The sequence below is a fragment of the Pelobates fuscus genome, chromosome 5, assembly GCF_036172605.1.
Source record: "Pelobates fuscus isolate aPelFus1 chromosome 5, aPelFus1.pri, whole genome shotgun sequence".
NCBI classification, from domain to species: Eukaryota; Metazoa; Chordata; class Amphibia; order Anura; family Pelobatidae; genus Pelobates; species Pelobates fuscus.
In genome coordinates, this window is record NC_086321.1 from 93,680,201 (window position 1) to 93,968,558 (window position 288,358).

General features: G+C 42.6%; 1 protein-coding gene across 2 annotated transcripts; it reads left to right on the forward strand.

The window, feature by feature from the left end:
* The first annotated feature begins 84,902 nt into the window (after nucleotides 1–84,902).
* Nucleotides 84,903–237,252, forward strand: RNF180 (ring finger protein 180). Of its 2 annotated transcripts, none has more exons than XM_063454062.1 (7): nucleotides 84,903–85,074; nucleotides 92,269–92,406; nucleotides 118,720–118,815; nucleotides 123,361–124,260; nucleotides 212,502–212,730; nucleotides 224,857–224,982; nucleotides 236,026–237,252. In XM_063454062.1, the coding sequence occupies exons 2-7, from the start codon at nucleotides 92,278–92,280 to the stop codon at nucleotides 236,217–236,219; spliced, it is 1,674 nt and encodes a 557-aa protein (XP_063310132.1). In that variant the 5' UTR covers nucleotides 84,903–85,074; nucleotides 92,269–92,277; the 3' UTR covers nucleotides 236,220–237,252. The 2 variants fall into 2 exon arrangements, with proteins under 2 accessions (XP_063310132.1, XP_063310131.1); XM_063454061.1 differs by having other exon boundaries at nucleotides 84,903–85,040.
* Nucleotides 237,253–288,358: the final 51,106 nt, after the last annotated feature.

Below are 288,358 nucleotides of genomic sequence, written 5' to 3' on the forward strand. Positions count from 1 at the left end.
TTGTTCTTTTTCCTATCTGACTCCCTATCACCCTTCTGTGTTCCTTTGTGCCCTGCTAATTTTAGTTTTGTTTATTTTACTTTCCCCCTGCGGCCGGTTCCCGCGATCGCGGCGATTTTCTACATCGCACGCACCTCGCGGACCGGCTCATCTATCTCTGTCTTAGTTTATGCATTAGTTTATTGTTTTTTGCTTTCCTAGTTTTCGCGTCGCTCGCCGCGGTCCGCGGAATTTCTTGTTTCCACACGCGGGCGGCGGCCATCTTGGATCTCGCGGCTCGCGAGATACCGGACGGCAGCCTTCCCCGCTCGCTCGGCGGATCGGTTACTCACCCGACCACCGGGCTCTCCATTACATCCTCTCCCTGCAGGTTACTTTGGGAGAGGATTAAAAAAAAAATCAAACTGTTTGGTATTTTTATTTTCAACCTTAGGAACATTGTGTCACTGATTAAAGGCTCAGGCCTGCCTACGCACGGCGTTGCTATACCCCTGCCTCAACGTTACCACATGCATGCATTTAAAGAGACAGTCACAAATTTTCAATTTTCCTGTCTCTAGACCCACAGGGTCATACAGGCTCCGTGCTTTATATAGAGGCAGTTTTTTACCCTACCTGGGGTAATATATGGTACACTGCCATACCCTTCAAGAATATACTGTCAGACCTGCAGAGTCTAAGCATATATGCCATATCCCTCACGGGATTTTTTGCTATCACTCTCCCTGCCCAGGGAGAAGTTTTACTTGTACACCCTACACAGGGCTTACTGTATTACTGTACATTGCCGTACATTGTATGTGGGTGTCCTCTGGGTATTTTTCACGGCACACCACCTGGGGCGACCCCCCAGACATGCATGCTCGGTCAAACACTGACCTATATGATTGATGTGGGTGTCCTCTGGTCCTCCACGGCACACCACCCGGGGTACACCCCGATTACAAGCACGGAGGCCCAGACATAATCACATAACGTTTGCCTGTTGTTGTGCACCGAACTCTGATACAACTGTAGTGAATCTGGATACACCCAGACACCTTTTTTCTCACCCGCTACACCTCAGGCTCACATCTTCTCTCTTCTCTACTGACTGGCGGACGACCCCCAGTTGTACCAGAGGGCTGTGACTATACATAAGTATTACACTATCCCCACTGACTCTCCCTTTCGCCCTACAGGACGAGAGAAAGGTTAAGAGTCATGGAAGACACTCAGTCCAGCCAAGACTTTCAAGCAATGATTAACGCCACTGTGGCGGCCTCGGTTGAAAAGGCCCTACTGAGGGCGCTACCCCAGAGCCAAGGTGGTGCAAGCCCCCCGGAACCGATGGAAGCCTCGGGATCCGATCCCTCCAAACCGAAGAGGCAGAGGAAGGGTTCACCCCCGTCCTCAAAATCCAAAGGCAATCTACCCGCTAAGCGGAGTAAGAGCACGGAAAGAAGACCACCGGCACCCCGGACACTACACTCCTCAGACGAAGAGGATTCCTATGTACCACACACTCTAGACGTAGTGGACGAATGGCACGGGGACGGCTCGCCATCAGAGGAGGACGAGTGGCAGGATTTACCCCCCACATCCTCCAGATTCGTCAAGGAGACGTTCCTAGATGAAGATGGCCAGGACGAAGATGATTCTTACGGCAAGAGGGCCGGTAAAATCGGAGACGGAAGTTTCAAGGACGACCAGGGTAACCCCCTGTTCGACCCACGCACCATTCGGCACCCACGCTCTTCCGAATGGACTTTACCGGACCATCTGACGGACTTTATACATTATTGGCTACGTAAGCCGCTAGAGAAGGACGTATGGGCTCGCCTCAGAGCGGAATGTCCTAGACCACTAATATCGGACAAAGTAGCCCTTACACCCGAGTTCGATAATACAGTAGTGGTCTTCATGTCTCGTTCCGGACGTGACCCGCGTAAGGGTGTGGAGAAGGGCTTGAAGGCGGCGCAGGACAAGATGCTCGACCTTCTCGGCCCCATCGCAAAGATTTTGTATTTTGCAGACCTGGCACTCAGCCAGGGGTCTCAACTAGACCCGAATATTATACGGGAATGGGCCCAACGATCAGTTTGCCTTCTAGGCAACGCCAATGCTGCTCTATGCACAGAAAGGCGTCGGTCGGCATTGATCCGAATCGATAGTAAGCTCCTGGATCTAGGGGCCAAAGAATTTGGACCGAAAGCACAAGGGCTCTTGTTTGGGGATGCTTTTATCTCAGAGTTAAAAAAGCATGTGAATCTCTTCACTACCCTAAACAAAGCACAGACTTCACTTAAACAGGTGTTCAATACACCGGGACGAGGTGTTTTTGGGAGGGCTGGTCGGCAGAGGAACCCGGCCACCAGCCGTTTCTGGACGTCAGGTTCCAGACCATTTACGCAAGCCCCAAGCTTCTTCCCTTCCACGACACAAAGAACATCCTCGTACCGAGGGGCTGGAAGAGCGAGAGGTTTCAGGGGCCGAGGCCGTGGCCGTTTCTCTAATGGTGAGTACACCTACATACCAGAACGTTTCCAATTTTGCTGCAGGCAACCTGTCTCTTTTCTTACAGAACTGGAAGCTTATTACCAAAGACGCCTGGGTACTCCAGACGGTGAGAGGGTTCGTCATAGAATTCTCAACAACACCTTTTCAGACCACTTTTCCCCCTCCTATACACATGTCGGCGGAACAAAGGCGCCTGGTAGACGAAGAGATCCAATCACTCTTCAAGAAAGGCGCGGTTCAGTACGCGACAGGAGGGGAGGGCTTCATAAGCAACATCTTCCTGGTCAAAAAGAAAACTGGCGAGTACAGGCCAGTTATCAACCTCCGACAACTAAATGCCTACGTGACATACAGACACTTCAAAATGGAAGGAATCCACCTCCTCCAAGATCTTCTCATCAAAAACGACTGGTTCACGCGCCTGGACCTCAAAGACGCGTACCTGTCAGTGCCCATGGACATACACAGCCGCCGGTTCCTACGTTTCCTGTGGCGCGGAAATCTCTGTCAGTTCACGTGCCTGCCATTCGGCCTCAGCTCGGCGCCGTGGTGCTTCACAAAGCTGCTGAAGCCGGTGATGGGCCACATTCGGTCCTCGGGCGTCCGCTGCCTGATATATCTGGACGATTTGCTGATCTTCTGCGAATTGGCTACCAGACTGAGATTGCAGACGAAATTTGTCGTTCGCTTGCTGGAATCTTTGGGTTTCATGGTGAACAGACAAAAATCGGCTCTCTCCCCCTCACAATCAGTCCAATTCCTCGGGTTCGATATCGACTCGAAGGAATGCGTGCTTCGATTACCCCAGACGAAAGTGGCCTCGATACGGAAGGAAATCAGACGGACACTGAAAATGGACACCATATCACTCAGGATGCTCGCCCGGATTGTGGGACTTCTCTCCTCATCTATTCAGGCAATATTCCCGGGCCCTTTACACTACAGAGCCATGCAAACGTTAAAAGCGGAATACTTACGCACCGGACACTCATACGACAGCTGGATCCCACTGTCGACGGAGGTGAGAACGGAACTCCGATGGTGGTTACTACACATTCAAGCATGGAATGGCAAGGCGATCTTTGGCCCTTCCCCAGACTTCGTCGTGGAGTCGGATGCCAGCTTATGGGGATGGGGCGCACACTGCACAGACGCATGGACAATGTGTCGGCAGTTCAGTAATCAACCGCCTAGGCGGGGCCAGGTCTCGAGCTCTGACGGAAGCCACGAAAGACATTTACAAGTTCTGCATCTCACGGAACATCACGCTACAAGCGGAGTATCTACCGGGAGTCTCCAACCTGACAGCAGACTGGTTCTCGCGCCACTGGCGAGACACCAGCGATTGGACGCTCAACAGGGAGATATTCCAGGAACTGCGACGGTGGAAACACCCACTCACAATAGACCTGTTCGCATCCAGGACCAACCACCAGTTACCGAGGTACTACAGCTGGCTCCCAGACCCGGAAAGCGAAGCCACAGACGCGTTCCTACAGAATTGGCCCATTCAAGGGGCGTATGCGTTCCCACCGTTCTCCATGATTCCATGAGTGCTACGATACACACGCACTCACAAGATATTACTACTGCTCATCGCACCCCTCTGGCAGAGCCAACCGTGGTTCCCAGACCTTCTGGAAATGTCGTGCGGGAACCCGCTTCTGCTCCCCAACTCTCCACTAACCCTGACGGGACCTCGGGGAGAGCCTCACCCCCTCATCCTGGAAGGACTATTGGAACTAGTGGCCTGGACGGTTTCAGGGGCTCCTGGACAGTCCACGGCCTATCGCAACCAGCTAAGGATCTTCTCTGGGACTCATGGGCTCCCGGCACCAGGAAATGCTATATTTCCGCTTGGACAGCCTGGAACGATTGGTGCATGGAAAGGGATTCAGATCCCTTTACAGCACCTGTCCCACTGATCCTTAACTACCTATCACATCTGTTCACGCAGGGACGATCGTATAGATCCCTCAATGTGATCAGATCCGCCATTTCGGCAGCACACATTCCAGTACAAGGCAGACCTGTCGGACAGGACCCGCTGGTTTGCCGGTTGCTGCGGGGCGCCAAATTATCGAGACCCCCAGCACCCAAGTACTCACGCCTCTGGCAGGTGGAAGTGGTGTTAAAATTCCTTAGGGAATGGCCGGACAACCTCTACCTATCACTGAAGCAACTCTCAGCGAAGTTGGCCCTACTATTATGCCTCGTTTCTTTCAGAAGAGTGGCAGATGTCAGGGCGTTCGATGTGGAAGGTTTCTCCCTCACTCCGGAAGGGGTTACCTTCAACATATCGAGACGCACCAAATCTGACTCAACATCGGTGTCATACCCATATTTTGGATCGGACCCAAAATTATGTGTAGTCAGAGCTCTAATGAGATACACTGAGATCACAAACCCTCTGCGTACTTGCCCGAGGGGCCAACTCCTAATCTCCTACGTGAAACCGCACAGACCGGTGTCCACTACAACGCTGGCCAGATGGATTCGATGGATACTATCTTTAGCAGGTGTCAAACCTTGTTTCGGAGCACACTCAGTCAGAGGGGCGGCGGCGTCCCAAGCCTTAACGGCCGGCGCCTTCCTGGCCGACATTATGCGCTGCGCGGATTGGTCGCGAGAGAGTACCTTTAGGACTTTCTACTTTCGACAATCAGCCCATGCTTCCTTCACTCTAGTCAATTCGAAGCTTTAAAAATGCAAATATGAAGCCTCCTGTCATGTGGTAAAATTGAAACCTCCTGTCATGTGGTAAAATATTAGCTTTAGTGTACTAGTAATCTTAATTTTAGTAATGACAGGAGGCGAATATTTCCCGCCCTATAGGTTTTTCCCACCCAGGTTTCCTCACGCTATCCATATTACATTCAGAGCTCAGGTAAGCATGCAGGTTTGTATTATAGTTTACTACTAGATTCGGGTCGGGTTATGTATAGAGTGTATATCTGAAAAGTTTTTCCTCATTTATGTTATGTTTATTTGTGTTAATTGTTACTACCTTAGAAGTCAGAGGTTTATACTCAGGTTAAAGATATCATAATAGTCATTGGTACTTCAGGTTCTATTTGTTGATGATATGCGGACAGGTTACCACGCCAGAGTCCTTTCACCTTTTTCCTTTTTCTTTCAGCGTGAACGTTTCCCTATGGGATGAAGTTTCGTCGTCCTTACTACTGCATCATGGACATACCAGAGTTTCTTCCGTTGTTCTAATATGTTGTCTTTTGGTTAATATGACTTGTTTGCAATTTGATTGTTATTTATAATTTTTTCCGCCTCAAAGAAAGAGGAAGTGATGTCATAGACAGGCCCTTTTATGGGCAGCATATCTTTTTTATGATTGGTTGTTACTGTTTCTATGCTGCTGGAGTTTTGAGTAAAGAAAGATATGCAAATATTCGCCTCCTGTCATTACTAAAATTAAGATTATTAGTACACTAAAGCTAATATAATCTTCAATTGTAAACGTGTAACTTTAAGCTTCACTACATGCATGCAATTTATCATTATAAAGAATGTATTTTTTCATTTATTTCATTTCAGTAATACACAATTCTGATCATCCACATACATATTCAATAATTTCATGCAGGTATGCCCTGTGTTATTTACAAAATACTGTATGTGAATTGGATTTATATTGACAAATTAGACATTGGCAAATGCAAAAATATGGGTGAAACTTTTGCGAGTTGAATCTGATATTTTCCGTATGGCACTGACTGTACAGTTTTGCCACTTCACGAGTAGGTGAGCTCACAAGATCCTCCTGGCCTGCGTAGCCTTGGAGCAACCCTTACTAATGCAAGCCAGCAGACTTTGGTTACTCCCAAATGGTGATTCGTTCTAATTGTTGGCAATCAGCAACTCATTTGAAATTCTGAACGTGGAAACGACATATGAATGAATTATGACACAAACAAAATGGACAACGGATGAGCCATTTTATTTGAGTCGTGATTCAGGATTCTGGCATAGTGCTAAAAAAGATATGATTGATGGGAAAAAAGATGATGATTATTGGTGTTGATTTTGATTGATATTGATTGTATTTACAAATCAAGTAAGAAGTGATCAATAGAGAGAAAAGGGAAGAAGCAGTAAAAATAATGTGTCTTTATACAGTTAATAAATATAGATTTTTTTTTGCTGCTTCTCTTTTTCCTTCAATTGGATATTTCTTCTCACAAGATCTGCAAACGAAATAGAGTGGAAATGTAGTAAAATGCAGTATATTTTGCAGTTCACTAATTGGCACAGTTTGGCATTATTTTCCAGAATCATTTACATGTGCAGAATTCCTCCTAACCAACTAACCATATGAACGCAATTCGGACACCTCAACTATTTATTTATTTTCGGATGAAATGATTCAACTGAACCAAATTTCTTCCCCTTACACAAGTCTACAAGCCAGTATGTGGCTTCCTATAGGCAACTTAGGTAGCCGCCTAGGGTGCTGCTTAAGGGGGAGCAGACCCTAGCTTTATGAGTTTGTGACACTGCCGCCCCTCCATCAAGTTAGATTATTTTGAGCGTGCCGTCGACCATGTTATCTGGCGCACTGAAGTACTTCTTACACATCAGCACGCTCCGCCATGCCCCCCCCTTGCAGACATCCATTGCAACGGCGGCAGCGAAAGGGCGCTTCAATTCCTTGCTCCCACCCCTTCCCCTGTACGTGGGAAGAAGTGGGCAGGAGCATAACAGGAAATATGCTGAGAAAGGACGTGATGGGCTGCCAGGCACAGGGAAGGTGAATATAGGAACAGCAATGAAGGTAATATGTGTGTTAGTCTACTTCAGTCAGTATTTTTGTGTATGTTCGTCTGTATGGGTCAGTGTGTGTGTATGTCATGTGTGCAATGTCTGTCTGTATGGGTCATTGTGTGTGTCTGTATGGGTCATAGTGTGTGTCTGCATGGGTCAGTGTGTGTGTCTACATGGGTTAGTGCATGTGTGTCAGTTTGCATGGGTCAGTGTGTGTGTCTGCATAGGTCAGTGTGTCTATGTGTGGATGTGTACATGGATCAGTGTGTGTACATGGGTCAGTGTGCGTCAGTCTACATGGGTTAGTGCATGTGTGTCAGTTTGCATGGGTCAGCGTGTGTCTACTTGAGTCAGCGTGTGTGTTAGTCTGCATGATTTGGTGGAGCAAATGTGGTGGCAATTTTTTTTTTGCTTAGGGCGGCAAAAATGGTAAAATTCTACACTGGGGAGAAAATAGGATCAGGAGCTAGATGTGATTAAAGTGGCTTTATCATTTTTTTATTTTTGTTTTCGCTTTTTATTTGTTTTCGGAAGTCTCTTCCCCCTCCCCAGCACTAAATTTCCTTATGTATAACCAGAATTGACAAAGGGTGGTCCTGGGGCCAATAAGAGTTGTAGGTGTTTGGTTGGTGCTAGTAGGAGGGATCCATAGGTTTGGGATGGGGAGGAGGTCATTTCAGAGCTGCTTTAAAGCATAGAAAGTATGTATGTTGTGAAAAACAGGCATTTTCTTAACACAAGAGCTAATTTTATCATAAATAGACAATAATTATTCTGGATTAAGATGTGATAGCTTTAAAAGGGCAGAGCAATGGGAAAAGTATTTAATTTGAAAATTGAATATTATCATCATGTCATAAAAAGCCACAAAAGAAGACAGGGAAAAATTGATCTTCAGCATGAGAAAACAGTAGACAGAAATTAATGGTGAAGAAAGATATTATCAAAATAATTTTGAAGAGGCAGACAGAGATGACAGACCTTCATAATATGCAGTTCAATTATGGGAAGTAGGGTAAAGTAATTTAATAGCCAGTCTGAAACACAAAAGCATTGATCATATGAAAATGTGTCTTTTACTCATTAAAATTCAATTTTCCCTCTGTTTGCTTTCTATTTCTTATAATGTCTAACCAAATTTCTTCTTGACATGTCTTACCATTGCTAAAATGGTTTGAATAAAGCCAAGAGATAGGTTTGCAATTGCATTATACAATTATCTGTTGTGTTCTATCACTCTATGATAAGTGTTCCATGTGAACAATGATTAAAGAGTTACAAAGTAAAAATACATAAATATTGTAGACTTTTCCAATATTGCTACAAAAGGGCAAAAATACTTCTTAACTCAATAATGGCAATCAGATATCTCCTTGGACCCACAACAAGTTTACATACACATCAATGATATCATCGAATATTATGTTTATGCAAAAATGCATACAACATTTGTTTAAATTAACTATTGAATCTGATAGCACAACCTCTTAAGGCACAGAATTCCACATATTTACTGTTCTTACTTAAGAACCATTTCCTCTGCTATAAATGAAAACGCCTTTCTTCCAGTCTCATTGGGTGACATCTTCTTGTTTGTTGTATACTCCTACTAATGAATAGTGATGTACCGAACTGTTCGCCGGCGATTAGTTCCCGGTGAACATAGTGTGTTGGCGTTCGCCGCGGCGGGCGAACACATGCGCGGTTCGATCCGCCCCCTATTTGTCATCATTGAGTAAACTTTGACCCTGTGCCTCATGGTCAGCAGACACATTCCAGCAAATTATCAGCAGACCCTCCCTTCCAGACCCTCCCACCTCCTGTACAGCATCCATTTTAGATTCATTTTGAAGCTGCATTCTTAGATAGAGGAGGGAAAGTGTAGCTGCTGCTCATTTGATAGGGAAATTGATAGCTAGGCTAGGGTATTCAGTGTCCACTACAGTCCTGAAGGACTAATTTGATCTCTGCTGTAAGGACAGCACCCCAAAAAGCCATTTTTTAGGGCTAGAACATCAGTCTGCTTGCCCAGTGCCACCACTCATATCTGGTGTCACAATAGCTTAAGCTTGCATTTAAAAAACATTTTTTTTTCACTGTAATAGATTGAATAGCAGTTGCCTGCCTGCCTGCCAGCTTCTGTGTCAGGCTCACAGTGGATACTGTGCCTATTTCCCCAGTGCCACCACTCATATCTGGTGTCACAATAGCTTAAGCTTGCATTTAAAAAACACATTTTTTTTTCACTGTAATAGATTAATTAGCAGTTAGTTGTCTGCAAGCGTCTGTGTGTCAGGCCAACAGCGTATACTCTGCCAGTGTGCACAGTGCCACTCATATCTGGTGGCACAATAGCGTGCATTTAGAAACCCACAAACTTTTTTTTCACTGTAATAGATTGAATAGCAGTTAGTTGTCTGCAAGCATCTGTGTGTCAGGCTCACAGTGGATACTGTGCCCACTTGCCCAGTGCCACCACTCATATCTGGTGTCACAATAGCTTAAGCTTGAAAAAAAAACAAAAAAATGTTTTTCACTGTAATAGATTAATTAGCAGTTAGTTGTCTGCAAGCGTCTGTGTGTCAGGCCAACCGCGTGTACTCTGCCAGTTTGCACAGTGCCACTCATATCTGGTGGCACAATAGCGTGCATTTAAAAACCCACAAACATTTTTTTCACTGTAATAGATTAAATAGCAGTTAGTTGTCTGCAAGCGTCTGTGTGTCAGGCTCACAGTGGATACTGTGCCCACTTGTTCAGTGCCACCACTCATATCTGGTGTCACAATAGCTTAAGCTTGCATTTAAAAACAAAACATTTTTTCACTGTAATAGATTAATTAGCAGTTAGTTGTCTGCAAGCGTCTGTGTGTCAGGCCAACAGCGTGTACTCTGCCAACCTCTGCCAGTGCACATTGCCACTCATATTTGGTGTCACAATAGCGTGCATTTAAAAACAAAAAAGTTTTTTTACTGTTATAGATTGAATAGCAGTTACTTGTCTTCAAGCGGGTGTGTGTCAGGCCAACAGCGTGTACTCTGCCAACCTCTGCCAGTGCACATTGCCACTCATATCTGGTGTCACAATAGCATGCATTTAAAAACAAAAAACTTTTTTCACTGTTATAGATTGAATAGCAGTTACTTGTCTTCAAGCGGGTGTGTGTCAGGACAACAGCGTGTACTCTGCCAACCTCTGCCAGTGCACATTGCCACTCATATCTGGTGTCACAATAGCGTGCATTTAAAAACAAAAAACTTTTTTCACTGTTATAGATTGAATAGCAGTTACTTGCCTTCAAGCGGGTGTGTCAGGCCAACAGCGTGTACTCTGCCAACCTCTGCCAGTGCACATTGCCACTCATATCTGGTGTCACAATAGCGTGCCTTTAAAAAGAAAAAAAGTTTTTCACTGTAAGCTAATAGCAGTTAGTTGTCTGCAAGCGTCTGTGTGTCAGGCCAACAGCGTGTACTCTGCCAGTGTGCACAGTGCCACTCATATCTGGTGGCACAATAGCGTGCATTTAAAAACCCACAAACTCTTTTCACTGTAATAGATTGAATAGCAGTTAGTTGCCTGCAAGCGTCTGTGTGTCAGGCTCACAGTGGATACTGTGCCCACTTGCCCAGCGCCACTAGTCATATCTGGTGGCACAATAGCGGGCATTTAAAAACAAAAAACGTTTTTCACTGTTATAGATTGAATAGCAGTTAGTTGTCTGCAAGCGTCTGTGTGTCAGGCCAACAGCGTGTACTCTGCCAGTGCACAGTGCCACTCATATGTGGTTTCACAATAGCGTGCATTTAAAAACAAAAAACTTTTTTCACTGTTATAGATTGAATAGCAGTTACTTGTCTTCAAGCGGGTGTGTGTCAGGACAACAGCAGGTACTCTGCCAACCTCTGCCAGTGCACATTGCCACTCATATCTGGTGTCACAATAGCGTGCATTTAAAAACAAAAAACTTTTTTCACTGTTATGGATTGAATAGCAGTTACTTGTCTTCAAGCGGGTGTGTCAGGCCAACAGCGTGTACTCTGCCAACCTCTGCCAGTGCACATTTCCACTCATATCTGGTGTCACAATAGCGTGCATTTAGAAACAAAAAACTTTTTTCACTGTTATAGATTGAATAGCAGTTACTTGTTTTCAAGCGGGTGTGTGTCAGGACAACAGCGTGTACTCTGCCAACCTCTGCCAGTGCACATTGCCACTCATATCTGGTGTCACAATAGCGTGCATTTAAAAACAAAAAACTTTTTTCACTGTTATAGATTGAATAGCAGTTACTTGCCTTCAAGCGGGTGTGTCAGGCCAACAGCGTGTACTCTGCCAACCTCTGCCAGTGCACATTGCCACTCATATCTGGTGTCACAATAGCGTGCCTTTAAAAAGAAAAAAAGTTTTTCACTGTAAGCTAATAGCAGTTAGTTGTCTGCAAGCGTCTGTGTGTCAGGCCAACAGCGTGTACTCTGCCAGTGTGCCCAGTGCCACTCATATCTGGTGGCACAATAGCGTGCATTTAAAAACCCACAAACTCTTTTCACTGTAATAGATTGAATAGCAGTTAGTTGCCTGCAAGCGTCTGTGTGTCAGGCTCACAGTGGATACTGTGCCCACTTGTTCAGTGCCACCACTCATATCTGGTGTCACAATAGCTTAAGCTTGCATTTAAAAACAAAACATTTTTTCACTGTAATAGATTAATTAGCAGTTAGTTGTCTGCAAGCGTCTGTGTGTCAGGCCAACAGCGTGTACTCTGCCAACCTCTGCCAGTGCACATTGCCACTCATATTTGGTGTCACAATAGCGTGCATTTAAAAACAAAAAAGTTTTTTTACTGTTATAGATTGAATAGCAGTTACTTGTCTTCAAGCGGGTGTGTGTCAGGCCAACAGCGTGTACTCTGCCAACCTCTGCCAGTGCACATTGCCACTCATATCTGGTGTCACAATAGCATGCATTTAAAAACAAAAAACTTTTTTCACTGTTATAGATTGAATAGCAGTTACTTGTCTTCAAGCGGGTGTGTGTCAGGACAACAGCGTGTACTCTGCCAACCTCTGCCAGTGCACATTGCCACTCATATCTGGTGTCACAATAGCGTGCATTTAAAAACAAAAAACTTTTTTCACTGTTATAGATTGAATAGCAGTTACTTGCCTTCAAGCGGGTGTGTCAGGCCAACAGCGTGTACTCTGCCAACCTCTGCCAGTGCACATTGCCACTCATATCTGGTGTCACAATAGCGTGCCTTTAAAAAGAAAAAAAGTTTTTCACTGTAAGCTAATAGCAGTTAGTTGTCTGCAAGCGTCTGTGTGTCAGGCCAACAGCGTGTACTCTGCCAGTGTGCACAGTGCCACTCATATCTGGTGGCACAATAGCGTGCATTTAAAAACCCACAAACTCTTTTCACTGTAATAGATTGAATAGCAGTTAGTTGCCTGCAAGCGTCTGTGTGTCAGGCTCACAGTGGATACTGTGCCCACTTGCCCAGCGCCACTAGTCATATCTGGTGGCACAATAGCGGGCATTTAAAAACAAAAAACGTTTTTCACTGTTATAGATTGAATAGCAGTTAGTTGTCTGCAAGCGTCTGTGTGTCAGGCCAACAGCGTGTACTCTGCCAGTGCACAGTGCCACTCATATGTGGTTTCACAATAGCGTGCATTTAAAAACAAAAAACTTTTTTCACTGTTATAGATTGAATAGCAGTTACTTGTCTTCAAGCGGGTGTGTGTCAGGACAACAGCAGGTACTCTGCCAACCTCTGCCAGTGCACATTGCCACTCATATCTGGTGTCACAATAGCGTGCATTTAAAAACAAAAAACTTTTTTCACTGTTATGGATTGAATAGCAGTTACTTGTCTTCAAGCGGGTGTGTCAGGCCAACAGCGTGTACTCTGCCAACCTCTGCCAGTGCACATTTCCACTCATATCTGGTGTCACAATAGCGTGCATTTAGAAACAAAAAACTTTTTTCACTGTTATAGATTGAATAGCAGTTACTTGTCTTCAAGCGGGTGTGTGTCAGGACAACAGCGTGTACTCTGCCAACCTCTGCCAGTGCACATTGCCACTCATATCTGGTGTCACAATAGCGTGCATTTAAAAACAAAAAACTTTTTTCACTGTTATAGATTGAATAGCAGTTACTTGCCTTCAAGCGGGTGTGTCAGGCCAACAGCGTGTACTCTGCCAACCTCTGCCAGTGCACATTGCCACTCATATCTGGTGTCACAATAGCGTGCCTTTAAAAAGAAAAAAAGTTTTTCACTGTAAGCTAATAGCAGTTAGTTGTCTGCAAGCGTCTGTGTGTCAGGCCAACAGCGTGTACTCTGCCAGTGTGCCCAGTGCCACTCATATCTGGTGGCACAATAGCGTGCATTTAAAAACCCACAAACTCTTTTCACTGTAATAGATTGAATAGCAGTTAGTTGCCTGCAAGCGTCTGTGTGTCAGGCTCACAGTGGATACTGTGCCCACTTGCCCAGCGCCACTACTCATATCTGGTGGCACAATAGCGGGCATTTAAAAACAAAAAACGTTTTTCACTGTTATAGATTGAATATCAGTTAGTTGTCTGCAAGCGTCTGTGTGTCAGGCCAACAGCGTGTACTCTGCCAGTGCACAGTGCCACTCATATGTGGTGGCACAACAGCGTGCATTTAAAAACCAAAAACTTTTTTCACTGTTATAGATTGAATAGCAGTTAGTTTTCTGCAAGCGTCTGTGTGTCAGGCCAACAGCGTGTACTCTGCCAGTGCACAGTGCCACTCATATGTGGTGGCACAACAGCGTGCATTTAAAAACAAAACACTTTTTTCACTGTTATAGATTGAATAGCAGTTACTTGTCTTCAAGCGGGTGTGTGTCAGGCCAACAGCGTGTACTCTGCCAACCTCTGCCAGTGCACATTGCCACTCATATCTGGTTTCACAATAGCGTGCATTTAAAAACAAAAAACTTTTTTCACTGTTATAGATTGAATAGCAGTTACTTGTCTTCAAGCGGGTGTGTGTCAGGACAACAGCAGGTACTCTGCCAACCTCTGCCAGTGCACATTGCCACTCATATCTGGTGTCACAATAGCGTGCATTTAAAAACAAAAAACTTTTTTCACTGTTATGGATTGAATAGCAGTTACTTGTCTTCAAGCGGGTGTGTGTCAGGACAACAGCGTGTACTCTGCCAACCTCTGCCAGTGCACATTGCCACTCATATCTGGCGTCACAATAGCGTGCATTTAAAAACAAAAAACTTTTTTCACTGTTATAGATTGAATAGCAGTTACTTGCCTTCAAGCGGGTGTGTCAGGCCAACAGCGTGTACTCTGCCAACCTCTGCCAGTGCACATTGCCACTCATATCTGGTGTCACAATAGCGTGCATTTAAAAACAAAAAACTTTTTTCACTGTTATAGATTGAATAGCAGTTAGTTGTCTGCAAGGGTCTGTGTGTCAGGCCAACAGCGTGTACTCTGCCAACCTCTGCCACTGCACATTGCCACTCATATCTGGTCTCACAGTAGCTTGCACGCATAGTACCACTAATCCAAAAAAAATGACAGGCAGAGGCAGGCCACCCCGCAGGGGCCATCGTGGTCGTGGTGCTGTGATTCCCTTTTGCCCTAGAATAATGCCCAGTTTTCAGAGGCCACGTACTTGAAAAGTTCTGAGGATATAGTTGACTGGCTAACACAGGACACCCAATCTTCTACAGCTTCCGCTCGGAACCTTGACGCATCATCCTCCTCCAGCTTTGCTTCGGGCACCTCTCAAGATACCACTCACCCGCCTGCCACCACCAACAACACTAGCACCACAGCCGCTTCACTTGGTATGTCAGAGGAGTTATTTACACATCCGTTTGAAGAAATTAGTGATGCGCAAGCATTATTGCCAGAGGTTGTAGATAACAGGGATATGTCTCAGGCAGGCAGCATTACACACATGGATGTACGGTGTGATGATGATGATGTTGTACCCACTGCTGCTTCCTTTGCTGAGTTGTCAGATACAAGTGAAGCGGTTGATGATGACGATGCGTCCATGGATGTCACGTGGGTGCCCGCTCGGCAAGAAGAAGAACAGGGCGAAAGTTCAGATGGGGAGACAGAGAGGAGGAGGAGGAGACGAGTTGGAAGCAGGGGGAGGTCGTCGCAAGGAGCTAGTGGCACAGTCAGACAGCATGGATCGGCACCCGGGGTCAGCCCGACAGCACGACAATCAACGCATGCTGTGTCCACCACCAGAATGCCGTCATTGGAGAGCTCACCAGTGTGGCATTTTATTTGTGTGTCTGCCCCTGACAACAGCGATGCCATTTGCAACCTGTGCCAAAAGAAACTGAGTCGTGGGAAGTCCAACACCCACCTAGGTACAACTGCTTTGCATAGGCACATGATCGCACATCACAAACGCCTATGGGATCAACACATGAGTACAAGCAGCACACAAACTCAAAGCCGCCATCCTCCTCCTGGTCCAGCATCTTCAGCCACATCAACCACTGCTGTCCTCCTTGCCCCCTCTCAACCATCCGCCACTCCGTCTCTCGCCTTGAGCAGTTCCCGCTCATCTGCCCACAGTCAGGTGTCTGTCAAGAACATGTTTGAGCGTAAGAAGCCAATGTCAGAAAGTCACCCCCTTGCCCAGCGTCTGACCCCTGGCTTGTCTGAACTATTACCCGCCAGGTTTTACCATACAAGCTGGTGGAGTCTGTGGCGTTCAAAAAATTTGTGGCTATTGGGATACCGCAGTGGAAGGTACCCGGACGAAATTTCTTTGCACAAAAGGCAATCCCCAACCTGTACTCGATTGTGCAAAAGGAAGTAATGGCATGTCTGGCACACAGTGTTGGGGCAAGGGTCCATCTGACCACTGATACCTGGTCTGCAAAGCATGGTCAGGGCAGGTATATCACCTACACTGCGCATTGGGTAAACCTGCTGACGGCTGCCAAGCATGGAATGCATGGCTCTGCAGAGGAGTTGGTGACACCGCCACGACTTGCAGGCCTGCCACTTCCTCTACTCCTCCTACTCCATCCTCTTCCATAACCTCCTCGGCTGAGTCCTCTTCTGCTGCTGCGTCTTGCTCCACATCAATGGCACCCCCCAGCTCCCCTGGTACTATTCCACATCCCGGATATGGCAGTTTCACGGCCATGGCGCACTTTGCAGATATCCAGCGGCGAAACAACATGCCAGTGAGGCGCTTGATTTGCGACAGCGCAACACGTTGAAATTCAACACTCCTAATGTTCGACCGCCTGCTCCAACAAGAAAAAGCCGTTAATGAATATTTGTATGACCGGGGTGCTAGGACAGCCTCTGGGGAGCTGGGATTTTTTTTGCCACGTTACTGGACGCTCATGCGCAATGCCTGTAGGCTCATGCGTCCTTTTGAGGAGATGACAAACCTAGTCAGTCGCACCGAAGGCACCATCAGCGACATCATACCATTTGTTTTTTTCCTGGAGCGTGCCCTACGAAGAGGGCTGGATCAGGCCGTAGATGAGCGTGAAGAGGAAGAGTTGTGGTCACCATCACCACCAGAAACAGCCTTATCAGCATCACTTGCTGGACCTGCGGCAACGCTGGAAGAGGATTGTGAGGAAGAGGAGTCAGAGGAGGAATGTGGCTTTGAAGAGGAGGAGGAAGACCAACCACAACAGGCATCCCAGGGTGCTTGTTGTCACCTATCTGGTACCCGTGGTGTTGTACGTGGCTGGGGGGAAGAACATACCTTCATTGAGATAACTGATGAGGAGGAACGGGAAATGAGTAGCTCGGCATCCAACCTTGTGCAAATGGGGTCTTTCATGCTGTCGTGCCTGTTGAGGGACCCTCGTATAAAAAGGCTGAAGGAGAACGAGCTGTACTGGGTGTGCACGCTACTAGACCCCCGGTATAAGCAGTAGGTGGCAGAAATGTTATCGAATTACAACAAGTCGGAAAGGATGCAGCATTTGCAAAATAAATTAAAAAGTATGCTTTACACAGCGTATAAGGGTGATGTCACAGCACAACGGGAATCTAACAGGGGAAGAGGTGAAAGTCATCCTCCTCCTCCCACGACCACGCCGGCAAGGACAGGATGCTTTAAAGACGTGTTGTTGATGGAGGAAATTTTTTTAAGTCCTACGCATCGCCACAGCCCTTCGAGATCCACCCTCAGAGAACGACTCGACCGACAGGTAGCAGACTACCTCGCCTTAACTGCAGATATCGACACTCTGAGGAGCGATGAACCCCTTGACTACTGGGTGTGCAGGCTTGACCTGTGGCCTGAGCTATCCCAAATTGCGATAGAACTTCTGGCCTGCCCCGCTTCAAGTGTCCTGTCAGAAAGGACCTTCAGTGCAGCCGGAGGTATTGTCACTGAGAAGAGAAGTCGCCTAGGTCAAAAAAGTCTAGATTACCTCACCTTTATTAAGATGAATGAGGGATGGATCCCAAAGGGACTGACAGTGGGCGATACATTAGACTAAAAAAGGCCTGATGAGATGAGCTGCCTTGGGCTAAAAATGGTCCACACGCTGCTGTATTTTAGCCAGTGGCGTCACTAGGGGGGGGCCAGAGGGGGCCATGGCCCTCCTAGATCAGACTGTGCCCCCCTTTGTGCCCCCCCAACTGTAAATTAAGTTACTGCTCGCTGGGCTCCCTCCAGGTTACTGAGAGCCCAGCCCCTGAGCAGTTGGATCCTGCAGGCAGGGGAATTCCCCTGCCTGTAAACACGGACAGACACTGGAGGGAGGAGGGAGGAGGGAGCAGGAAGCAGGCTGTGCTCACTGTGCACTGCTCTCCTGCTCCCCCAGCAGACACGAAGGGGAGACTTCCTGCAGGCTGGAGTATCGTTCCTCCTCCACAGCACCTGCACAGGTATTGCCCACATGGAGCCTAAGGGGGCTGATTTTGTGTATGTTTGTGTATAAAGTGTGACTGTAAACTGGTGTAAACTTGTGTATACTTTAGTAAGAGTGTGTGTTATTGAGTGTGTCAGTGACACTGTGTGTATACTTAATAGTAGTGTGTTTTAGTGAGAGTGTGTGACATTGTGTGTATACTTAATAATAGTGTGTGTTAGTGTGTGTCAGTGACGTTGTGTGTATACTTAACAGTGTGTGTTAGAGTGTGTCACATTGTGTGTATACTTAACAATAGTGTGTATTAGTGAGTTTGTGACATTGTGTGTATATGCAATAGTGTGTGTCAGTGACGTTGTGTGTATACTTAATAATAGTGTGTGTTAGTGAGTCGCATTGTGTGTATACTTAACAATAGTGTGTTAGTGACAGTGTGTCAGTGACATTGTGTGTATACTTAATAAGTGTGTGTTAGTGAGAGTGTGTGACATTGTGTGTATACTTCAGTAAGAGTGTGTCTTAGTGAGAGTGTGTAAGTGACAATGTGCGCTTACTGAAGAGTGTGTGAGTGACCATGCAACCCATTATATTCATAATACATTTTATAGATTATAAGGAAAAAAATGTTTTACTTACAGTGAACCTGTCAGACAGGTTCACTGTAACATTAAAGGGACGCTATAGTCACCCAGACCACTTCAGCTCAATGAAGTGGTCTGGTGCCAGGTCCCTCAGGTTTTAACCCTTCAGATGTCAACATAGCAGTTTCAGAGAAACTGCTATGTTTACATAGCAGGGTTAATTCAACCTCTAGTGGCTGTCTTCCTGACAGCCGCTAGAGGCGCTTCTGCGACGCTGGATGCAAAAATCGCATCCAGCGTGCTGAACGTCCATAGGAAAGCATTGAGAAATGCTTTCCTATGGACTGTTTGAATGCGCACGCGGCTCCACTCGGGAGCTGTCGTCGGCGGGGGAAGGAGAGGCCACCAGCACAGAGGGAGCCCGGCCCTGGATTAAAGTAAGCCCTTCATCCCAGAGGGAGGGAGACCCTTAGGATTGTATAGTGTCAGGAAAACAGGTTTTTAAATTAAACCCATAAATTAAATCCCACAATATTATAAATAAAATCCCACCAAATGAATGAAAACATTATCACAGCTATAAATTATATATTCAATGTAAAATGTATGTATTACAGACATCACCAACATGCAAAAATGCATTTCAGGGAGGTGGCCTTACAAGCTACAGCGCCACCCCCGCTCCACCAACACACACAGATACACGTACTGTATATACACACACACTCTGGCACATACACACTGACACACAGATACAGACATTGAAACGTAAACTGGCACATACACTCAGATATACACACACACACACACACACACACACACTGGCACTGAGATACACACACTGATGCATACACTCAGATACACACTGAAACACAGATACACAGATACACACACTGAAACACACACACAGATAAACATACACTCATATACACGCACATATTGATATTGACATGCACACAAGTCATACTTTATAGATTTGCAGCCACCTTCCTGTTAGCTTACCTTTGTGTCCAGCCAGGGTGGCTTGCTGAGAGTTCTGTTGCTGGCTGAGGCTGATGGGAGTGAGCATGCAGCAGCAGCTCACTCCAGCCTTTTGCTCTGCCTCCATGCTGCTGCCTTCTCCCGGGCGGCAGCTCTGTGTGAAGCAGGGAGAAAGTGATAGGCTGTCATCACTTTCTCCCTGCCAGCTGATATCACAGGGGCCCGGCTCTTAATGGGCCAGCAAACCTCGGGGCCAGGGGCGGACTGAGAACCCTCAGGGCCCCCGGGCAAAATAAATCAAGGGCCCCCTTACAGGCCCCACCCATACTCCGCAGCAAGCGCCACCCATGTCCCGCCTCCATGCACCGCCCCAGCCACACCCTACACAATCTTTAGACACAAGGAACAAAAGTGCAATAATCCCTTCGAGGCCCCAGTAGAGACTACAACTGAGGGCTAATGGGCCATGGAGGGGGGTCTTTCTAGCAGAGGCTATCTCAGTGTCCTTTAGAGAGTGTGTTAAAAAGAATTTCCTCCAGGTCCCATTAGAGACTACAATGGAGTCTAATGGGGCCTGGAGGGGGGTCTCTCCAACACTCAGGTTCCTATTCACAATATAGCAACACAACATAGCTTGCTGATACCTAGGCCAAGTTAGCTCCTCTTACCTTAATTACTGTTGCTGGCTGGCAGTCTGTGGGCTTGCTGGAAGGCTGTGGGCTTACTGGCTGCGGCTGGCAGGCTGTGGGCTTGCTGGCAGGCTGTGGGCTTGCTGGCAGGCTGTGGGCTTGCTGGCTACTGCCGGCAGGCTGATGGCTTGCTGGCTGCGGCTGGCAGGCTGTTGGCTTGCTGGCTGTGGCTTGCTGGCTGCGGTTTGCAGACTGCGGGCTTGCTGGCTGTAAGCCTAACTGGTGACCTGTGGGCTGGCTGGCCGGCCTGTGGGCTGGCTGGCTGGCCGGCCTGTGGGCTGGCTGGCTTGCTGGCTACTGGGGCACTTGTAGATTATTTAAAGAAATAATCCATGCACAATAACCACTACTGCTCTGTGTAGTCGTTATGGTGCCAGGAGGGCCGGACCCCCCTTTCAGAGTAAGTAGTCAAACCGTTTAAGAACAGTTTGACAACTTACCTGGGGTCTGCTGGGAAATGAGGCTGTAGTAGGGTATAGGAGCAGTGGTGCAATGTGTAAGGGGTGCAGTGTGTGTGAGGGGGTGCAGTGTGTGAATGTGTAGGGTGTGTGGGGAAATGTGTGTATGAGGGGGCTGTGTATGTGTGTGGCAATGTTAGTATTGGGGTGCTGTGTGTGTATGGGTGGGCAGTGTATGTGTGTGTGTGGCAATGTGTGTAAATGTGTATGGTGCGTGTGGGTGTATGGTGGGCAGTGTGTGAATGTGTATGGTGTGTGGGGGCAGTGTGTTTATGGGGCTAGAGTTCATTCTCACCACTGCGACCACCAGGAATCCCTGGTGGTCACAGTGTTGAGAGTGAACTCTAGCCCGTAGCTCCAGGGCTCCAGGGCAATGTGTGTAAATGTGTATGGTGTGTGTGGGTGTATGGTGGGCAGTGTGTGAATGTGTATGGTGTGTGGGGGCAGTGTGTTTATGGGGCTAGAGTTCATTCTCACCACTGCGACCACCAGGAATCCCTGGTGGTCACAGTGTTGAGAGTGAACTCTAGCCCGTAGCTCCAGGGCTAGAGTTTACTCTCGCAAGAGCCGTAACGTTGCCGTGGTAACCGCGGCAACGATCTGTGCTCGTGCAAGAATGACCCAGAGGAGCTGCAGGCTGAGCTCCCGGGTCCTCTCTTCCTCCCTCCCCTGCCGGCTGCCCGCACGGTGCCTGCGGACAGGGGAGGGGGCAATTGCCCTCCTCTTACTCCCCCCCCTCCCCCTCTTCTTACCCCCCTCTTCTTACTCCCCCCTCACTCTCTTCTTACTACCCCCTCCCCCTCTTCTTACTCCCACCTCTTCTTACTCCTCCCTCTTCCTACTCCCCTCCCCCTCTTCTTACCCCCCCTCTTCTTACCCCCTCCCTCTCTTCTTACCCCCTTCTCTCTCTTCTTACCCCCCCCCTCTCTTCTCCTAACCCCCCTCTCTCTTCATACGCCCCTCCCTCTCTCTTCCTACCCCCCTCCCTCTCTCTTCTTACCCCCTCCCTCTTCTTACCCCCCCCTCCCTCTTTCTTCTTACCCACCCCCTCCCTTTCTTCTTACCCCCCTCCTCTCCCTCTCTGTTCATTTCCCCCCCTCCCTGTTCATCCCCCCCTCCCTGTTATTTCCCCCCTTCCCTGTTATTTCCCCCCCTCCCTGTTATTTCCCCCCCTCCCTGTTCATCCCCCCTCTGTTCATTTCCCCCCCTGTTCATTCCCCCCTCTCTGTTCATGCCCCCCCACACCCTCCGTTAATTTCCCCCCACCCCCTCCGTTCATTTCACCCCCCCTCCGTTCATTTCACCCCCCCACCCCCTCCGTTCATTTCACCCCCCCACCCCCTCCGTTCATTTCACCCCCCCACCCCCTCCGTTCATTTCACCCCCCCCACCCCCTCCGTTCATTTCACCCCCCCACCCCCTCCATTCATTTCACCCCCCCTCCGTTCATTTCACCCCCCCACCCCCTCCGTTCATTTCACCCCCCCCCACCCCCTCCGTTCATTTCACCCCCCCCACCCCCTCCATTCATTTCACCCCCCCACCCCCTCCGTTCATTTCACCCCCCCCACCCCCTCCGTTCATTTCACCCCCCCACCCCATCCGTTCATTTCCCCCCCCCACCCCATCCGTTAATTCCCCCCACCCGTTAATTTCCCCCCCCACCCCATCCGTTAATTCCCCCCCCCACCCCATCCGTTAATTTTCATTCCCCCCCCCTCCATTCATTTCCCCCCCCACCTCTGTAGCGTGGCCGAGCTGCTGTCCGGTCAGATGCCCGGCCGGAGTGATAGGAAGGTGCACACTGAGTGTGCACCTTCCTGTCAGTCCGGCCGGGTACAGGAAACAGAAACTCCTGTTCCGCGCGGAACAGGAGTTTCTGTTTCCTGTACCCGGCCGGACTGACAGGAAGGTGCACACTCAGTGTGCACCTTCCTATCACTCCGGCCGGGCACCGCGGACCGGCGAGCGCTACAGAGGAGGGGAGGTGAGAAGCTGCAGCCGCCTGAGCGCTCTTAAGAGAGCGCTCAGGCGGCTGCAGCATTTAAAGGGGCGGCCGGGCGGGCCCCCTGATGGCGGGCCCCCCTCCCGGCCGGGCCCTCGGACCATGTCCGAAGTGCCCGACCGGTCAGTCCGCCCCTGCTCGGGGCCCTAGTGAAATCATGATTTCCAGTATATTGTGTATGATCTGCGGGTGCCAGGGAGCTGCATTCAACATGCGGGAGTCTCCCAGGACTACCGGGAGACTTGGGATGTCTGGTATTAGGCAGTATTTGTGTGTGTGTGTGTGTGTGTGTATGGACGTATGTATTAGGCAGTGTGTGTGTGTATGGGTGTATGTATTAGGCAATATATGTGTATAGATGTATGTATTGTGCAATATGTGTGTACAGATGGATGTATTAGGCAGTATGTGTGTATGGATGTAGGTATTAGGCAGTATGTGTGTATAGATGTATGTATTGGGTAGTATGTGTGTATGGATGTAAGTATTAATCAGTGTGCATGTATGGGTGTATGTATTAGGCAGTGTGCGTTTATGGGTCTATGTATTAGGCAATATGTGTGTAGGTATTGGGCAATATGTGTGTATAGATGTATGTGTGTATGGATGTATGTATTAGGCAGTGTGCGTGTATGGGTGTATGTATTAGGCAATAGGTGTGCAGGAGCAGAGCAAACAGAGAGGAGCAGAACAAGCAGAGAGGAGGCAGCACAGAGCAAATAGAGAGGAGCAGAGCAAGCAGAGAGGAGGAGAGCCAGTAGAGAGGAGCGGAGCAGAGCAAGCAGAGAGGAGCAGAGCAAAGCAGCGCAAGTTGAGCGGAGCAGAGCAAAAAAAGGGGAGCAAAGCAAGCAGAGAGGAGCAAGAGCAGAGCACGCAGAGAGGAGCAAAAGCAGAGCATGCAAATAGAAGCACAGCATGCAGAGAGGAGGCAGAGCAGAGAGGAGCGGAGCAGAGCAAGTAGAGAGTAGCAGAGCAAGCAGAGAGGAAGCAGAGCAAAGCAAGTAGAGAGGAGCAGAGCAAGCAGAGAGGAAGCAGAGCAAAGCAAGTAGAGAGGAGCAGAGCAAGAAGAGAGGAGGCAGAGCAGAGAGGAGCGGAGCAGAGCAAGCAGAGAGGAAGCAGAGCAAAGCAAGTAGAGAGTAGCAGAGCAAGCAGAGAGGAAGCAGAGCAAAGCAAGTAGAGAGGAGCAGAGCAAGCAGATAGGAAGCAGAGCAAAGCAAGTAGAGAGAAGCAGAGCAAGCAGAGAGGAAGCAGAGCAAATCAAATAGAGAGGAGCAGAGCAAGCAGAGAGGAAGCAGAGCAAATCAAGTAGAGAGTAGCAGAGCAAGCAGAGAGGAAGCAGAGCAAAGCAAGTAGAGAGGAGCTGAGCAAGCAGAGAGGAGCTGAGCAAGCAGAGAGGAAGCAGAGCAAAGTATGTAGAGAGTAGCAGAGCAAGCAGAGAGGAAGCAGAGCAAAGCAAGTAGAGAGGAGCAGAGCAAACAGAGAGGAGGCAGAGCATAGAGGAGCGGAGCAGAGCAAGCAGAGAGGAAGCAGAGCAAAGCAGAGAGGAGGCAGAGCAGAGAGGAGCGGAGCAGAGCAAGCAGAGAGGAAGCAGAGCAAAGCAAGTAGAGAGGAGCAGAGCAAGCAGAGAGGAGGCAGAGCAGAGAGGAGCGGAGCAGAGCAAGCAGAGAGGAAGCAGAGCAAAGCAAGTAGAGAGGAGCAGAGCAAGCAGAGAGGAGGCAGAGCAGAGAGGAGCCGAGCGGAGCAGAGCAAGCAGAGAGGAAGCAGAGCAAAGCAAGTAGAGAGGAGGCAGAGCAAGCAGAGAGGAGCGGAGCAGAGCAAGCAGAGAGGAAGCAGAGCAAAGCAAGCAGAGGCAGCTCTAGACTTTATGAGGCCTTAGGCGAAATGCAAACATGAGGCCCCACTAACAAAAAAGTGTCACATATACATATTGATGCACTGTCTACCTGTGTATGTGCCTGAGAGTGTGTCTGACAGAGAGTATCCTTGTGTGCGTGAATGTATGTCTCTGTGAGCATGTTTGTGTTTTTGTCTCAGACCCTATGTGTATGGGGTAGCTGCTTGAAGTGTGTTGTGTGTATAGGGGGGGTGATGGTGAGAGGGAGAGACGGGTGATGGTGAGAGGGGGGTGATGGTGTGGGGGTGATGGTGAGAGGGAGAGGGGAGGGTAATGGTGAGAGGGAGAGGGGGTGCGATGGTGAGAGGGAGCGATGGTGAGAGGGAGCGATGGTGAGAGGGGGTGATGGTGAGAGGGAGCGGGAGCGGGGGGTGATGGTAATGTGAGAGGGAGGGGGGTTATGGTAATGTGAGAGTGAGAGGGGGGTAATGTGAGAGTGAGGGGGTAATGTGAGAGTGAGGGGGGTAATGTGAGAGTGAGAGGGGGTTAATGTGAGAGTGAGGGTAATGTGAGAGTGAGGGTAATGTGAGAGTGAGGGGGTAATGTGAGAGTGATGGGGGTTATGAGAGAGTGAGGGGGGTTATGAGAGAGTGAGGGGGGTAATGTGAGAGTGAGGGGGGTAATGTGAGAGTGAGAGGGGGTTAATGTGAGAGTGAGAGTGAGGGTAATGTGAGAGTGAGGGTAATGTGAGAGTGAGGGGGGTAATTTGAGAGGGGGTAATGTGAGAAGGAGTGAGTGGGGTGAGGCTGAGGGTGGTGACGGAGGGTTATGCTGAGGGTGGTGAGGGGGTGATGCTGAGGGGGTGATGCTGAGGATGGTGGGGGGGTGATGCTGAGGGTGGTGGGGGGTGAGGGTGAGGGTGGTGGAGGATGAGGCTGAGGGTGGTGGGGGGTGAGGCTGAGGGTGGTGGGTGGGGGGGTGATGGTGAGGCTGAGGGTGGTGGGGGGTGATGGTGAGGGTGGGGAGGTGAGGCTGAGGGTGGGGGGTGATGGTGAGGCTGAGGGTGGTGGGGGTGATGGTGAGGGTGGGAGGGGTGAGGCTGAGGGTGGTGGGGGATGGTGAGGCTGGGGGGGATGAGGCTGAGGGTGGTGGGGGTGATGGTGAGGGTGGTGGGGGGTGAGGCTGAGGGTGGTGGGGGTGAGGCTGAGGGTGGTGGGGGTGATGGTGAGGCTGAGGGTGGTGATGGTGAGGCTGAGGGGGGTGATGGTGAGGCTGAAGGGGGTGGGGGGTGATGGTGAGGGTGTGGGGGGTGATGGTGATGGTGGGGGGGTGAGGGTGAGGGGGGTGGGGGTGATGGTGAGGGGGGTTGGGGGTGATGGTGAGGAGGGTGGGGGGTGAGGCTGAGGGGGTGATGGTGAGGCTGAGGGGGGTGGGGGGTGAGGCTGGTGATGGTGGTGGGGGTTGATGGTGAGGGTGGTGGGGGGTGATGGTGAGGGTGGTGGGGGGTAATGGGGAGGGAGAGCCTACCTTTCCCTGGTGGTCCAGTGGGCTCCCTGGTGGTCCGGTGGCCACTGCTCCCGGTCTGCAGCTCCGCAGAGCTGCAGACCGTGTAGTCTCGCGAGATTTCAGAGCGTTGCCGTGGTAACCCACGGCAACGCTCTGATTAGCCAATTCTCGCGAGTCACATGGTCTGCAGCTCTGCACACTGCGGAGCTGCAGACCAGTGTCTGCGATGGTGGCCGGGCAGCCAGGAGGGGCCTCGACCCCGGCAGCATACCGGGCAAGCCGTCGGGCCCCCTCCTGGTGTCAGGTCCTCGGTCAGTGACCGAGGACCTGACACACTCTGCCAACAGGTGGTTTAGGCGGCCGCGAGGCCCCCGCCAGCGCGAGGCCTTAGGCGGCCGCCTAAACCACCTAATTAAAGAGCCGCCTCTGAAAGCAAGTAGAGAGGAGCAGAGCAAGCAGAGAGGTGTAGAGCAAGCAGAGAGGAGCAAGAGCAAAGGAGGCAGAGCAGAGCAAGCAGAGATGAGCAGGTATTGTGGCCAGTGTCCTGTGCCACATCTAGGTTCTGATAAAAGTGAATTAATTGCCGTGATTACAGTGAGTGCTGTGAGTGTGACAAAAGTGACTTACCCCTGAATGCAGACAGTGAGTGGTATGACAGTGGCACTTACTCTTGACATTGCAGACAGTGGTGTGACCAGAGATTGCAGGCAGTTTGCAGTGCGGCCCCACATAAGGTGTCAAACCTTACCTACCTGAGAGTGCAATTTGCAGAGGAACTGAGTGAGCGGAGCAGACACTCCAGACAGTGGCACTACTACTGTAAGTAACGTGAACTTATATTGCAGCTTTTGATTAAATGATATGTATGTACCCAGGATTCCATATTGTGAGCATGAAAATGAAACAAGTCATTTTAGTGTTGGTATACTATTCACCAACTATAGGTCAGCGCACAAACTTTAGTGCCATCCATTTTTAGTTGTTCATGGAAGTAGAGCTAAATCTGCTCTTCTTACAGGAAAAAATCATTTGAGTTAGCCTTACAAAATACAACTTTGTGTCACTTTAAAATGCTTAAACTCTGAGTGTAGAGAATACACTGTTAAGTGACCATTTTCTGTTTGTGAAATATTTATATAAAAGTGTTAATTCAAATTCCATTTAAATTGCATGTTGTAAATTATTTAAAAAATTAACCCCCCCACCCCCAAAAAAAATAAAAAAATTAAAAAAACTATATAGTTTTGTAACCATTCTGGCATCATGAGATATTGTTAACATGGCATATGTAAAGCACATAGACTTTAGCATATTAAACAAGGTGCTGGAAATCTGAATTTTGTTAACTTTTAAATGTTCTCCATGTTTGTGTATATATATATATGTATATATATATATATATATATATATATATATATATATATATATCACATACATACGCATACACACACATATTGTAATTGCCCCCCAACTTTTGTCCCTGGCCCCCCATGTGCCCCCCCTAAATATGAATGCTGGAGACGCCACTGATTTTAGCTCTGAATGCCGGTTGACATGCGTGACTTATCTGCCACCAACTAGGGCTCAAGCCGCAATGTTTAAGGGCACTTTCTGCCTGGGAAACAAACATCAATGTTTATGGCCGCTGCTACAGCAGCGGCTGCAACAATACCTAGTTTTTCAGGCATGTGTACATGCCTAATTTTTCGGCCCTCTGGTGCTGCACTGTGGCTTGAAAAACCAAAAAAAAAAAGGCACATAACAGGGATTAAACTGATAGGAATAGTACTACTTAACACACCACTCCTATCTGATGGCACATTAGATTGCACACGCAGTGCCCCAAATTTGAAGTAGGAGGACCGACCAAGCATCTTTTTCCATCTCCTGGTTCCTAAAATCGATGCCATATACACGTCCCCTGATAGGGCGCCAGCTCGTTATTCTCTTGGGCACCAGGTCGTTATTCTCTTTTTTACTTCACTAGGGACACTTTACTGCACTATGGGCACTTAGACCCACTCTTTGTCTTGCACACTGTTATTCATAGCCAGCATCTGTGATGGGAAATCAGGCTGTCATCTAAACGTTTAGATTGAGCTTTAGCTTAGAACACCCTTGAAGGTGTTTAAGGAGATTAGGGCTAGTTTATAGGATTCTTCTTAGACCTCTCTGAGTCTTTATAGCCCTTCTACCTATCCAGCATTTCTGGAAACTAGCTAAGAGAAAGGGTGTCTGTGTGTCTGTGATACATTTAACTTTATATCACCTTATTGACACTTTATCACTCCGGTCTCCATACTCTCTGCCTATACCCATCTATTTAAAGGGAATTTCCATGCCCCTTCCAATATTATATAATAGGTAATAGTATTACCAGTATTACACAATTAGGTCTCTGAGGACAGGTGTCAATCCATATCTGCCAAGTGACCCTATGTAGGGGGAACAGTCCCTATTCTGCTCTGTGTCAGTGTGTATCAGGGATCCTTAGGACAGGTGTCAATCCATATCTGCCAAGTGACCCTATGTAGGGGGAACAGTCTCTATTCTGCTCTGTGTCAGTGTGTATCATGGTCTCTGAGGACAGGTGTCAATCCATATCTGCCAAGTGACCCTATGTAGGGGGAACAGTCTCTATTCTGCTCTGTGTCAGTGTGTATCATGGTCTCTGAGGACAGGTGTCAATCCATACCTGCCAAGTGACCCTATGTAGGGGGAACAGTCTCTATTCTGCCCTGTGTCAGTGTGTATCAGGGTCCCTGAGGACAGGTGTCAATCCAAATCTGCCAAGTGACCCTATGTAGGGGGAACAGTCCCTATTCTGCTCTGTGTCAGTGTGTATCAGGGTCCCTGAGGATAGGTGTCAATCCATATCTGCCAAGTGACCCTATGTAGGGGGAATAGTCCCTATTCTGCTCTGTGTCAGTGTGTATCAGGGTCTCTGAGGACAGGTGTCAATCCGTATGTCAAGGTGTCAATATGTCATATGTCAGGTGTCAATCCATATCCATTGTGATTTAGGAATGTTAGGTGATTTCTGCCCTTTATGAATTAAAACCAGACTCTGCATCAACTGTGTAATTTTCCATGGGAGTTTTGCCATGGATCCCCCTCTGGCATGCCACAGTCCAGGTGTTAGTCCCCTTGAAACAACTTTTCCATCACTTTTGTGGCCAGAAATACTCCCTGTGGGTTTTAAAATTCGCCTGCCCATTGAAGTCAATGGCGGTTCGCCCGGTTCGCCGGTTCGCGAACGTTTGCGGAAGTTCCCGTTCGCCGTTCGCGAACCGAAAATTTCGTGTTCGCGACATCACTAATGTTCATCAGAGCCTAATGCTATGGATAACATGAAACAGAGTAGGAGTAGGAGTTTAAACAAAATTTCAATGACAATTTAAACCTGGGCTCTATAGACACTGCATTGCAACAAATTAGCAAAGGAATTGCAATATTTAGATTGCAAAAAATCCTAATTGACTATTTTAGATAAAATGTTTATATCCCCTTGTAAAAATCTCACCAATTCACTAGAAATGATTGTTTAGTATATACAATTCTCAGAAATGTATCTGGCGTGCCAAGCAGGCGTCTTATATAAGATACGATTTATCTCAAGATTGTAAGTTCTTTTGAGCGGGATCATTATCAACCCATTGTTACTGTACCGATTTGTGATTGCCTCATTTATTGTTTTACAATGTAGTAAAGCACTGCAGAAAATGTTGGCACTATGTAAATACCAATAATAATAATAAATAATAATAGAAAATGGTAATACCGAACAAAATATTTTGAAGGTTGATTTATATTGTATATGAAATGGTATTCAAAAGTTAGGCAGAATAAATTCTCTAATACTGTTCATGTGGAATAAGTTTCTTACAATCCGTAATAATGGAACACGACAACCAGCCATGCCTTAAACAAAGTCTTTAACAGCAACATTTCTTTGCTTTAAGCGATATATTTTGGGGAGAAAAACATAAACTTTTTTGCCTTGTTTTTGTGATGGGCCATTACGTCTCACATGAGCCTAACTATAGATGTCAGATTCTGCTTCTGAGCAGGCATTTATTTTCTTATTGTTCAAGTATTCATTTAAAGATGTTATTTTTATTGCAAATAACTTAGTATATTTCTACTAAATGCCTTACTTTGTATTTTTTGTCTTATATTTAGTCATTTACATTTTTATTTCATATCCATTTTTGTTTATAAGATAAAGATCGAATTTAAAAAAAATACTTAAAATATTTTTAAAGGCTTTAGGATTGTCAGATTAACATATTTATGTGGGCTACTTGCTAATTATCTTCCAAAGTTGTGCTTTAGATTTACTTGATCAGCCATAGCATTAAAACCACTGACAGGTAAAGTGCATTACATTGATTATATTGTTACAATTGCACCTACCAAGGGGTGGTATATATTAGGCAGAGACATACCACCTACCTAGAGATTGGTGCAGACTATGTGAACCCCTTCTTGGTAATGGCATTCCCTGATGGCAGTGGCTTCTTTCAGCAGGATAATCCACCCTGCCACACTACAAACATTGTTCAAGAATTGTTTGAGGAAAATGAAAGAGTTCAAGGTGTTGCCTGGGCCTCCAAATCGCCCAGATCTAAATCCGAATGAACATCTGTGGGATGTGCTGGAACAACAAATTTGATCCATAGAGGCTCCACCAAGCAACTTGCAGGACTAAAAGGATCTTCTGATGATGTCTTGGTGCTAGATTCACACATTCACAGGTCTTGTGGAGTCCATGTCTCAGAGCTGTTTTGGCAACATAAGTATTACTACACGATATTAGTTAGGTGGTTCTATTATTGTGGCTAATCAGTGTCCTCTAGTTATTCACTAAACATCATTCCATTCAACATGAATTTCAAATTTTGGTCTGCAGTAACAAAAAAGAAAAAGGTGAAACCTGTATATTTGAATAAACCTGTAATGGAATTCATTAATCAGAGGCATACTTAAGTTAGTTGTCACCCAGGGTGAAATTGTATGTTGGCATCCCACTTCATTCAAATTGTCTCTTACAGCCCCCTTGAGTATTTTATGCCTCACATGCCAGGATTGTCCCATGCCCTTTGCATCTTTTACCCCCATTTTTTGTCTCTTAAACCTCCTTGCATGCCCTCCTTGCGTATTTATGCATTTCTGTGTCACTTACAATCGGCTTGCATCTCTTACACCCCTCTTGTGTCTCCTACTCATCTTTCTTGTGTCTCTTATACCCACTATGTCTCAATCTCCCTTCTACGCCTCCTATCCCCCCATTCTTGAGACTCTCATTTGCCCCCTCATGTAGTGACTCCTTCTTCCTTATGTGTCTCCTAACCCAAATATAATTAATTAAATCGGTAATCGGAAAGCCTGAACTGGTTGGTCTACAAAACTAACAGCAGAGGATAAAAAAGGGTACGACTCTTGCTTCACACTTTTTTCTACAGGGGTGTTGTTTGATTCTAGTAACAACTTGGGCTTGAGCACAAAGGAAATCTTAACGGTCCTTACACTAGCAGAAATGTTAGGGTATGTCATGACCTTTGCTATGTTATGTCTTTTCCTCTCTACTTGTGAACAGCATGCTGCTAAAGCTTCACACGATCTCAGTTACTGTCAGTAACAAGCACAATATAGGGGTGTGCAGCAAAGTTCTGTTCCTCAGTACCCCCTCTCAACAGTCATTTGGGGGCAGCACATATTCCCTTTAAGTAGTCATACGGAGCACCGATCTTTCTTACAAAACACTAATATCCTCTTGCTTCCACCATTAACTGTACAGGTCCAAGGCTCAAGAGTCCCACATCTGGGGCTTTATCCCCCTCCTCAGCAATACCTATTCTACATAAACTTTCCAATCTAGATAAAGAACTGTCATCACCCCTGTCTTGTGACTCACATGTTGATGGTCTTATAAAAGCAGGGAGTATATGACAAATGCATGACATTTATTGAACTAGATCATCTGGTTTCAGAATTTCAGCTGTTCAAATTGACTCAAAAATGTAAAATTAATTAAACCGAAGGAGAAATTGTGTGTGCTGACAATTTATTTATGGCGCGAGAGAAAATAACCTTTCAATCCACAAATCCAGGAAGAAACATGTCCACGTGTCCATTCAAACATGGATCTTCTTAGAGGTGTGCAATTCTGCCTGATATATAAAGAAATCAGATGGAAACCAAAGAAGCACAAGTGTATATTCGTTATCCAGCTCCTAGTGAAGGGAATTAAATGTTTGCTTCTGTATTTTGGATTCAGAATGTGTTGGGATTTCTTTCTGTGATTTAAAATACAATGCACCAAAGAGACGGAAATAATATATGTGGTCTGAATAATATCTTGTTCCAGCCATAAAACATTCTAGAGTAAATGTAAATTCCGTGACTTGAGCAAAGTGGGAGCAGAACTGTTTGTCAATCTTTAGTGAAATCCATAAATCAGTTGTGTGTATATAAATACCCATAAAGGTTCAGAAACTGCTATATTTACCTAGTGACAAGAAAAACAAAACGTGCCAAAGGACATGTTTATTATTCCTTATAATTCCTCATAATTTTAAACAAAGTTCATTGAGTATTATAGAAAATGTTGTGTAATCGCAGATACACAGGTGATAATAATCACAGGTGATAATTTACCATACATGCTGCTTATTTCAAAAAATAAATACATCATTATTTCTCACATTCTCTCACCGCTCTACTTTTCTCATAGAAACATGTGACGGCAGATAAGAACCATTTGGCCCATCTAGTCTGCCCAATTTTCTAAATACTTTCATTAGTCCCTGGCCTTATCTTATAGTTAGGATAGCCTTATGCCTATCCTGCACATGCTTAAACTCCTTTACTGTGTTAACCTCTACCACTTCAGCTGGAAGGCTATTCCATGCATCCACTACCCTCTCAGTAAAGTAATACTTCCTGATATTATTTTTAAACCTTTGCCCCTCTAATTTAAGACTATGTCCTCTTGTTGTGGTAGTTTTTCTTCTTTTAAATATAGTCTCCTCCTTTACTGTGTTGATTCCCTTTATGTATTTAAATGTTTCTATCATATCCCCCCTGTCGTGTCTTTCCTCCAAGCTATACATGTTAAGATCCTTTAGCCTTTCCTGGTAAGTTTTATCCTGCAATCCATTAACCAGTTTAGTAGCCCTTCTCTGAACTCTCTCTAAAGTATCAATATCCTTCTAGAGATACGGTCTCCAGTACTGCGTACAATACTCCAAGTGAGGTCTCACCAGTGTTCTGTACAATGGCATGAGCACTTCCCTCTTTCTACTGCTAATACCTCTCCCTATACAACCAAGCATTCTGCTAGCATTTCCTGCTGCTCTATTACATTGTCTGCCTACCTCTAAGTCATCAGAAATAATCACCCCTAAATCCCTTTCCTCAGATGTTGAGGTTAGGTCTCTATAAAATATTCTGTACTCTGCCATTGGGTTTTTATGTCCAAGATGCATTATCTTGCACTTATCCACATTAAATGTCAGTTGCCACAACTCTGACCATTTTTCTAGTTTACCTAAATCATTTTCCATTTGGCTTATCCCTCCTGGAATATCAACCCTGTTACATATCTTAGTGTCATCAGCAAAAATACATACCTTACCATCAAGACCTTCTGCAATATCACTTATAAAAATATTAAAGAGAATGGGTCCAAGTACAGATCCCTAAGGTACCCCACTGGTGACAAGCCCAAACTTTGAATATACTCTATCGACTACAACCCTCTGTTGCCTGTCACTCAGCCACTGCCTAACCCATTCAACAATATTGGAATCCAAACTTAAAGATTGCAATTTATTGATAAGCCTTCTCTGTTAGAGTGTTTGTGTTGTGTGTCAGTGTGACATTTATATGTACATTATATGTTCTTTATATAAATAGATTTAAATAAAACCTTTGTTATTTATTTTATTTTTTTGCAATATAATTCTCTATGCCTCATTTTTTGCACTATCTGTTGTCATAGCTTTGGAATTGCACCAAGGTCTCAAATATAGAGCTATGGCTTTTTTATGTAGATAAATTGCCTAATATTGGTTTTAAAGATTTGAGCAAAATTACCAAGACTTGATAATGATAATAATGCTATTGGTACATAGGGTGAATTTATTTAGGCAACAATGGCACCTAGAAATACTCATGCCTCCTTATAGGCAATGCAGGAACATGGGCAGGTAGTATGTATATATTCATTATTACATTTCAGCAGGTAGAATGTTCATATTTTTTATTATATATCAAAGGGGAGTATGTATATAATAATAATTACATATCAGTAGGTAGTACGTGTATATTCATTATTACATATCCACAGATAGTACAAATTCAATAATACAAATCACTTTACTGCTGGCTTGGATATTTCAATATTCCAATTTTGAACGAAATAGTCCTATTTATTTGCCTTTCATTGCTCCTGTCTCTCATCATGAGCCTTTTTGAGCAGTCCTTTGAATATTTTTTGTTTTTCTTTCTTTGGCCCATGCTATCGACACCTTTGGTGTCTTTTCAATCTGTTGAGATTCATTTAATTTTCAGAATATATGAATTTAACTCTCTTAACACCTAAAGCCCTTTAATTTTACAAGTTGAATTTCAATAGAAATTGGCGCTTATATAAATTAACCTTGTTACATCCCCCTAGCTGTCAATCAGATATCCGGTCATGTACTTCCTGGTTGTCTAGCTCAGTGGAGCTAAATCCAAGAGGCGCCCAAGTTGAACAGAGCATCTGCCTTGCAAAGACTTGCCACAGAATGTCAGGGTTGGGGAAGAAGTCTTGCAAAGGCTGCACACAAGAGATCAGCATTTTTTGTTAGCTGTCTTTAGATGTACGTCCAATGAAAAGATGCATAATTAGATGCTAGCATATCAACTAAATAGTGCTTTTTAATGTATTTTTTAGTTGGGTGTCCCTTTATCGTTTCCATGAGTTTGAAGTATTTTTGCCCATGTTGTTTTTTGTTTTTTTTTATCTATTTTTGCCATGGAACTCTTTAAATATATAATATTATTATTATATGGCCTACTACTGTAGATTCGTAGATTCACATCTTTCAGGGTCAGATTTAATACTAGTCACTTGCAATTCTCTGTAACTATTTCCAAATAAAGTTTATCTTTCTATTCCCCATCCCCATCCACCAAGAGAATTACCTTCAATGAGTGCAGACAACCTAATGAACAAACATGTGCAATTTCAATTATATATTCAGCAGTGCTCAAATCAGTTTCAAAATCAATGCATTTTGAGCACAATTCCAAGTAAATCAGTCTGCACTTTTAATAGATTGTGGCACTTATTAATAAAATGTATTAATCAATCATAGATATAAAAAAAAAATATTGTATTCCTTTATCCAAGATTCTTTCAAAACATAAATGCATAGTCAGTAACTAGCTTGTAAAAATGGAGAAGTAGAAAAAGGGATCGGGTAGCGACAAGGTGCCATTTCTGTTTCATGTTTTACGCCAGGGGTGTCCAAAAGGTAGAGCCCCATACGTTTTAAAACTACAGCTTCCATGATGCTTTGTCATTCTAAAGGCATGCAAAGCATCATGGGAGTTGTAGTTCTACAACATCTGGGGATATACCATTAGGGCTCCTCTGTTTTACGCACTTCCTTAACAATAGACCTTAAGTCCTTTATGATAGACTATGCGAAGAAAACTGTTATAATTTGCAATCATATCTAAACACTTTAAAGAGACTCTATGGGCACCCAGACCACTTCATCACAATGAAGCGCTCAGGGTACCATGCCCCTGTCTGTTTAAACCTGCAACTAAAAACATTGCCATTGCGCATGAACTCCTACACAGTAGACACCTACATAGGTAGAGGAACACTATAGCTTTAGAAATACATGTTTGTATTCCTAACACTATAGTGTTCCTTTAAGGCAATAGTTAAACAATCAGATATGATGATATAATATTCGGCCTGCTACTATATATAAACAGAGCATTGCCATTAACAGTAATTGTTGTACATTGTCTAGTCAAATGCCATATGCCAGAAAATAAAATCAAATAGTACAATTGCTGAAACTATTGATCTCATACGAATACATAAATGTAACCCAATATATTAGTAAAACAATCTGTCTACGCTGTAGAGTATACAATATTTTACAACCTTCTATCTCGAGCTTACCAAGAACAAGGTATTGTTTTAAAGAGATGTAATCTTATTAATGCTGGAACTTATGATTCCAAATCTAAATCATCTTAGAGGCTAATTTATCATATATTGTAATATAATATTTTTTGGCTAAAGATATCAAAGACAACTTGCTCTAATATGATTATTGTAGTTTAATATAATGATGTAAGGAAGCTTTTAGGCATATCCGCAAGACAGCGCCAACACTACATGCCTGTCCGAGAGACTTACAAATCAATCAAGATTTGGTCCATTGATTCTTAAGTAGAATAAAATGTTCCAGTAGGCATTTCTGACCAGTACATTGGAAAAAAGAAACCAGCATATTTCTTTCTGACGTTAATAATCATGATAGAATTTCTCACTGGAATCTTTCCACAATATTCAATCAAATATGACAGGTATTTGAGGACACAATTTGATGTATAGCAGTATACTTCATATCTCCTTTTTTCAACTCTGCAAGGAAATGTTATAGACTAAGGCTAAATACGTTACTTCACAAGCTATCTATCATTTTACCTAAACGTAAAATGCCATTTTAACCAGATTCAGAATGAAGCATTCAAAACCGGTGATACGCACTGTAACTCACAATGTTTACTGAGTTCAATTTCAGCATGAAAATTTTTGAATTGTTTTTTATACGATATACTATATTTCACAGCATTTGTTTGTTTGTTTTTGTAGTTTTTCTAATGAAAGCCAAACATTCTGCTATTTACAACTTATACATTTTTAAAATGGTTAGCTTACCCTCTGATTGCTAAAAAGAAATCTGGTCAGAGAGGTTTCTTCACTAAACCAGAAATTGTTGAAATCGGTCTACAGAATTGCACATCTGAGGCCAAAACAGCCAGCGAGAGTAATTTGGACAGCAAAATCCAAACATTGTCCATAAGATTTAACAAGGTCGATATTTTGCAATTCTTACTCCAAATGAATATGCATACATAGAAAATGGGATACAGCTGCTAACATAAGAGTTTAGTTGTTTAAGTGTTCCAAAGGTGTCCCAATGAGCCAGATTTTTCCCCAAGATTTCAGATGGATCAATAGGCGCTTGATGGCTCAAACTCAGACACTAGCAGACAATAAAACGTTAAAAAAGCCTATGGGGTTCAATATGACTCCCACCTACCTATAGGGAGCCTTAAAACCTTCCATGTGCTCCCACCACTAATGTCCTGGACAGGGGCTTCCAAACCAACCAATCAGAGTGCCCTGACTCACATTTCAAAGTGTGGGAATGCCTATATAAAGTTTTTTTCCTGTTGTGACTCGGCTGCTAAAGAATGCAAGTGTGTATCCTACTGGATGCATTCGGTCCTGTTTCTCCTAAAAAAATTGGTGCTTTCGAAATGTTCTGGACCCTTTAATTTTATTTTCTATAGGATTCTGATGCAAAAAGTACTGATTTTAATGCAGACACCAAATGCATTCAGCCAAATGGTGCAGATTCTGTCAAGATGACTGAAATTCAACCAGATGTACCTATTCCTTTTCCGCCCTTCTAATCTGTAGTGTTTGTCCAATTAGACAGTTGTTCATTATCATCAGAAAGTCATACGTTGATTTTATAAAAAGGAGTTAATAAGAAAATGTCAGCAGTAAAAGTGCCAAAGAAAAGTTACTGGAATATCCTTTTTTTATCTATTTACTGTCTGAGTAGTGTTTACTCTAGACCAGGGGTAACCAAAAGGTAAATCCCCAGATGCTTTACAACTACAGCTTCCATGATGCTTTGTCTAAAGGCATGCAAAGCATCATGGGAGTTGTAGTTCTACAACATCTGGGGATCTACTTTTGGGCACCCCTGCTCTAGACCATGTAACACCTGGGAACTTTTTGCAAAAGCAGCAACTTCACATGTTAGTAGCTTTTGTATATGTTATTTTCTATTGGTTGTGTTTTTCTAAATGCATTAGCGATAACATTTATTAAAAAATACAATTCTAACCTGAAGTACTACTTTAACAGAATTGCCGATATACCACAAGATAATTCACTAAACTTTATGAAATGGTAATTCAGAAAACATTTAGAGAATTTACAATCTCATCTCCAATATTTATCGACATGTCAAGAACTGTCAATGAGCTATAAAATATGTTGATGCGATCACACATCTGATATTTTTTTTTTTTTTTTTTTTTTTATTCTTTATTTTGGTTGTGCATATAGGAAAGAGTACAGGCAAACTTACTGTGCCACAGCAGCATGAGCAAGCATCAATAGACATTATTATTGTTTAGTAATATAGAAGAGATATGTGAGGGTCAATGCAAACAGTCTAGAAAACAAGTGAGAGTTACATGTCTGTTGCTGAGTGGCTGAATATATAGGGTACAATAAGCTAATGCATAGATCTCTGTGTGTGTGGAACAAGATATATTAACCACTGGAAATATAGACCAATGGGGCATAATGGTAAACTGCATTGTAGAGTGACAGCCGAAACAGTGTGCTCACGATTAGAACTAAGGCATGTCAGCTGTGAGACAAAATAGTAGGCGCTTCAGCCTATGCCCATTATAGGAATGTCCTGCTTTCTGTCACTGTCGGCCCCTCTGATGGAGCCCCTTGGCTTAGCCCCAGCATTATCACATGTAGGCTGTTCAGCAATGCAGCCTTCAGGTTTAGCCCTTCGGTACAGAGTTGTGCATCACTGATCAGAGGCCCCTGGGGCAGGTGAGTTATATGCAGAGTGGGCTTGCTTGTTGATCCAGCTCCAGTGTATGTGAGAGCGAATGCATGCGCCCGAGTAACATGGCGCTGTTTCCTGCGATAACAATCTTTGGCGTCTTCTTTGCCGGATGGCCGCTCTGGAGGCTCAAAGTGGATACACATTTTGGCGATGCCAGGTTGCAGGGTGAATCCATGAAGTCACTGCTCTAACAGCAAGATTGTATGTCAGTCGTCGAGTACAGAGCTTTGTCCAGAAGCTCACACAGAGCCAGTCAAAGGCCTCTAGGGGTTGCATGGGTGGCTGGGTCCAGGTGCTCTTTGTCGTTGGCCCCAACTGTGCAGCCACCTGTATTGGCCTTGGCCAGTCCAGTACAGCTGCAGGCTGTGTCGCTCGTCCTGGTGAGCCCATCAACAATCCAGTGGTAACTGGGATATACCCTCGCCTGCCCAGAGGGGGGGTATAGGGCCTTAAACCAGCCGGTTAGCCACACTTCAAGGATGGGGACTGGCCGCCTCCCCCACCTCATGCATTGCAGCAGGCCGTGGGTAGGTAAAGTGCCGGCAGGAGCCATTAGTTGCAGGCTTGCACTGCTCGGGAGGTCAGTAAGGGTGCTCCCCAGGATGAGATGCAGGATTTAGACCAATTATGAATCACTTATGGCCCGTTAGCAGTATGGAAAGTAATTTCTCCTGAGGAGCTCCGGTTCTATGCGACCATTTTGGTTGGCTATCAGGCCCCGCCCCACACATCTGATATTTTTATAGACTGCTTTTACAACTATTGAATCTGTGCTTATGTTAAGAACTCAAGATTCAGCAATCACAATCCTGCTGAAAAGGAATTATTGAAACTTTCATAAGTCCATTGAAAAGTTAGCAAATTAAATAGAGAGGACCGGATTGACCTGTCAACCCTCTCTGCTGCCGCAAGGCTGGTTTCCTCAAATACGTCCCCCTTCATATATACATATACAGTATTTTTGAAAATACACCACAATGCAAGTGATACCAATGGGCAAATAGAACTTCAAATTATTGTTCTCTTGCATAAAAACAAGTGAATGATAATTTGCGAATGTGCATCCTGCCAGATGCATTCAGTCACGAATTGTATTGAAAGCGGTGCTTTGTGAATCTTCTCAATCATATACTTTAAATATAGTTCGGGTGTGAAAGTGCTCATTTTAATCTGGACACCAAATACATTTAACTTTAGTAAATATGATCATTACCATTACGGTCAGAATTTGGTCATTTTTACTGAATTATTTTTAAAATCCTGAGAAGTGGCATTTCCCCTTTAAACATGGATGTATTTTAATAAAATTATCTTTTCTGACCCAAGGAGGAATTTAGTTTTCTTTTTGCTAAGGAAGGATTTTTTTTCATATTTTTGCACCAAAAGTACAAGCAGATATTTAACCCCTTAAGGACACATGACATGTGTGACATGTCACGATTCCCTTTTATTCCAGAAGTTTGGTCCTTAAAGGGTTAAACAGTTTTAATGGACGTGATCTTTTCTCCTCCCTAAATAATTCTACAGTTATGGTATTCCTTGCAACTCCTCTTAGATTTATACTTTCTGGATTGTCAATATTTGTAAATTAGCCTTAGTTTAAGAGTTGTGCTCCTTTTTATGATAAGAAAGCTATTTTGAATCAAATCCTCTAATGTGATTGTATCTACAACTACACTTAACCAATATATCTAAATGGACTGCTGAGGTCAGGATATGACAGAGAGCATGTGCATCATCAAACAGAAAGTAGATGAGTAGGTTAGCAATGTGTGGTGAATTAACTGGAATAGCTATAGGGAGAAGTGTAGGCAGTCATTTAAATAGCTGTGACATCAGCACGCATAATATTTCTTCAATTGTCCTCAACCCATACAAATGTATTTATAGATGCATGCTACGTTATTCTTTAAGATTTAAAACATCTTCAGATGTTAATAATGTGTTGTAATATCTGTAGGAGAAAGAACTTCTAGAAGTAGGATGATGTAATAAAACTCAGTTTGCTCCAGGTATATTATGACTTGCTTTATCTTGAATCTATCTATCTATCTATCTATCTATCTATCTATCTATTAGATTTGTCAAAGGGAGGCACATATTAGCTGGGCCGTCTTTAATACTGATTGGACCCTGGACAGGCATTTGCTTGGGCCCCCTGGGCCTCGCATGCAATCACGCACTCCACACCCCACAAAAAACAAACAAAAAAAATCAAAATACACACTGACACACATACAGATGCAGACACTGACATGCATAGAGATACACTCATACACAGGTATAGACATACAAAGACAGATACACATACACACAAGTGCATACACAGACACACATGAACATACACATTTACACACATCTAGATACACAGATGCACAGATACACAACATGCAGATATGGAAAGAAAAAAATGGAGTAATAGGCGCTCTCTATAGTAACTAACGTGCAGGCAGCAGTATACAAACAAGGATTCCCAAACCTTGTGAACAATATACAGAAAAAGGAAAGGTGTATCCCGCGCCTAGTATATTATATGTGCAAAAAATACATACATATATTCTTAAATATATCAGGAAGGAACCGAACCTCAGGATAAAAACAGAGAATAAAACACAATAGTGCAATACAGTAATAAAAAATATTTTTATGGTGGTGAGTACGGCTATATATAATCCACTCACATTTATATGAGCTATAACAGAGCTCAGCTGTGCAGCGCTTGGACGGTACAATCCCCGTCTTGGGATATGTTGTTGTAGTATATGCAGGTGCTTCCAAAGTGCAGTATGCGTGGTATATGCAGACAAAAGGAAAAAATAGCAGCCAATAGTGAAGTAAGTCCCAATAATGGTGTAAATAATGAATAGTATTGTACTTACAATTAATAGAGCATGTAACCTGCTCTAGTGTGGTCAGCTTAGGTGGTATAATCCCCACCAAGGATATACCGGATCCAGGAGGTAAAAGAATGAGTATAAAAAGTAACTTTAAAAGTATACTTTAATATTAATACAATATAAACAAAAACCATAAAAGGTATAAAAAGTAATGTCCCACTTAAGTAAAACCATAAAAGGTATAAAAAGTAATGTCCCACTTAAGTGGGACATTACTTTTTATACCTTTTATGGTTTTTGTTTATATTGTATTTTTCTTTTTCTTCTGACACTGTCTTCTCTCCTCCTTGGCTCCTTCTGCTCCTTTACCTTTCTGCTTCTTTTGCGCTCTTCTGCTCCTTTCTCTTTCTGATCCCTTTCTGCTCCTTGCAGACCCTTTCTGCTCCTTCTCCTACTTTACCTTTGTGCTCATTCTGCCCCTTCCTGCTCCTTGCTGCCCCTTCCTGCTCATTTCTGTTCCTTCTCCTTTCTGCTCATTCTCCTACTTTACCTTCCTGCTCCTTGCTGTTCCTTTCTGCTCCTTTACCTTTGTGCTCCTTCTGTCCCTTCCTGCTCCTGCTGCCCCGTTCTGCTCCTTGCTGACCCTTCCTGCTAATTTCTATTCCTTTCTTCTCCTTCTCTTACTTTACCTTTGCGCTCCTTCTGCCCCCTTCCAGCTACTTGCTGCCCCCTGTCTTCTCCTTCTCCTACTTAACCTATGTGCTCTTTCTGATTCTTTCTGATCCTTTACCTTTGTCCCTTCCTGACCATTTCTGCTCATTGCGGACTCTTTCTGCTCCTTGCAGACCTTTCCTGCTTCTTGCTGTCCATTTCTGCTTCTTGCTGTCCCTTCCTGCTTCTTGCTGTTCCTTTCTGCTCCTTCTCCTACTTTACCTTTGTGTTCCTTCTGCCCCTTCCAGATCATTGCTGACCCTTTCTGCTCCTTGATGTCCCTTCTCCTTTCTGCTACTATACTTTTGTGCTTCTGATTCTCTCTGCTTCTTTAACTTTGTGCTCCTTCTGTCCCTTCCTCCTCATTGACCCTTCCAGCTCTTTGCAGACCCTTCCTGCTTCTTGCTGACCCTTCCTGTAGGCTGCCCCACCATTCCTCACTTACCTGATCTGTAGGCTGTCTCTGCAGTCTGGGAGTTGCTGGCTGCACTCTGTGCTGCTCACCCGCGGATTCAGTCAGGAGAGAAAAGCAGGCATAAGATGTAGCTTCCTATCCCTGCCTCTCTCCACACACAGTGCCACCTACTGGCCTGCGCCGGTACTGCAGTGTATTCTAACACTGAAAAGAAAAATACCGGCACAAGCTGAAAAATCCAGGGGGAGCAAGTGCCCCCCCTTACCCCTCTCTGCGGACGCCCATGGATCTAAAGCAAGCATGTCAAACTCAAAGGCTAACACGGGCCAAATAAAAAAGATTTACATTTATATGGGCAGCAAAAATACAAAAACTTCCATTTTCATAAAAACTTATATTTATAGAAAAGTACAGTATAAAAAAAGTTACCCAACTAAAACTGCATGTCCTCACGCTCGTAGGGCTTTAAAGTAAACAAAAGAGCGGATTTATTTTAAGGAGACAATGTTTCAGTCCAACCACTCTGACATATTAAGAAAAGTTTGGTGATAGGACTGAAATGGTGAATGTATGCTGTTGCAAAGCTGTAAAAAAACAAATTACGCTGTGAGCGTGTTCTGCACTTTGGCTTAGATAATCAAACTTGATGATCTCAGCCAATCTAATGCTTTCCCATAGCCACAGCACAAAGCGACCCTAGGGCAGGAGGGCCGCAGATATATTCATCGTGGGCCGCAAGCTTGACATGCTTGATCTAAAGGATCTGCTGCTAATGTCTCTGTGCCAGACACATTCAGTGTTCTTGTGGAGTCCATGCCTTGATGCATAATAGCTGCTTGGCAGCACAAGGGGATCTACACAATATTAGGCAGGTGGTTTTACAAACTGAAACAAAGAAAACTAATTTTAGCTGCACTAATTTTAGCTGCAGATGTGCAAACAAAACACACAATTGTAAGTGAAAATCTGGGTGTCATTTTGACACAAGTTAAAGGATTACTCCAACCACTATGACCACTTCAATGATTTGAAGTGGTCATGGTGGTAGAAGTGTGTATATGCAGTGGTTCAGCCTGATACACTGCGTGCACATACAGAGTTGTTATTAATTGTGTGCTGATGGCTAGTTGCACTCCCAGCACAAGTGACATTGCAATTTGTAAATTGAATGTCAATTCAGTGCATATTTTGTGTTTGTCGCCAGTACGCACTGCACACTGACAACAAACATTGAAATCTTCTTCCCCCTCTCGCCAACCAACCCACTGTGTGCTCCCTCCAACCTTCATCCATTGCCCTCATTATTATTATTTTTTTCTAAAAATCTCCTTCCCTCTTTACTTCCTCCCTCGCTTCATAGGCTCAAAGCGTCTGTATGCACTCTGAGCCGGCGAAACGGACCAATCAGGTGCTTTGCTCCTGTGATGTCGGAGGATGTGCCTAAGTCAGCCTATGAAGCTTCACCCAATTAAAATTGATATTATTTTCAGTTTTTTTGCAAACACTGGGGAGGGGAGGGCAGGACCTTTTCTACAGTGCTCAATAGGGCAATTTATACCAGAAAGGTACCCCTCTCATAAAGGCTTTGAGTAACGCTTTAGCTCCTTAAATGTTTTTTTTTTTTTTTTAGCTCTGTTTTCTTTTAAATTTATATTAACCCCTTAAGGACACATGACATGTGTGACATGTCATGATTCCCTTTTATTCCAGAAGTTTGGTCCTTACGGGGTTAAAGGAACACTTCAAACACATTGTTTACGTTTCTTCATTTTCTATTCTGTATTCTTTTAAATTTATATTAAAAGAAAAATCCAAGCACCAAAACCACTTTAGAACACTCTGGTGGTTATGATGCCAGAAGAGCCCTGACACTCCATTGTAAGGAGTCAAACCATTTTAGTACAGATTGACATCTAACCTAGGGTCGGTCAGGCACCGCTCAACTACAGCTCAGGGAGACCCTAAACCGGCCAGCAAGAGTGATCAGCTCCTGCTCTCAGCCAATGCAGTAGACCTGCAGAGTCATTCTTAACTCAGGAGAGCTAATAGAAGCTTTCAGCACTCACTGTTCTGTAGAGGTGGACTTCAGCATGTCCTTTACTCATATTGGATACGTTTTAGCTCATTACATTCTATAGTACACATGGAAAGCACATATTTACTATCCAGTGTGTGTTCTTTTTTTTATCCTTATAAAGGAGTGAAGACAAACAAGAAACACTAGATTCAGGGAGTCTGCTTTTTTTTGTTTTTTTTGTCTGCATCTACATTTTGCCAAATTAGTCTTCAATCTAATCTATGGAATAATCCCTAACAGTATATCTAATATTATATAATATTCTATAAGTATACAGATTACATATTAGTAGTGGAGAAAAGAAAAGGCTATATTCTGAAAGTGTGTGATGAAAAAAACAAGCTGTATCATGAGTACTTATGAAAGAAAATATGTTGTATTATAAATGCATGAGAGTGGAAAAAATAATAATATATTGTATTATGAATACCTATGAGAGGAGGAAAACTAATAATAATATGCTATATTAAAATACATCTGAAAAAAATAAAGGTTATTTAATAAAGGATTCTGTTATCATTCTGTTCATTAACTCCATGAGGACTTACAGGGTAGTGGTTATGGTGCTATCAGTCTATGTGATTTTTCCCCATTTTCTAAACATTAGCTAACAAGTGATTCTCTTTAAAACTACACAGACTACCCCTCTTCAGCCACTCTGGTAATTAAGAAACCACACTTAATTACCAATTGCAATTCCATCCAACCTTGGAAATGCTCAGTTCTTTGAAGATAAAAGCTCTGAGGGCTGATTAGACCATGTGCAAGATGAAGCCCTTATAGCAAAGAGGTGTAGTGGTTATGTTGATTGGAATCTCTCATTTATTTTGCAAATGCATTCAGATCGTCTTTTTACAAGAAAACGGATTTCTTCTTGGCAGGTAAATGGCTTGGCATAAATTCAATATTAATCAATTTTTTCATAAATTTGAATAATAGAAAAAAAAATAATTGCATTGCCTAATTTATCTACACTCAAATGATCTTTTAGGGGGTCTAATCCAAAGTCAAGGGTTCCAGAGATCAATAGTAGTTGAATATCAGAGATAAGTCAAAACCAGAATTGCACACCAAAAGTCAAAACCCACTCTTGTGTGCCAGCGACCACAGCAGGGCAAAGAGAAGTGGTATATATGTCCTTATATAGCCCCAGCTTGCTTTCAAGTGGCCTGGGTCAAAAATGACGCCATAATGTAAGTGATCTGTGTCAGATGATCGACATGGATTGGTTCGGCATCCATAAATGATAAGAGTGTGCATCAGCACGCATTGAGTTGACCTTGTTAAAAATGACACTGGAATAGCGCACATCTTCAATACGTGTGCGTGAGTGTCCAGAAGACCCTGGAGTCAACAAAAAATGTGTTATATGGTATTACAAATCACAATGTTTTGATAGAAATTCCAGTCTGATTAACTTGCCCAATCCCTTGCATCTTGTATCAATTATAATTTAAATCTTTTGTCAACAAGTTTTTGAAAGAAGTAATTGTTAAATTGCATACAGTAGAGCAACTACATCTAAGATGCAAAAAAAGTGGCCAGAGTTGATATTTGTCATCTGCAAATGAATCTGTGAAGAGATATAAGAGGGACTAGAATTCTTCAATGCTTTATAGGTATGGATTTTTAGTACTTTGAATTGATTCCTATAGGATACAGGAAGCCAATGTAAGGACTGACAGAGGAGTGAGGTGTGAGAGGTTGATACCACTAAATAGAAGGGAGAGCGGAAGAGGAGGATAAGTATTAGTAGGAGGAAAGACAAGGAGCTCAGTTTTAGAGAGATTGAGTTTCAATTAGAGATGGAAGAAAGGCAAGCAGTGACACATTGCAGGATAGCAGGGGAGAGGTATGGGGAGGAGAGATAGATCTGAAGTCATCAGAGTACAGGTGGCAGTGGAATCCAAATGTGGCAACAAGTTTGCCAAAAGAGGCAGTATAAGGAGAAAATTGAAGGAGACCAAGGACAGAGCCAACCGAGACAGGAAGAAGGGAGGAGGTATTATTAGAAAAGAAGACAATGAATGAGCATTGGAAGATATAGGAGGAAAACCACGAGAGGACAGAGTCACAGAGACCGAGTGATTGAAGAGTTTGAAGAAGGAAAGCATGATCAACAGTGTCAAAGGCTGCAGAGAGGTCAAGAATAAGTAGTATGGAGTAGTGACCTTTGGATTTAGCTGTGATTAGGTAATTAGCAACTTTGATAAGAGCAGTGGAGCGGGGATAGCCAGATTGAAGATGGTCAAGGAGAGAGTTGAAATTGAGGATGACTCATGGTTATCTGATTAAAAGCCAGAGGGGTGTAACAAGGTTAATTTTTAATATTTCCAACTTCTATTGAAATCTGCACTTTTTGTAAAATGAAAAAAAGATGACCCATGCTTCACACATAAAGCTTTCCAGCAATCTGAAGTGCTTTAGGCGCCTGGAGTGTCACTTTAAGAGGTGTCACTATTCCACCTTCTTCGTCAGCTGATCTTGTAACTATATCTGGACAATTCCAGAGTTATTGGGGGCTCTGTGTTTCTGGATATTTTTAATTAGATTTTTGATGTATATTGTTAGCCTCTTACCTTTAAGTACAGAAAAAGATAAGTAGCTCCTTAGATTTAGTGGAATTAGAGAGATTTAACACATAACAATTTATTTGTAATAGAATAAAAACTCACCTTTATTCTAGCCCCGACGACAGAACTGAACCCACCCCTGATCTGCCTCCTTGGCAGACATAATCAGAATTGACAATCTTAGCCAATCAAATGCTTTCCCGTGGGGAAGTAGTGTTTACAGAAAAAAACCTGCGGGGCAGGCTATAGACACCAGAACCACTACATTAAGATGTAGTTGTTCTGGTGACTATAGTGTCCTTTTAAGCATTTGAATATAGTGATAGAACAAATATAAGAAACTACAGCTGTCTCTCAACACAAGAGTTCCTATTTCATCAAATAAATGTCCAGGCCCACTGCAAGTTTTATTAAACCGTACATGCTAAACTGTAAGCTGGTTTGAGCAGGGTCCTCAATAACGTATTGTTCCTGTTACACTTTGTTATTGTCTCATTTGGTAAATTCACCTTTTATTGTACATCGCTGCAGAATAAACTGGCATTTTATAAATCCCAATAATAATAATAATAGTAATATGAATGCAGGTTAATATCATTGTCATGTTCTGATAATTGTGATTGGTGAGTGTGATGTTACAACGGAGTCACTGTGTGTGTTAGTGCGATACTTAGCAGAGACCCGCATGGCACCATCAAACCCTTTCCCAGCTCACCCTGCACTTGGCACTTCAACTCCTCCAATTTATTCTTTATTACATTGACAGTCCTTGATACAAAATTGCTTTATTATACTAGCTTTATCCTAGGTTTATAGGCTAGCTATACATCCAATGTTAGTGGATAATTAAAAATGGAATAACGTGTTCAGCTAAGTTTTAGTTTGATTAGTAATTTTTTTTTACATATTTAAAATGTTTTGAAATATTTTTTTTAATAAAATCAATAAATTTTTTTAGTTTCTTTAAATCACAAAAAATTCCATCAGCACACACCATAATGAAGAATGCTTTGCATGTCATGATTAGACTACAGCCTTGCGTTTTTATATGTGAATTCTCTTTGCTGATTTTAAAACAATACTGATTTGCTTTTAGAACTGGTGGACTTTTTTGCATGTTGAGTCACACAATAGCGTTAATGTTATTTTTATTCTAAAATGCCTGCAAACACTACAATAGTCATATAATCTCATTTTCAGATAAACGTTAGAAGAATGAGGATGACTGCAAAACACTGAGTAGTATTTTTTGAAGGGGCACAGAAGCCCTGAGCTCAATGTTTATAGTAGTTGGTGTTGGCAGCGGCTTTGCCTTAACTTGAGCTTAAATTTGGTCTAAAATCGTATGAACAGATGTTTGGGTAGATAACAGGATATTTAGTAAGAGAGATTAAGGGCACTATTCTGTACGAATGTTCCATGGTTACTGTGCACAGACGCCCACAAACAGGCTTCAGCACCTGGTGACCTATTTTTATTAAAATGCAGAAAGAGATGCGTCAAAGAGACAAATACTTATTGCATGCAAGTCTCTAAACTTATTTACGGTCATTTCTTTTTTACATTAAATATGGAACCAAAAATACTAACATGAAAATAAACAAAATCCTGATTTCACATTGCATCCATTTTACTGTTTTGGAATGACATAGGTTAAAGGACAGTGGATTGTTATCCTGTTGCTCCTTTTTTAACTACAACTCAAATCATTCTCAGCCATTTTGTGGCTTAGGTAATGGGTGTTACAGTTTATCAGCTGACAGGATTTTTCACTAATAGAGAAGAGGATAGGATCAGGACTGTCTTAACAGCATTATAGGCTCCCTGGCAAAGCAGTGCACCTTGGGTTCTGCCTATACAACCACTCACAGGAATACAAATTTAAATAATCTATTAAATTTATATTTTATTGGCACATCCAACAAAATCCATGTTTAAACATTAGAAAACATGTTGTACATACAGCAGAGATTAATCCTCACAAATGTTTGGACACTGTAACATGAAGTCATGAACCTTGAAGTTGGAAAACAAGAAATTCAACATAAAAATGGTCCTCAGTGGGTAAATCATACAAAGGGAGATGGCACAGTATAAAATTACTGTGAAATATCTATTATTAATCAAATGTTCATCACAAACATTTGCAAACTTTCTTTTCAGAGAGTGGCTTGAAGGCAATAAGGGTAAATTTTTGTTTATAATAATTTTTACACATCCAGTGCAACTTAATAAAAAAGAACTCAAAAAGGATTCACATATAAGTCCTACTTGTTAAATAATTCCTATGTTTAGGATCAAAATTGTTTTAGGTAGTTAACACTACTCCTATTGCCCCCCTTCCCCTGCTCTACTAACCCTACCAGTAACCCTATGCTTACACTATTACTACCCATATACCTGCCCTAACCTTTTTATAACCTTAACCATACATATATATATATATGTATAACCCTAAAACAGCATTAGCCCTTACCCTAGCACTAGTGATGTCGCGAACATTAAATTTTCTGTTCGCGAACGGCGAACGCGAACTTCTGCAAATGTTCGCGAACGAGCGAACCGGGCGAATCGCCATAGACTTCAATAGGCAGGCAAACATTTTTTTATAATTCTTTATTTTTGTAGTGCTTTGCAAGTTTCACATATAAACACAGACAGTGCAAAGGTATCACAGAAATTATTCGTTGGTAGAGTACATGACATGTCTGAATAAATGCACTTTTTTTTTTGGTTATAATATCAAGATATTCATGCTTAGGCCTACATAGGGTAAGGTAAGTGATGATAGATTGCTAATCACAGGCCAAACATGCTGAGAGAGAGGTATTAAGACTTATGCAGGCTTAAGTAATGCAAGAGGAAGTAAGTTGCTTAGAATTCAATGAAAATAAAATCATACTGCATGGTATAAGCTTGTACATGTAAGTTAAACTGAAATATGAACTGGACTGGAGGTAAGTATCAGAGCCTCAAGCTTCTGCCAACGGTGACATTGTCCCTTGATATGTATAATGTGGGAACAGGACCACATGCCCATTGAATTAGTCCCTGTCAGCCTATGCCCACTGGGTATGCATAACTGTCCAGCATGGGGGTGACTTGCCAGGGAGCGACACACTCGCTTGGTGGGGAGATGTCTGCGGCATGAGGGGCGGCTCAGAGGTGGCTGTGGTGGTCTCTTGATGCAGCTTAGAACAAACGCTGGTATAGTAGGACTTGCAATTCCATGGCAGCTGCGGTCAGGACATCGGTCCACACCTCGGTATCTTAGGTGGTAGCGCAGCTTGCAAGGCATGGCAGATCTGCTGTGTTTTCCGGCGGTGGTATATGCTGCCAGTATTCCTGCAGACGGAGCTGCTTGAAGGTAGGCAAAGTTGGTCGCGTCGCCGCCATTTTGGCACCCTGGCGTGGGATGCACTGTGCCCTGCAGGCTAGATGGGCCGTTATTAGGCAGTAATTCCCTCCAATGTGGACCGGGATAACCCCCCAGTTCGTGGGGGGGGGGGAGCAGGACCCGCAGGACATGTCTCTGGGCTGCTGCATGGGTGCCAGGTTCTGAAACAGGACGGCGGCCGTCCACCCGTTCTACACCCACATGGGTCGCAGGCCCCGAAGCCTCGCATCACCCCCTGGGGCTGCAAGACTCCCGATCTCGGGTCCGCAAAGGTGCCGTGAACTACCTGGACACGGGAGGTATTATCTTGACTCCGGGGCAGGCTGTAAACGTAGTATTTTCATCGAAATAGGCCAAAACCTACCGGAGCCCCTCCAGCCTGCGACCGGTCAGCATGGCGGTCGGGCCCCGCCCACCGGCAGGCAAATTTTAAAACCCACAGGGACTTTTTCTGGCCACAATAGTGATGGAAAAGTTGTTTCAAGGGGACTAACACCTGGACTGTGGCATGCCGGAGGGGGATCTATGGCAAAACTCCCATGGAAAATTACATAGTTGATGCAGAGTCTGGTTTTAATCGATAAAGGGCATAAATCCCTTAACATTCCTAAATTGTTTGGAATAACGTGCTTTAAAACATCAGGTATGATGTTGTATCGATCAGGTAGTGTAAGGGTTACGCCTGCTTCACAGTGACAGACCAAACTCCCCATTTAACGCACCGCAAACAACCGCAAACAGTCTATTTGCACAACCGCAAACTCCCCATTTGCACAAGGTTGGATACCAAGCTAGCCATGTCCCGTTCCTTGTCCTCACTGATGTCATTGAAGGTCTCTTCCTCCACCCAGCCACGTACAACACCAAGGGTCCCCGATAGGTGACAACAAGCCCCCTGTATTATTATTTTTAAATGTACACTACTGTTACACCAGATATGAGTTGCACTGGTGTGACACTGTGCCCTGGCAGGCCCTGAAACGCACACGTGTGAAGGAAACTGACTGCTATTATATTACAGTCAAAAAAAGTTTTGTTTTTTTTAAATGCAAGCTATTGTGACACCAGATATGAGTGGTGGCACTGGGACCACCTTAAAAATATTGGATATCGCTAAAAATCATGATCACTATATACTTTCTCTACAAACCTCTAAAACAAACCAAACTACTCATCCATCCGCTATACCACTTCATCCCACCTAGAACTAGTGCCCAGTTAAAATACTTGACTCTTACTTACCCACACTCAGTCATGCCACACACATTTCACCACTACTCTCACTGAATCACTCTGACTACGGCTAAATTCATCTTCTACATCAGAACACTACTCCTAAGATTGGGTTGTATCCATGTCTCGGGTCTTTCATTTAGAATAGGGGCAGCTTCGGTCTCCTTCAACACTGACACTCCAGTGCATATTATTAAAAGATTGGGCAGATGGAAATCCTCAGTCTACAACCGATATATTCCTCATCCCGAGAAAGAAATGAGGAAAGCTTTTAAAAGTTTGGCTTTGTAAATTTGATGCAATAAGTGTGTTTTTCTTTAATACCTTTTCACCCTCTTTGCATGAACCCGATTTACATATATTACTAATATGTTTCTGAACATATATATTATATTATTCACTCACTCACTCTCTGGGCCGGCCTAAGACATCATGCTGCCTAGGTCCAACGATAAATGACTATGGGGGATAATGTATAATAAACACAGGTTACTGGCTATGGGGGGGATAATGTATAATAAACACAGGTTACTGGCTATGGGAGGGATAATGTATAATAAACACAGGTTACTGGCTGTGGGGGGATAATGTATAATAAACACAGGTTACTGGCTATGGGGAGGATAATGTATAATAAACACAGCTTACTGGTTGTGGGGGGATAATGTATAATAAACACAGGTTACTGGTTGTGGGGGGATAATGTATAATAAACACAGGTTACTGGCTATGGGGGAGATAATGTATAATAAGCACAGGTTACTGACTATGGGGGGATAATGTATAATAAACACAGGTTACTGGCTATGGGAGGATAATGTATAATAAACACAGGTTACTGGCTATGGGGGGATAATGTATAATAAACACAGATTACTGGCTATGGGGGATAATGTATAATAAACACAGGTTACTGGCTATGGGGGATAATGTATAATAAACACAGGTTACTGGCTATGGAGGATAATGTATAATAAACAAAAAAAAAATAATAATAAACAAAAAAAAATGCAGCTTCAGAATTAATCTAAATTGTATGCTGTCTAGGAGGTGGGAGGGTCTGGGAGGGTGGGTCTGCTGCTGATTGGCTGGAATGTGTCTGCTTGCTGTGAGGTACAGGGTCAAAGTTTACTCAATGATGACGAATAGGCGGTGGACCGAACATCGCATATGTTCGCCGTCCGTGGCGAACGCAAACATGCGATGTTTGCCGGGAACTATTCGCCAGCGAACCGTTCGGGAAATCACTACCTAGCACTATGCAAACCCTGACCCTACAATTAACCCTACCACTTCTCTACCTCTAATCCTTAGCTTAAAGGGACACTATGGGCATCAAAATATCTTCAGCATAATGAAGTCATTTTGGTATATATATCATGCCACTGCAGTCTAACTGATCAATTCTCTTTAACTTCTTTAATGCACATTCTGTTTAATTTAGAATGTATTATCTCCCACTCGGTTCATAGCAATCTAGACCCAGCAGGAGCCTCTTGTGTGTGATTAAAGTTCAATTTACAGAGCAGGAGATAAAACTTTCAAAGTAAGTTACATCGGATTGATGTAAACCATTTTATTTCATGCAGGGTGTGTCCTCACAGCTAGGGGAAGTGTGGCTAGGAGTGCATAAAGAGAAACAAAAGTGATTTAACTCCTAAATGACAGTGGATTGAGCAGTGAGACTTCAGAGGCATGATCTATACACCAAAATTGCTTCATTAAGCTAAAGTTGTTTTGGTTCCTATAGTGTCCCTTTTAACCCTAAGGAAACTCTCTGCCGATAGTAGTACTAATTAAAGAGCAGCAGATGGGTTCCTAGTTAAAACAGTAGTGAGCAGTATGTTACCATAATCTACTGGCTGTTACCAGCATTACAGTAATTTACCTGTAATGCTGAAACTTCAGCAAGCCGATTACACTGTGACGGGTGCTGGGCAGTTGACAAATCCCAGCACTGTTCACATGCAGGAAGACCTATGAGGGTCTCCTTTGAGCCCCTGTCAGCCATGAAACACTGATATGTGGCGCCATCTGCTCAGCAACAGTGTTTTAAAGGACGGTATACAGCGCTTTCTTTAAGCGCGGCATACAGTTTGTCAGTTAGTCTGGGGCTCCTAGCTGTGGACCTAGATGACAGAGGAGCCTCAGGTATCGATGTAACCCTGCTCACACTGCTTTGTTACAACAGGCATGTAAATGCCCATTCAATGGCTGTAGCAGCTCTCACTTTGAGCACAGCATGCAGCGGATTTGTCTGTCTGGACCCAAGCTGACAGAGTGGAGCTCCAGGTATCGATTGATATGTGGGACTCACAGGTGAGAGGAGAGATATATTCCTGTTCACACCAAAACACAGGATGTGTGAAAAACATCATAACAGTGTTACATCACAAAGCAGAGTTCAGACATGTGGAGAAGAACCTACACAGGATCTTTACTTTAAAGTCCTTACCATATTTTTGATTAGTGACCTGCTATTTTTAACAACATCTGTACTTTGGCTGAATCTAATCCCCTTGTAGACTGAAATGCATAATCATGAATGGTAATTATCAATGACCCTAATGTAACCCTATCTTACCCAGGCATAGCGCCAGGGTACTGCACCATAAACACTACAGCACCATAACCACCAGAGAAAAACCCTTTAAAAGAAAATTTTGGGCTCGAGTTGAACCCTTATTTGTAATATATGTGACTACCTTCCTCATAAAGCATTGACCATAATCAGACTGTAAAATTAAAGAAACAAGGAAATGTAAAATAAACCAGAAAACGCATGGTGAAAGTAGAACAAAGCACCTAACACAGGTCATCGTAAACCTGTAAATAAGCCATTGTCTGGAAACCTGATGAACTCATAGGCCAAGTCAAAATCAATAAGTAGTACAACACATCAGGAACGTGTTTAAGAACAAATGTTGTAGTCCTCAAGCAGGTTCCTAATAAGTCATGTGACTCTGACCATTATAAAATAACGCAAGAGGTAGACGGACAGTGGAACTGGACCTACACCATCTGTAGTTAATATCGTCGCTGCTCAGTCTTTGACAATGTGTTATGTATGTTATGTCATGCCTTGAAAAGTATACAAACAGAAGTAAAAAGAGAAGAAAGATGCTAGCCTAAGTAGCTTACAATTTTATTATGAATAAAATGATTTAGAGATCTTAGAGGCTACTTGTATGCAGCGTGAACTTTAAAAAGTTAACATTTTTAAATTATTTAATCAAATAATTTTCTTTGTGTTTAGCCTCTTTATTTTTTTTTTTATAAATTTCAGCAAAGGAGAACAATGTATTCCATCTAATCTTGATATAGGAGTCAAGTGAGTGCTATACATTTTATTAATATAAAATTATATTTTTCTAAGAATCCCCGTGATGGCAAGTCTTTGAGCACAATAATTAAATGTGCAATCAAGATTTATCTCAGCAGCAGCTTTGTTAAATGACTTTGAGAAGTGATTAGAGTGGAAAAGCACACAGTCTCCCTTTTACTTAAATCCCTACACTCAAAACATGTTGTGACTATTTCTTATTTTTCAATGATAGTAAACATATAGTTTTGAAAGTATAAAAAAAATTAAATAAAATATACATATATGTATATTTGTGTTAAGGGCTCATGATACTACAGAAGAAACAAACACTGATAAGTGTAGGATGGTATTAAAAGAGCAAGTCGGTTGTGGTGTGCCGGAACCGACGATGAGGTAGGCCTGTAAATAAAGAGGGCAAAAGTAGAAAATCAAATTTATTACATACCAGCAATATACATACTTTTAACCAGACATGTCTTGAAAAGCATTTCTTACTTCTTGTACCGGGTTAGGTATGTATCTAGAGTAAGCAGATGAATTCCAGCGCCCTAGTGACTTGATAACATGTACTGGAATGTTTGCACTGGATGCTGTGGAGGCCGCTCCTATGCGGAAGGAGTGGCCCGAATAGTTAGCTGATTTGAGGCCCAGCTGTGTACGTAAAGACCTGACATGTGTGGTAGTGAGTACCGAACCTTGTAGACGGAAAAGTGGTTGAGATGGTGGTGCGTTGTTATGCTGGGTATATGAGTCCAGTAGTTTGACGGGGCACCACCTGTTGTGAGTAGGAAAGTATTGAACCTAAACTGGAGGTGCATGTTGACTGGTTTTGGAGTGAGGTATAGTCAAGATATAATAGTCCATGTGTTTTGTTAAGTGTGAATGAAGTAGGATGTGAGTGGACTGTGTTGTGTTGATGGCGGTAAATTCTCTTGGTCTCAAGAAACTATAAAAAGCTACATATATAGCGGTTTTAATGACGAGAGATTTGTGTTGTTGGCAAAGGGTTTTAAATCTAGTAAGTTGGATAAGTCTTTAAAAATATGGAAATCTATAGGTAGCCTCTGTCCCGTACGTGGGGGTTCGGATCTCTGAATACCCCTAAGGATGTTCTTAATTTGGTAGGAGGACATGAAAACTTGAGTTGTTTGGTTGTAAAGTTAGCATGTGATGTTGGATGCCTGTCAGATATAGTTTGATTGTGTTGTATGATAGTTTGAGTTTGAGGTGGCAAAAAGAAGCAAAGCCCAACAAGGATGTCATGATGAAAGGTTGTAAGATGTTGTGTTCCGACTGGAATCTTTTAAATAAAATGAAAGCCCTGTCGTAAGTTTTCCGGGTATTGGTAGACAGTGCTAATTGGGACAAAGTTCTGCTATGTTGCATGATAGAGTCTAGTCCATTACTAGATGGTGGAATAGTGGAGTGGTCGTGGCTGTGAGTGCGGCTGACTGGAGTATTTGCCAAAAAGCCTGGAAATTAAAGCGAGACAAGTTGTCAGCAGCCATGTTACATACACCTGGAACATGAACACAAAACAAGAAGAAATTATGACATGCAGCCAGCCAAGTGAGTTTCCTCAGGAATCTCATAATAGTCAGTGATTTGGATCAGACTTTGTTTATAATGTGACAGGTTGCTTGGTTGTCTGAGTAGCAACGTACTGACGAACCTGCCCATAAATGCCCCCATGCCACGGCAGCCGCCACGATGGGATATATCTCAAACAGAGCTGAGGTAGTGGAAAAACCCTCCAGGCCCTGAACCTCTGAAGGCCAGCTGCCCCAACGCCATTCTTTCCCGAAAATTGCTGCAAAACCTGTGGTAGACGCCACGTCTGACCAAATGGTAGGTGAGGAGTCAGACAATTTAGGGAGGAACATACTTCTACCATTCCAGGTGGTTAAAAAGTTTCCCCACATAAGTAGGTCTGCTGTGGCTTGGGTATCCAGGGGCAACCTGTGTGCATCATGTCTAAAAAGTTGGAACATGTAAAGGAGTCATGAGATGAAAGCCTGGCCTTGAGGTATGATGTGCATGGCAAAATTCAGTGACCCAAGCAGAGACTGTAGTTCTTTGCGGTTGCAAGTACCGAGTTGTATGCAGAGATCTATGTTGGTAAGAATGTTTTCTACCTTTGTGCGTGGCAGGCTAGCTTGCATGGTGGCTGAGTCTAGTATGATACCCAGGAATGTGATGAAGGTATCTGGTCCTTCAGTCTTGGTGGTGGAGACTGGGACACCCACCTGTTCGAATAAACTGATGGTTTCTTTGAGGCTACTGGGAGGGGAAATATTCTCCTCGACCAGTAAGAAATCATCTAGATAATGTATAACTGTAGGGCATCTGGCTATATTTAATAATAACCAGCATAGGGTTTCGGCGAATACGTTGAAAATGGCCGGACTACTTTTGGAACCAAAAGTTAAACGTGAGAAAAAGTAGTAGTTCCCGGCCCACTTGATACCATGCAGGTGCCACAGTGTAGGGTGGATAGGCAGTAGCTTGAAAGCATTTGTGATATTGGTCTTACTGAGCCATGCTCCGACCCCTGCCTGCATGATAGCCGTAATGGCATGATCTATGGTGGAATATTGCAGTGAACATTCCTCAGAGGGTATGAGGGAGTTCAGACTAGGAGTGGCAGAGGTGTATGGTGCTGATAGATCGATGATAAGTCTCTGTTTGTGGGATGATTTCCCCGTGACAACCCCGATAGGGTTTGTCCTCCATGTAGTGAAATGAGGGGATTGAAAAGGTCCTAATAAGAAACCCTCTGCCACTTCTTTGGCTATGAGTGTGTCCACCGCTATAGGGTTTTGTTGTGCGGATTGTAAATTAGAACATTCCAGGATTCCGGAAGGCATATGTATGAGACCTGTGTGGAATCCTTCTGATAGACCCGAGATAATGAAGTCTACCAAATGTCTAGATCAGTGGTAGTCAACCTTTTTCTACCTACCGCCCACTAATGTATCTTTTTGGTTGAAAAAATTTCCTTACCGCCCACCAGTTTTCGCGCAAATGCGGAATATTTTTAAGAAAGGAGGGTGTTTTAAAAAAAAAAAAAAAAATGTACGTACATTTATCTTTTTATTTCTACTTAATGCAGGTTTATAAGGTTTTTAACTTTATAAAGTCTAATGAGAAAACAATAAAGTAAATTGAAATTACCGTTACTAGTGATTAATGAGATCCTTGAGGTTGATGCTGCGAGACTAAATATTTGATATCTGGTTTGATTTTCGTAAGGAACAAATGAAGGTCTCTTTCAGTGATATTCAGACGACTTCTCTGTTTGCGCATAATATGATTTCTCATTTGTGCGTCATCTCCTCTCCTCTCCCTCCTCAATTCCCCTCCCCACCTTTTTTTCCCCTTTTTTCTATTTTTTTACCGTCCTTATAGCAATGCCCAGTAGGAAGGCTGAGCTAGGTAGCCCACTTACTATAGTCCACTATAACAGACAGGCACACATACAGACACACATACAAGACACACACACACACACAAGACACCCATACAGACACACATACGACACACACACACACAAGACACACGCACAAGACACACACACACAAGACACACATACAGACAGGCACACATACACACATACAGACACACAGGACACACATACATACACACACAAAGACACAGACAGGCACACATACACACACACACAAGACACATACATACAAACAGACAGGCACACATACAAACAGACACACACAGACATGCACACACACATGCAGACACACACATAAGACATACATAGACACACACACATGCAGACACACAAGACACACATACAATGACACATACATACAAAGACAAGACACACATACATACATACAAACAGACACACACACACATATATACAGACAGACACATACACACACACAAGACACACATACAGACACAGACAGGCACACATACACACATACACATACACACACAAAGACACAGACAGGCACACATACACACACACACACAAGAAACATACATACAAACTGTCACGTCTAAACATTTGTTATGAAGGAACACAACTGCAGATTTCGTATAGTTTGAATATTTATTAAAGAAAGTAAAAGGTGAAGACTTTAATTCCAATTTACAGGTACTGTAGCTTTAAGTAATAAACGATAACTGAAGTCCACAATTACAGGCACTGTAGCTTTAAGTAGTAAACGATAACTGAAGTCCACAATTACAGGCACTGTAGCTTTAAGGAGTAAACGATAGTAAATTGCAGACACTGAATCAATAAAGAGTCTCTTAGTAGAGTTAACGGTTTAGGTGATAAGTAATTACAATAGCTGTTCCATACTTTAACTGAAGCAAGACAGATGCAGATAACTGATATGAAGTATGAGTTGAAGTTAGCTGTAACGGGATTGTTTTTACCGAAGGACTTTTGGAGACAGGTAATAACAGCTTTTAGATGCAACTCTTATCACATTGGTTTTACTTAGCTTCCAGCACATAGAACACTGGTTCCCGAGATCTCCTCAGAGGCGTATGAAGAGTGTTTAATCTTTAGTCGTGGATGAGGAGAGGTGAAGGGAACTTTGCAGAGTCTTTCAGTCCGGTCTGGTAGCAGAGGCTTTCACAACGAAGTTGTAGCCGGGTTGTGAGTAAGGAACGTAGTTCAATAATCCAGCCTAGATCAGCTGGTGCAGTCAGATTAAATAGGCAGACCGTGTCATAAAGGGGTGTGGCTAGGCTCCGTGGAACCAGGAAGTAAGAGGATACCATAGTTAAGGCATGACAGTACCCCCTCTTTAATGAGCAACCTCTGGGTGCTATTGACTTGGTTTAGAAGGGTAACGCTTGTGAAATTTGGAATTCAATTTGTCAGCATGAACGACAGAGGAGTTTTCCCATGTATCTTCATCAATTCCATATCCTTTCCATCTGATGAGGTATTGTAAGGAGCCACGATGGATCCTTGAATCCAGTATACTTTGAATTACGTATTCTTCTTCACCCTGGACCAATATGGGATCAGGAGAAGTAGTGACATTTCTTTGGAAAGGGTCAGGATGATGAGGCTTCAACAAGGACAATTGATTGGATCTTTGGCATACAGAACAAGATTTGACATAAGATTCGATAGTTTGGTCTTGACGAGGCCACCAACAGTATCTTTTAGACAATTCAAGGGTCCTTTTCATACCTGGATGACCTGCCAGAGGAGAATCATGAATAAATTCAAGTACTTTAATTCTGAAAGAGGGAGGTACATAAATCCGGTCTTTAAAATAGTAGAGACCGTTTTTCTTGGATAATTTCATTGATTTAGGAAGTTCAAGAGCATCTTCACTGAGACCTTTAATGTCGTCAATAAGAGAAGAGAAGATTCCAATGACTTTAGGCAAAGGAGGTTCTTGAGGAGTTTTGTGTTGAGAAAGGACAGCTCCAATTGCAAATTCCGAAGCATCCGTTTCAAGGACATAAGGATATGAAGGATTTGGAAGTTGAAGGATAGGAGCTGTTGTAAACTTTCTCTTTAATTCACCAATGACTGTAGGAGGAGGAGACTCCAGTTCGGTGTCAGAACAACATGAGGTTTTAGCTGGTTCTTTCGTAGACTGAAGAATTGGAATTTGCTGTAAACATGTTTCTTTACAATAATGTGAGTTAAAGGTGAGAGAGAAAGGAAACCATGAGATTTGAGGGTTGTGGTTCCTTAACCAGTTGATCCCTAATATAATAGGAAAAAATGGTGATGAGATAACATCAAATATAAGACTTTCCGTATGAGTATGATTGATGGTTACTTTTAGAGGGACGGATTCATGAAGTATTGGTCCCGATGAGATGAGGGACCCGTCAATCACTTTAACAGGTACAGAAGTTCTTTTACGAACACAAGGAATTTTATTCTTTGTTACAAAGGCTGAGTCGATGAATACTCCATTTGCACCGGAATCGATAACAGCCTTGGTTATGATTCTTTTATTGTCCCACTGTAATACAAGAACGAAAGGGGACATTTGAGTATTTGCTGTAGAGGGAAGTACGCTTAGGATGGAAGAGGCATGAGACTGCCTTCTGCCTTTTATCCGTTTTAATGAAGGACAATCAGAGACTAAATGAACTTGAGAGGCACAATACATGCAGAGGTTTAACATACGTCTTCGATTTTTCTCTTCAGGAGTGAGGGGACTTCTTATTATCCCTATTTCCATAGGTTCGATTGGTTCAGATGGGTTGTCAGGAGGCTTTGGAGCCCCTATTTCCATAGGTTCACTTGGTATGGAATTCTTATCTGGAGCTTTTGAGGGAGTGAAAGGTTTGCGGTCTTTTGAATGTGAAAGGGCTTTTTCGGCCTTTCTTTCTCTTAATCTTCTGTCAATGCTGATTGATAGGCGAATTAGAGCGTTCAAAATAGTAGGGAGTTCTGTTCTAGATAATTCATCTTTTACAGCTTCCGATAAACCAATTCGAAACTGGTTGCGCAATGTGATGTCATTCCATTGCGTTTCTATAGCCCATCTTTTGAATTCAGCAATGTAATCTTCAACGGGTCTATTTCTTTGCTGTAGTGTTCTGATTGTTAAATCAGCTGTAGCTTGTTTGTTAGGATCTTCATAGAGAAGTGACATGGCTTCAAAAAATTCATCTAGTGAATCTAAAATGGGGTCATCGTTTTCCAGAAAGGAATGAGCCCATGACATAGGTTCACCTCTTAGAAAGGAAATAACCGAACAAACTTTAGTTCTTTCTGTAGGATAGGATCTAGGTTTCAAAGCAATTAAAAGTTTGCAAGAGTTGAGGAACTCCCTGTATCTGGAACGATCTCCATAGAACTTTTCAGGGTTACACACAGCAGGATCACTAGCCGAGTGCAGAGTAGTATGAGGAGTATGAGTTTGTAAATCTCTGATATAAGTGAGAAGTCTTTCATTAGTAACTTGCAGGTCTTGCACACTTTGGGCTAGTGCATTAACTCTTTGATTCAGCGTAGTTATAGTAGAATCGAAATCTGCTGGATCCATTACAATGGCTGGATTATTCTGTCACGTCTAAACATTTGTTATGAAGGAACACAACTGCAGATTTCGTATAGTTTGAATATTTATTAAAGAAAGTAAAAGGTGAAGACTTTAATTCCAATTTACAGGTACTGTAGCTTTAAGTAATAAACGATAACTGAAGTCCACAATTACAGGCACTGTAGCTTTAAGTAGTAAACGATAACTGAAGTCCACAATTACAGGCACTGTAGCTTTAAGGAGTAAACGATAGTAAATTGCAGACACTGAATCAATAAAGAGTCTCTTAGTAGAGTTAACGGTTTAGGTGATAAGTAATTACAATAGCTGTTCCATACTTTAACTGAAGCAAGACAGATGCAGATAACTGATATGAAGTATGAGTTGAAGTTAGCTGTAACGGGATTGTTTTTACCGAAGGACTTTTGGAGACAGGTAATAACAGCTTTTAGATGCAACTCTTATCACATTGGTTTTACTTAGCTTCCGGTACATAGAACACTGGTTCCCGAGATCTCCTCAGAGGCGTATGAAGAGTGTTTAATCTTTAGTCGTGGATGAGGAGAGGTGAAGGGAACTTTGCAGAGTCTTTCAGTCCGGTCTGGTAGCAGAGGCTTTCACAACGAAGTTGTAGCCGGGTTGTGAGTAAGGAACGTAGTTCAATAATCCAGCCTAGATCAGCTGGTGCAGTCAGATTAAATAGGCAGACCGTGTCATAAAGGGGTGTGGCTAGGCTCCGTGGAACCAGGAAGTAAGAGGATACCATAGTTAAGGCATGACACAAACAGACACGCACACATACAAACAGACACACACAGACATGCGCACACACATAAGACATACATAGACACACACACATGCAGACACACATACAATGACACATACATACAAAGACAAGACACACATACATACATACAGACAGACACACATATATATACAGACAGACTAATACACACACACAAGACATACATACAAAGACACATACAGACAGACACACACACACACACGACATACAAAGACACACACACACACACACACACACACAAGACATACCTACAAAGACACACACACACACATTATTTTTAAGTCACCCTCCTGTTTCCTACCTTTAAGGTGCAGGAGGGTGACTTTTCCTGGGGTCCAGTGGTGGCTCAGGTGGATGGGAGTCAGAGTTCCCACTCTGACTCCCTCTGCTTCCTCCCACGCGGCTCTCAGTTTTAGCTGGGAGGAGTGACCGGGGAATCACTTCCTCCCAGCTCTGATGTCATCACAGGGGGCCCGGTCGCACTGTTAAAGCGCCCAGCGCTGACCGGGCCCCCTTACAATCCGCATCCATCGGGTGGCCCTGACAGCATGGGCCACCCGATGGACACTTTGGAAGGCGGCCCCGGCGGTTTACCGCGCGGGCCGGAGCCGCAAATGGTCACAGCGGTACCCAGTCGCACAGGTACCGCCGGCTCGCACCCACCCGCCCGATCAACCTGGAAATCCCTACCGCCACCTGGAATCCTGAAACGCCCACTAGTGGGCGGTAGGGACCAGGTTGACAACCCATGGTCTAGATGGATGATGTGACAGTAATGTCATAAGTACAGAAATTTTTATTGACGATAAGTATTGTTTAGGATACATTTTATTTGGACACACAGTTTTAGCATGTGCCCTGAAACATTTAGAACATATATGCAATAACCGACATCCACTGTAATTACATGATCCGACATTAAAATTATTACATATCTGGGACTTGCCCAGAAACTTGATAGGCCGTCCCAGTTTGTCTTTGGGTGTTTTCTCTGTAGAACCAGCGGCACTAGTGCCCTGCGAGGGGTTAGATTCGTTCGCATTGGTTGGACAGAAGTTAGCCGTATGAGCCATGGAGGAGCAGTATGCACAAGCCGGCGTTCTTAGACCTGCAAAGTGTCTGCAGAAAATGACCGTATCAATCTTGCTCCAGTTGGACCTTGTCCCTAACTGGGAGAAAGCGCCAGACACTTTAGCAGAAAAGGATCTATGGTAATCATAGAAAGCTGACCAACCATATTTGTTGCCCAGGTCCACCAGCTTGTGCATATACAAGTCAAACTCCTCACGTCTGTGGGGATATACTGCACAGATAACATCACGATAAATGCCAAATGCCAACACAAATTCAGGGATAGTCAATTTTTCTATTTAAGCGGGCATCCCTAGATTTGACCACCACAGAAATATCGTCATAAGCGCAAGTCTTATGTTCCACCACATCCTGGGAGGCAATCAGCAATGAAGCCAAGTTGATATCTTTACCTTCCAGGATATCTTTTTTGAGGTGCTCAGGTATCATATGGGCAGGGTTAATCTCTTGATCATCAGAGGTGGTGGCTGGAGAAACTGATTGCAACTCGACCAGTGCTGGAGGGGTCACAGCGGCCGGCCCAGCCATGGTAAGGGCTGTGGTGACCGATTTGAGTTTCTCCAGCCTGGAATTGACCTTGCTCATGGATGCCATGAGGGATGAGAGCACGCCATGTATATCTCCTGGGTTAGACTGGCTAGTCCCTTCCCCAGCGTCCATGTTATCGGTTGAGGTATGCAGCAACTTGTAGAGTTCCGCTTTCCTTGCTGTTGCAGGGAATGGGATTTGCCGTCTCCTGAGTTCATTGGTTATGCAAAGGATTGTCCATGACCTGAAAGATGCTGGACTAGCCACCTCTCCTCCCTGTGATGGTGTGTTTGCTCTAGCCAGAGTGCCCGGTAAGGAGAAATCCTCTACCCGTTCTTGAGACATACTAAATGACAAAATATTTAGTTAGTGTATGGAAACCCAGGGGTGGTGTAGCAGTACTTACCCTCTCCAGGGGCCGGCCGGGGTCCTCTCTTCTCGCCGCGCGCGGTCCTGCTCCTGCACGAGCCGCGCGCGGCTCATCCAACGACGAGATCAGTCAGGCGGGCAGGGACCGCGAGAAGCGGTCACGTGTCCTGCCTGACACTAAGAGCGCGCCGCGCGTCTCGGGCGCGCTCTTAAAGGGACAGTGGGAGACAAAATTAGAATCAGTCTCCCATTGGCCCCTGTCATGCCACGTTCCCCATACACTCACGTTTTGGGGGCGTGGATATGACAGGGGCCAATCAAAGTGAACATTAGGGTATTTATACTCACCTGTTTCCTTTGCACCTTGCCCTATCGTGGTTTCTGTTCAGTTCCCTTTAGTGCTTGTATCGTTCAGTTGGTTTTTTGGTGCTTGACCTTGGCTTTGTTCCTGACTCCGCTCTCTCTTTATCCTTGCTTGTTTATCCGCCGGTTTGTCTTCCTGTGTACCAGTCCTCGGCTTGTTCTACTTTACGCTGTCTCTCCGTCCCCTTGACCTCGGCTTGTTCTGGACTCTGTCTTTTCTTGTACTCGTCTAAGTCCGGCCATTCTAAGGTCCGGTAAGACGAATCCTGGTTTCTTGTCTCTTGACTATCTGGACTATTCCTGCGTGTTGGGGTATATTACCGTGACATTACGATAGGGCCATGGACCCCGCAGGTTTAGGACAACAGATGGCCACTCATGACTCTAGATTCGCAGAACAGGATCACCGTATGGATCAAATGGCTCAAGCCATCCAGACACTGTTATCCAGAACAGCTCCGGTACCTGTACCTGCGCCTCCTGTAACCCCTGTACCAGACACAGCTAATATGCCTAATGCTTCAGCACATCTAACCCCGCCACCTAGGTATGGAGGGGACGCTAAGACATGTAGGGGATTCCTTAATCAAGTGGAATTCCACTTTGAAATGTACCCACGTTCATTTCCCACTGATAGATCTAAGGTGGGTTTTCTTATGCACCAGCTTACGGATAAGGCACTTGAATGGGCAAATCCTATTTGGGAGGCTAATGGACCTATGGTACATGATTTCAATAGCTTCCTCACAGCGTTTCGTAGAACATTTGACACGACTAAAAGGTCAAAGAATGCCGCCAGGGCGTTAATGAGAATTAAGCAAGGATCTAAATCTGTAGCCGATTATGCTATTCAGTTCCTTACCCTTGCCTCACAGGTAGATTGGACTAACAATGGGCTTACTACTGCGTTTATGGAAGGTCTGTCTGAAACTATGTTGGATGAGGTAGCAGCTAAGGACCTCCCTGTACCCCTAGAGGACCTTATTGACTATCTCATCGATATAGATAACAGGATCCGTGACAGGTTATATACCAAGTCCAGAAATAGACGCTTTGTCCCCGTTAATTCACCTAGAGCTGAGACTCCCGAGGGATCTAAAGGGTCAGAGGAGGAACCTATGCAGTTAGGGGTTGCTAAACTTACTGACGCTGAAAAACTTCATAGGAGAAAGGAGGGACTTTATCTTTATTGTGGTAGGAGGGGCCATATGAGACAAGAATGTCCCGTGCGTCCGGGAAACTATCGCACCTAAGACCGTATAGAGGACAGGCCTTGGGTGTGACATCAGAGTCCTCACATTTGCCTCTTAATAAATTGCTTCTCCCTGTTTCCCTGCACCTTGGTAGTAACTGCATAGCAGGGAATATACTAGCCCTGGTTGATTCCGGAGCGGCCGAAAACTTAGATAGATTCCAGTTTTGTCAAGGAGAATAACATACCCACTAGAGAGAAGGAGACACCCTTGGCCGTTGAGGCCATAGATGGTAGACCATTATGCTCTCCAGTTATCACACATGAAACTGTACCACTACATATGTCTACAGGGGTGTTACACTCTGAAACCATTCGGTTTCAGATCATTACTTCTCCTTCCTCTCACCTCGTATTAGGGTATCCTTGGTTGCGTACTCATAATCCCACTATTGATTGGCAGTCAGGACAAATAGTTTCTTGGAGTGATGCTTGCCAAGAGTCTTGTATTGTTAAAATCACCCCTTTGAATTCTACTAATATTCCTCCCGTGCCTACGGTCATACCCCCTCAGTACTTGTCTCTTAAATCTGTTTTTGATAAAAGGGAGGCTGAAAAGTTGCCACCTCACAGGCCTTACGACTGTGCTATTAATTTACTACCTGGTACTATGCCTCCCAAAGGGAGAATATATCCTTTGTCTCCTCAGGAGAATCTTGTTATGGAGGAATATATTAAGGAATCTTTAGAAAAGGGATTTATAAGAAGATCCTCTTCCCCGGCAGGGGCTGGTTTCTTCTTTGTATCCAAGAAAGATGGCGAATTAAGGCCTTGTATTGACTATAGGGGCCTAAATAAAATCACCGTCAAAAATGCGTACCCCATACCTTTGATCACTGAACTATTTGATAGGCTTAAACATGCCACTGTTTTTACTAAATTGGACCTTAGGGGTGCTTACAATCTCATACGTATCAAAAAGGATCACGAATGGAAGACCGCATTCAATACCAGGAGTGGTCACTACGAATATACTGTGATGCCCTTTGGCCTTTGTAACGCCCCAGCAGTTTTTCAAGAATTTATTAATGATGTCCTACGTCAGTATATACATACATTCGTAATAGTATACTTGGACGACATATTAATTTATTCTACTGATTTACAGACTCATCACATGCATGTTAAATTAGTGTTGAGAACTATTCTTGTTAACGGTCTCTATTGCAAACTCGGAAAATGTTCATTTGATCAATCAGAAGTCCAATTCTTGGGTTATATAATCTCTGCCAAGGGTTTTCGTATGGATCCCAAGAAACTTTCTGCCATTATGGAATGGCCTCTACCTCAGGGTTTGAAAGCCATTCAGCGTTTTCTGGGTTTCTCAAATTATTATAGGCGTTTTATTAAAGGGTTTTCTGCCATTGTAGCACCTATAACCAGAATGACCAAGAAGGATGGTAATACTCATGTCTGGAAACCAGAAGCACTTGAGGCCTTTGAATCCCTGAAGGCTTCATTTGCCTCTGTCCCTATTTTACAGCATCCTGTCCCTTCACTACCCTTTATTCTTGAAGTTGATGCTTCTGAGATTGGGGTAGGTGCTATCTTGTCTCAAAGAGATTCACCTGAAAAGCCGTTACACCCTTGTGGCTTCTTTTCCAGACAGATGTCCAAAGCAGAGAAGAATTATGATGTAGGCAATCGCGAACTCCTTGCTATCATTTTGGCGCTCAAGGAATGGAGACATCTACTAGAAGGTACTAGGGATCCCATCCTCATTTTAACGGATCACAAAAACCTCTCCTACCTTAGTGAAGCAAAAAGATTGTCTTCTAGGCAGGCCAGGTGGTCTCTGTTTTTGTCTCGTTTTAATTACATAATCACATACAGACCAGGTGATTGTAATACTAAAGCTGACGCTCTGTCCAGACAATTCGAGACTACTGACAAACTAGAAATTGATGTTACCCCTGTCATTCCTCCCGACAGAATAATAGCTACTACTGTTCTTTCTATTTCTTCTTCCCTCTTACAAGCTATACAGGCTAAACAAAACATGGCTCCTAGGGAAAGGCCTGCTGATAAACTGTTCATTGATATACCCGAGAGACGAGACATTATGTTATTGTATCATGACACTAGAACTGCTGGACACCCTGGTATTTCTAAAACATTCTCAGCAGTTTCTAGATATTTCTGGTGGGCTTCTTTACGCAAGGACGTCACCGATTACGTTAATGCCTGTACTACTTGTGCCAGTATGAAGTCCTCCCACAGAGTTCCATGTGGGTTGTTGCATCCGTTGCCCATACCCGAGAGGCCGTGGTCCAATCTATCCATGGATTTTATTGTTGAATTACCCCCTTTGAATGGTAAAACTGTCATCCTGATGATTGTGGATCGTTTTTCTAAGATGGCTCATTTTGTGTCTCTTGTCAAATTGCCCTCATCCAAGGAACTTGCCTCTATCTTTGCCAGGGAGGTGTTTCGGTTGCATGGTATTCCCACTTCGATCGTGTCCGATAGGGGTAGCCAGTTTATCTCCAGATTCTGGAAAGCATTTTGTTCAGAGATGGGTATCTCCCTCTCGTTTTCTTCCGCTTACCACCCCCAGTCTAATGGAGCTGCTGAACGTGCCAACCAATCTCTAGAGCAGTATCTTCGTTGTTTCGTGTCCCACCATCAGAACAATTGGGCTGACCTTCTTCCTTGGGCTGAGTTTGCTCGTAATAATGCTGCTCATGAATCCTCTGGTAACAGCCCTTTTTACGTTGTTTATGGCTGGCATCCCGTGGTTCTTCCAGCTGCATTCTCCTTACAGGGCATGCCAGCTCTGGACGAACATTTGGCTGGTTTACGTAATACTTGGGAGGAGGTTCAGTGTTCTTTGGTGGATTCCGCTGCTCGCCAGAAGGTTCAGGCAAACAAGCATCGCAGGGAGGCTCCATCCTATGCTGTGGGGGACCGGGTTTGGCTTTCTACTCGCAATATTCGTCTTCGTGTGCCTTCTATGAAGTTGGCTCCTCGTTTTATTGGTCCTTTTCGTATCTTGCATGTGGTTAATCCTGTCTCGTATGCCTTGGATCTTCCTAGGAATCTACGCATTCCTAACGTATTTCATACCTCCTTGTTAAAACCCCTCCTGTGCAACCGTTATACTCGGCATGTCCCTCCTCCCCCTCCGGTTTCTGTGGAGGGCCATGAGGAATTTGAAGTGGCTGCTATACTCGACTCTCGTTTTCTTCGGGGTCGCCTCCAATATCTGGTACATTGGAAGGGCTATGGGCTTGAGGAACGCAGTTGGATTTCCGCTGGCGCTGTTCACGCTCCTCGCCTTGTGCGTTCTTTCCACGCTCGCTTTCCTACCAGGCCTGCTCCTCCCCGCCCGGTGAGCGTGTCTTCAGGGGGGGTACTGTAGCAGTACTTACCCTCTCCAGGGGCCGGCCGGGGTCCTCTCTTCTCGCCGCGCGCGGTCCTGCTCCTGCACGAGCCGCGCGCGGCTCATCCAACGACGAGATCAGTCAGGCGGTCAGTGACCGCGAGAAGCGGTCACGTGTCCTGCCTGACACTAAGAGCGCGCTGCGCGTCTCGGGCGCACTCTTAAAGGGACAGTGGGAGACAAAATTAGAATCAGTCTCCCATTGGCCCCTGTCATGCCACGTTCCCCATACACTCACGTTTTGGGGGCGTGGATATGACAGGGGCCAATCAAAGTGAACATTAGGGTATTTATACTCACCTGTTTCCTTTGCACCTTGCCCTATCGTGGTTGCTGTTCAGTTCCCTTTAGTGCTTGTATCGTTCAGTTGTTTTTTTGGTGCTTGACCTTGGCTTTGTTCCTGACTCCGCTCTCTCTTTCTCCTTGCTTGTTTATCCGCCGGTTTTTCTTCCTGTGTACCAGTCCTCGGCTTGTTCTACTTTACGCTGTCTCTCCGTCCCCTTGACCTCGGCTTGTTCTGGACTCTGTCTTTTCTTGTACTCGTCTAAGTCCGGCCATTCTAAGGTCCGGTAAGACGAATCCTGGTTTCTTGTCTCTTGACTATCTGGACTATTCCTGCGTGTTGGGGTATATTACCGTGACAGGTGGTACTGGCAGGCTAACTAGGCCTGAAAGGCGAAAAATTAATCTTGTTTGGTGACAGGTGAGGCCCTGCTAGTTGCCAAGTGGCTATGAGAGGCTCTGTCTATGAATTGGCGCAAGGGGTTATTGAGGCCACCCGTCGTAGTGGCAGGAATCGTAGGCCTCTCGCTGATGGTAACAGAAAAAAGGGGAAGGGAGTGACAGGTGAGGCCCTCTCTATAATATTGCGAATGAGGTTGATGCTGTGGATGAGGTTGATGTGAAATGACAGTATGCAGAAACAAAAAGTTGTTGCAAACGTGACGTATGAATGGTTGAACCAGAACGTGTGATTCAACCCGAAAGTCTTGTGAAAGATATGACCATGTTCTTGTATACTCGTGTTACGTTGACTGAGTATGCCAAGAAATGGCCTGAGTTTGTAAGTGCCATGTAATCGTGATGTACATGGTTGTAATAAAAGCATGATCACCATAAAAACCTTAGAAATAAGCCATAATCGTAGGCTAACCCTTACTGTAATATACATGAAATATCTATAATTTAGTAATTTAAAATCACTATAATCTAAACAATACACAAGAGAAAATTATTTAACAAGATAGGAACTTAGTCTCGTATGAAAAGTGTAGAAAGTATAGCTGATTTAAATGAATTAATGACAGTACCTAGAAAAAGGTAAATGAACCGAATTTGGTTTAATATAACACAGAACAGGGTTTTAGCTGTATGACAGATGTGAACGAATACGTACATAACTGAGCAAAACTGCTGAAAGCATAATTACAATGAATAGAAAGTAACCGTGTCATTCGTCAAAAGTTTGACCGACTGAAAGATATTTGTAACAACCGAATGGAAAGCAGAATGAAATGAGAGCTTACGGTACAATGAAGCGAAAACTAAATGAAACAAAATGGTGTTTAGGAAACATGAGTACCATACGGTAGAACATACCGAAAGGATTATGGCACGAAAAAGTTTAAACCGAAATGAGAAATGTGTGATTTTGCGACCTGGCCGGAAAGCCGGAAAGCCGGAAAGTGAGGACCTGTTTGAAAACGGAACGCCGTGGGACTAAACCGGGTGTCGGACTTACGATTTTGAAGTCCCTAGGACGTTATCTTCGACGAAGACCAGAGTCACGAGGAGCTGGACGGGCGGAAAAGACCTTCAAAAGGATTCCTGGACACAGCTACACGTGAAGAAAATTGTGGGTTTCTGAAAACCAAGATGGCGCCGTATGAGAACCGGAAGTGGATCCAACGCTGACCTTGAACGGTATGGAGCCAGGTAAGGGGTGTCCCTTAAGTAGGGAAGAGGTGTGTCATACGCCCCTCCCACAATTACAGGCCAAAAGGCCTTAATACATATAAAATAAAAATATACATTACAAACATTATATATTACACACATTATATATACACACACACACACACACACACACATATATATATATATATATATATATATATACATACATATACTTCAATCCCTACAATCAAAACAGGTTGTGACACTATTTCTCATTTGTCAGTGATAGTAAACAAAGTTTTGAAAGTAAAATAATAATAAAAATAATAAAAAATATATATATATATATATATATTATAAAAATATACATTACACACATTATATATTAAACACATTATATATGCACATATATATAAAGGGCCGGATTAACATTGGGGCTGATGGAGCTGCAGCTCCAGGCCCAGGCCCAGGCCCATGGAATAGGTCCGTTTAAAAAAAAAAAAAAAAAAAAAAGTTTATTTATTTATTTTTACACACTACTCTTAGGTTTGCCACCTGACTGATATTTTACTGGCACAGCCGGTATTAGAGGCTACCTGGCCGTGCCAGTATTGCAGTAATACCAGCAATACAAATGCAGGTATTTTTCTCAGTATAAATAGAGATTACTCTGCAATACCAGCACCGGACAGTAGGGGTCACTGTGTGTGGAGAGAGGCAGGGATAGGAAGTTACAGCATATCCCTCCCTGCCTCTCTCTATTACTCACTGATCCACAGCACAGAGAGTCCAGACAGCAGCTCTACAGCTCAGGTAAGTGAGGGATGGGGGATAGGCAGCAGGGAGACATGGGGACTATGAGGCACTAGGGGACACTGAGACACTAGGGGACACATGGGGACACAGACACTTGGGGATACCACGAGACCTGGGGACACTGGAAAACATGAGGACACTGATACATAAGGGGACACTGTGAGACATGGGGACACTGAGACACATGGGGACACTGTGAGACATAGGGATATTGGGAGACACTGAGACATTGTCCCCATGTCTCCCAGTGTACCCATGTCCCCCAGCCAGTGTCCCTAGTGTCTCAGTGTACCCATGGCACCCAGTTTCCCCTAGTCTCCCAGTATCTGTGTCACCATGTCTCAGTGTCCCTAGTGACTCAGTGTCCACATGTCTCCCAGTGTCCCCAAGTGTCTCAGTGCCCCATGGCTCCCAATGTCCCCAAGTGTCTCAGTGTCCCCGAGTCTCTCAGTGTACCCATGTCTCACTGTGTCCCCTTGTATCCTAGTGACATGGGGACACACTGAGACATGGGGACACTGGGAGAAATGGGAACACTGAGACACTGGGAGACTAGGCGACATGGGGACACTGACACTGTGATACATAGGGACACTGAAAGACTGGGTGACTTGCGAGACTGAGACACTGAGAGACACTGGGAGCAATCCATCTATACAGCAGAATCAAACGTTAAGTAGTTTGTTGGTGATTTTACAGATTTTTCTCTTATGTCACTCCTTGTGATTTACATCATGTGATGTCACGCATAACTAATTAATTATACAAATGATTAAGGCTGGTATTTTATTCCAAGAAAGGTGGCAACCCTAACTATTTTTCACATACTCTTGCTTAAAGGAACACTATAGGGTCAGGAACACTATAGGGTCAGGAACACAATCATGTATTTCTGACCCTATTATGTTAACACTACCGTCTAGCCCCACTGGCCCCCTCTTGCCTCCCTTAATATAGTAAAATATTACTTGTATTCAAGTCTGCAGCTGCAGACAATCCCCATAGGATTGGCTGAGACTGTCAACTAGGCAGATCAGGGGCAGAGCCAGCACACGTCAAACATAGCCCTGGCCAATCAGCATCTCCTCATAAAGATAAATTAATTCTCTATGAGTAAAGTGTCTGCATGCAGAGGGTGTAGACACTGAATGGCAGTGCTGCACATTAGGCAGTACTGCCCCAGGATCAGTGGCGTACATACCAGGGTTGCAGGGGTCGCGGCTGCGACCGGGCTCGGCTCACCAGGGGGCCCGGCCGCCCCTGCGACCCGGTATGTACGCACTGGGCCAGCCTCCACTCCTGGGGTGCCCAGGAGTGGCCACCTCCGCCCCCCCCGAGGCTGGCCCTGCTTACACCCGGCGGGCAGTCAGGCTGGCCAGTGCGCGAGGGAGCACTCTCCCCTGAGTGCTTCCTCTTCAGCTCCTTCGCGCACCGTACTGATACCGGAGCCGGAAGATGCCGTCATCTTCCGGCGCCGGTATCAGTACGCGGCGCGCGAGGGAGCTGAAGAGGAAGCACTCAGGGGAGAGTGCTCCCTCGCACGCCCGCCAGCCTGACTGCCCGCCGGGTGACCGGCCCCCCAGGAGCCCAGCAGCACCACAGGACCCCAGGGAATCCCCTCAGCACTCCAAAAGGTAAGGAGGCTGGTGGGATTAAATTTAAAAAAAATGTGTTAGAGTGTGTGTGTGTTAGTGTTACTGTGAGTGTTAGTGTGTGTGTGTGTTAGTGTTACTGTGAGTGTTAGTGTTACTGTGTGTGTTAGTGTGTGTGTTAGTGTTACTGTGAGTGTTAGTGTTACTGTGAGTGTTAGTGTGTGTTAGTGTTACTGTGTGTGTTAGTGTGTGTGTGTTAGTTTGTGTGTTACTGTTAGTGTTATTGTGTGTGTTAGTGTTACTGTGAGTGTTAGTGTGTGTGTTAGTGTTACTGTGTGTGTTACTGTTACTGTGAGTGTGTCTCTGTCAGTAAATGTGTGTGTCTGTTAGCTAGTGTGTATGCGTCTGTTCGTGAGAGTGTGTGTGTGTCTTCAGCACTTACCTTTCTCCAGTGCCGGACTCCCTTGGCGCTGGGGATCCCTCCGCCGCTCAGCTCCGAATGCGCATGCACGGCAAGAGCCGTGCGCGCATTCAAACCGCCCATAGGAAAGCATTACTTAATGCTTTCCTATGGACGTTCAGTGTCTTAGAATCACGGAAGCTCCTCTAGCGGCTATCAGTGAGACAGCCACTAGAGGCTGGATTAACCCTCAGTGAAACATAGCAGTTTAGCTGCAGGGTTAAAACTAGAGGGACCTGACACCCAGACCACTTCATTGAGCTGATGTGATCTGGGTGTCTGTAGTGGTCCTTTAAGTGTGTGTGCATCTGCATGCACTGGTGTACATACCGCGGTCGCAGCCCTGCAACCCCTGTGACCAGGTGCCCGCCGCCATGTGTTGCGGCCCCGGCCTGCGCAGAGTAAGCGTGCGGGGGGGGCCACGGATCAATTTTCGCACCGGGGCCCCATAGGTCATGTGTACGCCACTGCCCAGGATGTACCTCTAGCAGCCATCTAAGGAGTGGCCATCAGAGTTATGTTCTCTAAAAAGACAGTGTTTACTGCAAAAAGCCTGAAGAGAATGATTCTACTTACCAGAACAAACACAATAAGCTGTAGTTGTTCTGGTAACTATAGTGTCCCTTTAAGTTTGGAAGCTTAAGAGGGATGCATGGGAACAAAACCTGTGTGGACTGGCTGACAATAAAATTAGTTTAGATAATGCAGACTTTGGTCTCTCTAACACTGTGGCATGTCCCCTTTCTTCTACACTCACTACATACACCTTTTATCTGTCCCAGACTATATACCAGGAACTTCTGCCTGCTAGTAAGAAGATAAGGAGACAAATGGACATGTGAGTGCTAGGGGACAGTCCTTAGAAAGCGTGGAGTAGGCGCATCATTTGATGCATTTATGTCAAGCTCAGGGTGCTGCCTGCATAATATGCCCATAGTTGGACAGCCTGCATGATTGGCAGGCAGCCTGACAAGCATTCATGCCAGGCTGGCCTTCCAATTCTCTGGACAAACATGCCCCCTTTTTGGGCATGTTCACCCCTTTTGGCAGGTCTGGTCACGTGATTCTCGTGCCAGTGGCACACCCTTTTACTCTGCCCATTGACTTCCTGCTTCACTGGACACTGCTGTTAGGGGATATGGATTTACTTGAAAGATGAAAGCATAAATTAGAGCGAAAATAGCATAGAGTATGGGTTTCCCTCCAACACCATCTCCATCAGATACATGATGCTAAGGAGCTATGACTGTTTTAGTGTTTTTGGTTGATAAGATTCTGTAAATAGGCCCATCACAATTGTCAGCACCAGGCCCACTGTGCTCTTAATATGGCCCTGCATATACCTTTGTATATTTTTATTAAAATGAGGAAAGAGAGACATCACTGACACAGATACTTATTGCTCTATGAACTTATTTACGACATATATTGGGTAAAAGCTTGCCAGTGCAAGGTTTCTGCTCACCTTATTTAAAAAAAAAAAAAAAATTTGTGCTAACTTTTGTTTTTCATTGTTTCGAACTGATTCTCTTATTTGCCTCCTTCTTTATCAGAGTTTATGCTCTGCCTTTCTCATCCTCTAGTCCTACCTATCTCTGCACTGTCCTGTCTTGCTATTTTTTTTCCTTTTCTTTTCTGTTACCTGTTTTATCCAAAGTTAGATATTATTTTAATGTCATTGCATGTGCCATGCACATATACATGTTTTTATATTTTTGCTATTTGTGGTTTGTGTTTAGTATTTATAAATCAGCTTGCTTTCTTGTGTTACTGACTTTTTTATGGGACATCTTTTTTTCTATACTTTTTTTTACTTTTTTTATTTTTATTTATTTTTATATTCTCTTTATTGCTTTGGCTAAGCTTCTATGTTACTGGTATTAATTTTAAATTTGAAAAAAATGAGTTAAAAATAACCAAAATCTGACTGTTTTAAGAATTTTATCGCAAGCAGCTATTTTTGCCTTAATTTAGAAATTTGGATTAATTTCACAAACATGTGGAGTTTAATTTCCATTTTATTCCACTAGTATATTCCCTTGTCTCTTGTTCTATATCTATCTCCTAATTAGTGATGTACCGAACTGTTCGCTGGCGAATAGTTCCTGGCGAACATAGCGTGTTCGCGTTCGCCACGGCGGGCGAACACATGCGCGGTTCGATCCGCCCCCTATTCGTCATCATTGAGTAAACTTTGACCCTGTGCCTCACGGTCAGCAGACACATTCCAGCAAATTAGCAGCAGACCCTCCCTTCCAGACCCTCCCACCTCCTGTACAGCATCCATTTTAGATTCATTCTGAAGCTGCATTCTTAGATAGAGGAGGGAAAGTGTAGCTGCTGCTCATTTGATAGGGAAATTGATAGCTAGCCTAGAGTATTCAGTGTCCACTACAGTCCTGAAGGACACATCTGATCTCTGCTGTAAGGACAGCACCCCAAAAAGCCCTTTTTAGGGCTAGAACTTCAGTCTGCTTTTTCTTTTTTTTTCTGTGTAATGTAATTGCAGTTGCCTGCCTGCCAGCTATTGTGTCAGGCTCACAGTGGATACTGTGCCCACTTGCCCAGTGCCACCACTCATATCTGGTGTCACAATAGCTTAAGCTTGCATTTAAAAAACAAAAAAATGTTTCACTGTAATAGATTGAATAGCAGTTAGTTGTCTGCCAGCTTCTGTGTCAGGCTCACAGTGGATACTGTGCCCACTTGCCCAGTGCCACCACTCATATCTGGTGTCACAATAGCTTAAGCTTGCATTTAAAAACAAAAAAATGTTTTTCACTGTAATAGATTGAATAGCAGTTAGTTGTCTGCCAGCTTCTGTGTCAGGCTCACAGTGGATACTGTGCCCACTTGCCTAGTGCCACCACTCATATCTGGTGTCACAATAGCTTAAGCTTGCATTTAAAAACAAAAAAAAATTGTTTCACTGTAATAGATTGAATAGCAGTTAGTTGTCTGCCAGCTTCTGTGTCAGGCTCACAGTGGATACTGTGCCCACTTGCCCAGTGCCACGACTCATATCTGGTGTCACAATAGCTTAACCTTGCATTTAAAAACAAAAAAAATGTTTCACTGTAATAGATTGAATAGCAGTTGCCTGCCTGCCAGCTTCTGTGTCAGGCTCACAGTGGATACTGTGCCCACTTGCCCAGTGCCACCACTCATATCTGGTGTCACAATAGCTTAACCTTGCATTTTAAAACAAAAAAAATGTTTCACTGTAATAGATTGAATAGCAGTTAGTTGTCTGCCAGCTTCTGTGTCAGGCTCACAGTGGATACTGTGCCCACTTGCCCAGTGCCACCACTCATATCTGGTGTCACAATAGCTTAAGCTTGCATTTAAAAACAAAAAAAATGTTTCACTGTAATAGATTGAATAGCAGTTGCCTGCCTGACAGCTTCTGTGTCAGGCTCACAGTGGATACTGTGCCCACTTGCCCAGTGCCACAACTCATATCTGGTGTCACAATAGCTTAAGCTTGCTTTTAAAAACAAAACATTTTTTTTCACTGTTATAGATTGAATAGCAGTTAGTTGTCTGCCAGCTTCTGTGTCAGGCTCACAGTGGATACTGTGCCCACTTGCCCAGTGCCACCACTCATATCTGGTGTCACAATAGCTTAAGCTTGCATTTAAAAACAAAAAATGATTTTTCACTGTAATAGATTGAATAGCAGTTAGTTGTCTGCCAGCTTCTGTGTCAGGCTCACAGTGGATACTGTGCCCAATTGCCCAGTGCCACCACTCATATCTGGTGTCACAATAGCTTAAGCTTGCATTTAAAAACAAAACATTTTTGTCACTGTAATAGATTGAATAGCAGTTAGTTGTCTGCCAGCTTCTGTGTCAGGCTCACAGTGGATACTGTGCCCACTTGCCCAGTGCCACCACTCATATCTGGTGTCACAATAGCTTAAGCTTGCATTTAAAAACAAAAAAAAAATGTTTCACTGTAATAGATTGAATAGCAGTTAGTTGTCTGTGTCAGGATCCCGCGGGCGGCTGCGAGGGGAGGCTGCAGTCCGCTCGCGGCACTCACCCTCCAGCCGTCCGCGGTCCCCTTCTCCACGTGGGCTCGGCGAGCGGCATCCCTCCAGCCTCGGATGCCGCCCGCGTCTTCCTCCACGTCCCCCAGCAGCAGCATGCATGACGCTGCACGCTGGGAGACCGCCCAAGATATGTCACGCCGGGGTCAGTCACCTGACCCGGCATTAAAGGCACAGTGCCTCAATCACACTGGGAGGTTTAGATATCTCCCACGTGTGATTGTTAATTCTGATTGGAAATTATCCAATCAGAATTAACCTGAGGGTTTAAATACTTACCTTTCCTGTTCCTCCCTGCCGTGTTGTGGTCTTTGCTTTATAGTATTGATTCTGAACGTGTGCTTTCTGGTTACGTACTCTCTGGCTTGTTATACTGACTTTGTGACTTTCTCCTACCCTTTGACCTCGGCTTGTTTCTCGTTATTCTGTTTTCTGGTTCCCCTTACTCGGCTTGTCTCCTGACTATTCTGTGTGTGCTTAGCCCGGCCACTCTAAGGACCGGTACTGCACACTTTCTGTGTGTGTGTCTGTGTGTGTGTTAGCGTGTTGGGTTCCCCGAATCGTGACAGTCTGCAAGCGTCTGGGTGTCAGGCCTTCAGCGTGTACTCGGCCAACACAATTGACACACAAAAAAGGCTACCCAAAAGGATGACAAAGACTGGTGGTAGAATTAATGCATGGAAAGTGTTAAAACACCACCATTTGAAATACCCTAGGGTGTCTAATTTTCAAAAATATATGGTTTGATGGGGGTAAGTGGCCGGCTTCAAAAATTTCCCAAATAGGACATGGGTGCATGATGACCTGCTGAGAAAATTCCAAGTTGGAAAACTGGAATGCGCACCCTCCAAATAAGATTTTGAGCCCCCAGAGAACCCAATACAGCTATACATGGGGGGTATCACTGTACTCAGGAGATGTTGCTGAACACATATTGGAGTGTTCTTTGGCAGTAACCCTTAAAGTTCTACGTACATGTATTCTTAACCCCTTAAGGACACATGACAAGTGTGACATGTCATGATTCCCTTTTATTCCAGAAGTTTGGTCCTTAAGGGGTTAAATTGCTATGTGTCCAAAATATCACCAATTTTTTTTTTTTTTATTATTTGACATAGATTGGTGGTAAGATGGTTGCATGAAAAGAGTCAAAATACCCGAAGTTTAATACCTTAAGTTGTCTTATTTTAAAAAAAAATATATGCATGTGAAGGGTTATCAAGGGACTCCTGGCAGATATCAGTGTTACAATGTGGTCTACATGCAGTTGAATCTGTCTGTTTAATGCATGGTAAATCTATTTTTTTTTTTTTTTTTATCATTAATAAAGTGTTTTAGCTTATAACCCTTTAAGGTTTTGTGTGTTGGTTATCATCCCATTATATCAACATGTGCACATATGTTTCCATTTTCCACTTCTGTGCTTTGCAATTGCCTTTAGAATCTCTAGAGCATTTTGTCTCATCTGGAAGGTTATTTTGCACTCTGATGCCAGGTGTCTCACAGTGATTTCCTGAACTGCCAAAACGCTATCCTTCACAGGTAATGCATTATATATGTTAAACACATTTTATGGATCTTAATGTCGGTAAGATTTTACTGTTATCTGGAGTCCTTCTCTTTGTTCATGTTTCTGATGTTAAGCAATACAAGACAGGTGGCATTCTTTTTTTCCCTTGTGAATTACCCTTTCAGCACTGATGCAGTAGCTCATGGTATCACCGCCCCATGAACCTCCTCTGGTAGCAGGCTATACAAAATCCTTAGTTATGTTGTACTAAAGAGACACTATAATCACCCTGACCAATTCATCTCATTGAAGTGGCCTTGGCGCAGTGTCCCAGTCCCACTTAGTCCTGCAATGTAAATCATTGCAGATTTTGAGAAAAGTGTAAGACTGCCACTAGGGGCACTTCCTGGTTGCTAACAGTCTTTTAGTCATTTGTCGCTGGACGTCCACGCACTCTGCATAAGGACATTCAGCATCAGTAAAATCCCCATAGGAAAGCATTTAAACACTGCTTTCCTTTGGGAAGGGCCAAAGGTGCATTAGCCCTCCATGTTACATGATGTCATAGAAGGCGGAGCTGGAATCAGGAAAGTGACTAAAGGGTTTTTTAACTCTTTAACTGCTGTAGGGAGTGTGTGGGCGCTGGGAGGGGGAGGGGGTGGGGCGCAAGTGAGGGAACAATCAGAGGGCTCTATAGTGTTAGGAATACAGATTTGTATTCCTAACACTATAGAATCCCATAAATCATATGGCAAAATAAGCAAGGCTTGTCTGTCAGAGCACTCTGATTCATTGGCTTACAATCCAAACGATCTGAGCACTCTAATGAGAATTTAAAGCATTGAAAGCCTGTAAGGCTTTATAAAGGCGTTCCCCTGCCATGCAGCTCAATCTACACAGAGCCCTAACATATTTTTTTACTGAGTTTTTGTGAGTATTGGGTGATTTATTATTTATTATTATTATTATTTATTATTCCATTGTGTATTATGGAATTTTGACATTTTGGGGGCTGAACAAGAGGAGATTTAGAACGAAGAATACTTCTTATGGCTACTATTTTCATTGTCCCCTCCTTTACTATTTATTATTAAAGGGACATTCCAGGCACCCAGACCACTTCTGCCCATTGGAGTAGTCTGGCTGCCAACTCCCACTACCCTTAACCGTGCAGCTGTAAATATTGCAGTTTTCATAAACTGCAATAATTACATTGCAGGGTTAACTCCTCCTCTAGTGGCTGTCTACCAGACAGCCACTAGAGGGAACTTCCTGGTTTCCAGCGTCGCTCAATTCCCCATAGGAAAGCATTGAAAGCATTTTCAATGCTTTCCTATGGAGAGGTCTAATGCGTGTGCGCGGCATTGCCGCACATGCGCAATCGGTCTCCCCCGCCGGCGGCCGCGCATGTACAATCGGTCTCGGGAGGAGCGTAGGCGGACCCGAAACCACCGCCGAGGGACATCAGCAGGGGTCTCAGGTAAGTCACTGAAGGGGTTTTCACCCCTTCAGCAACATGGGATGGGTGGTTGGAGGGAGAGGGTACCTGAAGTGCCAGGAAAACAGACTGGAGTGTCCCTTTAAGGTAAGGAAGGAGACTATCAGAAACCCCAGTTGCCGCCTGTGGATGGGAGCTGGTGAAGACACTAGGTTCCCTAACTTGTATTAAATTAACAACCAACACCCACAGCTCATGGGTGGGTAGTGGGGGCATTAGGTCCTCCTTTATTATAATTAGTTTTATTATTTTGTAGTATTACAATTATTATATTAATTAATAATTATTCATGATTACAATTATTATAATAAAGTCACCCAGTGGGCAAATAGTACTTAAATAGTACTTCATATTAATGTTCACTTGGGAAATACAACTGAATGATAATTTGCAAACACGTAGCCTGCTAGATGCATTTGGTCCCAATTTTTGTATGAATATTCCAAATGCTATACTATGTATATGGTTTGGATTCAAAAGCACTGATTTTAATCCAGACAACAAGTGCATCCGGCTGATTGCTACAGATTCGGTCGGCTTTAGTAAATATAAGAAATGCCATTCCAGTTGGAATTTGATCACTTTCCATCCAGACAAAATCCGGCGTTTTGTGAATTACCCTGTGATCGTCATCAATACTTTGAAAGCTCAAAGTGGTTGGTTGGACATAATGATGCCAACTCTCACATATAATGGGATGTATAACACCAGGTGGATACAGTATATATTTCACAGTGATTGTTCTTCAATTAAAGCAACAGTGACATGATATTTATCCCACTAATAACACCAGTGTGTCCTGAAATATTGTTTGCCTTTTCATTTTTTACAGATATATTGCCAGACACATGCTGCTGATGCCTTTAAATACCTGACTGTAATTACAGCACAGTGTAGTGTCTGGACCCTAATGGGTTACACTTTTGTCTATTCTCAGTGAGTTTATTTATTTTTTTGGTCATGTCCTTATATACCTAAATTAGCAGGGTACTTCATTAAACAATGGATTCAGTCAGGAAAGTCTAGCAGCATTTGGTTCGAATCAAATCCAATGAAAAATCCAGACAGTTTTATAGCGTGAACAATATCAGGATTTTGCAGTCTGAATGGCCCCATACAGGACGGGATAGTTTTGCCGCATTCAATACAAGGGCATATGGACTTTAGAGAAAATCGCTGTAAGTTAGAACGTGGCCAAAGGGATCATGTTACTTACTGTAAGGAAGCAGAAGAGATAACATTGATGTACTAATTAGAGATCATCTTGTAGTTGACCTAGCTAATATCAGGGGAAATAGGGATTCCCTGAAATACAGTATTACACTTGCCATAGGGCATTACGCTAACACATAAATGCTAAAACCATGCAGTAACTCCTGATTGTTATTATTATTTTATTATTTATATAGCGCCAGCAAATTCCGTAGCGCTGTACAATGGGATAATTTCTAGTATGTATCATCAAAAGCTATTAAAGGGAGTTACATGCAAATTTTCCATAAATGATTTCAAATACAAAACTACTCCACTGCTCGCATTCCCATATTTATTACATGTAAATAATAGGAATTATTCAAATAAATATTAAGGTAAAGAGACAAAGCTTTGCAAGATGAAATTTTAAGAGAATATATATATATTTTTAAGGTATTGTTTATGAAGGTATTGTTATGTATAATACAAGACCTGATAATGAAGTCCCACATGCTTCATTTTTGTTTTCTTTCTAAATAAAAACTGAAATCTTGAATTATCTTACAAATACATACAGTATTAAATTAGTAAACATTAAAAGCATTGCATTGCGATATTTAACGTCATATTTAACTTAAAGAAATAGTAAAGTTTAAATGGACACCTAGGAGCTCATGTATCAAGCTCAGGTTTTATTTATAAAAATTTATTTTACAGGAAGTGCTTATTATGAGGCTTAGTGGGGTTCAAGTTATTACAAAAGCAAGAAAAACACGTATTTATCCACGTTTTCCCTATTAAGGGTTAATAAGTGTATAAGGTTTTAGAAAAATACTCTTTTATCTCATTAGATTTTTTCTTATAGCTGAAGACAGCAAGGTGAGTTGTTAGCATAGGACTCACATAAGAGGTTTTGCCTTGACTTGGCAAGTGAGCTTACATTTGAATGGCCATTGGAGTGATACTAAAAACCTCCAGTTATTTAAATATGAACAGGGATTTGGGAAAGGGCTCAAGCAACACTTTTCTTTGTTTTTGAATGTATGTATTTAAATAGGATTACATGGTATCCTGGATCACTGGACAGTCTAATAAACAGTTTCATGGAGTGGAATGTTACAGCTGAAAACAGAACAGTTTCCACTCACACCATTCCCAGAAAACCTCATAGATGATCTATCTAGTTCAACACCGGGTGAACAGCATCTCACAGCAGCTGGAATGCTTAGAGTTGAGAATCAATGTATCCAAACACTTAGAAAATTCAATTACAAACATAACCTCCACAAACACTGAATTCCAAACAGGTTAAGATCCGCCCTCGTCCATTGGATAAGGCTGCATCACGTGATGTCTACCCACTGACATCAAGATTCCAGGAAGTGCATGGTGCCCAGTTCAGTCTGTCTGCTTTATTAGCAGGAGGCAAGCTGGCTGATCCCAATACTGGTCCCTGCTATCTGGTGTATGGTACACTGAGTGACCGGGCTGACTTCACAGATCGGAAGCAGAGGACACGAATATACCGCAAGGACAGCTTGGCACATCAGAGGTGCTTTCATTCCACACATTCAGTGCTGTACACAGTAGTTTAGGTTTTAGAGGGAACTTACAGCCGTGACATTAGTTTTAACACACTGTATAAGAAACACGTTTGTAAACATCACTTTTTACCATCTTCCTTGCCTCGCTTTGTAAAACGCCAAAAGTATACAGGTGTAGACAAATATTAAGTAAACACACACTATATGCTATAAACCTTAAACTTGGGGTAAATGCAAAGTGCTTTGTGTGTTTTGTAGTATAATATGCATTTAATATGTGTACAAGGTTTCAATTATCTTGACTTATACTTTAAATTTCTTATTATTCCCAATAAAATCTGACCAGTCCTTCTCATTTCTGATCGGTGCTGTCACTGTGAAGTGTTTGACACATTTAATATATATTTTCTATTAGCTGATATTTTTCCATAAAGCTGTAATACATATGGGGTTATGGCAGCCCACGTCTTGTTATAAAAGCAGCTGAGTTGGCATTTGCAGTAAATACACCCACAGTAACAGGTCATCTGCTATTCTGTTTTACTGACCTTGGTAGGATCTCAGATATCAGGTGTCCCTGCTGAGTCTAGCTTGTAAAGTAACCCAAGATGGGTGTCTGCCTCTGCCCTCCTTTTCTTGATAGCCCATATAGCCTGACTAGGCTTCTTATTGAATAAAAGCGATTTTAATTAGGACACATATATAATCATAGAGATAAAAGAAAATATCTATATTTAACAGTTACTATTTTAATGCACAAAACCTCCTCCGTGCCTCACCATTATTGTTGCCCCTCTGCAAACACCCTACGTCTTCTATTCTATACTGTTAGAACAGGGTACTCACACAACAACAGCTAATTTTCCTGCCATGTTTTAACAGTTCCAAATTATGCAGGTAGGCTTTAACCTTCAGTTAAAGATATCCAGGAGGTCATTTTAAACACAGCATCCACTCTCTTTTGGTTCCATGATGTTCGTGGTTTCAAACCTTATATTCCTAATAGGGCCGGACTGGGGATACAAAGCAGCCCTGGGAAAAAAAAAAAATCTATGCCAGCCCCATAAGTCATTGCGCCATATATTGTCGCATGTAATATGTAAGGCAATGTCTTGCCACCCCAGATGATTGAGTATATATATATATACATTGCTATATATATATATATATTGCTTTTTCTAATATAAAATATTGGTCCTTTCAAAGTAAAACATTTAATTATACAGTAAGCATACTCACATGCAGACACAGGCAATCTCACTGACACACACAAGCTCATTGATACACAGCCTCATAGACAAACAATTTCACTAATATACATAAGCTCATTTACATAAAAACACAAGCTCACTCACTAGCAGGCACACACACACACATACACATGCAAGCAAGCTCACTAGCAGGCGCATACACACACACAGCTTAATGTAGTGGTTCTGGTGTCTATAGCCTGTCTCTGCAGGCTTTTGAATGTAAACACTGACTTTTCAGAGAAAATGCAGTGTTTACATTGCTTCCTAGTGACACCTCTAGTTACAGACACTCAGACGGTCACTAGAGGCGTTTCCTGTGTCAGTGCGGATTGGCTGAGATCATCAAGCTTGATGATCTCAGTCATAGAGGCAGAGACCAGCACGACGTTGGTAAAAAAAAAAAGGTGAGTAAAACACTATTTTTAAAAACACACACAGACACCACGACAGACACACACACACACACACACCATGACAGACACACCATGACACAGACAGACACACACACACCATGACAGACACACACACACACACCACGACTGACACACACACACCCCATGACAGATACACACAAACACCATGACAGACACACCATGACACAGACCATGACACAGACAGACAGACATACACACACCATGACAGACACACACACAGACAGACACACCATGATACAGACCCACCGTGACACAGACACACACCATGATACAGACCCACCGTGACACAGACACACCGTGACACAGACACACACACACGACACAGACACACACACCCTGACACAGACAGACACACACACCCTGACACAGACAGACAGACACACACACCATGACACAGACACACACACACCATGACACAGACACACACACACAGCATGACACAGACATACACACACACAGCATGACACACACACACACAGCATGACACAGACACTTGTTGCTACCTGTGTGGGTGGGCAGACTGATGGGTGTCCTGCGGCCGCATGGAGAGCTTGGATGGCGGCCGCAGGGGAAGCTCTTCTGGCGGCCGCTGGGGGAGCAGGCTGTTCTGTCTCTGCTCCCCCTCCCTCGCACGCTAGAAATAGACCGGGGCCGGCTGTTCTGTCTCTGCTCCCCCTCCCTCGCACGCTAGAAATAGACCGGGGCCGGAATATGACGTCATATTCCGGCCTCGGTATCATTAAGCTGCACGCGAGGGAGGGGGAGCAGAGACAGAACAGCCATGCTCCCCCAGCGGCCGCAGGACACCCACATGCCGACGGCCCATCGGGAAATTTCCCGGTATCCCGGTGGGCCAATCCGGCCCTGATTCCTAATGGTCACCAGGCTACACAAGCTCCTTGCTCAATGTTCCTCTATTATGGATCAGCAGCAACTTTTTATAAAGCTATGAGGACATCTCACCTAATAATATTCACCACCTACCATGATAACCCTGACTCGGACTTTGCTTTAATCAAGCATGGACAGTTTACTTTGACTTTTTTATATTTCCATTTGTTTAACCCCTTAAGGACCAAACTTCTGGAATAAAAGGGAATCATGACATGTCATGTGTCCTTAAAGGGTTAAAGTACAAGAGAAGAGGGCATCTTACCAGATTTGCTGTTATGTATTGCTTTGCTGTAATAGGGCTTAACCCCTTAAGGACCAAACTTCTGGAATAAAATGGAATTATGACATGTCACACATGTCATGTGTCCTTAAGGGGTTAAGGGACTGGTGGCCACATGCAGCAACAGGTTCTGATTTATTGGAGTCAAATACATTTGATAACAATTACAAGATCCCTAAGAACAGGGGGCCTTTATAAGACATACTTGGATGAGAAAAAAAACTCCCGAAACTAATAGTGGCATGAAGGATCTTTTGACAAATATCAGGCAGCTATATCAAGTGGACATTGCAACTGTAAAGAGATGCCTTCCCTAAGGTGGAGAAAGACAGATTAGCAACCATAAGCCACACTTCAGTGGTCACATGGACACTTTACCCTATAGATAAGGTTATGTGCAAGTCACTCATCAAACCTGGGTCTTCATAAGTCTATGGTCTAGTTGGGTCAAGTATGATCTTTTCTTTTTATGGAAATTTTCAGTAAGGTCAACAATATATCGAGTATAGTTGGGGTGAAACTGTAGTGATTGTCGAAACCTACCTTGAAGTTTGCAGTTCTGATATGTTTTTGTATTTATCTATGTGAAGTTTTGAAATGCTTAAATGTTTTGAATATTGTCAATTTATGTAATTTGATTAAACTTGCCGTATTAAAAAATTATTGTTAAATAATAATATCTTTTTGGGGATTTCAAAGTTTAGATAACAATGGTCGAATTGGAAACATTGATGCTTAGCATCTTTTTTTTTTTTTTTAGTTTAGCTATTTTGATCTAAAATTTGAATCACTATGAATTCCTGACAAGTCACGGGTTGGTGAATAATCCCTGTAGCCACATATTTAATATTACGGTGTTCATTTCATCATAATTAACTTTTAGTGATTACACCACTCTAAGTGGACCCACAGTTATCAATATTAACTTGTTATCAATATGGCTATACTTTTAACACCAAAAAAAACATTAAATGATCATAGGAGCCCAGTGGCTACTGGTGTTCATAATTGTATATGTCTGCAGGCAATCCAGTTACATTATTTCAAGAGTGGCAACACAGTAGTTAGTATGTATGATGTGTTTGTTTATGTGCTGTGGCATTGGTCTGTCTGTGTGGCCAGTGTGGTTTTTGCATGATGGGAATAGGTTTGTATGTGTGATGGGCAAATAAGGGAAATGTACAGGCACTCTTCCATCGGATAGGTGCTGGATATCTGGGTAACCCACTCCTGGTACCTCAAAATAATATATACAACAACAAATGATACCGCACTCTATTATATAAATTAATAATGTAAAGCAAATACTTGCAAATATAAATTTATTGAATATGTAGAGACAATAAATATCTCAGAAAATAGTTCCTATAATGAATGATGTATATCAAATCTCACCATGAGCACCTTAATAGCAATAAATATACTAAACAATCCACAATAAGACCCCAATACAATCCGACAATATCAGTTAAGAGCGTGCCAAAAGGCACTATATGGTAGAGAGCCCTCTATCCACTGTACAAAAATATATACAAAAGTCCATCAGCAGAACAGTGTTGAAAAAAATGTATATAAAAAAAGGATATATCCAAAAATATGAAAAAAAGGAAAAAAAAGGCAAAAGGAAAAAAAGAAAATATTTACAGTCCGAGTGTGTACACACTGATGGTAGTATATAAATGTCTCTCCAATGCTTCATGGTTTGATCTCACCAAAATTTGAAGTTTAGAAATCCTCTCATTGACGATTGGATAAATCCAGAGGTAGAGGATTATTTCCGGTCTGTGGCAAATGAAGAAACGTCCAGTCAGTCCTCCTGTGTCCGCTGGATGAGGCAGAGGGTCTCACTGGGTCGTCGGTGGGGTGCTGGGCTGCGCGCTCGGGATCCAATGATCCCTTCAATGGCCCTGTAGGAAGAAAGTGTGAGGTGCTTTTTATGTCCATACGGCGCGCCCGCCCTCTCTCGCGGGTCGCGCTAATATGACGTCACATGTTGCTCGGCATGGATGTGCTGCATTGCACGGAGCCCTTAGAACAACTTTATTGATACATTTACAAACCTACACTTAGTCCCAACTTGATTGACAAATACATAGAAAACTCTAAAAGCATTAATAAAGTGAGAATAAAAACAAAGGTTATAATGAATAGTTTATTTTATATGTGGTGAATTACTGGAAGGGAAATATGCTTCACAGATTACATGTATCCATATTGCAGTCGGATAATAGGGCCGTTGTCCGCTCACCACTGCATTTAAAGAGACATAGTCCCTTTATTCAATCATATTTTAGAGTTCCCATAGGCATAGAGCTGTGTAATATCTCTATTTCTGAATGTAACAGTAACCCAAAATATAGCATCTATGTCATATTGATTTGTTACTGGGACTCTTATACCAAGAAAGTGCAATATTGGTTTATTACTGGGATTCTTATGCCAAGAAAGTGCAAGAAAATACAACACATAATTAAATGGAAGGAAATATCTACTCCAAAGGGCAAGGCATATGGAGGAACAATTGTTGGTGACTTATATCAAATTTTAAAGACACATCTCCTTATTCCCATGACAGAAATTAATCCTTGGTGGTGTATCTCAAGGTGTTAGTTCAATTATGTGTCAAAACACAAAAATATTTGTATTCTTATTTTACAGTGAAACGTATTTGATACGCAAAAAGACCATGATTAGAATTTAAGCATATATATTCCTCTATTTTATAATGAACTGCACCATTGTAACAGCCCCTCAGAGATGAACTGTCTGCCGCTTCTTTGAGAAAGAGACATACGCACCAGTGGTGTAACCCATGAAACATATCTGATCGGGTTGCGGACCAACGTTGGTCAATATTGTCAGAGCCATAGAAAGAGACGGGGAGCCAGGCGGACCAATCTTGGTCAAAATCTGATATTGAAAATATAAAATGATAGTGTTATGATAGTTAATCAGTGCTACATGAAGAGCATATAAAACTGAATTCAACGGTTAGAGCCATTATTATAAGAAATGTTTCAGGTCATAGCCCTCATTTAAGCCTTGTGGATGTAATGTTTCCAAGATACTAATCCACTTGGTCTCCTTACATAAGAGTGCCTTTTGTCTATCACCACCCCTGCGTAAGGGCTTGACGGTATCGATCACCTGAAAGCGTAGTTGATTAACGCTGTGACCGTGTTGTATAAAATGTCCCGGCACTAGTTTAACACATGTTCCCTTTTGTATAGCAGCTCTAATGTCTCTCTTATGTTCTCCGATGCGCTCTTTAACTGGTCTTATAGTTTCTCCAACATAAAGAAAACCACAGGGACATTTCAATATATACACCACATAATCTGAGTTACATGTAAAGTAATCTGAGATTTTAAATTGTTTACCCGATAGAGGGTGGGCAAAATATTCACCCCTGATGATGCTATTACAATGTCTGCAGTTCAGGCATGGGAAAGTGCCTTTTTTAGGTTCAGAGAAAAATCTCTGTTGTTTTTTGCTGCTTCCAATGTCTGAATGAACTAGTTTATCCTTCAAATTCTGTGCCCTACGATAGGAGAACAGTGGAGGATTAGCAAACTCAATTGGAAGATTAATGTCTCCTTCAAAAATATTCCAATGTTTTAAAATAATATTTTTAATATCCCTACTATAGGGAGTGTACGGGGATATGAAGGGTATTCTCTCAATTTTCTTTTCGGTTCTAGTGGGGTTAAGTATTACACTCCTATTCATGAGTTGAACCCTCTCCTTGTGCTTGTTAACTAAATCTGGTGGATAGCCTCTATTCATGAATTTTTTACAGATCAAATCTAGTCCTGGTTCTACTTGACTTTCTTGTGAAATTATTCTCCTAACTCTTAGGAGTTGGCTGTACGGTAAACCATCCTTTAGATGTTGTGGATGGTAACTCGAATATTCGAGGAGAATGTATGTGTGATGGGGGCTGACAGCCTACACTTGTTATTTCTACATATCTTTGTTGTCTTTTGTCATTGCTTCTAGTTTAGCTATGTGCCCTTTGTGCCATAGTTTCCATGACAATTTTAACCTTATTAAGCTCATTAATTGAGTAAAATAAGGGATTTTTTCCCTCTAAACTTTGAAATGTATCGAATTGAAATCAAAATGGCAAAATTAAGGCTAAAATATGCAACCTGTGACAATAGTGAGTTGGAGAATTTTTCAAGATCAGTTCTTTTTTTTCCAAAATCCATTTCATTTTAGTTCACTACAGTTTGGTTTATGTGTTTGTGTTTCTCCTACAGTATTATGTGTTTGTGTTTCTCCTAATAGGAGAGTATAAGGTATCGATATTTGGCTACTGTAAGAACTAAAATAACGTAACCTTCTTTTATACATTATTTTCTTGGTTTTACAGGAGAAAACTATGGAAAGGTCCACTACCACTATGATGATTAATGAGGAGGCAAAATATATTTTACGGTGCAGAAAATGTAGAAATTGTGTATCAAATTCAGATTGTCTCATCATTGATCCGGCATGTATACCAAACCAAGTGAGTATGCATTATTTTTATATATATATATATATATATATATATATATATATATATATATATACAGTTGTATTCAAAATTATAAATTCCCCATTTAAAATAAGAATTATTGTCAAAATGTTCAGACTTTCAGCTGTTTGCATTGAACAAATTAAACAAAAGCAACTAACAAGAGTTCCAGGTGGTTTCCCCAAATTCAACTGAAAATGCAATTTGTAATGTCTTCTCCGGTCTCAAAATTATTTAACCACTTCATGGTAGGTATATGTAGTACTTAGTAGAGCACCATTTTATGGGGTTCAAGTCAGGTGACTGTGCTAGCAACTGTAGAATTTTTGAAGACTTCTTCTGCAAACAAGTCTTGGCGAAATTTTAGGTATGCTTGGGATCATTGTTTTGTTGAACGGCCCAGTGATGCCCAAGCTTCAGCTTTCTCACACATGGCATGATTTTTTCTCCCAGTTTTTCCTAATACCATCTTACCTTCTACATCAGGGCTGTCCAACCTGCGCCCCCCCCCCAGATGTTGCTGAACTACAACTCCCATGATTCTTTCAATGAAACAGCCAGGGAATCATGGGAGTTGCATTTCAGCATCATCACGGGGGCTGCAGGTTGGACAGCCCTGTTCTACATGCTGCAGGTTTCCAGTGCCAGAGGATTCAAAGTAGCCCTATAGCATCACCGAGCCACCACCATGCTTAACTGTAGGCAGAGTGTTCTTTTCAGAGTATGCTTCATTCTTCTTCTTCCAGACATATTACTGATCCATTGGGCAAAAAGGTTCCAGTTTTGCTTCATTGCTCCACAGAACAGAATCCTCAAATCTCTGTGACTTATTTATATGATTTTGAGCATATAGGAGCCAACGTTTCTTGTACTTTTGTGTCAGTAGTGGTGTACAATTTGGAGTTCTGGCATGGAAACCTTCTGCGTTTAGTAAGTGCCTTACTGTTTTCACTGAAACCTCAGGGCCTGTTGCCACCAAGTCTTGCTGCAGATCTTTTGCAGTCACTCAAGGGATTTCCACAACCAGTCTTTTTAGAAAAATAGTGCAGTCATTGATAGCTTTCTTTTTCTGCACCGTCCAGGTAGTGTAACCACTGATGATTCAACTTTGAACGTTCAATCTTCCAACAGTGTCTTAAGGAACATTCAGCGCCTTCACTATCCTTTTGTATTCTATTCCTTGTTTGTGAAGAGTGATGATCTCTTCTCTTAACTTTGTGGACCATTCTTTTGACTAAGCCATAGTTCTAACATGCAGTGAAACATGAAACTCAACAAACCCCTGGCTTGTTCGGGAATTTAAAGTTTTCCAGCTCAAGCACACCTGGTGCAACTAACTAAGCCCTTAATTATTTGCATCAGGTCTGATCGAGACAACACCCGTTTTGCACATTTATGGTGTTATGAAGGATTCTATTCAGGGGTTGAATAATTGTGAGACTGGAGAAGTCGTCATTATGAGTTGCATTTTAAGTTGAATTTGGGGAAACCACTTTCCCCCAAAGCATTCGTTGTGTTGAACAATTTCATTTGCTTTTGTTTGATTTGTTCATTTGTAGTCAGCTGAAAGTCTGTCAATTTTGACAATAAGGCTGATTTTCAGAGGGGGTTTAATAATTTTGATTACAATTGTATTATCAACTTTAATATGTTTTGTATAGTGCAATTACTTTACCTGTACATATGCAATGATGTGTATTTTTAAACAGATCTGAAAAATATATCAGGAGGGTCATGCTTCTTTGCTTCCCCCATATGACCTCTGTGGATTTTACCCTCTTTTTGACTTCTCCAGTGAGAGGCGTGCGCTGATGATACTGCTACTAAAGCCATACATTTCTGGGCTCAGCTGCAGCTGCATCCTTTTCCAGCAGTATTGCTATGACATTATTTTGTACATATTTTATACATTTTCTTCTAACATTTTAAACTATTAGACATTTTTTGTCCCATAAATTGATTTTAGTTTCTCAAAATATTTGAAATTAAAATTTTTCAGTGTATTCATTGTGGCTGCTGGGATTTGAGTCATAGACACCAATCCAGTTATAACTGGTGTAACTCTTAGATTTTATAACTTTTAATGAACCACTATTGATAGATGTCTAACCACTAAATACACTTGCTTGCACACAATTTATTTTCCAGAAGATTCCAGACCAAAAGCAAGACTTATTTAACTTATAAAGAAGCACCACAGATATTAATTATCTATGTCCATTACATCCAGCTTATTGGGTCTCTAAACTTGGAAAAAACATATGGGGGTGATTGAATATAGAAGGCAGTATTACACAGCTGATTCTGTTTGGCATATTTCAATTAGCAGTCCTCAAATGAACATCACATGTATTGCCTATTACAATGTTTCTCAAGCAAGATACAAAAAAGTATAAACAAATAAAAGCTAGAAAAGCATTGCTATTGTGTGATACATTGTTTTAAGGACCACCAAAGTCACACAGGCCTCTACATCATCCTTTTAACCTTACAATGTTTACATTGCAGGGTTAAATCCACCTCTAGTTGTCGTCATAATGAAAGCCACTAAAGGCACTTTCAATTCCAGTACAACTCGATCACATGATGCAGAAGTCCTTATAGTAAATCATTGAATACAATGCTTTTCAATGGGTAAGCTTGGATGTGCATGTGGAGTAATACGGAGCATTGGATTGGACCACTGATGGAGGAGACTGGGCCTCCTCATGACTTTGCAAGAGGCGTCGAGGTAAGCGGCGCCGAGGGATCTGGGAAATAGTAAGTAAATCATGTATTTTATTAATATTTATGGTGCATGGAGGACCTATCCGTGGTCCTAGGGGACCTATCTAATTAGTGACAAGGTCACTAAAGCGTTAGGCATACAGATTTGTATTCCTGATACTACAGGGTTTATTTTGCAGTAGTAGAAATGTGGAAAATAGTATGAAAACATTGGAAAATATTACACTTGTACACGGCTCGATAATACGACTTAGCTGAACTATTTTTCCCAATAAACGAACATATTAGGGGATGCCCAAATTTTGTCCGAATGCCAACTTAGCTTGGCAGATTTTCGGTACTAAAAAACTGATTTGGAAAATGAATCTAACGAAACTAAGAGAGTGAGAATGTATATAATACTATGTATATATTTAGCAGTACACTTTCCAATCATTTGGTTTATTTGGTAAACATAAATAATACAGGGAAAACAGTAAAACAAAAATATATTTTATATATTCATATTAATATATATATATATAATATATATATATATATATATATATATATATTAATATGAATATATAAAATATATTTTTGTTTTACTGTTTTCCCTGTATTATTTAAATATATTATATTACTATTTAAAATAATATCTAAAATATATCAATATAGACTTTTTGCTCTCTATTGCTCACTTCTCACTTGATCTGTGAATAAACATCAACATTTAGTGACTGTCTCATAGCCATTAATCATCTCTTATTTTGATGCTCCAGGTAAAATTCTGAATCACAAGCCATAACAACCATTGCACGTTTTGGTTGGTTTGTAATAGAGGTACATATTTTGGCTCAGAGTGCAGGAATTCAACCAGTCACCTCACCGGCCCAAGACAAACTGTAGTTTAGACTGAAACAAATGTCTAAGTCTAGAAAATATTGAAGTAGCTAACCTTTTTTGCACTCCAGCCATTATTATGTTTTTTGTCATTCGGCCTAGTTACAGTCTATGGGAAACTAAGTCATTGATAGCCAGTGAGCCACATAGTGCCCATCAATTTTTAGGAGGAACAATATAGTAATGTCGTATCTTGTTAGATATAATTTTATCAGTGGTCCATAAACTAATACACAATGGCAAACTTCCCTTCCTAGCGAAACAACATAGTTACTAATAGTCTTGAATTCAGCAGGAAAGTCCCAGGGATTTTCTCTGATACCCAACGTTTGCAGGCACCAGAGAGAGGCAATATTAATCAATACAAATTGTGAGAAGGTTATAGTTGCACTGCGTGTGATCAGCCCTCGTTTTATGTCCTGCAGTGCTGTCTGTACTTACAGGCACTCATACATAACCACTTGAAACACCCCTTTTGCAGATCTTAATTTAGTGGTTTTGGTGCACAGATGCTGTCTTTTTTTCAAGCAATGTTTCTGAAAAATGGCTGTGATTATGCTTAACAATAAACTCACATCTAGTGAATGTCAGCACTTCTTAACACTTTTGATTTTCAAATAGACATGTTTGGAATCATCCTGCTGTGCTTTGTGAATTTGATTAGGCGAGCACAGCAATTGCCGTATATGCGATCTATGTCCCAAATGCTTCTTTGCTAGAGGCATTGGATAGGACAGGGATCACGAGGGGTATGTAATCTCATGGGATCATCCATTAAGAATCCGGTAAAAGTGTCCTTTAGCGTATTTTATTATTTTTTATATTTTACTAAAAGCAAATGGCATATTTTATTAATAGTTATTATTAAAATACACTTTTACCAAGCATCCCTTGGTCTTGCAAAATCTTCCTTAGAACCCTGGGGGTTTAAGGAAGATTGTTGGCAGATGAAGTTGCCAGGAGCTGAAGACACAAGCGCCAAGTCCATATCAGCATTTGGCACTTGCACTTTTACTGTCTCAATCACTGTAATTTTTGTACATGTATTTCATTTTTGGATTTTAATTATTTCTCTGATCCAAGAACACCCAAGGGAGCTTTAAAGAGACACTATAGGCACCCAGACAACTTCATCTCATTGAAGTGGTCTGACTGCAGTATCCCTGTCCCCTTAATCCTGCAATGTAAAACATTGTAGTTTCAGAAAAACTGCAATGTTTACATTGCAGAGTTAATACAACTATAGCGTATTATATACAGTTTTGTATTCCTAACGCTATAGTGTTCCTTTAATCGCTCACAGTATTCCTGACCAGCAGTACTTGAAATCATATAGAGTTACCCAAAGATATAGCTGGTTTCTCTCAGCTACCCACAATCTTCAGATAAACACTTGCTGGAGTTGAAAAGGAATCTCTTTTATTATAGGAAGAACAGGGTCTTATATACACATGGAATGGAGTGGTAGACTTAAACACATTAGCTGACATAATACATTAATGCACTAACTGATTATATTAACCAACTTAATCTAATTAGCAGGTTTAATCTGATTGCAACCTGCAGAAAGAGTAAGGACAAGCACACAAACTAGTCCTAACACTAACTGCAATCCACAAGGTTGTCATCTACCAGCAAACAATTACAGTCTGTGTAATAGGTAGACAGCCGAGTTAACCACTGCAGTGGCAGCTTGAACTGTCACAATGCCCCAGTCCATAACAGAAAGCAGGGAATCAAGTCACAGAGGTTTAATGGACTTGGAAAGTGAGCATTCTTTTATACTTCACCATTGTATGTTACAGTTCTCTGGCACATATCTCTGGATGACAGCTCAAATTCAGATGTTCCTCTCAAAAGTTTTTCTAGGCCTTTTCCCTGTGGGCAGTGTAAACAATTGAACATACTTTTGCACAGTTTCCAACAGTGGTACAGTGCTGTTAGAACGTACCCCGCAAGAGTTGTTCTCCAATATGTCAAGATGTTTTGTTTGTCAAGATAAGAGGAATAATTTGCATTGGAGTCTAGTTCTTCTTCCTGCGTTTATTGCTGCATTCCCTTTAGAATTATAATACTGACAGGTATGTCTTTGCCATGGATATCCCTGCAGATGTGTCAGTGAATTTTATGTAGACACCACATTGTGTGCACGAAGCACAGACACAATGAAGCAATTTTGTATTTTAAATTAGAAACTTAAAAGTTTTTTTAGTATAAAAAGGAAACTATTATTTTGTCTGATACCTGTTAAAGGGATACACTAAGCACAAAAAAATATTTTGCTTAATGAAGCAGTTTTGGTTTATAGATCCTGCCCCTGTAGTGGCACTGCTCATTAAATGTAGGGGTTAAATAACTTTTGTTTCTGTTCATGCAGCTCTAGCCTCACCTGCGTTGACTGAGACTCACACAGCCACCATGACAAAAATGGTTTCCATTTTAATCAGATCTTAGAGCACAGTGTATTTACATTACAAGTCCTTGTCTCCTGCTCTGTTAATTGAACTTTAATCACACACAGGAGGCTCCTACAAATTCTAGAAGGATATTAACAGAACAAACAATAAGTAATTTAGAATTAAGCACATTGTGTAAGAACGGAAGTTTAAAAGTTAGATCGCACTTTATAGGAAGTGGGTAAGGAGGTTGTGTATGTCATATGCAGAAGAGGTGTGGCTAGGACTGCATACATAAAGTGATTTAATTCCTAAACTGCAGAGAATTTAGCAGTGTTTTAACCCTGCAGCTGAAAACATAGTAGTTTCAGAGAAACTGCAATGTTTACACTGCAGAGTTAATCCAGCCTCTAGTGGCTGTCTCCCTTATTTACACTGAGTAAATCGCACTTATCTGACATCCTCACGGAGTCCAGCGTCAAATAAGATCCCCATAGGAAAGCATTGAGTAATTAAGGTAAGGGGCTGAAAGGGTTTTAACACCTTCAGCGCTGACGGAGGGGGGCACTCTAAGAGCCTATAGTGCCAGGGAAACGGATTTGTTTTCGTGGCACTATAGGATCCCTTTAAAGTGCGAGGTGTGCAGCAGCCTTGTTTTAAGGTCCCTTTGCCTGTTTTTATTTTTTAAATTCTTTATTTTCAGTGCAATAACAGTTGTACAGACACATTTGTATACGCCACAACAGCATATGTATGAGACATAACAATGAACATGTCAATGTAGAGACTTGGCTGAAACATGCATTGCACATTTCCTTTTTTATATATGGTGGGCTGGGTAGTTGTAACGAGTTGGCCATCTTTAATAATGTTGAATTCTAGGGCTACATATAACGATGCTTTGGTTCAATACACTAGTGGTGGTGTAGTAACGATACAGGGTTTTGCGCTTGTAAGCCACCTGTCACGTTAAGTGGCGCTGGTAACGATGGGAACCTGAGGCGCAGTGATGCATACCTGTCAGCACTGTGTGTTAGCAGGTATAGGAGCATTCTTGTTTGTGTCATGTAAAACCCTTATATCAGTGCTGCAGCGATGCATATGGAGATTAAAAGTAAAAGTGAAAGAACATAACATGTAATACACTAACACAATTGTCATACAAACAGAAGCCGCTCTGTAGCAGTAAGACCTATTGTAACCCAAAGGTGTAGAGCTGATTCGGAGTGTTAGTCTGGTTAGCTATCGGGAAGTCGTCTATGTGCGGGTGAAGTGTAAGTTGGAGCATGAGTTTCTTTGCAGTTTCAGGGCTCGACCCGTTGTGGCTGCTTAATGAGGCTATGTGTCCATTGTAAGTTAGACTCGAGGTGTTGAGTGTAGTGCTCCATTGTTTACTATGCCCTTTGATCCTGGGGCACTAAGGGGGGGCGGGGGAGTTATGTAATCGGAGCGCGGTACAACTGCCATAAGGGCTCGGAATATTAACCTATTCCAACAGGAGAAACTTTAAGCTAAAATTAATTGAATGTGGGTGACTTGGCATAGTAAAAACATATACATTGTGGACTGCGTTTTGCTTGTTTGGGTTCAGGTTGCAGGGCTTCTTCCCTCTCTGGGCACGAAAGTGGGGAAATCCTCTGTTTCTTGGGTGAGTGCTGGATAGTCGCGGTGTGGGCAACCCCTGTGAAGTGAGACCCAATGCTGCCAGCAAGGCAGGGCCATCCGCTGGGTCTGAAGCCTTGTATGTTTTCCCCTCTTTGACGATCTGGGAGTCGACTGATGGGCTGCATTCCTTTGCGCCATAACACAGTGGATCTATTTAAAGGAGATATGGCTGGATTCAAACTTGCATGGTGTTTTTTCCTTTAAGGGCGGCTAGCAGGCCAATTTTGTCGGTTAACGTATGGCACCGTAGGATGATGTTGCGTGTTGCTGTGGTTGGGGCTTGCGGGGATTTAGCTATTCTGTAGACCCTGTCAAAGAAAGTGTTTAGCTTGCATTGTGGAATGAGGGTGGACACCAGTCGTCTGAGAAAGTGTGGCAGTTCTTCTAAGGGTACAGTCTCTGGAACTCCTCTGGTTTTAATGTTTTTCCGGACTTGGTTAAGGATAGTAGCTTGGGTTGATTACAGCTGTTGCATCTGGTCATTAAGTGCAGTGAGGCCTTGTTTCAAGACAAGTACGTCCTCTTCATTAGTTTGAGTGCGTGCTGGCACTGTTTGTACCTCTGTTTTAAGTGCTGCCAGGTCTGCTTCCGACATTTGTTGGAGGGGGCTAGCATATCTTGTATGTCTCCCTTAGTTGCAGGGGCTATTTCTTCTGCCCTGTGTGGGGTGGTTATCTCTGCTTCACTTGGAGCTTGGTTGTGGGGAGATTCCCAAACTGCTGCCTGTTGGGCCTGGGCTATGACTGGCGCTGGTGTTTGCAGCATCTGGCCTATGTCCTGTTGCCTTTGGGGTGCTTGGTGGTAGTTTCTGAGACTTTTGCCCCATCTCCTCTGCTGTGGGTGAGTCCGGGATTGGGTCGATCCGGCCAAGGTCACTCCACTCCTGGGGGACCCAGTCCGTATCTAGTGGGAGGCCTCCCACGCAGTAGGCCTTGGGGCAGCGGCTGCGGTTTTCTTTGTGCACCGCGGACCGGAGAGCAGCTCGACCACGCTACAGGGGAGGAGGTAAGAAGAAGGGGAGGGGAGGGGGTAAGAAGAGGGGAGGGGGGAGTAAGAAGGGGGGGGGGGGTAAGAAGAAGGGAGGAGAATAAGAAGAAGGGAGGAGAATAAGAAGAAGGGAGGAGAATAAGAAGAGGGGAGGAGAATAAGAAGAGGGGAGGAGAATAAGAAGAGGGGAGGAGAATAAGAAGAGGGGAGGAGAATAAGAAGAGGGGAGGAGAATAAGAAGAGGGGAGGAGAATAAGAAGAGGGGAGGAGAATAAGAAGAGGGGAGGAGAATAAGAAGAGGGGAGGAGAATAAGAAGAGGGGAGGAGAATAAGAAGAGGGGAGGAGAATAAGAAGAGGGGAGGAGAATAAGAAGAGGGGAGGGGAATAAGAAGAGGGGAGGGGAATAAGAAGAGGGGAGGGGAATAAGAAGAGGGGAGGGGAATAAGAAGAGGGGGATGGGGGAGTAAGAAGGAGGGGAGATAAGAAAAAGAGAGGGGTAAGAAAAAGAGAGGGGTAAGAAAAAGAGAGGGGTAAGAAAAAGAGAGGGGTAAGAAGAAGAAGGGGGGAGTAAGAAAAAGAGGGGGGAGTAAGAAGAAGTAGGAGGGTTAAGAAGAACAAGGGGGGGAGTAAGAAGAACAAGGGGGGGAGTAAGAAGAACAAGGGGGGGAGTAAGAAGAACAAGGGGGGGAGTAAGAAGAACAAGGGGGGAAGTAAGAAGAACACAGGGAGGAAGGGGGTAAGAAGAACACAGGGGGGTGAGGAGAACACACAGAGGGAGGAGTGAGAAGAACACAGGGAGGGTGGAGGGGGGGATGAGAAGAGCACAGGGAGGGTGGGTGAGTGTGAGAAGAGACCGCTAGGGGAGGGTGGGGGAGAGGAGAGACCACTAAGGGGCAGAGGAGAACTCTAAGGGACAGAAGGGACAGCTCTATAGGACAGGGGGCAATTTCACACTACGCTCACACACACACACCCCTATACATACACAAAAACACACAATGCATCCCTATACATACACAGAAACACAACATGCTTCTCTTACACACAGAGAAACACACAATGCATCCATTACACACACACACACAATGCAACCCTTACACACAAAGACAATGCATCGTTTGCACACATACACAGAAACATACAATGCAAACCCTTACACACACATGCAAACACACACACTGTTTTTCTTACATACACACAGAAACACAATGCATCTCTTACACTCAATGCACACACATACAGACACACACCTTGCATCCCTTATGCATACAAACACAGATTCACACAATGCATCCCTTACACACAACCAGAAACACATAATACATCCCTTATACACAAATACACACTGCTTCCACTACACACAAACACACTGCATCACCTGCACAAACTGGTATCCTTATACACTACATACCATAAGCACACATATTAGATCCTCTACAATAACACTTAACACATCCCCTACACACTCCACTCCCTGTGAGCGAACTCATGGGTGGGTGGAACATATAAGTGGACTTATGAGTGGGCCTTATGGGCATACTCACCGTCAGGCCCTGGGGCCCAGAACTTGAGCTGTGTAAGAGGCCCAAAAAAAGTGGAGCTGCTTCCAATTCTCCCAGAACATTGAATTTTGTGACCACAGTTGCAAACAGCCTCCAGAGATCCTGTTCTACACCAGACCAGTGGAGCCAAACTGCAGCCCATCATCATCCTCATCTAATTGTAAGTAGGCAATCTAGTATATTATTAGTGACACTAATCTATAATTTACCTCACATTAAAGGGACACTATAGCTTAATGAAGTGGTTCTGGTGTCTATAGCTGGCCCCTGCAGGCTTTTTAATGTAAACACACACTGTGTGCAGCACTGGCGTTAGTTCATATGGCAGATCATATGGGTGGGGCATTGTGATGTCACATGGGGGGCGGCAAATTTTTATTTTGTCTAGGGCGGCAAAAATCCTTGCACCGACTCTGATGCTGGGCAGGTGCACCAGTCTACTGGTGACCCACAGGAGGGGAGTGCACTGATTGCACTGCACTCTCCTCCTGCCCAGACCCGTCTTGACCGCAGTGCAAGTGCCCTCTGCCCCTAATTTACAGTGGCTCACACTCACAACAAGCAGTGCCTGGAGCCCTTTGCAGAGACGGAAACAAAGAGGTTCTGCGGCAGCTGGTCGTCCTGCAAGCATTACATTAAACAGCTGTTCCCCATGCAGCCACAGGTGGCGCTGTGCTGGGAGAATGTGATTACTCTTCACTTCCTCCCAGCCTACAGAGCAGCGCATGGGAGAGAGAGAGGAGGAGGCATGATTTAATCTTACAATAAATCCTCTAAGCAAACCTTTATAAATTTGGGGGGATCAGCTCTGTTTCCACAGTTTATTGGTGTTTACTCTGATGTCTGTATTAATATTGAGGGATGTCTAAGTAGTAACGTCAGTGTGTGTCAGCAGGGCCAGCCGTTGGGGTGTGCAAGCTGTGCGGTCACGCAGGGTGCCATGACAACAGAGGCACCCGGCGGCCAACACAGCTCACAAGTTGGGTACGCCAGCATATTTAATTTAAACGATTCGCTGGTGGTCAACTGGTGCGCACCAGCAGTAGGTGCAGTCAGATCATATCCTCTCCCTCGTGGTTCCGGCGCTCAGTTAGTGAGTCAGAGCACATTCTCAGAGATTCTCAGCCTGTGCTCTGACAACATTGAAAGTCAGAGCCGTGAAGGAGCGGGTATGGCAAAGAGCTACCGATTAGTATAACATCAATATCCGTTATAAAACCAGGAAAAGGTGGGCATTTGGTGGCGCAATGGGCCACTTGACTGGTTTTGCCCCCCAGGCCTAAGGCTGCCAGCCCTCCCCTGTACATATTATATATGTAGAATATTCTATTTGAAGGCCAGTTCCAACCATCCTTTAACACTGTGAAGTCCACTTATATTTAACTTTTTGTTAACCCTGTTACTTATATTGAACGTTTTGTAACCCTTTTTGTTTTATACATTCACTATTTACAGAAAGTCGTGCAGTTCATTCAGAACTTCCTGGTGTGAGTTATTTAGCAAAATATATAGAGAAATTACCTTTTAATAAAGAACTACTTTAGGTATGTGATTCTTGAAGTATGGTTCGTTGCAAAATCTGCAACACCGTGATATATAAATGAATTGAATGCTATGTTATTTAGACGTGAGTTTATTTCACAGTGAATACTTTTAAAATTAATCTCTATTAAATATCTGGGAACAAAACTGCAGTAAAATTATATTAACCATGGCTGTGTTTTTTCTGAATTTGTCAAGCGAAGGCCAAAATCAAATTTAGCATCCTAAAATCCATTAATCACCGTGACTTCTAAAACATGTTGATTTCCCTTTTAAAAAGTAAATCAAGTAAGCATTAACAGCTATCTACATGTTTAGTTAATATTTTAATGGTTCAGCTGTAAATTTGTTTTAATAATCAAGTTGAAAAGAGTTTCTCTGACTGGCTGCTTATTTTCAAATCATTTTTAAAATTCTGTGATTTTAATTGATGTTGAAATCAAGAAATGTAAGAAGGTTTAGATGTGTTCCTTTGAAAAGCATTTGCACATGAGTTCAACTGCATGTAGGTCAAAATCAATTATTTATTTATGTAATTTTTTCCCATAAAATCTGCTGAATGTTTACAAATGTTAACGGAACACTCTTAGTTTTATAAATCAATTTATTTTTAAAGGAACACTATAGTGACCTAAATTACTTTAGCTAAATAAAGCAGTTTTAGTGTATAGATCATTCCCCTGCAATTTCACTGCTCAATTCACTGTCATTTAGGAGTTAAATCACTTTGTTTCTGTTTATGCAGCCCTAGTCACACCTCCCCTGGCTATGATTGACAGAGCCTGCATGAAAAACAAACTGGTTTCACTTTCAAGCAGATGTAATTTACCTTAAATAATTGTATCTCAATCTCTAAATTGGACTTTAATCACATACAGGAGGCTCTTGCAGGGTCTAGCAAGCTATTAACATAGCAGGGGATAAGAAAATCTTAATTAAACAGAACTTGCAATAAAGAAAGCCTAAATAGGGCTCTCTTTACAGGAAGTGTTTATGGAAGGCTGTGCAAGTCACATGGAGGGAGGTGTGACTAGGGTTCATAAACAAAGGGATTTAACTCCTAAATGGCAGAGGATTGAGCAGTGAGGCTGCAGGGGCATGATCTATACACCAAAACTGCTTCATTAAGCTAAAGTTGTTCAGGTGACTATAGTGTCCCTTTAACTTTCAGGTCTCCCTTTTTTTTTCTATTCTCATAGATTTGGTCCCCTCTCACACATTTAATTATACAATTGTGGGGGGGGGGGAGCAACAATAACAACAACAAAAAACTACTCTGAGATCATTACACTTGATACTTTATGCTATCCATAACTTATAATAGAGAACCATCGGGGACCAACAGCACATGCAATCACTGTGCAAATCCAAAGGTACTCACGAGAAGCACTGAAGCTAGTGCTTTTCTATGAGAAGTGTTGGATGCATTTGATGTCGTCATGCAGTGCGTGATGGTATTGAACATAAAGACATTTGAAAATCACAAGTCTTCGATTAACCCCTTAAGGACGTAGGACGGTTCAGGACCGTCATCGGCATTTTTCCATTGCCGACCGACGACGGTCCTGAACCGTCCTAAATTTAAAATGTACTTACCCGATCGCCGTCGTTCCCCCGGCGGCGATCGGCGGTGCTCCCGTTGTGGGGAGACTGCCTGCAGCCCAGACAGTCTCCCCATGGCGAATTAGGACCCCTGTGGCCATGTGATCGCCCAACAGGGCGACCACATGGTCACAATAGGTGTCCATGTGTCTGCTTGCAGGGGGACTGCCTGTGCTGACAGGCAGTCTCCCTGCATGTGTAAAATCAAAAAAAAAATTAAAGTTATAGTTAATAAAAAATTATTATTATTATATATGTGCATATATATATATGATATATAGACATATATTATACCTATATAATATATGTCTATATATCATATATATAATGTCATGCTAAGTGTATTTTTATATTAATATGTACATATATTAATATAAAAATACACTTATAATTAAATTACACACGTATATATAATATATATATAATAACTATATATATTGTATATATATATTATTACAAAATACAAATAAGTAATTTAAATTAAATTAAACATGTAAAAATAATAATAAAAATTTTAAAAAAAATTATATATCTATACGAAATTTTATTCTAACTGTATTTTGATATTAATATATATATATATATATATATATTTATATCAAAATACACTTAGAATGAAATTGTATATATATCTATGTATACATAAATAAATAAAAAGAATACGAACTATTCATATGTCCATATACAAAATTACATAAATAATTATATAAATATACACGTAGACTTCAAATATATAAATATGCATATATATTTAAATTCTACGTGCGTATTTATGTAATATTTTTACATTATTAAGTTATTTTATTGATTGCAATTTAAGGGACCTGCCTGCCAACCCAGGCCGAAAGTCCAGAGAATTTAATTTGCTATCACTGTATTTTACCCTGTAACGTTCTACGACACCCTAAAACCTGTACATGGGGGTACTGTTTTACTCGGGAGACTTCGCTGAACACAAATATTAGTGATTCAAAACAGTAAAACATATCACAGCGATGATATTGTCAGTGAAAGTGACTTTTTTTGCATTTTTCACACACAAACAGCACTTTTACTGATGATATAATTGTTGTGATACATTTTCCAGTTTTGAAACACTAATATTTGTGTTCAGCAAAGTCTCCTGAGTATAACAGTAACCCCCATGTACAGGTTTTATAGCGTTTTTGAAAGTTACAGGGTCAAATATATGGGTCAAATATTTTTACATTGAAAATGGCCAGGTTGGTTACGTTGCCTTTGAGAGCGTATGGTAGCCCAGGAATGAGAATTACCCCCATGATGGCATACCATTTGCAAAAGAAGACAACCCAAGGTATTGCAAATGGGGTAGGTCCAGTCTTTTTTAGTAACCACTTAGTCACAAACACTGGCCAAAATTAGCGTTCAATTTAGTTTTTTACTTTTTTCACACACAAACAAATATGAACGCTAACTTTGGCCAGTGTTTGCGACTAACTGGCTACTAAAAAAGTCTGGACATACCCCATATTGAATACCCTGGGTTGTCTACTTTAAAAAAAATATGTACATGTGGGGTGTTATTCAGCGACTTATGACAGATAATAGTGTTACAATGTCACTATTGATACATTTTAAAAATGTATGTTTTGAAACCGCAATATATCCTACTTGTACTTATAGCCCTATAACATGCAAAAAAATAGCAAAAAGCATGTAAACACTGGGTATTTTTAAACTCAGGACAAAATTTTGAATCTATTTAGCAGTTTTTTTCATTCGCTTTTGTAGATGAGTAAAAGATTTTTCACATAAAAGTAAAAAAAACGTGTATTTTGTTTCAATTTTTCATCCTATTTTTTCATTTTTTTAAAAATTAAATTACATGAGATTATATAAATAATGGTATGTAAAGAAAGCCCCTTTTGTCCTGAAAAAAACCCAATATATAATTTGTATGGGAACAGTAAATGAGAGAGCGGAAAATTACAGCTAAACACAAACACCACAAAAGTGTAAAAAGATGCCTGGTCGCAAATGTACAACATCGCAAAAACAGTCCGGTCCTTAAGGGGTTAAAGAAGTGCCTTTAGTGCCTGTCACTGGTTTGAACAAAATGTAAACTACCGGTATGCTACTTTTTCCAGAAAGTGGCATTTGAAATCTCTTAAAATATTATAAATACTATAAGATAAGAAATTGCTATAAGATAAGTGATTTGCTTCACTGTTTTTATATACATGGTGTCTCTCACTTGATTCCCCAATTACCAGTTCATTTAAAGAATGCCTTTTCACAAGCTTTGGTACGTTGCATAAACATACACACGATGTAACCACTATAATAAATGTGCAAGCAATTGACCCCAATGGACCCCAATATCTGTGTAGAACATCAAACTAGTCAGAAGAGGATTCCACATCATAAATAGTGAGTTTTCAATGATTTTTTGAAGGATTGGAGACTAGGTGAAAGTTTAACGGAGAAACTAAGGGAATTCCATAGAAACGATAATTTGTCTCGACTAACCACTGCAAGAGGTTGAGTGGGGTTATATTCCACATAAACTGTTTAGCAAGTGGTTGCCTCACTAGATTGGATCTCTTAGATTCATGCATCAGTAAAAAATAGTTTTTTTAATCACAGTATTTACTTTTTAATTGGTATATGTTTAGCACTCTAACGCATGCACTGGACATGATGTCTTACCTTGTCTTGTATCGCGTAGAATTTGTCTGTCTGTCTACACATAATACCTGATATGCTTGTTGTCTTATTGGACAGCACAGTGTTACTTGACACTATTAATAGTGAGGTTTTATTCTCATTTTAGCACTGGGAGTATGATATGAGTTAAATCCCTGCATCCATAGTATAATGTAGATGCCAACAACGATCTCTTGCCCACATTCTCCCAAGTGAGAGACCATGTCTCACTCTTCACATCACCTTGGTAGGCATATCAGTAATGAGTGAGAGAAGGAATTTTATGGCACGACAGGAGGCTTCATATTTGCTTATCTTTCTTTACTGTAACTCCAAGCAGCAAAGAAGTAGTTAACAAGATTGTAAAAAAATTCAACCAATCATAACACATCATACAACAATATAGTGCCATCAGACTCCTCCCACTTCCTCTTTTTTTTGCTGCTTGCCTCCCAGGTGAGTCTATTCTAATTACGTTGCCTAGCCTCATTAATTATTTTTTATCTTGTAATTAATTGTTTCATAATATTTTACATGAATATGTCTATTATTGCTATTTTAATTAAATCCTTGCTCCAAATATCAAGACACATGTTGCATTGAAGCATGTCGCTTGTGCTCAATGGAATACATGTTATGATTTGTTCCCTAGAACCTTTTTTGATGTATATATCTATATTTTATTGGTTTCTTCTGATCTCTTTTACAAAGGGTTTTTGCACCTTTAATTTAGTTTAAATATTCAATTCCCGCGGGCCATTCTCTTATTTGACTACAGAAACGGCCCGCCGGGTTATTTCCTTCCCATTCCATCAGGGGAATCTACTCAGTAACGGACTCAATCTCCCTGGAGTCCGTTACCTTTCATTGCAGCCTTCGCGCCCTTTTTCGTTTCCCGCCCTTTGTGGACGGCGCCGCCCCCTCTTTCGCCGGACTCCGCGGCTCCTGACAGAGGATTCTTCCGTGGGCACTATTATAGCCCTTTCAGAAGGTAAGTCTCCCAAACAAGTTAACCCTTTCATTAAGGGTTTTGTTGGTTTGTACCCATTTGGATCAGAAGTTTGATCTCTTTTTCTTTTTATACTCTTGCAGGTACCTTGCTCAAGATCAGCCTTCTCAAACTGTTTGGGTGACCCCCTCCCTGTTTTTTTTATTAATAAAACAATAGTTGTTTATAATCTACCTTTACATTATTACAATTTACTGTGTGGCTGACACCACCTTATTATTCTGTGGGTGACCCCCACTTATCACTATATATCTGTTTCTGTATTGTGGGTGACCCCCACCTTGTTTATTTCTGTGGGTGACCCCCACTTATCACCATATATTTTTCTATATTGTGGGTAATCTCCACTTACCATTACACAGCTATACTATATTAGTTATCACCAAAGCTGCTTCAGTACTAGTGGGTGACCCCCACCATTTTGATTATTATATATATATATTTATACCTATTACTTAAGATCTAAGTGGTAGAACACCACCTTATCTACTGGGTGACCCCATAATAGTCACTATCCACATTAGTGATTTAATACGCATAGTGGGTGACCCCCACTCTTTCCCAATACTCTAGCTGAGTTGCCTCATTGTTTTACTGCCAAACAGGACTAATATAAATTAATATCAACTATTTGTAATTTCAATCTGCCAGTTTCTCTCTAATAATTTTCTAAACACTAATTAAATTATGTCAGATCGCCAAGACCCTGCAATCTCTGCAGAACTTCGGGAATGGCTCTTCTCCACCATTGCGGAGTCCATTCCCAAGGCTTTGGCAGCCTATCATGAGCATACTGCTCCAGAGGTTCATCCCTCTACACACCTACCCTCTGACTCAGAGGACTCCCATCTTTCTGACCAGGAAAATGCCCCGCGCAAAAGACCCTGGAAAGGGAATAGTGCTACGGCGGGCAAAGGCAAAGCTCCTGCCCAAGTTTTGAAATATTCTCTGCCTCACACCATGCAGGATACTGCAGATCCCCTTGAGGGATCTACTTCCCGACTAGCAGGCCATATTTTAAATGATTATGACCCCACGTACTCTGATGAGGATTCCACGGCGAATGTGCCCCAGGATTCCTCAGCATCGGAGTTTGTTAAGGAAACTTTTCTCAATCAGGATACTAAAAGTGCCCCTTCATCTAAAGAGCCTGCCTCAGACATCCTTCTGGATGCTTCAGGCCTCCCCTTGTTTGATCCAAGGGCGATTCGTCACCCACGATCTGCAGAATGGGCCCCTCCTGATCATATTGCCATTTTCTGCAAAATGTGGCTTCGCAAGCCCCTTGAGAAAGAGATTAGAAATAAATTAAGGGCTGAGTGCCCAAGACCCACTATTCCAGGCAAAGTTACCTCTACCCCTGAATTTGACCCTATGCTGGTCACTTATTTAACCAAATCTGGCAAAGACCCTCGTAAGGGTATCGAACAAGGGTTAAAAACGGCCCAAGACAAACTTCTGGACATTTCAGGTCCTATAATCCAGATTTTTATCCTGGCAGATGAGGCACTCACTAGCGGTGAATTTGACCCACACACCGTAAGAAAATGGGCTCAGCGAGCTCTATGCCTATTGGGCAACGCCAATGTGGCAATGTCGGTAGAGAGACAGAAAGCAGCACTCTATAAAATTAATGCCAAATTGGTAGATTTAAGCTCTTAAGAGTTGGGGCCAGAAGCCGATGGTCTATTCGGCGACAAGTTTAGGCGAGACCTCTTTAAGCATGTCTCGGTTTTTACTACTCTAAATAAAGCCCAGTCCTCATTACGCAGGGTTTTCCGGTCCCAAACACATCATTTTTCTGGGAGAGCTGGTCGCTTCAGGGGTCGAGCTACCAGTAGAGCAGCCTTTGCAGGCTACAGACCCCGACCCACTGACTATTGGTCCTCAGGACCCACCGACCCTATCACAGACAGCTCTTCAACACCAGAGGCTCCATCCGAGGACGTGGTTCAGGATCCTTGCTCGGACGCACTGCTTCAGGTAATGGACCTTACTTATTTAAAAAATGTACCAATTGCTTGTCGATTAACCCTTTTTTTTTCCAACAGTGGAAACTACTTTCTCAGGATCACTGGATCCTTCATACAGTCAGGGGTTTCAAGATAGCTTTCCTTACACACCCCATTCAAAACTTTCCTCCGACACCTCTAGAGATGTCGAAAGCAGACAAACTAACCTTAAATTAACAGTTACACAAACTACTAGACAAAGGGGCGAACGAACCTTCGCCTTTCCCTCTCACCTTCATCAGCAACATTTTCCTAGTAAGGAAAAAGACAGGAGACCACCGTCCTATTATCAACCTCAAAGCACTGAACCAAATTATCACATAGCGTCATTTCAAGATGGAAGGTATCCATCTTCTCAGGGACCTACTCTGCGTGGGAGACTGGTTCTCCAGATTTGATCTTAAGGATGCTTACCTCACGGTCCCTATCGCACCAAGTCATCGTGCTTTCCTGCAATTTCTCTGGCAAAACGAAGTTTGGCAGTTCACCTGCCTTCCTTTCGGACTTTGCTCCGCCCCTTGGTGTTTCACCAAGTTAATGAAGCCAGTCATAGCTCTACTCCGTTCTCAAGGAGTACGCTCCATCATATATCTAGACGATATCCTGATTATGGCCCTGATTATGTCCCCTTAAGAACAGGCACTCCATATAAATTGTCTCAAACTCATTGCTGGATCCTTCGCGATCCACAGCTTTGCCAAGAACGCGTCCAACTGCTCCCTGGTACTTCGGATGGACAGCATCTCCGCAGTGCGGTATGTAAACCGCCTCAGAGGTTTCAAATCCAAACTGCTGTCCGATCTCACCAAAGATCTGTATCAATTCTGCCTGGACAGGAATCTGTCCATTCGAGCGGAATATCTCCCAGGACCCGACAACCTAGTCGCAGACTGGTTTTCACGTCATTGGAGGGATGCCAGCGATTGGCAATTAGACCCCTTCCTGTTTCACCACATTCGTCTATTACAGGGGCCCCTCATGCTCGATCTCTTTGCATCTCGCCTGAACCGTCAAACAGACGATTTTTTCAGCTGGCGACCAGACCCTCTATCCCTGGCTGTCGACGCTTTTCTGCAACCTTGGCCACGGAGAGGAGCCTATGCCTTCCCCCCTTTCTCGATGATTCAACGGACCCTTCACCGGGTCAAAGCACAAATGGCTAAGATAGTAATATTCACTCCACTATGGAGGGCCCAGACTTGGTTCCCCACCCTCCTGGATCTATCACTAGACTACCCAATCCTACTACCTCGCTCCCTTCGGGTCCTCAGGAACCCAACGGGCGATTACCATCCACTCGCCCTACAGGGCTATCTCCAATTGGTAGCTTGGACAGTTTCAGGGGAGCCTTGCATGTCGCGGGACTTTCACGCACTGCTCAGACGCTCCTGTGGGATTCGTGGGCTCCAGGAACCAGACGAACCTGCCTCTCCGCATGGCGGGTTTGGGTCAGCTGGTGTCTGGAAAGGGACCTCGATCCCGTTTCAGCACCTCTTTCACCAATTTGAAATTTTTTATCATCCCTTTTCGATCAAGGTAAATCATACCGATCGATTAATATTTTGCGCTCCGCCATTTCGGCAGCCCATGACACTATTGATAATTCCTTGGTTGGGAAACAGCCGTCCGTGTGCAGACTCCTACGAGGCATACGTTTGACGAGGCCATCTGCGGCTAAATACTCTAACTTCTGGGATATTTCTAAGGTTTTCGAACTTTTGGATTCCTGGCCGTCTAACGAGGCTTTATCCCTACGCCAACTCTCTGCGAAATTGGCCCTGCTCCTGTGCCTGGTGTCCTTCCGCAGAGTTTCAGGCGTTCAGGCCTTTGACTCTCATGCTGTGACCTTCGCACCAGACAGTGTCAGATTTACTATTACTAGACGCACTAAGACTAATTCTTCCTCAGTATTTTATCCATACTTTCCAGACAGACCGTCTCTCTGTATAGCCCTGTGTACCCGTTGTAACATTGAGAACACAAACTCTCTACGTGCCCCTGCTTGGTCCTCTTTTTGTCTCCGACGTTAGACCTCACAAACCGGTCTCTTGCCCCACGATCTCACGCTGGATAAGATGGTTGCTTACCCAAGCAGGGGTCGATCAATCATTTGGTGCCCACTCCGTTAGAGGAGCAGCCGCATCCTCTGCCTTTCATGCGGGCAGCTCCTTGGCGGATATTTTATCCGCCGCAGATTGGTCAAGAGAATCTACCTTTCGAACCTTTTATTTTAAACGTACGTCACATGCAGCTTGTTCTTTTATTCAAGAGCGTTAAAACAGCAAATATGAAGCATCCTGTCTTGCCATAAAATTAGGGATTATTCTAGTTTACAGTTAACGAATAATCTAAATTTTATTAAAGACAGGAGGCGAATATTTTCCCTCCCTTTGTTCACTATGGAACCCACCCCTAGGGTAAGTTTCTCTTTTTCCTATTACTATTGCATGCACATCCTCTTGCAAATTGGTTGTTATAAGTATACGGTTTAATGTTAATCTGGTACAACCTAGCACTATACCGCATTTTATCATTATGGTCTTTTAACCCTATCAAATAATCGGAACTATCACTTAAGTGCGTACTTATGTTTTTCTCTTACGTAAGAGACCATACTTTCACAAGTTTTCTCTTCTTCTCTCCTTCTGCTCGACTACACGTTTACATGGTTGATTTCTTGCACACTGGAATTATGGTTCCAGAATGTTTCCAGTTTACATGTACTCTACTACTACCGCTGATCGGCACCACCAAGAAAGAGGAAGTGGGAGGAGTCTGATGGCACTATATTGTTGTATGATGTGTTATGATTGGTTGAATTTTTTTACAATCTTGTTAACTACTTCTTTGCTGCTGGGAGTTACAGTAAAGAAAGATAAGCAAATATTTGCCTCCTGTCTTTAATGAAATTTAGATTATTCGTTCACTGGAAGCTAGAATAATCCCTAATTAAAGGCTGTAGCCAGGCAACAGTTGTGGAGGCAGTTTGAAAAGGAGTCCCTGTACGTGTTTCTTTTTTCTTACACAGGAGTTGGAATGTATCCTGGGTATAATATCTAGTGATAGTGGAGGAAACACACAATATTATGTGCTCCAGTATCAATCAGAGCAATTCTGTTGTTATATCCTGCCACATTTGTGATGCCCATACATATGTAGGACCATCCAGCACTTTATTAAGTGTTTTTGCATAGCAAGACCACTTACTGTTATCTCACATATATATTATTCTTATTATTATAGCCAAATTTACCACCCTAACTCCTCCCACAGTTTTTACACTACATAGACAGTAATATACCGAAACATGCGGATTGTTCCCGATTGGTGTGCTATTACTTTGTGGAACGTTTCACCGAATGGTTCACAAAATATCGTCGTTTTTGTGGCGAAATTGGTCCCATAGGAATGAATGGCGAAATGTTCAAAACTAGAGTGGGAGCTGGCAAAAGCTGAAAAATCAGGACATGATTTCTAAACTGTTACCACTCCCTCATTTTCAAGCCCACCTACACAAATCTTATATCAAAAAGTTCAGTTATCCCTGCTGCCGCTAAACATGTCCATGGCTAAGCCATCGTCCAGATAGTTTTCACAATATGACCATTTGTTTGCAACTCACGTCGTCCATTGAAATTCATTGAAACTCCACTCTAGCCAGCTCAAATTTGAAGGGCAATATCTAAACTGCGACTGTGCCTTTATTGTTAATATTTCAGAGACCTACTATGCATCAAAAGTAGGTCTGGGTCTTGTGAATCTCACAATACAAAGCTCATTGCTCTAGGATTTATTGTTTTTACAATACGACTGTTTGAAGATGGCAACCGCCAGTGAAGTGAGCAATTTGGAGCAGTTTGTTTTTAACCGCTCTTCTCTGCCCTATTTGAAATCTATTAGTTCCTGTTGGCTGTGTGGGGTGCAGCAGGGGGCAGTAGAGTGATTTACTGTCATTTGGATCACTACCATCCTACTTGAATAACCTAATAATGGTTGCCACTGTCCTGTTATTTATTTATGCCCCCTGCTTTTTGGTTTCCAATATTCCCTTCTTGGGCTATTGTTGGTTTCAGCCAAACAGCTCTTTTACTTTATGTTACTAATATTGTAAGGAAATGTGCAATGTTTTGCAGCTCTATTTGTGTGCAATTACCTGACACATTCTGCTGTTCCTGATAGTCAATTTCAAAAGTCGATTGCTTTTCGATTGCTTTGCGATTGAGGAAAGGGATTTAGGGGTGATTAATTCTGAGGACTTAAAGGTAGGCAGACAATGTAATAGAGCAGCAGGAAATGCTAGCAGAATGCTTGGTTGTATAGGGAGAGGTATTAGCAGTAGAAAGAGGGAAGTGCTCATGCCATTGTACAGAACACTGGTGAGACCTCACTTGGAGTACTGTACACAGTACTGGAGACCATATCTTCAGAAGGATATTGATACCTTAGAGAGAGTTCAGAGAAGGGCTACTAAACTGGTTCATGGATTGCAGGATACAACTTACCAGGAAAGGTTAAAGGATCTTAACATGTATAGCTTGGTGGAAAGACGAGACAGGGGGGATATGATAGAAACATTTAAATACATAAAGGGAATCAACACAGTAAAGGAGGAGACTATATTTAAAAGAAGAAAAACTACCACAACAAGAGGACATAGTCTAAAATTAGAGGGACAAAGGTTTAAAAATAATATCAGGAAGTATTACTTTACTGAGAGGGTGGTGGATGCATGGAATAGCCTTCCAGCTGAAGTGCTAGAGGTTAACACAGTAAAGGAGTTTAAGCATGCGTGGGATAGGCATAAGGCTATCCTAACTATAAGATAATGCCAGGGACTAATGAAAGTATTTAGAAAACTGGGCAGACTAGATGGGCCGAATGGTTCTTATCTGCCGTCACATTCTATGTTTTCAAGAACGGTTTAACCCCTTCTGGTAAGAAAGTGCCCAGTGACCTCCTAGCACCATAGCAACTTAATTTCTATGAGTTTTTTATGGTGCCCCCAGTGCTCCTTTAATGTAAAAATAGTCAAACTGACAATTTTGCTTCCATTTCAACTATCTGGCCTTAAATTTTAAATTAATTTTCAATTCTCACTTTAGCGAATAACCCTATTAAATTTAACTTTCATTTTCTCACATGCAGCTGTGGCAGTGAGTGGTTCAGTTCCGCTATGGTTTTCTGTATTTTGCTTTGTTGCAGCCGGTATTCTCTTATTCATCCTGCTTGAGCTCCAAGTTACTGACACCCTATACTGGGATTTAGCGCCTATATTATCACTAAGATCTAGCAAACCCTGCAGAAATGTGCAGCGTGACTGTTGTCCTTGTCTCAAGCCTTTAATCACTAAATAAATTAAAACTGGGTTAACACTGACTGTGAACTTTCCAAAGTACTGTAATCTTTGAAAGTGTGGTCTTAAGAAAGAGGATAGAATGGAATAGTATACAGTTAGATAATTACGCGGGCTATTCAACAGAAATCTGCTATATTTAATGTATGCCAAATTCTGCTTGCTGCACTTGCCTAATATAGATGCAGCACCTTTTCTCAAAATTTTTAAATTGAAGAAATTAAAACAATTATGTTATCGCTATTGTGGCAGCGCTCATTTATAACCATGTGATTTTTTTATTTTTTTTTATCTACATAAGGGTCACGTGCTGGGCACTCATGGAGATTAAGCTTATATGGCCTTAGATTATTATTATTCTCCTCCTCCCTTTCACAATGAGTAGACTGACAGACACGTAGTTAAAACCAGACAAGATGGACGGACAGAAATTGTGGGGTTGAGGGCCCTGCTCGACGAGCTTACATGCTAGAGGTAGTGCGGTACAGTGACACAAAAGGTAAGGGTAGGGTAGAAATCTATGGTTGCTAGAATACTCTTTGCAGAGGGCTTCAGTGTTTTTCTTTGTTTTGTTTGTTTTTTACTCTGTAAAAAGACAGTGTGTGTTTTAATGACAGTTGCAGGAGAGGAATGAAGGTAAGGGGAGTGAAAGCTGTTAGCAGTTTAATTGATATGCTGTCCTAAAAAAGTGAGTTTTCAATGATATTTTGAAGGATTGGAAACTAGGTGAAAGTCTAACAGAGAAGATAAGGGAATTCCATAGAAACGGTTATTTGTCTCGGCCAACCACTGCAAGAGGTTGAGTGGAGTTATATTCCACATAAACTGTTTAGCAAGTGGTTGCCTCACTAGCCCAGTACATCAGATATTTTAAGTCCTACCAGCCCCAGCCGCCAATTTTCTGAGCATGATAGGGTTTTAAGACCAGCAGTGGAAAGCAAATCTGTATTCATAATGCTATAGTACATTATGGCATAGTTAGTTTTAGGTCCATGAAAAAAAATGTTTTTACTTACACTTTCTCCAGCATTGAGACTCCCTCTGCACTGTCTTCCGCTCCCCCTCCCACGACTGTCTCAGGTTCTGGAACTGATGGTCCAATCCAGTGCTCCTTTTTGTGGCACCTGTGGGACACCATAGTTCTGACAGCAGCGAGATTTAATTCACTTGCAAAAAATAAAACCAGTTCAAAGGGAGACATGCTACAAGCGGGCCCTGAATGAGCCTGTGAGAGAGGTGGAGGTGACCACTAGCTGGCACTGAGCTACGGACGCAGAATGGGGAATCCCTATAGTGGTATCACATCTATAAGGCGCTATACAAAGACTTTGGGTTTTATTATAGGAGTTTATATATGTGAGTGCATATTGTGCTTACTTTGCTGTGTTATAGAAGGTGATAAACGTTACTGCTCTGTGTTTGGTTTTTACATTTATAAGAATTTTCATGTGATCAAATATTTTTTCAAGTAAGTCACTTTTTATCACATTTTTGGCTTGTATCTTTAGGTGCGCAAGGTTCATACTTGTGTTCTTGGTTTGTAAACGGTCTTGTTTTCTTCTTTAGTTTGATTTGTGCCAAAGTTGATACACTATGGCACAGACTGACATTTGGTCCTAATTACAAATGCCCCATGAATCCAGTTGCCATCACCTGGTTGAGGAGCAAAGGCTTTGTACGTAGCTCGCAGTGCGGCTCATACCAACTATTTTAATCTTTCAGCACTATTTGCAGGGGCAAAAATAGAGCACTCCCACAACAAAAAAAAACGTTGTTTTCTTGTTTTAATGTCCGATGATATTCAACTTATGCAACAGGGACTAGTATTTTTCAGTTTAATCTTGCTTTGTATATTCATTCATTCATTCATTCATTCTTTCATTTATTTGTGTTTCACAGCACAGTTCTGGTTCATCAGTGCATCATAGTAATTGTCCTATATGGCATATGAATGAAGAAGCAGTTCCAGACTGGATTAAACAAGAAGTTGAAAAGGTATTCAAGTTTTGCTGAACCTTTAAAGAAAAACTATTTTTAATATTCATTCAATTATAAGCTTCACTTAAATATCAAACTCAACTATAAATAAATCCAACTCCTCTTTGTTGACTGAGCTGGTTGTGAGAGCTATAATTTCTTCATGTTCCCATATTCCTTGTGGTTTTATATTGGCAATAAATGCAAATCTTATAAACAGAGTTCCTACGTTAATCACTGAAGGCCTGATGCTTGCAATCACTTGATCATGAGTGGATGATGCATTTCTCCCAGTGTATCTTAAACTATGACAAATGAAAGCAAAGTATGCTTTAAAGCCAATGTTTTTCACAAAGCAATTTTGATGTTCATTTAATATACCATTAAAGAAATCAGTCATCTAGTTATTTAAAAAAAAATAAAAAAATGTCATGAGTAATAGCTAGTATTTTGTGCATGGTTATCAAAATGATTGTATCTGAAATGTGACAGTCACTCCTTAAAATGTCAAAACTAGATTCAGTGTTAATCCTCATTAAAGAAGAAAATGTTAATAAAAGACTCCTTTTTGGTGCTTCTAAAGCAAGACCATGCTGTCCACAGTCCTAAAGATAAAAACCTGAATTCGTAGCCCAATGTATTAAAAGAGTCGATATGTAAAGGTTTTGCATGTATAAATCTTACCCTCCATGTAAACACTTGTGGCTTACAGCACCACTCATTATTTGTGTGTACCTATTTTTTCTTTCATGTGAATGCGTTAAAGGGACACTCTAGGCACCACAACCACTACATCATAATGTAGTGGTTTTGCTGCCTATATGCAGTCCCTTTTCTCAGACTGTGCAAAACTTTTGGAAGGGGAAGTAACCTAACTAGATTAGGTAGGATACAACCCCACTAAAATTACCTCAAGTATAAATCATTCAAGGTAATGGTGAACAGAAAATAAGAAACAACTTTATTTTACAAATATACATAGAAACGCACAAATCCATATATATTAAAAACGATAGAACGTGTGAAGGACGAATGTGGGGAAATAAAGGGAAGGATAGGCACGCTACCATCAGAACATAAAAATACTGAGCCCTATATAGTGAGCTAATAGATAATGATATCCCTTGGCTAGGTGTAGTGTTGATACGCTAAATATAGAGGCTAGTCATCTCATTTAGTAATTGATAAAGAGATAGAGGGTACAGGGTGTTGGACTAGCCAACTCCCCAGCCTCTATAGAGGTTACAAGAGGTATAAGGGGCTTAACCCCGAGAACATATACAGAAAAAAGAGAAAATGGGATGGAAAACCACTTAATCAGTGGGGGGGGGGGGGGGGGTTGTAAACCTTTATTAGGGAAAAAAATAAAATAAATTAAATTTAATTATTTAAAAACTGGTAAAAGTGTTACCAAAGGTGAGTACACCTAAATAGTGTGTGAGTAAGTGAGATAAATGCTCTCAAAAAGAAACTAGGGTAAATATTCCTAAGTTACATAGAATGTTCTACAGGTAGATCTCTATGGGGGTACAATGTGTACACTGTATAAAGTAGTCATGCCACAACATTGGCATTTAGTCAAAAGAGGAATATTGGTAGGGATTTATTGTGCCTAGTAGTGGTTATGTTGCCACTGGGAGCAACAGCTACAGTTACTAGTACAGGCAAGGATGTATGGAGTGGAATGTATGAAAAGAAAGAGAAAGTAAATTTGTCTCTATACAGTGTAGAAATACATCCACTTACATACAAATACTAGGGTTGTGTGAATATATTGCACAGATAATAAACTCTCAAATAGTAATCACTCGCCCTCCAGGGCATGTAGTTCATATGAAATGAGAGAAATAGAAGTGCTCCTGTTCAATGAATCCTGTTAGGGATCCCCCAGGTATCGCCACAAAATAAACCTAGAATACCCTGAACTGGCTGTCTACCTCCCACAGACGGAAAAGGCTGAACTTGCTGCTGCTTCAAGGCAGCCTAAAGGCTATCCCTATCAAACATACCCCTGCCAACCCATAGAGTACCTAAGTAGTATCCGTGAATAAAGACATAGTACACCTAGGAAAATAAAAATAAAAAAAACAAAAGGAAAAAACCCTCAAACTAAATGCATCGGCAATAAAATATGCTAGGTTCGTTCTTTAGGCATACTCCTCTAATTCTGTAAACTACTAAATGAGATGACTAGCCTCTATATATAGCATATCAACCATACACATAGTTAAGGGATAGCATTACCTATTAGCTCACTATATGGGGCTCAGTATTTTTTTGCCCCAATTCTAGTGTGCCTATCCTTACCTTTATTCTTTCTTCACACGTTATATTGTTTTTAATATATAGGGATTTGTAAGTTTCCAAATTAATTTATTTTTATGTTACTTTATGAGGTGATGGCTAATCGATGTATTACATCTACTGTTTGTTATGATTCATTGAACAATAGACTGATACTTACTTTTGTAATCATTTACTTTCATGCACCATAACCATTGTTACTAAAGGAGTTGATTGTTGTATGTTTTTATGTTTATTCTTATTTTTTATTTAATTTTTTTTTCATTATATCTGCAGCAATTAGCAAACATGGGGTTTGTTAGCCCAGCATGCGTGCCAACCTAGAGATACAATATGCATATAAATATGGTGACAGCGCACACAATGGTTATAGTTACCCAATATTACACAGAGATTAATGGCAAATCCTATCACATAAAAATGCAGAAGAAACACATCATAGTGTAGTGTATAAGGCAATAAGATTAAATTAACTCAAATTGAACACTCATAATATTAAGAGCCTATTATAAATAAACTATAAAATGTAAAGGCACCAAACCAACCTTATCAATAGATGTTTGGCTGGGCCAAAAGTCCAGCGGAACATAGTGGATCCCCTTTCTTGAAGAGAACTTGACAGGAACCAGAGTGTACGTAATTATACATTTATTATAGACAGTACAAAACACTGCAAAACGCTTTTCCCTGCATATTAATCTGCCATCCATCTGGTTTTATACCAGTCTTAATTATGTGAGGGTACGCATCCCATTTAATTTTCTATGTGTGCCATCTTCCACATGCTTCCGTGTTCACATCCTGCGTCCTTGTGTCTAACCATACCGCCAGTCATGTGACTTCCAGCTTTCATCCGCTTTATGTGGCTTTCTCCAGTTTGGAATACATGATATCTGTTATATTCTTGAGTCAGTGCGTTGCACATGCACCATGTTTAATAATGGTAAATTAAGGGGCAAAAGGTCCAATCATAGTACATAATTATAAGAACATTCATAAAAACAAATTGAGGAGCCAGGATGTGTCGTCCAAAGATCCATCTCATCTAATTTTAACTTAAATCTTTAGACACATCACCTCCTCTCCAATGTTGACTAACTTTATCAGTGGCAATGAATTTGATTTTTTTTTTTTGGAACTGAATTATCTTAAAAGTGTTTAGACAGACTATGATTAATAAAACCATTTTTATGATTTCTATTATGTTCGTTTTATGTAGGTTTTTGGTGTTCTTGAGGTTTTCCCTGTTTGTCTGATATTCTATTTCTGCCGTACCTGCACATTATATAACAAAACAAAAATAACAAAACAGGATGCTGTTCTGTGGAAGTTTGCTATATTAGAAGCAGTCACCATGGAAACCTATAGAATGTTTTTCACTATTCTAGCACTTTGCATCCAAAATAGCACTTTTTTTTTGCCTTGATGAACTCCCTCGTTACTTGGTGTCCAAATATTAATTTAATCCAACTGTACCTGTAATCTACAGACCTAACATGTCAAGCATGGTAAACAAACAGAAGTAAAGTCCATTTGCTTGGCTTCACAGCTCACTGGTATTCATTATTACAACAGCTGTTAAGTGTGAATGGCTACTAACAGGGGTAGAGATTGTGACATCAGGACATTTTATGCTCTAAATGTTTTTAAATATTTACCACATACCAATGAAAACAAGCATCTTTTGTATCATACTTTATTGATTGATCATTAAATTATCTTCTTTTTATTTCTTGTGTGCTGATAATTACCCATACAATACAAACATAACATGTTTATAATGGATTTTGGTTGAGAGTCTTAAGGACCCTTTTTTTTTTTTTTTTTTTTTTTTATACCTTTAACCACATCATATAGTGGTTTTCAATATGACTATTCAAATTTACTTTTGATTCATTTTAGTTTTTGTTTACTAGACTTTGAGTCACTGTTATACATATATTGTTTTTAGATAAATACCAAAACTCTTTGTACATGCATTTGGCAGCCCTCTACTAAACCTGTGGACAGCAGACTGATTTAAAACAACGATTTACACATGAAGAATTTTTGAGATTAATACCTTTTGTAATGATATTCTAGGGTTTTCTTTGCTTTAGAACTGTTCTTTCATCTCTGTGCTGTCTGCTGACATGTCTATTATGTCACAGAAAGCAGGCCAGAAAGGGGAATTCTTTTGTGACCAAACAAAATGTCAGTGCAGTAGTTTTGTTTTGTAGTTTACTATACTGACCTTTCCTTCTCTTTCTTATGTTTCAGCGTCACTGGACACATGGTCGACTGAACTGTCCATACTGTGGGGCACGTCTCGGGGCTTTTAATTTTATAGGCAGCACTAAATACCCATGTGGCCAGTTGAGCGTCGTACATCTCAGCAAAAGCAGGATTGATTATGATATATCACATTCACCAAAACCATTTTTTGAGCTGCTACCAATTTTAAAAGCTCCAACAAGTCTGGACAAAAAAATAAAAAATGGACTGAACAGGAGTGAAAAGCATCTGACCATGAACACAAACACGGATTCAACTGGGAGTTTGGTAGAGGCACTGTGTCTAGAAATTCGTTCACACAATGGACATTTTATGCCCAGAAGAAAAAAACTGCCTCTCACAGACTTTTGTCTCGAGGCATATTCAGATAAAAAGGACACAGGTGCTAGTCACCTCTGTTCAAATGTTTTTGTAAAAAAATCAAATACTTCAGTTTGCCGTAACAAAGAGCCATTAGAAACACAGCCAGCTCAATATCTGAGCAAGAGCAAATCCGAGCTTTCATTTGAAAACAGCAACAGCCAAAGTACAAATGAGTCCTTCAGGAAATTTACAGGTAAGCACAGATTTGACATTGAGAAAACACTTCGAAGACCTCCAGAAAGTGTGCCAACAGCTAGTGATCTTCCGGTACCCATGGACTCAAGGACACAATATAGCCATACAGTTGAAGTATCAGACTCGATAGGAAACACTCCATCCATCTCAGCCACAAGAGACGATTATATGCAGCAACAGCTGGTGCTGTCTTCAGAAGTCATTCAATCTGCACCTACCTGCACATATACTGTCACTCACCGATTAAGTAAAAGAGAAATAAACAAACTGAAAAGCATTCGAAGAAAACAAAAGAAGCGAGAAAAATGGCTGCAAGAACAGAAACAGGTACATTAGAAATTTAGTTTGGTTACATACTAATGCACTGTTTGTAATTTAAGAAGATTGGAAAATTCAGATTAATATTTTAGTGTATCTTGGTGAAAATAATGTGCCTTTAATGCACAAGTGCTTTGATTTGTTCTTTAAAAGAAATAGCTACTGAACAATATGGTAAAAGGAAATATTACAAGTATTATATATATTTTGCACATACATTTGCAAGGAAAAATTAAGATTTTGGAAAACCATAGGATGCTAAACTCAGTGTGGATGGGTAAATATAGAATTACATGAAGTTCTCTTAAGCATGACATTCACATTTTTCCATAGTTCTAATCCACAATTTGCAGATTTTATTTCTATTAAGCTTGACAAATTCTACTGACTATTTCTCAGGCATTTCTATTTTAAACATTGGCTATTTTGTAGACCCATAGCAAGGTTGGCATATTTACAACACATTTCTATAAACATTTTGGATAACGGAAATATGGGGAAAAGGTAGGGACTAGGTGATGGATGTAGGAAATGGAATTGGAGAAACACACTAATACAGCACCAGGTACTGTATACCAAATGGCCTATTTATTTCATAATGAAAATGTGAAAGAAACATATATTACAGACAACACTATGGTTACACTAATAGCACTTTGACATGATGTTGTATGCAACAAAATTGTTTTTTAATTACAGGAACACAAATGTGTATTCCTGACCCTATAGTGTTGAAAAAACATGTTGCCCCCCTCACCCCTGTTAAATAACTAGAAAAAGCCAATTTTTTTCCAGAGCTGCACTGGTCTGCCTGCGCTGGCTCTGCCCCCGATCTACCTCCTTGGCTGACATCAGAATTGATGATCTCATCCAATCACAATGCTTTCCCATAGGAAAGCATTGGATTGGCAGAGATCGCAATTGCTGATGATCTAAGCAAAGGAGGTGGGCCAGAGGCGGAACCAAATGCCTCCCTGACCAATCAGCATCTCCTTATAAAAATGCATTGGATCAATGCATATCTATTGGGAAAGTTCAGTTTCTCCATGCAGAGTGATGATAAATGTCAGTGCTACACTGACCCAGGAAGCACCTCTAGTGACTGTCTGAGTGGCCACTAGAGGTGTTCCAAGGCTGTAATGTAAACACAGCTTTTTCTCTGAAAAGACAGCGTTTACTGCAAAGAGCCTGCAGGGACTGATTATACTCACCAGAACAACTACATTAAGCTATATTTGTGCTGGTGACTATAGTGTCCCTTTAAAATTTTAAAGGAGAAGATATGTATTTGTAAATTGCTAAATTTCTGGGTTCTAGGAAACTAGACTCCGCCAGACTCTTTAAAATTAGTCAATATGGTGGAATTCAGGGATTAGAGGAAGCTAAGTGTATTTATTGTTTTTACTTGTTGTGTGCTGGATGTTTTTTCTTTTCCAAGTTCAGATATTTTAAACTTAAATGTGAAATGCACTTTGAATTCCCTGCTATTCTCACTTTAGTGAATAACACTCTAAAAGTGTGAGCTTATTTCACAGACATCTCATCCGGTTTTAACAAACCTTGAGGCTCTATGCTTAACTGGAATGCTGGAGAAATTGTGACCTCACTGGGTTGTGGTGTAACCCAGAGCAACATCATTTTAGTTGTATTCACCAGAGAAGTGGCTGCAGGTGCTTGGCAGACACTGGATAAGTAGTCAAACCATTCTTAAATGGTTTTGCTCTGGGAGGGATCCAGGACACTCCTGGCACCATAACCACTACAGTGACCTCTATGATGTTAATTTAAACATGTATGGAAAGGTTAACCTAAGCAGAACATATAACGTTGCAGTCCAAATAGGAGTTATGTTGAATGCAAATATGAATTTAAAGAGTCACCCCAGGTAAATATGCACACCACTTATGCAGTATGTACATTAAAATAGGCTTGAAAGGGTCAATCTAAACACCAAAAGCCACTTCAGCTTTATTAAGTAGTTTTTGTGTATGAATCATGATCTGGCAATATTACTGCTCAATAGGAGTTAAATGATTTTATCTATGCAGCCCTAGCCCCAAACCTCCACTTGCTGCCAGTTATACAATTCCCCTATGTATTTCCTGAAGAAAAAGCCAAAAACATTTTGCCCTCAAAATATGTGAATCTGACACAGGACATTTACCGTAACCCCTTAAGGACACATGACATGTGTGACATGTCATGATTCCCTTTTATTCCAGAAGTTTGATCCTTAAGGGGTTAAAGGAACACCATATGGTCAGGAACACAAACCTGTATTCCTGACCCTATACCACAATTTAGGTGCCCCCTTAGAAAGGGTTAAAATTTACCTTGTTTTCAACTCTCCACAGGTCTACAAGCCCTGGTCCCGCCCCTAATCCGTCTCCTTGGCTGACATCATCAAATGCTTTAATCAAGGAAGCTTTTTTCTAATAACTGTTTTCATCTATGTTTTCATAGATTCCAAATGAACAATTAAACTGGTATTTCATTAAGTGTTCATAATATGTTATGCACCCTGTGTTCACAATGCTTCTCTATGGGGGAAGCATTGCACTGGATACTGCCCATCACAAACAAAGAAGTTTGTGCTGAGAAAATAGGGGACATAACATATTAAAATTAAAATAAAAAAAGCTGAGAAAAGTATTTTCCCCCACAATTATTAAAGGAACACTATAGGGTCAGGAGCACAAACATGTATTCCTGACCCTATAGTGTTAAAACCAGCATCTAGCCCCCCATGGCCCGTCCTGCCTCCCTAAATATAGCAAAATCTTACTTATATTCAAGCCTGAAGCTGTAGCTCTGCATGCCTCAGAATAGCAAGCTGTCTGCTGACATGATCAGAAGTGGTGGTCTGATCCAATCACAGTGCTTCTCCATAGGATTGGCCGAGACTGACAAGGAGGCAGATCAGGGGCAGAACCAGCACAATTCAAACACACCCCTGGCCAATCAGCATCTCCTCATAGAGATGAATTGAATCAATGAATCTCTATGAGGAAAGTTCAGTGTCTGCATGCAGAGGGAGGAGACACTGAATGTTTGGATGCATGTTAGGCAGCCATGACCCAGGAAGGATCTCTGCCATCTGAGGAGTGACCAGTGAAGTTATCACTAGGCTGTAATGTAAACACTGCATTTTCTCTGAAAAGACCGTGTTTACAGCAAAAAGCCTAAAGTTAATGATTCTACTCACCAGAACAAATTCAATAAGCTGTAGTTGTTCTGGTGACTATAGTGTCCCTTTAAATGTGTTTCTTTGACTGTGTGGTTTAAATTCATTAACAAATATATATGCGTTTTGCAAACTTATCTTTAATTATTATTATAGTCCCCGGACTTTGATTTTCCAGTGACCTCTGCAGAGATATCTTTGTTAACCACAGTCTACCATTTTTGTAATGGGGGATGCAGTGCGATTGTGACATCACATCACTTGTGACATCACAATTGCAATGCTTCCACCACAGAAATGAATATGAGCCACTCATGGATACGTAGTGCACGTCAAAGGGCTTCCACCAACATTTACTGTACAGCCCCAGCTTATGTATGTGTGATAGTATGGTTCTGTATATGTGTTCATGTGTGTCTGTCTATGTATATGTGTATGTGTCAGTATTTGTCTTTGTAATGTACCGGTAATATTATTGAACTATAATGCATGCTATTTGTGCATACAGTTGTCTGGATGTGTGCTATTGTGTGTTTATATATATTTTAGTTTGCGTCTGCCCGTATGCTTGTATCTTAACAGCTGGCAATCTGGCACCCATAGACTTCAATGGCTTTCTGTCAGGCAGAGTTACTGTCAGTAACTCCTGCTGTATTTAACATAGATACACAAAGTCTGTCTTCCAGTGTGCCAAAAAAAAGAATGAGGGAATTGTGGCTGGTATACATATCTTCTGCTGTCCTAATATGACTAGTCAATAGTGTGAGCAGAGCAAAACGGATTTCTTTCCTCAATGGGGAGAAGAGGAGGGGATACATAACTAAGTATCTTTGTTTATGTATGAGTGTCTGTCTATGCATGTTTGTGTGTGTGAGTGTTAAATGTTGGTATGTTTATGTATGTGTGCTTGTGTGTCTCTATATATTCTAACACTGGGCTGATGGCTAAGTTGTCCTATCAGGATATGATTTGTCTCACCCAGTGCCTCACAAATGATAGCGTGCCATTTTTAGGCTTGCTCAGTGATGCTCTATGTTAAATTAAAATGATATTGGAGGACATGTATTTGAGCACACCAGTCATATCATTTAAATGTTTAAGTCATTGATTATTTGGAGTATTGCAACCCATAATTGTTTGAATTGTGTTTTCTTTGATGTGTTCATGGTATTTGGATCATTGTCAGCAGAAGAAAATGCTTGGTATAAGGCACATTCTACAGTGCATTGTGTCCCCATGTTCACTAATCATCCTGCCAATAAAGGCATTGCATATGCCTAAACAATTTGTGGAAAATGGCAATAGAAAAACTTAGCATCAATTCTGCAAAGAATATTACATCTACCCAGGTCGAGTCTTGATCATGTTTTCCATATTTCCTGAAGATTCTGTATTCCTCTAGCTTGCCTGAAAACCAGTTCCTTAATACTATCCTTTTCGATACAAAGTGGAAGAAGGGTCACTGAGCCATATGTGTGTCCATGTATAAATTTTAGTTTATGTAGTTTGTATTACTGCTGCATGTGACTTTTAGCTCATTTATGCCAACTATGGCTACTTTCTGTCGAACTGAGTAAGCTCCTGGTTTTGCCATGTTTGTTATTTATGTAGACATACATAAAGTTGTCCGTTTGTCTTGTACGTTTTAATTGGAATTTCAATGACATTTCTGAAGTGGCCATTGCACTTTTAGTTCTACGTGGTTTATGTTAATACACTTCCCTTGTACCTTGTACCAGGATTGATCTAGAGGAGGCATCTAATCCATGGACGTGTGTGTATATGTATATATATATATATATATATATATATATGTGTGTGTGTGTGTATATATATGTGTGTGTGTGTGTGTGTGTATATATATATATATTTATATATATATATATATGTGTGTATATATATGTGTATATGTGTATATGTATATGTGTGTATGTGTATGTGTGTGTGTATATATATATATACACAGGACTTTAGGGATACAGCTGTTAGTTCCTAAACAAGGATACATACATAGTATAATATTGTTCGATACAGTAATCAATTACTGTACACTCATTAATGGTAGCACTCACGAAATGGTAGTGTATTATTCGCCTCAATGGTGCCTCTCCGGTCACTTTCACTGATGATATTATTGTTGTGATACGTTTTACTGTTTTAAAACTCTAATATTTGTATTCAGCTAAGTCTCCTGAGTATAACAGTACCCCCCATGTACAGGTTTTATAGTGTTTTTGAACATTACAGGCTCACATATAATGCTTTATTTTCAGTTTTTTCACATTGAAATTTGCCAGATTGGTTATGTTGCCTTTGAGACCGTATGGTAGCCCAGGAATGAGAATTCCCCCCATGATGGCATACCATTTGCAAAAGTAGAACAACTGGTTAACTAAATATTGTTAACATAGTCAAGCCCCTTGACTATGTTAACAATATTTAGTTAACCAATTGTTCTGTCTCTTGCTCACTTGTATGCCCCTTTACTGTGACGGGTTGAGCTCGATTAAGGGACACATCGAGCTATTTAGGTATCCTGATTCAATTGACAGACAAACCAGCTACAGATTATCTTGAATAGACATACCACTTTACTATCCACTAGTTCTCCGGTTCCCAGTTTTACTATATTAGGATTTTGTTATTCTTTCCTACTTTATCTATACCTAGGCGCCCTTTTAAGGCACCTTTCCTACTATCTTTAGTTTATTCAGCGTTCTGGATTCTTCATTCAGAAAACCGGCACATTATTACCAGTTACGCTGCAGGGATTTACATTCTGATCCCTCCCCTTCTCTTTTTTTACCGGAGACTGGAGAACGGATTAGATGTGCCTTGACAGATTATGCAGTGGTATTTCCCACAGGCTACGGCTATTTATTCATTGTTAGTTACCCATTTTCTGATACATGGATTTGTATTGTATTGGATTTGGTTATGATACATTGTTAACACGCTACATACTTACCTAGTGGGAGTCTTGTTCAATTTGTTTAATTTGCTCTTTTGCTTTTTGTTTTTTCGTTATAATTTCTCACCTTTTACTGTGTATATATATATTTTTGCTGGTACTGCCGCAATGGACTTTTTGATTAAGTCAGGCAGCTACTATTAGGGTATAAGGGCTTTAATTTGCCACAATCTTAGTCATTACTATATTGGCCCAAATTGAATCACATGTTTTTTTTGTTTGTTTTATTGATTTAAGAATAAAGTATCTTCAAGATTTTTAATTCTGATCAGTTTATTATTAAGTAGTTTTTGTGTATAAATCTCTAGTGACACTCGATTGTGTTGGAACAGATTTTCATTTTTTCTTTTCTATCATTATTGCTTAGGGCTACCCCCTTATCTGCTCCTATTCGATACAGAGACATTGATTTTTTGGCCATTTATTTCTAAGAATAATAATATACTTAGTGTAAGAATAATAATCTAAATATTTAGTCTCCTGCAAGGCTTAAGCTTTGTATTATAGTTATACACCAGGATCTGACTTGTCCCAGGAAGACATTTTTTTTAGGTTTTTAAACATAGTGTTGCCTCCCTCGTAGGATTTTGGAGGTTTTGTCCATACAACCTTAGGTGTTCTTAAGTGCCTCATCTGAACAAAAAATTAACATAGCTAGGATGCTTATACTTTTATTCATGTGCTGTAACATTTCAGCTTCTTTTTAAATGCACTCCAGTACGTTTTTGACAGAAGTAAAATAGAACTAAAAAAATCATGTCAAGCGTTTGCAGACAAATAATAGGTTCCAGTGGAACTTGAGAAGTCTTTAACTGGACTGTTATTTATTCAGTGAAATAAATGGGTCTATTTTAAGTTTAGTAATGTATGCAACAGAGGTATTGTTCATTCTTTAGACTCTCAAACAACAACATTGGTTTTGTACTGTTAAAATATGCTTAACCACTTTTTCAGTTACTGCAGCTTATTTACTTATTAACAGCAGAGGGCAGCATAACTACCATTTCAAAGACTCTTACGGATACATTTTAAACAGCTGCTTAACTCTAATTACTTTTAAACTAATGATTAAACCATTTATAGTTCTGAAAGTGAAGCATCATATAAATGGTTTTATAGAACGTTTATTAACTTCACCCAAATGCTTAAACCAGTTAATATATCTGATAAATGCCTTATACAAATATTTTGTAGAACACACAAACACACACATTCACTAATAAGAAATCTAAAATTAAACTGCAAATAGCCGTTAGTTATGAAGGCCACCATATTTATAAAGCAACATACTTTATTAGTGCCCAACATATTTTGTTATTATTATCCATCCTCTTATGGATATGAAGGTTCCCCACCCAGATGTCTGTTGTGGAGCAGTATTGTCCTGTGGAGTGATCTCTGTGACTGCTATTAACAGTGCATGCTATATCTTACTGGGATGAGTGCCAGCAGGAGGGGTCACTGAACACAATATTCTAAGTCCTATAAATATTACTTATTGTGAAAGCTTGAGTGGGTTGCCATAAACAAGTTCTAAAATACCACAAAAATTAGGGCTTTCTATTGACTGATGCCTACATGCTTGTTTACCCCAGGGCCGCCACCAGACATTTTGGGGCCCCTAACTCAGCTCAGGGTCTGGGCACCCTGGGGCCCGCCTCCAAATATGCCCACTGGGTCAGTGGCGGATCCAGAGCCTGATCTCGGGAGGGGCACTTGTAGATTATTTAACTAAATAATCCAGACACAATAACCACTACAGCTCAGTGTAGTGGTTATGGTGCCAATAGTGCCGGGACCCCCTCCCAGAGTAAGTAGTCAAACCGTTTAAGAACAGTTTGACAACTTACCTGAGGTCTGCTGGGAAATGGGGCTGTCATAGGGCATAGGAGCAGTGGTGTGTGTGTGAGTGGTGCAATGTGTGAGGGGTGCAGTGCGTGTGTGTGAGGGGGACAGTGTGTGAAGGTTGCAGTGTGTGAGTGAGGGCGGCAGTGTATGTCAGGGGTGCAGTGTGTGTGTGTGACAGTTGCAGTGTATGTGTGTCTGGGGCAGTGTGTGTGTATGGGGGGCAGTGTATGGGGGGCAGTGTATGTATGTATGTGGGGCAGTGTATGTATGTATGTGGGGCAGTGTATGTGTATAGGGGCACTGTGTGTGTGTATAGGGGGCAGTGTGTGTGTGTGTAGGGGGCAGTGTGTGTGTATGGCAGGGCAGTGTGTGTGTATGGCAGGGCAGTGTGTGTGTATGGGAGGGCATTGTGTGTGTATGGGGGGGCAGTGTGTGTGTATGGGGGCAGTACACACACACAGACATACATACAGACATACATAGATAGACATACATGCATTCAGACAGACATACACACAGACATACATACACACAGGCATGCATGCAGACAGACAGACAGACAGACATACATGCATACAGACATACATGCATACAGACAGACATAGACATACATGCATACAGACAGACAGACATTGTCTGCATGCATGTCAGACAGACAGACATACATAGACATACATATATACAGACAGACATACATAGACATACATATATACAGACAGACATACATGCATACAGACAGACATACATAGCTCATTTTCCAGCCACCCTCCTGTCTCTTACCTTTTCTTTGCAGGAGGGTGGCTGGGGATGATGGGAGTCGGCGCGGCTGCCTCTTCACTGCCTGGCTCTCCCTCTTCAGCACTTGCGGCTGTTTTTTTTTTTTTTTTAAAGGGGCCCGGCCGCGCTATACAACGGCCACAGTGCTGACCGGGCCCCTGAAGATATAGGGCCCATCGGTTGGCCCTAAGTGTGTGGGCTACCCAATGGGCCCCACACGTGGGGCCCGGGCCGCCGGGCCCGTGACAACCGTTATGGTTGTCACCCCCTGATGGCGGCCCTGGTTTACCCCACTATGTTTGACCTTTACATTTAGTTACCATGTTGTTATAAAAAAAGTGCACAATGAAAGATATGTATGACTTATGTATACCTTGCTTATGGCTGTGCGAATATCTCCTGTCTATTTTGTTCACCTCATGCACTACCAAAATAAAGAATATTTTTTTATTTATTTTTTTAAAAACAAGTTCTAAAATATGAATGTTGAGACCATTCTAAAAAATATATGGTTTCCTCAGCTTTCCCTTAGTAAACAAAATGTGGTATAATCATTCTCTTTAGGTGCACAAATCACATTGATGACTTATAAAATCGCTATACTCGCTTACATAAGGACATAGCTGATAATTTATTAACTGTCTTGGTTTGTCTTAGAAATGTTCACACTGTTAAACGATAGATCTTTTCAGACCGCACCCTCTTCATCATGTTTTTTTCTGTAACTTAAACAGGAACTGTCACTTCTCTTGGATTTACATAATTAAATAAAACACTGAGAATCGCCTATACATTGTGTTAATATATATATAATTTTTTTTTATGAGAAACTCCATGTTCCTTTAAATTTTATATTAAAAGTATAGTAAATTACATCATAATTCAGTTAAGATAAGGCAAAGCCAGGGCAAACATTGCAAATATCGAGGAGAAAATAAAAAAAAAAACGTTTCAATTTCCCTCTTATCTGTAAACTTTCACTGCAGAATGCCAGGAGCAAAAGACAGGGCTTATTACAATGATTGAATGGGAGCTATGATAGAGGAGCCCAGTTCCAATATAAAGAAGTGGAGATTTCTACATTTAATTTTATTGTAAAACACATCGCAAATACATATTTTATAAAGGCTTACACCAACCACCATGACCGCTTCACTGATTCGAAGTGATCATAGTGCTTGTAGTGTGTATGTTGGAGTAATCTTTTAAATATACAGGTACTCCTCACTTATTGACCGAAATCAGTTCCTTGAATTGGTTGGTAAGCGAAGATGCCTCACACCAGTGTGACAAGCAAGTCTCGCATGTGCTACAGAGAGGAATACCCCCAAAAATGTACCAGCTCACTTGTGCAGGGAATCCTTTAAATATGTGTTTGGTTGACTTTCCCTTGCACATAGACCAGCTCTATAGTGCAGGCAATCGCGTAGAATTCCTAAGATTTAGATTCAGGGCATTCCCTGAAGAGCTGGTCATATGTCAGAGCAGTCGGTAAACAAGTAAGTCGTTAGGTGAGGACTACCTGTACAGTGCCCTCCTAATATTGTCTTTATTGTTTAACATTGATCTTTTCTTCAAAAAATACACAAAAATACTCTGCTCTCATGGGTATAAATATTAAATAACATGTAGGCCAGGTTCCCTTAGTCATTCACCCCAATAGGTAAGACCAATGAAAATAGCTGTGATGTGCGGCAAAAGGTTGTTGAGAGTCACAAAATTGGACGTGGCTATAAGAAAACAGAAAAAGCATTGAAAATGCCCATTTCCACCATCAGATTATTTATATAAAGAGAGGTATCCGCACACTTATAAAATAATGATCTTGGTGGTACTAGACCTGGGGCTGGATAGCCCCTATCTTTGCATTAGAGCAGTGTTTCCCAACCCAGTCCTCAAGGCACACCTACCAGTCCAGGATTTAAGGATTACCCAGTTTTGTCTAAGGTGTTTTTTCTTTTTTTTCTAAAAACACCTTAGACAAAACTGGGTAATCCTTAAATCCTGGACTGGTAGGTGTGCCTTGAGGACTGGGTTGGGAAACACTGCATTAGAGAACAGTATTATCCAGGCACTCAAGGTCACTTGTGCAACAGTTTTATTGGAATAACTGACAAAAGAAGCAATGTTTTAACCTACACAGAGGTCTTTGTCAAGCTCTGTGTAGGTTGAAACGTTTTTTATTCTGTATGTTGTTCCAATAAAACTACTGCACAAGTGATCTTGAGTGCCTGGATAATACTGTTCTCTAATGCATTTTTACCATCAGGGCAATAATTAAGAAGGTCCAGTCAACTGGATATGTTATGAATCAACCTTGGAGAGGGCATGTGTCTGTATTGTCTAAAAGAACTGTGAAGAGGATGGTTTGAGTGGCCAAACAAACTCCAAGGATCACAGCTGGAGAATTGCAGAAGTTAGTTGTGTCTTGGGGTCAGAAAGTCTTCAAAACTACGATCCAGCGTCACATACATCACCACAAGTTGTTTGGAAGGGTTTTTAAAAAAAAAAAAAAAAACTCCACTCTCATCCAAAAGCTCTCATCCAGAAACTACTGCTTGGTTGCTGCTTCTAAGTGCTGCTTCAAAGTGTGTGCTTGGAGATATTTTGTAGAGTTTTACTGATACTTCAACTGTCTAAGATTTTTGTAAGAGTTTTCTTTTTAATGTTATAGGTAAGATTCATCTATAGGAAAAGGTTACTGATTGCACAAGGTTTGATTTCCTGTTGGTAATTGGTAAGGCATTTCATTTAATTAGTGAGGTGTTTGCTACGATTGTTGATTAATTAGCTATTGTTTGCAAATAAGTATAGGCCTACCCAGGTGTTAAACATTCCTAGTGGGTGGTGATTTTAGGAGTTCTATAAGGGTTGTGGTCGTTAGCTTGGCTAATATAGCTTGGTTGCTGCTAGCTTGTTAGCTTGGAGGTATTCTGGAGATAAACTGGAGTAATCTGAGGTATAAAGGAGATAAAAAAAAGCTAAGATTTGTTTGATTTAATTACTTACCTCATAAAAATGGCAGACCTAGTTCCGTGTAATAGTTAAGCATTTGTTTCACGTGACACTTTGTGGAGATTTGGATGATGTCTAATCTGTAGACAGTTCTCTATATTGCGGCAGGAGATTGTATCTTTGAAGTCTGAGATTTGTAAATTATCCAGTAAACAAACTCAGGCTGGAACTGTTGCAAAACCACTGCCGCAGAGACGTACTAGGAATGGTAGATGGATTACTGTAGGATTTGGCAGGCATAGAGTTGTGGATAAAAGGCATATTGCACAGTCTGTTGCTTTACATAAATGATTATCACCACTTTCAGAGTGTAACAGTGTTATGGAGACAGGCTTAGGGACCGAGTGTAGTGGTGTTGTGGAGACAGGCTCCAGCACTGAGTGTAGTGGTGTTGTGAAGACAGGTTTGGAGACTATGATGAGGCCTGATAGAAAGCAGTTGATGTTGGGGGATTCTATCATAAGAGGTGTGGAGCTGGACAATAGTGATCTTGTGAGATGTCTTCCTGGAGCTAGTGCTCACAGAGACAGTATATGTATTTGTAATATTGTTAAGTGAGCAAAGCAGGAAGGGGAATTGGATGTACTTGTCCATCTAGGTACAAATGACTTGGCTTGCGATAAGGTTTCAGAGGTAAATTAAGTTTTTTGTGTTTTTGCCAATGCTATACGGCAGGTTGCTTCCACACTGTCATTCTCTGAAGTTCTGCCTGTGCATAACACTCAGAACAATATACAGAACAATATTTTTTTTGGAAGAGATAATCTTAAAGAAAAAGGACAGAATGTTAGAATTGTTTTACCGTATATACTCGAGTATAAGCCGACCCGAATATAAGCCGAGGCCCCTAATTTTTCCCCAAAAAACTGGGAAAACTTATTGACTCGAGTATAAGACTAGGGTGGGAAATGCAGCAGCTACTGGTAAATTTCTAAATAAAATTACAGTAGATCCTAAAAAAAATATATTAATTGAATATTTATTTACAGTGTGTGTATAAAGAATGCAGTGTGTGCGTATGAGTGCAGCGTGTGTGTGTATGAGTGCAGCGTGTGTGTGTATGAGTGCAGCAAGTGTATGAGTGCAGCGTGTGTGTGTATGAATGCAGTGTGTGTGTATGAGTGCAGTGTGTGTATGAATGCAGTGTGTGTATGAATGCAGTGTATGAATGCAGTGTGTGCAGGGCCGGTGCAAGGATATTTGCCCCCCCCCCCCCCATATGTCCTGACCTCCCCTCCTCCTCCCCTAGTGGTCCTTATCCCCCCTCCCTCCCATAGTGGTCGTTATCCCCCCCTCCCTCCCATAGTGTTCCTTTTCTCCCCCCCTCCCTCCCATAGTGGTCCTTATCCCACCCCCTCCCTCCGATAGTGGTCCTTATCCCCCCCCCTCCCTTCCATAGTGGTCCTTATCCCCCCCCCTCCCTCCCATAGTGGTCCTTATCCCCCCCCTCCCTCCCATAGTGGTCCTTATCCCCCCCCCTCCCTCCCATAGTGGTCCTTATCCCCCCCTCCCTCCCATAGCGGTCCTTATACCCCCCCTCCCTCCCATAGTGGTCCTTATACCCCCCCTCCCTCCCATAGTGGTCCTTATCCCCCCCCCTCCCTCCCATAGTGGTCCTTATCCCCCCCCTCCCTCCCATAGTGGTCCTTATCCCCCCCCCCTCCCTCCCATAGTGGTCCTTATCCCCCCCCTCCCTCCCATAGTGGTCCTTATACCCCCCCCCCCCCCCCCCACACAGTGGTCCTTATATCCCGTTTTTTTATTATTATTATTTTTTTATTATTATTTTTTTTATTATTATTTATTTTATTTATTTTTCGTCCCCCCTCCCTGCTTGATACATGGCAGGGAGGGGGGCTCTCCTTCCCTGGTGGTCCAGTGGCAGTTCAGTGGGGGGGAGAGGGGGGCTGGCAGAGAGCGTTACTTACCTGTTCTGCAGCTCCTGTCAGCTCTCTCCTCCTCTGCGCCGTCCGTGCAGCTCCTTCTATCAGCTCACACTGTAAGTCTCGCGAGAGCCGCGGCTCTCGCGAGATTTACACTGGGAGCTGACCGAGGTGCTGACCGGACACGCAGAGGAGGAGAGAGCTGACAGGAGCTGCAGAACAGGTAAGTAACGCTCTCTGCAGCCCCCCTCTCCCCCGGTCTGTATTATGGCAATGCAAATTGCCATAATACAGACCTTGACTCGAGTATAAGCCGAGTTGGGGTTTTTCAGCCCAAAAAATGGGCTGAAAAACTCGGCTTATACTCGAGTATATACGGTATTTTATTTAAGATACATTTATTATGCCCACTCTATAAACGTTACATTGATGATATTTTTATTATTTGGAAAGGTAATGAAGAGTCTTTAAAATTATTTATAGATTCCCTTAATGTTAATGAGTGGAACATTATACTTAAGTTCCTCCCAAATGAATTTTTTTCGATCTATTTATATAGAAGGCAAACGGATTAAAAGTAAAACTTTTTTTAAGTGCCTAGACGTTAATAGTGTTATTGATTGTACTAGCTGCCATTTTAACCCCTTAAGGACACATGCCATGTGTGACAAGTCATGATTCCCTTTTATTCCAAAAGTTTGGTCCTTAAGGGGTTAAACCTTGGTTAAATAATATTCCGAAAGGGCAGTTTTTAAGACTTAAATGCAATTGTACTGAAAATAAAGAATATATCAAACAAGCCAAGCTTTTAAAAGAACTATTTTTAGAAAAGAGATATAATATATAATTTTCAGAACAAACCTGTAAGGAAGTAGAAAAAATAGAAATACAACAACTTCTAGAATATAAGGTCAAAAGTGAAATCCAGACAGAGATAAAGTCCCACTTATTTTAAATTTTTGTGCAAACAATCAAACTTTGCGGAAAATTATTAAGAATTGGCACATCCCTAAGACCGATGAAGAATTATCCCTTTTTTTTTTTAGAAGAAAAACCTAGATTCATATTCAGAGGAGCAAAGAATTTTAACCCCTTAAGGACCAAACTTCTGGAATAAAGGGGAATCATGACATGTCACATATGTCATGTGTCCTTAAGGGGTTAAACAAATTTTAACTAAAAGTTTTTTAGATAAAGAGAATGAAGGAAATACAAGTAATTTTTTAAAAGAACAAAATGTTTTTTATTATTGGTGAGAATGTAGAGGTTGCAAATTGAGAGAGGATAATTTCAAAAAGATTTTTAAATTCACTTCATTTGCAACTAAGAGACTATGATACTAATCTTTTATAATGTGCAATACCAAGGACGTTATTTATATGCTGATATGCCCTTGTGGCTTTCTGTATATAGGTAAAACGTCATGCACTTGATCAGGGAATATATTTTTAATATTAATCGTAAATTTATTAATCACGGTGTCTCTAAACATTTTATGGAATTCCACAATGGGGATCCAAGTGGATTAGAATTCCTAGGAATAGAGAAAATAAAGGTACATTGGAGGGGTGGAGATAAAAATAATCTCCTTAGTAAAACAGAGATGAAATGGATCTTTAATGTAGACACCCTCATGCCACGAGGTTTAAATGCCAATTTTGAAATTACACTCTCTCTCTCTCTCATGTCAATTGTTTGAATTTACTTGTTTTTAGATTTTATATCGTATGTAAAATATACTATATATATATTATATTTACATTTTTTAACACTTGTGTGTGTTTTTGATGCTCTTATATTTATGTTAAATACTAATATTGTTCCCTCCTTTTTTCTAATAGCATTTCCTCTTTTTCACTTTCTCCAGGATTTTGTACTGAATATAATGTATTGTGTATATAAAGTTTTATGATATAGTTTGCATGTATTCCAAAGGATTAGGATATATTCTATGACATTTGGTCTGGAATATTATATATTCGTTTTTATTTACATCTATGATTATTTAGATTTTCGTTGCCCCATAGTAAAGCTTTTGCCCATTTAAGATAAAAAAAATCTTTCATTTTGGGTGAGGGCACATCCGCCTATATGAACTATGTGATTGTTTCTGGCCATTTACGTCATGACGCAAATATGGAGGGGAGCCTCATGACGTCATTAGTGACGAAAGCCGAATTGGAAGAAGAGAAACAGAACGGACGTCAGGACAAAGTATGCAGTCCTGGTACCAAAACCAGAAGTGGAAGGTGCTTACCGCCTTAAAAAAAGCGTGCCAATACCGGCTTATTTAAGGACTGGGGCGCACAGAATGGCTAATGCCGAAACGCGTCAAGTACATTTGTATTACTGTAGTGGACTCTTATATTTGTTTTTTTTATCAGCTGTCTTTATATAGATTTTTTTGTTCAATAAATATTTTATTCCCGATATCCTGCATCCTGGATTCTCTATGGGAGTACTATAAGAACAACAAGGAAGCTGCTGGTTGTTATTCTGAGACCATCTACATTTATCCATTGGACACCTTTAGTCTGAGCCAGATTATTTTAATTGGCTCAACAACATGTGAGTGAGACTGATTTTATTTAAGGTTTCACTTGTTTATAACGTTATTACCCTATACTTTTTCCTGTTGTGTTTTATTTACAGGACTATTTTATGTACATGTATGGTAATATGTATGCTTTTTATTGTGCTCTCATCACATTTTGTCTTGATTGGAAAACCAAAATAGCTGCTTGTGCCAGGAGCACACATATTCTAAACCAGGGCTCGACAAATCCCAGGCACCAGATCGCCACAGCGACCAGAAATTGCGCCCTGGCATCTGGGATTTGCCAGTTCACTAGTTAGTGAGGGAGGGAGCTTTGACGGCGGCCTTCATGGGGAATATTGGAGGCAGCTGGCTGCCCGCAGGAACATGGAAGCGGCCGCCCGCCCGCTGAAGCACTGTGTGCGGTTGCCGCCCGCGTGAGTAGTACTCTGTTTGCAGCTGCTCTCTGCTCCCTCGCGCTGTCTAATGATGTCAGGAGCTGGAATATGATGTCATTTCAGCCCCGGCATCATTATAGAGTGCAAGAGAGCAGAGAGGAGCTACAGGCAGAGTACTGCTCCCTCGCACAAAGGAAGAGAGCAGCCCCACTGGGCCCCAGGAAAGACCCACTCAGCTCTCCCAAAGGTAGGGAGGCTGAGTGGGTTTCAATTAAAACAAATGTTTGTGTGTATGTGTAAGCCTGTGTGAGTCTGTCAAAGTGTGTGTGTGTGTTTGTGAGAGAGCCTATCAGAGTGTGTGTGTATGAGAGAGCCTGTCAGTGTGTGTGTTTGTGAAAGAGCCTGTTAGAGTGTGTGTGAGCATGTTTTGTGAGCCGGTCAGTGTGTGTGTGTGTGTGTGTGTGAGCATGTTTTTGTGAGCCTGTCAGTGTGTGTGTGTGAGCATGTTTTTGTGAGCCTGTCAGAGTGTGTGCGCCTGTTAGTGGGTGTGTGCGCGTTTAGGTACCTGCCCCCTCCGATCGCATGAGGAAGGTGTTTACTCACCTGTCTTTCCATTTTCCCACGCCGTGCCAGTTCACCATGGCTGAGATGATCAATCATTATGATCTCAGCCAAGCCAATGCTTTCCAAGCACTGGGAGGATTTTATGCATGCACAGCAAATGTACCAATCCGCATCTCCTCATAGAGATGCATTACATTAATCAATCTCTATGAGGAACATTCAGCGCCTCCATGCAGAGCTTGGAGACACTGAACCTGGGTGCTACACGTGGTGCAGCAGTAACCCAGGACTCTCTAGTGGCCATCTGAGTGACTGTCACTAGAGGTGTTAGTAAGCAGTAATGTAAACACTGCCTTTTCACGGAAAAGGCAGTGCTAACACTGAAACGCCTGCAGGGACAGGCTATAGACACCAAAACAACTGCATCAAGCTGTAGTGTTTCTGGTGACTATAGTGTACCTTTAAGTATTGCACTTTCTCGTTGAAAATGACTGGCTCCTAACTTTTTTAACTGGCTCCTATATTCCAAACAAATTTGTCAAGCCCTGTTCTAAACTCCCTACTGGGATTGTCTCTAAAACAAGTTGTTGAGGAGCCAACTCGTAAAGAGGCCATACTAGATTTAGTGTTAACTAATGGAGATTTGTTATCCGATATTACTGTAAGTAAAAGTTTAGGATCAGTGTGGTTTAATATAAGAACAGCGACTGAGTCACACCACACAAAAACAAAAGTTTTAGACTTTAGAAAAACAGACTTTTCTAAAATCAGAATATGTGTAAAGGAGTCATTATTAGACTGGAGCAGTTTAAATGGAGTCCGAGAGAAATGGGATTATTTAAAAGTTGCACTGCTGAAGGCTACAGAAAATTGCATTAGGCTTGTCAGTAAAAGCAAAAAATGTAAGAAACCACTATGGCACAAAAAGTTAGCATTTAGTAATTCTACAAAAAACTAGATTAAGGAAGATAGACATGTTTTAGATACATAAATGAGAAAAGGAAAGTAAAACAAGCATTAGATTAAAAACAAAAGAAGGAAGGTATGTAGAAGAGGATAAAGGTCTAGCTGACTGCCTCAATGAATATTTTTGTTTAGTATTTACAGATGAAAATGAAGGAAAGGGACCTGTGTTAGGAAAAAGGACAAATGAGTCATTTGTTGCATGAGAGTTTACAGAGGAAGATGTTCTATTTCAACTATCATGAGTAAAGACAAATAAGTCAGTGGGGCCTGATGGAATACACCCAAAGCTATTGAAAGAGCTTAGTGGTGTACTAGCAAAACCATTACCAGATTTATTTAACCAATCATTGATAACAGGAGTAGTCCCAGAAGATTGCAAGTTAGCGAATGTTGTGCCCATTCACAAGAAAGGTAGTAGGGAGGAGTCAGGCATCTATAAGCCAGTAAGCCTTACTTCAGTAGTGGGGAAAGTAATGGAAACCATGTTAAAGGATAGGATTGTTGAACATCTAATATCACATGGATTTCAAGATCATATACAACATGGGTTTACTTCAGGGAGATCATGCCAAACTAATTTTATTTATTTTTTAGATTGAGTAACTAAAATAATAGATCAGGGTGGTGCAGTAGACATTGCTTACCTAGATTTCAGTAATGCTTTTGACACTGTTGCACATAGAAGTATTATCAATAAACTGCAATCTTTAAGTTTGGATTCCAATATTGTTGAATGGGTAAGGCAGTGGTTGAGTGACAGGCAACTGAGGGTTGTAGTCAATGGAGTATATTCGAAGCATGGTCTTGTCACCAGTGGGGTACCTCAGTGATCTGTACTTGGACCCATTCTCTTTAATATTTTTATTAGTGATATTGCCGAAGGTCTTGATGGTACTAAGATATGTAACAGGGTTGATGTTCGAGGAGGGATGAGTCAAATGGCAAATGATTTAGGTAAACTAGAAAATGGTCAGAGTTGTGGCAGCTGACATTTAATGTGGATAAGTGCAAGATAATGCATCTTGGACGTAAAAACCCAAGGGTAGAGTACAGAATATTTAAGTCCTAACCTCAACATCTGAGGAAAGGGATTTAGGGGTCATTATTTCAGATTACTTAAAGGTAGGCAAACAATGTAATAGAGTAGCAGGAAATGCTAGCATAATGCTTGGTGGTTTAGGGGGAGGTATTGGCAGTAGAAAGAGGGAAGTGCTCATACCATTGTACAGAACACTGCTGAGACCTCACTTGGAGTATTGTACACAGTTCTGCCGATCTCCAGAAGCATATAGATACTCTAGAGAGAGTTCAGAGAAGGGCTACTAAACTGGTTCATGGATTGCAGGGTGAAACTTACAAGGAAAGGTTAAAGTATCTGAACATGTTTAGCTTGGAGGAAAGACGAGACAGGGGGATATGATAAAAACATTTAAATACATAACGGGAATGACACAGTAAAGGAGGAAACTATATTTAAAAGAAGAAAAGCTATCACAACAAGAGGACATAGTCTTAAATTAGAGGGGCAAAGGTTTAAAAATAATATCTGGAAGTATTACTTTACTGAGAGGGTAGTGGATGCATGGAATAGCCTTCCAGCTGAAGTGGTAGAGGTTAACACAGTGAAGGAGTTTAAGCATGCGTTAGATGGGCCCAAGGCTATCCTAGCTGTAAGATAAGGCCAGGGACTAATGAAAGTATTGGGCAGAACATTGTGCAGACTAGATTGGCCGAATGGTTCTGCTGTCACATTCTATGTTTCTATGTTTACTGGAACTTCAAATAAGATTCGGTTTTAAGGTCAAAGCTTTTTGGCAATAAACATCAGCGGAGGGTTTGCTGCACACAAAGAGTTAGCCTTATGGAAAAGTACCTCATGCCCGTGCTATCTATGGTGGTGGCTTTTTAATGTTTTGGGGCTATTTTTCTACCAGAGGGCCTGAATATTTTGTTTGGATACATGGCATCATGGACTCTATCAAATATTAACAGATGTTAAGTGATCACCTGCCTGCCTCTGCCAGAAAGCTTAAAATCGGACATGTTTGGATTTTGCAGCATTACAATGATCTAAACATACATCAAAATCAACACAAACATGGTTTGCTGACCACAAAATTGAGGTCCTACCATGGCCATCCCAGTCCCCTGACTTGAACCCCATAGAAACATGTGTGGTGAACTGAAGAAGAGAGTCCACCAGCAGATTTGTCGAGATTCGTCTGGAGCAATGGTCTCAGATTCTTTGCCATGTATTCTCAAACCTCATCGGGCATTATAGAAGACTCAGAGCTCTTATCTTGGCAAAGGGAGGTAGCACAAAATATTGACTAAAATAAATGGTCCTCATAATTGTGCCACAGATCTTTAACTTTTTTTTTTTTTTTAACTGTGTTTGCAATTGTGTGATAGGCATGAGACCAGAGTATGTTTGTTTATTTTTTGAAGAAAAGATCACAAGGTTAAAAAAATAAAGACAATTTTTCACAGCCTTCTTTTCTCATATTTGCCAAGGGTGCCAATATTAGTAGAGGGCACTGTAGGCATAGATAAACGTAATATTAAAAATCTGGGAAGTGACATTTCTTGTTTAATAATACTTGCACAATCCTATGTAGTCTTAGAAAAAATAATATGCTCACAGGATATTACTGTAGTTTTCGTTTTTATCTTTTATGAGGCACTGACAACTAAGTGTATTTACAAAATGTACCTGTAAACAACGCTTTTTAAAGATTAAAATCCAAGCTCTGTGTTTTATATATATATATATATATATATATAGCACTATAGCAGTAGCAAGAATTGCATTATCACTATGCAATGATTGATATTTTGTTTCTGGTTGCATTAAAGTAATGGTATTGATTATGGTATTTGAAAGCACATTTAATTATTCATTTCCTTGCAATAGAAGAGGGAAATTTTCTTGTTGAATGATTTAATGTGAGAATGGCAACGCTGATTACACCACTTCCTTTTATTAACTCATGGATTTGATTGATACAATTGTTGCTAATGAAGTGTACAACCACGGATAAAATATTAGATTGTAAATATTTATAGGCAGTTATTAAAATGGCTCTGTCACTTCTGGGGTTCCACCATCTTCTTTCTTCATCTCATTGTGTTTCGTCTGCCAGAATTCTTGTTAGTTCTGTAATCTCGCACATGCGCGATGCTCCACAGACTAAGTCTTGCAACCGTTGAGAAGAAGATTAATTCCCAAAGCTGTCACTACCGACAGCTGGGGGAATTGACACAATGTGACTGCAGAAGCTCTGCTATTTACCAAGTTATGTAAACTTTGGGCTTCATCGTCAAGTAAGTAGTTTCTTCTTTGCCCTCCGATACCTTTTTGTATTGCGCTGAAATTTCATTTAATTTCCAACACAGTCGATGTGATTATTTTATGAAGATCCCTTGTGGGAGTCACCATCCATTCCTGATGCTCTTCTTCTTCAGCTCCTGGCACTTCCGCTGTCAATGTCAGTGCTGTTCTCTCACACATGCACCAGAGTACAGCATTGCAGTCTATGGAGGATCCTGCAACATGTGGGATCCCCCCAAAGAAAGAGCTTCATTTCTCTATAGCCGTCACTAGTCATGGCTTTAGGAATGAGAAGTTTGATGGTGGTAGCTTGCCTAGTGTCAAGTGTTGTCAGGCGTAGTAAAAATACTGTGGGGGGAGGTGAATGGGCCACTTCAAAATCAAAATAGCCAAAAAGGAAAATTCTAAGTCCGCTATGCTTTCATTTCAACATATTACTACTGGCTTTCAATTGGAAATTCACTTTGAATTCTCATTTTAGTAAATATCCCTGTTAGTCTTTCATGGTTTAAAGTTAGTTCTATACACTTGCATAATTCAAGTTGTCTTAAAGTATTGTGACAACATTTTAGTTTGAAATGCCAGTTTCTGTATTTTCTCTTCCCTTTCCACTGCTCTCCATTTGAAGCTTCAAATATAAATGGAGCTTTACTCATCTTCAAATGGTTGTCATGACACTGTGCTGTGTCAGTCAATGAAAAATAAGAAATAATAGTGTCAGAAACAGGCATCGTGTGTATGGATGCAGAATGAGAATACCTAGTATAACAGAATTATTACAGTACAGAATCCTAAACTATGTGTTCTGAATTTCCTTAGCTCAAAGGGACACTCGACTGGCCAAACTCACCAAACATAAATAAATCAAAATCACTGCAATCTTTTTGCTATTTAGGAGTTGTCACTTTTGCTTTTGTTTTGTGCCCTAGTCACACCACCCCTGTGACTCTCATAGTCTTCATGACAAAATATTTCCATTTTCAATCAGATTTTACAGTATACTGTATTAACTTTTGAAGTTTTTGACTCTTGCTCTGTTCATAGAACTTTAAAGGGATACTCCAGACCACTTCTGCCCATTGGAGTGGTCTGGGTGCCAACTTCCACTACCCTTAACCCTGCAAGTGTAATTATTGCAGTTTTCATGAACTGCAATAATTACCTTGCAGGGCTAAGTCCTCCTCTAGTGGCTGTCTATCAGACAGCCACTGGAGGGACTCCCGTGTTCTTAGAACATGAACAGTGTGTTATACGACGCTGGATGTCCTCACGCTATGTGAGGACTTCCAGCGTCGCCAAAATCCCCATAGGAAAGCATTCAATAATGCTTTCCTATGGGGAGGTCTAATGCTTGTGTGTGGCCATTGCCGTGCATGCGCATTAGGTCTCCCCCGCCAGCTGATGTCGGCAGGGGAGAAGAGTAGGCGGAGCCTGACCCTGGGACATCGGCGCTGGACTCCGTTAAGTCACTGAAGGGGTTTTAACCCCTTCAGCAACTTGGGATGGGGGATGGGAGGGAGAGGGGCACTACAGGGTCGTGCAGTGCCAGGAAAACTAATATGTTGTCCTGGCACTGGAGAATCCCTTTACTCAATCGCAGGAGGCTTTTGCAAGTTCCAAACATGAGACACAAAATTCTAAATTAAAAATACTGTGTAATAAGTGCAACTGCAAAGTGTTGACTTCTTTTTCAGGAAGTGTGCAGGGAGGCTGTGAATCACAGACACGGGAGGTGTGGCTAGGGCTGTATGAAAAAAGTGTTTTCATTATCTATATGCCCAAACCAGTCCATTAAGACACATGACAACTTCATTGAAATTATACTGTTATGTTGCCAGCAGTTCCTGGTGCTGGCTTCATAAATAGTTTAAAGCCAAAGTATCCTTGCCGGTGCCATTTTACTCTGCTTTCTGAAAATCTTCAAAATGTAGCCTCAGACTGCCACATGAAGAGGCCCCCAACTACTGGTTGGCTTAAAGCAGGGGTGGAGAACCTTTGGCGCTCCAGATGTTTTGGACTACATATAGCCAACTATACTTTGCATAGCTCTGACTTCAAACTTGAAACATGTTCCACTTTAAATGTAGGCATAAACTTTGCATCCAAATACTGATATGCCATATGGAAAGCTTGGAAAAATTCCAATATGAAAGTTGTTTTCTGTGTAGCAGTTTATGGTAGCATGTTTTGCAGGTAACAAGTTGTTATTGTAGCTTCTCATTACTTCATATCTTCTATCATTTCAAATGGACAAAAAGGGACACTTTAATTTTAGGGGTGTGATTGCGGATGTGTCCAGGAGCAGGTCTGTTGTGACAAATTTTACATGACTTACAATTAATTGTAATTTAGAACATGAACAATGTATCTTATGTGCCCTAACTGATTTCTGAACACATTAAGCATAGTTTAAAGACACATTACTGGGAGTTGCCGTGGATCTCTGTTATACACTCAGAGACACCAACAATATGGAGCTCCTAGAAAAGAGTAAAATTAGGATAGAAAAAAAGGGACAGAGGGATTTGGATCCAAAATATGGACACTTGGGAAGTATTTTTCCTTGTAGTTCCCGTTTACATCTTAAAAGCATAATCATCCAAAATATATCTTCCCCAAGTGCATGTTGATGTTCCACAGTTTCTAGTATAGCAATACTATGTATGGCTTGACCTTTTACGAGCCATATCATATACAATTTCCTTACCTTTATTGATTAAAGCATAACACACGCACATTTTGCTGTGTGCTCATTTCTGACATGAATTAGGTGCCTGTCTGTTCTTTCTGTCCTATTCTGCTGAGGTATTTTCAGGCCCATCTATGTGTAACAAATCCCATAAATCATCTCTGGATAGCAGCATTTCAAAATTAAACTTTCATATCTGACAGTTTCCATTATTCAGATTTACCAGTGCAAGTTTCAGATTGGTTCTACTTCACTTGTTTACTTACAGCAGCTTCAAAAACTGCAAATCAAAACTCATTTTGGTTTGTGTAGTTTTGTTTTGGATTTGAACCGCACAACGTTCGTCTGGGGATAGGTGTATTTAACTGGTCGCTGTTGGCTATCCTTGTGTAAATACGTTTTACCAGTACTATGAAATAAACATTGTTTAGATCCTTAACAGAAACAAAAAAAAAAGCTCTTATTGAGATACTTAATCATAGAGTTATTGAGTAACAGGGCAAACATATACTTTATTATATAATGTACAGTAATGAAGATGATTGATGTTCGATTAACTACTTTCTATTAACAAGTTGTATTTTAGACACCATTGGCATAAATGATCCTATTTATCTGTAAGTATAAGCATATTTATGACTTTATATATAATTATTTGTACTGTTTTTGTATATAGCATTACATCATTTTAGTTTTAAATGATGGACCTCAGTTGCATGTCTCCTATGCAAGTAAAAGTCATATGAGTCCAAGCAGGGCCGGCCCAAGACATTGTGCTGCCTGGGTCCAAGGATGAAAAGTTGCCTCCCCTACCCCCCAAACCTTATGCACATCCAGGAGATGCAGTGTGTGTATTTTGTGCAGTGTGTATAGTGAATGCATTGTATGCATGTGTAAATAGTGGATACAAAGTGTGTGTGTGTGTGTGTGTGTGTGTGTGTGTGTATAGTGGATGCAGTCTATGTGTGGATGCAGTGTAGTGCATGCAGTTTCTTTGTAGTAGATGTGTACTGGGTGCAGTGTCTGTGTAGTTGATGCAGTGTAGTGTGTGAAGTGTCTGTTTTTGTGTATTGTTTAAAGTGTAGGGGATGCAGTATCTGTGCATAGTGTATTTGGTGTGTGTAGTGGAAGCAGTGTCTGTGTGCAATGTCTGTTTGTAGTGCATGTAGTGTGTGCAGTGTCTGTGTGTAGTATGTGTAGTGGATGCAGTGTCTGTGTAGTGCATGTAGTTTGCATAGTGGATGCAGTGTCTGTTTGTAGTGCATGTAGTGTGCATAGTGGATGCAGTGTCTGTGTGTAGTAGTGTGCGTGTAGTGAATCCAGTGTCTGTTTGTAGTGGGTGCAGTGTCTGTGTGTAGTGCATGTAATGTGTGTTAGGCGGGTTCAATTTATTGTAGAATATTAAGATAGCCATACCTGAAGAGTTTTATATCCCCTGCCGATTTATGACTTCCACGTGGGGCTTCTCCCTTCTATATGGGAACATTCTCATTCTTTTTCCCCTGACAAAGGTGCACCAAAACGTGCGTCAGGCATTTCAACTCTGCACTTTTTAGCACTGTGCACTTTATTGCACATGAGGCACTTTTTACTTTAATTGTCTATTTTTCCACTTATTTCTCTTTCTGTATTCTGTCTAGTTAGTTGCGAAGGAAGAGAAGGATGCTCTATATTTCTTTTCTGATTTACCATGTATGGTAGATAAATCTTTTTTTTTTTTCACAATTTTTATTTGTTTCTTATGTTTTCCACAGAATAAAAGAGAAATGTACAGAATTTCGCATAATACAGAGAGTGAAAGTGATTAGTTAATGGGTCACAACATATATTTTAGCAGTTTGCTTACAAAGCATCACATCACGTGCTAGGTTAGTATTCACAGCCATATGGTCGTATCATAACACTGCTAGGTAATTTAAGGCGATTTATGCTATTGAGTGTATGGGTATTGCCCATGACCCAGTAATTTTTAATGGTGGAGGCTGGTGGTGCCTGGCTGCCATATATACAGTTGCAAGAAAAAGTATGTGAACCCTTTGCAATAATATGGATTTCTGCACAAATTGGTCATAAAATGTGATCTGCTCCTCATCTAAGTTACAACAATAGACAATCACAGTCTGCTTAAAATAATAACACACAAAGAATGAAGTGGGTGGTTTATTGAACACATCATGTAAACATTCACAGTGCAGGTGGAAAAAGTATGTGAACCCCTAGACTAATGACATTTCCAAGAGCTAATTGGAGTTAGATGTCAGCCAACTGGAGTCCAATCAATGAGATGAGATTGGAGGTGTTGGTGACAGCTGTCCTGCCCTATAAAAAACACACACCAGTTCTGGGTTTGCTTTTCACAAGAAGCATTGTCTGATGTGAATGATGCCTTGCACAAAAGAGCTCTCAGAAGACCTACGATTAAGAATTGTTGACTTGCATAAAGCTGGAAAGGGTTATAAAATTATCTCCAAAAGCCTTGCTGTTCATCAGTCCACGGTAAGACAAATTGTCTATAAATGGAGAAAGTTCAGCACTGCTGCTACTCTCCCTAGGAGTGGCCGTCCTGTAAAGATGACTGCAAGTGCACAGCGCAGACTGCTCAATGAGGTGAAGAAGAATCCTAGAGTGTCAGCTAAAGACTTACAAAAGTCACTGGCAAATGCTAACATCCCTGTTAGCGAATCTAAAATACGTAAAACACTAAACAAGAATGGATTTCATGGGAGGATACCACAGAGGAAGCCACTGCTGTCCAAACAAAACATTGCTGCACGTTTACAGTTTGCACAAGAGCACCTGGATGTTCCACAGCAGTACTGGTAAAATATTCTATGGACAGATGAAACCAAAGTTGAGTTGTTTGGAAGAAACACACAACACTATGTGTGGCGAAAAAGAGGCACAGCACACCAACATCAAAACCTCATCCCAACTGTGAAGTATGGTGGTGGGGGCATCATGGTTTGGGGCTGCTTTGCTGCGTCAGGGCCTGGACAGATTGCTATCATCGAAGGAAAAATGAATTCCCAAGTTTATCAAGACATTTTGCAGGAGAACTTAAGGCCATCAGTCTACCAGCTGAAGCTCAACAGAAGATGGGTGTTGCAACAGGACAATGACCCAAAGCATGGAAGTAAATCAACAACAGAATGGCTTAAATAGAAGAAAATACGCCTTCTGAAGTGGCCCAGTCAGAGTCCTGACTTCAACCTGATTGAGATGCTATGGCATGACCTCAAGAAAGCGATTCACACCAGACATCAGAATATTGCTGAACTGAAACAGTTCTGTAAAGAGGAATGGTCAAGAATTACTCCTGACCGTTGTGCACGTCTGATCTGCAACTACAAGAAACGTTTGGTTGAAGTTATTGCTGCCAAAGGAGGTTCAACCAGTTATTAAATCCAAGGGTTCACATACTTTTTCCACCTGCACTGTGAATGTTTACATAGTGTGTTCAATAAAAACATGGCAACATTTCATTCTTTGTGTGTTATTAGTTTAAGCAGACTGTGATTGTCAATTGTTGTGACTTAGATGATGATCAAATCACATTTTATGACCAATTTGTGCAGAAATATATATAATTCCAAAGAGTTCACATACTTTTTCTTGCAACTGTATGTGGTTATATTAAACTCCCATGGGTGTGTGTGGGAGGGATGAAGTAGAGGTGGGGGGCGGGCTGGGAGAGAGAGAATAAAAATGGGAGTATGGGACTGCGTGTACATTCTGTCCTGTCATTGTGGGGTGAGAGGGGTCCGCACTGTTCTTTGAAATGTAGTCCATCCATGGGTACCAGGTCATGGCACATCTGTGTGAGTGGCCCCTCAGGACTGTGATCATCATTTCTGCATTGTAGATTTCCTCTGCTTTCAAGGCCCATTGCTGGAAGGTGTGTGCCCCCATCTGTTTCCAAAGGATTGGGATCAGGGTCTTAGCCTCATTGAGAAGGTGTTTAGTGAGGGATTTATTATAGGCCACTATGATCATTCTTTTGTGGTGTGAAAGGCAGCCCAGAAAGTGGCTGAAAAGGGAGATCAGGACCTGTAATCTTGAATATGATCATGTGTACCATTTTCCAGAACGGTGACAAGACCACCATATGTGCTATCTGGTACCTTTGTTGGTCCCACATCTCCAGCATGTTGCCAATATGTCGCCCTTTATGCAGTGTAGGACATTGGGAGTCCTATACCATCGGGTCAAATGTTTACAGCTAGTCTCTTGTTTTTAGAGCTTTTGTGGGTCAGAATATATATATTGTCCCACTCCTGCTCTGTGAGGTTTGTCCCTGTCTCCTTTTCCCATCTAGACATGAATCCAGGTGGGGCCCTGTCCACTCACAATAGTAGCATTGTGTAAAACGTTGACACTCCTCGAGGGAGGTGCCCCCCGTTTGAGCAGAATGTCTTAAATTAGATTTGTTGTCTGTATATTAGGGATTTCGTCCTAATGGATTAGTAGAAGTTTTTCAGTTGACCGCATCGGAAGCAATCCAAGCCACTGGGTGTTCCCCCTGCATGTATGTCGGGCAAGGGCTTGAGTTTTCCATCAGACCACCAGGTTTGTATGCAGGTCCAGTCTGCGAATAGGAAGCCCCCCAGGTCTTGAGGTTTAAGGCCTCCAGCGAGATTCAGTTTGTACAGTACCGGTGTCAGTGGGTTCGGGTTGGTGGTCAGTCAGGATGAAAACACAACGGTGCACCAGTCTCTCATGGTTGCGTCAATCAGTGGGTTGTTGTTTTTCATCTGCACTGGCAAAATCCCCCCCAATTAGAGCTGGGATGGAAGTCGCCCCCTGTTCTGCTCCATCTCGTGGCCCACTCAAATTTTCTCCGATGTGCCAATCCACCAAGCTGTAACCGCAGCGGGTTCCCCTACCTACCACTATAGTGTCTTAAAGCATAGAACCTAGCAGGGCTAATGGTACAGTTATCTTAGCCATAATATTATATAGTTAGTAAGAGATCCTCTATCTAAAATACATATAAATAATTGAGAATACAATATAAAATAAGGATTCTTAGAAGCAAAAAAAGTTTTGTCTCTTTAGATATTTTATTAAATAAAAATATAAATATAGACATATAAAATCCATTATAATAATTTATAGCAGAGTTTATAAGATTAAAGTATATGCTTGCAATATCATTAAAATAGAATAACATACCTTCTGAACATGTCAACATGTCAGCCTCTCTCAGTCATTATAAGATGGAGCAGCGTTTCTGTCTTCAAATCTCTCCCCTGTGTGCTGACATTATGCAGGTACATATTTGTACCTTAGATGTTCATTTTAGGACCTCCTCTAACTTGGCAAAGATACAAGGTCATAACTAAAATTTAAGGGTGCACACGTCATGGGAAATACCATTAAGCTAAGCCAAAATGGCGTAAGTTAAAACTACGCCGCATATTATGCACTGAAAGTAGGTAAGAGGTTATTTATTAAAGAAACATTGTATCAAAAACTATGTTTGTCAGTTTGCAATATCTTAAAGACAAGTACACCGTTTAAAAATGCAACTTTGTATTCTAAAACTTGTGATATTTGCATTTGCCCATAACACCCTCTCCATTAAACTGTGGGCATTGTAGAGCATTTCTTCTTTAAATTAAAAATCCAGAGTTCTCCCAACTGTCTTCGAGTATCTCTGTTCCCAATGTCTTTGATCATTGTTGTAACGGTAAAACATCCTTAGCGTGCTCTTTGCATGTAAAAAAGAATTAAAAAAAACATTAACCCATTAAGACCGGAGGGCGTACTATTACGCCCTATTTTAAGCGGCTCTAAACGCCGCCGGGCGTAATAGTACGCCCTCCGGTCTTTTGTTACTTACTTACTAATCCCACGCCGGGGATCGCGTTTGGGGGGACTCCCAGGGAGCCCCCCGCAGCACGTCCATTCTCCTTCAGCCCCCCCCCCCCCCTTCCGGCCATGTGAGAGCGGGGTCCTTGCGAGGACCCCACAATCACATGGCCGGGTTAGCTGGCTGCTGTTTTGCCTGCAGGGGGACTGCCTCTAATGACAGTCCCCCTGCTGGCTGGCAATAAAATTAAGTGTAAAAACTAAATAAATAATATATATATATATATATATGATCTAAGTATATATATACACATATACATACACACACATACACTGTCTAGGTGTATTTTACTATTAATATATATATAGTTTTATATATATATATATATATATTAATATCAAATTACACGTAGACTGATACTGATTAAATATATATATATAATTATTGTTATATATTTATATATAATATTAAAAAATATGTAAATACGTTAAAAAATTAAATTAAAAAAATAATTAAAAATAAATAATTAAAAAATATATAGATGTGTGTTATTTCATTCTAACTGTATTGTGATATTAATATATATATATATATATTTATATCAAAATACACGTAGAACGAAATAATATATATATATATATATCTATATACATAAATATATACATATATATCACTATATATAAATAAAAATATTTTTTTAAAATTATATATATGTGTGTATATATATATATATATGTATTAAGGCCTTTTGGCCTGTAATTGTGGGAGGGGCGTATGACTCACCTTCTACCTACTTAAGGGACACCCCTTACCTGGCTCCATACCGTCCGAGGTCAGCGCTGCATCCTGAATCCACTTCCGGTTCACGGACGGCGCCATCTTGCTTTCGGGGAAACTCTGCGTTTCGTTGGTGTTAGCGGTGTCCAGGAACTCCTTTCAGGTCTTTCCTCCCGGCCAGCCACGCACAAAAACCCGGTCTTCATTGTTGATTGAGTCCTCAGGTCTTCAAAAACGTAAGTCCGTCGCCCGGATCACTTCCCACGGCGTCACGATTTTTCACGGCCTTACTTTACGGCCGCACGCTTTACGGCCAAGTCACAGGCGAATTAACCCTCTGGTTTCCGGAAACCTATGTACCGTGTATGTAGCAATCGTATGCATCCTTATTCAGTATTCACAGTATGTTACCATGTTTCTATTTATCCTTATAAAATTTTCTGTACTTGGCAATTATCCTGGTAAATAAGTTTATTTTTAGTCTTTTATTAAGTACCTCTGTATATATATTTTCATATTGATACTTCATCTATTTTATACATACACACACACACAGACTGTATTTTATATACATATGATGTTTAAGCATATCCTCCCTATTCATGTGTTATAAATTATACTTAAGTGAGGGCTCAGATATATTATTAAATTAGGATATATTAGTATAACATCCTGTTATACAACAGTTATGGTTAGCCTACATTACGGCTCCTTTTTCTGTCATGCTCGTACACATACCACAAGCTCAAGGACACAGTCCTATTTTCTAAGAGTATAATGGAGATGTTATTACAACCATGTACACTACGATTACATGGCACTAACTATTCAGGCCATTTCTTATCATACTCATACGCAATACCACGAGTATATAAGAACACGGTCCTACCTTCCACAGAGGGTTTCGGGTTGAATCACACGCTTGGTTCAACCTCTCATACGTCACAACATTTTCTGCATAGATTGTCATTTCACATAATTTCACATGGCATTTACAAACTCAGGCCTTTTCTTGACACACTCAGACGACGTAACACGAGTATTCAAGAACACGGCATATACGTCTCACAAGACTTTCGCTTTTGAATCACACGTTCTGGTTCTTACATTCATACGTCACTTTACAGCAACATTTATGATTCTGCATATTGTCATTTTCACATTAAAAGTCCCTTACATTCCCAGATCAGTTTAGTGACATGCATATCATCTGATCACCTTCCATATATACACATTACACGGCCAATCCCCTGCTGCCAGGTATCGGACTCAGCATAACGCTTGTCACCAAGCATGGGCAGTCATGTCACTATCCTACTCATAGACTTTTACACCTCCCACACATACTGCTAGAAGCCATAATCCCAGCCTATACAGATTACACAGGTCTCACGGGATCCATTCTCACTCTATCCCTTTTTAGGTTTATCCAGGTTTTCATACCTGTCGATTCTCAAAACTTTATACATACTACCAGGTACGTAAGCCTGCTCACGCTGTAGTTCACATACGTTTCATTCTTCTAGGCCATAGAGTACTGGCAAGTTAGGGGTATAGGCCCAAATAGGTATCTCCCTTCTTGGCATTTCTGCCTATCGTTTAGTGGTCCGCGAGGCCAACACCCCGCCTCCAAGTCTCGGAGGCAAACGCCATCGGGCCACACGTGAGTTAGCCGCCTCGCAATATTTATAGAGAGGGCCTCACCTGTCACTCCCTCCCCCTGTTTTCTTTTACTATCACCGAGAGGCCTACGATTCCTGCCACTACGACGGGTGGCCTCAATAACCCCTCGCGCCAACTCATAGACAGAGCCTCTCATAGCCACTTGGCAACTAGCAGGGCCTCACCTGTCACCAAAGAACAAGATTAATGGTTTCGCCTTACCCGGCATAATTAGCCTGCCAGTACATCCCCTAGGATTTTTCCAAAGTGTCTGGCGCATTCTCACAGTACGGGACAAGGTCCAACTGGAGCGAGATTGATACTGTCATTTTCTGCAGACACTTTGCAGGTTTGAGAACACCGGCCCGTGCATACTGCTCCTCCATGGCCATACTGCCAATTTTGTCCTACCACTGCAAACGAACCTACTACCTCACAGGGCACTGGTTCCGCTGGTTCAGCAGAGGAAACGCCCAAAGATAAACTGGGTCGTCCTATCAAGTTTTTGGGAAAATCCCAAATATGTAATAATTTCAATGTCTGTGCATGTAATTACAGTGGATGTAGGTTATTGCATATATGTTCAAACATGCTTTAGAGCACAGGCGAAAACTATGTGTCCAATTAAAATGTACCCTAAGCAATACTTAACGGATATAAAGGGAAATCTTCCCACAAACAAAGATTTATCATCGATCTGTCTGCACCTCACACCTCTGCCAATAATCACGCCATTACGGCTATCATGCAGGCAGGTGTCGGAGCACGGCTCAGCAAGACTGACATAACACATGCTTTCAAATTATTGCCTATCCACCGTACACTATGGCACCTGCATGGCATTAAGTGGGCCGGGCACTACTATTTTTTCTCACGTTTAACGTTTGGTTCAAAAGTAGTCCGGCCTTTTTCGACGTATTCGCCGAAACACTATGCTGATTATTGTTAAATGTAGCCAGATGCCCTACAGTTATACACTACTGGATGATTTCTTACTGATCGAAGAGAATATTTCTCCACCCAGTAGCCTCATAGAAACCATCAGTCTTTTTAAACAGGTGGGCGTCCCAGTTTCCCCCACCAAAACCGAAGGACCAGATACAGTTATCACTTTCCTAGGAATCATACTAGACTCAGCCACAGCCAGCAAGCCAGCCTGCCACACACCAATATAGAGAACATTCTTACCAACATCAACCTTTACTTACACCTCGGTACTTGCAACCGCAAGAATTACATCTCTACTTGGGTCACTAAATTTTGCCATGCGCATTATACCCCAAGGCCGGGCTTTCATCTCACGACTCCTAAACATGTTCCCACTGTTTAGCATGATGCACACAGGTTACCCCTGGATACCCAGGCCACGGCAGACCTACTTATGTGGAGAAACTTTTAACCACCTGGAATGGGAGAAGCATGTTTCCCCCTGAATTGTCTGACTCTTCACCTACCATCTGGTCAGACGCGGGTCTACCACAGGTTTCGCAGTAATTTACGGGAATGAATGGCTTTGGGGTAGTTGGCCTCCAGAGGTTCAGGACCTGGAGAGTTTTTCCAACTACTTCAGCTCTATTTGAGATATATCCCATTGTGGCAGCTGCCGTGACATGGGGGCATCTATGGGCAGGTTCGTCAGTACGTTGCTACTCAGACAACCAAGCAACGCACCACATCATAAACAAAGGTCGATCCAAATCACTGACCATTATGAGGTTCTTGAGGAAACTCACCTGGCTGGCCACGTGTCACAATTTTTTCTTGTTTTGTGTGCATGTCCCAGGTGTATACAACACGGCTGCTGACCATTTGTCTTGTTTCAATTTACAGGCTTTTCGACAAATACTTCCGTCAGCTGCACGCACAGCCACGACCACTCCACCTTTCCACCAACTAGTCATGGACTAGACGCTATAATGCAACATAGCAGGACATTGTCACAATTAGCGCTATCCGCCAATACCCGGAAGACCTATGACAGGGCTTTCCTTCTATTCAAAAGATTTCTGTCATCACACAATATCGCACAACCTTTCATTATGACATCCTTGTTGGGTTTTGCTTCCTTTTTGCCACCTCAAACTCAAATTATCATACAACACAATCAAGCTATATCTAACAGGCATACAACATCACATGTTAACATTACAACCAATCAACACAAGTTTCATGTCCTCCTACCAGATCAAAAATATCCTTAGGGGTATTCAGAGATCCGAACCCCCACGTACTGCGCAAAGGCTACCCATAGACGTCAATATTTTCAAAGATCTATCCAAACTACTAGATTTAAAACCCTTTGCCAACAACACAAACCTTGTTATTAAAACCGCCATCTATGGCTTTTTATGGGTTTTAAGACCAAGAGAATTTACCGCCATCTACACAACCCAGTCCACTCACATTCTGCTTCACTCACACTTAACAAAACACATGGATTACTATATCTTGCCTCTGCATCACTCCAAAACCAATCAACACGCACCTCCGGTAGAGGTTAGATACTATCCTACCCACAACGAGTGGTGCCCCGTCACATTACTGGACACATATACCCAGGTTTTACAAGCATCACCATCTCAACCACTTTTGTCTACAAGGTTCGGTACTCACTACCACCACCTTCATGACCCACGTCAGGTCATTACTTACACAACTAGGCCTAAAAGCAAATAACTATTCGGGCCACTCCTTCCGCTTAGGAGCAGCCACTACAGCGCTGGAAGTCCTCTGCATACTCTAGATACACACCTAACCCAGTACAAGAAGTTAGAAATGCCTTTCAAGATATGTCTGGTTAAAGTATGTATATTGCTTGTTTCGTAATAAATTTTGATTTTCTACTTTTGCCCTCTTTATTTACAGGTCTACCTCATCGTCGGTTCCGGCACACCACAACCGACTTGCTCTTGTAATACCATCCCACACCTAACAGTGTTTGTATCTTCTGTACTATCAGGAGCCCTTAACACAAGTATTAAGGCCTTTTGGCCTGTAATTGTGGGAGGGGCGTATGACTCACCTTCTACCTACTTAAGGGACACCCCTTACCTGGCTCCATACCGTCCGAGGTCAGCGCTGCATCACCCTCCCACCCACTCCTCTTTATCAACTCCTTTTTCTTACATTTCTTCTAGGTGGGCCCTCTTTATTTACAGGTCTACCTCATCGTCGGTTCCGGCACACCACAACCGACTTGCTCTTGTAATACCATCCCACACCTAACAGTGTTTGTATCTTCTGTACTATCAGGAGCCCTTAACACAAATATATATATATATATATATATATATATATATATATATACACATACGTATATATATACATATATTAATTCTACACATATATTTATGTAATATTTTTATATAATTAGGTATCTTTATTAATTACAATTAGCGGGACCTGCCTGACAACCCATGCCGAAAGTAAAGGGAATTTAATTTGCTAGCACTATATTTAACCCTATAACTTTCCAAGACACCATAAAACCTGTACATGGGGGGTACTGTTCTACTCGGAAGACTTCGCTGAACACAAATATTAGTGTTTCAAAACAGTAAAATGTATTACAGCGATGATATCGCCAGTAAAAGTGACTTTTTTTGCATTTTTCACGCACAAACAGCACTTGCACGGACAATATTATTGCTGCAATACTTTTTACTGTTTTGAAACACAAATATTTGTGTTCAGCGAAGTCTCCCGAGTACAACAGTACCCCTCATGTACAGGTTTTATGGTGTTTTCAAAAGTTACAGCGTCAAATATAAGGCTTGTGTTTCATTTTTTTCACATTAAAATTTGCCAGATTGGTTACGTTGCCTTTGAGACCCTATGGTAGCCCAAGAATGAAAATTACCCCAATGATGGCATACCATTTGCAATAATAGACAACCCAAGGTATTGCAAACGGGGTATGTCCAGTCTTTTTTAGTAGCCACTTAGTCACAAACACTGGCCAAAATTGGCATTTTTTGCATTTTTCACACACAAACAAATACTAACGCTAACTTTGGTCAGTGTTTGTGACCAAATGGCTACTAAAAAAGACTGGACATACCCCATTTGCAATACCTTGGGTTGTCTACTATTGCAAATGGTATGCCATTATGGGTGTAAATGTTATTCCTGGGCTACTATACAGTCCCAAAGGCAATGTAACCAATCTGGCGAATTTCAATTTTAAATGTAACGTGCTATATTTGACCCTGTAACTTCCAAAAACACTATAAAACCTGTACATAGGGGGTACTGTTTTACACGTGACACTTTGCTGAATACAAATGTGTATTTTATTGCAGTAAAAGCAAACAGTATTATGACATTGACAGTTAAAATGTCCCGTAGAACTAAAAAAATTACAACATTTCTTATTTTCTGCCATTTTTTTCATATTAAATTATGTTTCATAGCTAAATATTTGATATTAAATGAAAGCCCTGTTTCCCCTGAATAAAATGATATAGTATAAGGGGGGGTGCATTTAATATGAAAGAGGTGAATTACAGTTGGACAGACATATAGCGCAAATGCCAGGTTTTGTTTACGTTTTGTTTTGTTCACAACTTGTACATTTGGCTCAGTCCTTAAGGGGTTAAGTTCCAGAGTAAGATATTCTTGGATGGATTCTGATAGTAATTGTAATCAGAATTGTAATTGTACTTGTAATCTAAGTCTTTAACCCCTGACAGGCGTTCTATGCTGTCCCTAAGGGGCTGGCAGTAAACGCCGGCGGGCGGCATAGAATGTCCTAGCTGTTCTTGACGCCCACGTCGCCACCATTCACCTGTTGCCACCTAAATTATATGTATGGTGTATTTATTAAACAATCAATAGATGTGAAAGGATCATTACCACAAGGTATATGTTAACCTTTAATCATCACAAACAAAATAACATTTTCTTGGTATTTGCAAAACAGATAAAATATTTGATCACATGTATTTTAAAGGATCTCTTTTCCCATGATTCCTGCCCAAAACATAACTCCACCACTTCCTTGCTGACGTCGCAGCCTTGTTGGAACAGGGTGGCCGTCCACCAACCATCCACTACTCCATCCATCTGGACCAACCAGGGTTGCACGGCACTCATCAGTGAACAGGACTGTTTGAAAATTAGTCTTCATGTATTGTTCTGCCCAATGCACCGTTTCTGCTTGTAAGCATTGGTTAGTGGTGGCCGAATAGAAGGTTTATGCACAGTTGCAAGACTCTGGAGGACTCTACACCTTGATGTCCGTGGGACTCCAGAGGCACCAGCAGCTTTAACCCCTTAAGGACCAAACTTCTGGAATAAAAGGGAATCATGACATATCACACATGTCATGTGTCCTTAAGGGGTTAAATATCTGTTTGCTCCTATGTAAGGGTATTTTAACAGCTGCTCTCTTGATCTGATGCATGGATCTGGCAGAAATCTTCGTCAATGTGCCTTTATCTGCACGAACCCGTCTGTGCTCTGCATCAGCCACACATCTCTTAATAGTGCGATGATCACGGTTAAGTTTTCGTGAAATATCTAATGCTTTCATACCTTGTCCAAGGCATTGAACTATTTCACTCTTTTCGACAGCAGAGAAATCATTTTACTTCCCCATATTGCATGAAAATGGTGCTCTGCTTAATAATGTGGAACACCTTCCTTTAGTAGTTTTTCCTTAAATTTGGCTCACCTGGTAATTTATTTATCACAGGTGTCTGAGATTGTTTTCAGTGATCAAAAGAGCCCTGAGACACAATGCCATCCATGAGTTAAACTGAAAAACAAAATATTTAAAGGGACACTATAGTCACCTGAACAACTTTAGCTTAATGAAGCAGTTTTGGTGTATAGAACATGCTCCTGCAGCCTCACTGCTCAATCCTCTGCCATTTAGGAGTTAAATCCCTTTGTTTATGAACCCTAGTCACACCTCCCTGCATGTGACTTGCACAGCCTTCCATAAACACTTCCTGTAAAGAGAGCCCTATTTAGGCTTTCTTTGTTGCAAGTTCTGTTTAATTAAGATTTTCTTATCCCCTGCTTTGTTGATAGCCTGCTAGACCCTGCAAGAACCTCCTGTATGTGATTAAAGTTCAATTTAGATATTGAGATACAATTATTTAAGGTAAATTACATCTGTTTGAAAGTGAAACCAGTTTTATTTTTCATGCAGGCTCTGTCAATCATGGCCAGGGGAGGTGAAGCTAGGGCTGCATTTTTTTAATTAAAATTTTTCTTTAAAATATTGCAGGCTTTGCAATATCACATTTATTTTGCATTATATATATATATTGAATATATATATATTCAAAATGCCTTTACAATATATTATCAAAATTAGCTTTTTTTGTCAGCACTAGCACTATCTCCCACTAATTCCATGTTGGAATTAGTGTATGACGCAGCAATATTAAGCTGTATAGTAGTGGTCTTAACTCAATATAACTCAATATGTGGTGGAACTTAATCCCCATATATGAGTTGAGATGGGCGATCTTAAGTATCCTTATAAAATGTAAAACTGTATTTTTATTTGTGCGCTGTTCCTTAATCTTTATTTAAAAAACATAATTGCGGCAGCATATAGCTTTTATAGAAGTAATTATTTTACCCATCATGTGCGGTTGTGGTATACCCATCACTGTGGGCTTTTCTCTAGTTTTTTTTAAACCTCTTTTTTTTTTTTTTTGCTTTGGTTTTTTAAATCAGTTCTTGGCTCTGAGAGAGCAGACTGCTGAATGCAGCCTGGTACAGCATGTAAATGCTCTTATTGCCTAGTCTATATATTTATTTACAAACAACATTGATATTGAATTTTATTTTATACTAGAGAAATCCACTGAGATTACATGTGATCTGATTGCAGTCAATACACAATCATTACTCTAATGTCTGTACTGCTATCACTGCAGGTACAGTGATATAGTACATAATTTATCATGTTTTGGTTACTTTTAAAGCTGTAAATTTAAAATTTGATTTAAATAAAACCTTTCAATAATTTCAGTTTTAAAAGTTATCAGAGATCCTGTATATTTACAATTTTATTTTGCCCTGATTTATCTTACATTTATATTACTTTTAATTATTTTATAAATATTTATTTTTGCAGAGCATTTAGAGAAGCAAAGGATGTATAACAACCTGTTGCCCTTATGTTATATTTTTTAATAACAGATTTTCTAGAGGGAGGGGGGTATAATTTTCAACTCCGTTTATGTAAAAATATAAGCTAGTAAGCATATACAATATTATATAAAATATATGCCGGAGTGTACTGCATTGTACTGGAATGAATGTTTTTAAAAGCCATGTTTTTTTCTTTATGGCAGTGTGTAATAAAGTTATTCATAATTTGGAATATAAAAAACGACTTCTCAGTTCCTTGGTATGGAAGCATTGTTTATCTGCCTCTGTAACTCTGTGACCTTGGCTGGAAATTCCAGACTCTAAACATAGTATGCTGTTATAATTCCTGATTTTTTTTTTTTTTTTGTCAATCTTTCTTTTATTGAGGCAGGAGTTAAATGGGGTACAGAATAAAGAAGAGGGGATGCACAGTATTTGTACAGAGTGGGATCGCTTTAACACATTAGTACATCTCCTACAAATGACAGCCTCATTTTATATTTTATATTAAGCAGGCTTTTCAGTAGATTAATCGCACGCATAAAGTAACAGTCATAATGGTAGTTTACACTAAGCGATTGAGTCATCAGGAGTTAATTGAATCAAACAAATGTAAAACAGGACGATAGGAACGAATCGTAAATAGCTCAACATTAAGTGCAGTTAAGTCATGTTAAGGTGGCTAGCATTTAAGTTAGGCAAGATCACACTTTAAAGCCTACAAGGTACTAAAATATAATGAAAATAATAACTTGCTCCTGTGCCTACCGAGTGAGTAATACAGTGTAGACGGTGGGGCGGGTTACATGAGTATCAGGCAGGCTGGCTCAGCTTCTTTAGGGAGGTACATTAGTACACCGGCTAGTGGTGCTAGTCTAGTTAGATAGAGTTTAAACTGAAAGCAGGCATAAAACAATTACAAAGGATAAGCTCGCGTGTGTCACGTTTAAACATTTGTTATGAAGGAACACAACTGCAGATTTCGTATAGTTGAATATTTATTAAAGAAAGTAAAAGGTAAAAACTTTAATTCCAAATTACAGGCACTGTAGCTTAAGTAGTAAATGATAACTGAAGTCCACAGTTAAAGGCACTGTAGCTTTAAGTAGCAAATGATAACTGAAGTCCACAATTACAGGCACTGTAGCTTTAAGGAGTAAACGATAGAAAATTGCAGACACTGAATCAATAAAGAGTCTCTTAATAGAGTTAACGGTTTAGGTGAGCAGTAATTACAATAGCTGTTCCATACTTTAACTTAAGCAAGCCAGATGCAGATAACTGATATGAAGTATGAGTTGAGTTTAGCTGTAACAGGATTGTTTTTACCGAAGGACTTTTGGAGACAGGTAATAACAGCTTTTAGATGCAACTCTTATCACATTGGTTTTACTTAGCTTCCTGCACATAGAACACTGGTTCCCGAGATATCCTCAGAGGCGTATGAAGATTGTTTAATCTTTAGTCTTGGATGAGGAGAGGTGAAGGGAACTTTGCAGAGTCTTTCAGTCCGGTTTGGTAGCAGAGGCTTTCACAATGAAGTTGTAGCCTGGTTGTGAGTAAGGAACGTAGTTCAATAATCCAGCCCTGATCAGCTGGTGCAGTCAGATTAAATAGGCAGACCGTGTCATAGAGGGGTGTGGCTAGACTCCGTGGAACCAGGAAGTAAGAGGATACCGTAGTTAAGGCATTACAGTACCCCCTCTCTAATGAGCAACCTCAGGGTGCTATTGACTTGGCTTAGAAGGGTAACGCTTGTGAAATTTGGAAATTAATTTGTCAGCATGAACGACAGATGAGTTTTCCCATGTATCTTCATCAATTCCATATCCTTTCCATCTGATGAGGTATTGTAAGGAGCCACGATGGATCCTTGAATCCAGTATACTTTGAATTTCGTATTCTTCTTCACCCTGGACCAATATGGGATCAGGAGAAGTAGTGACATTTCTTTGGAAAGGATCAGGATGATGAGGCTTCAACAAGGACACATGAAAAACAGGATGTAGCTTTAAAGTTGGTGGAAGTTTCAATTTAACGACATTACGGTTGATAACCGATATTATTGGAAAAGGACCAAGGAAAAGAGAACTTAACTTCTTTGATGGACGATTTGTAGAGATGTTCTTTGAGGAAAGCCAGACAAGATCACCGATTTTATAAGAAGGTGAAGGTTGTCTTTTTGTATCAAAAAACTTCTTTTGATTGGAGGAGGCCAATTCTAGATTCTCATGCAATTTCTTGAATAAAGAGGACATATGAGAGATTTGATTCGAATCGGAAAGATTAGATGAAGAAACTGTCTGAGCAGGAAATGAGGAAGGATGGAATCCATAATTGGATAGAAATGGAGTCATTTTACTGCTGGTATGAAAAGAGTTATTGTATGCGAATTCTGCCATGGGTAACCATGTTATCCAATCGTCTTGTAAGTGAGAGCAATAACATCGTAGATATTGTTCTAGGCATTGGTTGACTCTTTCAGTTTGTCCATCTGTTTGAGGATGATATGCAGATGATAGTTTACGTTGGATATGAAGAGTGGCACACAAAGCATTCCAGAATTTGGAGGTAAATTGAGTTCCTCGGTCTGAAATGATTTCGTCTGGCAGTCCGTGAAGTTTAACTATGTTATCAAGAAATATTTTCGAAAGTTCAGAGGATGTGGGTAACTTCTTTAAAGGAATGAAATGAGACATTTTCGTGAAGCGGTCTACCACCACTAAAATGGTGGTATGATGATGAGAAGGAGGTAATTCTACCAGAAAGTCCATAGAAATGGATTGCCAAGGTCGTTCAGGAATTGGTAAATTCAATAATTGACCAAATGGTTGATGATGGGCATGTTTTGATCTTTGGCATACAGAACAAGATTTGACATAAGATTCAATAGTTTGGTCTTGACGAGGCCACCAATAGTATCTTTTAGACAATTCAAGGGTCTTTTTTATACCTGGATGACCTGCCAGAGGAGAATCATGAATAAATTCGAGTACTTTAATTCTGAAAGAGGGAGGTACGTAAATCCGGTCTTTGAAGTAGTAGAGACCGTTTTTCTTGGATAATTGAATTGATTTAGGAAGTTCGAGAGCATCTTCACTGAGATCTTTAATGTCATCAATAAGAGAAGATAAGATTCCAATGACTTTAGGCGAAGGAGGTTCAATTTGAGTGTCTTTATGGATCCTGGAAAGGGCATCAGCCTTTTTGTTTCTAGACCCAGGTCTAAAGACGATTTGGAAGTTGAACCGGGAAAAAAAGAGATTCCATCTCACTTGTCGAGCAGACAGTGTTTTATTGGAGTGAAGATATTCGAGATTTTTATGGTCAGTATATATGATTAAAGAGTTCTGAGCACCTTCAAGAAGGTGTCTCCAGGTTTCTAAAGCCGCTTTGATACTTAATAATTCTTTTTCTCCTGTAGGATAATTCTTTTCGGCAGGAGATAATGATCGTGAGAAGAAGGCAACAGGATGAAGAGGTTCTTGAGGAGTTTTGTGTTGAGAAAGGACAGCTCCAATTGCAAATTCCGAAGCATCCGTTTCAAGGACATAAAGACATGAAGGATTTGGAAGTTGAAGAATAGGAGCTGTTGTAAATTTTCTCTTTAATTCAGTGAAGGCAGTTTGAGCCTTCTCGTTCCAATTGAAGGGATGTTTTTTACTGTTAAGTTGATTGAGTGGGTGAGCTATTTCAGAGTAGTTTTTAATAAATTTTCTGTAGAAGTTGGCGAACCCTAGAAATCGCTGTAATTCTTTTACTGTAGAGGGAACAGGCCAGTTGATGATACAATCGACTTTTGAATTATCCATACCTATTGAATGAGGGGAGATGACATAACCTAAGAAGGTTATTTCTTTGACGTGAAAAACACATTTTTCGGGTTTAGCGAATAATTTGTGAGTTCTGAGTCTTGATAACACCCATCTGACATGTTTTCTATGTTCCTCAGGAGTGTTGGAGTATATGAGAATATCATCTAAATAAATGATGACACAGACGTCCAATAGGTCTCTAAAGATATCATTTATGAAATGTTGAAAAGTTGCAGGGGCGTTGCAGAGGCCAAAAGGCATCACCAGATATTCGAAGAGGCCATATCTTGTTCGGAAAGCAGTTTTCCATTCATCATTAGCCTTTATCCTGATGAGATTATATGCCCCGCGAAGGTCAAGCTTAGTGTAGATGGTAGCAGTTTTTAATCGTTCAACCAGTTCATTGATGAGGGGAAGAGGATAACGATTTTTAACTGTTATTTTGTTTAAGGCTCTGTAATCAATGATAGGACGTATAGTCTGGTCTTTGTTTCTTACGAAAAACATACTTGAGGCAGCAGGTGAACTAGAGGGTCTAATGAACCCTTTCCGTAGGTTTTCATCTAGATATTCTTTGAGAATTTGTAATTCAGCCTCAGAGAGAGGGTAGATGTGCCCAAAAGGTACTGGGGCACCAGGTATGAGGTCTATAGGACAATCGTAGGAACGATGAGGCGGGAGCGTTTCAGCTTCTTTTTTACTGAAGACATCTGAAAAGTCTGAATAACAAGAAGGTATGGTTGGTTCTTTGGAGATTTGAAAAATAGGAATTTGCTGTAAACATGTTTCTTTACAATAATGTGAGTTAAAGGTGATAGAGAAAGGAGACCATGAAATTTGAGGGTTGTGGTTCCTTAACCAATTGATCCCTATTATAACGGGATAGAGAGGTGATGGAATAACATCAAATACCAGAAATTCAGTATGAATATGATTGGTGGTTACCTTTAGAGGGATGGTTTCATGAAGAATCGGTCCCGAGGAGATAAAGGAGCCGTCAATCACTTTAACAGGAACAGAAATGGCTTTTTGAACACAAGGAATTTTATTCTTTGTTACAAAGGTTGAATCGATGAATACTCCATGTGCACCAGAATCGATGAGAGCTTCAGTCACAATTCTCACCTTATCCCACTGTATTACAAGGGATACAGGTGTGAACGGAGTGGTCGATGTTGAGGGGGGTGCACTGAAGATCGCAGAGGTATAGGCTTGTCTACCGGCCTTTGTCCGTTTTAGTAAGGGACAATCAGAGACCAGATGATCTTGAGAGGCACAATACATGCATAGGTTTAATTGACGTCTTCGGTTCTTTTCTGCAGGAGTGAGAGGACTTCTTATTACCCCTAATTCCATGGGTTCACTTGGTAAAGAAGTTTTTTCTGGAGCTTTTGAGGGAGTAAAAGATTTTCGGTCTTTAGAATGAAAAAGGGCTTTTTCTGCCTTTCTTTCTCTTAATCTTCTGTCAATGCTGATTGATAAGTGAATTAGAGCGTTCAAAGTAGTAGGGAGTTCTGTTCTAGAGAGTTCATCTTTTACAGCTTCAGATAAACCAATTCGAAACTGGTTGCGCAATGTGATGTCATTCCATTGCGTTTCAACAGCCCATCTTTTGAATTCAGCAATATAATCTTCAACGGGTCTATTTCTTTGCTGTAGTGTTCTGATTGTTAAATCAGCTGTAGCTTGTTTATTAGGATCTTCATAGAGAAGAGACATGGCTTCAAAAAATTCATCCAGTGAGCCTAAGATGGGGTCATCATTGTCCAAAAAGGTATGGGCCCAGAACATAGGTTCACCTCTTAGAAAGGAAATAACTGAAAAAACCTTAGATCTTTCTGTGGGATAAGCTCTAGGTTTTAAAGCAATCAATAGTTTGCAGGAATAAAAAAACTCCTTATATTTGGAACGATCACCATAGAATTTTTCAGGGTTACATACAGCAGGATCACTAGCCGAGAGCAGAGTAGTATGAGGAGTACGAGTTTGTAAATCTCTGACATAAGTGAGAAGTCTTTCGTTAGTGACTTGCAGGTCTTGCACATCTTGGGTTAGTGTATCAACTCTTTGATTCAGCGTAGTTATAGTAGAATCGAAATCTGCTGGATCCATTACAATGGCTGGATTATTCTGTCACGTTTAAACATTTGTTATGAAGGAACACAACTGCAGATTTCGTATAGTTGAATATTTATTAAAGAAAGTAAAAGGTAAAAACTTTAATTCCAAATTACAGGCACTGTAGCTTAAGTAGTAAATGATAACTGAAGTCCACAGTTAAAGGCACTGTAGCTTTAAGTAGCAAATGATAACTGAAGTCCACAATTACAGGCACTGTAGCTTTAAGGAGTAAACGATAGAAAATTGCAGACACTGAATCAATAAAGAGTCTCTTAATAGAGTTAACGGTTTAGGTGAGCAGTAATTACAATAGCTGTTCCATACTTTAACTTAAGCAAGCCAGATGCAGATAACTGATATGAAGTATGAGTTGAGTTTAGCTGTAACAGGATTGTTTTTACCGAAGGACTTTTGGAGACAGGTAATAACAGCTTTTAGATGCAACTCTTATCACATTGGTTTTACTTAGCTTCCTGCACATAGAACACTGGTTCCCGAGATATCCTCAGAGGCGTATGAAGATTGTTTAATCTTTAGTCTTGGATGAGGAGAGGTGAAGGGAACTTTGCAGAGTCTTTCAGTCCGGTTTGGTAGCAGAGGCTTTCACAATGAAGTTGTAGCCTGGTTGTGAGTAAGGAACGTAGTTCAATAATCCAGCCCTGATCAGCTGGTGCAGTCAGATTAAATAGGCAGACCGTGTCATAGAGGGGTGTGGCTAGACTCCGTGGAACCAGGAAGTAAGAGGATACCGTAGTTAAGGCATTACAGCGTGGTTCAAAATAGCATAAAAAACAAGATTAATCAGTGAATCTTAAACGTTAGCTGGCTGACTAGGCTAAGGAGGTAGCCACATTGAAGATGCCTACATCTCTTATGGCCTATTGGGCAACTGTTAAACATATATAGAAACTAAATGAATTGAGCCATTGCAGTAGGTCAGCTTGCCGGGATACATCGTGCCATCGAGCCGTAGTAGTCCCTCTCAGCCTATTCCCATCAGGGGTAGTTCATGTTGCCACTGTAGCCGGAGGCCCCATCCGCTGTGTTCTCTGGGAGTCTGCGGCAGCATCGTTGCGGTGAGGAGAGTAGTTAGGCCCTGGGGTCCTGTCTGCTTCGGCCGGTTGCGGTTCTTTGGGCCTCTGAGTGGGAGCTGTAGTGATAGCGTCGGGTAAGTCCAGATGGTGGCGAGTAGCCAGGGAGAGCCTGGGCTCATCCCCCTGCTCCGGGTTTGTGTGAAGGCCAGTATCATTTCTCCACGGGCTCGGGGACTTTTCAAGGCCGGGCCCTTTCCCTTTGGGACAGGTCTGGAGCTCGTAGTGTTGTTCCGCCGCCTGCGGCGTATGAGTCTCCACCTTTGTGGGAGATACCTCGGGGTTTCGCCCTTGTGGGCCTTCAGCCCGGATGGGGTCGGTTGGTGAGTGACCATCCGCTTTGTCGAGTACACACCCGGGGGTTTGCCGGGCGCTCTCCGATTGGCGATCTCACGTTTCAGCTGGGCACCCGGGTACGCTTGTGTCTGCATCAGTGCATTACTGTGTCGAGCTTCCACTTTCGCCCAGAAGATCTCAAACAGCATTTGCAGGCGAGAGTTTAATGAGTCGTCTAGGCGAAGCTGGGCTTCTGGCAGCGCATGGCCCTCAGTAGACTGTGCATCCGCCATTTTAGTGTCGCTTGCGGCCTGCTGGTGTAGCAGGTAGTTTCGGTAGCCGTCTTCATTTGTAGGCTGCGTGAGTGTGCAGGATTTGTTGAGTGGGGCCGGGATAACCCCCACCGGTCCCAGGGGGGGGGGGGCAGCCCGATACTGTGGGTGCTGCATGCTTTCAAAGTACAGGGAGAGCGGCCGCCTCTCCTCAGCACAGTGTGATGTAGGCCTCGATCCTCCCGTCCGGGTTCCCTGCAAGATAGTCATGGTTGTGAGGTATCCACCAGTTCCTCAGCCCCCGTGGCACAGAGTGAGGTGGGTTGGGGTTCAATATCAGGCGGGGTCCCCTTGTTTTCTGCCGATATTTGGGTGCAGGATCGGGAGCTCACTGATTTCGTGTCTGCTCGGCTCCCCGGTCAGGCTCCGCCCCCCCTGATTTTTTTTTAATCAACAGCAAGTGTAACTGACAATATGGAAATTATCACTGTTTTATTAATCATATGTATTCATATGTAGTGGATATTACAATCCAGTAATGCAATAATTAAAAATCCCGTCTGTCTTTTGTATTTGTGGCATCAATGTTTTCATTAAGCCATAATGCAATTTCTTTGCATTCTTGGAATTAGACTTTGAAATCTACTAGCAATATAATAGCAAGTGTTGCTTTCATCGCTTGTGTGGCGAAACCGACCTCGCCACGTGTCCTTGGAGGGGGCTGATTGCCCGCCTCTTGCCTTTGGACTATGGACCAGACTTTATGGGAATGTGATACCCCAGATAGCCATACCATGGAGCCTATTCATATAATGAAAGACTATGGGAAAGACTTTAGCTCCATGGCAATTGTACTGTGTGAGTAGGATCTGCGCGCTATTCGGTAGTTTTGTGCGTGCAGATCCCAGCTATCTGGGGATAGGTGAAATGTCTGTGTGTTATGTGTAAATGTGACTTTATGTATTTTAAAGTGTTTTATGTTGTTTTGCAACCATGTGGTTAATGGAGTCTGCCTTTAGTCCTGGGTAATTGGATTACTTCTCCAATTAACTCCAGGGCAGAAGGGAGGAAACCAGGGTGCATTGTGGGGATGTTTTTCTGCCAGCCAGAAAGGAACAAAAGATACTTTTAGTAACTTTTGAACCCCTGGTCGGATTCATGCCATTTTTTAATATGTTGTTCCCCTGAATGGATTGATTGTGGATATGTATCTTTATGTGAATGTGATGTATGGTTTTAAAGTTATGAAAGTTGTGTAAAAGTATATTTTACACTGTATGCATAATGGGATTATGTGTCACACTAAGGGGAGGGGATGTGTGGGAGGCAACATCTATGTCATTGGTTCTTTTATGCCTCCCCCTGGGTGTGGCCTGTATGTGTGAGTTGGAAATAAAAGCCAGGCTGGATGAGCCAGTCCAGAGTTCCTGTTTTACCCTCAAAGTGATGTGTCGTCTCATTATTGGGGGAAGGATTTATTGTATGCTGTTCCAGTTGACTGCTAGGAGTACAAGCCTATTCGTATGGTTCCTATTCAATGGTCTACAGCATTCATACGCTTGGGAGAATTTAAAGGTTTCTCGGATTCGGTGATTATGGTGTCTGCCAGAGTGCTTGGAGTCCTCAGGAAGCACTAGGAGCATCCATTAACGGAGGTACCAAGTCGGGGTGCCAGGCGATCCGTTACAGCTTGTCTTATCACTTTTATGACGATAATATATTGCATTAAAGGAACACTATAGTCATTCCCCGACAATTTCACTGCTCAATTCACTGTCATTTAGGAGTTAAATCACTTTGTTTCTTTTTATGCAGCCCTAGCCACACCTCCCCTGGCTATGATTGACAGAGCCTGCATGAAAAAAAACCAAAAACTGGTTTCACTTTCAAACAGATGTAATTTACCTTAAATAATTGTATCTCAATCTCTAAATTAAACTTTAATCACATACAGGAGGCTCTTGCAGGGTCTAGCAAACTATTAACATAGCAGGGGATAAGAAAATCTTAATTAAACAGAACTTGCAATAAAGAAAGCCTAAATAGGGCTCTCTTTACAGGAAGTGTTTATGGAAGGCTGTGCAAGTCACATGCAGGGAGTTGTGACTAGGGTTCATAAACAAAGGGATTTAACTCCTAAATGGCAGAGGATTGAGCAGTGAGGCTGCAGGGGCATGTTCTATACACCAAAACTGCTTCATTAAGCTAAAGTTGTTCAGGTGACTATAGTGTCCCTTTAATTTTTTTTTCTCTGCGCATGCAAACTATGCAGCTACAGAAAGAACATGTCTGCCCCCTGCCTACAACCCACTGTCCTGGAACTAATGGGCCATGCTGTGCTGGTGTATTAGGCATATTAGGGAGTTTACCAATATGTATATATGTTTCTCTTATGATATTAACTAAGATCCATAATTTCACAATTGTATGCTAATTACAATGTACCTGGCACCTGAACTCCAAGTGCCTTCTACAAGTTCACATAAAATCGTCTCTTCATGATCATCTCTCTCTGAGTCTGGGCTACAAATAGCTCATTAGATTCTTGATTTCAAGACTTGTGTAATGACAAAGTATTGTCTTCTCTTACGTATAAGAGGTTACCTATATATATATATATATATATATATATATATATATATATATATATAGATAGATATAGATATATATATATATGTAGAAAGCCCATTAGGCCTGAATTTGTAGGAGGATTAAGTCCCCTACTTAAACTCCCAGCCCCTACTCACCTCTGCCAGTAAAGTTGATTGTTGTATCTCCATAGCAACCAGCACTTCCAGTCCGAGCTTCCCGCCAAACAGCTCCAGTCTCCAGCAGCAGAGGTGTCCAGCTGAATCCTCCGTTCATTCTGCAGCCCTGCCACCCGGTCGCGGTATTTGGCTTCCGGTCACGAGACGGGCATGCTCACGTAAGCTTGTGAGGGAAATAGCTTTCGGCTATTTCCCTCCGTTCGGGCCTAAAAAGGTAGGGGTAGGCTCCCTTTCTACTTATACATTACCTGTTCGTGCATACTTACCCATTCGTGCACTTCCATGTTCGTGCGTCTAATTAGACGAACGCCGGCTATACTTACGTTTTGTGGGTCCTTCGTACGGTCTAAACTGACGACCTTGGTTCATACGAACGAACTATATACATATATACTTACCCATTCGTTCATTTAGCGATTTGTGCAATATTCTGTTCACCCCTCATATACTTACCCGTTCGTGCATTACTTCTATTCGTACACAATTAGGCGAACGCACACTATACTTGGCTTCAGTGGGTCCCCCGTGTGGTCTAAACTGCCGACCCCTGTTCATGCAAATATCAGCTTTTCGTTTATACGGACTAAACAATCATTTATTCATAGATACTTCCCGTTCGGTTACTTAACTGTTAGTAGTCAATCTGTCAGTATTAGTTAATAAAATCTGTTTATTACTACAGCCATTTACTATTGCCTCTGTGGCTCTTGGTTTAATCAGGTTTATATATAAATTTTGACACTTTATCTCAGTACTTGGTTATTTATTCCAAGGCCCTTTGGAATTAACCCTCTATGTTTTAGGTACGTTATACACTTAATAAATTCTTCCTGTCACCCTACTACTTTGGCGGCGTTTTTCAACTCCACGCCAACCCTGTACGCCGTCACAAACTTATATATTAATGTATAGCACAATCCTCTGGGGGAATTTTGCAAACCCTACATTTCTTAGTATTCTCTATTTCTCTTTTGTTTACGCAGACATTAATTTTAGCCTCTGTTACATTTCTTTGGTCTCCACAGATTGCCCGTTTGTCTTGTATTTCAACATAAAGTTGTCAAATTCAAGTTCTTGTATTTACAATTCAGGTTTAGTATTTACTCACTTCTGTTTAATCATGTCAAGGCCTCAGGCAGCCTTCACTCTAAACTTAACGGAATTTGTTAATTAAAATATAATGTCATAACCATTGCTAATTTTAATAATATACAATGGCTTTTATCCATAGCTCCAACACTATTCTAGGCCTCCTCTGGTTTTCTCCGTAATAAAAACCACTTACTCTCATCCAAGTACCTGTACAACAAATCAAGGTAATAGTACTCTACTCATTAAGGGGCTTTTTATACAAGACCCGACACAGTCTCTATTATCACGATTATCACACGGCCCTACGTCCTCATTGTGTTAAAATTCTCTAAATTTTTCTACTTAGGCCTACGTTCATACTGCCATCAGGCAAGAACCTACCCAACCTACCTAACCTGGTACCCCGCTACATTACCAGATATTTGCGTTCTTACTCGTTAATAGCACTTGCTACCTTAAGGCCTCAATCAGCCTCCCTCTATAGCATAAACTCATCCCAGTCTCAGACTAATCATTCAGATCCCTCACCTCAGGATCTCACGTTGCGCTCCTATAACCACCCCTTACTACTAAGCATATGCCCCTACGTTACGCTCAAATACATCAACATCTGTCTTACCCTTTGGCTTCTTCACTTGAAGGTTCAAGTTACCAGTTCTAACCACTATCAAGGTTAGTATCCACCCATTACACCATAATTTCCATTTAACCCATAGAAAGCAAGTGAACTGGCTTACAGGGTCTAGGCTCCGGCCCTAGCTCACCCAAGTAAATTTATCCCATAGTGGCAGACGCTTGGGGTCATCTCTTGTCCGGCAAGGCAGTAAAAAAGCTATTTCCGACAACTCAGCAGCTTGCGATATCATAAACAAGGGGCGCGTATCCTCCCTCACTATCATGCGGCTGATTCGTAAGCTGACCTGGCTGGCAGCAACCGTCCAGTTCCAATTAGTCTGTTTTCACATCCTGGGTATCCACAACACGGCCGCTGACGCTCTGTCTCGTTCTCAATTCCAGGTATTCTTCCAGGCACTCCCTACGGCCCACCGCCAGCCATCCAAGACACCACAGTTTCACAAACTAATCCTGGATTAAAGGCACTAATGCACCACACTAGGTCTCTCACACACCAAGCACTATCACCTAACACAGCTGTCACCTACAGTAGGGCACTTACCATTTTTAATAAATTCACATTTAAAACTGTCTCACAATACCATTAAACTATACCTCACGGGTGTTCAGCATCACAGTCTCACTAATTTCCCTAACAACACCCCTTCTTGTCATCATACCCCATCAAGAAAGTCTTAAAGGGTATCTCAAAGGTTTCTGCTCCACTTACCACCACAAGACTACCAATAGATGGGCCTATCTTTAGATCACTCAGCAATCTACTTGATGAATCCCCATTCGATCCCAACACAAACCTGGTGATCAAGTCTGCCATTTATCTAGCTTTTTATGGTTTCCTTAGACCCGGAGAATTCACCGTTGTTTGTCAAGGGGATATCTCACACAGCCTTAAAACCTCACTAAGGTGGAAGATCACTATGTACTCATGCTCCCATCTACCAAAACACCCCACTATTATTCCTCTCTTTCCCACTGATAATGATTGGTGTCCGGTTAAGGCACTAGACCATCTATGGTCAACTCATCACACGCATTTACCGGACTCACCGCTCTTATTATTACAAGGGCACCCACTCACCACTGCTAAATTCACAACACACATCAGAACCTTACTGGCAAAACTGGGTTACAACCCGGCTTCGTTCTCCGGTCACTCCTTCCGCATAGGAGCTGCTTCATCAGCCTCAAGTACAAACACCCCGGTTCACATCATCAAGAGACTGTTTCGAAGGAAATCCTCCATATACCATACTGTTATGCTACTAGAGTGATTTGGATTGGAACTCAACTGCAGCTTGTAATCTCCCTAATTACTATAGTGAAGAAATGGAGAATCCTTAAGTATCAATACTGTAGCTTTAAGAAAAGAGAGAATCACTGGTAACTTGATTCAACCAAAGTTTTAATAAGTGTTAAACTTAAATGAATTGCATTTAGGCAATAATCCAATAAGAAGAAGTGCAAGTAATCTACAACAAAAAGTTCATTATTAAGTATTTCTTCAGAGATGCATTAAGTAACATTAGTTCATGAGAATAATCTTCAATAGGAACACTAATCAAGTAGCTAAGGATATTTGCAAAGCAAGAACAGTTCATAGTGAATAAGCATGATGGGAGTTGTCCTTCATGAGATTAGTAACTTGAAGCACTGAATGTAATTGCAAAGCAAGAAACAGTTCATAGTGAATAAGCATGATGGGAGTTGTCCTTCATGAGATTAGTAACTTGTAGCAATGAAGATTTGAGTAAGCAAGCATTAGTTCATTAATAAATTATATTGCAGACAAATAGCTGAAAGATATACTTAAGGTTAATATGGGTAGTCCTCCAATAGTTCAGAGATATGGTCCACTTGTAAAGTAGCAAAGTATCCGTTCTCCAGTAATCCTTTGTGGCATGCAGCAATCCTTGCATTTGCTCAAAGGCTGGAACGGCTTGTCTGAGCTTGTGGAGAGGTAAGTCTGGTGGAAGTAGCTCCCAGTAGCTGAGCCTGTGGAGCCCGCGGTCTCGCGGAGGCAGCTCACACTTTAGCTCACACGGGCAATCACCAAGCACCCTCTCTCTGGCCCAGTCTCCCTAAATACCGTCAGAGCTGTGTCAGAGGGGGGTGGGGTCCGGCTCCTCACCGCTGAGTGCCGAACCCGGAAGTGTTACTACATGACACATACGTACATACCACGACCAGAAAGAGAGCTTTGCCAAGCCTTCAGGAATTTGGTTATGTACTAAATGCAATAAAGTGTGTTTTTCTTGAACTTCTCTTTGCCCTCTTTTATTTACAGGCCCACTCGTATGTTGGTTTTCGGCACACCACAAACCAACTTTCACCTCTGACACTATCCATTACGTATTAAATTCCGAGCACAAGTAGAAAGGCCATTAGGCCTGAATTTGTGGGAGGAGTAAGTCCCCTACTTAAACTCCCAGCCCCTACTCACCTCTGCCAGTAAAGTTGACTGTCCTCACCCACCTTCACCCTTATAGCATTACTACTCTCCTTGGTGGGCCCTCTTTTATTTACAGGCCCACTCGTACGTTGGTTTTCGGCACACCACAAACCAACTTTCACCTCAGACACTATCCATTACGTATTAAATTCCTAGCACAAATATTATTTTATAGTTAAAGCTTCCAAGTACAAGCCCCACATTGAGCGTCAATTGTAACCGCAGCTGGTTCCCTTATTTACCACTATAATGTCTTAAAGCATAGAAATTAGCTGTCACGCCACGCGCATTGTTGCGGTGGCATTCCCACATCACAAGGGGAATGCCACCGAATACTTAACCGGTCTGCAGGCGCATTTCGTTGTGGCTTGGCTCCTTATTATTCTGACTTCTATATTCCTCGACCTTTGGCTTGTTTTAAGTTTCCGTGATTTCAGTGTCCAGCCTATCCTGTGGTTTTTCCTTTTATACGTTAAATCCGGCCATTCTAAGACCTGGTAATACGTTTTAGGGTTTTCTTTATTTTCTACTTAAGTTCTGCGTGTTGGGCATTAGTTTATCCAGACATTAGCAGGGCTAACCATACAGTTATCTTGGCCATAATATCATATAGTTAGTAAGAGATCATCTATCTAATATACATATAGATAATTGAGAATACAATATAAAATGAGAATTGTCTTGGAAGCAATACATTTTTGTCTTTTTAGATAGTTTATTAAATAAAATAAATATAGACATATAAAATCCATTACAATAATTTATAGCAGAGTTTATAAGATTAAAGTATATGCTTGCAATATCAATAAAATAGCATAACATACCCTCCTGAACATGTCAACATGTCAGCCTCTCTGTCATTATAATATTGGAGCTGCGTTTCTGTCTCCAAATCTCTCCCCTGTGTGCTAACATTAAAAAGGTACATATTTTTACCTTACATGTTCATTTTAGGACCTCCGTCCAAGAAAAAGAGCACGTTGTCCGCATAGGCAGCAACTCTGTGTTCCTGTTGTCAGACCGGTGCAAGCATTTTTAGCAACACAGGCAAAGATGCATTTTACTGCCCCCTCTTAAAAAAAAAAATGCATCTTCACCTGTATGTCTTGTTATAACCCCTCCCCCCCTTGAATTTCTTACCCCTTTTGTGGTCTAGTGTATTTTAGTGTGTCTTACAACCCCCTTTGTATGTATCTTACTTCCCCCCAGCCTCTTTGTGTGTCTCATCCCTCCAGCCCCTTTCTGTGTCTCTTTCTTACCCCAGCCCCATTCTGTGTTTCCTTCTTATCCCAGCCCCTTTCTGTGTCTCTTTCTTATCCCAGCCCCTTTCTGTGTCTCTTTTCTTACCTCAGCCCCTTTCTGGGTCTCTTTTTTACCCCGGCCTCTTTCTTTGTCTCCTTCTTTACCACAGTGTGGCTCTTTCCCCCCTCAGTTCATTTTGTGTGTCCCTCCCCTCCAGATCCCTTTTGTGTGTCTTTCCTTCCAAGCCAGAGGCACACAGGCATAATTTTCAGGCACAAATTCATAAAAGGCACACAATCAGAGACATACAGACATACAGAGGCATGCCGTCATACAGACACATACACACAAAGACATACAGGCATACAGAAGCATGCATACAAAGACATACAGGCATTCAGAAACATGCATACAGACACATACATACGTACATACAGAGAAATTAAGGCATTACATACATGCATACAGAGACATATATACAGGCATACAGAGACATACATAATACATACATAGATATACATACAGAGACATACACATACATACAAAGCCATTCACAATTACATACTCACATTTGTATAATATGGTCCTGGGGTGCATGCTGTCCCGCTCTGTGCAATCCTGTCTTGCAGCCCAGCCCCATCACTAGGCACCAGCCGCGCTGTGTGGTACACAGGGAGCAGGGATATGATGTAATTTATATCCGCCCCCTCCACACAGCCTGGGGCAGACACTAGTGTAGGAGGCTGGGCGGGCATTACGAGGCTGGGCAGGGCGGGAAGAGGCTGGGCTCCGCGGGCGGAAAGCTGTAGGCCACGCTACAAGTAGTAACCAGCTGTAGGGGAGCGCAGTGCCTTGTAGATAGTCTCAAATCCAGGAGATGGCCAATGGATATGTGGAGAGAAAAGAACCAAGAGAAAACCGTATACGGTATCTTTTGACAAGAATTTTTGTGTTGTGCTGATTTTCCCATTTGAGGGTGTTTTTATTACCACCCATATGTCCAGTGATATATTTTAATATTTTAAGGGCTTCCTTTATACATACCAGGCAGCTCTTCCCAGATTTTTCCAGGGCTCATATATTGGTTTAATTTCTATTGAAATCTTCATTTTACTAAAATGAAAAAAGAGACACATAAAGCAATTCAGCTAGCTTAAGTGCTTTAGGAATCTAGAATGTCTCTTTAACAGCTTTATTTTTTTTTTATCCTGGCACTGTAGTTAAAGGACCACTCTAGGCACCCAGACCACTTCAGCTTAATGAAGTGGTCTGGGTGCCAGGTCCAGCTAGGGTTAACTAATTGTTTTATAAACATAGCAGTTTCAGAGAAACTGCTATGTTTATCAATTAGTTAAGCCTTCCCCTATTTCCTCTAGTGGCTGTCTCACTGACAGCCGCTAGAGGCGCTTGCGTGATTCTCACTGTGAAAATCACAGTGAGAGCACGCAAGCGTCCATAGGAAAGCATTATGAATGCTTTCCTATGTGACCGGCTGAATGCGCGCGCAGCTCTTGCCGCGCGTGCGCATTCAGCCGACGGGGAGGAACGGAGGCGGAGAGGAGGAGGAGAGCTCCCCGCCCAGCGCTGGAAAAAGGTAAGATTTAACCCCTTTCCCCTTTCCAGAGCCGGGCGGGAGGGGGTCCCTGAGGGTGGGGGCACCCTCAGGGCACTCTAGTGCCAGGAAAACGAGTATGCTTTCCTGGCACTAGAGTGGTCCTTTAAATCGCCAGCAGGATTTCTGTGTTGCTTTTTTTAACTTTCCTGGTACTTAGTTGCCTGACAGTTGCACAAAATTAAAGACATTTAACATGTGTTTTGGGGTTTTTATTTCATTAAGTATTAAACATCAGTTTGTTGATTCGCTTTTTAAAATTATCCCTTATTTGACAGATACCGATTGCTTTCTAGATAGGACAGTTAATTTTATGTTTATTGTACAAAATAAATCAAATCTGCTTAATACGGTTACTCTCTTTAATTGCCTCCAGACGTGTGGAAATCTGTTAGAACATGCATTTTTCTTCTGCAAAATTAATGTTGACTGTTCATGAAATTCTTTTTTTGGCACAATGAGACCAATTGCTCATCAAGCTAATAATTTATATACTAAACATTGGAGAGTAGGACAAAATTAAATTATGTTTTTCTGGACCCCACAGGCAAATATGCAGAATGTAAATGTTCTTTTGTGTCTCTTAATTTAACAGTACACTGTTTTGCTTTTTTTTTTTTTTTTTGGAGGGGGTATTTACTGTAATATACTTTTTGTTATCAAATAGTCTGGCTTGGTTATAGCTAAATAAAAATGTTCTGGGGATGTAATTTATATATGTACTCTTTTTAAAAAAAAATATTTGTCGTTTAAAAATAGTTGTATATAAAAGCCATATTTTATTGGCTTATTTGTATATCTCACTAAGAACATGGAATTTAGCTGAAGGAGGGTGAAAATGGTGGGAGTGGTAAGATTAGCAGAATGAGCAAGGAGGTATTATATTTGTTTTTCAAATAAAGTTAAAGAAACAAATGTTTCTTTCAGGTCGGCTTCCTCTGCAACTCTCGCGAGAGCCGCGGGGTTACCGTGGCAACGCTCCGCGCGGCCGCGAGAGTTGCAGAGGAAACTGACCTGGGAGCTGCACGGACGGAGGAGAGTGAAGGGAGCTGACAGGAGCTGCTGTGAAGGTAAGTTACAGCTTCCTGACAGCCCCCCTCCTACAGCCCATCCACTGGACCACCAGGGAGTGAGAGCCCCCCTCCCTGGCCAGCTAACAGGCAGGGAGGGGGGACGAAAAAATAAAAATATTAATAAAACAACTAATAAGAAAAAAAAATATTAAAATAATAATAACAAAAAAAAATAATACAATTAATAATAAAATAAAAAAAATAATTACCTAAAAAAAAAAACAAAAAAAAAAATTAAGATAATAATTAAATAATAATTAATAAAATGCCCAACCCCCACCAATGCTCTGCACACACACACACACACACACACTGCACTCACACATACACACACTGAATTCATACACACACTGCACTGCATTCATTATATACACACTGCACTCATACACACACACTGCATACACACTGCACTCATACACACACACTGCACTCACACATACACACTGCATTCATCATTCATTATATACACACTGCACTCATATACACACTGCACTCATATACACACACTACATACACACACTGCACTGCATTCATTATATACACACTGCATTCATACACACACACTGCACTCATACATACACACTGCACTCATACATACACACTGCATTCATACACACACTGCACTCATATACACACACTGCACTCATATACACACTGCATACACACACACTGCATTCATAATATACACACGCTGTAAATAAATATTCAGTTAATATAATTTTTTTAGGATCTAATTTTATTTAGAAATTTACCAGTAGCTGCTTCATTTCCCACCCTAGTCTTATACTCGAGTCAATACGTTTCCCCAATTTTTTGGGGTAAAATTAGGGGCCTCGGCTTATATTCGGGTCGGCTTATACTCGAGTATATACGGTAATTACATTTGTATGTGTCAAGTATTTCACAAAAGTAACCTTATATTTTTATCCATTCACTTTTTAACACCTATTTTTATAGCTAACAGATTTTCATTTCTGTTTTAGGTATATTATACACTATTTAGACAAAAAGATACCAGATTGTAAGCAGTGTTTATATTGGAATCCTCCATAATAGCATATTATAGTTTTGTAATGCATATGTTTCATGTTTTTTTTTTAAATAAGTGTTTTCTGTATATACTATTATTTCTTGGGATTACAATGTATAGGTTTGAAACTTTATTAGACACTATTTAGCTGAAAATCAACAATGAGATATGAACATGAACTATTCAAAACTGACTATTCGAGTGTCCAAGTCTATTTAATTCAGCTTAATTATGTCTGGAGTGAGAGAGGAGCCTCTATCAATCCGGCGGAGTTCTGACAAGGAGATGTTAAGCAGGCCGGAACACTCAATGACATCAGAACTGAAATTGGCGTTGAACTTACTGGAAGTGATGAGTGCAGAAGTGGCACTCCAAAAAGCGTGCAGAAGATTAAATAAAATTGCGCCAACTTCTGCTTAAATAGGAGTATAGACCAGATTGACTTAGGTTGCCCTTTAATTGGAAGGTGTTTAAACAAATTTAACAAAAGTAAATGTATCAATACATATCATTGGGAAACATATATAAGCAAATTAAAATCAATGTGGCTTAGTAAATGGGTCAGTCATGCTGTTCTTAGGGAGTTTAGTGTAGATAAATCCATACCACTGTGTTTACTCTTTCAGGATTCTTTTCTTTCAGGCACTATCCCAGAGCATTGGAGAAAAGCAGATGTGCTTAATTGCATTATACACAAAAGTTAGTAGAAATATAGGGGTGTTCCAGTGCATGTGATCTTTTGGATTTTGGAGCAAAGTGACAAAAAGATGGTTCCCTTCCTGGGACCAGTAGCTGGTCCCCTCTTCAGCCACATTGATCATAGTGACCATAGTAATGTTCTCCTGCAACTGTCAAAAATTACCTACTAAGCCCTCAATACTTTTCTAACAACCTACTTTGTACCCCTACTTTTACCCCCTGTGTCACTATTCCCCACTCCCTCTAGAATGTAAGCTAATGGAGCAGGGCCCTCCACCCCTCAGTTCCTGTACGTCCAGTTGTCTGGTTACAATTACATGTATGTTAGTCCACCCATTGTACAGCGCTACAGAATCTGATGTCGCTATATAAATCATAAAATAATAATAATAGTAGTGCACATAGTAGTAAAACTACACCAATACATTTTTAAGTGTGATTCCATCAAACCTAAACAGCAGTTATAGAGAGCAGAGATTACCACCTCATGTGCTCGGCCTCTCATTGTCATCCAGGCTTGGTGGAATAGCACTTAATAATAAGGAAGTGTAGTTTCTAAATTATCAGTGTGGCTGAGGAGGGTGCAGCTGCGGTTGCCAAAGAGAGCCCCGCTTTTTTGGAAAAATACTTAAAAATGGTTTGACAGAAAACTGCCTGGGACCCGTAAATCTACAGCACCTTAACCAATAAAATGAACTAGAGTGATTTTGTTGTTATGATACAATTTCATTTAATACTGTTTCTCAGGGGTCAAGTCCTGGGGAAAAAAGTGTGGGAACTCACCCAAGATTCCGCCTCCCCCCCCCCTAAAAAAAAAATTACACTCCTATGCATATAGTGCAGTGCAGGATGTGTATAATGAATGTAGTGTGTTTGTAGTGAATGCAGAGTATGGATAATGAATGTAGTGTGTTTGTAGTGAGTGCAGTGTGTATAATGAATGTAGTGTGTTTGTAGTGAGTGCAGTGTGTATAATAAATTTAGTGTGTTTGTAGTGAGTGCAGAGTGTGTATAATGAATGTAGTGTGTTTGTTGTGAGTGCAGTGTGTGTATAATGAATGTAGTGTGTTTGTAGTAAGTGTAGAGTGTGTATAATGAATGCAGTGTGTTTGTAGTGAGTGCGGATTGTGTATAATAAATGTAGTGTGTTTGTGGTGAGAGCAGAGTGTGTATAATGAAGTGTTTGTAGTGAGTGCAGTGTGTATAATAAATGTAGTGTGTTTGTAGTGAGTGCAGAATGTGTATGATGAATGTAGTGTGTGTGTAGTGAGTGCAGTGTGTATAATGAATATAGTGTGTAGTGAGTGCAAAGTGTGTATAGTGAATGTAGTGTGTTTGTAGTGAGTGCAGAGTGTGTATAATGAATGTAGTGTGTTTGTAGTGAGTGCAGAGTGTGTATAATGAATGTAGTGTGTCTGTAGTGAGTGCAGAGTGTGTATAATGAATGCAGTGTGTGTGTGCTGGATTATGTGTGTGTGTGTGTGTGTGTGTGTGCTGGATGATTGTGTGTGTGTGTGCTGGATGAAGTGTGTGTGGGTGTGTGTGTGTGCTTAATGAAGTGTGTGTGTGTGAGCTGGATGAAGTGTATGTGTGTGCTGGATGGTGTGTGTGTGTGTGCGCTGGATGATGTGTGTGTGTGTGCTGGATGAAGTGTGTGTGTGCTGGATGAAGTGTGTGTGTGCTGGATGAAGTGTGTGTGTGTGCTGGAGCTGTGTGTGAAGCTTGGTTGCTTCTTCTAAGTGTTGCTTCTAAGTATCTGTGGTTGGAGATATTCTGGAGAGTTTTACAGAAGCTTCAACTGTCTAAGAGTTGTGCTAAGAGTTTTCTTTTTTACTGTTACAGGTAAGATTCATCTGTAGGAAAAGGTTACTGATTGCACAAGGTTTGATTTCCTGTTGGTAATTATAAGGCATTTGATTGGATTAGGTAGCTGCTTGCTATTGATTGCTGTGTAAATTAGCTATTGTTTGCTAATAAGCAGAGGCCTACCCAGGTGTTAAACATTCCTAGTGGGAGGTGATTTTAGGAGTATATAAGGGCTGTTGTCATTAGTTTGGCTAATAGAGCTTGGTTGCTTCTTCTAAGTGTTGCTTCTAAGTGTCTGTGGTTGGAGATATTCTGGAGAGTGTTGCTTCTAAGTGTCTGTGGTTGGAGATATTCTGGAGAGTGTTGCTTCTAAGTGTCTGTGGTTGGAGATATTCTGGAGAGTGTTGCTTCTAAGTGTCTGTGGTTGGAGATATTCTGGAGAGTGTTGCTTCTAAGTGTCTGTGGTTGGAGATATTCTGGAGAGTGTTGCTTCTAAGTGTCTGTGGTTGGAGATATTCTGGAGAGTGTTGCTTCTAAGTGTCTGTGGTTGGAGATATTCTGGAGAGTGTTGCTTCTAAGTGTCTGTGGTTGGAGATATTCTGGAGATAAACTGGAGGTAATCTGAGGTATTCAGGAGGATAAATAAAAAGTTAAGATTCGTTTGATTTAAATAATTGATCTCATTGGAATGGCAAACTTGGTTCAGTGTAATAGTTGCTATGCATTTGTTTCGCGTTCCACTTTTTGGAGGTTTAGTTGTTGTCTAATCTGTAGACAGTTCTCTATCTTGCGGCAGGAGATTGTATTTTTGAAGTCTGAGATTTGTAAATTATCTGGTAAACAAACTCAGGCTGGAACTGCTGAAAAGCCACTGCCACAGAGACATACTAGGAATGGCAGATGGATTACTGTAGGATCTGGTAGACTTAGAGTTGTGGATAAAAGGCATATTGCACAGTCTGTTGTTCTACATAATTCATTTTCTGCACTTTCAGAGTGTAATGGTGTTGTGCAGAGAGGCACTGAGGCTAGTGGTGTTGTGCAGAGAGGCACTGAGGCTAGTGGTGTTGTGCAGAGAGGCACTGAGGCTAGTGTTGTTGTGCAGAGAGGCACTGAGGCTAGTGGTGTTGTGCAGAGAGGCACTGAGGCTAGTGGTGTTGTGCAGAGAGGCACTGAGGCTAGTGGTGTTGTGCAGAGAGGCACTGAGGTTAGTGGTGTTGTGCAGAGAGGCACTGAGGCTAGTGGTGTTGTGCAGAGAGGCACTGAGGCTAGTGGTGTTGTGCAGAGAGGCACTGAGGCTAGTGGTGTTGTGCAGAGAGGCACTGAGGCTAGTGGTGTTGTGCAGAGAGGCACTGAGGCTAGTGGTGTTGTGCAGAGAGGCACTGAGGCTAGTGGTGTTGTGCAGAGAGGCACTGAGGCTAGTGGTGTTGTGCAGAGAGGCACTGAGGCTAGTGGTGTTGTGCAGAGAGGCACTGAGGCTAGTGGTGTTGTGCAGAGAGGCACTGAGGCTAGTGGTGTTGTGCAGAGAGGCACTGAGGCTAGTGGTGTTGTGCAGAGAGGCACTGAGGCTAGAGGTGTTGTGGAGAGAGGCACTGAGGCTAGAGGTGTTGTGGAGAGAGGCACTGAGGCTAGTGCTGTTGTGGAGAGAGGCATTAAGGCCAGTGGTGTTGTGCAGAGAGGCTTGAAGACTATGATGAGGCCTAATAGAAAGCAGTTGTTGTTGGGGGATTCCATCATAAGAGGTGTGGAGATGGACAATGGTGGTCTTGTGAGGTGTCTTCCCGGAGCTACTGCTCACAGAGACAGGAGACGTATCTGTAATATTGTTAAGCAAGCAAAGCAGGAAGGGGAATTGGATGTACTTGTCCATTTAGGGACAAATGACTTGGCTTGCAATGAGGTTTCAGAGGTTAAGGAAGTTTTTAGTGTTTTTGCCAATGATATACGGCAGGTTGCTTCCACACTGTCATTCTCTGAAGTTCTGCCTGTGCATAACACTCAGAATGACAGGCGGATGCGTATTAGGGACTTTAACTTGTGGCTTGGTGAATGGTGTCGGGAGCAAGGATTTGGCTTTATTGCTCATGGTAGCTCTGTTTGGAATGGAAATAAACTGTACAAAAAAGATGGTTTGCATCTTTCTCAAAAGGGAACAAATGTTCTCAGTGGGCAGTTCAGAGGTTTTGCTAAGATGTATTTAAACTAGGAGGGGGGGGCAAAAGGGTGATAAAACATCAATCCAATTGTCCCCCAAAACAAGGACAGAAGGTGCCTGTAGCAAGTGTGTTAAAAAATGATAAGCTTAGAGTCATGTCTACAAATGCTCGCAGTTTAGGGAATAAGATCCATGAACTTGTGGCAATAATGGCAACTGATAGTGTAGATTTAGTCGCTGTTACTGAGACATGGTATAATGAAAAAAATGACTGGGACATAGCAATACCAGGGTACTCTTTATATAGAAAAGACAGGGAAGGCAAGAAAGGGGGAGGGGTGGTCCTGTATGTGAAGGATAGCATAAAATCTAGCCTAATAAAGGTTAGTGAGACGAACATAGAGTCCATTTGGGTTACGTTAGAATTTGGTAATCACACAGTAGTTCGTGTAGGTGTGATTTATAGGCCCCCAGGACAAATTGAAGAGTTAGATAATCTACTAGTTGAAGAAATAGCTAAAATGACAATGAAGGGGGAAGTTATCACCATGGGTGACTTTAATCTTACTGATGTGAATTGGAAAACAAAAATAGCTACTTGTGCCAGAAGCACACATATTCTAAACTCCCTACTGGGATTGTCTCTAAAACAAGTCGTTGAGGAGCCAACTCGTAAAGAGGCCATACTAGATTTAGTGTTAACAAATGGAGATTTGGTATCAGATATTACTGTAGGTGAAAGTTTAGGATCCAGTGATCATCAGTCAGTGTGGTTTAATATAAGAACAGTGACTGAGTCACACCACACAAAAACAAAAGTTTTAGACTTTAGAAAAACAGACTTTTTTAAAATTAGAATATGTGTAAAGGAGTCATTATCAGACTGGAGCAACTTAAATGGAGTCCAAAATAAATGGGATTATTTAAAAGCTGCACTACTGAAGGCAACAGAAAATTGCATTAGGCTTGTCAGTAAAAGCAAAAAAAATCAAGAAACCACTGTGGTACTCCGCAGATGTGGCCAAAATAGTAAAAAACAAAAAGTTAGCATTTAGTAATTATAAAAAAAACCAGAGTGAGGAAGACAGAATGACCTATAAGATTAGGCAGAAAGAGGCTAATCAAGTTATAAGAGCTTCCAAATCACACACAGAAGAGAAAATAGCACAGTCAGTAAAAAAGGGGGACAAAACTTTTTTTAGATACATAAATGAGAAAAGAAAAGTAAAACAAGGATTAGTTAGATTAAAAACAAAAGAAGGGGGGCTTCCGGTCGACAACTCGAGGTGATCAGACGCACTACTCAGGGGCTCCGTGACAAAATCTGAGAATTCTCGCCTAAATATCGCCATAACCGCCACCGCTCACCGCTGCCTGCACGCAAGTACCCCACAAGCCAAATGGGACGCAAGCATAAGAAGAAGGCGGCAGATATAACAACCCCGGGGCTCACAATCGGGGAAATGTGGAGGAGAGCATGCGGCCCGAGTGAAGCCAATATGGCGGCGCTCCATGGCGGCTGCACGGACTTCTCGGACGACTATTCCGAGGAAGCAGAGGAGGAATACCTCCCACCTCCGGACCCGAAACCAAAGAAAACCTCCAGCAATACGAGAAAAGACCCTGATGCCGACCTAGTGACCACGGGGGTGCTTAAGGCCCTCCTGGCAGACCTGCAAAGCAATATCCTCACGGACGTCACGGCCCTAAGGGGAGAACTGCGAGGTCTGACAGGCCGCATCACTGAACTAGAGGCCTCCTCTCAGGAACACAAGAGCACCATTGCTACTCTGCAAAGTGAAATGCGGGAACTGCACCGCAAAAATGCGCTGCTGGAGCGGCGCCTGGATGCCCAGGAGGACGCGAAGAGACGATTTAATATTAAGGTCAGGGGACTGCCAGCGGAGATACCGGAGACAGAAGTTCCGCACATGGTCAAACGCCTTCTGACCAGCATACTACCTCCAGGTAATACTGCACCTATCGTGCCCGCAACTGTTTTCAGGATCCCAAAATCTGCCAAAGCCCCTACCTCAGCCACGAGGGACACTATCCTCACCTTTCATAATGGAGCGGACAAAGCGACGGTCCTTGACGCACTCAGGGGAAAGACCCCCTTACAATTTGAGAATACCAAGCTGACCTTCTACGGGGACCTGTCAGGGGGCACCCTGGCGTGGCGTAGGTCACTCCGACCCCTCACCACCACACTCCAGCAACACACCATTCCGTATCGCTGGCGGACCCCCAACTCACTCCACGTAATGCAAGGGGAGACAACCCACAAGATCCAAGACCCGCAAGACTCAGCAGAACTACTACAGACCTTGGGTCTCACATGGGACTCTATCCTTCAGGCGAGCCCCGCAGCCTCCACCACACCGGCTCACAGCTGGAACCCAGCGGGCAGTGCCCCATTTGTACCTCGAAACCTCACGCCAGTTACATACGCTGCAGTTACCACCTAAACCGAAATGAGGCGCATTCACCTCCACCCCGACAGAGCCCTCACCTGACAATACTGGGCTCCACCACCCACCTCCATCGAGCAACCTAAAACCTCTGGGACTTTATTGATCACCGTCCAGATTGTTATCCCGCCCTTTGCTGGGCCCAAACGCGGCTATCAAGAGACCACAACTCGTTCCAGCCAACCAGCCACGGACTCTCACAAAGGGAATAGATTTCTGTGGGTGGTCGAGACGCCCGATTTACCATCCACGCCGCAGCCAACAGACTACTCTGGAATTGTGTTCGATCCTGAAGCGGACTGCAACCATGTCGGCCCCAATACCGGGACATTATCTGATGTACATAGTTCCTACTGTTTGCGTAACTATTGCCCACCCATATGCCTATATAATGTGATCCCATTTACTGTCCCAACTATAGGTGCACGGTAGCGCATTGACATGTTACTCGCCCAGGCAATGCATACAGCCAACACAGCCTCACGAACCCAACAGACACTCACCGGATTGACTGACAGGCTAGGCTTCGCCCTTAGCTCGACACATGCCAAACGCTTAAGAGTCTGGGATGCCCACATACATAAGGTTTAGCACCCACACTATATGTCCGCCTTAACAGGAGTATTGACCTCCCATCTGTCCCATAGCAATACAGTACGCCACCGCACATAAACCACATCTTGGCGCAACACTTGCTTCTGCTATGCATTGTCCACACATTCCTGAATACGACATACTACACTCACACCGGACTAATATCGAGAAAAAAACCCAGACGGCCTAACTCTTGTCCACCTTTACTTATATCCTTACCCCTGTTACCGTACAATTATGCAAGCTTAATACGATGCCCCATATGACCACACGACATTCACTTCGACGATTGCTAACAAGACGCTTCGACTCTGTATATTTTTGCCTCAAACACGACCTGCTAACACTGTCATTGGATTAACAGCAGACATATATAGGCCGGTCAACATGTAAGCTTTAATTTTATAATTAATGCCTCACTAAACACAAATTGTTTATATAAAATTGTGATTACTACACCTCTGCTTGAGCTAATCGAGAACACTGTTGCAACATAACTATGTATATACCAAAAATGTGCCAGCTTACCGCATGCCACAACTTATACGAATTGTTTATTACCCTAATTTGATGTCGCTGTTGTGGCGCACCAAAGGGAGCTGCCTAACAGAGCACCAGCGTTTCCCGGTGTTAGGGGTCGGCTGAACTTGCACTGGCCTTACGTTCATGCCAGAGCCCTGCAAACGGCTATGTACTTTTACCTATGATTTACCCTGATCTTTTACTTGCCCGGAAGCCTTAGCCAGTAACCTTTATTTTAAATTCTCTATCCCTCTGCAAAATGTTTATCTACGTTTGTTCATGCATTACAAGTCAGACAATCAACAATACCGCAGATGTAATTCGCTAGCTACACATTTTATACCAGCATAAGTACTAATCGGCGGGAGCTAGATTCGACTGGATAGCCAGTATAGGGGGCTAATTTACTACTCACTGTAATCTCACTGAAGTCTAACGGCTTCCTAACCTCAAGTCCTAGCATACTTAATACTTAATGCTTACTGTGAATGTCCTATAGCGTGTTAACACTATGTGCTAGCTACATTCATTCTTACTTTACAGTCCTAACGGCATGGTCTAGCTTTAACAATATATATAAAGTAGGGCCTCACAGTGAGAATTTAAACTTAGTCCACCATACCAGAAAAGAAGGCGAATGTGTCGTAGAGATTTTCTCCTTAATTGTCTAATTCACTTACTAGTAGCATTTACTCTGCTAAAATCACGCTGGATGAACGGCCAGCAAAATGCTTAGACGTTATGTTAATTATATCATATTACTGCATCCGTATGTCGACTAAATGGTTAACCTTTATACGCATCTAGACTAACGCATTGACGACATGCATGTTTCTATTACCTCGCTATGTTCAAGCTTTCTGCGAAAAGCTAGTTTTCTGTTATAAAAAAAAAAATATGTGCAGTACATCGTGACAAAGCTTGTATTCAACTCTGCACGTCAAAAATAAAGAATTTAAAAAAAAAAAAAAAACAAAAGAAGGAAGGTATGTAGATGAGGATAAAGGTCTAGCTGACTGCCTCAATGAATATTTTTGTTCAGTATTTACAGCTGAAATTGAAGGAAAGGGACCTCTGTTAAAAAAAAGGATAAATGAGTCATTTATTACATGTGAGTTTACAGAGGAAGAGGTTCTATTTCAACTGTCAAAAGTAAAGACAAATAAGTCAATGGGACCTGATGGAATACACCCAAAGCTATTAAAAGAGCTTAGTGGTGTACTAGCAAAACCATTAACAGATTTATTTAACCAATCATTGTTAACAGGAGTAGTCCCAGAAGATTGGAAGTTAGCGAATGTTGTGCCCATTCACAAGAAAGGTAATAAGGAGGAGTCGGGCAACTATAGGCCAGTAAGCCTTACTTCAGTAGTGGGGAAAGTGATGGAAACCATGTTAAAGGATAGGATTGTTGAACATCTAAAAACACATGGATTTCAAGATCAGAGACAACATGGGTTTACTTCAGGGAGATCATGCCAAACTAATCTTATTGATTTTTTTCATTGGGTAACTAAAATTATAGATCAGGGTGGTGCAGTAGACATTGCTTACCTAGATTTCAGTAAGGCTTTTGACACTGTTGCACATAGAAGGCTTATCAATAAACTACAATCTTTGAGTTTGGATTCCAATATTGTTGAATGGGTAAGGCAGTGGCTGAGTGACAGGCAACAGAGGGTTGTAGTCAATGGAGTATATTCAAAGCTTGGGCTTGTCACCAGTGGGGTACCTGTACTTGGACCCATTCTCTTTAATATTTTTATTAGTGATATTGCAGAAGGTCTTGATGGTAAGGTGTGTCTTTTTGCGGATGATACTAAGATATGTAACAAGGTTGATGTTCCAGGAGGGATAAGCCAAATGGCTAATGATTTAGGTAAACTAGAAAAATGGTCAGAGTTGTGGCAACTGACATTTAATGTGGATAAGTGCAAGATAATGCATCTTGGACGTAAAAACCCAAGGGCAGAGTACAGAATATTTGATAGAGTCCTAACCTCAACATATGAGGAAAGGGATTTAGGGGTGATTATTTCTGAGGACTTAAAGGTAGGCAGACAATGTAATAGAGCAGCAGGAAATGCTAGCAGAATGCTTGGTTGTATAGGGAGAGGTATTAGCAGTAGAAAGAGGGAAGTGCTCATGCCATTGTACAGAACACTGGTGAGACCTCACTTGGAGTACTGTACACAGTACTGGAGACCATATCTTCAGAAGGATATTGATACCTTAGAGAGAGTTCAAAGAAGGGCTACTAAACTGGTTCATGGATTGCAGGATAAAACTTACCAGGAAAGGTTAAAGGATCTTAACATGTATAGCTTGGAGGAAAGACGAGACAGGGGGGATATGATAGAAACATTTAAATACATAAAGGGAATCAACACAGTAAAGGAGGAGACTATATTTAAAAGAAGAAAAACTACCACAACCAGAGGACATAGTCTGAAATTAGAGGGACAAAGGTTTAAAAATAATATCCGGAAGTATTACTTTACTGAGAGGGTAGTGGATGCATGGAATAGCCTTCCAGCTGAAGTGGTAGAGGTTAACACAGTAAAGGAGTTTAAGCATGCGTGGGATAGGCATAAGGCTATCCTAACTATAAGATAATGCCAGGGACTAATGAAAGTATTTAGAAAACTGGGCAGACTAGATGGGCCGAATGGTTCTTATCTGCCATCACATTCTATGTTTCTATGTTTCTAAGTGTGTGTGTGTGCTGGATGAAGTGTGTGTGTTTGTTTGCTGGATGATGTGTGTGTGTGCTGGATGATGTGTGTGTGTGTGTGTGTGTGTGGGCTATGATGTGTGTGTGTGCTGGATGATGTGTGTGTGTGTGCTGGATGATGTGTGTGTGTGTGCTGGATGATGTGTGTGTGTGTGCTGGATGAAGTGTGTGTGGGTGTGTGTGTGTGCTTAATGAAGTGTGTGTGTGTGTGTGCACTGGATGATGTGTGTGTGTGTGTGTGTGTGTGTGTGTGCGCTGGATGATGTGTGTGTGTGTGTGTCCTGGATGAAGTGTGTGTGTGCTGGATGAAGTGTGTGTGTGCTGGATGAAGTGTGTGTGTGTGCTGGATGAAGTGTGTGTGTTTGTTTGCTGGATGATGTGTGTGTGTGCTGGATGTTGTATGTGTGTGTGTGCTGGATGTTGTATGTGTGTGTGGGCTATGATGTGTGTGTGCTGGATGATGTGTGTGTGTGTGTGTGTGCTGGATGATGTGTGTGTGTGTGTGTGTGTTTGCTGGATGATGTGTGTGTGTGTGTGTGTGCTGAATGATGTGTGTGTGCGCTGGATGATGTGTGTGTGTGCTGGATTATGTGTGTGTGTGTGCTGGATGATGTGTGTGTGTGTGCTGGATGATGTGTGTGTGTGCTGGATTATGTGTGTGTGTGTGCTGGATTATGTGTGTGTGTGCTGGATGATGTGTGTGTGTGCTGGATTATGTGTGTGTGTGTGCTGGATGATGTGTGTGTGTGCTGGATGATGTGTGTGTGTGCTGGATGATGTGTGTGTGTGCTGGATTATGTGTGTGTACTGGATTATGTGTGTGTGTGTGCTGGATGATGTGTGTGTGTGTACTGGATTATGTGTGTGTGTGTGCTGGATGATGCGTGTGTGTGCTGGATTATGTGTGTGTGTGTGCTGGATTATGTGTGTGCTGGATTATGTGTGTGCTGGATTATGTGTGTGTGTGTGCTGGATGATGCGTGTGTGTGCTGGATGATGCGTGTGTGTGCTGGATGATGCGTGTGTGTGTGTGCTGGATTATGTGTGTGTGTGTGTGCTGGATTATGTGTGTGTGTGCTGGATTATGTGTGTGTGTGTGCGCTGGATTATGTGTGTGTGTGTGTACTGGATTATGTGTGTGTGTGTGCTGGATGATGGGGGGGATGCATTTGCTTTTTAACCTTTGTTTTTATGTTTTTTTTTATTTACTCCCCCCTCCCTGCTTCTTACCTTGTCAGGGAGGGGGGAGATCGCCTGGTGGTCCGGTGGAGGGTAGCAGCCGCTGCATACAGGGGCCATCACACGCGGCATTCTTCTCCAGCTCTCTCAGCTTCAACTCTCGCGAGACTCGCCTGTGCGGAGCCTTGCCATGGTAACCCGTGGCAACGCTCTCACAGCCGCGGGTCTCGCGAGAGTTAGAGCTGGAGAAGAACACCGCGTGTGATGGCCCCTGTGTGCAGTTAGCAGGACAGGTCCTGCAGGACTGGGAACGGCGTTCCTGCTTTGGAAAAAGTGCAGGAACGCCGTTCCCATGCGTTCCTGCAGGACTCGAGCCCTGCTGTTTCTTTATTTTCATACCCTCGTGATTAACTCTTATTTAAACCTATGTAACGCTATATTTTATTTTAATACAGAATAAGGAACTGTTATATTGGCATGTTACAGAAGCTGTTTCAGTGTGATCTTGTTATCCACATAGCTCGGCACATAAAGATTTGTATTGCACAGATCATAAACAACAATAAAATACATTAACCATATTTTAGCTTTAGCCTTTATAACACATTGTCCATATGGATAGATCTGGAATTATTTGAACACTAACACAATTTTGATAATTTTGGCTCTGTATGCCACCACAATTAATTTGAAATGAAACAACTGAGATGCAATTAAAGTGCAGACTTTCCTCTTTAATTCAAGGGCTTGAACAAAATATTGTGTGAAACTTTTAGAAATTGCAACCTTTTTTATGCACAGTCCTATTTGTTTAAGGTTCTCAAATGTAATTGGACAAATTAACACAATCATAAATAAAATGTACAGTTTTAATACTTTGTTAAGAATTCTTTGTAGGTAATGTCTGCTTGAAGTCTGGAACACATGGACATCATCAAACGCTAGTTTTCTGATTGTTTTCTTTGCCTTTTCTGCAGCTGTCTTCAGTTGTTGTTTGTTCATGGGTCTTTCTGCCTTAAGTTTTGCCTTCAGCAAGTGAAATGCATGCTCTATCTAGTTGCGTTCAGGTAATGGACCCATTGCTAAATCTTCCACTTACTGGCCTTAATAAACTTCTGGGTTGCTTCACAGTATGTTTTGAGTCATTGTCCATTTGTAAAGTGAAGCGCAGTCCAATGAACTTTGCTGAATCTGAGCAGACAATATATCCCAATACACCTCAGAATCCATCCAGCTGTTTCTGTCTTCTGACAAATCATCAATAAACACTAGTGACACAGTGCAATTAGAAGCCATGCATGCCCATGCCATGCACCATGTTTTACAGATGATGTGGTTTGGTTTGGATCATTAGCCGTTCCAAGCCTTCTCCATACTTTTTCTTCCAATCATCATTTGGCTTTTGTTTTTTTGCCAAAGTCTAATCTGCTCTTTCTATTCTTGAGGCTTATGAATGGTTTGTACCTTGTGGTGAACCCTCTGTATATGCTCTTGTGAAATCTTCTTTTTATGGTAGACTTGAATAATGATATGCCTACCTCATTCTTTTTTTTTTTTTTTACCATGGAAAGGATCCTACAATCATCTACCACTTTTTTTTTTTCTCAGAATGTACCAAACTATTGATTTGGCCACTCCTAATGTTCCTGCTATTTTTCTGATGGATTTTTATATTTTTTTTTTTTTGCAGTGTAAGGATGGCCTGTTTCACTTGCACTGAGAGCTCCTTTAACTGCATGTTGTGGGTTCACAGCAACAGCTTGCAAATGCAAATGCCACACTTGGAATCACCTCCAGTCCTTTCACCTGCTTAATTGATGAAGAAATAATGAAGGAATAGCTCACGTCTATCCATGAAAACGCTTTTGAGTTAATTGGCCAGTTACTCATGGTCCCTTGAAAAAGAGGAGGCTACATATTAAAAAGCTGTAATCCTAAACCCTTCCTCCAATCTGGATGTCCATACCCTCACATTAAAGCTGAGAAACTGCACTTTTAGCCCATATTCATTATTTAACTATAACTTGAATTTGTTTTTGGTTAACAGCCGAAATAACAAAACTTGTGTCAGTGTCCAAATATTTCTGGTCCGTACTGTATACAGTGAGAGAAAACATATCTGATTTTGAAGTTTTGCCCAGTGACAAAGACATTATCAGCTTACAATTTTAATGGTAGGTGTATTTTAACAGTGAGAGATAGAATAACAAAAAAAAATCCAGAAAAACACATGTCAAAAAAGTTATAAATTGATTTTCAAGTCAATGAGTGAAATAAGTATTTGACCCCTTCGACTTAGTACTTGGTGGCAAACCCTTGTTGGCAATCACAGAGGTCAGACATTTCTTGTAGTTCGCCACCAGGTTTGCACACATCTCAGGAGGGATTTTGTCCCACTCCTCTTTGCAGATCCTCTCCAAGTCATTGAGGTTTTAAGGCTAACGTTGGGCAACTGGAACCTTCAGCTCCCTCCACAGATTTTCTATGGGATTAAGGTCTGGAAACTGGCTAGGCCACTCCAGGACCTTAATGTGCTTCTTCTTGAGCCACTCCTTTGTTGCCTTGGCTGTGTGTTTTGGGTCATTGTCATGCTCGAATACCCATCCACAACCCATTTTCAATGCCCTGGAGGTTCTTACCCAAGATTTGATGGTACATGGCCCCGTTCATCATCCCTTTGATGTGGTGCAGTTGTCCTGTCCCCTTAGCAGAAAAACACCCCCGAAGCATAATGTTTCCACCTCCATGTTTGATGGTGGGGATCGTCTTCTTGGGGTCATGGGCAGCATTCCTCCTCTTCCAAACACGGCGAGTTGAGTTGATGCCAAAGAGCTCAATTTTGGTCTCATCTGACCTGTCAGGGTACCTGAAGCCTCTACCTCTGAGAGAGGTAGAGACTTAGAAGTTTATCCGTCCGGACGGCATGTCTCCTCGGTTCCTCGCGGTTCACCCGGTCTTGCAAACGCCGGCCGCGAGGGAGTCACTTCCTTTTATAGCAGGAGGCCCGGAGGCCGACGTCATGACGCCAACCCGGAACGCCCTGTCACTCAAATCTGTGGAGACGAATCAGGACTCGCCGGAGGCGTGTCTTCTCTCCCTAACCAGGATACTTAACAGTGGCTCTCTCATTTACTCATTGCCCTGTCGTGGTTCTAGTCGGCCTAGTCACACAGTGCTCTGTTATTCTCTTGTCTTTTGGTTCTGACCCGGCTTTGGTATTTACTCTCCTGTCTTTCTGTTATCCTTGACCCGGCTTGTCTCTCGCTTACCTGTCTTCTCGTTCCCTCGACCTCGGCTTGTCTCTGACCATTCTATACGTAGTTTTACGTTAAGTCCGGCCATTCTAAGGTCCGGTATACGTATCTGCTACTCTTTGTACTCTGCGTGTTGGATCCCTGACCCGATCCTGACATTACGACAGGGCCATGGATCCTGCAGGTACAAATTGTCAGCTTGGTTCTCCTGATCCTAGGTTTGACGCCATGGATCATAGGATGGATCAGATGGCTCTAGCACTACAGGCGCTGCTATCACGTCCTATTAATCCACCTGAGGAGATGCGTAATACGTCTGCTTCTTCTGTGGGTTCAGGGCTAGAGGTAGCTACTGTAGGTGCTTCTTCCCGAGTTACCCCACCTGTACGTTATGCTGGTTCTCCTGATAGGTGTCGTGGGTTTTTGAACCAGATCAGTATCCATTTCGAGCTACAGCCCCGTTCCTACCCTACTGATAGGGCAAAAGTGGGATTCATTATTACCTTACTCATTGAGAAAGCTCTGAGATGGGCTAATCCGTTGTGGGAGAATGATAATCCATTAGTCTATAACTATAATGCCTTTGTAGCTGCTTTTAAAAGAACTTTTGATCCCCCTGGCAGGAGGGTCAATGCAGCCAGATTACTGTTGCGCCTTAGACAAGACAACCGAACACTTGTGGATTACGCACTAGAGTTCAGGTCTTTGGCGGCAGAGGTAAAATGGAATGAACAGGCCTATATAGACGTATTTTTAAATGGATTATCCGATGTAATACTTGACGAGGTAGCGACAAGAGAGCTTCCCGAGAACTTGGAAGACTTAATTTCCTTTATCTCTCGTATTGACGAACGTCTAAGGGAGAGGCAGAATACTCGAGATAGAACCGGTAGATCTTCCTTTAGACTAGCACCATCATTTCAAATTTCTGAAACCAAAACTCCACAGTTTTCAGAACCTATGCAGTTAGGCCTTACTCGTCTGTCAGAGGAGGAGAGACAGTACAGGAGAAGGGAGGGACTGTGTATGTATTGTGGAGCCAGAGGTCATGTACGTTTGAGCTGTCCCAGTCGTCCGGGAAACGCTCGCACCTAAGTTTCTCTAGAGGACAGACCTTGGGTGTTTCGATTTTGTCCTCTACTCATAACTACAAAGAACATAGACTCCTATTACCGGTCTCTTTAACTTGGGAAAAGGGAACCTTAGAGACTATGGCATTGATAGACTCCGGCGCTGCTGAGAGTTTTATCGACCAAAAGTTTCTCACCAAACACACTATCCCATCCCAGTTAAGGAAGACACCCTTGGCTGTTGAAGCCATTGATGGTAGACCTTTAGTCGAGCCTGTGATTTTCCGGGAGACCACACCTCTTAACTTAACTACTGGTATTCTACACAAGGAGGAAATATCCCTACTACTCATTTCATCTCCTTCTGTTCCCATAGTCCTGGGTTACTCCTGGCTTAAGAGACATAACCCCGTTATAGATTGGAGATCAGGGGAAATAGTTTCGTGGGGTCAGGATTGTCAAGAGAATTGTTTAAAGAAAGTGTCACCTCTCTGTAGTGTCAACGCACTTAATAACGCTACCGACTCTACCAAAGTACAGATACCGTCCTTGTATCAAGATTTAAAGGCAGTATTTGACAAAGGAAAGGCTGATACCTTACCACCACATAGGTCTTTTGATTGCAAAATTAATTTACTTTCTGGTACTATGCCTCCCAGGGGTCATGTATACCCTTTGTCTACGAATGAGAACTTAGTTCTAGAGGAGTATATTCGTGAAAACCTAGACAAGGGGTTCATTAGGAGATCCTCCTCTCCTGCTGGGGCTGGATTTTTTTTTGTTAAAAAGAAGGATGGTTCTTTAAGACCCTGCATTGACTACCGAGGTCTTAACAAGATAACCATTAGAAATGCATATCCGATTCCCTTGATCACCGAGCTTTTTGATCGATTAAAAAGTTCTAAGATTTTCACTAAGTTAGACCTTAGAGGTGCTTATAATTTGGTGAGAATTCACGACGGAGACGAGTGGAAAACTGCGTTCAATACTCGATATGGGCACTATGAGTATACTGTAATGCCTTTTGGTCTCTGCAATGCCCCGGCGGTATTTCAGGATCTTATTAATGAGGTTCTTAGGGAGTTTCAAGATGACTGTGTGATTGTATACCTTGATGATATACTTATACATTCCAGGGATATTGAGACTCACCACGGACAAGTCAGAAGGGTTTTACACAAACTTCTTCAGCATGGCTTATACTGCAAATTAGAGAAATGCAGCTTTGACCAATCCCAAACTACCTTTCTTGGTTACGTGATTTCTGGAGAGGGGTTTGAAATGGATCCGGAGAAGCTCCAATCCATATTAGATTGGCCTTTACCTAAGGGTCTCAAGGCTATCCAGAGATTTATTGGTTTCTCCAATTACTACAGACGTTTCATTAAGGGATACTCCTCTATCATTGCTCCCATCACCAATATGACCAAACAAGGGGCTGATACTAAGAATTGGTCTACTGAAGCACTTCTGGCTTTTAAGACACTCAAGGAGCTGTTTGCTTCCGCACCAATTTTAGTTCACCCTGATACTACACTACCTTTCCTACTCGAAGTTGACGCTTCTGAGACAGGTATAGGTGCCGTTCTGTCCCAAAGGTTGGGTGTAGATAAACCATTACATCCTTGTGGATACTTTTCCAAAAAATTGTCAGGTACTGAAAGCAGATATGACATTGGTGACAGGGAACTCCTAGCGGTTATCATGGCCTTAAAGGAGTGGAGACATTTATTGGAGGGGACTTTGCATCCTGTTACTATTTTGACAGATCATAAAAACTTATCCTATATTGGAGAGGCTAAACGACTATCATCTAGACAGGCTCGTTGGTCCATATTCCTCACTCACTTCAACTACATACTCACATATAGGCCAGGTTCTAAGAATTCTAAAGCCGATGCCTTGTCTCGCCAATATGAACCTGCTGCCATATCTGAGCCGGTTTTGTCCTCTATAGTACCCAAGTGTAACATTATCGCTAACACTACTCTCAAAATCCACTCTCCACTGCTTGATCAGATAAGGAGCTTGCAGCATCTGGCACCTAGACTGACCCCTGCTTCCAGACATTTCGTTCCTCCTGAACTCCAACTGGAGCTCTTACAGTGTCTTCACGAGAGTAAGGTGGCTGGTCATCCGGGTGTTCGCAAGACGTATTCTTTGATCTCCAAAGATTTCTGGTGGCCTTCGTTACGGAGGGATATTAAGGATTTTATCGGAGTCTGTGAGGTCTGTACTAAAACTAAACTACCGCATTCGCTTCCTTGTGGCCTTCTACAACCTCTGGAAATTCCTGACAAACCTTGGTCCTGTGTGGCAATGGACTTTATTGTGGATTTGCCTGTTTCTAAAAGGCACACTGTTATCCTCACCGTAGTTGATAGGTTTACCAAGATGGCACATTTCGTACCTTTACCTAAACTTCCGACTTCTCCTGAATTGGCGGAGATATTTGCTAAAGAGATTTTTCGCTTGCATGGGATTCCTTCGGAGATCACTTCTGATAGAGGCTCCCAATTTGTTTCACGTTTCTGGAGATCATTCTGTTCTCAATTAGGCATCAAATTGAATTTTTCTTCCGCCTATCATCCTCAGTCTAACGGAGCTGCCGAACGAACCAACCAGAAGATTGAGCAATACTTACGTTGTTTTGTTTCCGAACACCAGGACGATTGGGTCGGTTTGATTCCTTGGGCGGAGTTTGCGCACAACAATCTCGTTTGTGACTCTACGCATTCAAGCCCCTTCTTCATGAACTATGGCTTTCATCCATCTATTCTTCCCTCGGTTTCTCCTTCCCAAGGAGTGCCGTCGGTTGATGTCCATGTTGCCAATTTGAGGAAGTTGTGGGATCAGACTCGACAAATTCTTCTACACAATTCTATGCTGGTTAAGAAACATGCTGACAAACCTAGAAGGGCCGCTCCGAATTTTGTTCCAGGCGATAGAGTTTGGTTGAGTACTAGGAATATTCGCCCTAAAGTTCCTTCCATGAAATTCGCTCCTCGTTATATTGGTCCCTACAGGATCTTGACTCGAATTAACCCAGTGGCGTATCGTCTAGCTCTCCCAGCTACTTTACGCATCCCGAACTCCTTTCACGTGTCATTGCTGAAACCTCTAATCTGTAACAGATTCTCCTCCACAATCGCCCCTCCTCGCCCTGTTCAGGTGGAGGGTCAGGAGGAGTATGAGGTTAACTCCATTATTGATTCTCGTGTCTCCCGGGGGAGAGTACAATATTTGGTTGACTGGAAGGGTTATGGTCCTGAGGAGAGGAGTTGGGTACCACAAGAGGATGTTCATGCTCCTCGCCTTCGCAGGGCATTTCACTCCCGCTTTCCATCTCGCCCCGGCTCCTTCCGCCCGGTGGGCGTATCTGAGAGGGGGGGTACTGTCAGGGTACCTGAAGCCTCTACCTCTGAGAGAGGTAGAGACTTAGAAGTTTATCCGTCCGGACGGCATGTCTCCTCGGTTCCTCGCGGTTCACCCGGTCTTGCAAACGCCGGCCGCGAGGGAGTCACTTCCTTTTATAGCAGGAGGCCCGGAGGCCGACGTCATGACGCCAACCCGGAACGCCCTGTCACTCAAATCTGTGGAGACGAATCAGGACTCGCCGGAGGCGTGTCTTCTCTCCCTTACCAGGATACTTAACAGTGGCTCTCTCATTTACTCATTGCCCTGTCGTGGTTCTAGTCGGCCTAGTCACACAGTGCTCTGTTATTCTCTTGTCTTTTGGTTCTGACCCGGCTTTGGTATTTACTCTCCTGTCTTTCTGTTATCCTTGACCCGGCTTGTCTCTCGCTTACCTGTCTTCTCGTTCCCTCGACCTCGGCTTGTCTCTGACCATTCTATACGTAGTTTTACGTTAAGTCCGGCCATTCTAAGGTCCGGTATACGTATCTGCTACTCTTTGTACTCTGCGTGTTGGATCCCTGACCCGATCCTGACATGACCACAACACTTTCACACAGTTCTCCTCTGAATCATTCAGATGTTCATTGGCAAACTTCATACAGGTCTGTACCGGTGCTTTCTTGAGCACAGGGATCTTGCAGGCGCTGCAGGATTTCAGTCCTTCATGGCGTAGTGTGTTACCAATTGTTTTCTTGGTGACTATGGTCCCAGCTGCCTTGAGATCATTAGCAAGATCTTCCCGTGTAGTTCTGGGCTGATTCCTCACCGTTCTCATGATCATTGAAACTCCACAAGGTGAGATCTTGCATGGAGCACCAGACCGAGGGAGACTGACAGTTATTTTGTGTTTCTTCCATTTGCGAATAATCGCACCAACTATTGTCACCTTCTCACCAAGCTGCTTGGCGATGGTCTTGTAGCTCATTCCAGCCTTGTGTAATCTTGTCCCTGACATCCTTGGACGCTCTTTGGTCTTGGCCATAATGGAGAGTTAGGAATCTGACGGATTAATTGCTTCTGTAGACAGGTGTTGTTTATACAGGTAACGAGCTGAGATTAGGGGCACCCCCTCTAAGAGAGTGCTCCTAATCTCCGCTTGTTACCTGTATATAAGACACCTTGGAGCCAGAAATCTTTCTTATTGATAGGGGATCAAATACATATTTCACTCATTGACATGCAAATCAATTTATAACTTTTTTTTTTTCTGGATTTTTTTGTTTGTTATTCAGTTTCTCACTGATAAAATACCCCTACCATTAAAATTATAGACTGATCGTTTCTTTGTCAGTGGACAAACGTTCAAAATAAGCAGGGGATCAAATACTTTTTGCCCTCACTGTATGAACTGACTGCCTTAACAAACAAAATTCCCATAACAGTCTGTTCCCCCATTTAAAGAAGAGCAACCTTACCCCAATAATACACCATGGCAATTAATAAATAATACAACAATATTTAATTTACATATTAATAAATAACCAATACATACACATTTACCTTTGCACAATTTATAGGCTTGGGTGAGTGGGGCCATTTGTGATATAGCTCCCACAGGCACTACTCGGACAGCCTATGGCACAGGCAAGTAAAGGACTAAAAACAGCTCTATATACATACTTACAATTTGTGCCAATTTTGAGCCTTGCCTTGCTATTAGCCAATCACCTAAGACCCTTCAATACATTCCAATGCATGAGCTAACCAGAGCCAGCCAATAAAATCACAAATATTATACTTACCAACTGCCAAAATTCAAACCGCCCAGTCCAGAAACAGTTTCAATTAACCTGTCACACTACCTGGACCCAGCTGCACTGCATAATTTGCTTATGGGCTTATAGCCCAAAGCATGACACGCAATGAAGAGGAGAAATAAAGCAATGTTTCTGTTATTCCTCATTATTATTTATAAAGCCATCAAATTCCGCAGCGCTGTACAATGGGTGGACAAACAAACAATTGTAACCAGAAGAATTTGTCGCACAGGAACAGGAGGGGTTGGAGACCCTGCTCAAAGAGCAGAGGGAGTGGGGTAAAGTCACACAAAAGTAAGGGTAGGTTAGAAAAGTAGGATTGCTAGAATAGTATTCCCTATATGACAGTTGTAGGAGAGGAATTAGGGTACGTGGGCTAAGCTGTTCACAGTTCAGTTGATATTCTTTCGTGAAGAAGTGATGTGCAGTGTGTGACCTGTCTTTGCAGGACTTACGTAGGCTGTGGTGTAATTTATTAACTCTCTAATATAAATTAGAAGGAAATTGCAGCATCACATAAAAAGATGTACACAGGGTTTTACTCAGTGGTGTAATTTCCACTGCCAGATACAAGCTCTTATAAGGTTATTTACTAAAATGAGAAATTTAGAATTTCACATTTCTGGCTAAAATAACTGAGTTGGAAAAGTTCTTTGTCAGATACCCTTCAAGATCAGCTACTTGTCATAAAATGTGAAGTTCCCTTTCAATTCACCTCATAGACAGTTTTTTGTGCTTTTATTCCACTGAAAGATTAGTATTGAAGGTAAAGAACACAGCCATTTACTAAGCACTTCAGCTTACTGAAATGCTTTTATGTGTGAAGAGTGGGTCCTGTTTTTGTTTTCTTTTTCATTTTATAAAAAAATAAAGATTCTAGTAGAAATTGACACTTTAACCCCTTAAGGACCAAACTTCTGGAATAAAAGGGAATCATGACATGTCACACATGCCATGTGTCCTTAAGGGGTAAAGGGACCCTATAGTCACCCAGACCACTTCATCTCAGTCCAACTTAGTTCTGCAATGTAAATGTTTTTTTTTTTGTTTGTTTTTTGAGAAACTGCAATAATTAAATTGCAGGACTAAGACTGCCTCTAGTGGCACTTTCTGGTGACTAACCAACAGTTGGTGGCCTAACTGATGCTGGATGTCCTCATGCTCTACATCAGGACTTCCAGCATCAGTAAAATCTATATAGAAAAAAATTGACATCGGCGTTGGAAGCGAGTATATGATTAATGTTTTTTTTTTACAAGCCAAAGGTTGTGGGGGGCGCGAGGGAACAAGGCACCAGAGTGCGCAATAATGTTATATTGTAGGAAATACAGATTTGTATTCCTTACACTGTAGAATCCCTTTAACCCCTTAAGGACACTGAACAGAAATTTTCCATCATTGCAGTCCTCCCCTTAAGGACGCTGGACAGAAAATGTCCGTCCAATATTAAAATTAACCCCAGATTGCCATAATCGTGGGGTTATTTTCCGGTAGTGTGCCTCCGTGTCTGAGGCACACTACAGCAAGCCGTTTCACTTTCACATCCTATGTGATCACTCTGACCGGGAGTCAGAGCGATCACACGTGCTGCAATGAAACCCGATCTGCCTTCCTGCACCTCCGTGTGAGCTGTGAAGTGCAGAGAGACAGATCGGTAGTAAAAAAAAAATTTAAAAAGGGAAAAAATGCATATTACCTCTACACTTGGTACAGGCTAGCGAAAAAATGATCCCACAAGAAGGTTCAAAATATGCCTTTTGAAACACCCTGGGTTGCCTTCCTTAGGAAATGGTATGCCTTTGTGAAGTACTTCGAAAACACAACCTGCTAAAAAAAAATTCAAAAGTGGGGCATGGACCCAGAGTAAAAATTCAAACTTAAATGGCTGTGCCTCAAATGTGCCCCTTCAACATCCACCTATACCTGGTAAAGGTACCTAGTGGGGTATTGCTGTGCTCAGACAACATAGCTAAGCAAGATAGGAAGTATTATAGAGCCGTAGCACACATAAGGTTTGCAAAATATACAGTACAAACTCACTGTGTGTGTCAAAAAGGCAGAAAAGAATGCTTTTTACCACTACACTTGGTACAAGCTAGCGGAAAAAATATTTAGGTTTAAAATATGCCTTCTGAAATACCCTCTGGTGTCTTCGTTAAGAAATAGTATGACTTGTTGGGGTGGTTGGAATAAGCAGCCTGCTAAAATATTTCAAAGTAGAATACGGACCCATCAAAACCATCTATGAAAATTAACACATACAAATTTGAAATTGACAGGTCTCTTTTACAGCATTGTAACTTCACAAAATAGTATCTAAGTCATACATTGGGCATATTGTTTTACTCAGAAGAGGTAACTGAGCATACTTAGGGGGAATATATGACAGTGGCACTTATCAAATGTATGAAAAAACTTTCATTTTTTTTTCTCACCACAAAATTTGAAATAAATTGGCAAAAATATAGGTGACAAGTTAGGGTTTAATATATGCCTAATAAGATACCCTGAAGTGTCTGCTTTCTCAAATGGAAGGCCTTTGTGGGGTTATTTGAATAGTCAAACTGCTATAATGCCACAAATTCAGACATAGGGCCATCCATGAAAATTCCAACTATAGAAACTGAAATAGCATGGTCTCCTATATGGCATTGTAGCTTCACAGAATAGTGACAAATGCATACAATCAGGGTATTGTTGTACTCAGCAGATGTAGCTGAATACAATATGGGTTTCTGTACAGGAATAGCACACACCAGCTTTACAAAATACACATTACAAAAATCTTGTTATATGTTTATATGCCAAAATAGAAAAAAAACTCAATTTTACTCCAATATTTAGCAGAGATTGGCAATAAAATGGCTATGTAAACCATGTCAAAATAGCATTAGGTAAATAGCCTGTGATGTCTACTTTATAGAAATATATACTTTTGTGTGGCAATTTTGTTTTCTGTGATGGGTATTACATTTCCAAGTCAAACATATCAACTTCTAAAATTGTTTTACAGTGAAATTTTATTTTAGACCTTGTAGTTTGTGAACTGTAACTTTCAAAATAAACTGAAATCCTACACATATTATGTTCTCTGTAAATTAAGACACATACACAAATTGATTTTAAATTACTTTTTCTAAGCTGGACATATTATGCACACATTATTATTGCCAAAACTTGGGGGGGGGGGGGTGGAGGCATTCCTCCCCCCACCCCTATTATTTTGCATTTTGTTTGTAATAAATGAGAATTTATATATGCATATGTAACATCAAATTAAAGCCCTTTTTTTTGTCTAAGAAACGGTGTGTTGAATGTGTTGGTACAATAAATGAGAGAGATGCAAATTGCAGTTGATCATAAACAGCATAAAATGAACAACTTCACCTGAACAACTTTAGCTTAATGAAGCAGTTTTGGTGTATAGAACATGCCCCTGCAGCCTCACTGCTCAATCCTCTGCCATTTAGGAGTTAAATCCCTTTAAGAGATAGCCCTATTTAGGCTTTCTTTATTTCAAGTTCTGTTTAATTAAGATTTTCTTATCCCCTGCTATGTTAATAGTTTGCTAGACCCTGCAAGAGCCTCCTGTATGTGATTAAAGTTCAATTTAGGAAAGCCAAAACTCAAGGATACCAGAATTCAGGTAAGTCAAAATAAAGCCAAAGTCAAATACCAGAAAATCAAGATCAGGAACGCACTCTCGGATTACCATCAGGATGAAACCATGACAGGGCAATAAGCAAAAGGAGAATTGGGTTTAAATACCCCTCCTGTGGATCTGATTGGTTGTAACCGGCCTTTGACCCGAAAAGCAATTACCAGGTTTCCATGTGCATGATTGCTGCTCAGCACAACTTTTCCTGTCAGGATGCTAAATGCCATTGACCACATTTTTATGTGCGAGTGAATACGTGACTGAGTGAAGGGTGAAAAAGAACTGATTTATTCAGGTCAAGTTGCCTGCTTATATACACAGCCCCCAGCATGGGGTCTCCATTGTATACAATACAAGCCCCTTCCAGAGATCTCTGTGCCTGGGAGATAATTGAGTTAAAGACTGGTAATCTAATTATCTCCCAGGAAAAGAGAGCCAAACACAAAAATATTAAAATATAAAAGTACCCCAAACCATACAATAAGCCCTGATCTCAGCGCCCAAGTTGTCCAAATAGTGCTCAGATCCACGCAGTGTAGGAGAAATGCCACCAGGGCAAAGTTCTGATGGGCCGCATATGTGGTCCTATGCCCAAAATAGTTCCAGAGCAATGTGTGCTTTGGCCAGTCAACTTTCGGAAGCTCTTGCGGCCAAAATATGGGGTGCTTCGCCTGGCTCTCAGGGAGCATTTGTTCCACTTAGTCTCAGACACCTTCCCTCCAAAAAGCGCTCTCGTGATGGGTCGCAAAGTGGTTCAAAACACCAGACCAAGTTGCCCCGGAACCGCAATCTCACCTAGCCGAAAACAGTTCCATAACATTCGCGGCTAAGTACCGCTGAGGTAACCAGGAACCACGAAGTCCTCATCCCGAAATTAGTTCCATAGCAGTACGGCTGAGGACCGTTCGTGGGTTGGTTCATGCAATTGACTGCTAGGGAGCTTGCATTCAGTTAAATCCAGAGAAGGGAAAGTACCAAACCAGGGGCAATGAGGGAAAGCCACTTGGGGAGGCCGGACAGGTTAACTCCTGAATGGGGTCTTTGGATATGGCCCATAGTCCTTGGGCAGGAGGCTAGCTAGCAGGCTCCTCCAGGAGCTCATGGCATAGGCGCGTTTGCCACAGCAAGTATTATGAACAGTTCTGATTTCTGACTATTTCAATCTGACTTTCGTTTTAATAATCCAGCAGTTTCTATACTCTTAAAAGTGTGCAATGACTTCCACAGTGAGTAAAGTAACCTTACTGAAACTATTTTTCTCACATTTGCTAAGGTAGTTAAGGTAGGTATGTTTACGGCCTGCTTAAATGAGAGGAACCAAACTCTAGCCACTAACTCATCTCTAAACTTGAACATAATATATCCAAACTACAAAGCATCTCAAGAATGCAAAATATACCAGATTTACTATAACATAGACACAGCACTTTCTCAAGCTATATTCTCCATCCCATCTGAACCATCACTAATCACAGACAGACTCTCTAGTCTAATTATTTTCCACGGGATTCAAAAGGGTGGCTTCCTTGGTGTCTACTGGGGATCATTTTGTAACACTTCGAGAACTACCTTCTCTCCTGTGAGGCATCCTTAGTGTTGGGAGGAAGTTATATGAGATCTTCATAATAGTTCACAGGAAGCCATTTATGGTGCATGCGGAAAAAATCAGTGAAGGGTTCCATTGTCTTGTGGCAGTTAGTGAACTCTAGTCAGTGCAGTCTAGTTAGGGGGTATTTCTATTTCCTAAACTGAACTGTATAGCATTACAGTGCCAATAGCAGACCTGAGCACTTTACTGAATGTATCTTCCATGAAACCTTATATGGTTACTTTTTAAATCTGTTCATCAAGTTTCTTAATTAAGACAAATGTGTTTCCCAGTTTGGGGACAAGGTATATCATAACTATTCAAGGAACTACCTCATGTATTTTGGGGGCTTCTTACCTAACTGTAATCTAGCTGACACATTACAGCAAACATGCGGGATGCCTTTACTGTCCCCTTTAGGTGTCACCGGAGCAGGCAGCAACCTTTATGTATTATCGATCTTGTTATATTTTTGGCAGACGATTTTGGCCACTGAGTCTAGCTAATTATCTTTTGCACTATTGCCAGCATTCACAGAGCATCAATCTTTAGCATTCCATTAAGATGTTGTCATTATGAGTTGCTGCAACCCAGTATTTCTTGTTATTTCTATAGATTATAACAATTACTCTCTTCCCTTCTGCATCCACTTCACATTATTATGTGGTGGATGTTATTTAAAGGTACACTGTCATTGTTTTCCATGCCCACTACATGATGGCATCAGAGGAGTATGTTTGCCTTCCACAAAGTGCTGAATGTGCACAGAGACGTGCGTCAGGACTTTTTTTTTTTTTAGAGGATGATTATGAGGATTTTAACCTAGTTTGAGATAATTGAGGTATTTGGCATTTAGATTTTTACTCAGGCAGCTCAGCTGTAGATCCTATATTTTTTTTCAGCAAGTGGAGTTCTTTAGCATTTAACATTTTTAATGATACGTTCCCCAGTATTTGGCTTTGACATTGGCAATGATATAGCATATTCTTCTGAGAACCTGTCTGTTACTCTGCATTATTACCTGTTGTTGATCTATAATGGCAAATTTAAAAAAACTTTGCCCCTTCCCCCCTCCCCCCTCCCATTTTTTTTATTTATCCTCTGTCTTGCTGAATCATAAAAAAATGTTCACATTGCAGCCTATGAACACCTCTAGTGGCCACTCCCCAGACAGTGTGTGCAGAACTGAGGTTCAGCGTCTCTAAGCTCTGCATGGAGATGTTGAACTTTCCCCATAGAGATGCACAAATGCAATGCATCGCTATGAAGAGATGCTGATTAGCCAGGGTGGCGTTTAGCCCTGCCGGCCCACCTCCTAGGATGAGATCATCAGAATTGACAATCTCAGCCAGTCCTGCATTTTACTATGGAAAAGCATTGTGATTGGCTAAGATCATCTATTCTGATTATGTCAGCCAAGGAGATCATCAATTCTGATTATGAAAGTGGACCGGATGGTGCTGGAAATAATGTGAGTTTTCTAGTTGCTTAAGGGGGCTAGCATGTTTTTGTAACACTATAGGGTCTGGAATGCATGTTTGTGTTCCTGGCCCTATAGTGTTCCTTTAACCCCTTAAGGACCAAACTTCTGGAATAAAAGGGAATCATGACATGTCAGACATGTCATGTGTCCTTAAGGGGTTAAAGTACATGGCGTTTCGATTCAGGGGATGCTTAATTTGGGAGTCTGCACTGTCTCTCTGGAAAGCTTCCTCACAGTAAAGCAGTATCAAATCGGCTTCCTGTCTAGAAAAAATGTGAACTTTTGAACATATTTCAAAGTGTTACGTCGCTGTGTTTAAAACTATTCCTGCATCTTTATTGAAATGCTATTTTGTTTTCTTTTACTCCTTTTATTTGTCAGTTATGTTCAAATGTGTAATTGTATTGTAGATGTTCCAAAACATAACTGAGCACAAGAGAAACCTGTGTGTTCTATTGTTAAAGCGTTTTATTTAAAATTAGGAAAATATCTTGAAAATATTGGTTATATTGTGAAATTTATCATAACATGTAATATATACAATTTACAGCGATAACATGCTTTTCTAACATTCTATAGCTTAGCTGGTTAAAGCCAGGATCAGGTTCGGCCACCATCACATGCTACCATTTTCTTCCTTCTGCTTCCCACTCACACCCTTCACTATTTAATACTATGAATGCTTAATAACTAGCTTTCACGTTAGTTGGTGACGTGCCTCTTAATTCTCTGTTAAATTGGCTTACCAACAAGGACTGCATATTAGTAGTGGTTTATGAGTCACCACATGCTCTTATAAAATATTCTGCATGCAAAAAATTGCATATTGGAAATAACTTTTTGATATTCTTTTTCCGCAGACCAATAGAGTCAGTCAAAGCACAGATGATGATGGAAATGAACACACAAATGATAAGGAAAGCTACATTTGTGCTGTATGCCTAGATGTGTATTTTAACCCTTATATGTGCTACCCTTGTCATCACATCTTTTGTGAACCATGTTTAAGAACACTTGCAAGAGACAATCCTGCTAGAACCTCATGTCCACTCTGTAGAACAACAATCGAGCGAGTCTATTTCCAGTCAGGTAACAAAATTCATTATTTTGTTGACCATGTAAAGTTATTTTCCAAGCATTTTACAGTCTTCAACTTTACATTTACATTGTAATTAAATGTTACTCTGAGCAGTGATTTGAAGTGGTCATGGTGCCTCTTGTCTGTATGTGCAGCGTTCCACTTTGAACTAGAGTTCCAGGATGGCTAAAGTCAATTATGTGCAATGTCAGCCATTGACTGAGAGCAGTCAGTTGATGCATTCAGTCAATGTATGTTAACCCCGTCAAATTCCAGATTCTGCAGTTTTGCAGAAGCACATCACTGGACCACCAGGGAGGAATCCGAGCCCAGCAGGCACCCAGGGATATTGTCAAATCATTGCTAAACAGTCTGTAGCAGCTATTATGCCTTCAGTAACCTTTTAATTACATTTTTAGGGCTGGCCTTTCTATAGACTACAAGGCAAGTAGATATGTATTATGTCATGGAAATTGTGAGAGCGCTTGTCAATTCAAGAGAAATACTATAAGTAAAATTAAGTAAAAACTATTTTTGGATGTACTTTGCTTTAATGTAAAACTTGATGTTGCTTCATCCTCCTGTTCATATATGTCCTATATCCCCTCTATCACCTAATTGTTGCTGTATGCTTATCCCTTATGTCCCACTTGTACATTTCTCTTGCTCATCTAGCATTAACTCCAGGCTCTGCACTTTGGCATCTCGCTGGGTTTGAATTTGACTGTCTCTCACACTAATATTTTTCGTTTCTTAGTAAATCTTTAGCCACTGTCTGCCTGGAATACAAAATCTGCAATGCAGGCTCTGCCTCGTGCAGAGTTACAGCCTGCTACTCCACCTGCCACGCATTAACACAGAGTCAGACAGTAAATGTTGGGATGCGAGGTCATATACTGGCACCTGCATTATGTAAATGGCCAAAGTGGTGAGGGAGAGCAGGAAGGAAGGCTGAGCTGCCAATTACACCATTCTACTGCTCCCTTAACACTAGAGACCAACAAAGCCCTTCTCACTCGCCTTTCTGCCTCTTACAGAAATTTGCACAAAATTAGGAGAAGAAAGTGTATGTGTGTGTTTTTCTTTATGTACCTGTGTGGTGGTGTCTGTATGTGAAGTCGTGTATGAGTGGCAATGCAGTGGGTAGACCTGGAGAACGGATGGGTCATGTCCAAAAAAAAGAGGCATGTCAGCCTGGGTTTGAGCAGTGCAAGCTATTCTAAAAATTCTTATGCACTATGTCCATTAAAATGTTTATTTGCTTTTACCGGAAGCATGGGAGAACAAACGCAGGCTACAGGACAGGAACTCATGATCAAGACTATTCCTGCAAATCCCAAGTATGCTATATACGAATGCTAATGGGTGTCTGTATGTGATCTTCCTTGTTTTTTTTTTTGTTGTTTTTTTTTTTTGCATCTTTTATTGTTTTGCTAATTATGCTCTTTGAGTAGCAAAATAAGTGTTTGAATGTGGCTAACTGTACGTGAACGGATAATTCTGTATGTGTGTGTGGCGTATTAAGTGATTGTAAATGGCTAGTCATGTCTATGGAGGTGATACCGGAGAAACTGACGGAAGCCAAGCACAGAGAGATGGACACAGGTTTCTTCAGGAAGGAAGAGATTCTTTATTGGATCACCGATCGGGACTCAGAGGGACTAGCGTCACCAAAATACAGCAAAGTCTGAGTACTGAATACATAGAGTACATTCCTTATATAGCACTGTAGCTCCTCCCACAATTAACTACACCCACACATACCCTTAACCTATTTAATGAATAGAGTCTAAACTCATCCATCCGGTCTAACCACGTGGCTCATCTGATACAAAGGAGAGGGACGCGTAATTCCAGTTCTTACATTCCTGCACCTGGTCAGTACAGTGATGACAGTATCTTAGCTACGTGTAATTAACCAACTGATACTACAAACACATATACATACATATGCCTTGTGGCAATCTTAGCCTGCTAAACTTGTATTTTACTGGAATTACATCACATTCCCCCCTTTGATGCCTCTGATATTTCACAATTACTTGAGGCATCACTTAACCTTGGTTTGCATATACCTCAGGTTACCATGAACCAGACCAGACTTATCTTATGATGTGAATCTTCAACATTCATCTTCTTGCATTGGTTCTCCCTGATCTAGAGCCTTATACTTATATATCGCCATTAACTGTGCAGCAGCCTTCCTCTCTGCTATACTTCCTATCAGGCTTTGCACAGACCTAACTACTAAGGGTATAAGACACGGTAGGAGTAGACACAACAGTAAAATCAGTAGGACTCCACCTACCACTGCCTTAAGCCCTCCAAACCACTCATACCAGCTACCAAACCAACTACTTGGATTGTACCCTTTCCATACCTGAGTAGGCACATGCGCTAGTTTAACCATATGGCTAGTAAGCTCAGCTATTGCTTGCCCTTCGTCATCTATTTGAAGACAGCAATTACTTAGGTTAAACTTCCCACATACACCTCCCTCTACTGCCAAAAGGTAATCCAAGGCTAATCTATTTTGGTAGACTGCTGTCCTCATCCTGGTGTTATGCTTCGCTAGAAGATTGAGCGCTTGTGATGTCTCATTTGTGATAATCTCAACCACCGCCTGTAATCTTATAATACGGTTGAGCATATAAATAGGGGTTCTATAACCAAAGGTACCATCCTCAGCCCACGTGGCTGGCCCATAGTAATCTATAATACGCTGGGGAGGCCATTCATCATCTTCCCAGGCGCCTATCTCTATGGGTCCCCTTTTCTTCCTATGATTCACATCATACACTTTAACACCTAAAGTCTCACCTGTTTCAATCGGTAACAAGAAGAAGGATGGTTTGAGCATACCCAACACACATGCCCCTTCCCAGTCCTGTGGCAGCTCCGAATAGGCTTTCTTACCACAGATCCAGTACAAATTTGCTGGGGCTCTCCAAGTAGATGTGATGGATAGATCAAACCACACATCCTTTAAATTGGCATATCTAGCAAACGGGTTAGATGGTTCTGAGACATTTGAAGCCGACCACCAAGTTGTATTCTTTGTATCATCATCATAAGCTTTTTGCCCTAGACAAGTTAATTCTCCTACAGAAGTATTATACATTATTCCTTTCCTTGCTATGCAAACATAACCTATGATGGAGGTCTTTAATCTCCACTCAGATTTACCTCTAACACTCATATGATAATCGGCTTGTGTAGATATTAATTGGTCAACTGCCTCAGAACCGGACATTACCTCCTTTGCTTCCCAAGGCCATTGGTCTCCCATGTTAGTACCTCCACACACATAGCAGTTGGTAACATTAAGACTACCGGCAATACTTTCAGCTAAATCGATGAACAGGTTTTTAGCATTATGGGGGATCTTATTATCTATACTCATCTCTTCGTAAAAGGAATGGTATACTTGATGAGTCTGGGAGGATACCGTATCAGTCTCTATTCCTATAAACAATAATGTCCCAGGATCTAAACCCGTCCCGTATATTTGAAACCCAAATAAATTTCCATACTTATCTAAGAACTTGTCGGGGTTATTAATGAGTATATGGACTGGGTTGCATTCCATAGACTTACAATAAGGGCTAGTCGGCAACTTAGTCACTATCATGTCTTTGTCTACTGTCTGTCCCCAAGTTGCCCACCCCACACAAGACCAATATGGGCAAAAGTTATAATCTCTATTTGGGCATCTAGGACTTACATATTTATTTTTGCTACTGGGACAAATATATTTATCGTTAGACCCATACGTCCTCTCCCATCTAAGATCCCCACATACATTCCACGGCTTTCTACCACTCGATATCGCTTTACACGCATCAAATAGCAGAACACCCGAAGAATGTACGGATTCTAACACCGTTTTATTAATTAGGGTCCCCTGAGGATCTCCATTCCTGAGAGTCAACCAAATTGTACGAGGCTGATACTCCGGACTGAAGCACTTAGGTTCTCCTACTCCTAAATGGCACACACTATAATCTATATTTAAGTATCTACATCTCGATACATCTCCTTTACATTCGTATTGTGAATGCCAAATTAGGGTTTGGGAAATATGGTTACCTGTTCTCGTAGTCTTAATGCATACCTCACAGCTAGGAGTGTCGGTACCTCTACCTTCCTGAATATAAAAACACATATAAATAAACACTATCAAAAGCACATCTTTCGCCGTCATCCTCAGTCTTCGTCCGTGCGATGGCGCCTCAGCTTCCAGGATGTGAGGGGCTGCAGGGAATGGAGTTCTGCTCATCTTCACAGGTGTCCCTTCGAGACTTTCCTGGCTTATACACTATGTGATGGTAAGCGGACAGGCTTTATTATGGCCTTCTCACTCACACCTGTAACAATAAAATTTGTAATCCACAATAATTCCTCGTTACTCCGACTGAGTAGTGCGTTTTAACCGGATCTTGCAGGGATTCTCTGGATCTGCTGTAACTTGCCAAGAATCGACTGCTGCTGGTTTAACCCTGGAGTGATGTATCCACGGAGTCACTTCTGCTACTTTTATTGCTGTAGGGGTAGACAAAAGAACAACATAAGGACCTCTCCACTTGGGCCCTAACGGTACATTATTCCACTCTTTAATCCACACTTGATCTCCTGGATGATAACTATGAACAGGGGGATAAATATTCACAGGTAATCTATCTTGTACCCATTTCTGTACCTCCTCCATAGTCTTACCCAACTCTACAACCTGCTGCCGGGTAATTCCTTCTCCCAACTGACTCAAGTCCCCCCTTAAGTTACCAAGTACGGGAGGTGGTCGCCCATACATGATTTCAAAAGGAGAGAGGCCCATCCTTCTGGTAGGGGTACTGCGGATTCGCAATAAAGCTATGGGTAAGAGAACGTTCCACTTAAGTTGGGTTTCCTGACACATTTTAGCCAACTGGTTCTTTATAGTTCTATTCATTCTCTCTACCTTACCAGAACTCTGGGGTCTATATGCAGTATGAAGCCTCCACTTTATACCAAGCATATGAGTCAGTTGTTGTAGGCACTGGTGAACAAAAGCTGGACCATTGTCCGATCCTATAGAACAGGGTAGTCCATATCGGGGTATTATTTCTCGTAGCAGGAATCTCACAACTTCTCCTGCTTTCTCTGTACGAGTAGGACATGCTTCTACCCAGCCTGAATAGGTGCACACAATTACCAGCAGGTAACGATGTCCACCCGATTTAGGCATCACTGTAAAGTCTATTTGTAGATCGGACATGGGGAGTCCCCCCATAAACTGAACTCCTGGTGGCTTTACTGGTCCTTGTCTTGCATTATTCTTAGCACACGTTACACATCTGCGTACAATGGCCTGAGTCAAGTTGGACAATCTTGGTATGTAGAAATGTTTTCTAAGAGATTCTTCAGTACTGTCTCTCCCAGAATGTGTCCCGTTGTGATAATTTTGGACAATTTCTACCGCTAGCGATGCTGGTATAACTATTCTTCCATCTTCTAGCTGATACCACTTGTTCTCCAGATACTTTCCCGGTTCAGTCTTTAACCACTCCTCTTCTTGAGCTGTATAAACTGGAGTCCATTGGGACAGTGGAGTTGGTATAAGAGCAGCTATATGCCCTACATACTCCTGTCTTCCTGATTCAGCAGCACGCTTAGCTGCACTATCTGCCATCCGATTTCCCTTGGTTACATCACCATCTCCTCTCAGATGCGCTCGACAATGTATGATACCGACTTCTTTCGGCTCCCACACTGCTTCCAATAGTTGTAGGATTTCAGCTGCGTACTTGATTTCTTTGCCTTCTGAATTCAGTAGTCCTCTTTCTTTATACAAAGCTCCGTGGGCATGAGTGGTTAAAAACGCATACTTAGAGTCCGTATAGATATTTACTCTTAAACCTTCAGCCAATTGTAACGCTCGTGTTAGTGCTATTAATTCTGCCTTTTGTGCTGATGTTCCTTTCGCCAGTGGCCGAGCTTCTATCACCTTGTCTATTGTTGTCACTGCATATCCTGCATAGCGGATCCCTTCTTTCACATAACTACTGCCGTCGGTGTAATATTGAACATCGGGGTTCTGGATGGGAAAATCACGAAGATCTGGTCTACTTGAGAATACTTCATCCATTACTTCCAAACAATCATGTTGACTTTCAGTAGGTTGTGGCAAAAGGGTAGCTGGATTTAAGGTGTTTACAGTCTCTAAATGCACTCTTGGGTTTTCACACAACATTGCTTGATACTTGGTCATACGGCTATTACTAAACCAATGATTTCCTTTGTAATCCAACAACGTCTGTACTGCATGTGGGACTCGTACATAAAGTTCTTGACCCAGAGTGAGTTTATCGGCTTCAGCTACTAGCAGGGCGGCTGCAGCTACGGCTCTTAGACAAGGTGGAAGTCCGCTGGCCACTGCATCCAGTTGCTTAGACATGTAGGCAACAGGTCTTTGCCATGATCCCAAGTACTGTGTCAATACTCCCACAGCCATTCTTCTTTGCTCGTGTACATATAAGTAGAATGGTCTTGTGTGATCAGGTAGACCTAATGCTGGGGCACTCATCAAAGCCTTCTTCACATCTTCAAATGCCGTTTGCTGTTCTTGGGTCCATAAGAAGGGGTCGTGCTCTGTACCTTTGATAGCTGCGTACAGAGGTTTTGCTAGTATCGCATAGCTGGGAATCCATATCCTACAGAAGCCTGCTGCCCCCAAGAATTCTCGCACTTGTCTTCTATTCTTGGGTATTGGTATTTGGCAGACAGCTTCTTTTCTCTCTGGCCCCATAATTCTTTGACCTTCAGAGATATGGAATCCTAGATACTTGACAGTTGGCAAACACAACTGAGCCTTCTTTCTAGACACCTTGTATCCTGCCTTCCAGAGAATGTGTAGTAGATCGTGCGTTGCTTGCTGACAGATTTCTTTTGTAACTGCTGCTATCAACAAGTCATCTACATATTGTAACAATACACACTCTCCTGGGATGGACTCGAAATCCAATAGATCTTGACTTAGGGCTGAACCAAATAAGGTAGGTGAATTTTTAAACCCTTGGGGCAGTCTTGTCCAAGTCATTTGGCGTTTTGAGCCCGTTACAGCGTTCTCCCATTGGAAAGCGAAAATACATTGACTTTCTGCGGCAATTCGGAGGCAAAAGAAGGCATCTTTGAGATCTAAGACTGTGAAGTAAGTAGCCCCGCCCGGAATTAAAGCAAGCAGGTTATATGGATTGGGTACAACTGGATGTATGCTAACAACCGCATCATTGACTGCTCTTAAGTCCTGCACAGGTCGATACTCATCTGTGCCGGGCTTTTGAACAGGCAGCAATGGGGTGTTCCAGGGGGAAGTACAGAATTTTAGGATACCATACCGTATGAACTTATCCAGATAGGATTGGATGTTCTTCTTAGCCTTCTGCGGAATGTGATATTGTCTTAGGCTCACTGGATAAACCCCATGTTTCAGTTCAATTTTTATTGGTGGAATATTGCGGGCCAGTCCTGGTGGGTTGTTCTCTGCCCAAACTCCTGGTATGTTAAACAATGTCTCATCACTCCTAGGGTTTTGGCTAGTCAACACTGTATAAAGTCGCCACTCTTCTTCCTTTGGTACGGATAAAGTCATAATACCTGAAGGTCCATTAAACTTTAAAGATGTTGTTCCATCTGGTAGGAACGTAATCTGCGCTTGTAATTTGGATAGCATATCACGTCCCAGCAATTGGACTGGACATTCAGGCATATAAAGGAATTGGTGTTTTACTACGTGGCCTCCCAATGTACAGAGTCGACTTTTAAGAACCGGTCTTTCAGCACTTCTTCCAGTTGCTCCTATCACAGTAATAGTCCTTCCAGATGGAGGAGCAACTAGATTAGTCACCACTGAATGTTCAGCACCAGTGTCGATCATGAACGCACTCCTTTTCCCCCCTATTGATACATCGACCATAGGCTCCGCTCGACCAAGGGGGATGGAGCCCGGTCGGTATCAATAGTCCTCCATGACCGTGTCAGCCAATCCTACAAAGTCCCTACCTTCTCTATCGCGAGACCTTTGCGCTGCTGGAATATACCTGTCTTCCCTAACACTTCCTCTGTTCCCATTACTCCCTCTATAACCATTACTCCCTCCGGGACCTCCTCTACCTCTCGCTCTGCCTCTAAAGTTTCCGTAGCCTGCCCTGGGTTGGTCTCTCTCGTACTGCTCTCTTTGCGGACATTCGTTCCTCCAATGCCCTTCTTCCTTGCAATACGCACACTGATCCCTACTCAAAGGCTCCCTACTCCATCTATTATTGCCTCTATCTGGGCCCCGTTTATCTACGCCTGCGATCGCTACCGCTAGCATATCAGCCTTTTTACGCATCTTGCGCTCCTCCTCTTTCTTGCTTTCTGTTTCCCTATTCATATAGACCTTATTAGCTACCTCCATTAGTTGGGAGATTGACATACCTGCAAACCCTTCTAACTTTTGTAGCTTGCGCTTAATATCTCCGTAAGCTTGGCTGACAAAGGCGGAGTTAACCATTCGGGAATTGTCTGCGTCTTCCGGATTAAAGGGGGTGTACAAGCGGTACGCCTCCAATAATCGGTCATAAAAGACACTGGGCGCTTCATCGCTTTTCTGGATCACCTCAACTGTCTTCGACATGTTAATGGCTTTCTTTCCTCCGGCTTTCATGCCAGCAATTATAGCGTCTCTATAGGCTCTGAGTTGAACCATATCAGCACCATTTACGTTCCAATCGGGATCAGTGTTGGGATAATGTGTTGCGGCCCATGCTGCTGGATTAGCTTGGTTCAAAGCACGGGCTCTATCCTCTAATGCTTTAATGGCTGCTTGATTTATTCTTGTCCTTTCCTCATTGTTAAATAAAGTCATTAATAACTGCTGGCAATCAGCCCATGTCGGATTATGTGTCTGTACTATTGAGGTGAACAGATCAGTCATGGCTTGTGGTTTCTCAGTATACGAGGAATTATGGGTCTTCCAGTTTAAAAGGTCGGTAGTGGTGAAAGGGACATATACGAAGACAGGGTCAGCGTGTGCCATTTGACCTGCGGCATCGATATAAGCTGACCCGGGATTTAAGCGAAGAGGCATCTGATAGTGCTTTAATTGTTGGGCACCAGTCAACTGTCGGGTTTGGATGGGGCTACGTAGGGAAGCGTCAGTCATGGGTTCCGGTCGGGGAGATATAGGGTATGGGGATGTGGGAGGTTGGTTTTGGGAAAAGGTAGTGAATAGAACACTTCGGGCCGAGCTAGATGAAGCTTGACCGGAAGTCTGAAGTGGCGCCAAATCAGGATATTCGTTTCTAATGGGGGTGGGTTCTGGTTCCGGAAGGGGAGATTTAGTACGAGGGGGGGTGGATCCTGTACTGGAGGAGGAAGCGGAAGTGGATGAGGGTAATGAGGGAAGGGTTACAGGACTTCCTGTATTTGCGTCACTTCCTCTTACCGGAAAGTAAGGGGGCGGCAAAGGGATCTCGGACTCAGGGGGCGTGTCCAAAATGGGCCTAACACCAGCCCTAGTGGACGAACAAGTCCTAGCTACCATGAGGCGACACTGTTCCTCGTGGCATGTCCGGAGCCATTTTGGCGAGTCATTTACGGCCTGTCTCCAACAATCAATATAAGGAAACTGGCCGTAAAGTTCAGGCCTACCTGATACAGCCACGTGTAAGCGCTGTACCAGAGTTGGATCCAAACTGCCACGTGGCGGCCATGCCGCAACCAAAGTAGGCCACTCCCTAGTGCACAAAGTGACCAAACGTACAGGGGACATCTTAACCCCAAAATCACAAACTTTGAATCCCTTTTTAAAATTCTTAACCATACATCCTAAGGGATCCGGAATCGTTGACTGCGACGCACCCATATTTAACAGTGGAACGTCGTCGACAATGATTACTATACACGCGTACTATTCAACAGTCACACCCGTTTCCTCTGGCAACAGCACCACGTGGTACGGTTACCAAGTGAAACGTACACAATAACAATAAACACTCAGGGAATTCCCGTACACACACAGCTGCTACACCAGTCACTATATAATCAATATTATGCCCTTTGGCGTAACTACACAGTCACCCACGCTATAATTCTCTATATACGAATTACCCGTCTATAACACACCCCAGTAACATCGTCTTTTACAAATAGCGGTTACAGTACGGTTAGCATAGGTCAAAGCACAAGTTAAGGTCACAATACAATTATTAGTGGTTATGGTGTTAAACATGCAATGGACGACAATGATTAGTACTTATTATATAATGTCAGTAAATATACAGGGTTATGGTACCGTGCACTATAATACAGCAACACACTATTAACACTCTCGCTAGACGGCTGAGCTCGCGCTATCTAACAAGATATACACTTTACTAAACAATCGTTAACACATTTACAATTCCCAACTAAACTATTGGCCAGTACCTTGAATGGACTACCTAAAACTATATACACCCGTTTTGGTTAGCCACACTGCCCAATCACCACATATATAGCGAGCTAGAGAACCGAATTTACACAGACGCCTCTTAGTCGCACTATACAACGAGCTAGAGAACCGAATTTACACAGGCGCCTCTTAGTCGTACTATCAAAAGTCTAGTGGGTTCCAAATTTACACGCCTTCCCACTTAGCCCAGATAGGATGAGAACTAGCGAACCGAATTTACACAGGCGCCGCTTAGTCTCCCGGTCCCTCCGACCTAGCGAACGTAATATACACCCTAGAACGCTAGTCTAGACAAGACACCGGTGTCCGGCTAGGGCTATTTACACCAGGACCCCGCCTGACTAACCAAATCAAACGGTCTGACTAAAGAGCGTTCGATCGAGCGGTGCGCCTTCGCTCCTTCCCTCCGACAGAGGGGGCAGATACAGATTCAAAAACCCCTTTGGGCCTACCGCACAATCGGTATACCCCTAGCGGGTCCTGCCGTCTAAAACAGCAGTTATCTTACCTCCTCGTTCCTGAACCTGAGTTCACACTCATCGACGGGGACACCCCAGCACTTCTCACGTAGAGGCCGATGATCTCCTGGACAACAGACCAGTGGCGCCGAGACGAAGGGAGGTCCACGCAGAAGTTCAGGGGTGCAGCCGTAGAGAACGTGGGCAAAGATAGACCGTCTCACGCCTCTGCCTCTCAGCTACCGTTGAACGATGAGCTTCCCGGCCAATGCACCAAATGATACCGGAGAAACTGACGGAAGCCAAGCACAGAGAGATGGACACAGGTTTCTTCAGGAAGGAAGAGATTCTTTATTGGATCACCGATCGGGACTCAGAGGGACTAGCGTCACCAAAATACAGCAAAGTCTGAGTACTGAATACATAGAGTACATTCCTTATATAGCACTGTAGCTCCTCCCACAATTAACTACACCCACACATACCCTTAACCTATTTAATGAATAGAGTCTAAACTCATCCATCCGGTCTAACCACGTGGCTCATCTGATACAAAGGAGAGGGACGCGTAATTCCAGTTCTTACATTCCTGCACCTGGTCAGTACAGTGATGACAGTATCTTAGCTACGTGTAATTAACCAACTGATACTACAAACACATATACATACATATGCCTTGTGGCAATCTTAGCCTGCTAAACTTGTATTTTACTGGAATTACATCACAGAGGAGAAGGAAGTCCACAACTTTGTAGTGACTAGGATCCTGCAAAAGGAAAGTGGCCATAGCTAGCAGTTTAATGTACATGAAGTGATAATTATTTAGCTAATATCTGATAATTAGAATAATGAATTGCAATGTGGTTATAATTAGGAATAATGGGATTTTCTGAAAAATGAAAAAGTGTGAAAATGTTAACCTCTAACATCCCACAGTAAAAAAATACCCATTCTACTGTCTAAAAAAAAAATATCGTATTCATAAAATATTATATATAATACTAGCAGAAAATGTTTTACACTGAGAATGTTTGTATTTTAGATTGCATAGTATGAGTAAATAAGCACTGAAAAGCTGACTTGTAATTCAGATGTAGTAATTCAAGACGTGACCCTGCCAATGCCTATCCATTAATAAAAGCTTATATCATGAGTAAATGATGATTTCTATCAGACTTTATGAAACATTTATATATTTTCCATTACAGACTTAGACAAATCTGCCATAACTTTCTTTCCGAGAGATTATTTAAAAAGGAAACAAAGTTTTCAAAGGGCAAGTTGTGCAAAATGGCCTTTACCATGCTGCAATAGAATATTTCGAGTTTTTGGAGGTAAGAGTCTTTATTCTGTTTTAAATCATTCATCAATAAAAAGTAAATCATATATATATATATATATTTGGGTTGGGCATATATTTCTAACGAAAAATGCATGCTATTGTGTGTATTGGAAGGGAAGTCAGGGCATTATATCATATAGATATTACTAAGGGTAGAACATGAAAGTCCAATATATTTCAAGTGATTTGGTGGAGCTCTGGATACCAGGGTGCTAACATGGTTAATTCCATGCTCTTCTGTTTTGATCATTAAGGAGCACCACTCACCTTCTGGTATTTTACGCTACCTTTCTATGAAAATGCAACTTTATTGCTCATTGATGATTCCAGCTTAGTTATGTCATTATTATTAGCTGATATAGGTTTCTGGTTCTTATATATACCCTCCTTTTATGCCTGAGGGTTTCATGATGTAATACTGACAAGGACTTGATTTTTGCCTGGGCCTTACACTGCACCTAGCTTTAGCAATTTCAGGGCACCTTATAGCTAGTCTTCAACTTCTCTTTCTTAAGCATCACTAGAGCTAGCCTTTTACATACTTGTTCTTGATACGTAATAGTTCAATTACATACATATGAAAAGAAAAGCCTAGTGTTTAACTTAGAAGCTCAATTCTTAGGCTACTGTATTCTGGTACATATTTTGACTGTTTTTGCTTTTTTTTTTTTTTTTTCATATCCAATTGCTCATCGTACTCTCTTTTAAATATAATCTGCAATATATGCAATTCTTTTACGTCATATTTACATAGAAACTGTCTGTATCCATATTAAAGTATCTTAAAACAAATAAAACAAAAGAAAAGTCAGAAAGGCAGTGTTATGCTCTGGAGAATTTTCTGCTGGAAAACATTGAGTCCTGGCATTCATGTGAATGTTACTTTGACACATTCCACCTATGTAGAAATTGCTGCAGACCATGTATACCCGTATACCCCTTCATGGCAATGATGTCGCAGTGGCCTACTTCTCCAGGATAATGTACTCTACAACACTGCAAAAATTGTTCTGGAATGGATTGAGAAACATTATATCAAAGAGTTCAAGGTGTTGCCTTGACCATAAATTCCCTAGATCTCCATCCAATTGAGCATCTATGGGATGTGCTGGAAAAGAATTCCAATCCACAGAAGCCCAACTTTGCAACTTGTAGGACTTAAATGATCTCCTGCTAATGTCTTGGTGCCAGATACCACAGAACATGTTCAGAGATCTTCTGGAGTCCATGCCTCAATGCTTCAGAGCTGTTTTGACAGCATGAGGGGATCCTACACGATATTAGCCATGTTTAGTTGTGTCTTATTACAATGCAATGAAATTTATGTATTCATTTAACAGTTTTTTTTTTTAAATATAAAATTGGATAAAATATATCTTTCAAATACATTTTATACAAATGTATGTTTGTATACCAGAAAAACATATCCAAACTAGGAATATCAAGTAGTAGAGCCTTTAAATTGTAATCATGGCTAGAGAAGAAATCTACAAACAGTTTTCTTCCATAATTTATAGGTCTGCATTATAGAAGGGGAGGTCATGTGAACAGAAGGAAGATGGGTGTCTACCAGGGGAGGGCTGTCAGCCTTAGGCCTGGGGGGCAAAACCAGTCAAGTGGCCCATTGCGCCACCAAATCAGTTCACCATCCATGCCCACCTTTTTCTGGTTTTATAACGGATATTGATGTTATGCTAATCAGTAGCTCTTTGCCATACCCGCTCCTTCACGGCTCTGACTTTCAATGTTGTCAGAGCACAGGCTGAGAATCTCTGAGCCTGTGCTCTGACTCACTAACTGAGCGCCGGAACCACGAGGGAGAGGATATGATCTGACTGCACCTACTGCTGGTGCGCACCAGTGGGCCACCAGCGAATCGTTTAAATTAAATATGCTGGTGTACCCAACTTGTGAACTGTGTTGGCCGCCGGGCGCCTCTGTTGTCATGGCACCCTGCGTGACCGCACAGCTTGCCCACCCTAACGGCTGGCCCTGCTGACACACACTGATGTTACTACTTAGACATCCCTCAATATTAATACAGAGATGAGAGTAAACACCAATAAACTGTGGAAACAGAGCTGATCCCCCCCCCAAATTTATAAAGGTTTGCTTAGAGGATTTATTCAAGATTAAATCATGCCTCCTCCTCTCTCTCTCTCCCATGCGCTGCTCTGTAGGCTGGGAGGAAGTGAAGAGTAATCACAGTCTCCCAGCACAACGCCACCTGTGGCTGCATGGGGAACAGCTGTTTAATGTAATGCTTGCAGGACGGCCAGCTGCCGCAGAACCTCTTTGTTTCCGTCTCTGCAAAGGGCTCTAGGCACTGCTTGTTGTGAGTGTGAGCCACTGTAAATTAGGGGCAGAGGGCACTTGCACTGCGGTCAAGACGGGTCTGGGCAGGAGGAGAGTGCAGTGCAATCAGTGCACTCCCCTCCTGTGGGTCACCAGTAGACTGGTGCACCTGCCCAGGATCAGAGCCGGTGCAAGGATTTTTGCCGCCCTAGACAAAATATTAATTTGCCGCCCCCCCCCCCCCATGTGACATCACAATGCCCCACCCATATGATCTGCCATATGAACTAACGCCAGTGCTGCACACAGTGTGTGTTTACATTAAAAAGCCTGCAGGGACCAGCTATAGACACCAGAACCACCTCATTAAGCTATAGTTTCCCTTTAATGTGAGGTAAATTATAGATTAGTGTCACTAATAATATACTAGATTGCCTACTTACAATTAGATGAGGATGATGATGGGCTGCAGTTTGGCTCCACTGGTCTGGTGTAGAACAGGACCTCTGGAGGCTGTTTGCAACTGTGGTCACAAAATTCAACGTTCTGGGAGAATTGGAAGCAGCTTCATTTTTGGGGGGCCTCTTACACAGCTCAAGGTCTGGGCCCCAGTGCCTGACGGTGAGTATGCCCATAAGGCCCACTCATAAGTCCACTTATATGTTCCACCCACCCATGAGCTCGTTCACAGGGAGTGGAGTGTGTAGGGGATGTGTTATGTGTTATCTCATATGTGTGCTTATGGTATGTGTATAGGGATACCAGTTTGTGCAGGTGATGCAGTGTGTTTGTGTGTAGTGGAAGCAGTGTGTATTTGTGTATAAGGGATGTATTATGTGTTTCTGGTTGTGTGTGAGGGATGCATTGTGTGAATCTGTGTTTGTATGCATAAGGGATGCAAGGTGTGTGTCTGTATGTGTGTGCATTGAGTGTAAGAGATGCATTGTGTTTCTGTGTGTATGTAAGAAAAACAGTGTGTTTGTTTGCATGTGTGTGTAAGGGTTTGCATTGTATGTTTCTGTGTGTGTGCAAATGATGCATTGTCTTTGTGTGTGTGTGTGTAATGGATGCATTGTGTGTTTCTCTGTGTGTAAGGGAAGCATGTTCTGTTTCTGTGTATGTATAGGGATGCATTGTGTGTTTCTGTGTATGTATAGGGGTGCATTGTGTGTTTCTGTGTATGTATAGGCATGCATTGTGTGTGTGTGTGTGTGTGCGCGCGCGTAGTGTTAAAGAGCTCCCTGTCTTGCCCCCTGTCCTATAGAGCTGTCCCTTCTGTCCCTTAGAGCTCTCCCCTGCCCCTTAGTGGTCTCTCCTCTCCCCCACCCTCCCCTAGCGGTCTCTTCTCACACTCACCCACCCTCCCTGTGCTCTTCTCATCCCCCCTCCACCCTCCCTGTGTTCTTCTCACTCCTCCCTCTGTGTGTTCTCACCCCCCCTGTGTTCTTCTTACCCCCCCTCCTCCCTGTGTTCTTCTTACTCCCCCCATTGTTCTTCTTACCCCCTTCTTCTTATTTCTCCCCCCTTCTTCTTCTTAACCTTCCTACTTCTTCTTACCCCCTCTTCTTCTTCTTACCCCCTCCTTCTTCTTACCCCATTCTTCTTCTTACCCCCCTTCTTCTTCTTACCCCCCTTCTTCTTCTTACTCCCCCCTCTTCTTCTTACTCCCCCCTTCTTCTTCTTACCCCCCTCTTTTTCTTATCTCCCCTCCTTCTTACTTCACCCTTCTTCTTACTCCCCCCCTCTTATTATCCCCCCTCCCCTCTTCTTACCCCCCTCCCCTCTTCTTACTCTCCCCCCTCCCCTCTTCTTACTCTCCCCCCTCTTTTTACTCTCCCCCCCTCTTTTTACTCTCCCCCCTCCCCTCTTCTTACTCTCCCCCCCTCTTTTTACTCTCTCCCCCCTCTTCTTACTCTCCCCCCCTCTTCTTACTCTCCCCCCCTCTTTTTACTCTCCCCCCCTCTTTTTACTCCCCCCCCTCTTCTTACTCTCCCCCTCCCATCTTTTTACTCTCCCCCTCCCCTCTTTTTACTCTCCCCCCTCTTTTTACTCTCCCCCTCCCCTCTTTTTACTCTCTCCCCCCCCTTCTGTAACGGAGCTCCGTGTACTCCGACCGAGTACCCTCCATTGATGGATGCTCCTAGCGCTCTCAGAGGACTCCAAGCACTGCAGACGACACCACAACCACCGCAGACTCCACAACCGCCGTAGCTTAACTGGAGCCGCGCCGTCTTCCTTCCACCCTGGATCGGTTTCTGTCCTCCAGGACCGTGTGGGGAAGACCTCTCCTCCAGGAGAGCGTATCCGGAACAAGCTCTTAAAAGAGCTAAGTGATTAAGCTCAGGGGAATATGCAGAGCATAGCAATCCCCAGCGTGATACAGCAATTCCCTCCAATAACGAGACAAGGCTACGTTTTGAAGGGTCAAGAAGAACTGAGGACTGGAACACCCAGCCTGCTTTTTATTAGGAAAGGGTACACACAGGACACTCCCAGGGGGAGGATGAAATTGACCAATCACATGCATGGTAACACCCCCACGTCTCCTCCCCTCAGATAAACACATAACATAATTAAAACGTACATTATTTTACCCAAGTTCTGGATGTACCCCAAAAACAGGGGGTACAGCTTTAAGCCAGATAGCCCTTGTTCAGGGGAACAATCTGTCCAAAAATCAGCTCATTCGGATGAATGGTTCGGGAGATACAGAGTTCCAAAGATTTGACCGACCGCACAGACCAACTAGCCGAAAATAGTTCCATGAATTTTGGCCTTGCGGTCGGTCTCCGTTCGCACTGTAAAAAGACACGAAAATCTTGCCATCCATTCGCATCTCCGTGATCGCTAGAATCCCCATACTAAGTTAAGTATTACTACCGAACGGCCGGTCGTTCGGTAGTTTCCGTACGAAGTTCTGGATGTCTGGAGGTCTTAGCGGTATTCGCCTGTTTGCGCTTCCGATTTTAGTTCCATGTGTTCACAGGCAAACACCGCTGTTCGTACGCAAGATGGCCGCGAACACGTGTAAGTCCCGAAATGGCGGCCATCTATTCGGTTCACAAAGGATTCGTATAGAATCATACGAACGGTTTTACTACCGAATCCTAACAAGGCATTTAAACATATTTTATGTGTCCATAGTCTCTGTCCAGCCCATTTAAAGAGCCACAGACAGCACAATGAAAATTCATTTAAGCCCAGATATAGTTTTAACGTGCAATATAGTCCAGGACCGTAGTCGCAGGGGAGGAGGCAGGCAAGCAGGCCTCTCCAGGACAAAGTGGCGAAGGGCACTTCGTCACACCTTCTTCTTTTCCCTCCCTCCCCTCCCCTGTAGGTGGCCGAGCTGCACTCCGGTCCGCGGTCCCGGCCGGAGTGATAGGAAGGTGCTCAGTGTGCACCTTCCTGTCAGTCCGGCCGGGTACAGGAAACATAAACTCCTGTTCCGCGCGGAACAGGAGTTTCTGTTTCCTGTACCCGGCCGGACTGACAGGAAGGTGCACACTCAGTGTGCAGCTTCCTATCACTCCGGCCGGGACCGCGGACCGGAGTGCAGCTCGGCCACCTACAGGGGAGGGGAGGGAGGGAAAAGCAGCTGCAGCCGTCTGAGCGCTCTTTACAGAGCGCTCGGCGGCTGCAGCATTTAAAGGGCCGGCCCGCCGCGGCCGGTCCTAAAATAATTTCGGGCGGCCTGGGGGGCAATTGCCTCCCTGCCCCCCGGCCCAGCCCGCCCCTGGTGTCTACCCATAAATAAAAGCACAATATGTCGGAGACCACACCCATCTTCCATGTCTCTTCTGCTATCGGACGATAAATGTTAGCTATTTTGAATCTTTATATTTTTTTAGTGTCATTGATTACTCCTCAGTTGATTTTGAATGTTCATGCTTTTTAATGGAAATAGTAGGGAAATAGTGAGTATGATATGTGTTAATTTCGGAAAGTCAATCTCATTCCAACCATTAAATATATAACAATCTACAACTTTTGTGAATAACCGGATTTCTATGCCAAAAAAGTCCACATTTTTATCCTGATCAAATCCTAAACAGATCAGATTTGACCTGCTGCTACAATTTATTCAGATTATGTAGAATAATTATATTATTAATATTATACAATGGAACCTCGGAACTCGAACATTCCGTTAATGAACAATTCGTAATTCGAACTAAAATTTCACGTTAAAAAATGTCTAGGTACTCAAACGATCCTCGGTACCCGAATACATCACGCAGCATTCACCTCTATGGTAATCTCATTGGTAATCTTAAACAGTGACACCTGCTGGTTCTACGTGAGTATCAGTAGTCAGGCTGTATTGTGGAGAGGTTGATGGATACGGAGTTTGAACTTCGATGGGCAGTGACCTTGTTGTGGCAGTGCAGGGGAGCTATCTGCCAGGTCAGCCTTTGACAGCTAGAAAATATGACTGGACGTTGTTCTGGTGTTCTACTTGTTCTGGTGACTATAGTGTCCCTTTAAGAAATCCTCCATGTCAAATAGAGTTTGACTTGAACGTATCTAAACCAATAGTTACCATACTCAATGAAGTGTACAGGCAATACAGACCATTGTGCTTTCCCAAATTCTCCAACTTATGGATTGTTTTAGTTTTATCCCCACTACCCCCATCCCCCAAATGCTCTTTTGAATTATAGTGATTGCATTGGTAAGTTTAATTTAAGATATTCTCTCAGTGTTGCAAGAAATAAACAAAGCATCAACCACAAAACAGAAAGTGTATGTGTTCCCACAAGAATTCTAATGATCCAATTAGCCTAAGTCACCACTGGATGCTTGCGTTTCATGTGCAATTACACTTTCTGATTGCAAGATGATTTCAAATTGTTATCACAAAAATAACCTTGAGACCTTTGGTTTGATATTTTTATTATTAATCAAAATAAATAGAGCATCACATAGAGATGATTATTCTCCGATGTTATTATAATTATAACAGCTGTTCATTCCCAAACTACCATGTTATTCTGCGTGGTTTTCTATAAAAACATCTAGTTATTTATTTATTAATTTATTTTTTGTTTACTTAATATTCAAGTTTATCACCACCTTTATGTAATTTCAACAGCATTAGAACATAAAGGTAAAGCTTTTAAGTAAATGAAACTGTAGTTATTTGTAGTATTGTATTACAGTCTACATAGATAATAGGGATGTGCAAGGGCAAAAAATGTGGTTCCGTTTGGCACTTCCAAAATTCAGACTTCAGGAATTCTGCACTTTGGCTCGGCACTTCCGAAATTTGGGACTTCGGACATTCGTAAGCATCCCTTTCTTGCCACCACAACCACTTACACATCTGTAGAGCTCCCTAACCTTACCCCAAACACCACAACCACTTACACATACAGGGTTAGGTATAAGGGTAGGGTTAGGTGCCCAGACTGCCACCACAACCACTTACACATCTATAGGGCTTCAAGTGCCGAGAATTAGCTTATTGGTCTAGATTCCTGTCATCATTCACATAATTTTCCCTCCCTCTGTTGTTTTGCCACTTTTCAGAAATCAGAAGCACTTAGACACTTCCAAAATTCGTCAATTCGGTTCGGCACTTCAGAAATTCGACACTTTAGAAATTCGATATTTGGCACTTCGGAAATTCGCAATTCGGACACTCGGAAGCATCCGAATGTCCGAATTGCCAAAATTAGTCCGAATTTACAATCGGAAAAAAACAAATTGCACATGTCTAATAGATAACAAGACATGTAATCTTAATATGCAATGATGATTCCCTGTTGGACAACTTAAAGCTCCATCCCAAAAAAAACAAAAAACAATGGTTCTTCTAGTCCAAAAAATGAAATGGTGCTTTTTCACTAAACTGAAAATTGCAGATATCTAACAATTAAATTGTATATACTAGGTCAAAACAGCAGAATTTGGAGTCATTGCTCTGTCACTGCCCTTAGACTTCCAGTAACTTTAACAATATCTGGTTGCTCTTGATCCTTTGCACCAACTTAGACAGGCACACATGACACTTCAGTCTTTTACCTCAATTATTTCTACTTTATGTCATGTTCTGGACTGAGGAATTATTGATACTGCTGAGGATGTAGACAGCCATGCTTCTTATTTAAGTTTTGGTGAAGACAGTATAATTGTGGGTAGTGGAGATACTATTATCATTTGGCATTATTAATGTGACCTGCTTCTCAATATGCACATACCCTGTGTGACAAACTGCCATTTGCCACTGGGCATTGGAGAGGACTTATTGCTAGCCTCCTGCCCTGCGACTATGGCCCTGCAGTTCAAACCTGTCATTTTCCCTGCCGAAAGGTTTATTTGTGCCTTTCTGCAGACTGTTAAAGCCATGCTACCCCAGATAGCTATGCCATGGTGCCCAGCCGTATACTGAAAGACTGTATGAAAGACTTTGGCTCCATGGCGATTGAACTGTATGTATGTGATCTGAGCGCCATCCGGTAATAATGTACGCTCAGATCTAAGCTATCTGGGGATAGGTAGAATGTGTATGTTCTATGTGAAAAATGTAACAGTATGTATTTTTATGTATTTTATTGTCCTTTGTCTGCCATGTGGCTAATGGAGTTTTGCCTCTGTCCTTGGAGATAATTTGATTACTTCTCAATTATCTCCAGGATAGAAGACTCTGAAACTGGTTTGGGACGGAAAGCCATGCTGGCAGTGGGTTTTAAAAATACTTTTGCTAACTTTTGAACCCCTGGTCTGATTCGTGCCATTTTTTAATATGTTGTTCCCCTGAATGGATTGATTATGAAAATGTATGTTTTATGTTTGTGACATGTATATTTTAGAAGTTATAGAAATGTATAAAAAATTATGAGTTTTAGCTTGGAGATAATTGAGTAGATACAGTAGGAAACTCAATTATCTCCCAAGCAGAGGGGAGGGAATATGTGGGATGAAACCGATATGTGATTGGTTAATGCCTAATTGCCTGTGGGCGCCTCCCTTGCAGGGGAGCACTGCATAAAAGCAGAGTCCCTGTCATTAAACCAGAGTTCTTCTTGACCCTCAATACGTAGCCTTGTCTCGTTATTGGAGGGAACTGCTATATCACACTGGGGATTGCTATGCTCTGCATACTCCCTTGAGCTTTAATCACTTGTTCTTGTTCCTGTTACACTCTCCTTGGAGGAGGGGTCTTTCCCACACGGTCCTGAATGCTGGAGGTTCATTCAGGGTGGAAGGAAGACAGCGCGGCTCCAGTTAAGCTACGGCGGTTGTGGAGACTGCGGTGGTTGTGGTGTCGTCTGCAGTGCGTGGAGTCCCCAGGAAGCGCTAGGAGCATCTGTCAACGGAAGGCGTCCGTTACACCTTGTTATGTCAGTTGCCTGTTGCATGTGCCTTGGGCGGCAATTTCCAGAGGGCGGCAAATACACCCCCCCAAATGCCCAGGCTAATGCCTTGTTTGACTCATTTTATGGGGGTCCAAGAGCTGACCAGCGGGCTACCTTTGGGCTCCCCTGGGGCAGGCGGCCAGTTGTTTCCCAGGTGGGCGGCGAGGGAGCACTTTCCCTGAGCTCTATGCTCAGCTCCCACGCGCGACCCGCAGTAATGCCGGGAGCCGGAATATGACGTCAGTCCAGCTCCCGGCATCACTCTGCGACGTGCGAGGGAGCTGAGCAGAGAGGTCACCGCTCCCTCGCTGAAAACGTAGAGCGCCTGCCTGCATGTCAGGCCGCCTTCCTGCCCAGCAGCTGGTCTGCAGCCCAACTTGACCCCAGGTGAAAAATCCACCTATCAATCTCAAAAGTAGGGAGGCTGGGTGGATTTAAATATAAAAAAAAAATTATTGTGAGTGTTGGGGAAAAATGTGTGTGTTTGTCAATGAATGTGACTGTGTGTGTGTGTGTCAGTGAATGTGAGTGAGTGTGTGTGTCAGTGAATGTGAGTGAGTGTGTGTGTCAGTGAATGTGAGTGAGTGTGTGTTTCAGTGAATGTGAGGAAGTGAGTGTGATTGAGTATATGTGTTTCAGTGAATGTGTGTGTGTCTGAGTGATTGTGCGTGTCTGTCAGTGAGTGTGTGTTTTAGTGAGTGAATGTGTCTGTCAGTGAGTGTCTGTGAGTGTGTGTCTGAGTGATTGTGCATGTGCGTGTCTGTCAGTAAATGTATGCGTGTCTGTCAGTAAGTGTATGCGTCTGTCAGTGTGTGTCTAAATGATTGTATGTGTGTCAGATTGTGTCAAATCAGTGAGTTTATATGTGTGTATGTCAGTGTATTTGAGACTGTGTGCTGGTCTGTGAGTGTGTGTCAGTCAAAATGAGTGTAAGTTAACAGGAAGGGGCGGGTACATTTAAATTAGGGGGTGCCAGAGATCTGTCATGCCTAGGGCAGCACCATTTCAAAATACACCACTGAATCCACTACCTCCTTTTTGGGAAGTCACCCCCTCCTTTTTTTTTTCTTCTCTTGGAGGAGACTTTTGCTTTACCTGATCAATTTTTTCATGGAGCTTGGACTATTTCTAGAAAAAGGTCTAAGCAGGGTCCAATGAGGGGCACTCCAGTCCCCATCTTCTCTTCTCACCGGCACTGTTATCGATACTTTATCTGCTCACTTAACTATTAACACTGTTTATTTATAATGTATTTTCCATATATTTATTTTTATAGTAAATGTCTATTACACAGGTAAATAATGCAAATTGTAGCCAATGTATTTTTTCAGTAGTTTGTTGATTTTTGCATATTTATTGTGCTTTACTATTTAAAATAGGTTTCAGCAGAAATGCAAGCATTGTTGGAAGAAGACAGTATCCTCACGGTGCGCAAATGCTAGGATTTGAAGATGAAACCCGAGGATGGAGATTTGATATGGATATGGTTATCGTTTACATTTACTCTGTCAATTGGGTCATTGGTTTGATCATATTTTGCTTTCTCTTCTATTTTCTGTTTCACTCAAGCTAAAAAAAACATAGCGAATATGACATTTTTTGAAAATGGTATTCAAAAGGAATTACATGCTAGCGTACAGCATCTACTGATGTATTTATTATTTTTTATTATGCTACAGTAAATTATTACTTTGTTGGCACAACAATGTGGGGGTCAACTGCTACAACTATGGACATGCGAGTGTTAAAATAAAAGTGTTTGGTAATATAATCATGTCAAAATATACATTGCTTGTATCTGAATCCTCTACAGAGGAAGTTAGGTCTCTGTTGGCAGCATAATTCTAATTCTCACGAGTGCTTTAAAGAACCCATTGTGTTTTTATGTACATGATTTACATGTATAATATCACACAAAAGGGACACTTCAACATAACCACTAAAGATTGTCAGTGCTGCTGAGGGGTCGGTACATGGGTGCTGTGGATAAGCCTGTTTTTGCCATATTGTTTATAATCCTTTTGACTCCTCCTAGAAGCACCAGCCGTCAAAACAACTGCATCAAGCTTAGTGTTTTGTTGCTAAGAGTGCCCTTTTAAGATAATTATAAACCTATGGGGTTAATTCACTAATCTGGGACTTAAGAATTGACAAGGCAACTAAACATTTTAGGGCTATATAGCCATCCGAAAGAAATTCTTCAAAAATCTTTTTTTTTTTTTCCCCACTTACAGTTGTGCTCAAAAATGTGTATAGCCTTGGAGAATTGGTAATATATGTACCATTTTTAAAGAAAACATGAGTGAGCAGGCAAAACACTTTTCTCTTAGTTCTTATGGGATTCATATTCAACTGCAGGTTAAAACAGAATGGCACAATCATAAAAAATAATGGCAACAAAGAAAAAAATGAAATGACCTCTGTTCAAATGTCTGCATACCCTTAGCTCTTAATACTGTGTATTGTCCCCTTTAGCATCAATGACAACGTGCAGTCTTTTGTAATAGTTGTCTATGAGGCCCCTAATTTTTGCGGGTGGGTAGCTGCCCATTCATCTTGGCAAAATGCCTCTAGGTTATGCAAAATTTGTGTTCGTCTAGCATGAACCGCACGCTTTAGATCTCCCCAGAGTGGCTCGATTATATTAAGGTCAGGAGACTGTGATGGCCACTCCAGAACCTTCACATTTTTCTGCTGTAACCACTGGAGGGTCAACTTGTGCTTAGGGTCATTGTCATGCTGGAAAGTCCGAGAGTGTCCAATGCTCGGCCTTTGTGCAGAAAAATGCAAATTGTCTGCCAGTATTGTCTGATAACATGCTGCATTCATCTTGCCATCAATTTTGACATGATTCCCTGTGCCTTCTCACCCCTCTCCCCCCCCCCCCCCCCCCAGTTAGCCACCACCATGCTTAAAAGTGTGGATGGTATTCTTTTCATTAAAGGCTTTGTTGGCCCCTCTCCAAACATATTGCTCTTGGTTGTGACCATAAAGCTCTATTTTGGTCTTGTCACTCCAAATTACAGTGTGCCAGAAGCTGTGAGGCGTGTCAAGGTGTTCTCGGACATTTTTTAACTCTGTTGTTTTGTGACATTGATGCAGTAAAAGCTTCTCTCTGGCAACTCAACCATACAGCTCATTTTTGTTCAAGTATTGTCATATTGTGCTCCTTGAAACAAACACACTGTCTTTTCCCAGAGCAGCCTGTATTTCTCCTGAGGTTACCTGTGGGTTTTTCTTTGTATCCTGAAGAAATCTTCTGGCAGTTGTGGCTGAAATCTTTCTTGTTCGACCCGACTTTGGTTTGGTATCAAGAGATCCCAGAATTTTCCACTTCATATTAAGTGATTGGACAGCACTGACTGGTATTTTCAAGGCTTTGGGTATCTTTTTATATCCTTTTCCATCTTTATAAAGTCCCATTACCTTGTTATGCAGGTCTTTTGACAGTTCTTTTCTGCTCCCCATGGCTCAGTATCTAGCCTGCTCCAGTGCATTCATGTGAGAGCTAACAAACTCAATGACTATTTATACACAGACATTAATTGCAATTTAAAAAGCCACAGGTGTGTGTAGTTAATCTTTAATTGCCATTTTAACCTGTGTGCTTCACCTTGTGTGTCTGTAACAAGTCCAAACATTTAATGGTATGTAAAGTTTTGATCAGGGCCATTTGGGTGATTTCAGATATCATTATGATTTCAAATGGAGTTAAACAACTATGTGATAATAAATGGGTTCACATGATTTATCCTTCAATAAAAGACAATATTTTTGCATGATCAGTCATATTTTCAAAATCAATGCAAAAATGTCACAGTTTCTGCCAGGGTATGCAAACTTTTGAGCACAACTGTGCATAATTTTGGTCTAAAATAGGCAATTCTGTTGTCATTTCTACACAATTTCCACTTACTGAATACATCCCTGTGTGTAAAGCTTTGATAATTGCATGGTATTTTGGCTGCTAAAGCAGTTAATTTCTATGCCTAAACATAATCACTTAAGCTCATCAATGCAGCATATTTATACAAATATTGTAGAAAGATCATTCATTTCGGTACTTAAATATAATGAAAACTTGAATTTTAAAGCATGATTTTAAATTGATTCAACACAATTATTCCTTATTCATTTCTGTTTCACATCAAGTTTACTTTACACTTCAGAAGAAGATATTATACATACGATTATAGATACAATACTGTGTTTATTTTAAATTGTTTCTTTTTATTTCTCTGCATTTGTATTTATCACTTTGTATAGTGGTTCCTTATCTTTTTTTTTTTTTGCAGGGACCCAAATTATACAGTATAAATAGCATTAGTTTGTCAACCCGTTCATCATTTTTAATATTCACTTGGAAACCTATTATTTAACTCTAATATAAATAAATTATAATACATTCTTAAATAAATGAAACACTTATATTTTAATAAACTTATTGTGAGTAGTTATTTGGGGTCCGTGAGATTATAAACTGCATGTTCCAACCAATGGGAATCCAATTTTGAGTCCCGACACAAGGTTTAATCATATTACACAAGGTTTAATCATATTACTGCTAAACTTTTTGATCCCATGCCAACAGCAAGCATGTGTGTGTGTGTATATGTATGTATGTGTGTGTGTATATATATCGTTTTTGTGTATTTCCTCAAACAGTGCAAAAATGTATAGATTCTCAAACTGAACCAGGTGACTTATGTGTTTTTTTCTGAGTGAAAGTAAAATCACCACCATGCTTCATTGGGTGAGAGAAAAGCTATAATCATATAAAAATGACCTACTGAAAACATAAATATCTGACATTTGTGTAATATTTTGAGTTTAGAAATGTACACATAAAATATTTATTGAACACAAAACAAATGTTTTCCTAATTTACAAATATGTTTACCCCATGCTGTAGGATGTGATATTTTTTGATATATTGATATTTTATATATATATGTATTTATTAATATTTTGAACAAATCATTTTAAAAGTTTGTCCAAAAATATTACCGTATATACTCGAGTATAAGTCGACCCGAATATAAGTCGAGACCCCTAATTTTACCCAAAAAAACTGGGAAAACTTATTGACTCGAGTATAAGACTATGGTGGGAAATGCAGCAGCTACTGGTAAATTTCTCAATGAAATTAGATCACCAAAAATTATATTAATTGAATATTTATTTACAGGCGTTTGTATATAATGCAGTGTGTGTGTATATAATGCAGTGTGTGTGTATGAGTGCAGTGTGTGTGTGTGTATGAATGCAGAGTGTGTGTGTATGAATGCAGAGTGTGTGTGTGTATGAATGCAGAGTGTGTGTGTGTGTATGAATGCAGAGTGTGTGTGTGTGTGTATGAATGCAGTGTGTGTGTATGAATGCAGTGTGTGTGTATGAGTGCAGTGTGTGTGTGTATGAGTGCAGTGTGTGTGTGGATGAATGCAGTGTGTGTGTGTGTGTGTATGAGTGCAGTGTGTGTGTGTGTATGAGTGCAGTGTGTGTGTGTATGCATGCAGTGTGTGTGTATGCATGCAGTGTGCGTGTGTGTATGAGTGCAGTGTGTGTGTGTATGAGTGCAGTGTGCGTGTGTGTATAAATGTGTGTATGTGATGCAGAGCCTTGGTGGGGGTTGGGCATTTTTATTATTTTTTTATATTATTATTATTATAGTTTTAATATTTTTTGTTTTATATTATTTTAATATATTTTTATATTATTATTTTAATATTTTATTTTTTTATATTATTTAAATTTTTATTTATATTTATTTTTTGTCCCCCCTCCCTGCTTGTTAGCTGGCCAGGGAGGGGGGCTCTCATTCCCTGGTGGTCCAGTGGCATTGGCTGTTCAGTGGACGGGGGCTGACAGAGAGCTGTTACTTACCTTTCCTGCAGCTCCTGTCAGCTCCCTTCTCTCTCCTCCGGCCCGTGCAGCTCCCTCTGCAACTCTCGCTGTTTGAGTGCCGCGCGGAGTGTGACCCCGCGGCTCTCGCAAGACTTGCAGAGGGGAGCTGACCGGAACGCAGGAGAGAGAAGGGAGCTGACAGGAGCTGCAGGAAAGGTAAGTAACAGCTCTCTGCCAGCCCCCAACAGGACCGCCGGACTTGTAATGAGCCCGGCGGTCCTGGTCTGTATTATGGCAATGTAAGTTGTCATAATACAGACCTTGACTCGAGCATAAGACGAGTGGGGGGTTTTCAGCACAAACAATGTGCTGAAAAACTCGTCTTATACTCGAGTATATACAGTAAATCATTTTAAAAACGTATCCAACTATATTAAATTGAGACCTTATCTATCTGTGCTCAGCTGCAGAATCAGCAGAACCATGCTCTAGTTGATTACTGTAATTCTCTGCAGGCTCACTTTTAAAGCGGCACTGTCATGCCGAATCCCGTTTTTTTTTAACCCCCCCTCCCGCCTCCACCACATCCAATTGACCCCCTAGACACCCCCAAATGCCCAGGGGCGGGTTGCCCCCCAGGCCGCCCGAAATTCTTTTAGGACCGGCCGCGGCGGGCTGCAGCCGCCGAGCGCTCTGTAAAGAGCGCTCAGACGGCTGCAGCTGCTTTTCCCTCCCTCCCCTCCCCTGTAGCGTGGCCGAGCTGCTCGGTGTGCACTTCCTGTCAGTCCGGCCGGTTACAGGAAACGGAAACTCCGCGCGGAACAGTGTGCACTTCCTGTCAGTCCGGCCGGTTACAGGAAACAGAAACTCAGCGCGGAACAGGAGTTTCTGTCTCCTGTAACCGTCCGGACTGACAGGAAGTGCACACTGAGCGTGCACCTTCCTATAACTCCGGCCGGGCACCGCGGACCTGAGAGCAGCTTGGCCACGCTATAGGGGAGGGGGTAAGAAGAGGGGAGGGGGGAGTAAGAAGAGGGGAGGGGGGGAATTAGAAGAGGGGGGGTAAGAAGAGGGGAGGGGGAGTAAGAGGGGAGGTGGGGGAGTAAGAGGGGAGAGGGGAGTAAGAAGAGGGGAGAGGGGGAGTAAGAAGGGGGAGGGGGAGTAAGAGGATGCGAGGGGGAGAGTAAGAAGAGGGGGAGAGTGAGGGGGGAGTAAGAAGGGGGAGGGGGAGTAAGAGGAGGGGAGGGGGAGAGTGAGCGGGAGTAAGAGGGGAGAGGGGAGTAAGAAGAGGGGAGAGGGGGAGTAAGAAGGGGGAGTAAGAGGAGGGGAGGGGAGAGTAAGAAGAGGGGGAGAGGGAGGGGGAGTAAGAAGAAGGGGGGGCAAGATGAGGGGAGGGGGGAGTAGGATGGGGTGGGGAGTAAGAAGAGGGGAGGAGGGAGTAAGATGGGGTGGGGAGTAAGAAGAGGGGGGAGGGAGTAGGATGGGGTGGGGAGTAAGAAGATGGGATGGGGAGTAAGAAGAGGGGAGGGGGAGTAAGAAGAGGGGAGGGGGAGTAAGAAGAGGGGAGGGGGAGAGTAAGAGGGGAGGGGGGAGTTAGAGGGAAGGGAGAGAGTGAGGGAGGAAGTAAGAAGAGGGGAGGGGGAGAAAGAGGAGGTGGGGAGTAAGAAGAAGGGGGAGTAAGAAGAGGGGAGGGGGAGTAAGAAGAAGGGGGGAGTAAGAAGAGGGGAGGGGAAGTAAGACGAAGGGGGGAGTAAGAAGAGGGGAGGGGGAGTAAGAAGAAAGGAGGGGGAGTAAGAAGAGGGGAGGGGGAGTAAGAAGAGGGGAGGGGGAGTAAGAGGGGAGGGGGGAGTAAGAAGGGGGGAGGGGGAGTAAGAAGAGGGGAGGGGGGAGTAAGAAGAGGGGAGGGGGGAGTAAGAAGAGGGGGGAGTAAGAAGAGGGGAGTGGGGAGTAAGAGGGGAGGGGGGAGTAAGAAGAGGGTAGGGGGAGTAAGAGGGGGGGGAGTAAGAAGAGGGGAGGGGGGAGTAAGAAGAGGGGAGGGGGGAGTAAGAAGAGGGGAGGGGGGAGTAAGAAGGGGGAGGGGGGAGTAAGAAGAGGGGAGGGGGGAGTAAGAGGGGAGGGGGGAGTAAGAGGGGAGGGGGGAGTAAGAAGAGGGGAGGGGGGAGTAAGAGGGGAGGGGGGAGTAAGAGGGGAGGGGGGAGTAAGAAGAGGGGAGGGGGGAGTAAGAAGAGGGGAGGGGGAGTAAGAGGGGAGGGGGGAGTAAGAAGAGGGGAGGGGGAGTAAGAGGGGAGGGGGGAGTATGAAGAGGGGAGGGGGGAGTAAGAAGAGGGGAGGGGGGAGAAAGAAGGGGGAGGGGGGGGTAAGAGGGGAGGGGGAGTAAGAAGAGGGGGGAGTAAGAAGAGGGGAGGGGGGAGTAAGAAGAGGGGGAGTAAGAGGGGAGGGGGGAGTAAGAAGAGGGGGAGTAAGAGGGGAGGGGGAGTAAGAAGAGGGGGAGTAAGAGGGGAGGGGGAGTAAGAAGAGGGGGGAGTAAGAAGAGGGGAGGGGGAGTAAGAAGAGGGGGGAGTAAGAAGAGGGGAGGGGGAGTAAGAGGGGAGGGGGAGTAAGGGGAGGGGGAGTAAGAGGGGAGGGGGAGTAAGAAGAGGGGGGAGTAAGAAGAGGGGAGGGGGGAGTAAGAAGAGGGGAGGGGGAGTGAGTAAGAGGGGAGGAGGGGAGTAAGAGGGGGGAGTAAAAAGTGGGGAGGGGGAGTAAGAAGAGGGGGAGGGGGAGTAAGAATAGGGGGGAGATAAGAAACAGGGGGAAGAAGAGGGGGAGGTGGAGTAAGAAGAGGGAGAGAGGGAGTAAGAAGAGGGGAGGGGGGAGTAAGAAGAGGGGAGGGGGGAGTAAGAGGGGAGGGGGGAGTAAGAAGAGGGGAGGGGGGAGTAAGAAGAGGGGAGGGGGGAGTAAGAAGAGGGGAGGGGGAGTAAGAAGAGGGGAGGGGGAGAGTAAGAGGGGAGGGGGGAGTTAGAGGGAAGGGAGAGAGTGAGGGAGGAAGTAAGAAGAGGGGAGGGGGAGAAAGAGGAGGTGGGGAGTAAGAAGAAGGGGGAGTAAGAAGAGGGGAGGGGGAGTAAGAAGAAGGGGGGAGTAAGAAGAGGGGAGGGGAAGTAAGACGAAGGGGGGAGTAAGAAGAGGGGAGGGGGAGTAAGAAGAAAGGAGGGGGAGTAAGAAGAGGGGAGGGGGAGTAAGAAGAGGGGAGGGGGAGTAAGAGGGGAGGGGGGAGTAAGAAGGGGGGAGGGGGAGTAAGAAGAGGGGAGGGGGGAGTAAGAAGAGGGGGGAGTAAGAAGAGGGGAGTGGGGAGTAAGAGGGGAGGGGGGAGTAAGAAGAGGGTAGGGGGAGTAAGAGGGGGGGGAGTAAGAAGAGGGGAGGGGGGAGTAAGAAGAGGGGAGGGGGGAGTAAGAAGAGGGGAGGGGGGAGTAAGAAGGGGGAGGGGGGAGTAAGAAGAGGGGAGGGGGGAGTAAGAGGGGAGGGGGGAGTAAGAGGGGAGGGGGGAGTAAGAAGAGGGGAGGGGGGAGTAAGAGGGGAGGGGGGAGTAAGAGGGGAGGGGGGAGTAAGAAGAGGGGAGGGGGGAGTAAGAAGAGGGGAGGGGGAGTAAGAGGGGAGGGGGGAGTAAGAAGAGGGGAGGGGGAGTAAGAGGGGAGGGGGGAGTAAGAAGAGGGGAGGGGGAGTAAGAGGGGAGGGGGGAGTATGAAGAGGGGAGGGGGGAGTAAGAAGAGGGGAGGGGGGAGAAAGAAGGGGGAGGGGGGGGTAAGAGGGGAGGGGGAGTAAGAAGAGGGGGGAGTAAGAAGAGGGGAGGGGGGAGTAAGAAGAGGGGAGGGGGGAGTAAGAAGAGGGGGAGTAAGAGGGGAGGGGGGAGTAAGAAGAGGGGGAGTAAGAGGGGAGGGGGAGTAAGAAGAGGGGGAGTAAGAGGGGAGGGGGAGTAAGAAGAGGGGGGAGTAAGAAGAGGGGAGGGGGAGTAAGAAGAGGGGGGAGTAAGAAGAGGGGAGGGGGGAGTAAGAAGAGGGGAGGGGGAGTAAGGGGAGGGGGAGTAAGAAGAGGGGGGAGTAAGAAGAGGGGAGGGGGGAGTAAGAAGAGGGGAGGGGGAGTGAGTAAGAGGGGAGGAGGGGAGTAAGAGGGGGGAGTAAAAAGTGGGGAGGGGGAGTAAGAAGAGGGGGAGGGGGAGTAAGAATAGGGGGGAGATAAGAAACAGGGGGAAGAAGAGGGGGAGGTGGAGTAAGAAGAGGGAGAGAGGGAGTAAGAAGAGGGGAGGGGGGAGTAAGAAGAGGGGAGGGGGGAGTAAGAAGAGGGGAGGGGGGAGAAAGAAGAGGGGAGGGGGGAGGGGGGAGTAAGAAGGGAGGGGGGAGTAAGAAGAGGGGAGGGGGGAGTAAGAAGAGGGGAGGGGGGAGTAAGAAGAGGGGAGGGGGAGTAAGAAGAGGGGAGGGGGGAGTAAGAAGAGGGGAGGGGGGAGTAAGAAGAGGGGAGGGGGAGTAAGAGGGGAGTGGGAGTAAGAGGGGAGGGGGGAGTAAGAAGAGGGGAGGGGGAGTAAGAGGGGAGGGGGGAGTAAGAAGAGGGGAGGGAGGAGTAAGAAGAGGGGAGGGGGGAGTAAGAAGAGGGGAGGGGGGAGTAAGAAGAGGGGGGGGTAAGAAGAGGGGGGAGTAAGAGGGGAGGGGGGAGTAAGAAGAGGGGAGGGGGAGTAAGAGGGGAGGGGGGAGTAAGAAGAGGGGAGGGGGAGTAAGAGGGGAGGGGGAGTAAGAGGGGAGGGGGGAGTAAGAAGAGGGGAGGGGGGAGTAAGAAGAGGGGAGGGGGAGTGAGTAAGAGGGGAGGAGGGGAGTAAGAGGGGGGAGTAAAAAGTGGGGAGGGGGAGTAAGAAGAAGAGAGGGAGGGGGAGTAAGAAGAGTGAGAGGGGGAATAAGAAGAGGGGGAGGGGGAGTAAGAATAGGGGGAGGGGGAGTAAGAAGGAGGGGAGATACGAAAAAGAAGGGGGGAGTAAGAAGGGGGGGAGATAAGAAAAAGAGGGGGGTAAGAAGAAGAAGGGGAAGTAAGAAGAAGTGGAAGTAAGAAGAAGAGGGGGAGGGGGTAAGAAGAAGAGGGGAAGGGGAGTAAGAAGGAGGGAAGATAAGAAAAAGAGGGGGAAGGGGAGGGGGAGTAAGAAGAAGAGAGGGAGGGGGGAAGGGGAGTAAGAAAGAGGGAAGATAAGAAAAAGAGGGGGAGTAAGAAGAGGGAGAGGGGGAATAAGAAGGAGGGGAGATGAGAAAAAGAAGGGGGTAAGAAGAAGAAGGGAGAGTAAGAAAAATAGGGGGGAGGAAGAAGGAGGGGAGATAAGAAAAAGAGGGGGTAAGAAGAAGGGGGAGTAAGAAAAAGAGTGGGGAGTAAGAATAAGAAGGGGGAGTAAGAAGAAGAAAGGGGGGTAAGGAGAAGAGGGGGTAAGAAGAAGAAGGGGGAGTAAGAAGAAGGAGAAGAGGGGGTAAGAAGAAGGAGGGGGTAAGAAGAAGGAGGGGGTAAGAAGAAGAAGGGGGAGTAAGAAGAAGAAGGGGGGAGTAAGAAGAACACAGGGAGGAGGGGGGTAAGAAGAACACAGGGGGTGAGAAGAACACAGGGAGGGTGGAGGGGGGATGAGAAGAGCACAGGGAGGGTGGGTGAGTGTGAGAAGAGACCGCTAAGGGAGGGTGGGGGACAGCTCTATAGGACAGGGGGCAAGCCAGGGAGCTCTTTCACACTATGCGCACACACACACACACAATGCATCCCTATACATACACAGAAACACACAATGCCTCCCTATACATACACAGAAAGACAACATGCTTCCCTTACACACAGAGAACCACCAATGCATCCATTACACACACACACAATGCAACCCTTACACACAAAGACAAATCATCCTTTGCACACATACACAGAAACAGACAATGCAAACACACACACTGCTTTTCTTACATACACACAGAAACACAATGCATCTCTTACACTCAATGCACACACATACAGACACACACCTTGCATCCCTTATGCATACAAACACAGATTCACACAATGCATCCCTTACACACAACCAGAAACACATAATACATCCCTTATACACAAATACACACTGCTTCCACTACACACAAACACACTGCATCACCTGCACAAACTGGTATCCCTATACACTACATACCATAAGCACACATATTAGATCCTCTACAATAACACATAACACATCCTCTACACACTCCACTCCCTGTGAGCGAACTCATGGGTGGGTGGAACATATAAGTGGACTTATGAGTGGGCCTTATGGGCATACTCACCGTCAGGCCCTGGGGCCCAGACCTTGAGCTGTGTAAGGGGCCCCAAAAAATGGAGCTGCTTCCAATTCTCCCAGAACATTGAATTTTGTGACCACAGTTGCAAACAGCCTCCAGAGATCCTGTTCTACACCAGACCAGTGGAGCCAAACTGCAGCCCATCACCATCCTCATCTGGTTGTAAGTAGGCAATCTAGTATATTATTAGTGACACTAATCTATAATTTACCTCACATTAAATGGACACTAAAGATTAATGAAGTGGTTCTGGTGTCCATAGCTGGTCCCTGCAGGCTTTTTAATGTAAACACACACTGTGTGCAGCACTGGCGTTAGTTCATATGGCAGATCATATGGGTGGGGCATTGTGATGTCACATGGGGGGGGGCGGCACATTTTTATTTTGTCTAGGGCGGCAAAAATCCTTGCACCGGCTCTGATCCTGGGCAGGTGCACAAGTCTACTGGAGACCCACAGGAGGGGAGTGCACTGATTGCACTGCACTCTCCTCCTGATTGCAAGTGCCCTCTAATTAACAGTGGCTCACACTCACAACACACAAGCAGTGCCTGGAACGCCTTTGCAGAGACGGGAACAAAGAGGTTCTGCGGCAGCTGGCTGTCCTGCAAGCATTACATTAAACAGCTGTTCCCCATGCAGGCCACAGGTGGCGCTGTGCTGGGAGAATGTGATTACTCTTCACTTCCTCCCAGCCTACAGAGCAGCGCATGGGAGAGAGAGAGAGGAGGAGGCATGATTTAATCTAAAAATAAATCCACTAAGCAAATCTTTATAAATTTTGGGGGATCAGCTCTGTTTCCACAGTTGGTGTTTACTCTGATGTCTGTATTAATATTGAGGGCTGTCTAAGTAGTTACATCAGTGTGTGTCAGCAGGGCCAGCCGTTGGGGTGTGCAAGCTGTGTGGTCACGCAGGGTGCCATGACAATAGAGGCGCCTGGCGGCCAACACAGCTCACAAGTTGGGTACACCAGCATATTTAATTTAAACGATTCGCTGGTGGTCCACTGGTGTGCACCAGCAGTAGGTGCAGTCAGATCATATCCTCTCCCTCGTGGTTCCGGTGCTCAGTTAGTGAGTCAGAGCACAGGCTCAGAGATTCTCAGCCTGCGCTCTGACAACATTGACAGTCAGAGCCGTGAAGGAGCGGGTATGGCAAAGAGCTACTGATTAGTATAACATCAATATCCGTTATAAAACCAGGAAAAGGTGGGCATGGATGGTGAACTGATTTGGTGGTGCAATGGGCCACTTGACTGGTTTTGCCCCCCAGGCCTAAGGCTGCCAGCCCTCCCCTGCAAATGCCCCTAAGCCCCCCATATTACCTTTTTTTTTCATCTGTATTTTCTGCCCTGATCTATATTCAGGGCGCCGCCATCTTTTTGTGGGTAGGTGAAGACATGTCATCTGCCCACACTAGATAGCACTGAGATTCCCGCACATGCCCAGTTAAACACTTGGACATGCGAACGGGAATTTTATCCATTCAATCATCCTCCCCCCCTCCCCCTCCCCGGCGGGTGGGGGCCCATCCTCCCCCCTGAGCGGCAGGTGGGGGCCCTAAATGAAAATCCCCCCCCCCAATCAAGGTGACTAGGGGTCCCAAACCCCTAGTCACCCCTCCCCCCACCCAAATCAAACTATCCTAAAAATAGTGAGGGGGGAATAAAATAACTAACCTGTAAAAAAAAAATTAAACTTACCATTTGACGTCTTCTTTTTTCTAAAATCTTCATTTTTCAGCCCCAAAAAAGGCCAAATAAAAAGCCATCATACCCGTCGAACTCAATATGACCCCCATAATAGTATAAAGGAGAATAAAATCTCCCCAATGCCCCTACTCGCTATACCGTGAGTAGGGGCATGTCTACTAAATAGTGAGCAGCCTGTCCAAATCCATCCAAATCCATCCAATCACTGTGCTCGGTGTCATTTTACACAGCGTGGGAAAGTTCTTTTGGAACTTAAACCAACCAATCAGAGTGTTCTAAGCCTAATTGCAGGGTGGGGCAAGGCTTTATAAGCCTTGACCCACCCTGCGGAGCTCAGTATGCAGCGGGCCCTCAAAGGGTGAAGATGGATTATGGTTTTTTAGCGTCGTTTTTTTGGGGGGGGCACTTGTTTTTTTTATTTTATTTTAAGTTCGACGGGTATGATGGCTTTTTATTTGCCCTTTTTTGGGGCTAAAAAAATGAAGATTTTAGAAAAAAGAAGATATCAAATGGTAAGTTAAATTTTTCTTTACAGGTTAGTTATTTTATTCCCCACTCACTATTTTTAGGGTGAGGAGGGTAGTTAGGGGATAGTTTATTTTGGGTGGGGGCATGACTAGGGGCGATTTTCATTTAGGGCCCCCACCCGCCTCTCAGGGCTGGGGGCCGGGGGGGGGACGGTAGGTCCCCCCCCTTACCTTTAGGGCCCCCAACCACCGTTCAGGGGTGGGTGCCAGGGGGGGAGGACAGTAGGCCCCCCCCTTATTGTTTTTTGGGGGACCCAACCACCGCTCAGGGGTGGGTGCCAGGGGGGGAGGACAGTAGCCCCCCCCCTTATTGTTTTTTGGGGGACCCACCGCTCAGGGGTGGGGGCCGGGGGGAGGACGGTAGGTCCCCCCCACCATTCTTATCTAGGGCCCCCACCCACCGCTCAGGGGTGGGGGCCGGGGGGAGGACAGTAGGTCCCCCCCCTTATCTTTATTTAGGGCCCCCAACCACCGCTCAGGGGGGGAGGACAGTAGGCCCCCCCCCTTATTGTTTTTTGGGGGACCCACCGCTCAGGGGTGGGGGCCGGGGGGAGGACGGTAGGTCCCCCCCACCATTCTTATCTAGGGGCCCCACCCACCGCTCAGGGGTGGGGGCCGGGGGGGAGGACAGTAGGTCCCCCCCATCCTTATTTAGGGCCTCCACCCACCGCTCAGGGGTGGGGGCCAGGGAGGGAGGTCAGTAGGTCCCCCCCCTTATTGTTATTTAGGGGGCCCCCACCAGCCACGCAAGGGGGGAGAGGTTATTAGGTTTTTTTTATTTATTTTTACAGTGAGCAGCCACAGGCTGCTCACAGGCTGCTCACTGCTTACTAGACATGCCCCTACTCACAGTATAGCGAGTAGGGGCAACATTTACTAATACTAAGTAATCTTCACTTAGTATTAGTAAATTTGTCTGAAAGACCAATTTAGGTCTTTCAGCCTTTTAGTAGATAGCTCCCTAATACCGTGTGAATTAGGGAGTTATCTACTAAGCGGCTGCAAGATGCAGCCACAGCACGAATAGGATCGGAGTTTCATTCAGTCTAATGAAATTCCGATCCGAACAAAGTCCTGAATTGCGTTCTAAAACAAACTAACATACTGGTCTCATTGAGTTAGAACGCAATTCGGCAGTTTAGTCTAAAATGACAGGAAGCATCGCGGGTTTACAGAGGTAAGAATTATGGGAAAATTGCTCTGACCAGCGGAAATGAAGCACACTTTGCTCCTCCGCTGGTCAGAGCTGGTCAAGCAGAGGAATCCTCCATAAGGCAAAGAGTCCCTACTTTGTCTTATGATTTTAAAGAAAACTAAAGAAGACAGGAAGAAAAGAATAACAGATCCCGAGAGAGGGGGAGAAGAGGAAGAGATTGAGGTAAGTTCGGTATGACAGTGCCGCTTTAAGTTCTCTGCCATTTAGGAGTAATATTACTTTGTTTATGCATCCCTAGTCATAACTTCCTGTGTGTGACTTGCACAGGCTTCCGAAACACTTCCTGTAAAAAGTCATCAAATTTACAGTTCCTTGTTCCTTTATTGCCTGATTGCTTTAGATTATTAGAGCCTGTTTGCTTTAGATTATTTTAGCTCTTGCTCTGTTAATAGCCTGTGTATGATTAAAATTCAATTTACAAAGCATTCGATAAATACTTTTAACAGGGCCTCTCATGTCCCTTAGTGGTCTCTCCTCCTCTCCCTCCCCCCAGTGACCCTTAGTGATCTCCCCCCCCCCCCCCCCTTTCCCTAAGTGGTCTCCCCCCCACATCTTTGCCTTAGTGGTCTCTCACTCCCCTCCCCCCCCAGTCTCCCTTAGCGGTCTCCCCCCCCCCCAGAGAATTGAGCAGTAATAGTCCAGGGGCATGATCTATACAACAACACTGCTTAATTAAGCTAAAGTTGTTTTGATGCCTGTAGTATCCCTTTAAGTTTCCAATGTGATGTCTTCCGTCTAAAGTAAGTGTTTCCTGCCCAGGGAACTACTTGTAATGCATCCTAGTTGCCATCAGTGCTGCCGGGCGGTGAAGAAGGCAGGGAGACTATTACTCTTTAAGCAAGCTAAGGAGGCTGGGTTGACCTCTTAAATACTAAATGTGTGTATGAATGTGAATTTTGTGTGTGTATGCATACCCTCCCCCCCCCCCCCCCCCCCCCAATAAAAACTACAGACCACAGTAACAGACTTGTTATATATGGTAGTTGCAATGTCCAACTAAGAAGTACCAAGTCAAGAACCCATTACGGTGGGATATGCTGTAGATACTAGGGAAACAGAGTGTTTGTATTTCCAGCTTATTAGTACACTTGAAAATGTACATCCAAGCTAACTGAAAAATTCCAGAGAGAAGATGTATGCAGTGAATGAGCTATTAGGAGATCCTCCATCATCAAACAGTACAATCTCAACACAGATTAGTATAATGTTGGTACACAAATAGCCAGTAGAGTATCTGCAAAGTAAGAAGGCAAACATTTAATGGAAAATAAAACAGGGATTCAAAGTCAACCAGGCCCAACCTTTAATGTAAAAAAACCAAAAAACAACAGTATTGGGGGTTAAGTAAAAATCCAGATGGATACCAATTAGAAAACATAAAGAAAACAAAACATAAGTCTCTCCATTAAGCTGGGTTACCAACTGTGCTTGTCGCCATTTGTCTCCCCTCCTGTCTCTATGGGAAAGCCTCCGTCATTGGCCCAGGTGGAACAGATGTATGAAAGTCTAGTAGATCTGGCCAATGCATATTAACCGTGTAAGCTGGAGAAATCTCCTAAAGCTACACAATCCTGTAGACATAAAGGTTTCATTGACCATAAAGCGTAAAGACTGCAAGGCCTGTATGTATCTGCCAGCAATACTGGATCTTCAGACATGACAGAACCCGGGTAAGTAGTTTGAGGGCCTACCTGTAGCCTAAGGTCACTGTGTAAAAGTATGGCAGAGCTGGAGTATACACTTCTGGTATTTAATCTCAGAATAACCTACTTTAGGTTAAAGCTGGCCATGTAGCATATGATGTGGAGTGCCTTTGAGGGGGCCTTTTACTTAAGGGGAACAGTGGGTCCAAACAAACTTTATAGTTATATTGAAGTTTCAGCCTAGTAGGCCACTGAAAATGTCTCTCTGAAAATCATGGAACTGTGGTAAGGATTCCTAACACTCAGTTAAGTATTGCTGGCATAACCTATTTATCAGGCCACCGGTGTCTGAGTTGACCACAAGTAGGGCCATATTGCATAGTTGGTTAGTTTGACACATTAACCCCTTAAGGACACATGAAATGTGAGACATGTCATGATTCCCTTTTATTCCAGAAGTTTGGTCCTTAAGGGGTTAAAGTGTCTGGCATGGCAGTCTGTGCCACAAATAAGTTGTCACAATCAGATTCAATATGACCTCCCCTGTGAGCAGGAGTTAAAGGTCTACTTGAATCATGGCTTACAAGGTGGAATGTGCCTCTCTGAGGGCATCTTCAGAGTCTACTTCCTAAAGAGACTCTTCCAGATTCCAGTCTGACACCCTGTTGAAACTTCAGAAATAAGGAGTCCGTCCCATGATAGACCTCAGGCTGTGGAGGCTGTGAGGTCATGCCTGGTATGGCAGCCAAAAAGTGACAGAGATATAGGGTAAGAGTGCCCTCTTTGGGCTCCTGGGACCTTGTCAGAACAGATGACATCCAAGATTTCCCTATGGTTACAATATACTCAAGGAAGACACTCAGGAGGCATGGAAGGTGGAAAGGAGAACAAGCTTATGAATCCATCTTTCTCGACAGCTCTGCATCTCCCCCAATGTGGCAGTTTTTAAAGGAATGGTTTACATAAAATGTTACCATATGTTATAAAAGCATTATATAATAATAATAATAATAAATTAAAACTATTGCTATGTAATAAGTGTCCCTTTGTGCAATTCATTTTAAGTTAATCTGCAGATATTATCAGACACTTTCTAGTGAAAATGGTTTCCTTTTATGGAAGGGGAAGCTGCAAACTGCTCATGCTTACTCTGCAGCTCAGCGTTCTCTGTTCTATTGTACATTTGTGTTTTCATACTACATTCAAAACAGGAAAACATTTGACACAGGCATCCCAGAACTAAGTATTCCAGATTACCGATTGACAGCTCTGGTGGACTGCCTTTCTATTAATAACTGGCATAGGTTGGCAAAATGCCAATTGTTTTTTAAAGCAAATTTCTATGCCCATCCTATATGTTGTGAAAACAATCTATATTTATACTTACCTAAAACACAAGCAGATATATATATGAAATCTTACACTTATTTGACATTTGGATCAAAATGTATTTTCACTTACCACTATGTTGAGTAGCATATAGTCATATACTACTATAGTATCCCACTAAGCCATGTTTTGGTTCAGACTGTACAAATATCGGCAAAACAACACCTACAATCTGCTTTTTATGGACTTGTGGATAGGTTTTTAGATTTTTTGTAATGCCTATCAAGAAAGTCAAAGGTTACTGCTGCTATCTGATATATTGTTACATATACATACCTTTGTTGAGAATTGGGAATACCTATAAGGGGGATTTAGGAAGGAAAGAGAAAGGATACAGGCTCTGCATAAAACTAGAGAGAGAGCTAATACTGGATTGGAAATAAGGTATAAAAGTCAATATTGTAATGAAACACATTATCTCTTAAGCAGACGAAAGATCAGAAAACAGTGGATATTGCAGTGTTTTCTTCCCCTTTTCTATTTTTATTTATACTATTCTCTCCTTTACCAGTCTACCTTCTTCTTTGGTTCAGTGATCCTTACCAGTTAAATCATAAACTGTGATGTCATACATGTTAATGCTACTATATCTGCTTAAACATTCTATTTTCTCCATGATCTATCTGAGGATCTGACTGAAGCCCATGGATCAGCGCAGTCAGGGGAATGGGCCTTGACAGAGCCAAGGAGTAGGCAGGTGGAGCTATAGATTCGGGGGTGGGGTTTTAGGGTGGAGCATGCAAAAGGGTGTGGAAAAGTGCGAGTATATTAAGCGGCCATGTTAGCAAACGGCCATTTTAATTCAGAATCCGCACTTACCTGTTAATTGTTTTTGGCAGGTTGTGGGGTTTCTTTTCTTCTGTCTTTCAGATGGCTTCGCTTGAAGAGATCTTGGACGGTGTGAGAGCAGCAGTGAGAGACAGGGGGATGGCTTGGCTACAGCAGCAACTGGCGGCTCCTGGGACCAGCGGTAACCCCCCAGCGGCTGTGGAAAGGCGATCGGTGCGGAGGGCGAGACCGCCCCAGCGGCTGAGCCCGGGCGTGATGCCCGCAGCGCGTCGGAGACGGAGTCCTTCCAGAGAGGCGAGCGGATCATCAGTTAAGGAGGCTGGCCAGTCGGAGCCAACGAAAACGCCGCCGGCCCCGTCTGTGCGACGCGGCGCCGGTAAGGCAAGGGCGGAGAGTAGGCCTGGCACGGTGTCGCGGCCTACCACGAGGAGCGCTGCTCGCAGGACGGCGGGCGGCAAGGCGGCGAAAGTAGCGACGGCCTCCGAGGAGACCGGGACCGCAGAGGATATCGGAGGTGTGGATAGAGCCCAGACACATCCCGGTGAGTCTGCCGCTGGTTTAAATACCGGGCGGCAAGGAAAGGCGCTGGGGATTGGGAAGGACGGGCTGACACCACCTCAGAGGACAGCAAGGGATCCCAGCGGAGGGAGACCTGATCAGGCGGGCGAGACAAGGCCCAGGCAAGGCAGCGGGGGGACAGCAGGACAGGTCACCCAGCTAGGGCCGCAGGACCGACTCAGGGCGACAACGGAAGGGGCTTCTGTTTGTCAGGGCCAGCGCAGCGCTTCCCCAGTGGACGGAGGAGCGGACAGTGAGGGAATGTCCCAGGGGTACGACACACACTCTGACAGCGGGGCTAGGAGTGTACGGGAGGGCCATAAATGTTGCTCCCGGGGACGGCATGATTACAGAGACAACCCTAGGCCTATGGAATACAAGAGACGGCGCAGGACTAGCGCCAGGCAAGTCCGGGCAGGGTGTGTCAGGGAAAGGAGCCCGTCTACTGACGGGTGCAGTAGGCAAGGATCAGTCTACAGGGCCAGGAGGAGAGGGGAACGGCGCTGCGAGTCTGGGTCCTCCGACGGGAGCGCTCAAGGACGGCCGGACAGTTCGTACGGCCCAGAGGGCCTGGCTACTAGGCGAGAGAGGCGCAGGGGTGACGATAGGGAACGTATGGAGGAAGGGCGGGTAGAGGGGCACTCGAACAGACTACCCAGGTGTTCTTCTCCCTACAGGTCGCGGAGCGGTACACCTGCGGTCCCGCGGAGGGATCTGGCGGAAAGGAGTCGGCGTCAAAGGGACACCCCGGAGCCGCACGCGGCGGAGGGAAGGAAAACGACCCCGCGGCCTTCCGCGGCCGGAGGATCTGGCGGTGAGTTGCCTGTCATATCACATTCTGATTCCATGTTAACTTGCCTAAAATCATTATTAGACTCATGGGGCGGTGGGGAGGGGGCTTCACCGCAATTTTCGAAGGTATGGGTTCCGGAAGTAGGTTCCGGGACGCCGGGGCAGGCGAAGGGGGCGGTGAGTGGTGTCTCCGGACGGAGCACGCCCGAACCAGGCGACAAGACAGGCTTAAGTTCGGTGGGAGGAGGGGAGGTTTCTGACGCGGCGCGGCAGAATGTACATGTCTCTTTCGCGGGCCCCTTGGGATGTCACCTGAAGTCTGAGGTGAAGGACAGGATTTGGAAGGGTGAGTTCGTAGAGGTTTTTTCTCTCCTTCCTCTGGAGGAGTTCCTCGATCTAAAGGATGAGGATAAAAAGGATGCGAAGAAGGAGGAGGAAGAGAAGAAGCGTAGGTATCGGAAGATACCAAAGACGTTTGCGAACTGGTTGCGGGCTTTTTGCATACTGGCCAGCGTCATCGGGGAAAAGTTTCCCGATCGCTGTTCACAACTTTTTTGCTATTTGGACGGGATAGGGGACGCTTACCGGACGTATGGTGGGATTGCTTGGTGGAAATACGATGAGCAGTTCCGCCAACGTTTAGCAGCGAACCCGAACATGAGATGGGATCAGATGGATCTCCCCCTGTGGATGCGGCTCATGATGGCGCAGAAGGCTGCGCCCTTTCACGGGGCGGCCGGTGCAGCACCTGGAGGAGCGGCGCCGGCCGGACAAAAGAAGGGTTTCTGCTGGCTTTTCAACGAGGGCCAATGTAAATGGGGCTCGTCGTGCAGATTCAAACACGAGTGTTCCGGTTGCGGCGGTACACATGGAGTCAATAGGTGCTTCAAGAGAGGCAAATCGACTAGCGGGGGAGGTCCCAGTGGCGCCACGGCTCCTGCCGCTGCCACTGGGGGCAACTCCGGTGAGGGTAGGCGAGATGCTGCCATGGCTAAAGCGCTACGCTAATCGGGCTGACGCGGAATTTCTGAGGGAAGGATTCACGGAGGGGTTTAAGATACCGTTTAAAGGGACAGGGTCAGGGACTTTATGTTTGAATTTACGTTCCGTTCGGGATCACCCAGGGGTGGTGCGGGACAAATTGATGGCGGAGGTACGGCTTGGCAGGATGGCGGGACCCTATGCGGTCCCACCTTTGCCGAATTTGAGGGTGTCTCCGTTGGGGGTGGTCCCCAAGAAGGAACCAGGCAAATTTCGGTTGATACACCATTTGTCTTACCCAAAAGGGGCGTCCGTTAACGACGACATTGACGCGGCCCTGTGCTCTGTGTCATACGCGTCATTCGATCATGCGGTGGAGTTGGTACGGAGAGCGGGGCCGGGAGCGTTGATGGCGAAGGTGGACGTGGAGGCGGCTTTCAGGTTGCTTCCTATTCACCCGACATGTCACCACTTACTGGGTTGTTTCTTTGATGGGGGTTTTTTCGTGGATCTGTGTTTGCCCATGGGCTGCTCTATTTCTTGCTCGTACTTTGAAAAGTTCAGCTCTTTCTTTGAATGGGTGGTGCGTCTGGAGTCGGCTGGGGGTGCAGTAGTGCACTATCTGGACGACTTTTTGTGTGTAGGTCCGGCAGGGTCCGATCGTTGTGGGCAAATACTAGGGGTGTTGCAATGGGTGGCACGGGTCTTTGGGATCCCGTTGGCGGCGGAGAAGACGGTAGGCCCGACGGTATGCTTGAGCTTCCTAGGGCTGGAAATAGATTCGGTGAAGGGTGAATGTAGGTTGCCTTTGGATAAACTGACAGCGCTCCGCCAGCGGGTGGGGGTAGTCAGGGGTTCGAAGAAGGTGACCTTGAGGCAGTTGCAGTCCCTGCTGGGGAGCTTGAACTTTGCTTGTAAAGTGATCCCTATGGGGAGGGTTTTTTGCAGGCAGATGGCTCGAGCAACCTGCGGGGCGCGATTGCCAGGTCATTATATCAGAGTCTCCGCGGCAATGAAGGCGGATCTGGATGTTTGGTTGTGTTTCTTACAGGAGTTCAATGGTCGGGTATATTTTAGGGAAGAGGCGACGTCTTCAGAAGCGATAGGCTTATATACGGACGCTTCCGGGAGCGTAGGTTTCGGGGCCTACTTGGCTGGGAGATGGTGCGCGGAAGAGTGGCCAGAGGCGTGGAAGGAAAACGCCTTGATCAGGAACCTGGCCTTCCTTGAACTCTTTCCCGTGGTAGTGGCGGTATCTTTATGGGGCGAAGAGCTCGCGAACAGGAAGGTGATCTTTCATTCTGATAACATGGCGGTGGTGCAGGCAATTAATAATATCTCGGCTTCTTCGCTGCCTGTGGTACGGTTGTTGAGGCGTTTGGTGCTGCTGTGCATGTCTTGGAATATTGTGTTTAGGGCGAAACACGTCCCGGGATTGTTGAATGTTATCGCTGACGCCTTATCTCGTTCGCAGTGGGAACGTTTTCGGGCAGCGGCGCCGGGTGCTCAGGAGACAGGTCAGTCATGCCCGGCGGAGATGTGGCGGCTCGGGACGTCTTGCTTGGGGGCTTTATAAGAAGTTCCCTGGCGCCCGGAACGTGGACTGCGTACACCAAGGTATGGTATGAATGGGAGGAGATGATGGGGCAGTCTGGAGGGGCGAATTCGCCGGCAGGTAGGTTGGACACGCTTTTGTGGTTGTTGTGTCGGTTATTCGCGGGAGGGGCTTCTCCCGCGAAGGTGGACCGTTACATGTCAGCACTGGCATTTTGGTTTAAATTCACGGGTAAGGAGGATATTACAAAAACTTTTTTGGTGAAGCAGGTGTTGAAAGGCTTTCGTAAAGGACGTAGGTCTGTAGACTCGAGACGGCCTGTGTCGTTTAACATTCTACAAGGCCTGGTTGACAGGCTGCATGACGTTTGCACATCTGCGTTTGAAGCGCTCTTGTTTACCGTAGCTTTTGTTTGGGCGTTTTTTGGGGCGTTCCGCATCGGCGAACTGGTCAGTTCTAATAAGTCCGGGGTGACTGGGATCAGGTTCGAGGATGTGTGGCTGGGACAGGACAAGGTCGAGATACGCCTGAGGCACTCCAAGACGGACGTCTTTGGGCGAGGTAAGACGATAAGTTTGTTTGCGTTGCCAGGGTCGGCAGTCTGCCCAGTAGCGTGTGGGCACAAATACTTGGGCGTGCGCCCTCAAAGCTCTGGGTGCTTCCTCGTTCACGAGGATGGTCTTGCGCTGTCGCGCTTCCAATTTGTCAGGGTATTCCGCATGGGGCTGCAACAACTGGGTTTGCATCCCATGCAATTTGGGACTCATTCATTTCGCATAGGGGCTGCAACGGAAGCAGCACGGCTCGGACTCGGGGATGACCGGATTAAACAGATAGGTCGGTGGGAGTCCGCGCGCTTTAGGACTTATGTGCGAACAGATAAGTTGGTTTGAAAAGGGTGTCTGGTTGGGTTTGAGTTGTGGTGTCGATGCTCTGCTAGTTTATAACTTGTGTTTCTTTACAGGTCGGGTTGTATGGTTGGTGGGTCACTCCTACGTTTATTGGGCGCAGAAGAGGGCCGCAGTTCGGAGGAATGGAGCACAACTGGGCTTTCTTCAGGACACTGTACAGTTACAATGGTTTGGTTTTCGTGGTTTCAGCTGGCAGAGCATTAGTGGAGTGATTTTTGGTAAATTGTTGGAAGGCAATTCTCCGGACGTAATACTGATACATGGTGGGGGTAACGATTTGGGGCTTATCCCTCAGAGGGAGCTAATTAGGAGAATGAAACGGGATTTGGATCGCATCCGGGAGCGGGTGCCGGGGGTGGTTATAGTGTGGTCTGAGATGGTGCCTAGATTTAATTGGAGACACGCCAGGGACACAGCGGCGGTGTCGAGATGCCGGGGGAAGGTTAATAAGGCCATGTCAGTTTTCGTTAGGAGGTCAGGCGGGGTCCCGGTAAGGCATTGGGAGCTAGAGGGTATGTTACCGGGGTATTATCGTAAGGATGGGGTGCACCTTTCGGAGGTAGGTTGTGACTTGCTAAACCTCGGTTTTCAGGAAGGGATCTCCCGGGCCCTATTTCTGTGTGGTGGGGGGCGCTCGAGACATTAAGGGATCAAGTCTCGGGCTGTGGCGGGATAGGGCTAGGGTAATTGGGATGGAAGTGGATTAGCAAGTGGCTAGGCTAAGCTTAAGTTGAATTAGGCCAGAGTTGGAAGTGGTCTGTTGGTTCGAGCTCATCGGTGGCTCCGAACCTGGTGGTGTAGGGGTGTCTCGGTACACCCCTACAGTTAATAAAGTTACAATTATGGGGCCTCTTTGGTAGGCCGTGTGTTATATATTTATGTGTTATTTATATTGTTATATATTGTTTATGGTATGGGGTCATTGTCTGGGTTAATGCTGTACGGATGGGGGTGGGGGTAAATTAATTTATTTGGCAATGACCCCAATTTGTTATCTTGTTTATGGAAAAATTTAAATAAAGCTGTGGACTTTTATTTTCCAACAGAAAATTGGTGTCTGTGTTTATTGGTGGGTTATGGGGAAGAAAATGCCACAAGCCGAATAACGACTGTGCGCATGTCATGAAGCCCATGGATCAGCGCAGTCAGGGGAATGGGCCTTGACAGAGCCAAGGAGTAGGCAGGTGGAGCTATAGATTCGGGGGTGGGGTTTTAGGGTGGAGCATGCAAAAGGGTGTGGAAAAGTGCGAGTATATTAAGCGGCCATGTTAGCAAACGGCCATTTTAATTCAGAATCCGCACTTACCTGTTAATTGTCCCTCCCACCCTCCCTAGGTTTTTTAGCAGGTCCCGTTTTGTCACAGCGGCGGGATAGGGCTAGGGTAATTGGGATGGAAGTGGATTAGCAAGTGGCTAGGCTAAGCTTAAGTTGAATTAGGCCAGAGTTGGAAGTGGTCTGTTGGTTCGAGCTCATCGGTGGCTCCGAACCTGGTGGTGTAGGGGTGTCTCGGTACACCCCTACAGTTAATAAAGTTACAATTATGGGGCCTCTTTGGTAGGCCGTGTGTTATATATTTATGTGTTATTTATATTGTTATATATTGTTTATGGTATGGGGTCATTGTCTGGGTTAATGCTGTACGGATGGGGGTGGGGGTAAATTAATTTATTTGGCAATGACCCCAATTTGTTATCTTGTTTATGGAAAAATTTAAATAAAGCTGTGGACTTTTATTTTCCAACAGAAAATTGGTGTCTGTGTTTATTGGTGGGTTATGGGGAAGAAAATGCCACAAGCCGAATAACGACTGTGCGCATGTCATGAGCTTCACACTGTATCCGGGGGTGTTGACATCTATGCCTCAATTGGATGTGTCTGAAGATTTGGAGCTTGACCATTGGGCTTAACTCTGTAACTAGTGGTGTTGTACCAGCTCTATGGCATAGACATCTATGCCTCAATTGGATGTGTCTAAAGATTTGGGATTTGACCTCCCTCATTTTCATCAGGACTAATGGAGGTTCTAGCAAGGGAGCATTATACTTTGCATGAATACTCTAATACCATTTATCAAATACTGTAGTTTCTTCAGAGAAGATAAACATAATTTTAAGCTTTGCAAGCTGCGTTGAGACGATTGTAATAGGGAAGGAAAGGGAAGAGGAAAAGTGCCTATTGTATGTATATCTCTGTGTTTGTATGTTGTTCTGCCTCCCGGCAGATCTGTCTGTTTTCCCTACTATTTAGGCAGGGTGCTCAATCCAAAAGGAATCTGGATTCCAAACTTACATAGTAAAGACAAAAAGGGAATTGTGGGCAGACCTGGAACATGCATTTCTCAACAATGGTGCTGCCATATAGACCAAAATTTATACATAATACAGATTAAAGAAACACTAAAGGTTCAGAAATACAAACACATATTCCTGATCCTATAGTATTAAAAACACGATTTAGCTTCCCAGCCCTCCTTGGCCCACTCAAATAAGTATAAAACGTGGCTAGTGTGATGTATAGATCAAATGCCAGGAGTGGGCAAACAATAGATCCACAGAAGTTGTAGAACTGCAGCTTCTATGGTATTTTGACAATTTAAAGGCTGGCAGATCATCATGGCAGTTGTATTTCCATAACATCTGACGATCTACTCCCTCCCCCCACCCCCCACTTATTTAAAAGCTTCGCAATAACTCATAATTTTAGTCTAACAAAGCCTTGGTAATGTTATTTATTACAATATCTATTGTTTCAGCCGATATCAGTATGTCATCTTACATTTATACATGTTCCATAGTTTTGTTTTTTTAATTGTGCCATAGTGTGCAATTATCATATATCTTGAATAAATCTTGTTTTCTATGACTCAGAAGCCAATTATTTGTATCATATACATACAACAATTCAGGGAATTAACACTTAACATCTGACAGCTTCTGTCAGTATGAAATAATATAAAACAGACTATTGCAGCACTAATTAAATCCTGTTTAATTAACTTAAAATGTACAGAGCAAAGTCATCATATATATCGGACTAAAACATTTGTTCTATATTTCAATGCAGCTTTTTTCATATATTGTGAATAGTGAGAAACCCCATTGTTCAAAGAGAGGATTTATCTGAGCAAAGTGATGCTCTTACAGCTACCTCTGCTGGATGCTAGAAAACAGCTCTGGGAAATAAATGTGTATCTAATCCAACAGTCTCCAGTAAAAAATCACTGCTGCACAGGGCTGCCAAAAAATATACATATTTGGAATTTAGTGTAAGCCTTGTTAACGGGAACTCCACACTGAAGTTGTACCTATGTTTTTAATGTAGTTTAAATTATAAATACAAATGTTATATTTTTTTTTTTTTTAGCTCCTAACAGCGTTACCAGGCTGGGTACTTTGGGGGCTGAAGCCCTTGATCTCTACAGATGGAGGAGTGGTTGGAGAATATCGGTGCTTTGTTTAATTTGTTAGGAGTGGCGGTGCCGGGACGCCAAGCTGAGCGGCGGCCATCGTTGTGGGCTCTCACATCGGACCCCCTAAATCACCAAATATTGCACACACAGAGCTCACTATTGCCCAAGCCACTATCAGATACTCAAGGGCGAGCTCCCCAGCAACCCAACAAGCCCGATTCTGACTTGATTGCTGCAAGAGACCAGCGGAGCCGGTACATTGGGCCTGCACGCACGCACAGCCCTGGGGCCTCACATGGATGGTGCCTGTATGGAGGCTGGGACGCGCGGCTGTCGGCCTGATAGATGTTGGGGACACCGGGCATGGAACAGCATCATCCGATGCCAGAAGAAAAATGGCCCCACACCCAGCCGGTGGGGGTTATCCCGGCCCATGAGTCAATACCTAGGCTGCAACCTGGAGGGCCGTTACAGATGTGGACATTCCCTGTGACCAATACAGACTACTTGTGTCCTGGATGGTGGCAAAAGGCAACTCAGGAAGCACTGCTATACAGAGGAGCTGGGTGGCGCCGCAGCTGGGCCCCTGGGGATGGCTGACCTGCGGATGGATCCCTCGGGAGGCCTGCCCATGGGAGAAGTGAAGGCACCGATTTCTGGGTTTGGGGGTGCCCAGAGAGCATTGTCCCTGGCACTAACTCCAATAGCACTATTTTCAGGACGCTTAATATTGTTTAACTACAGTGCACTATTTACAGGCTAAATTGCATATAATATAATGCCTTCCTTCTACACATGATGCCTCATCTAGATCATAGACACCTGTTATAAGTACAGTTCACACTATTGCTTTACACAGCATTGTTGCCTTGCTATATTACAGCATTGTATTAGATTGCTGATTTGGCGATATTACCCATATAGTTTTTGACCACATGTTGACATACTAACACTGAACGCCCTACGGGCACCATGTTTCAGAATATTTGAGCGCTCTCACCACCATAAACAAACTGTATTTAGCCGCAATGTAACATGTTATGCTCTCCATTGCATTATGTACACAGTCACGCAAATAATGTGTGTGTTCGTTTCATATAATGGCTACCATTATGTTCTGCAATTGTCCAGGATGGCTATGATTCAAGCTATTTGGTTCTACGCCACCGTCATGCCTCCTTTGGATACTTACCATTATCTGAGTTTTAATATGAGCATGTTGGTTCCATTTTTTTTCTGCCTCCATTAGCACCATTTTCAGGACGCTTAATATTGTTTACACCTAGTGCATGATTTACAGGCTAAATTGCATATATTTTGTTTGTAATTTTACGTCAAGCAGCTGCATCTGAAAGCAGGAACACTATAGTCACCAAAAAACTTTAGCTTAATAAAGCAATTTTGGTGTATAGAAAGAACATGCTCCTACAGTCTCACTGCTCAATTATGTGCCATTTAGGAGTTTAATCACTTTGTTTGTCCAGCGCTAGCCATGCTTCACTGCATGTGACTTACACAGCCTTCCTAAACACTTACTGTAAAGAGTCATCTAAAGCTTACACTTCCTTTATTGCAAATTCTGTTTTATTTAGAATGTCTTATCTTCTGCTCTCCTAATAGCTTGCGAGCATGGCCGGCGCTACCATAAGGCAGCACAGGTGGCCACTAGTGATGTACCGAACTGTTCGCTGGCGAATAGTTCCTGGCGAACATAGCGTGGTCGCGTTCGCCGCCGCGGGCGAACACATGGGCGGTTCGATCCGCCCCCTATTCGTCATCATTAAGCAAACTTTGACCCTGTGCCTCACGGTCAGCAGACACATTCCAGCAAATTAGCAGCAGACCCTCCCTTCCACACCCTCCCACCTCCCTCCCAGCACCCATTTTAGATTCATTCTGAAGCTGCATGCTTAGTGAGAGGAGGGAAAGTGTAGCTGCTGTTCATTAGATAGGGAAATTGATAGCTAGGCTAGGGTATTCAGTGTCCACTACAGTCCTGAAGGACTCATCTGATCTCTGCTGTAAGGACAGCACCCCAAAAAGCCCTTTTTAGGGCTAGAACATCAGTCTGCTTTTTTGGGGGGCACATTGGGTAAACCTGCTGACTGCTGCCAAGCATGGAATGCATGGCTCTGCAGAGGAGTTGGTGACACCGCCACGACTTGCAGGCAGGCTTGCTGCCACCTCCTTTACTCCTCCTACTCCATCCTCTTCCATAACCTCCTCGGCTGAGTCCTCTTCTGCTGCTGCGTCTTGCTCCCACATCAACGGCAACACCCCAGCTCACAGGTACTATTCCACATCCCGGATACGGCAGTGTCACGCCGTCTTGGGTTTGACTTGCTTGAAAGCAGAGAGTCACACCGGACAAGCACTCCTGTCTGCCCTGCATGCACAGGTGGAAAAGTGGCTGACTCCGCAGCAACTGGATATCGGCAAAGTGGTTTGTGACAACGGAAAAAATTTGTTAGCGGCATTGAAGTTGGGCAAGTTGACAGATGTGCCGTGCATGGCACATGTGTGTAATCTGATCGTACAACGCTTTGTGCATAAGTACACAGGCTTACAGGACGTCCTGAAGCAGGCCAGGAAGGTGTGTGGCCATTTCAGGCGTTTCTACACGGCCATGGCGCACTTTGCCGATATCCAGCGGCGAAACAACATGCCAGTGAGGCGCTTGATTTGTGACAGCCCGACACGTTGGAATTCAACACTCCTAATGTTCGACTGCCTGCTCCAACAAGAAAAAGCTGTTAATGAATATTTGTATGACCGGGGTGCTAGGACAGCCTCTGGGGAGCTGGGAATTTTTTTGCCACGTTACTGGACACTCATGCGCAATGCCTGTAGGCTCATGCGTCCTTTTGAGGAGGTGACAAACCTAGTCAGTCGCACCGAAGGCACCATCAGCGACATCATACCATTTGTTTTCTTCCTGGAGCGTGCCCTGCGAAGAGTGCTGGATCAGGCCGTAGATGAGCGTGAAGAGGAAGAGTTGTGGTCACCATCACCACCAGAAACAGCCTTATCAGCATCGCTTGCTGGACCTGCGGCAACACTGGAAGAGGATTGTGATGAAGAGGAGTCAGAGGAGGAATGTGGCTTTGTAACAAAGCTTTGCACCCCCTCCACAACCCTATCCCATAACTTGTCCTGTTAAACCCATCTTACCTTTGTCTCTACATGTGTAAAGCCACAAGAAAGAGCAGCAATAGAAATTAAATCCCCTGTTTCTTTACACTCTATACCAGGCACTGCTCCCTGAACCACTATAAGCTTTGAACATTCCTCCTTCAACCCAGAAGGTACATAATAATATTACTAGAAACTGTACGCAATATTGAAAATATTTTATATTCAGAACTCCATCTGCCATTCTAACCACCTTCAGCAGATATTATGTTGGGTATCTGCTTGTGTGAACATTACTTAATTCTAAATCCTGTAAAGACCAATCCTAAATTTGGGGAGATGTGACATAATTAGCTGAACTTTATTTGACATCATTTTGCCCTCAAATGTTTTGTTGATTTTTTAAAATGGTATAAGATGATTTACAACAGAATATAATTATACAACAGAATATAATTTTTCCAGGCCGTGAATAGGTGGATCTGGTCCCATTTTAGTTTGTTTGACTGAAAATTTTCAGATAATAGACCTGTGAAGAACTCTTCTATTTTGTATAAAATATGCATAAATTGAGGATTCTGTTCAGTTAATTACAAAGGACAAATCTTTTCCAAATTACTTGGGCACAGATGGGGATTGAACCCATGATCTTTGTTTTACAAGACCAACACCTTACCACTTGGCCACTGCGCCTTCTTGTGCCTGTAGCAAGTGTGTTAAAACATGATAAGCTTAGAGTCATGTCTACAAATGCTCGCAGTTTAGGGAATAAGATCCATGAACTTGTGGCAATAATGGCAACTGAGAGTGTAGATTTAGTCGCTGTTACTGAGACATGGTATAATGAGAAAAATGACTGGGACATAGCAATACCAGGGTACTCTTTATATAGAAAAGACAGGGAAGGCAAGAAAGGGGGAGGGGTGGCCCTGTATGTGAAGGATAGCATAAAATCTAGCCTAATAAAGGTTAGTGAGGCGAACATAGAGTCTGTTTGGGTTACGTTAGAATTTGGTAATCACACAGTAACTCGTGTAGGTGTGATTTATAGGCCCCCAGGACAAATTGAAGAGTTAGATAATCTACTAGTTGAAGAAATAGCTAAAATGACAATGAAGGGGGAAGTTATCATCATGGGTGACTTTAATCTTCCTGATGTGAATTGGAAAACAAAAATAGCTACTTGTGCCAGGAGCACACATATTCTAAACTCCCTACTGGGATTGTCTCTAAAACAAGTCGTTGAGGAGCCAACTCGTAAAGAGGCCATACTAGATTTAGTGTTAACAAATGGAGATTTGGTATCAGATATTACTGTAGGTGAAAGTTTAGGATCCAGTGATCATCAGTCAGTGTGGTTTAATATAAGAACAGTGACTGAGTCACACCACACAAAAACAAAAGTTTTAGACTTTAGAAAAACAGACTTTTCTAAAATTAGAATATGTGTAAAAGAGTCATTATTAGACTGGAGCAATTTAAATGGAGTCCAAAAGAAATGGGATTATTTAAAAGTTGCACTACTGAAGGCAACAGAAAATTGCATTAGGCTTGTCAGTAAAAGCAAAAAATTCAAGAAACCACTGTGGTACTCCGCAGATGTGGCCAAAATAGTAAAAAACAAGAAGTTAGCATTTAGTAATTATAAAAAAAACCAGGGTGAGGAAGACAGAATGACCTATAAGATTAGGCAGAAAGAGGCTAAGCAAGTTATAAGAGCTTCCAAAGCACACACAGAAGAGAAAATAGCACAGTCAGTAAAAAAGGGGGACAAAACTTTTTTTAGATACATAAATGAGAAAAGAAAAGTAAAACAAGGATTAGTTAGATTAAAAACAAAAGAAGGAAGGTATGTAGATGAGGATAAAGGTCTAGCTGACTGCCTCAATGAATATTTTTGTTCGGTATTTACAGATGAAAATGAAGGAAAGGGACCTCAGTTAAGAAAAAGGATAAATGAGTCATTTATTACACGTGAGTTTACAGAGGAAGAGGTTCTATTTCAACTCTCAAAAGTAAAGACAAATAAGTCAATGGGACCTGATGGAATACACCCAAAGCTATTAAAAGAGCTTAGTGGTGTACTAGCAAAACCATTAACAGATTTATTTAACCAATCATTGATAACAGGAGTAGTCCCAGAAGATTGGAAGTTAGCGAATGTTGTGCCCATTCACAAGAAAGGTAATAGGGAGGAGTCGGGCAACTATAGGCCAGTAAGCCTTACTTCAGTAGTGGGGAAAGTGATGGAAACCATGTTAAAGGATAGGATTGTTGAACATCTAAAAACACATGGATTTCAAGATCAGAGGCAACATGGGTTTACTTCAGGGAGATCATGCCAAACTAATCTTATTGATTTTTTTGATTGGGTAACTAAAATTATAGTTCAGGGTGGTGCAGTAGACATTGCTTACCTAGATTTCAGTAAGGCTTTTGACACTGTTGCACATAGAAGGCTTATCAATAAACTACAATCTTTGAGTTTGGATTCCAATATTGTTGAATGGGTAAGGCAGTGGCTGAGTGACAGGCAACAGAGGGTTGTAGTCAATGGAGTATATTCGAAGCTTGGGCTTGTCACCAGTGGGGTACCTCAGGGATCTGTACTTGGACCCATTCTCTTTAATATTTTTATTAGTGATATTGCAGAAGGTCTTGATGGTAAGGTGTGTCTTTTTGCGGATGATACTAAGATATGTAACAGGGTTGCTGTTCCAGGAGTGATAAGCCAAATGGAAAATGATTTAGGTAAACTAGAAAAATGGTCAGAGTTGTGGCAACTGACATTTAATGTGGATAAGTGCAAGATAATGCATCTTGGACGTAAAAACCCAAAGGGAAGAGTACAGAATATTTGATAGAGTCCTAACCTCAACATCTGAGGAAAGGGATTTAGGGGTGATTATTTCTGATGACTTAAAGGTAGGCAGACAATGTAATAGAGCAGCAGGAAATGCTAGCAGAATGCTTGGTTGTATAGGGAGAGGTATTATCAGTAGAAAGAGGGAAGTGCTCATGCCATTGTACAGAACACTGGTGAGACCTCACTTGGAGTATTGTACGCAGTACTGGAGACCGTATCTTCAGAAGGATATTGATACCTTAGAGAGAGTTCAAAGAAGGGCTACTAAACTGGTTCATGGATTGCAGGATAAAACTTACCAGGAAAGGTTAAAGGATCTTGACATGTATAGCTTGGAGGAAAGACGAGACAGGGGGGATATGATAGAAACACTTAAATACATAAAGGGAATCAACACAGTAAAGGAGGAGACTATATTTAAAAGAAGAAAAACTACCACAACAAGAGGACATAGTCTTAAATTAGAGGGACAAAGGTTTAAAAATAATATCAGGAAGTATTACTTTACTGAGAGGGTAGTGGATGCATGGAATAGCCTTCCAGCTGAAGTGGTAGAGGTTAACACAGTAAAGGAGTTTAAGCATGCGTGGGATAGGCATAAGGCTATCCTAACTATAAGATAAGGCCAGGGACTAATGAAAGTATTTAGAAAACTGGGCAGACTAGATGGGCCGAATGGTTCTTATCTGCCGTCACATTCTATGTTTCTATGTTTCTATGTTTCTATAAGCCTGATAACCTTTTAGTTTTACAATTTTCAAAGTGAAATGCTATTAAAGTCATCCAAATCACAATTTTACAACTACAAGGCTGATAGGACCTGCGGGTTCTAACATTCCCTAGAAAATAATAATCTGGTATATCTTTTAAAATGGGTATTCTGCCCTCAAGGAGTCTATATTTTGGAATAAATGTGTTTACTTGAATTTGATAGCTGGAGGGGAGGAGTCCATTAAAAAAAACAAAAAAAAACGATTTGATCAATAGTAGACTAGTATTAACCCCTTAAGGACACATGACATGTGTGACATGTCATGATTCCCTTTTATTCCAGAAGTTTGGTCCTTAAGGGGTTAAAAACATAATTGAAACTTGGGGGAGAGTTGAGTTTCCAGTGTGTCATGATTACTTCCCTGACAACTTCCACCAGGGGGTGTAAACGATTCTCCCTGGCCTCTATCCCAGGTCTACCTTCAGCATTTCAAATATTGCTCACAAATGGGTCACATTTTAACTTTAATGCAAGGTTTGTAAAAAGATTAACCTTTTCCCAAAAACTCCTCATGTTAAGTCAAATTCACAGACCATGCACTAGGGTTGAAATGGAGCTTTTACATCAATAGCAATAATGAGTTTGGGCTAAGCTTATCCAAGACTGAAGTGAGCAGGTGCTGTAGGTCCTGCATATTATTTTATGCATTTTATTATATTTCCACCATGGGTACAAGTTAATGTAAAGTAACAGACTATCTGTGGCACAGGGTGGTAAGGAGTATAATGGCTAATGAAATAACATCACCAACGGAGACCAGTGAGAACAATTGACCAAGGATGGATTTGTATAAACTCAAGCACCTTGTATTCAGTTTACTGTGAATCTGTTAAAAATTGCCGCATTACCAACACATTTGGAAAGACAATTGAACATACATTAGTGAACTGTTTGATTAAAGTGATTTCTTATGCAGGCCAATGAATAACGGAATCTTTTTAATCAGGAACTATTAAAGATTAGACTGATTGGAGTAGTCCACTTTAGACAAGTGGTTGCATTTGCATGGGCTGAAACAGCCTGGGGAACAAAAGAAAATCATCTTGGTAAGGTGGCATCACCCTATAGTAGATTGCAAGTTTTTCCCATTGTTAGAAACTTCTAAAGTGCTCACTGAGTAGACTGTATGCAAGTTCCTAGATATTCAATTTTATTTTGTAGTGTAGGGGTTTTCCCGTTCCTGTTTGCCTTGGATAAAGAGGCTAATACCTCCGTTTTCCCATAATTAATTTGAAGCCATGAGACTGTATTAAAGGTATATAGGATGTCAGGTTGATAAAGAAGGGTGAAAAAAGAGCATTATTTGTTTTATTAACAGTTAACAGTGACACAGACCTCAAGAGTCCAGTGTAGGCCCCTAAAGACATTCATGAACTTCCATTAGAAATCGTAGAATTTAAAATAATCTGGCAAAATAATTTCATGAGATACAATCAAAACCTTTGTCAGCATCAAAGTTAGAGATCACTTTATGTTATGTTTTAAGGTGGCGACTAGCATGGCATGTTGAGTGTCTATCTATGAACTGAGCTTATCATTATGGATAGAGGTGTCTGAAAATGATGGACCATGATTTAGAAAAATAATCTCGAGATCAACATGCAATAACGATAATGGACATTTGAAGGTTCGGAGCTCGCAGTCCCCTAACTAAAGTGAAGAAATCTTGTTGCATAACTATAGCATAAACATATACAAACTGTGATATCTATAGATATTTGCTGGAAATGTATTTGAATTATGTGGTTCATAGAATATATAACCACATCATTCAGACATCCATGGGAATTAAGCCAATCAATAAAAGGAAAAAGTGTATAAGCTTTTTTTTATTATTGTTGTTTTATCCGCATTGAAATCTCTGTGAGCCAAGATCAGGATAGCAATACTGCAAAGTAAATGAGTCACAGCATGGGGCACTATAAATGAAATGATTTTTGTGTTGTAAAAATGCTCCTTAATCTTTTTCTACATTGAACATGTCTTTCCGCCTGTTTTTAATATTCTGTAAAGATTATTGATTTGAGTACAGTTGAGGGTTCTCACCACAGTAATCAGAAGCTTTGTAGTGTTGTTACAATAAACATATTAAATTTTAAAAGCAAGGGACAATGATTGGCCTCTACTTCCTGTTTGTCTGACTATCAACTCTAAAATGCTAAGGATGTTTAGGTCAAGAATAGTAACAATTATAATTAAAGTGACAAAATTAGGCACAAAAAATAAATAAAAAAAATCAATGATAATTACCAAAAGTTTTCACAAGCCTAACAGGGCAGAAACAGGACACAAAAAGTAACTAGGGGGGTTACTTTTTGTGTCCTGTTTCTGCCTTGTTAGGCTTGTGAAAACTTTTGGTAATTATCATTAATTTTTTTGATTTATTTTTTGTGCCTAATTTTGTCACTTTAATTATAATTGTTTGTTTTTGCCTGTATCTGATATTGGCTTATTAAACCAGGTTAAGTGACTATTGTGGCTTTTTTTGGTGTGCATTCTCTTTCTTGTTAGATTACTATTTATATGGGTATTTGAGGGAATACCAGTGAGGATTAGCACCCAGATGGTTATGCTTTTTGTTAATTAGTCTCTCCATACTTTGTTTATTGTAGGTCAAGAATAGTAGCACCACTAGGTGGCACTGTGGTAATACCCCTGCCATTGCACCCAACTCCAACACAGAGATGGAAGTTGGGTAGTGAGTGCCAGACAATATACTACAAATATGCAAATATACTATTATGTTATAGCTCTGATAATGGCAATTATATGTAAGACAGAAAAAATATCATCGATGGTTATGCTGTTAGTTATATATATTCTTTCCAATTACCCATCTGTGTTCTACTTCTCTAAATGTAGCTGACACAATACCACTTTTATTGCTCTGAGCATTAATACTACTGGAGCTTTTGTGGCCTCCGGTTGAGGCCAACCATGACATCATTGCCCAGGACTTCAGAGCACAGAGTCAATGGGATATCTCTCTCAGCTGAAGTACACCACCCTGGTCAGTTTCTACTTACCAACCCCCTTTTGTTACCATTAGTGAGTAGCTACTAATTACTGACTGTTACTTAGAGACACTATAGTCCCCAAAACAACTTTAGCTTACTGAAGCACTGTTTGTGAAATTTCACTGTTTAATTCACTGTCATTTAGGAGTTAAACCACCTTTGTTTCTCTTTATACAGCCCTGGTCACACCTCCCCTGGTTGTTACAGACACAGCCTGCATGAAAACAATGGTTTTATTTTCAATCAAATGTAACTTACTATAAAAGATTTATCTCCTGCTCAGTAAATTGAAATGTAATTACATACAGGATGCTCCTAGAGGGTCTAGCACGCTATTAACAGAGCATGAGATAAGAAATTTGAATTTAAACAGAGTTTCCAATAAAGCAAGTGTATACATTAGATGACTTCTTACAGGAAGTGTTTAGGAAGGCTGTGCAAGTCACATGCAAGTAGGTGTGACAAGACTGCATAAAACAAACATTTATTTTGGATTTCCAGATCAGAGACAACATGGGTTTACTTATCTTATTGATTTCTTTGATTGGGTAACTAAAATAAAAGATCAGGGTGGTGCGGTAGACATTGCTTACCTAGATTTTAGTAAGGCTTTTGACACTGTCGCACATAGAAGGCTTATCAATAAACTGAAATCTTTAAGTTTGGATTCCAATATTGTTGAATGGGTAAGGCAGTGGCTGAATAACAGGCAACAGAGGTGTCACGATTGGAGGAACCCAACACGCTAACACACACACAGACACACACACAGAAAGTGTGCAGTACCGGTCCTTAGCGTGGCCGGGCTAAGCACACACAGAATAGTCAGGAGACAAGCCGAGTAAGGGGAACCAGAAAACAGAATAACGAGAAACAAGCCGAGGTCAAAGGGTAGGAGAAAGTCACAAAGTCAGTATAACAAGCCAGAGAGTACATAACCAGAAATCACACGTTCAGAATCAATACTATAAAGCAAAGACCACAACAGGGCAGGGAGGAACAGGAAAGGTAAGTATTTAAACCATCAGGTTAATTCTGATTGGATAATTTCCAATCAGAATTAACAATGACACGTGGGAGATATCTAAACCTCCCACTGTGATTGAGGCACTGTGCCTTTAATGCCGGGTCAGGTGACTGACCCCGGCGTGACATATCTTGGGCAGTCTTCCAGCGTGCAGCGTCATGCATGCTGCCGCTGGGGGGCGTGGAGGAAGACGCGGACGGCATCCGAGGCTGGAGGGATGCCGCTCGCCGAGCCCACGTGGAGAAGGGGACCGCGGACGGCTGGAGGGTGAGTGCCGCGAGCGGACTGCAGCCTCCCCTTGCAGCCGCCCGCGGGATCCTGACATTACCCCCCCCTCGAAGACCGCCCAGAGGGCGGGAAGCAGAAGGCTTCAAAGGAAACCTGGCATGAAAGGAGCGGACCAAAGAGGGCAGATCAGAGCACGAAACCCAAGACCGCTCCTCAGGGCCGTACCCCTTCCAATCCACCAGATATTGCAGCCAACCCCTAGAAACACGAGAGTCGAGAAGGGCAGCCACTTCATACACGTCACTGGGGACAGCACGAGGGAAACAGGCCGCCCGAGGGGACGAGAGAACCGGTTGCAAAGCAAGGGATTCAAAAGCGAAACGTGAAACGTTCGGAATGCGCATGGAAGAGGGCAAGTCCAGGGAGTAGGAAACGGGGTTAACCCTACGTAACACCTTGTAGGGACCAAGGAACCTGGGAGCGAACTTCATCGAGGGAACCCTGAGGCGGAGGTTCCTGGAGGACAACCATACCCTATCACCCGGAACATAGGAAGGGGCCGCACCCCTATGGCGATCAGCAAACTTCTTCTGAGCTGCCGCTGAACGGGACAGCGCAACATGGACCTGATCCCACATCTTCCGCAAAGAGGCGAGGTGCTGGTCCAAAGCGGGCATTCCCTTGTCGGAGAACGCACCGGGAAGGACGGTAGGCCGAAACCCATAAGCAACCTCAAAAGGACTTAAGCCAGTAGACGAATGAGACACCATATTCCTGGCAAATTCAGCCCATGGAAGGAGGCGAGACCAGTCATCCTGGTGCGCATTAGTGAAGCAGCGCAAATACAATTCCACAGACTGATTAGCACGTTCGGCTGCACCATTAGATTGCGGGTGATAGGAGGAAGTAAACGACAAGGAGACCCCCATCTCAGCACAAAACCGAGAGACAAATTGAGGACCCCTGTCAGATACTATATCTTGAGGTACCCCATGCAAGCGGAACACTTCCTTGGCAAACACCTGAGCAAGTTGAATCGCAGAAGGCAGTTTCCTAAGCGGAACAAAGTGCGCCATTTTAGAGAACCTATCCGTCACAGTTAATATCACTGTCTGACCATCGGAAGGAGGAAGGTCTACAATAAAATCCATGGATAAGTGGGTCCATGGTTTCTTGGGTACCGATAGAGGCATCAGGAGACCCTGGGGTCTCACATTAGGGGACTTACACTGCGTACAGACCCGACAAGCCTGCACAAAATCCACTACGTCTCGCTTGAGTGAAGGCCACCAGAACTGTTGAAGGAGGCCCTTATAAGTCTTGGTAACCCCCGGATGACCAGCAGTTTTGGCGGTGTGAAATAAAGTTAACAACTTCTTCTGTCATTCACTTTAACGTATAGTCTGCCAACAGGCGTCTTAGGGGGTGCTTGAGTTTGGTATGTCTTAATATTCTCAAGAACAAGAGACGAAACAACCAAACGGGTAGCAGCTATTATCTGAGACGCAGGTACAATAGGTTCAGGGGTCGGGTTAACAGATTCTAGAGGTTCATACTGTCGAGAGATAGCGTCAGCTTTGGCATTACGGCAACCAGGTCTATAGGTAATAACGTATTGGAAGCGTGAAAGAAATAGAGACCATCTAGCCTGCCGGGCGGACAACCTTCTAGCATCAGCTATATAGGAGAGGTTCTTATGATCTGTTATAACCATGATTTTGTGTTTAGAACCCTCCAATAAGTACCTCCATTCCTTAAAAGCTAACACAATAGCTAATAGTTCCCTGTTCCCAACATCGTAATTCTTTTCCGGATCAGATAACCTTTTTGAAAAGTAGCAACAGGGATGGAGGGGTTCGTCATACGAAGACCTCTGTGACAGTACTGCTCCCACACCTGATTCAGAAGCGTCCACTTCCATAACAAAGGGAAGAGAAGGATCAGGGTGGCGTAGTACTGGAGCAGAGGCAAATGCCTTCTTGAGAGTGTCGAAGGCCTTAAGGGCTTCAGGAGTCCAAACCCTAGGGTGTAGACCTTTCTTAGTCAGCTTCGTTATAGGGGAGATAAGTGGTGAAAAGTTTCTTATAAATTTCCTGTAATAGTTGGCAAATCCTATAAAACGCTGGATAGCCTTAAGACCTTGGGGAAGCGGCCAGGATAGTATGGCTTCTAATTTAGCAGGATCCATACTGAAACCCTGTTCGGAAATTATATATCCTAGAAATTGCACCGAGGTCTGATCGAACAAACATTTTTCTAATTTACAATAAAGTCCGTTCTGTAATAACCTTTTAAGCACCATCCTAACATGATTATGATGTGTCTGTAAATCAGGGGAATATACAAGGATGTTGTCAAGGTACACCACGGCACAGACATGCAATAGATCCCTGAGGACATCGTTTATGAGGTCCTGAAACACAGCGGGAGCATTACACAGTCCAAAAGGCATGACTAGATACTCATAATGTCCGCTACATGTATTGAATGCTGTTTTCCACTCATCATTCTCCTTTATACGAACAAGGTTATAAGCCCCCCTAAGGTCTAATTTAGTGAAGTATTTAGAACCTTTGACCCGGTCAAACAACTCCGTGATGAGGGGAATAGGGTAGGCGTTTTTAATCGTTATATTGTTCAGGCCCCTGTAGTCTATACAAGGCCGTAGGTCACCCTCCTTTTTGGCAACGAAAAAGAAACCAGCCCCAGCAGGAGAGGAGGACCTTCTGATAAAACCTTTACTTAAGGCTTCCTGTATGTACTCCTCCATTACCTGGTTCTCTTTTTCAGAAAGAGGGTATACCTTACCCCTAGGCGGCATAGTACCAGGTAAGAGGTTTATGGCACAATCATATTCACGGTGCGGGGGTAGTTTATCTGCCTCCCTTTTTTCAAACACCTTAGCTAGGTCTGCATACACAGGAGGAACATAAACAGAAAGTGGTTTGGCTGTGGGTACATTAAGCAAGCCAACAGGACAAACACGAGTCATACATTCCCTTTGACAAGATTTCCCCCAGGAGAGAATCTCCAAACAACCCCAATCAATCATCGGATTGTGTTTAACCAACCAGGGGAAGCCCAAAACGATAGAGGCTGTAGGGGAGTTGATTATTTGAAAGGACAATCTTTCCTTGTGCAAGGCACCCACAGACATAACCAGTTCTTTGGTCTCATGGGTCACCAGAGGTTTCTCCAGTGGTCTACCGTCTATGGCCTCCACAGCCAAGGGAGTGACCTTTTGGATCAGAGTCAACGATGTGGTTTTAGCAAAACACTCATCCATAAGATTGTCAGCAGCCCCTGAATCTATCAAGGCTTTGGTAGTCACGGTAGAATTTCCAACAAAAAGGGTGACCGTAATAAATGGTCTAGTAATGGGGACGTGAGGGGTAAACGACATAACACCCGAGGCCGACCCCTCTATAGGCCTTGGGTGCTGCAGTTTTCCCCGCAATTCAGGGCAGGTTCTTATAAGATGTCCCCTTTTCCCACAGTAAAGGCATAACCCTTCCCTTCTTCGGTATGATTTTTCTACCTCAGTTAACCCAGTAACACCCAATTTCAAGGTTTCAGGGGGAGGTTGGCTAGAAGGGGGTAATGCCAGTAACGCAGTACTGGGTAAAGCAGGTAACATCTGTGTATACATACGCCTCTGACTACGTCTCTCTCTAATACGATTATCAATACGGATGATATAATCTATAAGATCGTCCAGAAGGACAGGCAATTCCCTGGACGCTATTTCGTCCAGGATGTAAGCGGCCAAACCCTCCTGAAAGGCTGTAACGAGGGCATCATTATTCCAAACCACCTCAGCTGCTAGAGTGCGGAATTCGATAGTGTAATCCGCTACAGATCTGTTAACCTGTCGGACCCTAAGCAGAGCTTTGCCAGCAGAAGCAACCCTACCGGGTTGATCAAACGTGCGTTTGAAAGCTGTCAGGAAAATCTGCGAAGGACATAGGAGACGTATTCTCCCACATGGGGTTGGCCCATGCTAAAGCTCTCCCAGACAAGTGGTTTATCAAAAAGGCAATTTTAGTTCTGTCAGTGGGATAGGAACGTGGATTCATTACCAAATGGATGTCAATTTGATTGAGGAAACCACGACACAAAGCTGGGTCACCACTATAGCGCTTTGGCGGTGTCATATGGACTACATGAGCAGGAACGGGTACTGGAGTGGCAATGGGTTCGGGCACAGCAGCAGCCACCTCCTGGACGGCAGGCTGCAAGTGTGCAGTACGAACCAGTATGGTCTGTAAGGCTTGAGCAAACTGAACCATACGGTGGTCCAAGCCATCCATTCTAGCCTCCTGATTAACTGAATGCTGGGGTATGTCAGCAGGTTCCATTATGGTCCTGTTGTAATGTCACGATTGGGGGAACCCAACACGCTAACACACACACAGACACACACACAGAAAGTGTGCAGTACCGGTCCTTAGAGTGGCCGGGCTAAGCACACACAGAATAGTCAGGAGACAAGCCGAGTAAGGGGAACCAGAAAACAGAATAACGAGAAACAAGCCGAGGTCAAAGGGTAGGAGAAAGTCACAAAGTCAGTATAACAAGCCAGAGAGTACGTAACCAGAAATCACACGTTCAGAATCAATACTATAAAGCAAAGACCACAACAGGGCAGGGAGGAACAGGAAAGGTAAGTATTTAAACCATCAGGTTAATTCTGATTGGATAATTTCCAATCAGAATTAACAATGACACGTGGGAGATATCTAAACCTCCCACTGTGATTGAGGCACTGTGCCTTTAATGCCGGGTCAGGTGACTGACCCCGGCGTGACATATCTTGGGCAGTCTTCCAGCGTGCAGCGTCATGCATGCTGCCGCTGGGGGGCGTGGAGGAAGACGCTGACGGCATCCAAGGCTGGAGGGATGCTGCTCACCGAGCCCACGTGGAGAAGGGGACCGCGGACGGCTGGAGGGTGAGTGCCGCGAGCGGACTGCAGCCTCCCCTTGCAGCCGCCCGCGGGATCCTGACAAGAGGGTTGTAGTCAATGGTGTATATTCAAAGCAAGGTCTTGTTACCAGTGGGGTACCTCAGGGATCTGTACTTGGACCCATTCTCTTTAATATTTGTATTAGTGATATTGCAGAAGGTCTTTTTTTTTATGAATAATTTTTCATTGAATTTTTACAATTACCATAACAGAGTACATAAATGTCAGCTTTCCAATGCGATCAAGCGTACATATATACATCAGGAGATTTCCGTCTCGGCCCACTTTTAACAATCACTAGACATAGTCATTTGCTAGGGATACAGTTACACAATATTACTTATGTATGTTATATGTTATTCATGCACTTTTTTTTTTTCTGTGATGGAAAGTTGCCTATTTTGTACCCCTTAATAACCCTTTTATGTCTGTGGTCAGTATAAACCTCATTGCATCGTGTTTCCTGTAGAATGCATCCAGTAAACTGGCGTTAAGGTCTTAACTGGTCTGAAGGTATCAGCTGAGCATATATACCATTGAAAGCTTACATTAGAAAAATATGAAGAATAGAATATGAAAATATGAAGAATAGAACAATAATAAAAGTCACTGCATAATGTACGACATATCCAATCCACATTCCATTTACCCATTATCGTGTAGGACCAATAACATGTTTCTTCCTTTGATAAAGGCAACCAGGAGGTGCCGAAACGTTGGGGGGGGGGGGGTTATTTTTGATTTCTGTTTCTGCCCTGTTAGGCGTGTGAGAATTTTGGTAAATTGGTATTGTTGTTTATTATTTTTTGCCTATTTTGTATCACTTTATATATTTTTGTATTTCAACCTGTTATTGGTTTATTAAACCTGGTTGAGTATTTAATGTGTATTCTGGTGTGCATTCTCTTGCTTATTTTGCCCTTGTATTTATGACACGCATCGTATGACTAGCTGCCCTGTGGGTCAAGTACTTTGTTTAGAGAGCATGAGCCTGAACGCCACTTGGCCCATATGGATTCATAGACTCATAGAGTGTTGTGAATCCATGGCTCATTTCCTCATAAATCCTTGTGGAGTTTAATTTCTCCATCACCATTGACATCGAGGAGGGGGGGGGGGGGATTATTCCTCCCGAAAGTGGCTATACTGCTTTTAGCTGCTATTAGAACGTGAATGATAATCTTATTCATTGATTTGTCTATATGGGCAGGTAGCATATGTAAGATGTATGTTTGTATTCAAAGGGAAATCCCTGATAGTTTAAAAACCACTAGTTTTATATTGTCCCTAAATGGGCGTAGTATCTTGCAGTGCCAGAACACACAGCCTATGGTCCCCACCTGGTCCTCGCATCTCCAGCATTTGTGGATCGCATTGGTAAAAATGTGGGCTAATATGTGTGGTGTCATATACCATCTCATCCACACTTTGTATGTTACTTCTATGTGGTCAATGCATCTTGTCACCTGTTTGGTATCCCTCATTGCTCTGAGCCACTGTTTAGCTGTTAATTAAGTGTTAATTTTCTCCTCCCATTTGTACATGTATGAGAATTTTAGGGGTTTGGCATACTCTTGTAGTGCTCTGTAGCAAAGTGCTAGTGGTTTTATGCCTTTCCTTAGACCCCTGTACATTTGGATAATGCCCCCTTCCCCCCATCTGTCGGGGCTGGTGGTTGTAAGTCGTGTTTAGTCAATATGTGTTTAAACTGAACAGTTCTCTGGAGGGCAACTTATTTTTACATTTTATATCTGGGAATGGTAAAAGGCCAGTTTCGTTATATAGGTGTGCTATAGTTTCTATCCCTGCGTTCACCCACCCTTTGATAGGTAGATCATAGATAGATAGAGGTTGGCGACATTCGGAGGATCGCCAACCTCGTCGTGGCCAATGGTTTGAGCCTAAGTGGGTGGAGAGAAGGAGGTACCCACATCAAATGTGCTATAGAGTGTGGTTGTGTAAACCTGTTTTCAAGCGTGTATCATAATGGGGATTCTGGTGCATGAATAGTAGCTACTATTTGAGCTAGAGTAGTAGCGATGTAGTATTTGCGGATATCGGATGCCTAGCCCTCCTTCATGTAACTTGTAGTACATGTTCGTGGCTGCAATTCGGAGCAGTTTACGCTTCCAAATATGTGCATTGAGCAGCCGTTGGAATTTAGTCAAGATTGAGTTTGGTACTTCTATGGGGAGTGTGCGGAATAGAGTTTGCGGGAGCACCATCATTTTGACCACGTTCACTCATCTTAGCCATGATATAATGTTGTTCTCCCATCTCTGCATCTGTTGTTGTATGGAGTTAAGTAGTCTTACATCCTTGAGTCAGTGTGTGTTTTGTTGTCACAAGTTGTATGCCTAGGTATGTGAGAGATTTTCTCTCCAGTCAAATTTAAATTGGGTAGATAGCATCAATTTTGTTGATTTAGTCAGGTTTATTGGGAGTGCTTGTGTTTTTGCGATATTGTCCTTATAGTAGAGACTGTGCCGTAGGTGTGCAGGAGGGTCATTACATGCGGTAGCGACTCTTGGGGGTTCAGGAGGATAAGTAGGATATCGTCAATGTCACATCCTGTTCCATTCTGCACAGATGTCTGGTCTTGGCGTCTGGTATCCTGTACTCTTTTTACAATTCTTGTTTAGTTTTTCTTAGTTTTTCTTAGTTTTTCTAGTTTTCTATTCTATGTCTGGTTTTCTTTTTGCTGGGTTTTTTGGGTTCATTTCTTTATTCCGTTCCTGGAATTCCCAGTCTCCTGGGTTCCTTTAAAACCCCTTAAGGACCAAACTTCTGGAATAAAAGGGAATCATGACATGTCACACGTGTCATGTGTCCTTAAGGGGTTAAATGTTTGTTTATTGTTGCCACACCAGTTCCTTTGCCATTCATTCTTTTTGTTTCAGTCTGTTCCTGCAAGCAGTGGTCTCATTTCCTCTGCTCCTTTCTTTGCGGGTAAGTTCTGTGTGTGTTTTATTGTTGTTTGTTTAGTCAAGCATATCTAGGCAGTTAGGATCCACCGTCATTTGAGTACTTTTGCGCAGTGGTGGTCTGCATACATCTTGGTCATTTATTTATGTATAAATCTCCAATGTTTATTACATATATAGTACTTAGTTATGTCTCTTCTTTTGCCTTGTATCGCTTGTCTTGTTTTTTTGGTCGTGTATTCCCCATGTCTTGTTAATGTTTAACTTGTGTCTTGTGTACATGTTCTGGGTTCTGCTTTCTTGTCTTGTTTGGTGCCTATTCTAGTCTTGCCTTGTTTCTAGTACTGGATACATCTCAGCATACCATCTAGCTCCTGGCTTCCACTTAAGCTGCATCAGGGCTCTGGTATATGGTCGCACAAACCCTGGTGCTCAACACCAGGGGGCATGTGGTTACCCTGCACCAGACCCTGATTGTCCATTTCCACGCTGAGATTCCTATCTTCCTCATCAGGCACACAGGGATCCCAGTATTCGGACCGCCACCCGTGAAAGTCTGCAAACAGTGCCAATTTCTGTTCGCCTATGTTTGTGTGTATTCCTTTTATTTGGGTGTGTTTTATCAGTGGTTCTAAAGCTAGAATTAAAATTGTTGGAGACAGTGGGCTTCCCTGACGTGTACCATTTGATAAAGTAAATTTCCTGGATAGGAACCCTGAGTTTAGAACTCTGGCTGAGGGATTTGTATATAATGCTGATATAGCTCTAAGGAAGTTTGATGGAAAATCCAATTTGCGGAGAACTGTTTTCTTATATCCCCAGTGAAGTTAGTCGAAGGCTTTTTCGGCATCCAGCACCAGCAACAGTCCCGACTCCCCTCTACATTTGATTATTTCTATAATGTTCAAAAAAAGTTTGGTGTTGTCCCCAGCCTGATGGCCTGGTATAAAATTAAAAGAAGTCTACAAGAATGCTGGCCCATTTTGCTACAGGACCCAGTTTTGGGAAGGTCTTTAAGAATTTACTAGCTCCAAGCTATGCTATTAAACATCCTAATACCAACATCTCTCCGGACTTAGGTTTTTTCAGGGGCTGTGGATCTTGTAAAGCCTGCACTACCCCATCGTTGTTAAGAACTGTGGAATTTTATAGTAATGTCACAGGGGAAAGATTTAAAGTGAAATCTGAGATCAGTTGCCACACGGACTATGTAGTTTATCTACTGCAATGTCCGTGTGGCAAACAGTATGTGGGATGCACTAAAAGGATCTTAAAAGTTAGAATACTCGAGCATCTGAACAATATTAAGAAAAAACTTACAACTCATTCCGTTCCAGCTCATTGTTCTAATTGTCCATTATTTACCTTTAGGGAGTTTAAGTTTATGGGTATCAAAAGAGTCCTTCCATTCTGGCGAGGTGGTGATAGGGTTCAAAAATTATCTCAGAGGGAAACTTTTTGGATACATAAGTTGAGAACCCTAGAACCAAAGGGCCTCAATATAGGTATCGATTTGGTTTGTTTTCTAGATTAAGATCCATATGACCATTTGTCTTAAATATATGATATATCTATATTTATATGTATCTTTGGGTTATTATCATTTTTACTTTTCTGCACATATGATACTGTAGAGGTATACACACATTTAAATAATTAATCTTTATACAAAGTATATGTATCGATTTAATTTTTTTGAATTTGGGAATTTGATTACATCTGGTTGCATAGATTTTCTATGTATTGGGAATATATAATTTTTCTAAATATTCCAAATTAACACTATATTTATATATATTCATTAATAATAAAAATAAGAAATTAAAATATGTCCGCATTATAACCATCTAGGACATTAGGTATATGTGTAACTCCATTTAATATTGGAGATTGTTTACAGGAACATCATATGATACGTTTATTATTTTATATCAGTGTTTGGCACTAATCACATAGTAATAATTATTGAGAACTATTACATAATATATACTTTGATTATGCACATTACATTCTAATATTGACAAAAGATCTTTAGAAATTGGATTATATATTCCTAAAAAAATTCTTTTTTATATGTTTCACTTTAAAAAAATCTTGTATTAAATATATCATTGTTTGATTACAGCAAATAAATAATGGTTAGTTGATATAAGTCTAACCATAAAAAAAAAATATATATATATAAGGAAATGTGCAGATAATGAAATTATTAATACTATTTCCTCTTTAGTAGATATAATATATTGCTCTTTATTGATTCTTATGATCACTTAACAATGTTGAAGTATAACGAAGGTGGAACGCAGATGAACCGCAGGTGGAACGCATGTGGAACGCGGAAGTGCGGTACAACACATACTTCCGGTTCCGGTCACCCGGACGCGCCAAATTTGATTCCAGCAATGCGAGAAGGATGAGGAACAGCTGAGCAGCCCCTCTACGGGACCAATCAAGTGGCAGATGCCGGGTACCACCCACGGAACCACCCATGGACGTAGGGATTAGCCCTATTTAAAGGGGACTTGGGGATGGGAGAATAGGATGTGTTTTTTTACATGCTGTAACTATATATTGATTTTATTTATATATACGGTCCCTGATGAAGTTCTTCGCAGAACGAAACGCGTAGGACCATACCATTTTTTCTTTTATATTATATTTTATATTGATGGTGATTCACCTATTATCAATAAAAAGCACCTTTTTTCCTACCATTGCCCGTTTGAAGTCCTGAGCATTATTAAGAAACTTCACAAGGAGCCAAGGGACTACCAGCCCCCCATTTCCATCGGGGAGGCACCCTATGAGCGATATATTCTACACAATTCTGTGAGTGCATTTATGTACAGCGCAATAATAGTGTGTTAATTGTACTTCACTATTTTGTATATATTTTTATGTTCCTTTTAGACTTATTCTCAGCCATATCCCGAAGTTTTGTGTTTTTGTGGTTGTCTATATATGAAAAGGTCGTCTTCTTTGGGTAACGATCTTGGGAGGCTGCATTATAACTTTCAAGTTAAGTATTTGTATACGTTCCACTACGGTTACTATTCATAGTAGTGTTGACATTGTATTGTATTATCTGGTACAAAACCCGCCTGTTCCCTGGATACTAAGGATGTCAGCTGGGGCTTTATGTGGTTGGCTATGACCTTTGCGAGAAGTTTAGCATCCGCATTTAGAAGCGAGATTGGGCGGAAGTTTTCACATTTTGTTGTTGGTTTGCCTGGCTTTGGTAACGTGATAATATTTGCTTTTAACATTTCCAGAGGTATGTCGCCATGATATTGTTAAGAAGAGATGTGATGTATGGTGTTAGTGTCTGCAAAAGTTATATAAAAAAAGATTGGAGAGGTCGTCTGCACAGGGGCTTTCTGTTTTGGCAGCGCTTTTATCACTTTGTGGACCTCCTCCTCAGTAAATGGAGCATCCATCTCGTTAGCTATGTCAGCAGCAATGGTTGGCAAGTCTATTTTACTTAAGAAATCTTCCATGGCCCTGTCAGAGGGTTTCTTGATTTCTTTGTTCTCTTTCAAGTTGTAAAGGGAATCATAATAGTTGTTGAATTCGTTCAGTATATGGGTAGGGTTCGCCAGCCTTGATTCCCTCCTTATTGTAGATAGATGCTATTTTTGTTTGGGATTGTATCGGGATTCCAGGTCCTTTATTTGCCTCTCTATAGTGGAAGTATCGACTCCTAACTTTCTCTTAGCCCTAGCACCTATCTGTTTGAACAGGCCCCTTATTACTGCCTTATGGCTAGCCATATGGTTGAGGTTTGCATAATGTTGTTGTGTATTGTCAGAGAAGTAGTCAGATAGAGCCTTTGCTATGCGTCTGCTCATCTCTTCATTGCGTCAAGCTGATTCATTCAGGCGCAATAGACCCCTTCCCCGTGCTGGGTGCAATGTTTGAAATGTTGTCCGCACCGGCGCATGATCTGACCAAGTCATCGTGTCTATTCTTACATTTTTTACATTATGTAGATTTGTTCTATCTACAAGGCACATATCAAGTCTGGAATACATGGGGTGTGCCACGAGTCATATATATCGTATTTGTTACACAATAATGTAAACTTATTACTTTCCCTACTCTTCTTATTCCTTGTAGGGACACTACTGGAAATGTCTAACTGTGGGTCTAATACACAGTTAAAGTCCCCACAAATAATGAACTGATCGTGTTTCATTGAGTTTATTTTACAAAAGGTTTTGGCTAGGAAATCTATCTGGTTTGAGTTGGGTGCATATATATTGGCAATAGTCATAGGCATATCATTAGTATCAGGATCCTTCCCTCCTTGTCCGCAAACTGCCCCTCGCAAGTAAATATCCAGTCTATATGTATCAATGTGCTAACATCCCTTGTTTTATTTGGGGCGAAGGCATGGTACGCTTGCGGGTGTTGTCTGGAGGTGGGTTTCGGGCGCAAAAATAGATTTCCTGGAAGCATGCTATTGCTAAATTTTTCGCTTTAATGTGTGTTAGAGCTAGCCTTCTCTTATGTGGAGTATTCAAGCCATTAGCGTTAAGTGTAAGTACTGTGAATTCTCCTGCCATGTTATGTCCGACCAATGCTTCTGATCACTTCCCGTGCCAGACAATACCGTAGGGGTCTCCCCATCCATTGTAATAGGTTAGGCGAACACAAGTTATGTAATGCATTGTAATAGGTTAGGCGGACACAAGTTATGTATACATTGCAGTGAGAGAAAACAGATAACATAAAACATAACTAAAACTGAAATATATACAGAGACATCGTACTAGCAATATCACAATTGGGTTCCCGTCTCTAGTAGGTATTACTCTTGACATTTCTAAGTTTGCGAATTTACAAACACAGTGGGTGGGGCCTAATCATGTTACTGACTTGAGCATCCCTCATAAACTGAATTTCGTGGCGAGGTAAACAAACAGCTTAACTAATCAACTTGCACATCTTAAAGGGAAACTCCAGTGCCAGAAAAACGATCCGTTTTTCTGGCACTGGAGGGTCCCTCTCCCTCCCACCCACCAATCCCCGGTTACTGAAGGGGTGAAAACCCCTTCAGTCACTTACCTGGGACAGCGGCGATGTCCCTCGGCGCTGTCTACTCCTCCGCGACGCTCCTCCTTGTGATTGCGTCGGCCGGTGGGCGAGACTGATCTCGCCCACTGGCCGAGGAGACCTAATGCGCATGCGCGGAAATGCCGCGCATGCGCATTACGTCTCCCCATAGGAAAGCATTGAAAAATCATTTCAATGCTTTCCTATGGGGTTTTGAGCGACGCTGGAGGTCCTCACGCTGCGTGAGGACGTCCAGCGACGCTCTAGCACACTAGTAGACAGCCACTAGAGGTGGAGTTAACCCTGCAATGTAATTATTGCAGTTTATGAAAAACTGCAATAATTACACTTGCAGGGTTAAGGGTAGTGGGAGTTGGCACCCAGACCACTCCAATGAGCAGAAGTGGTCTGGGTGCCTGGAGTGTCCCTTTAACTGTGCACATTTTACAAAGTATTGTAGGGAATCAAATTTGTGTCTCCCTTCCAGGACCCGGAATTTGGCAAGGTTGGTCACTTGTATGGGGCTTTTTTTCTATATTGTTAAAAAAAAAAGTGATTTGTTTTGTTAAACAGGGCGAAACGCGCGTCGGGTCTCTAGACATTCCGACAAAGCTCTTAGTACTTTCGTCAAGATACTCATCTATGACTGCCTCCTGGGTTTTTGAGCAAACCAATTTGTTCGCATTACTGACCGCGGTACCGGGAAGGTAGTACAGTGACGAGTAGTATTGAGTGCTATTCCGACCGGGGTTGTATATACATACGCACTTTTACTAAGCTCTCTGCACTTTCGGCAGCATACTTACCTGATGGTAGTAAGTGACGAGCAGTATTGAGCTCCATACCGTTTGTGGTGCCAACCATCTGGTACTATAGCCACTCTCTGCCAGTACTTACTTTTTATACCAGCAAGTTCTTTCAAACCCTTTCTAAACCTCTCTTTCCTATGACTAAATGCCCATGAAGGCATTTTTTCCTACTTTGTAGCAATCCTAAGGCTTTGATTTGTATCTCTATGGCGCTCTCTCAGCTATCACCCTATGCTGGACTAGATATTACCACACTTCGTATCTAGCCAACAAAACTTCTGTAGCATTGAGAACTATCAGGATCAATAGGATTTCTATGATCCGTGCAATAGTTATCCCTCTATACGGACCCCCCAAAGTATCTTGGTGTGGTGCCAAGGGCTACACTGCTTACCGTAGCACCTGTGAAATTGCTGAGACCGCTAGACTCACTTGTACGGATCATCCCCATTGTAACACAGTATCTATAACGATACATTATTACAGTGACCACCTCAGGATAACTTGGTTAACTTCCTGTAGCGCTAGAGATTCTCTAAGTGATTTCCTACTGAGGCTTGGACACTTCCTGTAGCGCTAGAGATTCACGAAGTGATTTCCTACTGAGGCTTTGACACTGGCTAATAGTTTGGCTATAAGGTCTGGACCACAGGGATTCTCAGAGGTATATCCTCATCCCGGTCCATCCAGACTACCTGTACTGGAACCGACAAATTATTTGAATGGTTGTCACTACAAGCTTACCATTTTAGTGAGAGATTTAACTATTATGGGAGTATTGGTGTAGTGGATCACACTTATCGTGGCAACACATCTTCTGCTACACTTTGTGTCTTTTTGTCCTCCCAACCCTCCCCCATTCGTTTTCCTGTTTCCCACCTCACCCCCTAGGTACACGCCTCCATAGGTGTTATATCCACTACTCTGGCTACCAGCTACTAGTTAGCCACGATACACTGGATTAAATACACTGGGGACAGTTTACCTTAGGAACGTTTTTCTGTTACTCATTAAAATATTGATTTTTAAACGTTTTATATTCTAGAGCACATTATTTTGAATAATTGTGACACTTGACGTTGGGAACGTCCCTTGTGATACCAATATTCACTATTGTGTTTTCATTCTTTAGGACAGTGTTCTCTCTCTTTGTTCTTGTTAGAATTGTTGTTCAGCTGTACACTAACCGGCATACTGCCGAACATCTCATCCCACTCCTGAGTAGTGATGTACCGAACTGTTCGCTGGTGGGCGAACACATGCGCGGTTCGA

What these genes read in the sequence shown, in the direction of transcription:
- RNF180 (XM_063454062.1), top strand. Translation starts at nt 92,278, where the DNA reads ATGGAAAGGTCCACTACCACTATGATGATTAATGAGGAGGCAAAATAT. An exon ending in CGGCATGTATACCAAACCAA is followed by an intron (nt 92,407 to 118,719) that starts GTGAGTATGCAT and finishes TGTGTTTCACAG; the next exon opens with CACAGTTCTGGTTCATCAGT. An exon ending in GCGAGTCTATTTCCAGTCAG is followed by an intron (nt 212,731 to 224,856) that starts GTAACAAAATTC and finishes TTTCCATTACAG; the next exon opens with ACTTAGACAAATCTGCCATA.